The 279,218-nt window shown below is 34.8% G+C and overlaps 1 protein-coding gene and 1 long non-coding RNA gene across 4 annotated transcripts; one reads left to right on the top strand and one right to left on the bottom strand.

Moving 5' to 3' along the window:
- Positions 1-18,735: 18,735 nt before the first annotated feature.
- Positions 18,736-137,844, top strand: LOC136039457 (sodium/potassium/calcium exchanger Nckx30C-like). Of its 2 annotated transcripts, none has more exons than XM_065723221.1 (7): positions 18,736-19,786; positions 40,509-40,674; positions 90,341-90,573; positions 94,472-94,658; positions 116,133-116,248; positions 121,983-122,119; positions 130,869-137,844. In XM_065723221.1, the coding sequence occupies exons 1-7, from the start codon at positions 18,785-18,787 to the stop codon at positions 131,107-131,109; spliced, it is 2,082 nt and encodes a 693-aa protein (XP_065579293.1). In that variant the 5' UTR covers positions 18,736-18,784; the 3' UTR covers positions 131,110-137,844. The 2 variants fall into 2 exon arrangements, with proteins under 2 accessions (XP_065579293.1, XP_065579294.1); XM_065723222.1 differs by having other exon boundaries at positions 18,736-19,777.
- Positions 137,845-211,050: 73,206 nt separating this feature from the next.
- LOC136039459 (uncharacterized) lies at positions 211,051-244,274 on the bottom strand. 2 transcript variants are annotated; one of them, XR_010620453.1, is made up of 4 exons: positions 242,727-244,274; positions 232,743-232,826; positions 219,645-219,735; positions 211,051-211,193 (listed from the first exon to the last, which is right to left on the bottom strand). It is a non-coding gene; the product is annotated as an uncharacterized LOC136039459 (long non-coding RNA). The 2 variants fall into 2 exon arrangements; XR_010620454.1 differs by lacking the exon at positions 242,727-244,274 and adding an exon at positions 236,086-236,456.
- Between the last annotated feature and the right edge of the window lie 34,944 nt (positions 244,275-279,218).

The following is a 279,218-nucleotide window of genomic DNA, read 5'->3' on the forward strand; positions in this document are numbered from 1 at the left end:
AAAAATTGAAAAAGTCGTGAACTCATTTCTTCAAGAAAGGTCAACCAGAACTGAAGAGAAAAAAAAAATTCACAAAATGAGCCAATTCATTCAGACAATTAAATTAAGAAATAGTTTTTCAGCTGAAAGCAAGAAGCAACATTAAAACTTAAAAAGAACAGATAGTATTCCGTATAATATAGGGTCTGATCCTTCCTCAGCCCACACTGATCTAAACCTTTAAACTTCTTTAAAGCAATTAATTAAGAAAAAACTTTCCAAAAAACAAGTTTCTCAAAGAATAGTAGAGGGTCCCTTAAACTTTAGATTACCAGAAATAAAAATCTATTATAATTCAACCTCAAATTGACCAGAAATTACTGTTTATGAATGGAAGAAACCAAAACGAACAGAAACTATATGAGCAATCTTAGCCAACAAACATACAACAGTTAATCTGTAATCAGCTTAAAACGAAAAAAAGTCTTTTCAAACAGTTCGTGGTAAGTAAGGAGCGACCCGGCTCAATAGTAACCAAAACTCTAAAAAATGGACTTTTTATACCAATAGCTACATCAAAAGAATCGCATTTTAGTGCTGATGTTAAATATATAACTTTCATCAAGTTTAATCTTACCCATCAGAAAATTTGCCTTATTTTAGAAAAAAAGGGGGAAACATCCCCTAAAAGTCATATAATCTTAACGAAAATCACACCATCAGATTCAGCGTATCAGAGAACCCTATTTTAGAAGTTTCAAGCTCCTAACTACACAAATGTGGAATTTTGCATTTTTTGCCAGAAGGCAGATCACGGATGCGTGTTTATTTGTTTGTTTGTTTTTTTCCCAGGGGTGATCGTATCGACCCAGTGGTCCGAGAATCTTGCGAGAGGAATCTTTTTAACGGAAATGAAAAGTTCTAGTGCCCTTTTTAAGTGACTAAAAAATTGGAGGGCACTTAGGCCCCCTCCCACGCTAATTATTTTCCGAAAGTTACCGGATCAAAATTCTGAGATAACCATTTTATTCAGCGTAGTAAAAAAACCTTATAACTATCTCTTTGAGGACGACTTACTCCCCCACAGTCCCCGTGGGAAGGGCCACAATTTACAAACTTTGACCAGTGCTTACATATAGTAATGGTTATTTGGAAGTGTACAGACGTTTTCTGGGGGATTTTTAGGTTAAGGGGGGGGGGGTTGAGAAGAGGCGGATATGTTGGGGGAACTTTCCTTGGTGGTCGCTCTTTACGCTAAAGCATTTTTAGTAGTTTCAACTATTTGTTCCATGGCTTTTGTGATTCAGGGGTCATTCTTAAGAAATTGGGACAAGATTTAAGCTTTAGTGTAGAGAGCAAGGTACTGACGAGGGGGTTAACCCCTTCATATACGTAATAGAAACATGAGAATACAGAAGTTCGTTACGCAAGCTAATTTTTAAGTTACGTATATCTTTTACTAATAAAAATTTTCGTAAAAAATTATAAGTTCTAGTTGCCTTTTTAAGTAACCAAAAAATCGGAGGGCAACTAGGCCTCCTCCCCCGCTCCTTTTTTCTCAAAATCATTCTACCAAAACTATGAGAAAGCCAATTAGCCAAAAAAAAAATATGCAAATTTCGTTTTAATTATTCATCTTTGGAGAGCCAAAATCAAAACATGTTTTGATTAAAAAACGATAGAAATTAAATAAAAAAATAAGTTTTTTAACGGAAAGTAAGGAGCGACATTAAAACTTAAAACGAACAGAAATTACTTCGTATATGAAAGGGGCTGCTTCCTCATCAACGCCCCGCTCTCTACGCTAAAGTTTTTTACTGTTTTAAAACATAGAGTTAAGAGAAAGACTCAAACTTTAGCGTAAAGAGCGGGGCGTTGATGAGGATGCAGCCCCTTTCATATACGAAGTAATTTCTGCTCTTTTTCAGTTTTAATGTTGTCCCTTACTTTCCGTTAAAAAACTTGTTTTTTATTTAATATAATTAAAAAATAAATGAAACTTAGAACGAACCAAACCAAATGAACTGTCACAGCAAACAAAGATACATCAGGTACTAATATAAATGGATAAATAAATCTTAAAACTAGTAAAATTTAAATTGAATGTGCAGACCAAGCTAAAAACGAACAAAAATCACTACAAACAAGAGATTGGCTACTGTCTCCTTCTATCATGGTTTTAAAATCCAGACTATTTTCATTTCTTAAAAGAACAACATCCAGAAAAGGAAGTTTCTTATCCTCTTCTAATTCTATTGTAAATTTTAAATCACCTCCCCGAAAATTAAGATGTCCTAAAAAACCTTTTAATTCATCCTCCCCATAATTCCATACTGAAATTATGTCATCCATGTATCTTCCCCCAAATTTTTATCAAACAGTTCGTGGTAACTAACTGTAGTAAGGAGCGACCCGGCTCAATAGTAACCAAAAATTAAAAAACACGGATTTTGTATAACAACAGTTACATCAAAAGAATTGCATTTTAATGCTGATTTTAAAAATATATATTTTATTAAGTTTAGACTTACCCATCAAAAGTTAAGAGCCTGAGAAAATTTGTCTTATTTTAGAAAATTTACTAGTTTTTTACTGTTAGCGTAAAGAGCGGGGCGTTGAGGAGGGAAGAACCCCTTTCATATACGGAGTAATTTCTGTTCGTTTAAAGTTTTAATATTGCTCCTTACTTTCAGTTAAAAAAAACTTTTTTTTTATTTAATTAAAAAATGAATCTAACGCTATTGTTTCAATATGTTCTACAAAACAATTTGCTAATAAATGACTTAAAGGGGCCCCCATGGGTAAACCATTTAATTTTTCGAAAAAACCTCTGAGTTGAAAAAAATAAAATAAAAGAACATATTGAAAAACCTAACTAAATCCATAATTACACCGACTTCCAAAACTGTTTTACCACTAATTAGCTAAAAAAATTTTAATATCTTTCTTTCAAGGTTTTTTAAAACATCTTAATTTTTGGGGAGGTGATTTAAAATTTTCAATAGAATTAGAAGACGATAAGAAACTTCTTTTTCTGGATGTTCTTCTTTTAAGAAATGAAAATAGTCTAGATTTTAAAATTTACAGAAAACCTACTAACAATAATAGATTTTTGTCGTTCTTCTCTGGTCACGCTCGCCAAATAAAAATTGATTTATTCATATTCTTAACTGACCGTACCTTTAGAATTTGCTCTCCAAATTCATTGTTGTTAAAAGAAATTTTAATTAGTAACCATTACCCAGGCTGGTTCATTGACCAGACTTTTTCGAAAAGAAGAAAAAAAATCTAGAATTTTCTAACGATATCCTGGAAATAACAGAAAAGAAATATGTTTTTTTGTTTTTTACAATATGTTCCAGGCTGAGGAAAAAACTTAAAGACTTTTACAAAATAATGGTTTAAAGGTAGCTTTAAGAGGTAGTAATACTTTGGCTAATTTTTTAAATTCTGGAAAGGATTGAACTTCCGTAAAGCAAAAAAGTGGGGTTTATATAATCCTTTGTGGGACGTACTAACCAGAATTTAAAAGTGAGATTGCTACAACACCTAAAAGTTTTGACCTCCGTCCACCTGACATGTCAGATTAATCTAATGAACCGGAACCAAAGAGGTTAAGGAGACTGGCTTCCGCTGTTGCATTGAAAAAAATAAGAGCAATAAAGTATATGTAATTAGTTTATTAGGTATAAATTTTGTTCGTTTTTATTAATGTCTCTTAGTTTTACTGCTGATGATGGACATTGTATATGTGCATGAAATATTAAGTTAAAAAGTTTTATGTTTGTTTTACTGTCAGTTAAAAGGTTTCATACTTATTTTGAACTGTTATATTTTCGTCATGGAAAGGCAGTGTGGTCTTCGAAGTTATGAACTTCATGATATAGAGTGAAAGTTTTTCATAGCTGTCAAGGTTGTATGCAGCGTTTTCTAGAGGTGTCTTACCTCCCCTGGATCGGTGATAAATAGAAATTATACTAAAATAAGTTTTCAACTGAAACTAAGCAGTGACATTAAAACTTAAAACGAACAGCCAATATTCCGTATAAGTAAAAAGGATTATGGCAGCACTGTTTCTACATTAGATTTTAATCAAAAAACGAACAAAGATCAATTTAAAAAACAGAGTTTTTCTGAGATGTAAATAGCGAAGTTTAAACTTAAAATGGACAAAAATTATTACTTCACAGCCTATCTAATATATATCAATAAAACTAGTACAAATAAACCAATTTATTATGCTCCCCTATACTTTTAGCATTATTGCAAACTAGCGCTTTACTGAAAACACAAAATAATATAGGAGTTTTGGTACAGTAAAGCAAACCAATTAAGAGTACTTTTTACAGAATAAAAATATTATCAATCCTTTTCAAGATCAATTCCTTTTAAGATTAAGCGACAATCTATTTTATGGCTGTTGTTTTTTTTTCTTTTAATTTGGTATCATTTCTGCACAATGGCTCAGTTCAATGACTGACTCTCGTTTTGGTTCTGAAAAGGACATGTCATGATTTTTTTGTAGACAAGTTCCAAGTAAAGCCATCTTGATAGTATTGGGACTATAGACTAGCTTTATAATTTCATCATAACTTGCAATTCACTGTTGTATAGAGGGAAATAACCGGATTTCCAGAGTTCACGTTATGTATTATTTAATATACACTTCAAGTAATACTAAAGCATATTTCTCACAATTTAAAATTCTATGTTACTGACTATTGGTTTTATAGCTGGCGAGACCTAAATGCTACCTGATAAATTAATACAATATTCCTGTATGTTGTTCAATCACTTTGCAGTTATCAAAAACATATTTAATTTTACGCTTATGTTTTTAAGATAATCTTAATAATCCTAAAGTTAATGATGTCATACCTGGTCTAAGAGTGTGAAAAGCTTTATAGATTCGTTTATTGTTGTCTGGCTACATGCTCACTTTTGACTCCAAAATCAATATTCCTGTTTCTTATACTTGAATTTTGTGTTTTCAGTAAAGTAATAGTTTTCTAAAATTCAAAAATTATTGGCGAACATAATTAGTTGGTTTATTTGTACTATTTTTGTTAATATATATCGGATAGGCTGTGAAGTAATATTTTTTGTCTGTTTTAAGATTCAGCTTTACTTTTTATTTCCCTTGGAAAAACTTTTTTTTTAAATTAATCACTGTAAAAGACTAAGGCCTTCTCCGTCATTGGTGCTTTACTGAAAACGAATAATACTAAAAATATTTTCTATTGTACAAACTACACCATTGAAATTAAAAAATACATTGAATAAAAACTGATGAGCTTTCAGCAATTACTATTGTTATATGTGAAATATTCATTTTACTTTATTTAATATTCAACTTTATAGTTGAATAGCCCTCTATATAATAGCGCTCTACTGAAAACGAATTATATTAAATTTATTTTCTTTTGTGCTTATTACAACATTGAAAATAAAATGAAAAATACAATGAAATAGAATCTTCCTCCGATGAGCTTTTAATAATTAATATCATTATATATCAAATACCCAGATCAATTTTATTTGTACTTTTCAGACTGTGAAAGACAGATATAATTTTCAGTAAAGCGCCAATGGCGTATTAGGTTTTTGAATTTTACAGTTAGGGAAGCTGCAGTAGCCAAACTCTTGTTTGTAGTGATTTTTGTTGATTTTTAGATTAATATGTATATTAAATTTTACCCGTTTAAAGATTTATTTATTCATTTATGATGCTACTTGTTTTATATCTTTGTTTGCTAAGATTGTTTACTTAATTTCCCTTCGTTTTGGGTTTCGTTTATTCTTTAATAATAAAAGATTTTATAGTTAAGCTTAATTTGTATATTCAGTTTAAGTTTTAATTGGTTTAAGGTTTATTTATTCATTAATGTTGTAACTGTTTCATGTTTCTTTGCTATGAGTGTTTATCTAAAGTAGTGACAAAATAATGCTTTTATAGGGACCCATAACCACTACTCTTTTCTTCTCTTAATGATTTAAGCTAACGAAGAAGGCTTAACGGTGGTCTCCTTAAAAGCAAGGTGCAAGTGAAAGCTACGTAAAAAATATTTTCTAAAAGATGCTGGCAATAATTACGTAATAGGGCTTGTTTTCTAAGAGATGCATGTGCATGTTACGTAATTGAGTGTGTTTTCTAAACAATGCAGGTCTTTGTTACGTAATAGGGATGGTTTTTCTAAGTCAAGTATGTGTTAATTACTCAATAGTTTCTTGAATTCGTTAAAAAATCCTTCAAGGGCCTGCCAATTTAATTTTTTTTTAGCTGTTACGTAAAACGATCTGGGTGTTACATAATAGAGAATTTTTTGTTTGGTTGTTACGTAATAGGGTTTATTTAGTTACGCAAATGGTTTTATTCGGTTCTTACATAATAGGACGCAATAGAGTCCACTAGTCGAGCGGAAAAGTTTTTTAAAGACATTTTTTCGAGACGTTTTTCAAGAGGTTTCAAGACATTCCAAGATATTTTTAAGATATTATTCTTCGAGAAATTTTTCGAGACGTTTCAAGACACTTCTAGACATTTTAAAGAAAATGTTTCAAGACATTTAAAGATTTTTTTAAAGACATATTCTTTAAGAATATTTTCAAAACCTTTTTTAAGATATTTTTTAAACACATTTTGAGGATTTCTTTGGTTGCTATGTAATAAGGGAATGTTTACTTATTTTACGGATGATGCGATCTCGCATGACATGCTAGATTTCAGAGGGCTGCTATTGGGGAACCTTCGAGACGCTAGACACTAGCAACCAATTCCAGTGGGGGCCCCCAGCGATCTATTCCACTGGGGCCCTAGCAAACAACCCCACCTGGGCCCCTAGCATCCAATTGCACCACAGGCCCTAAGGAGCAATTCTACCCAGGAGGCGTTTTTTACTTAATGTTTTTTTATTTTGTTTTGTTACGTGATAGGACTTGTTAGAGTCTCCTAGTCCAGCGGGGAGTCTCTAGTTTTATCTGAGGGGGACACACAAGTTACATAATTGGGTTGTTACATAATCCTTTAAGAGATCTCTATTTTCTTTAAAGACATTTTTTCAGAGAGCCTTTATAGTCTAAAGATTTTTGGTCTGCATAAGAATTCAAAAGGGATAGGGCGGCCATGGAATGGAACGCTAGACAGGTAAACCGTGAAAGCCTTTCTAGTTTTATGATTTGGGAAATACTCTCTACATGATAAACTATTGCACGCAAGGAGAATCTCCTGTTCCGCTTACTAGAACGATAAAATTCTTAGCATCTCTCTAAACCTTTACACATGAGAGCAAACAAGAATCCAAATACTATTGATTTTGGCTCTATTATATGCACCTGGCTGTTACAGCGTAATTAATTTCTTAACTTTACCTAAATAGATTGAGTTAGCTATTGAATCAGCGAGATGTTAAATAGCATTGGTTTTAGATATTTCATTGCGTAAATAACTACGTATTGAAGTTTTATCCTGGAACAAAAAATCTAAAGAATGAAGGCTTTTGTACATAGAAATTTTATCAATAAAAAGTATTTACAAGCATTATTAAAATACAAAAAAAGCAATTAATAAACCACAAAAAAACAGTATATGAAAGATGTTTATAAAGGATCAAATATAAGAAAAAAGAACCATGAATTAAAAAAAGATAGGACCCCATCAATCACTTCCAGAGGTGGAAGGGGTTATGACTATAGATGGATTTAATATATATTAAGAGCAATTACTGAGAGGTCTTAACGAAATTGCTACGTTTCTATTACTCTATTAGACGCACCTCACAGACGAGGGCTCAGAACTCCAGAGGTGGGGGCTGTTATAAATAAATTAATCCATTTTGAGATCTATTTCTTAGGGGTATTAATGAAAATGCTGCATTTCTATTGTTTTATCAAACGCACCTTGGTTTCTAGGGGTTGAACCACCCACATATTGTCATGGTGATGTGATATATGCATAGTTTTGGCTCAAAGAAACTACACATTTTCATTAAAACCTCTCAGAAATAACTGAATGCTAGAATAATGTCTATTTTTCTTAGAGGTGCGTTTAATAAAGCAATCGTAACAAGGCATCAAACAGTTCGTGGTAACGAACTATAGTAAGGAGCGACCCGGCTCAATAGTAAACGAAACTCTAAAAAATAGAATTTTGATACTAAAAGATACATCAAAAGAATAAGTTCGTGGTAAACGAACTATAGTAAGGAGTGACCCGGCTCAATAGTATAAACGAAACTCTAAAAAATAGAATTTTGATACTAAAAGATACATCAAAAGAATAAGATTTTCATGCTGATTTTAAATATATAAGTTTCATCAAATTTAGTCTTTGTCATCAAAAGTTACGAGCCTGAGAAAATTTGCCTTATTTTGAAAATAGAGAGAAACACCCTTTAAAAGTAGTAGAACCTTAACGAAAATCACACCATCACATTCAGCGTATCAAAGAACCCTACTGCAAGAGTTTCAAGCCCCTATCTACAAAAATGTGGAACTTCGTATTTTTTGCCAGAAGACCGATCACGGGTGCGTGTTTATTTGTTTTTTTTCCCAGGGGTGATCGTATCGACCGAGTGGTCCTAGAATGTTGCAAGAGGGCTTATTCTAACGGATATGAAAAGTTCTAGTTCCCTTTTTAAGTGATCAAAAAATTGGAGGGAACCTAGGCCCCCTCCCACGCTAATTTTTTTCCGAAGTCAACTGATCAAAATTTTGAGATAGCAATTTTGTTCAGCATAGTCGAAAAGCATAATAAATATGTCTTTGGGATGACTTGCTCCCCCCAGTCCCCGGGGGAGGGGCTGCAAGTTACACACTTTGACAAGTGTTTACATACAGTAATGGTTATTGGGAAGTGTAAAGACGTTTTTCATGGGGATTATTTTTTGAGGGGGAGGGGGCTATGTGGGAGGATCTTTCCTTGGAGGAATATGTCATGGGGAAAATAAAGTCAATGAAGGGGAAGCAGAGTTTTCTAGCTTAAAAATTAGCATAATAGCATAAAAATCGAGCACAAAAAGTATAAAAAAAAAATGAAAAAATAAATATGAAAAAAGTTTTTTCAACTGAAAGTAAGGAGCAGCATTAAAACCTAAAACGAACAAAGAATATTACGCATATTAGGGGTTCATCTCCTCCTAAATACCTCGCTCTTTACGCTAAAATATTTTTAGAAATTTCAACTATTTACTTTAAGGCCTTACCGATTCAGGGGTCATTCTTAAAGAGTTGGGACAAAATCTAAGCTTTAGTGTAAAGAGTGAGGTATTAACGAGGAGACAAACCCCCTCATATACATGATAAAAATATAAGAATATAAAAGTTCGTTACGTACGTTAATTCTTAAGTTACGTATATTTTTTACTAATAAAACGTTCGCAGTAAATTAAAAGTTCTAGTTCCCTTTTCAAGTAACCAAAAAATTGGAGGGTAACTAAACCTCCTCCCCCAACCCCTTTTTCTCAAAATCTTCTGATCAAACTAAGAGAAAGCCATTTAGCCAAAAAAAGAATTAATTTGCACATTTCATTTAATAATTTATGGGCGGAGAGCCAAAATCAAACATGTATTAATTCAAAAAAGTTCAGAAACTAAATAAAAAAAAACTAGTTTTTTTAACTGAAAGTAAGGAGTGACATTAAAACTTAAAACAAACAGAAATTACTCCGTGTATGAAAGGGGCTATTCCCTTCTCAGCGCCCCTCTCTTTACGCTAAAGTTTTTTACTGTTTAATAAAGTAGAATTGAGAGAAAGAGTCAAACTTTAGCGTGAAGCTTGGGGGAGCTTGGGGGAAGCTTTGAGAAGGCAACTGCCCCTTTCATACACGGAGTATATTCTGTTCGTTTTAAGTTTTAATGTCGCTCCTTACTTTCAGTTAAAAATACTAGTTTTTTTTTATTTAAGTTTCATAAGGACTTCTCGGAAATTACTCTTAATGTGGTTTAAACTTATCTCTAATAAGACCTCCCCCCCCTCGGGTATTCTTTGCTAACGTTCCCACTACCAAAACAGCTGTCTTTCGTTGAAACGTGAACTAAAGCGGACATAAAACGTGTGAACTTCAAAAAAATTAATACTTTAGACGTAAAAAGCTGAATTACAGATTTCAAATAAATCGTCGTACGCAACTGCAAATAAACTTGTGAAAAGTGAACTAAAACGTAGATAAAAGGTGTGAACTTCAAAAATATGATATCTAAGATAGAAAAGTATGAATTTCAGACATCAAATTAATCGTCTTACGTTGATACATTGAAACTGTAAATAAACTTGTAAAATGTGAACTAAAGCGTAAGTAAAACTTTACATCTAATAACAAGCCTCCCCCTCAGACATTTCTTTTTACGGTGGGCTAGCCACATATTGTCAAGGTGGCGTGAAATATGCATAGTTATGGTTGAAAGAAACATGGTATTTTCCTTAAAACCTCTCAAAAATAAACTCTTTTTCTTGCAGGTGTGTCTAATAGAGCAGTAGAAATATGTCATTTTCATTAATACTTATAAGAAATAGCTCTTAATATGGACTAAGTTCATCTCTAATAACAACCCCCTTCCGGAATTTATTGCTAGAGATCCGACCTTTCTTTAATTCATGGTTCTTTTGCTTATATTTTATCCTTTATCGGCTTTTTTCATGCTTTTTTTTTCGTTTGTCATGTTTTGACTACTTTTTTCTGTGTCTTAATAATGGTTGTAAATATATTTTAATGATAAATTTATATATACAAAGGTCTTCATTCTTTGGATTTCTTGTTCCAGTATAAAAATTCAGTACGCAATAATTTACGCAATGAAATACCTAAAGCCAACACTATGTAACATCTCGCTGAATCAATAGCTAATTCAACCTGTCAATATCACGTTAGAAAATTTGTACCATTGTAACAGCCAGGGGCATTTAATAGACTAAAAACCAATAGTATTGGGATTCTTGCGTGCTCTCATGTTGAAAGGATTGGAAACATGCGAACAATTCAATCATTCCAGGAAGTGAGACAGGGAATTCTTTTTGAGTTTAATAGGTTATCGTGCAGAAAGTTTCCCCAAATCGTAATATTGGAAAGGTTTTCATAGTCCATCTTTCTAGGGCTCCATTCCATGGCAGTCTTATCCCTTTCAAATCCTAACGCAGACAAAAAACTTTAGATTATAAAGGTTCCCTGAAAGAAACGTCTTGAAAGAAAAAGAAATCCTTTTAAAGTATTGTGTACAAACCCACGTGTGTCTCCCCCTCAGTTACAATTGGGGGTTTCCTGCTTGACTGGTGGAATCTAGCAAGTCTTATTAAGTAACAGCGAAAAGTAAAGAGAACCAATTACGTAACATGCACCTGCTTGCTGGAATTACTCGCTACGGCCTCCACTGGAACTGGATGCTAGGGGCCCCGTCGAGGTTGTTTGCTAGGGCCACAGTGGAATTTCTCACTAGGGGCCCCTCCTTGGATTTGGTTTTTAGCGTCCGCGGTCTTAAAGGTGCTCTAGTAGCGGGCCCCTGAAGTCTAGAATGTCACGCGAGATCACGTCATCCTTAACATAAGTACACATTCCCCTATTACAAAATAATAAAAGAAGTACTGAATAATGTCTTGAACAAAAAAGTCTTAAAAAACGTCTTGAAACGTCTTGTAAAACGTCTTGAATAAAATTTTTTTAAAAACTCTGAAAATATCCTGAAACGTTTTGAAAAACGTGTTGAAGAAAAATGTCTTAAAACGTCTTGGACTTTCTTGAAATGTCTTTAAAAATCTCTTGAAGAAAAATGTCTTAAAATAACTTCCGCGCTTGACTAGTTGACTGTAATACATCCTATTACGTAACAATCAAGAAATCACTCACATAAGTAAACAAACTCTATTACGTAACAAGCAAATAAAAAACACTATTATTTAAAACAAAAACCCTATTACGAAATAACTAAACAAATCCTGATTTGGTGAGCTCCTGAAGGGTTTTGGGGCCCTGAAAATTTTCTAAGGAATCAAAGAAACTATTAAGTAATTAAGACATGCTTCGTTTAGAAAGCCCTCCCTATGACGTAACAAACACCTGCATCGTTTAGAAAATACTCTTAATTACGTAACATACATCTGCATCTTGCACTGAGGGGGATAGCCATTAAACTTTCTTCGTCATCTTAAATCATTAAGGGAAGAAAAGAGTAGTGGCTATGGTTCCCTTCAAAATCATTATGCTGACACTAATATCTAATTTTTGATGGATTTAGGTTTTATTTATTCTTTAATAGTAATTTTATTTCTGCTGATTTTAAGTTTAATATGGCTTTTACTTTTCTTTCAAAAATGTTGTTATCGGGAAGATTTTTTTAAAATTAACTTCTGTTCGTTTTTTATCCTCAAAGTTTCAAGCTTTTCAAATTCCCTATTTCAATTTTTTTTTAACGTCACAGTTTCATAGAAGTGTCAAAATTCGTAAAATTAAGAACAGCAAAGTGACAAAATATCAATGTGAAGATAGTATAAACTTAGTATGTAAAAAAGTAGCAAAGCAGACAAAGTATCAAAGTAAAAATAAGCAACTTGCATAACTTATAACCCTTGCCCCGTAAATAAAAGTTGTCCCGTAAATCAGTAAATCGAAGTATCAAAGTAAACAAAGTATTAAATTAACAACAAGTAACTTGCATAATTCACAGCCCTTGTCCCAGAGACTGAAGAGGCTCGACCCCTGAAGTACAAAGATCAAAGTTAATACGACCACCTCTTACACAAACACCTTACATGTTAACAATGGGCAACTTTTATAGGTTAGATCTCTTACCCTGGGAGCTATGTGGGAATTTTCAGTCTCTAAGTTATATTATATCTCTTTTTATTCTTAGAAAAGGTACTAAAGCTTTTAATTTCCAATCAAATGGACATCCTCCAAAGTTTTTACGGCCACTCCTCCCACAAACACCTTATATGCCTCCAGGGCATAACTTTCAACGCATGATCCCTGTATCTGGGAGATTGTGTCGACCCCAGAGTTTTTTCATCGTATCTTTGAACTATTTCTAACAAAATGGCTATCTCAAAATTATCATCGGATTTAATCGGGGAGAAGAGAGCGTGGGGGGGAGTCTAGTTACCCTCAGATCACTTTCGACTCCTAAAAAGTGAACTAGAACTTTCAATTTCAAATCAAATAAGGCCCTCCGAAGTTTGGATGAACACGCTTTCCTTAAGAACCTTAAATGCCTCTGATGCATAGCTTTGAATAGGTTCCGCCGGTTTCTGGCTGATTATATCAACCCCAAAGTTTTTGTCATGTGAACTTGAACTATTTTTAAAATAATGACAATGTTATATTTTTTCGCCGGAGACATTTGAAGAAAAAAGGGCATGGAGCCCCCTCAGTTGTTTAAGCTACCACCCCTTCCATATGACGTGCCTCTGGGAAAAATTATTTATTTTATTTTATGGAATAAAATATTGCTAATTTTTTTTGGCGTTGGGGGTTGAGTTATAGAGGGAGGGCCAGGAGTCAGCTCCCATGATTTTTGTAATAAAATGTAGTTGATAAATTTTTTTCAAGGGAATCGGGTCATAGAGGGAGGGCGAGGGACCAGTCCCATGAATTTTGAAGTAAAGTATTGTTAATAAGTTTTTTGGTGGGTAGGGGGGTTGAGCCACGGGGGAAGGGCCAAGGGTCATATCCCATATTCTTAGAATAAAAAATTTTTAATAGATATTTTGGATTGGGAGGGTGTCAGGCCGTGGAGGAAGGGCTAGGGGTGATCTCCTAGGAATTTTGGTATAAAGTAATGTTAATTAGTTTTTCTTGTGGGGATGAGGGTTGAGCCATAAAGGGAGGGCCAGAGGTCAGCTCCCATGATTTTGGAGTAAAACATTGCTAATCAGTTCTTGTTTTTTTTCTGGAGGGTATCAACCCCAGACTTTTGTTATATAATCTTTGGTCTATTTTGAACAAAATAGCTATATAAAAAATTTGATCGGATGGGTTTCAGAAGAAGAGGTCGCGGGAGAGGGGGCTGTTTGCCTTCTTGTCACTTTTTACTCTTAAAAAAGGAACTAGAACACACAATTCCCAATCGAATGTGTCCCCTCATAAGTTTATGTGACCACCCTTTGCTGAAAACCTTGAATGCCCCGGGGCATAATTTACAACACTTGCCCCCTGATCTTGGGATCTGTGTTAACCCTGGAGTTTTTGTTATATAATTATTGGTATATTTTGAACAAAATAGCTATATAGAAATTGGATGGGATGGATTTCGGAAGAAGAGGTCGTGGGGGAGGGGACAATTTGCCTTCCTGTCACTTTTGACTCTTAAAAAAAGAACTAGAACATACAATTCCCAATCGAATGTGCCCCCTCCTAAGTTTATGTGACCACCCTTCCCTAAAAACCTTCAATGCCCAGGAGTGTAATTTATAACACTTGCCCCCCCTATTCTGGGGGGCTGTGTTAACCCTGGAGTTTTTGTTATATAATTATTGGTATATATTGCACAAAAAGGCTATAAAAAATCGATCGGATGTGTTTGAGAAATCGGGGGCAAGGGGGAGCTAGTTTCCCCTAATCCCTTTTTACTCTTAAAAAAGGCTAGAGCTTTCAATTCATATTCAAATAAGCCCCTCCCCCACAAAAAAATATACGACAACCCCTCCAAAATAACCTTATCTGCCCCCGGGGCATAACTTACAAAGCTTGCCCCTGGGCTCTATGGGGGGAAGGTTGATCCCAAAGTTTTTGTCATCTGATCGTTAAAATTCTTGATTAAATGCACTAGGGGAAGGGAAAATGCAGGGGGGGGGGGTTCTAGTCACCCTCTTATACCCTCTGAATCTTAAAAAGGAACTCGAACTTCCGATTTCCTATCGAATGAGGCCCCTCTAAAGTTTATACGACCACACCTTCCAAAAAACCCTATATGACCCCGGGGAATAGCTTATAACACCTGCCTCTGAACTCTGGGGGTTTGAGTCAACCACAAAGTTTTTGTTTTTAATCTGATGTCTGAACTATTTTTAACATAATGCCTATCTAAAAAAAAACTATTGGATACATACGGGGAAAAGAAGGTGTAGGGGGGGGGGGGTAGTGTTTAGTTGCCCTCGGGTCACTTTTTACTCTTAGAAAGGGAACTAGAATTATCAATTTCCTATCAAATGAGACCTCTATGAAGTTTATAAGAGCAACCCTATCATAAAAACCATATATGCCTCCAGGGCAAAGCTTGCTATATTGGCCCTGGGCTGGGGGTTTGTGTCAACACTGTGGTTTTTGATATCTGATCTTTTAACTATTTGGAACAAAATGGCTATCTCAAAATTTTTATCAGATGCATTCGGAAAAAAACATGACATGGCGGGGAGCTAGTTGCCCTCCAGTCCCTTTTGACTTTAAAAAAAAAAGACACAAGAACTTCCGATTTCAAATCGAAAAAGCCCCCTCTGAAGTCTATATTACTACCTATTCCTTATGAAATGTGTCTTGAAAGAAAATAATAATAATAATAAATAATAAGACATTGAAGCCTTATTCCCTTTACTATAGGCAATGTCATAGCACTGCATCTGATTCACACTCAAAATCAACAGCTTTTGTGTTTGAGTAGCCTTACCTAAAGAAACAGGACAGAAAGTCAACATATAGCATAAAGAGTGAGGGTTGAGAAAGGGGCAAAACCCCTCGTAAACAGGATAATTTCTGTTCGTTTTAAGCCTGACTGTTGCCCCTTACTTTCAATTGAAAAAACTTTTTTTTCAGTTTATTTTCTGGCTATTTTTCAATTTATTCCACGAAAACCCATTTCCTGCCCTCCTCCCGAGTAGGGATTCTCGTGGAAAATTACACCTGACGTTTTCGTCCCAACTGAAAATTCTCTCCCTGGAATATCCTCCTCTCCCCTCTCCCAGTAAAAATCACCCCGAAAATGTCGATATGTTTCCCAAAAACAAATACTACACGCGAACAACTTTGGCAAATTTTTAACTTATAGCCTTTCCCCTAGGAACTATGGAGGATAAGGTCATCATCAAAAACATGGTTGCTAGACCTTTAAACTGTATTGAATCAAATGGCTACATTAAAATTTGTTTGGAATGTCTTTGGGGAAAAAGTGGGCCTGAAAGGGAGGCTAAGTGCCCTTGAGTCTTCTTGGTCACTTAAAGTGGCCATTAGAACTTTTTATTTCTTTTCAAGTCAGCTCTCTTCTGATATTCTAGAACTATTGGTTAGATACGATCACCTCTGGTAAAAAAGAATAAACCCGCATTTTTGATCTTCTTTTGCCAAAAAATACAAAATTCCACATTTTTGTAGATAGGATTTAAAAACCTCTGTGTTTTTGATATATTGAATCTTATGTGTAATTTTTCTTTAAGATCGCTCGACATTTTGGCGGGGACTTTCCATCTTTTTAAAAAATCAGGCACATCTAAAAATATTTTTAAGAATCTATAGGTTTTTGAAGGTTAATATTTTCAATAAATTTTTTGTAGGGACGTTCCCAATGGACATCGGCAGAGAAGCCAAGAGCAGTTGCCCCAGAAGACAAGGACACATTAGAAAATGTATATAAATAAAAAAGTGAAAGATATTCACGTTTAAGTATTGGCGAAAAAAGAAAAGACTCCTATCCTCACCCTTTGTTAAATTTCCTCGAGAACTTTTTGATGCACCTTTTTTACTGGCAAGCGTGTGAATTTAATTATGTTATACATGAAAAGATAACCGGCAACAAGAGGGTACGATTACCCTGAAGTACAGACACTAAAGAGAAAATCCAAAAATGTTCCCGGGATCTATAGGGGCTATGAATTAATATCTACCACCCTCCCTCCCTGCTTCAGAAGAAAAAAAATACCCTTTTTGTACACTGGAGTTGAAAACACAAAAAACCCTATCTACAAAAATATCACTCAACCCTCCTCAATAATGTTTGATATGCAACTGCATTCCACTGTACATAATTTTTCAAGCTTTATATGAATTCAATTAGTTAAATGAAGCATTAAAAAATAAGTCCATTTTAATCGTTTATTTAGGATGGACTACGTCCACCTTCAGGAACGACTGTGCCTCTGTGCAGTATTACTGCCTTTGAAGTTGGAAAGCTCAGTGCACAGTGAATAACAATCAGTGACAGTTTGATATTTTTAGTCTGACTGGCCATCTCAGGCCATCAGCTTCAGGAGCGACTGTGCCTCTGTGCAGTATTACTGCCTTTGAAGTTGGAAAGCTCAGTGCACAGTGAATAACAATCAGTGACAGTTTGATATTTTTAGTCTGACTGGCCATCTCAGGCCATCAGCTTCAGGAGCGACTGTGCCTCTGTGCAGTGTAACTGCCTTTGAAGTTGGAAAGCTCAGTGCACAGTGAATAACAATCAGTGACAGTTTGATATTTTTAGTCTGACTGGCCATCTCAGGCCATCAGCTTCAGGAGCGACTGTGCCTCTGTGCAGTATTACTGCCTTTGAAGTTGGAAAGCTCAGTGCACAGTGAATAACAATCAGTGACAGTTTGATATTTTTAGTCTGACTGGCCATCTCAGGCCATCAGCTTCAGGAGCGACTGTGCCTCTGTGCAGTATTGCTGCCTTTGAAGTTGGAAAGCTCAGTGCACAGTGAATAACAATCAGTGACAGTTTGATATTTTTAGTCTGACTGGCCATCTCAGGCCATCAGCTTCAGGAGCGACTGTGCCTCTGTGCAGTATTACTGCCTTTGAAGTTGGAAAGCTCAGTGCACAATGAATAACAATCAGTGACAGTTTGATATTTTTAGTCTGACTGGCCATCTCAGGCCATCAGCTTCAGGAGCGACTGTGCAGTATTGCTGCCTTTGAAGTTGGAAAGCTCAGTGCACAGTGAATAACAATCAGTGACAGTTTGATATTTTTAGTCTGACTGGCCATCTCAGGCCATCAGCTTCAGGAGCGACTGTGCCTCTGTGCAGTATTACTGCCTTTGAAGTTGGAAAGCTCAGTGCACAGTGAATAACAATCAGTGACAGTTTGATATTTTTAGTCTGACTGGACATCTCAGGCCATCAGCTTCAGGAGCGACTGTGCCTCTGTGCAGTATTACTGCCTTTGAAGTTGGAAAGCTCAGTGCACAGTGAATAACAATCAGTGACAGTTTGATATTTTTAGTCTGATTGGGCATCTCAAAATTCTCACTTGATAGTTTTTCCAAGTCCTTTGGGCCAAAATTGTTATTTCACGCAGCAAGATGACAGTAAGCACCACTTTACTGTGGCACAATCTTTTCCGCTACTTAAAATGGAACCAGAACCTTCAATTTTCTCTCTAATGAATCTCTCTTAAAATTCTTGGATCATCATTTTGATATGATCACCCCTGGGGGCTTAGAAAAATAAACAAAGAAACAAAAATACTGAAATTGATGGTGTAATTTTTATCAAGATCATCCGTTGGCCTCTTATTCGATTTGCACTATGTCCAGTCATTTTATATAGCCTAGAACTTTAAATTGAACTTATTTTGACATTTATTTTGCCCAATGTATTTTGATTTAGGAAAAAAAGAAAAACTCGCCCATTTTTTCAAATTTCTCTAATTTGAATTTTTTTGATAGATGCCAATAGCATCTCCTTGGGAAAAAATATTTAAATCGATCGGTTTCTAACAAGAACGAGAGTGACATGATTACTGGATTTTCAAGCGACTGCGCCTCCCCTTTTCTTCGATTTAGATAGCTTGAGGGACAAATTTCCTTCAAAGAGAACAGTTCTTTTGCTTTAGCAGTGAATTCCAGTGAACTATGGAAAGGATGTCCTTTAAAAATGTTCGTACTACTAAAGTAAACAGATAATAATCATGCTGATCAAAAAGCGCAAATCCGTACATATTGCGGATCTTTGCATGAATGACCCTGGCTTTCTTACTGCTCTTATAGGAACCTTTTTTGTTTATATCATTGCTTTATGCTCATTCTTGAACTTGAATAAAACACTTTCTAAGTCTTCTGTTGGAGTAGAACAAGAGGCCTTTAATAATGGAATTATGCATCAAAAGCCGCAAAATGAGCCCACCATACGGGAGTTTGATATTTTTGAAAGACATATGGATGCCCAAAGCTACAAAGGTCCCATGGAGGATTTAATATTAGAGAAAATGCTTGGCAAACCTTTAGGATATGAGGATGAGCAAAACATTTATTATAGGGGTCTAATCCCTGGACGAAGAGTAATTAGGTCGTCAGACGAAATAGTAAATAAAAACGAATCTGTGAAAGACCCACTCTTTCCTGCCGATTTCTTTACACTAGAACAACGAAAACAAGGTGCTGTGATATTTCATATTCTTGGAGTCATATATATGTTCATCGCACTGGCCATTGTTTGCGATGAATTTTTTGTACCATCTCTTGAGGTAATCATTGAAAGATTTGGAATTCCAGATGACGTTGCTGGTGCCACATTTATGGCGGCTGGTGGTTCAGCACCAGAGCTTTTTACGAGCGTCATTGGGGTGTTTGTTTCATTTGATGATGTTGGCATAGGTACCATTGTGGGCTCAGCAGTTTTTAACATTTTATTTGTGATTGGAATGTGTGCTTTATTCAGTCGAACGGTGTTAACCTTAACGTGGTGGCCCCTATTCAGAGACTGTACATTTTATAGCATTGCCTTGGTTACTTTAGTAGGATTTTTTCTAGACAATTATATATATTGGTGGGAAGCTCTGTTACTCCTTGGAATTTATGCTACTTATGTCACTTTTATGAAGTTTAACGCCACTTTTGAAAGAGCAGTAAAACGAGTCATATACAAGAACAAAATCCCTCGGATAAGCAGTGCTGATGCATTGGTGAGTCATGTAAGTCTTTTTCTTTCGTTTCCTCCCTATTTTAGTTCAGATTTTCACTGTCCCTTTTAATTTACTTTAACACCTTGCAGAAGCTTTATTTTAACATAAAATATATTAAATCCAGAAGCAAAAAAGTAAAAAAAGCCGGAGAATTACATTAGTTAGATTTGTTTTTGTTTTTAAAGTAACGATTAATGCTCCTTGGTTGTAGTAATCTTGCTGATCTTACGTGTGTTCTTTGAATACTATGTTTCTTCATGCTTGTGTTTATGTTACATACACGGAAGGTATATCACTTGTTTCTCGCAATATAAGGTTTTCTTACTCTTATCTCCTTCAGTAAAACTTTTGTATTTTTAGGCATTTACTTTTTAGTTTTATGTCTAAGATTTTTATCCGGATGAATTAGTAGTTTGAAATAGAAATTTGATTCTTGTGCAGAAGTTTTTATCTAATATATATATATACATATATATATATATATATATATATATCTATATATATATATATATATATATATATATATATATATATATATATATATATATATATATATATATATATATCTATATATATATAAAAATAAGTTGTCTGTCTGTGTGTCTGTCTGTGGATCAGGTGACGTCATGTTTCTGTGTTGACTGACGTCATGAAATTAGTTGTCGTCATTTTTGCTTTGACGGTGACGTCATTCAAGATATTTAAGACATATGTTCACGTAGAAATCTATTAATGTTTAAGTTTACAATGACTGATGAACTTACCATGGCAAAAGCCGATGAAGATGCTCAAAAAGTCTATGCCAAAAAACTTGCTGCTGATAGAGAAAGTCAGAAAAGAAAGCGTGCCGAGGAATCAAAAGAACAGCAAGGAAACAGGCTTGAGGCTGATAGAGAAAGAAAGAACAGAAAGCGTGCCGAGGAATCAAAAGAACAGCAAGGAAACAGGCTTGAGGCTGATAGAGAAAGAAAGAACAGAAAGCGTGCCGAGGAATCAAAAGAACAGCAAGGAAACAGGCTTGAGGCTGATAGAGAAAAAAAGAACAGAAAGCGTGCCGAGGAACTACCAGAGCAACGCGGAAGCAGACTTGCTGCTAAAAGAGAAAGTGAAAAAAGAAGGCGTGCCGAGGAATTACAAGAACAGCAAGAAATCAGGCTTGCTGCTGATAGAGAAAGTAAGAAAAGAAAGCGTGCCGAGGAATCACAAGAACAGCAAGAAATCAGGCTTGCTGCTGATAGAGAAAGTAAGAAAAGAAAGCGTGCCGAGGAATCAGAGCAACCTGAAAGTTATCGCCTGGCATTCAGGTACAACCCAGTCGATGATTATAGCTTGAGTAGATGTGTTCAAATCGGGACAATGTCTAAAATTTGTCCCTATTGCAAGGCCTTGAAATTCAATGGTGAAACAATGGGAATGTGTTGCGCCTCAGGAAAAGTTAAACTTCCTCTATTGGCTGCACCACCAGAGCCATTGAAGACGAATGAATGCTTGCCTGAAAAATTCTAATTTATGGGCACACGTAAAAATATTAAAATTAACTACAAATATGCGTGTCCGATTGCAAAACGATGACTCTGGTCAAACATTTTCAGATCAATTGCTGACAATTGGAAACGGAAAGCTCCCAGTAGACTCAATTTCAGGACGTAAACAACTACCTGCTGATTTCTGTAATTTAGTGACGTCCAAAAATGAATTGATTGAAAAAGTATTTCCGAATATTCTAAAAAATTATAAAAATAATAAATGGCTAAGTGAAAGAGCGATTCTCGCACCCAAAAATATAGACGTCCACGAAATCAACAATATTGTTTTGACCAAGATTCGAGACCAGGCAGTCCTTTACAAGTCAGTCGACACAGTTTTGGAACCAAATGAAGCGGTTAATTATCCATCTGAATTTTTAAATTCCATAGATCCTTCAGGCTTTCCACCACACGTGCTACAACTAAAAATAGGCGTACCAATAATACTTTTAAGAAATATCAACCCACCAAAGCTTTGCAATGGCACGCGACTTGCCGTAAAAAAAACAATGGAAAACCTAATAGAGGCCACAATCTTGACAGGGCCTTATGAGGGTGAGGCTGTTCTTATCCCTCGCATTCCCATGATTCCAACGGATCTGCTTTTTCAATTTAAAAGATTGCAATTCCCAATTCGATTAGTATTTGCAATCACCATTAACAAAGCTCAAGGTCAATCATTAGAAAAATGTGGTATAGATCTTAATACTGATTGTTTTTCCCATGGACAATTGTACGTTGCATGTTCGAGGGTCGGTAAACCTGACAATGCATTTATATGCAGCGACAATTGGACAGCGAAGAATGTTGTATATTCGCAAGTTTTACGCAGTTAATTTGTATTGTATCTATCTATCTATCTATCTATATAAAAACGAGTTGTGTGGATGCATGTTTGTTTGTTTGTAAAAAGAGCGTTTGCATATGATGTCATTATTAGTACATACGGCTTTGTATGTGCACAGACAATGGGAAAGCCAAGAATGTTGTTTATTCGCAATTTTTACGTAGTTTGAAACACATATATAAATCTATCTATATTCACAGGTGGGACACAGGGACACAACTACAATGGCGCATAACTAATATGACGCGTAACGACTTACGCGCGCGGGGGAGCTTGGGGGGGCGCGAAGCGCCCCACCAACTAGGTGTTGGGGTGGCGCGAAGCGCCACCCTAACAGCTAGTATATATATATATATATATATATATATATATATATATATATATATATATATATATATATATATATATATATATATATATATATATATATATATATATATATATATATATATATATATATATATATATATATATATATATATATATATATATATATATATATATATATATATATATATATATCTTCTATATATATAAAAATAAGTTGTCTGTCTGTGGATCTGTGGATCAGGTGACGTCATGTTTCTGTGTCGGCTGACGTCATGAAATTAGTTGTCGTCATTTTTGTTATGACGATGCTTAGTATATTGTAAAACACATTAATTTGGTTAATAATATACCATTTAAAACACCAAAATGAACATGCTGGAGTAGTCATTCGGTGAGAGAGGGTGTCAGAACGGAGAATGAAGGTCCCAGGTTCAAATCCTGGTTAGGCTAAAAAAGGTAAAAAACTAAAAACTAAAAAAAAAACTGAAAAAACTAAAAAAGGCAAAAACTACAAAAAAAACTAAAAACTAATAAAAAAAAATAAAAAGGCTAAAAAACTAAAAAAACTAAAAAAAGGTAAAAAACTAAAAAAACTAAATACTAAAAAAAAAACTAAAAAAAAGGAAAAAACTGAAAAATAGAAGAGAAAAAGAAAACTAATAAAATTAAGAATAAAAATAAAAAAGATAAAAACTAAAAAAAAAGTAAAAAGAAAAAACGAAAAAAAACTAAAAAAGCTAAAAAAAAAGTTAAAAACCAATAAAAAACTAAAAAGGAAAAAAACTAAAAAAAATTTTCATCTAAAAAACTAAAAAAAACTAAAAAAGGTAAGAACTAAAAAAGAAAAAAATAAATGACGACACTCAAAGAGAAAGCGACCGGGACAAAAGGAATGTTCGATTAGCAATCAACAAAGCACCGGGACACAGGGAGTATAAATGACGACCAGGACATAAGTAAAAAAAAAAAACTAAAAAAACTAAAAAGAAGGTAAAAACTACAAAAAAACTAAAAAGAAAAAAAAACTAAAAACTAATAAAAAAACTAAAAAATCTAAATATCTAAATAAACTAAAAAAGAAAAAAATAAAAAAGGAAAAAAATAAAGGAGAAAAACAAAACTAAAAAACGAATGTATATACAGACCGGGACACCGGGATACAAATGACGACCGGGACACAGGGAATATAAATGACCATACATAAGCCATAATGACCAGGACATAAGTAAAAAATATAAATGACGACCGGGACACAGGGACACAACTACAACGGGGACGCCGGGGGGCACAGGGGGATATAAATGACGACCGGGACACCGGGACAGGGAATGTTCGATTAGCAATCACCATCAACAAAGCTCAAGGGCAATCATTAGAATCATGAGGTATAGATCTGAATACGGATTGTTTTCCCATGGACCATTATATGTTGCATGTTCAAGAGTCGGTAAACCTGACAATCTATTTATATGCACAGACAATGGGACAGCAAAGAATGTTGTATATTCGCAAGTTTTACGTAGTTAAAAACATATATATAACTAGCTGTTGGGGTGGCGCTTCGCGCCACCCCAACACCTAGTTGGTGGGGGCGCTTCGCGCCCCCCCCAAGCCCCCCCGCGCGCGTAAGTCGTTACGCGCCATAATAGTTACGCGCCATTGTAGTTGTGTCCCTATGTCCCACCTGTGAATATAGATATATATATATATATATGGTTTTAACTACGTAAAACTTGCGAATATACAACATTCTTTGCTGTCCCATTGTCTTTGCATATAAATAGATTGTCAGGTTTACCGACTCTTGAACATGCAACATATAATGGTCCATGGGAAAACAATCTGTATTCAGATCTATACCTCATGATTCTAATGATTGCCCTTGAGCTTTGTTGATGGTGATTGCTAATCGACCATTCCCTGTCCCGGTGTCCCGGTCGTCATTTACATCCCCCTGTTTCCCCCGGTGTCCCCGTTGTAGTTGTGTCCCTGTGTCCCGGTCGTCATTTATATTCCCTGTGTCCCGGGTCCCGGTCATCATTTGTATCCCGGTGTCCCGGTCTGTATATACATTCGTTTTTTAGTTTTGTTTTTCTCCTTTATTTTTTTCCTTTTTTTTTCTTTTTTAGCTTATTTAGATTTTTAGATTTTTTAGTTTTTTTTATTAGTTTTTAGTTTTTATTTCTTTTTAGTTTTTTTGTCCCGGTCGTCATTTATATCCCCCTGTTTCCCCCGGTGTCCCCGTTGTAGTTGTGTCCCTGTGTCCTGGTCGTTATTTATATTCCCTGTGTCCCGGTCGTCATTTGTATCCCGGTGTACATGTCCTGGTCGCTTTCTCTTTGAGTGTCGTCATTTATTAGTTTTTTCCTTTTTTTTTAGTTTTTTATTGGTTTTTACCTTTATTTTAGCTTATTTTTCAGTTTTTTCCTTTTTTTTAGTTTTTTTTATTTTTTATTTTTTTTATTTTTTATTTTTTTTAGTTTTTTACCTTTTTTTAGTTTTTTTAGTTTTTTTAGTTTTTTAGCTTTTTTACTTTTTTTTATTAGTTTTTAGTTTTTTTTTGTAGTTTTTGCCTTTTTTTAGTTTTTTCACTTTTTTTTTTAGTTTTTTATTGGTTTTTACCTTTATAGTTTTTTTAGTTTTTTAGCTTTTTTATTTTTTTTATTAGTTTTTAGTTTTTTTTGTAGTTTTTGCCTTTTTTTAGTTTTTTCAGTTTTGACGTCACCTAATCCAGTTTTTTCAGGTGACGTCACCTGACACATCCATCCATCCATCCACAGACAGACAACTTATTTTTATATATATAGATATATCTATCTATATTCACAGGTGGGACATAGGGACACAACTACAATGGCGCGTAACTAATATGGCGCGTAACGGCTTACGCGCGCGGGGGGGCTTGGGGGGGGGTGCGAAGCGCCCCCACCAACTATGTGTTGGGGTGGCGCGAAGCGCCACCCCAACAGCTAGTATATATATATATATATATATATATATATATATATATATATATATATATATATATATATATATATATATCAGAAGCCCCTCGGCTCCACCGCCAGGTCCTGGCACTTGCCACGTGGCATGCATCTATGTATGGATTCTCACTGTCGCTTGCTTTCTAAACGCAGACAATTTTAGCCTTGAATTGATGTCTTGACGTCCAAATGGAACTTAAATTATAAGTAGTACCTTTGTATTTTTTTTTTTTTTATTGGACCTTTAACTTTTGCCTCGTCTTGTATTTTTTTTATTCTGAAAGACATATCGTCGAACCTTTGTTTCTTTTAAGTGTTCAGGTGATGAGACAAAAACTTCTTCTTTTGTCTCGGCTTGTCTTTCTTCATTCTGCTTGATATATTGGCGAAGCTTTGTTTGTTTTCACTGTTCAGGTGGTGGGACAAAAACTTCTTCTTTTGTCTCAGCTTGTCTTTTATCATTATTAAGGACATATTACCGAACCATTGCTTCTTTCAGTTTCAGGTGGTGGGATAGAAACTTCTTTATCTTCCAACGATTTATCTAATCCAGGCTTTTGATTTCCAAAGGTATGATAGGCATTGATGCCCTTATTCATATCAAAATTCGAAACCTAATAATCAAACGCTATCATTTTCAATTTGCTTAGTTCATTTTACCGCGGCTTGGATTTCATCAATATTAATCGATATGGCTGAGCCTTTGTATTTGTAACAAAGGTATGGTAGACATTGATGACCTTATCCATGTCAAAATTTCAAACCCGAACATTATCGCTATCTTCTTCAATTTTGACACGTTTTGAATCTCGCTGTCTAAGTTGATTTTCATTGAATTGCTCACATGCTTGGTATTGCATGTCTTCGAACCGCATATGTCTGCTCTTCCTTTTCATTGTTGACATGCCGCCACTGTTCTTTTAACCGCATGTGTTTTTTCTCTTCATTTTCATTTTTGACTAGCTCACATGCTTGGTTTCACATGTCTTCTAGTCATGTGTGTCTTTCCTCTTCATTTTCATTTTTGACTCGCTTGCTTCTTCGGTGTCGCACGTCTTCTAAGCGTGTGTTTCTTTGCTCTTCATTTCGTTTTTGACACATTGTAGTTTGACAACTGTAGTTTTAGCATATCTTCTAACCGACCATATTTCCGCTCTTTATTTTCATTTTTGACACGTTGTTGGATTTTAATTACTTAAGACAATTTAGAAATGGCTTCTGCTTTAGCTGCTCGTATTAGTGGTCGCAATTGATGGTCCAGATTGTCAATTTTTACATCTTACCGCGTTTGAAAGTTCAGGCGTTGGTTCCGAGGAATCATCGTTTATAGTAGGGCCTTCCAAAGACATTACGTCATATAAATAATTGATGCATTTGAAATGCAACAATCTTATTTATGCTATGCATGACATAATTTAAGGAAAATATAGAAAGGAGGGAAATAGGCCGGTACTTTGAAGGATCACTCTTGCTACCACCTTTGTGGATGACGGTTATACGCGCGGACCTTCAGTGCCTGAGGGAAAACTCCTTGTCCAAACAACCTATTAATTAATTTTGTTAGCGGAGTCACTATCGCTGGGAGAATAGATTTGACTACTCGAGAGGGTACTAATTCAGGTCGTGAAGAAGGTGGTCCCCTTAAATTAAAAATTGTCCAAGAAACCTCTGTCTCACTTATCTGTTCGAGCACAAAAGATTTGTGGCAAGAAGGATCCAAATATCTAGTAAAATCACTATTAGATCTTGATTCAGATACAGAATTAGCTGTCAAACGACCAATTGAAGCGAACTTCGATATAAATTCCCACTTTGTTTCTACGTATTTATCAATATCCTTTCTGTCTAGCCTAAACTTTGTTGGTAATGGTAGAGGCGAATGACCAGGCTTAACAACGGAATTTACAATCATCCATGTTTTTTATATCTTTACGAAACTCTGAAACTTTTCTACGATATTAATCTGTTCTGACCTAACATGTTGCTGACTTAAATGTATTTCGATTCTCTTTGAAACGATGAGGTTGCTCAGGTGTAGGATAATTCTTGTAAGCTTTCTAAAGATAAGCTTTTCGCTTAAGACACTTTACCAATCCAGGAGTAATCAACGGACACAATTAGGCTGACTTCTTGGAATCATTTTTCTTCTGGTCATGTAGATATACCTCAGCGTAAGTGTCCTTGATCGCCCCATAAAATTCTTCAAACACATAATTTACGGGTATATCAAAATCATCCACAAATTCCCATGATACTTCCGATAGTTTTGACCAAAGGTTCGAGAGCTGCTCTTCCTTTGTGAGAAAATGCTGCCATTGAACAATTCATTTAGAAGGACGGGTGTTCAACACATGAAACTTAAAGCATACAGGAAAATGGTCTGATATATCATAAATGACCAACTTAGGCTAGCCAAATCTGTTTATCATAATTTTAATTAATTTTTAAATATTGATATAAATACTCAATTGCCCAATCCCGAAAAGCATTATTTTCTTCCCACTTTCAGAAAGTTTTGAAGAATTTTGATATAATATAGTTTTATCACGTGTTGAAAGCTTAAGAAATCATAAAGTAACCATAATATATTAAAGGGGGCTCACATCCATCCAAGTAGATTTTATTTTCATATACAAATCAATGTCGTGCAATTTCACAAATTTTAAATTTCTTAAACCAAAAGGTTATTTGAGCCTCAGTCATTCCCAGAAAATATTTCGAACACAAGTCAAAATATGCTGTTTGGAGCATATGCTAGTCAAAAAGAGAAAAAAAATGTAACACTTCTCGTATAATACAAGAATGACCATTTTCAAGGAATGTTTTGTGGCCTTCTAAGCTTAACGGTCCACTGCCTCCAGAAAGAAAGCTGTCTTTTGTACCCAAAGCATGTTTTTCCCATAAAATATAGAAAATATTGTAGGCTGTGCCAACTTAGTATTTCCTTTATCGGTAGATAAAATCCATTTTGTAAGACAATTTTCTTTTTTAAATAGCCTCCGTTGGAAAATACTGGCTATAAATAAAAGAAATTATTACCATGTCACTTTTACATATTTCAATGCAAGATTTATAATATTTTGTAGCAAGTGTAAACTTGATTTAGTTTCCTCCTTTTTAGCAGCCCACAAGTAAAGTAGTGATCCGAATCAGAAGTTAAATAGACGTAAAATTTTGAAATTAAAACATATACCAAAAGAATTTGTCTTAATACTAATGTCCAACATTTGAAATTAATGAATTTCAAATATATCTGTGAAAATTACTGCGATGAGATAATTTTCGTAAGTTTAAAAGAGAGAGGAAACGTTCCCAAAAAAGAATCTGATCCCAGAATCTGAGAAAAGGGTCTGATGACTCAGAAACTTCTCAATTATCAAACAGCTCGTGGTAACGACTCGACCCGGGTCATTACCCGGCTCAATAGTAAATGACCCGGAGCGACCCGGCTCAATAGTAAACGAAACTCTAAAAAACGGAATTTTGATGCTATAAGATACATCAAAAGAATCAGATTTTCATTTAAATATATAATTTTTATCAAATTTAGTCTTTGTCATCAAAAGTTATAAGCCTGAGAAAATTTGCCTTATTTTGGAAAATAGGGGGAAACACCCCCTAAAAGTCGTAGAATCTTAACAAAAATCACACCATCGTATTCAGCTTATCAGAGAACCATCTAGCAACGATTTCAAGCTCCTATATACAAAAATGTGGAATTTCGTATTTTTTGTCAGAAGACAGATCACGGGTGCGTGTTTATTTGTTGTTTTTTTTCCCAGGGTTCATCGTATCGACCAAGTGGTCCTAAAATGTTGCAAGAGGGCTCATTCTAATGAAAATGAAAAGTTTTAGTGCTCTTTTTAAGTGACAAAAAATTGGAGGGTACCTAGGCCCCCTCCCACGCTCATTTGTTTCCCAAAGTTAACGGATCAAAATTTTGAGATTGCCATTTTGTTCCGCATAGTCCAAAACCATAATAACTCTGTCTTTGGGGATGATTTACTCCCCCACAGGTCCTGGGGGAGGGGCTAAAAGTTACAAACTTTGACCAGTGTTTACATACAGTAATGGTTATTGGGAAGTGTACAGACGTTTTCAGGGTTTTTTTTTGTTTGGGGGTGGGGTTGAGGGGAGGGGGTAATGTGGGAGGATCTTTTCCTGGAGAAATATGTCATGGGGGAAGAGAAATTCAACGAAAAGGGCGCGGGATTTTCTAGCATTACTATACAAAAAAAACAATGAAAAAATAAACATGAAAAAGTTTTTTCAATTGAAAGTAATGAGAAGCATTAAAACTTAAAACGAACAGAGGTTATTACGCTATGAGGGATTCTAAAAATATTTTAGCACAAAGAGCGAGGTATTTAGGAGGAGATAAATACCTTGCTCTTTATGCTAAAGTATTTTTAGCAATTTCAACTATTTATTCTACGGCCTTTCTGATTCAGGAGTCATTCTTAAAGAATTGGGACAAAACTTAAGATTTAGCGTAAAGAGTGAGGTATTAACGAGGGGACAAACCCCCTCATATGCATAATAAAAATATAAGAATATAAAAGTTTGTTACGTAAGTTAATTCTTAAGTTACATATATTTTTCAAACAGTTCGTGGTAACGAACTGTAGTAAGGAGCGACCCGGCTCAATAGTAACAGAAACTCTAAAAAACGGAATTTTGACACCAATAGTTACAGCAAAAGAATCGCATTTTAATGCTGATTTCAAATATATAAGCTTCATCACGTTTAGTCTTACCCATCAGAAGTTACGAGCCTGAGAAAATTTGCCCTATTTTAGAAAATAGGGGGAAACACCCTCTAAAAGCCATAGAATCTTTACGGAAATCACATCATCAGATTCAACGTATCAGAGAACCCTATTGTTCAAGTTCCAAGCTCTTATCTACAAAAATGTGGAATTTTGTATTTTTTGCCAGAAGACTAATCACGGATGCGTGTTTATTATTTTTTTTTCCAGGGGTGATTGTATCGTCCCAGTGGTCCTAGAATTTCACGAGAGGGCTCATTCGAACGGAAATGAAAAGATCTAGTGCCCTTTTTAAGTGACCAAAAGAACTGGAGGGCACCTAGGCCCCCTCCCACGCTCATTTTTTCCCAAAGTCGTCGAATCAAAAGTCTGAGATAGCCATTGTATTCATCATAGTCGAAAAACCTTATAACTATGTCTTTGGGGACGACTTACTCCCCCACAGTCCCCGTGGGAGGGGCTGCAAGTTACAAATTTTTTACCAGTGTTTGCATATAGTAATGGTTTTTGGGGAGTGTACAGACGTTTTCAGGGGAATTTTTTGGTTGGGAGGGGGGTTGAGAAGAGGGGGTTATGTGGGGGATACTTTCCATGGAGGAATTTGTCATGGGGGAAGAAGATTTCCATAAAGGGGGCGTAGCATTTTCTAGCATTATTTAAAAAAATAGTGACAAAATAAATATGAAAAAGTTTTTTCAACTGAAAGTAAGGAGTAGCGTTAAAAATTAAAACGAACAGAAAATATTACGCATGTAAGGGGTTCACCTCCTCCTAATACCTCAGTGTTTATGCTAAAGCTTTTTTAGTAATTTCAACTATTTATTCTACGGCCTTTGTGATTCAGGGGACAATATTTAAGCTTTAGTGTGAAGAGCGAGGTATTGACGTGTGGGTGAACCCTCTCATATACATAATAAAAACGTACGAATATAGAAGTTTGTTACGTAAGCTAATTCGTAAGTTACATATATCTCTTACTAATGAAAACCTTCGTAAATTCTAGTTGCCTTTTTAAGTACCCAAAAAATTGGAGGGCAACTTGGCCTCCTCTCCCTCCTTTTTTCGCAAAGTCATTCGATCAAAACTATGGGAAAGCCATTTAGCCAAATAAATAAATATGCAAATTTCGCTTTAATTATTCATCTAAGGAGAGCCGAAATCAAAACATGGATTAACTAAAAAACGTTCCAACGCCCCGCCCTCTTCTTCCTCTTCAACGCCCCGCTCTTTACGCTAAAGTTTTTACTGTTTAAAGAGGTAGAGTTAAGAGAAAGATTCAAACTTTAGCGTAAAGAGCGGGGCGTTGAAGAGGAAAAGCCCCTTTCATATACGGGGTAATTACTGTTTGTTTTAAGTTTTACTGTTGCTCCTTACTTTCAGTTAAAAAAACTTGTTTTTTTATTTAATTACTAATAAAAACGTTCTTTAAAAATTAAAAGTTCTAGTTGCCTTTTTAAGTAACCGAAAAATTGGAGGGCAACTAGGCCTCCTTCCCCACCCCTTATCTCTCAAAATCGTCTGATCAAAACTAAGAGAAAGCCATTTAGCCAAAAAAAGAACTAATATGCAAATTTCATTTTAATAATTTATGTGCGGAGAGCCAAAATCAAACATGCATTAATTCAAAAACGTTAAGATATTAAATAAAAAAAAAACTAGTTTTTAAATTGAAAGTAAGGAGCGACATTAAAACTTAAAACGAATAGAAATTACTCCGTATAGTTTTTAAAACAATTAAAAACTTTAGCGTAAAGATCGAGGGATTGTGGAGGGGACAACCTATTTAATATACGGAGTAATTTCTGCTCGTTTTAAGTTTTAATGTCGCTCCTTACTTTCCGTTTTTTTTTTTTAATTACGGGATAATACGAGTGTGGTAATTACAGAGCAATAAGCTTGGCTTCTTTTTACTTGATTAAGTAAAAAAAAACCAGTTTTTTCAAGTGAAAGTAAGGAGCGACATTAAAACTTAAAACCAACAGAAATTACTCCGTATATGAAAGGGACTGTTCCCTCCTAAGCGCCCTGCTCTTTTCGCTAAAGTTTGACTCTTTCTCACAGCTCTACTTTGTAAAACAATCAAAAACAAACTTTAGCGTGAAGAGTGAGGCGTTTAGGAGGTAACAGCCAGTTACAGTTAGGAGGAGGAACAGGAATAATTTCTGTTCGTTTTAAGTTTTAATGTCGCTCCTTACCTTCATTTCAAAAAACTTGTTTTTTTTATTTAATTTCTGAAAGTTTTTGAATTAATGCATGTCTAATTTTGGCTCTCCGTACATAAATTATTAAAATGAAATTTGCATATTAATTCTTTTTTTGGCTAAATGGCTTTCTCTTAGTTTTGATCAGACGATTTTGAGAAATAAGGGGTGGGGAAGGAGGCCTAGTTGTCCTCCAATTTTTCGGTTACTTAAAAAGGCAACTAGATCTTTTAATTTTTAACGAACGTTTTTATTAGTAAAAAAAAAATACGCAACTTAAGAATTAACTTACGTAACAAACTTTTATATTCTTATATTTTTGATTATAGGCCTATATATGAGGGGGTTGGTCCCCTCGTTAATACCTCGCTCTTCACACTAAATCTTGTTTTGTCCCAATTCTTTAAGAATGACCCCTGAATCAGAAAGGCCGTAGAATAAATAGTTGAAATTACTTAAAAAATTTTTAGCATAAAGAGTGAAGTATTTATCTCCTCCTAAATACCTCGCTCTTTATGCTAAAGTATTTTTAGAACCCTTCATATACGTAATAATCTCTGTTCGTTTTAAGCTTTGATGCTTCTCGTTACTTTCAATTGAAAAAACTTTTTCATGTTTATTTTTTCATTGTTTGTTTTTTTATAGTAATGCTAGAAAGTCCTGCGCCCTTTTGATTGAATTTCTCTTCCCCCATTAAATATTCCTCCAAGAAAAGATCCTCCCATATAGCCCCCTCCCCTGAACCCCACACCCAAACCAAAAAAAATCCCCCTGATAACGTCGGTACACTTCCCAGTAACCATTACTGTATGTAAACATTGGCCAAAGTTTGTAACTTGCAGCCCCTCTCCTAGGGACTGTGGGGGGTAAGTCATCCCCAAAGACATAGTTACTATGGTTTTAGACTATGCGGAACAAAATGGATATCTCAAAATTTCGATCCGTTGACTTTGGTAAAAAATGAGCTTGGGAGGGGGCCTAGTGGCCCTCCAATTTTTTTGGTCACTTAAAAAGGGCACTAGAACTTTTCATTTCCGTTAGAATGAGCTCTCTTGCGACATTCTAGGACCACTTGGTCAATACGATGACCCCTGGGGAAAAAAAACAAAAAAACAAATAAACACGCACCCGTGATTTGTCTTCTGGTAAAAAATACGAAATTCCACATTTTTGTAGATTGGACCTTGAAATTTTTTCTATAGGGTTCTCTGATACGCTGAATCCGATGGTGCGATTTTCGTTAAGATCCTATGACTTTTAGGGGGTGTTACCCCCTATTTTCTAAAATAAGGCAAATTTTCTCAGGCTCGTAACTTCTGATGACAAAGACTAAATTTGATGAAACTTATATATTTAAAATCAGCATAAAAATCTGATTCTTTTCATATATCTTTTAGCATCTAAATTCCGTTTTTTAGAGTTTCGTTTACTATTGAGCCGGGTCGCTCCTTACTACAGTTCGTTACCACGAACTGTTTGATTTGAACTAAGTTTCATCACTCAACGCACAATGTTATTGCAGATTTTCATATTTCAAACCTCAGTAGCCTGTTTTTGCTTTTCTGAGAAACTATGATCATGTGAGATACACGCTATGGCTTTGGGTAATACAATGATTTATAATTGTAAACGTTACCAGCTAGTTTCCTCAGGAGTCTGCACATCTAACAATTTTTCACTTTGAATTTTTTGATCGGAAAATATCCTCATTTTCTTTTATTTTGATGATAGGCAATTGGCTGCCACAACTCTCTTTTCTCTTGGGAATAGTTTCCGCTAGAAAATATCAGAAATAATAAGAAGAAAATATCGTCAAGTCGCAAAAGGAGTAGGGAAATATGATTTTACATAGGAGAGGACTCTTATTGAATAACAATTTTGTAGCAGAACCATGCCGAGTATTTTTATTTGGACAAGGAGATGAAAGGGCATTTCGAACCTTTGGAAGGAGCCCTTTTGTTCTTAAGCTGAAGACTCAAACTTCTGCTTTTTCGTGTGTTTTTTGCAGTTAGTTCTCACTTTTGATATAATACTGATTTATTTTGTAACAATGTCATAGACAAATATGATTAAATTTATGTAGGATTAAATCTTCTATATGGCAGTTTATTTCTGTTGTTTTCAAGAAAACAAATTTAGTTTAGTTTTATTTAAAAGAAACTCTTCGGGATGGTCTATCTCTTTGAGTGGCCCAAGTTTATAACGGCGCTAATTAATTTTGAAGAATACTATCTCCCAAAAGGGTGCGTCCTGGTAATTCATTTTTCTTTTCTCCACTTCCGCAAGACTTATCTCATGAGGTCAAACACAGAGCTCTTAAGGGTGGACAGCCATCCTTAGAAAGCAATAATGCAGACATGGGAAAAAGAGAAAGAAAGGACAAATGGGTGGTCAGAACTAGCCAAGGGGCTATAGACTAAAGGATTTGGTAAACATAGCATCTCAAATAACTGTCTTAAAAGCAGAATTTTATAGAGAATAAATTGTCTATTCTGCAGTATTAACCAAAAACTGTATCGAAAAAAAAAATCATAACAGAAAAAAATTACTGATATAAATATTTCAGTAATAATATATTTTGTTCTGTTTTCATGGTCTTCTTGTTCCATTAAATCTTTTATTTTTAAATGCAATAAGAACTAACCATTAAAACAACATTCTGAGGTAAAAATTTACAATTTATAAAATAGTCCATTTAAGTCTAATTAACCGGCAAATAATAGCAAGATAAGTGATACAAGATCCGGTCCAGTGAATATTGACTGAAGTGACACCCAAGCAAGCTAGTGATTGCAGAAGGTTAACAATCATCGAGTGGTATTACCGCATAGGGCCTACTAGTTGAACTAGTCAAACCCCAAACAACAACAACAACAAAATCTGGCAATGGCAATCTAAATTCCTTAACAAACACAAAAATTTTTTAAATATGTTTCTGACATCCCTTTTAGTTATACTGCTTCAATTCGTCATTCTTAGGTGTTTGCTTCCCTTCAGTGCTGTATAGCATAGAAACTTACAGTATAGAATAGTAAAAAAGTGGTAATTAAATTTACTTCATTCCTTCCAAGCGAATAAAAAATTGACCATTAAATAAATTGCCAGTGGTATCAATTATCTATATTTTAGCCGTCTTTAGCGTCACTCGAGCGTTGATCCCCCATATTTTCTATCTTTACTAGAAGACTACAAGTTTAGGTAAGCGATCCTTTTCGAAGATTAAATTAATAAAAAGAAGTTTTTTCGACTGAAAGTAAGGAGCAACATTAAAATTTAAAACAAACAAATATTATCACAATTATTTAGGAGATTAGCCCCTCCTCAACGCCTCGCTTTTTACGCTAAAGTCTATAGTACTTTAAAAAAAGCTTTCTATTGTTTTAATTAAGCAATCCTTGTGTTTCAGGAGTCGTCCTTAAGGAATTGGGACAAAATTCAAACTTTATCGCATTGAGCGAGGTGTTGAGGAGGGGACAATCCCCTTCATACACGCAATAATTTCTGTAACTTGTTTTTTTAAATATAATTTCTCATCGTTTTTAAGTAACGCCAGGAAATCTGGCCCAACTCGAAGGACAAATTCCCCTCCCCACAGAAATATCCTCTAGACAATTCAATTATGCGGAAAATTTAGCCCAGAAAATTACCCTTCAGAATTCCACGCGTAAAATTGAGACGGAAAAGAGAAAGCAAGACATTTAAAAGATATTTTGTATAGGAATTCTGGCAAATTACCCCAGTGTATAATCTCCCCTGACAGGCTAACCCCTGGAAACTTCCTTCCCCCTAGAAATTTCCCTTTGGAAAACCCCCAGCAAAAATATCTCCCCCCCACCCGAAAATTTATACATACTTCACACTAACAAATACTATTTGTAGGAAACTGGCACATTTTGTAACTTAAAGACCTCTACCCTGGGGCTGTTGTGGTGGTCATGTTATATCTAAAGGCATAGTTATTGGGTCTTTCAACTATGATGAGTAAAATGGATTACTCAAAATCTTGATCGGACAACTTTGGGAAAAAACGGCGGGGGAGGGGGCCAGATTGCCCTCCAATCTTTTTAGTCACTTAAAAGGGCATTAGAACTTTTAATTTACGCTTGATTGAACCCTCTCGTGATATTCTAGGACCAATTGGTTGATACAATCACTCATTAGAAAAGCAAAAAAAATAAAAAAAATAAAAACGTACCCGTGATCTTTCTTGTGTCAAAGAACACAAAATTCCACTTTTTTGCAGAAAGGAGCTTGAAATTACTACAGTAAGCTTTTCTGATATACTGAATCTGATGGTGGGATTTCCTTTAAGATACTATTACTTTTAGGGGTCTTTCTCCCTTTTTCCGAAAATCAGGCAAATTTTCTCAGGCTCGTAGCCTTTAATCGGTTATACTAAACTTAAGGAAACTTATATATTTAAAATCACCAAAATAAGCCAATTATTTTGATAAATCTATAAGTATAAAAACTACACGTTTTAGAGTTTCGGTTACTATTCATCTGGGTCGCTCCTTACTTACAGTTCGTTACTATAAACGGTCTGATGAAACTTGTATGTGTGACATTAGATAGTAATAATAAGTGTTGTCATAATGTGTTGCAGAAACTGAACTTCAAATATCAATAAGCATTTTTAAAATGATTTATAAGTCATTAACTTAGACCATCTAGTTGCCCTCCAATTTCTAGTTACTTAAAAAGGCAACTAGAACTTTTTATTTTTTTACGAACGTTTTTATTAGCAATAAATATACTTAACTTACGATTTAACTTACGTAGCGAACTTCTATATTTGTATATTTTTGTTACGTATATGAGGGGGTTCGCCCCATTGTCGATACTTTGCTCTTTACACTAAACCTTGAATTTTGTCCCAATTCTTTAAGATTTTAATCACAAAGACAGTAGAATAAATAGTTGAAATTACTAATAATGCTTTAGCGTAAAGACCGAAGTATTGAGAAGAAGACAAACCCCTTTGTATGCGTAGTAATTTTTGTTCATTTAAAGTTCTAATCTTACTTCCAGCTGAAAAAAAAACTTTTTTATTTATTTTCTCATTGTTTTCTTTTAAATAATAATAGAAAAACCTGTGCCCCCTCCATGGAATTTCCGTCATGATAATCACCTCCATTGAAAGATCCTTCTACTTAGCCTCCTCCTCTTCCTGATCTCCCCCTTACGCGAAAAAGTCCCCCTGAAAACATCTGTACACTTTCCAATAACCATTGCCATATGTAAAGTTTGTAACTTGTAGCCCCTCCCTAGGGACTTTGGGTGATTAGGCCTCCCCAAAGACATAGTTATCAATTTTTTCGACCATACTGAACAAAATGGCATTCTCAAAAATTTTTATTTGGTGATTTTGGGAAACAAATGAGAACGGGAGGGGGCCTAGGTGCCCTCCAATTTTTTCATCACTTAAAAAGGGCGCTAGAACTTTAATTTTCGTTAAAATGAAGGACCATTGGGTCGTTACGATCACTCCTGGCGAAAGAACAAAACAAAAAAACAACAGCAAATAAACACGCATCCGTGATCTGTCTTCTGGCAAAAAATAAAATTCCACTTTTTTGTAAATCGTAGCTTGAAACTTCTACATATGGGTTCTCTGATGCGCTGATGCTGATGGTTGTGATTTTTTAAAAGGCTCTATGACTTTTAGAGGGTTTTTTGCCCTATTTTCGAAAATAAGGCAAATTTTCTCAGGCTCGAAAATTTTTAATGGGTAAGACTAAACTCGATGAAACGTATATATTTAAAGTCAGCACAAAAATACAATTATTTTGATGTAACTACTGATATCAAAATTCCATTTTTTAGAGTTTCGGTTACTATTGTGCCGGGTCGCTCCTTACTACAGTTTGTTACCACGGACTGTTTGATTTTCCTGACCCAAATATCCATAAAAATTAACTGTTTCAAAAATGCACATGTTGTGCTCCGTGTTTTTGGCGAGATTTTGAAGCACCCAATTGCCATTTGGGGATATTCGGCCATATTAAAAGTAATGTATAAAAGACCAAATTTGTGACTTAACCAATCACTTGGTTTGAATGTAATATGTATTGGACCAGTGTCAGATATAAGGCTATTAGACCAGTTAATCTAGTCGTACAGCAAGGCTCATAGATCAAGCTGTAATTGAAGTCACTTGCAATATAAGCTCATTCCTCCTATTTTAAGATTAATTTTACTTACTGTGTGAAGCCCCCCTCCCCCCACACGGCGGGGAGACGATCCCTGGAGTGACTTTTGACACATTAAAATGGCCTTCATTTGTTCAAATAAAAACCCAGATGACCGTTCAATATAATATGCAGACAAAAACATGCAGTTAGGACAGCTGGTAAACAATTAAAATATAAAAATAAAACATGACAGACAAATTTCTAGCAAAAATTTCAGGATGAAAGATCGCATTCACATACACTGAAACTTTTTCGTATTTTAAGTCTACCAGCACCTTTTGAGGGAATGAGTAAGGCCTTAGCAGGGAATAAAACTATTTTTTGTTGCCCTTAACCATGAGAATAAAAGATTTAAGGCCGAACTGGCCAGCCATGACAAAACAAACAGGGAAAAATCTTAAAGCGAAGAACAGGAGAATAAAAGATCTAAAGCCGAACTGGCAAGCCACGGCAAAACAAACAGGGAAAAACCTCAAAGTGAAGAACAAAACAAGGATTCAACGGCCAGTAGAAGGGAAGGAAAAAACAAAAGATCAAGCAATCAAAAAATAATCAGTAAAATCTAAAATTAGAATATAAAAATAAAATTTAATACTCAAAATAAACAAAAAAAAGAAACCAATAAATATGTATGTTCTATTAATACCCCACTGAAACACCACAGAGCATTTATATCAGCAATTATGAGTGATTCTCGTGAGTCCACGAAAGCAACTGGTATTGTTTTGTTTCTTATTTTTTTATTGTTTCTAAATTTAGATTTTATAGATTATCTTAGATTTTATATATACTACATTAACTAGTTTTTTCTATATTTAGCAATAACAACTGCCTAGTTTCATACATGCGAAATAGATGTCGTTAAGTCCGTCTTTTTTCTTGCTTTCAACTGGCCAAAAACCTGTTGTTTTTTTCTTCATTTTGGGATTTTTCTATCTTTGTTTTATCAATAAAGAAAATTACCAAAAAATAATAATAATAAAAAAAAACAACCAACAGTAAGATAGGCCAGGTCCCTAAGCCTTTCAGATGGCTGGACTGTGGAACTGAAAAAGGCTCATCTTCGTGAAATATCAGTCCTTTTGAGCTTTGCCATATATAGTTTACTTTTTAAAACCAAATCCTTTCGAAGATTTTTGCACAAAAAGCTTGTAGTGAATTACTGATTCGGCTGTCCTTGATTTTCTAGCGTTTATAATTTCCTAGAAGGTGGATTAGAAATTGGATGGAGTGAACTTCTATTCAAAAGTGAAAATACACGTCTTCAACCCTGGTGGGATTATTCAAGACACCTCAACAAAGTATCTGAAGTTACTCCTAATAAGTCAAAAATAACCCAGTCGTGAGGTAGTCTGTTGAACGCGTGTCCTGAGGAACTCAACACAGACAACGCTGTTCTGCACAGTTCTCAGAAACGACACTGTTAGAATTTCTTGTATACGATGGACCTTCCAAGATTAGTCCTTGTTCAGAATAAACCTAGTCTCCCAATGATGGGGAGTGAGCCTTACCCAATTTTATCAATATTAAACGTGTGCGGGATTTAAGTACAAGAAAAAGCAATTTCAGATGAAGGTGAAGAGTAATGTTAAAATATAAAACGGTTGGAAATTGCCAAACCTTTGAGGGTTTGGTCAAATTATAAGTACGATTCGGTAATTTAAAATACTTTAATTTGGGTTAGAAAAGGATGTGTTGTCATCATTGTTTATATAATTGCATGTGAAAGGATCTATTCTATCTCTTCCGATCTACTGTATATTATTTCATCTTAATTTATTTTTTTATAAGTTCTATTCAATTTCAATTACAAATTGAGCTTAATAGAGTCATTTTAAATGTAGAACCGCTATAATTATTTCTCGTTTTCTCTCCTTCAGACCACTAAAGGACCTAATTGCCAAGGATCAATTACAAGCAGCTTCAATGGTAACCCTAATGGAATCAACGAACCTCGTGGCAGTATTACTGGTCATAAAGGATCGAAATTCCGGGCTGGATTGCTTCAACTCATGATTCATAGCATTGATCCTCTACATGATGGAAGTAAGAATTAATTTGCCTCTTGTGATATGTACTTTTTTCTAAATGAAAGCAAAGAGTTTGTTTTAACTTAATTGAATAGAGATTATTCTGTATTTAAGAGAGCCAGCTTTCTACTTAACCTCCTGTTGTTTATGCTGAAGTTTAATAGCGCTTTACCAAAAGTATTTATGAGTGCAAAAAATTAATTAATGGGTAATTGTAAGTATTACATGTTCCGCTTTCAAGGGTTATAATGAAAAAAAGGTTGAGATGGCTTGGTCACGTTCTACGGATGAAGGATGACAGATTACCGAAGATTGTCCTTTTTGGCCAACCGTCTGGGGCTACACGGAAAGCAGGTCGTCCTTGCCTGGGTTGGGAGGATATCATAAATAAAGATTTAAAGGAAATGGGAACTTCCTGGGAGGGTGTAAAGAGGGAGGCTTTAAATAGATTAGGTTGGAGGAAGAGCATGCGTAGATGTGTTGGACCCAGGTGGCTTGGTGCTGCACTGAGTTAGTAGTAGTAGTAGTAGTAGAATGCCTTTAAAGCAGTTTATCTGAAAATTTTGATTGAAAACAAATACACATTTGTATATAGTGACTTATTACTACATGATGTTTTTATTTGTATATGATGACTGGAAGTGTGTTCTCTCAGCTGCTAAGCTGCTAATTAATAAAAAATGTGTTGGTAGTCTTTAAACTTGTTTTTTTTTTTTTTTCTGTGTTTTTATCATTGACAGGAAGATAGTGGGTAATTAAAAAAAGCAAAGCAATCAATAAACTATTTCATTCCTAAAGCATTGCAAAAATACATTTTAACCCATTATAATTTCCCTTGTGTTTGAGAACTGGTTCTTAAAGCATTGAAGAAACAACGGCAAACTTCAGTGTAAAGAACTGTGAGCTAAAGAGAAGGCAGCCCCGCTCATATACGGAATAATTTCTGTTCGTTCTATATTTTAACGACGTTCTTTACTTTTATTTAGGACAAAAATTTGGTTTTTAGTTTCTAGGTTTCTGGTCACCATACATAGGGTGCTCTAAATAAGAGGAGAACTACCTCCCCATAAAATCCGACTTGTTAGATAATTGTTTAACTTTTCAAAAATGATGTTTTGAGAAAAACGGCTTATTTAGTATATTTGCTTTCCAAAATGAGTATTTCTCCCTCAGCACTCTAGGAAGGGCAAAGCTCAACCTTTTAAAAGACAAAACACACGCAGATGCTCCTGCAACCCTTTCGGAAAGATGGGAAAATGGGAAAAACAAGGTCACGTAGTCTAGAAAATGAAACACTTATAATTTCAGTTCGGAATGGAAATGATTCTGTAATTTGTGGTTTTCCTTGTCATCTTATGTCAGGAAATATTAGTTTTCAATTTTTGTGCTGCCAAGATGAGGCGAGAGTGTTAAGGTAGAGAAAGAAGTTTGATCTTTTCAAGACATTGAAAAGACTCAGACTTTGGAAATGAGGTAATAAGTGCGCCAGACAGGGTTAAAAGCAAGTTGAAAATATAGTCAGGAAGCCATTCTCCAGAACTGTGACTAGTAGGTGATCAGTGAGCAGTAGAAGGCTTGACAACGGAATACGGAGTAATCTAAAGCGCTGATGACAAATAGGAACGTTATATACTCGGTCCTTAGGTGCTGATTTTCGAAATTTGAAAAAATCACGTTTTTGCTCTTAAAAAAAATACGTAGGAATTATATGTAGGAAAAAATAAGAAGGAAAAATACATAGGTAAGGAGGTGTTGATTTTCACCATATACACGGACAATTACTTTCTTGCCAATAAAGAGGAGATTTTCCTGCACAGAAGATCGAACTCTGACCTCTCAGTGTCTTTGACAAGTAAAGCAATCAGTTCCTGCAATCCTCATTTGTCGACAACCTTAGCCATCACTCTTTTCCCTTTAGAGAACAAAAACTAACTGTATCACAGCAAGAAAGTGTATGAACAAGGTAGACGGAAGATCTGGTTTCGGTAAATTCCGGCAAAGTTGATGTATAGGCACTGAATATCCATAGAATTGGACAAAAATTTTCGTTTTTCACAATTTGAGTGGTGTCTAAGGAGTAGCTTGTACTGATGCATCAAAAGAACAACGATATCTGTGTCATTTGGATCAACATATTCAATACCAATACCTCTCTTAAAGTGGTCCATTCTCAATACAACTCTAGCATCCGCCTCTTTATGGATACAACTTAATTGCTGTTCAGATCCTTTATCCATGCTTCCACTTCTGCTGAGAATCATTATTTTCATCGGGTCTTGATAGCCTCTAGAGAGGCAGAGAGTTCAATCTTCCTGATGGCCATGGTCTAACTTTTCCAAACTGTCAAATAAAACGTGGTCCAATCATCCAGCTCTAAATGTGTACCTAGGAATACTACAAATTGGTATGGAAACCCTTGTTCTTTTGGTAACCACCCCAGTCCTTCAGGCAGATTATATTGCGTTCTTTGTCCCAATATCCAAATATTCAATCATATTTATCTGCAAAGACATGCATTTCTTTAATGTCACCATTAAAAGTCACAAAAAAATGTTGGTTTTACATAGCTCTCAATGATTTCTGATTCAGTGGATGGGTGCTTTCTGAGGTACAACATCAAGCCTACCTTTCCTTGAGTCAGTCAATTCACTGTTAATCTTGACGTTAACAAAGCACACATTCCAATTGTTTATTATTTTTCAAATACTTCAGACGAGCTGATTTGATCCCTGATCGAAATACAACTTTCCCAGAAATGATAATCCTCTCAATTATAGAAGGTCTGCCTGGGAGAACATCATGAGAAAGAAAATTCTTCAGATGGTGAAGACCTGTGTCACCAGTAATGGGAACTTTCATCTTTTTCTGTTTCGCCTGCTCACTACTCATGACCTTCACTTCGTTGAGGTAGCTTAAATCGTCATCGCTGCATCGAAAAGGATTGAGCCTGAATTCTAGAAAAGACTTCACTTTAATAACTACTTTTTTACTGCTACAGTAAGGGTGATCTTCATAGTGAGTAGCATAAAACTCACTTTGAGGCACACACATAGCACCTCAGTAAATGTAGCTGAGACTGAGGCACAAAAGGGAAGATTTAAAGTCCACTTAACTAGTGCCGACTTTTTATCAGTAATCCCTGTAAGTACACCATCTTTGCATCAAAATTAATAGTGGTTTCTAATGCATGATCAGGAGATATGAAATTGAATCTGACATTTCTCCTCTTCATATTGAACTGTCCATTGCAGAATGTGTGATGTGCCACAGGGAGTATCCTGTATGTATAGAGACCCAAATTTAACAGTCCATTGAATAATTGCAGAAAGTGCGATGTGTCACAGGGAGCATCCTGTATTTATAGAGACCACTTGCAACTAAATAAGGAAGCATTTGGTCCCTTCTGGCAAGCTGCTCATCTCAGTCACCAAATCTTTCGCTATTTCAAAATTACAAAACAATTAGTACTATTTCTTTGTTCCGTTTCTAGAGCTTGGATTTTGGTTTCTGAGCATGAACAAAAATTCTCAAACGTTTCCAAACAGGGGGATCATGTGGTAAGTTTTTACTTGAAACAATGAATGCTCTCATTAATGGAAACATCCTCTCTTGAGATTTTCCAGTTCTGCAGTAAGCCTTCAATTTCTTCAAAATTAATAAAGCACAATAAATCGTCTGATTCGATGCAAAATTTTCAAAAGCATCCCAATACAGAACAGATATAGCATCAAGAACTAAGGTATGAGCAGTGAAAGCTTGGTAATACAGTGTTCCACTCATCACTTTCTTTGTAGTTCCTTTTTGTAGATTCTGGCCACATAAATCACCTCTTCTATATCAGAGCACTTCATTATATGACTAGTTTTACCCATGAAATTCATTAAAATATTGAGGCCACCCATCCTGAGGAAAACGTCAGAATATGCTGCTGGATTTTTCACTCTTATGGCATGCAAAATTTCATAAACAGCCTGGTCACATGTCATAGGGAAATAACTCAGTCTCCGTCTAGTATCTAGATTGTTTGAGAAATTGATAGTTAAATAAATGGTTGAATTTTTGGAGAGTAAGTCATTTCTTAATCCAAATCAATTTGGTTTTCGGAGGGGTTTATCTACTGAGCATGCTGTTTTATTTTTGACAACTTTTGTGAATGATGCGTTGGATAATGGTATGAAAGTCGCTTCCGTTTTTCTTGATATTGTAAAAGCTTTTGAATGCGTTGACCATTTCATACTCATTGCCAAATTAGAAAATTACGGTTTTAGAGGACTATTTCTTGAATTACTGTCCTCGTTTTTAAAAGAAAGAACTCAATATGTACAACTAGGGGATAATGTTTCTTCAGTCAGTAGTGTTAAATTTGGAGTACCTTAAGGATCTGTTCTTGGTCCCCTGTTATTTATAATTTTTATAAATGATTTATCTAGAGCTTTTAATATGATTTCGTATGATCTTGACATTGGATGTGACGGGGAAAAAATAATTGTTCCCAGCTTTGCGGATGATACTCATATAACTGTGGCTGCACAAACAGGAATTCAGCTGTTGAGTCGTATTAGTTCTTGTCTGGAGTTCCTACAAAATTAGATGAAGCTTAATAAGTTAAATTTGAATTATAGTAAATCTTTCTTTGTATTGTATGGTAGGAGCTCAAATTATTACCCTTGGATAGACAGACTTAATATTGCTGATATGAGTATTTTAAGAATAAATTGTACAATAAATCTAAGAGTTTTAATTGATGAACGTCTCAGCTTAAGAAAACATATAGATTATATTAGTCTTAAACTCGCTAGGAATGTTGGCATTTTAAGAAAGTTGCAGTATATTTTCCCAAGAGATATTTTAAGAACACTGTATTATTCCTTAATTCACCCTTATCTGCTATATTGTTGTAATGTTTGGGGTAGTACATTTCCTTCTCATCTCCATCATATTCGAGTTTTGCAGAATAAAGCGCTTCGAGTGTTATGTGGTGTAGGTTTTAAAGACTCGGTACAAAAGAGGTATATAGAATGCAAAATCTTGCCTTTAGCAGGACTTATTACTTTTTATCGAAGCCTGTTTATATATAAATATTTTCAAAATTGTTTACCAATATGTTTTAAAAGTATGTTTGAATTAGGAAGTGATATTCATACACATTCTACGAGACAGTCCGATATAATTCGTCGTCCGCTTGCTATTACCCGTAGATCTCAATTTTCTATTCGGCATCTTGGACCCCATGCATGGAATTGTTTACCTACGACTTTGAGAAACATGGATAGTTTTCTTGAATTTCGGCGGGAATTAAAGCTATTTTGCCTTAATATTTATGGTTTTGATAGTTGAGTGGACCTCAAGTGGAGCCAAGATGTTGGTTTTGTTTTTGGCGATACTGGTCAAGTGGTTTTAGTTTCTTTTTGTTTTGTCTCTTTTGAGGTGTAATTCCGTTTCGATTGAAATGCAGGGTAATTTATTTTTTTCTTCTTCTTTTCTTTTCTTTTTTCTTTTCCTTTTCTTTTCTTTTCTATTTTTTCTTTTTTTTCGTATTGTTTTTATTTGTATGTGTATGGGGGTTGTAAGCCCAAACAAGCTTTGCTTCGGGCCATTTGCTTGTTTTGTTTTGTTATTTATATTAATAAACCCATCTTTCTCTCTCTCTCTCAGTTCTCTGGCAGTTTCCTGGAAAGTCTTAATGGCTTTTTCTATGACTGTTGGGTTAGAGAGAGAGAGAGAGTGGAGAACCATTGGCTGGTATCAAATATTCGAAATAGGAATATCAGCCTTATTGTCATATGCAGCTAAGAAAAAGATTGGAAACCAAAATATGATTGAATTTTGCTAAATCACTCCCACATTCATAAGCTGCGTTGTCACCACTTGTTAAAGAAGCCAGACCATAAGAAAGTTTGAAATGGGAACCTTCTGATCAGCTGGCCAACCAATGAGATCTCGAAAATTTGCTGTCACCTATGTGTTTCACTTCAGGTGCATCTTAACAAACTTTCCTGGCTCAATAGCATTTTAATATGACAGGGAAGAGCTTAATTAAATTTCTTGCATCAGGCTACATTCAAATAGCAGCAGCATTCTCATCCATAGGTTCTGTTGCTTTGACGGAGCTTTCTCTATCCAGCTAAATCATAGAGATCTACCATCTGTGCTGGATATATGCCTGTGGTAATCCAAGCTTAAAAACTGGGTCACCCCATTTCTTTACTAATAGTTCAAAAACAAAAAGGGGTTAAAGAATTTCTAAATCCCTCATTTTGTAAAACGACACATTTCCTACCAAGTCCATTAATAAGAAATACACCTTATTCAGGCAATTTTTGAAGATGGTTCAAGATTTTCCCCAAACACTATAAACTATGTTATATTTTTCTAAAATTTTTAAAGATTATAATTAAACGACAAAATATAAGGCAATTTTTGAAAAGGATTATTTAACTTATTTAATTTCCTTTAATTTGACCAGTAGTTGAAAATTTAGGAGCAGTTTAGAATTTGTTATGGATTTTAAGGGAATTTTTGTCTATGGAGATCAATTTTTAAAGAACTTCAGGAAATGGGGGCATGGCACCCATTTGTCAATTATATAATGTTGATTTTACTATTCAATGCTTCGATTACGTGAGATTGCATTCTCAAACCTTCTGCAGCTTGCTAATCATCCAAAACCTTAAATATCAACAATTTTCTCCTGTGGCTCCCTGACTAGTATGTGCTTTGCCTCGAAAAATTTGAGAGAACAGATTTCAATCCGAGAAACCAGACGTCAGATCATATTTCTTTTTGAATGTAATCTGTTAATTTTTCCGGTAAAATTAAGAACAAGTCAAAAAGACAAAAAGGGGCAAAAAGAGAACCAACAATGAAAATTCATTGGCATTTAGTTTTTGTATGAATAAGACTTGTTTGTTTCTACTACGAAAGCAACGAAAAGCAAGAGAGAGAAAAGAGACACAAAAAGAGATATATTTTGAAAATATGGTATGTGCTGATTGACCGAAATATTTTAAATTTTCGATCCGCGAAGAATGAGAGCTTAATAAACAAACATGTTTAATAAACAAACAGACATTCATGATCAACCTTCTGGTAAAAAAATATAAAACTTCCTATTCTTTATATAGCGGTTTGAAACATATGCTGTACGGCTCTCTGATATGCTGAATTCGGTGGTATGATTTTCTTTCAGATTACTTTCTTGTTGGGGGTGGGGTTATTACTTCTGTTTCTTTTCAAAAATCACCTCTTAGGATTGTAATTTTTGGCAAGAAACCTTAGACTTAATGAATTTGCACAAACAGAGCTAAGATAAAAACTAAATTTTTTGTTTATATTTGGTTACTTAAAAAACTTTTGAAAGCCGTGATCCAAATATGTATGTCATCCAATAGATGGAAATTTTCTGCTCCTGTGGAAACTAAATATTACGAATCATGATGGATCGTGATTTTGGGGAAACATTTCATGAAGTATTATATGGAGCAGTGTTGCCAGATTCTCGCATTTGTTTCATATCAGCATTTTTTTGGTGACTGCACAATAAATTCTTTAATCATTATACTTTTCAGGTTGAATTCTTTTAAAAAAATTTATACGTGGTGCACTTTTACCCCAAAAAGAGCAGCTTTACTTTTAGACCTGTCGCACTGAGTTCTCGTAAGGGAATGATTAAGATAAGTTTGTTTTACTTTCGCATGTAATTTTGCAGAACGTGAAGGTATCTTTGAAACAAGCAACGAGGAAAGACGCATTAAAAGAATCTCGTTTTTGGTAGGCTCCATGAGCGGCGTCACAGGAACCAACTTAAACAGATGTCATTCCCCCTGTCTTTATTTATATTCATCTTGAATGACAATTGCCTTGCACTGCAAAGTATACTACTACAAACCACCACCTGGGAATCTGGCATAGAATAAATGAGAAAGGCAGTGCTTCTGAAAAAAAAAAAAAACATTATTTTTCCACAGAAAGCATAATCTTCCATATACTCCAGAAATCGGGTCGTTTTTCTATTTGTTAAACGTTTTAATTATAAGCAGATAATGGTGGATAGTACGGTATGTTATTTTGAGCTTTTTTAGGCGCACAAGCTCCCTAGAGCTTACTGACTAGCCATTTTAATTTTTTTTTTCAATGTGTTTCTTTTTTTTTATTTCCAAAGAAATTATATCTATTTTCTATCAGTCGTTGTATAATTATGTTATAGTAATTATTTGAGATTAATATTAGCTTGTAAGAGGTCAAGAGATTCAAATAAATGTCTTCTCCTGGATTTTCCGTACGAAACAATCCGAGAGAAAGATTTATTTCATACGCATCTGTGAATCATCTTACAATTAATATATATATATATATATATATATATATATATATATATATATATATATATATATATATACTACTACTACTACTACTAATAACTCACTGCAGCACCAAGCCGCCTGAGGCCAACACAGCTACGCACGCTCCTCCTCCAACCTAATCTATTTAAAGCCTCCCTCTTTACACCCTCCCAGGAAGTTCCCATTTCCTTTAAATCCTTATTTATGACATCCTCCCAACCCAGACAAGGACGACCTGCTTTCCGTGTAGCCCCAGACGGTTGGCCAAAAAGGACAATCTTCGGTAATCTGTCATCCTTCATCCGTAGAACGTGGCCTAGCCATCTCAACCTTTCTTTCATTATAGCCCCAGAAAGCGGGATTGAACCACACTTTTCGTACAACCTACTGTTTGAAATACGGTCAGTCAGCCGGGTACCCAGAACAATCCGTAGGCAATTTCTCTGGAAAACATCTAGTAAATTTTCATCTGCTTTTCGGAGTGTCCATGCTTCAGAGCCATATTTGACCACTGTCATCACTGTAGCTTCCAATATTCTAATCTTGGTTTGTAGGCTTATCTTTCTATTCTTCCAAACTTTTTTTAACTGTGAAAAAACACCCTGAGCTTTAGCTATTCTACTTTTAACATCTTCACTGCTCCCACCATCTTTACTAATAATACTACCAAGGTAACTGAAGCTCCCAACCTGATCAATCTTTTCGTTACCTAAGGTCACCTGTTCATCTTCACTTATTCCTAACCTTAGTGACTTAGTCTTCTTAACATTAATTTTCAAGCCTATTTTAGCACCCTGAACTCGTAAAACCTCTAAAAATTCATTCATTTTGCTCACACTTTCATCTAATATGCTTAAATCATCAGCATAATCTAAGTCCAGGAGCGTTCTTCCTCCCCATTTGATTCCATGGTCTCCAATTGCCTTTCCTGTGCTCCTTAAGACGAAGTCCATCAAAATGATCCATATAAAGGGGGATAGAACACAACCCTGCTTAACTCCTGATTTAATACAAAACCAGTTGCTAACCTCATTTCCTACCTTAACCGCAGCAGTATTATTCTCGTACATAGCGCAAATCACTTTAATGTATTTTTCTGGTATACCATATAACGATAAGACCTTTGTTAACGCTGTTCTATCAACAGAATCGAAAGCTTGCTCATAATCGATAAAACTAAGGACCAAAGGTGTTTGACAACGAAGGGACTTCTCAATTATTAACCTAAGAGTGAAAACATGGTCGACACATCCTCTACCTTTTCTAAAACCGCATTGTTCTTCCCTTAAAACTTTGTCTACAGCATGTCTCAGTCTAAAAAGTATCATATTACTCAGTAATTTGCTACCTACAGAGACCAGACTAATGCCTCGATAATTCCGACATTCACTCTTGTCACCTTTCTTATACAGTGGTTTAATTAAGGTTTTCCTAAAATCATTGGGTACTTCCCCTTTTTCAAAAATCATGTTCATAATCTTCAGTAGCTTATTCCTAACCTCAGAGCCACCATATTTAAGGAACTCATTAATCATACTATCAGCACCTGGGGCCTTATTATTTTTTAATCCTTCTAGTACAGGCACGTGCGAAGATTTTAATGAAAAATGATAGTTTCCAAAATTTTCCAAAGTTTCCGAAGTTTCCAATAGCTGGCCCGTACGCAGGGGGGAGAGGCCTTCGAGCCCGCCCCCCCCCCGAAATTTTGTGAAATGTTTAATTTCCCCATGGTTTCTTGGGATTTCTGGCAAAAGTAGGACATTTATTAAGAATCTAGATACATGTCTGAAGCCTTTTTTGGGGGATCTTACAGCATGCAATTATCCGGTCAAGTCACTGCCCAATTATTAACCCATTTTCTGTCTAACTTTTTACCCTCTTTGAAGTAATTAGCAATTGTACTCTTATTTTTTTTTTTTTTTTTTTTTTTTTGTAAAGAGAGTTTGCTTTCCACAGCAAAATAGAATTATCCTTGATATTAGGGCGTTTATACCCCCTTTTCAGGATAAAGTACAGCTTTTAATGGATCAATTTTAGAAACTATCATTTTTCATAAAAATCTATGTTTTTGCAATAGAAGAGCTACCCCCTACAGCACCCATATTGCACTGTTAACCCTAAAATTTCCCTTTCAGTGGGATAATAGATTAATCACTGGTTCTAAATCGCTATGAACATAACCTGAGCCTAAAACGTGCTCTTGAGGCTTCAGTCTTCTTCCCCCCATCCGCTACAATTCTATAGATTAAAGTTAATCTGTATTTTCGAATATACGTGCTTTTTGCATTACTAAATAAAAAAGTACTACTTTATATCTTATGTTTCGAAGGTTTTGGGCCCTTGCCGAAAAAAATTCCTGCGTACGTGCCTGGTTGTTTGTTCCCGCCATTTTCCGGTATAATTTTTGCTAAGACATGTACCGCTGCATGGGGGTTTATTTTGACTTTCCCTTCTGATGAAGCCATTCTGATTTAATTTAAAACTTGATCTTGCCTTTTCTACCTAGTTTTTCTGCGTGTTATATATATATATATACTAGCTGTTGGGGTGGCGCTTCGCACCACCCCAACACCTAGTTGGTGGGGGCGCTTCGCGCCCCCCCAAGCCCCCCCGCGCGCGTAAGTCGTTACGCGCCATATTAGTTACGCGCCATATTAGTTACGCGCCATTGTAGTTGTGTCCCTGTGTCCCACCTGTGAATATAGATAGATTTATATATGTGTTTCAAACTACGTAAAAATTGCGAATATACAACATTCTTGGCTTTCCCATTGTCTGTCCATATACAAAGCCGTATGTACTAATAATGACGTCATATGCAAACGCTCTTTTTACAAACAAACAAACATGCATACACACAACTCGTTTTTATATAGATAGATAGATAGATAGATACAATACAAATTAACTACGTAAAACTTGTGAATATACAACAGTCTTCGCTGTCCCATTGTCTGTGCGTATAAATAGATTGTCAGGTTTACCGACCCTCAAAGATGCAACATACAATTGTACATTGGTAAAGCAATCTGTATTAAGATCTATACCGCATTTTTCTAGTGATTGCCCTTGAGCTTTGTTGATGGTGGTTGCAAATGCTAATCGAATTGGGAATTGCAATCTTTTAAATTGAAAAAGCAGATCCGTTGGAATCATGGGAATGCGAGGAATAAGAACAGCCTCACCCTCATAAGGCCCTGTCAAGATTGTGGCCTCTATTAGGTTTTCCATTGTTTTTTTTTACGGCAAGTCGCGTGCCATTGCAAAGCTTTGGTGGGTTGATATTTCTTAAAAGTATTATTGGTACGCCTATTTTTAGTTGTAGCAGGTGTGGTGGAAACCCTGAAGGATCTATGGAATTTAAAAATTCAGATGGATAATTAACCGCTTCATTTGGTTCCGAAATACAAATTAACTGCGTAAAACTTGCGAATATACAACATTCTTCGCTGTCCAATTCTCGCTGCATATAAATAGATTGTCAGGTTTACCGACCCTCGAACATGCAACGTACAATTGTCCATGGGAAAAACAATCAGTATTAAGATCAATACCACATTTTTCTAATGATTGACCTTGAGCTTTGTTAATGGTGATTGCAAATGCTAATCGAATTGGGAATTGCAATCTTTTAAATTGAAAAGGCAGATCTGTTGGAATCATGGGAATGCGAGGAATAAGAACAGCCTCACCCTCAAAAGGCCCTGTCAGGATTGTGGCCTCTATTAGGTTTTCCATTGTTTTTTTTACGGCAAGTCGAGTGCCATTGCAAAGCTTTGGTGGGTTTATGTTACGTAACAATATTATTGGTACGCCTATTTTTAGTTGTAGCACGTGTGGTGGAAACCCTGAAAGATCTATGGAATTTAAAAATTCAGATGGATAATTAACCGCTTCATTTGATTCCAAAACTGTGTCGACTGACTTGTAAAGGACTGCCTGGTCTTGAATCTTGGTCAAAACAATATTGTTGATTTCGTGGACGTCTATATTTTTGGGTGCGAGAATCGCTCTTTCACTTAGCCATTTATTATTTTTATAATTTTTTAGAATATTCGGAAATACTTTTTCAATCAATTCATTTTTGGACGTCACTAAATTACAGAAATCAGCAGGTAGTTGTATACGTCCTGAAATTGAGTCTACTGCGAGCTTTCCGTTTCCCATTGCCAGCAATTGATCTGAAAATGTTTGACCAGAGTCATCGTTTTGCAATCGGACACGCATATTTGTAGTTAATTTTAATGTTTTTACGTGTGCCCATAAATTAGAATTTTTCAGGCAAGCATTCATTTCGTCTGCAGGAGTTGATCTAGGTATTATAGGTAATGTTTGCCTGAAATCTCCCGCAAGCAATATTAAGGTGCTGCCAAAGGGTTTCGACTTCCCTCGCAAATCTTTCAAGCATTGATCCAGAGCCTCGAGCGATTTTTTGTGTGCCATTGTGCACTCATCCCAAATAATAAGTTTGCATTGCTGCAATACTTTACCCATCCCAGATGATTTGGAAATATTGCACGTGGGAGTTTCTGTAGAATGCAAGTTCAGAGGCAATTTCAAAGCGGAATGAGCAGTTCTTCCACCAGGAAGCAATGTTGCGGCTATTCCGGACGACGCAATTGCCAACGCTATATCATTTTTAGATCGAATTGATGCCAGAATCAGTTTTATCACAAACGTTTTACCAGTACCTCCTGGCGCATCCAAAAAGAAAATTTCTCCAACGTTGTTATCGACACAATGCATTATCGTATCATAAATGTCTTTTTGTTCCGACGTTAACTTGGAAATGTTATTTTGTACATACGACAATAGATCACTCGTACTGTAACTTTGTTCACGATCCAATTCTACACATGTCGAAACAGCAGCGATACGGTTAGGTGAAGGCATTCCCAAACCCTGAAGAGGTTTGTTTGCCATACTTATGCAAAAATCTTCTATAACAACTAAAGTGTAGTTATAAATTTCTGATGTAAAATCAAAAGTCATGTCTGACGTCTCTAACTGTTTTCGATGAAGTATATCTTCGGACATTTTTGACTTATATTTTTCCCATAAATCTGTAAGAGCTGATGGAGAGCAAGTTGTTAAAATGATGCCAAACAATGCACGAATTTGACTTGGGGTTGACGTTTCGCACGCGTCATTGATGCAGTTATCCCAGTGTTGGTCATTCTCCAATAAATTCAGAGCTTGGCATGCACTACGGTAAGTGTCATGTATAGTACCATTTACAGTCCTCAAATACTCAAAGGATGTCGGACCGGGTACATTCACCAAAAGCAGGCGTAGAAAGAAGCATTCATGTTGATTGGGGTGAACGGTGTAGAGTCTTCCTATCGTGGTTGGTTCCGAAATACAAATTAACTGCGTAAAACTTGCGAATATACAACATTCTTCGCTGTCCAATTCTCGCTGCATATAAATAGATTGTCAGGTTTACCGACCCTCGAACATGCAACGTACAATTGTCCATGGGAAAAACAATCAGTATTAAGATCAATACCACATTTTTCTAATGATTGACCTTGAGCTTTGTTAATGGTGATTGCAAATGCTAATCGAATTGGGAATTGCAATCTTTTAAATTGAAAAGGCAGATCTGTTGGAATCATGGGAATGCGAGGAATAAGAACAGCCTCACCCTCAAAAGGCCCTGTCAGGATTGTGGCCTCTATTAGGTTTTCCATTGTTTTTTTTACGGCAAGTCGAGTGCCATTGCAAAGCTTTGGTGGGTTTATGTTACGTAACAATATTATTGGTACGCCTATTTTTAGTTGTAGCACGTGTGGTGGAAACCCTGAAAGATCTATGGAATTTAAAAATTCAGATGGATAATTAACCGCTTCATTTGGTTCCAAAACTGTGTCGACTGACTTGTAAAGGACTGCCTGGTCTTGAATCTTGGTCAAAACAATATTGTTGATTTCGTGGACGTCTATATTTTTGGGTGCGAGAATCGCTCTTTCACTTAGCCATTTATTATTTTTATAATTTTTTAGAATATTCGGAAATACTTTTTCAATCAATTCATTTTTGGACGTCACTAAATTACAGAAATCAGCAGGTAGTTGTATACGTCCTGAAATTGAGTCTACTGGGAGCTTTCCGTTTCCCATTGCCAGCAATTGATCTGAAAATGTTTGACCAGAGTCATCGTTTTGCAATCGGACACGCATATTTGTAGTTAATTTTAATGTTTTTACGTGTGCCCATAAATTAGAATTTTTCAGGCAAGCATTCATTTCGTCTGCAGGAGTTGATCTAGGTATTATAGGTAATGTTTGCCTGAAATCTCCCGCAAGCAATATTAAGGTGCTGCCAAAGGGTTTCGACTTCCCTCGCAAATCTTTCAAGCATTGATCCAGAGCCTCGAGTGATTTTTTGTGTGCCATTGTGCACTCATCCCAAATAATAAGTTTGCATTGCTGCAATACTTTACCCATCCCAGATGATTTGGAAATATTGCACGTGGGAGTTTCTGTAGAATGCAAGTTCAGAGGCAATTTCAAAGCGGAATGAGCAGTTCTTCCACCAGGCAGCAATGTTGCGGCTATTCCGGACGACGCAATTGCCAACGCTATATCATTTTTAGATCGAATTGATGCCAGAATCAGTTTTATCACAAACGTTTTACCAGTACCTCCTGGCGCATCCAAAAAGAAAATTTCTCCAACGTTGTTATCGACACAATGCATTATCGTATCATAAATGTCTTTTTGTTCCGACGTTAACTTGGAAATGTTATTTTGTACATACGACAATAGATCACTCGTACTGTAACTTTGTTCACGATCCAATTCTACACATGTCGAAACAGCAGCGATACGGTTAGGTGAAGGCATTCCCAAACCCTGAAGAGGTTTGTTTGCCATACTTATGCAAAAATCTTCTATAACAACTAAAGTGTAGTTATAAATTTCTGGTGTAAAATCAAAAGTCATGTCTGACGTCTCTAACTGTTTTCGATGAAGTATATCTTCGGACATTTTTGACTTATATTTTTCCCATAAATCTGTAGGAGCTGATGGAGAGCAAGTTGTTAAAATGATGCCAAACAATGCACGAATTTGACTTGGGGTTGACGTTTCGCACGCGTCATTGATGCAGTTATCCCAGTGTTGGTCATTCTCCAATAAATTCAGAGCTTGGCATGCACTACGGTAAGTGTCATGTATAGTACCATTTACAGTCCTCAAATACTCAAAGGATGTCGGACCGGGTACATTCACTAAAAGCAGGCGTAGAAAGAAGCATTCATGTTGATTGGGGTGAACGGTGTAGAGTCTTCCTATCGTGGTATCTTTGAAGATGGTAGGTTGGCCGTCGACTGACTTACCCTGTTTTCGACGTTCAAATACTTTATTTTTAGTATTCCACGTGTAATACGAAGGCACTTCAGTATACAGCAGTTTTTTCGCAAAAGAATCATTTTTGCAAAGCGAAAAAAAAGCTGTTAATGTTGTATCCGGTGGATTCAGGACTCTTTGTTGCACGTTGGTTTCCGTGAAATAAACACGTTGACCATTCTATAAATGTACCGCTAAGTGAACAACAGCTGGACTACGTTCATGTATCGGAAATGAAAGAATTCGTCAAACAGCTTCATTACTGCTTATGTATCTTCCAGCCTGATATTCTACGATTTCATCGAAATCTTTGATTTCGGACTGCAAGCCAAAAACTGCCATGTCACTGCCTTTGTTGACGTATTTACATATGTATTTGATTGCCTTTACGGAGTTACAGTATTCAACGTTTATGTGTGCATTAAATGTTTTTGATAATAAAGGGGAATATGGAACAACCCACTGGTTATCTACTTCGATGGTGGTACCGTTACGCTTCTTTATTATTGCTGTTTTACCGCCATCTTCAGTAGATCTTCTTCTATATTGTGGGTAACCATCATTGCCAGTAATTGTTTTGGGTACTAAAAGTCGAGGATATTGCTTTGTGCACCTTCCTTTGGCCATGCATGGTGAATTTTCGTTCAGTGCACCGCAAGGTCCATGTATCATATTTTTTACAATAATATCATGTAACCCCTTATCGACATTTTTATCAGGTATTTCAGCGGAAATCACATCATCAATTTCGTTTGAAGTAATTTTTTTATGTAGCCAGATTAGTATATGTGCGTGTGGCAAACCTCGTTTTTGCCATTCCACTGAGTACATCCAGCATCGCACTGACCCAAACACTTCATGTTTTACAAGGTAGTTTATCAGTGATTTCAACTTTTGCCGGAAGACACGTGCCGTAATGTCATGCCTATGAACCGCCGATTGTCCTTGAAGTAAAAGCTGCAGTATCTCGTCCCAAGATTGATTACATGTAAATGTAATAAATAAATCTGGACGACCATAGAGACGAACATACGCAATAGCATCTTGAGCATATTCATGCATATGACGGGGACTGCCAACATATGACGAAGGTAAAATTGTTAATCTTCCAACGTTTGTGGTATTACCGTCATTTATAACTGCATCTCGCAAATGAATGTATTGTTCAGAGCGGAGCTTGGTCTGATTCAGGCGGATATATAGCAAACGTTCTGATTCAATTTTAGCATACATATCAACCATAAATTGGTGAAACAATTCACGGCATTTTAAAATATAATTTTCTTCATCCTGCCGAATCATTAGTCTATAGGAATAATAATGCATTGCACTGCATTTCTTATTCATTTCTTTGTTAGTGGCTGGATTCATCAATTTAATATTAAAGTGATAGCCGTCGGCTCCATCCCAAAAAATGATAGGATATTGTAGGGCATCGTAGCATCGATGAGTTTCAGCAATTCTTAACAACTGAGCGTTTCGCTTATGTAGAATAATATCTCGAGGTAAAAACTGATCACCGACCATAACGATTGCCACTTCGTCGATAGTCGGAGCATTGTATCTACGCACATGTTGGCCAGGAGGCGTTTTGTCAGCGGAAATAACAATTTTATGAGTATCAGTAGGCATCAAATCGATGGCTGTTTTGAACAGACGCACTAACTTATTATTTTCGTGGAAAAGATGTTGCAATTGGGAAACGATTGTCCTTTCAACGTTGGGAGAAATTTCGCAACGTGCATTCAATTCAGAATTTCTATCACTGATGAAGTACAATTGTAAAAATTTATGATTCTCGCCTGAGAATGGTAGAAGGGACCCTGCTTTATGATAAATTTGCCCTTTTACTTTGAAAGTAGACATAAATTGATCTGGATTTTCGATTTGGGCTCCAAACGACGTCATTTGGAAACATGAGTTGTATTGTCTGATTTTTGACAAAAAACGCTTAGATTCTGACGTAGTTCCAGTAAGGAAAGTCTTCAATGGCTCTGGTGGTGCAGCCAATAGAGGAAGTTTAACTTTTCCTGAGGCGCAACACATTCCCATTGTTTCACCATTGAATTTCAAGGCCTTGCAATAGGGACAAATTTTAGACATTGTCCCGATTTGAACACATCTACTCAAGCTATAATCATCGACTGGGTTGTACCTGAATGCCAGGCGATAACTTTCAGATTGCTCTGATTCCTCGGCACGCTTTCTTTTCTTACTTTATCAGCAGCAAGCCTGTTTCCCTGCTGGTCTTTTGATTCCTCGGCACGCCTTCTTTTTTCACTTTCTCTTTTAGCAGCAAGTCTGCTTCTGCGTTGCTCTAGTAGTTCCTCGGCACGCCTTCTTTTTTCACTTTCTCTTTTAGCAGCAAGTCTGCTTCTGCGTTGCTCTGGTAGTTCCTCGGCATGCTTTCTGTTCTTTCTTTCTCTATCAGCCTCAAGCCTGTTTCCCTGCTGGTCTTTTGATTCCTCGGCACGCCTTCTTTTTTCACTTTCTCTTTTAGCAGCAAGTCTGCTTCTGCGTTGCTCTAGTAGTTCCTCGGCAGGCCTTCTTTTTTCACTTTCTCTTTTAGCAGCAAGTCTGCTTTCGCCTTGCTCTGGTAGTTCCTCGGCACGCTTTCTTTTCTGACTTTCTCTATCAGCAGCAAGTTTTTGGCATAGACTCTTTGAGCATCTTCATCAGTCATTATAAACTTAAGCATTAATAGAATTCTACGCGAACATACGTCTTATATAACTTGAATGACGTCACGCCTTCAAAGCAAAAATGATGGCAACTAATTTCATGACGTCAGCCAAAACATGACGGCGAACATATGTCTTATATAACGTGAATGACGTCACCTTCAAAGCAAAAATGATGGCAACTAATTTCATGACGTCAGCCGAAACATGACGTCACCTGATCCATTCACAGATCCACACACAGACAACTTATTTTTATATATATATATATATATATATATATATATATATATATATATATATATATATATATATATATATATATATATATATATATATATATATATATATATATATATATATTGTAAGATGATTCACAGATGCGTTTGAAATCAGTCTTTTTCTCGGATTGTTTCATACGGAAAATCCAGGAGAAGACATTTATTTCATACGGATCTGTGAATCATCTTACAATTAATATATATATATATATATATATATATATATATATATATATATATATGTTTATATATATCCTTCACCGAAGATCCTTTGCACTTCGTATTTTACTGATATTCGGACCCTGTTTGACAAAAATCATTCCATCGATTGACCATGCGTCAGGGTTGAGGCATTTTTCATTTTCAATTTTCACATTGACAAATTTCCTATCTTTCTATAAATTTGTCTTTGTAGGCATTGGAAAATGCCTCAACCATGAATTTCGAAGTGCATAAACAGTATTTAGTGTTAGCCATATCCTGAATGCGAGGGCCTGGCCTCGAATTCAGCTACGTAGTTTTGTTGCCACAAACTTCTTGCCACAAAAACTATCTAAAAAGGGCTCAATTTAAGGAAGAATTTGTATTTTTCCCAGGGTGGTTGTATCAAAACTATGTCGATACCAGGACATCAAGAAGAGGCTCACATTGTCAGCGGTGACAATAAATAAATATGAACATAAATATGACATTAATAGAGATATTAATAGAGGTAGGACGTGTGTATGCTGTTCTAATGAATTCATAAATTTGACGTCGCTCGTATGAATCTTTTTTCAAAATCATAAATCTTCACAAATTTACTCAAACTGCCGACTCAAACTGCTGACAGTATTCATTCAGTATTCAGTAGGTATTCATTCAGACTTCGTCCAGTTAATACCGGTGTTGAAAAAGGAATATATTTTGAATAGTGATTTCTGTGTTACGCAATAGGGCAAACTGATACGTTTTGTAAAAGTACTGGATCTAATTACTCAGTGACGAAGAAATTAAATCTTTTTTGGATACTTTTTCTGGAGAATTTTAATGAGAAACAGACGAAGGCTAGCACGTCTGTAAATAAGAAAGACAATCAAAAGGTAACATTTTTCTAATTATCCGATATGTTCATGGCAAAATCAAAGCTAGCAAAAACTGGTATATTTGTGTCGAAGTACTTAACGAGAAAGCGCAAAAACTTGCTTGATTTGGCTCGAAACAAACTTGGTTCAAAGAACGCAAGGTCAATCGATGGAATGATTTTTGTCAAACAGGGTCCGAATATCAGGAAAATACGAAGTGCAAAGGATCTTATCGGTGAAGGATCATCAGCTTAGTTGCTGCTTTTCTCATGTCAGTTTGTGCAGTGCCATGTTCTCACTCTTCGTTTCTTTCAACCATATTCCGCTTGCGTTACCCTACTTTTTCTCATTTATGCTCTTCCTTTTTTTTGGTGTCTGCTTATCCTCTTTATCAATTTCTTTTTACACTTAGGTCATATCAGGGTCCCGTGATTGATTGAAAAATTATGAGGAAAATAGATTAGTTATTGATGATGTGTGCCCACTTTCTCGCTATCACTTGTAATTCTTGCTCCTGCTTGTTTTCTAACCGCTTTGTCTTGTCTTTTTGTCTTCAAAACTTTCTTTGTTCTCGACATGGCATACCTTTTAACCGCATATGTCTTTGTTCTTCACTTTCATTTTAATTTTGAAAATATTTTTAAATGTCTATATTACCCTGTTATAGAGGTCTGTAAGTACCCTGAAAAATGTCTTTATACTTTCCAGTTGAAAATACTATATTCAAACAATGATTAAATTCCATTTCTAGCAGCCCTTTCTTCGGGGAACGTGGGGGTCTTGTCATCCACAAATAAACAGTTATCGGACCTTTCAGCTATACTGAACAAAAATTTGTTATCTCAAAATTTTGATTGGACGACTTTGGGAGAAAGAACGTGGGAGGGAGGCAAGTTGCCCTCTAATTTTCGGCTCACTTACAAAGGGTACTAGAATTTTTAATTTCCGTTCAAAAGAGCCCTCTCCCAATCTTGTAGGACCTTTAGTGGGACCCGATCACCCCTGGGAAGAACAAAGAGAATAAAAAACACACACCCGTGATTTTTCTCCTGGTAAACAATGATACGCTGAATCTGATGGTGTAATTGTCTTTGAGATTCCTTTACTTTGGGGGAAACCACCTCTTTTCAAAAATTAGGCAAGGTTCCCCAGGATCGTAGCTTTTGATCGGTAACATTTCACTTAATGAATCTAATATATTGGGAATCAATATAAAAAGTTAAATCCTTTGATGTACCTGTTGTTATGAATTCCGTTTCTTACAGGTTTGGTCACTATTGGGCCGAATCGCTCCTTACTTAAAATTCTTTACCATTATCTGTTTGAAACTATTTATTAAAAAGCTTTTTTGTTTATGAGAATCTTGTGTCTCCCCTCTCCCTCACCTTACATCCTTTCGCTTTCTCCCTCCCTTCAAACTCTCTCATTTTACCACTCACTTTCTCTTACTCCCTCTATTATTCAGTACCTCTCACTCTCTCTCTTCCCCTACTTCCCAATGTCTGTCTTTATCCCTATTCCTCCATCTCTCATGCTCTTTACTTTCTCTTTTCTCTTAATTTTCTCTTCTCTTCCTCTACAGTAGTGGAGGGGTTCCAGTCCCGATCAATGTGCCCTAGCAACCGGTCCCACATCGCTAGTAACCAGCCAGTATTATTGATTATGTAAACCCGGGTGTTATGTAATACAATAGGGGGTATATTTCTTCAAGAATTCTTTGGTTGTTACGTGACTTGTTACTTATCCAAGATTTTCTTCAAGATTTCTTAAAGTCTTATTTCTCGAAATGTTTTTCAAGAAGTTTCAAGACGTTTCAAGACATTTTCTTCACGATGTTTTTCGTCAAGATTTCTTCGAAACTTGTTGCTTCAGGTCCCAGTCAAGTGGGAAACCCCCAGCTGTAACTGAGAAAGACGGATTGCGGACACCTGGTTATTACGTATAATATAGGACATATTTTTCTTCAAGAATTTTTTATTCGACATTTTTTTCTTCATGACGTTTCTTTCTTCGAAATTTCTCTTTGTTTCAAGATTTTTCCTCAAGACACTTTATTCTTTAGAACAATCAGTTTTATCAAGAAAAGGTCTGAAAATGCCTAAGGAATGCTAATTTGTGTCAAAGAGGTGCCAACTGGCAGCCATATATTGTCAAGATGGCCTGAACTGCCTTGAAGTGTCTTGATTTAACAAAGAAATGGTAAGTTCACAACGCTCAAATAAAAATGTATGTCAGGATATTAAAACGTCTGAAAACGGTTTAATGATGAGGACGGGTGAAACAAGGTGCCACGAGTGTTCAGATGAAACGCTATTTGATATTTTTGTTTCGGCTTAAACTGTCGATTTAAGTTTTATAGGGCTTAAACAAATATTTTTGTTAGAAAAAACAATATTTGGAATTTTTCTTTAAGTTTGAATGGTCAATTTTAGTTTATATGGGTATTTTTGCAGCAAAATGGTTGAAAAGTCTTTAGAAAAGATAATACATACCACAAGGATGCCAGGGGACAGCCCCATTTTGCCACGGTGGTGGCGTGAACTGTGTTAATGTTTGAAAATCGAAGACAATATGTAAATCAACGCTTAAAGTGGTCATTTTGCTCGAAACAGGATGAAAATAATCAAATTTATTCTTCAAAATGAGTTGTATATCCTTAAAATATGGAGGCTTGTGACAAAAATGGATTCTTGCTGTGAATACAATGTAAATGGAACAGACTGCCACACGCTAAGACAGTCATGTTTCCTGGATGGTAATTCAATTCTTGTTATCTTATCCAATCGTTTCGTCATTTGCTTTAATAAGGAATTCCCACAGAAAATTTGAATTAAGTCTTACGTTCACAATAAAATAAAAATTACTAATTAAATGATCATCTTACACTATCACTTTACAAAATAATCGTTGACAGGTTTCATTAACAATTATAGTATGTTTCAGTGCTTCCCTTGAATTTCCAAGCACTTGTGCGCGATAGACCAAATAAACAATAACCTCCATATATAAATTATCCCCCTCATTAAAATTTACATATTTTAACCCTCGCCATTTTTACTAATTGATTCCTCCCTCCCCTGAGAACTATTTCCGGGAATAAGAAGAACCCGACCCATGGCTCATGGAGAAACAATAGGGGTTTTATTGATCCAGACAAAAATCCAGTGAATTTTCCGAGTGGGAAACAGCCTATCACGTAAAATCTGTTTCCTGGAACATAATAACATCAAATCCTTGTTGGTTCAGGTGACTAAGGCGTCAATCCATCGGAAAATCACTGGTTTTACGTCCGATTCCCACACAGGGAGAAATACCTTTTATGAAAATTTTAAGGTTCCCCGAATCAAAACATGTCTTGTGTAGGCTCGATCATAAGAAGTCTCGGAAGAAAAGCCGTCTTGAAGAAAGAAAAATATCTCGAAGAAAAAAAAATTTGAGGATAAAAACTTTTCAAAAATGTCTTGAGGAATAAAAAAAATCATGAAACAAAAACTCGATGAAAAAACATCGCGAAGAAAAAATCTTTTAGAAAAAACATCTCCTAAAATATTACATAACAACCAGGTATGCACAATACGTCATCCTAAGTTACAACCGTGGGTTCTCCGCATGATTGGCATCTGAAGAAACAAGTCTCGAAGAAATCTTGAAGAAAACGTCTTTAAGAAAAATATCTTAAAAATTCGTCTTGAAATGTCTTGAAACGTTTTGAAAAATGCAGTGAAGAATGTCTTAAGGAAACAGGTATTGAAGAAATCTTGAAGAAAACATTTGCATAAGTAAAAATTACGTAACAACTAAACAATTCTTTAAGAAAAACACCCCCTATAGTATTACATAGCACCCAGGTGAACAAAATCAATAATACCGGTTGGCTGCTTGAGATCTGGAACCGTTTGCTATAGTACTCTTATCGGAACTGGAATCCCTACACTACGCTCTTCATCCCCTCTCTCTATCTTTTTTTCTAGTTCACTTTCTCCTCTCTCCCTCTTTTTGTCCCTTTTATCTTTTTTTCTATTTCTTGATCCCGCAACCCTTACTTTGTCATCCTCTCTGTCTCTTCCTTTCCCCTCTTTCTCTTACTTTCCCTCTATTTCTTCCCCTTCTCCTTACTCTGTTTCTCCCTCCCTCTCTCTCTCTCTCTCTCTCTTTCTCTCTCTCTTATTGTTCAAATATTATCATGCGCATATATATATATATATATATATATATATATATATATATATATATATATATATATATATATATATATATATATATATATATATATATATATATATATATATATATATATATATATATATATATATAAATATATATATATATATATATATATATATATATATATATATATATATATATATATATATATATAAGAAACAGTATTTCCTTAAATAATTTAATTAATCAAGCTTTGAAAAAGTGGGTCAACGCTATAGATATATTATTGATTTCTCTCTATCCTATAATATCGAGTTTTCCAATTGCTAGAACTTTCTTTGTTTTATCGGATATACACCACGAAAGCCTCTTGCGTGGATATTTCCAATTCAAAAGTCTTTTAATGAATGAGTTTTTAGAAAGAAAACTAAGAAAGGATGCTTGTAGTGTGCTTTTGTTTTACAACAGGGAAAATGGAACTTAGCATCCTGGGAACATCTGCATAACCTCCAGGGAAACATTTTCACTGCGAATTTGATTGGATAATAAGATATTTTTATTTTCATTCGTTTATTTCATAATATTCAACCTGCAGGAACAGATCATGAACAGAGCTAGTACGTTAGGACTGTTGAGAGAACCATATATTGGAACTGTAACTAGCGAATACTTCCACCAGGTTTCAGTTTATCTCCTCTTTTTTAAAAAACGGCACCGGGGTACCGAACACTGACAAGGAGTATCGGATTATATCGTTGTGTAAAAAATAAAATGGCATATCTTAAATTTAACATACCCAGAGAAAGAATCGTTTCACAAGAAAAAGAATTGCCAATGACATTCTACTTATCCTAAGCAAAGGTAATGGTAATTCTGAATATCTGTGAAGTCGGTACCTTTTGACAGCTATCGCGTTCAAGTTTGTCAGGGATGGTCTTTTGCTGCTGACCCAGACCAACTATGATATTGAATATTTTAATGCAAGTGGATTATTGGGCTCCACAGAAACCCCTGACAATATTTCCTCAGTTGGAAGAGGTTTTGATGTATTCTTCAAAAATAATAGAAGATTGATGTCAGGAACAGTTCAAAATGAAAAGTGAAGGAGACAGACAATAATTGACAAACAAAATTATTCCCTCTCATTCAAACAATTACCTGACATGATTTTTCACACTAAATGCCAAAACGTTGTTCCATTAACTCAATACTTACAAAACTTAGCCGACAGAACTCAGTTCGTCCTTGAGCATCTATCTCAGCTCTTGGTGCCCGTGATTGTAAGCGGGATGGGGCAACGAAATGCCACATTGGTTTCATGCTTCTTAGAAAAATAAAGGTATACACACCTAAGTTTGATTTTACAAAGTCGACAAAAAAGTTGCTACTTTGCATTTGACTTTAGCTACTTTTGATTTATAATGGGATCACACAGGAATTTCTCTCCTAACGTTGGCCCGAAGACCGCATTGTGAAGGGGGAAAATTTTTGGCTTAAAAATACACTTTTTCCAATTTTTTAAATTATCCCTGACTGGAGGAATGTTCTGACACTCGAATCTCTGGACAACACAGGCCTGAATTTTGGAAAATTACTCCAAAAGAGCAGGTTCATCTATGAATTTTTATTTTTAAACGAATATATATATATATATATATATATATATATATATATATATATATATATATATATATATATATATATATATATATATATATATATACTAGCTGTTGGGGTGGCGCTTCGTGCCACCCAACAACTAGTTGGTACAATGGAACATGGTCAACACATCCTCTACCTTTTCTAAAACCGCATTGTTCTTCCCTTAAAACTTTGTCAACAGCATGTCTCAGTCTAAAAAGTATCATATTACTCAGTAATTTGCTACCTACAGAGACCAGACTAATGCCTCGATAATTACGACACTCACTCTTGTCACCTTTCTTATACAGTGGTTTAATTAAGGTTTTCCTAAAATCAATGGGTACTTCCCCTTTTTCAAAAACCATGTTTATAATCTTCAGTAGCTTATTCCTAACCTCAGACCCACCATATTTAAGGAACTCATTAATCATACTATCAGCACCTGGGGCCTTATTATTTTTTAATCCTTCTAGTACTGTCGCTAATTCTTCCTCACTAAACAAATATTCCTTCACATCCAAGGTATCACAAACTTTTTCATTTTCATCTATATCTTTTCCTGCAACTGTATCTCGGTTTAGCACATTCTCAAAATGTTCCACCCATCTTTCTTTAACTTTTTCCTTATCACTAATTGTGGCCCCATTTATATCCTTAACTGGGACTAGTCCAGATTGGCTACTCCTTTTCAATTTATTAACATGCCAGTATAATATTTTACTATTATGCCGTCTAGCCGCATCTTCCAGATCCTCAGCAATTTTATCCATCCCCTCCATTTCACATCTCCTTAGTTCATATTTTAATGCTTTCTCCACTTTCTTTACATTCCTTTTGTTTTCATACGACCTATCACTCAGATAATTCTAATACAAACCCTTTCTACTCTCTATTAAACCTAAAGCTTTTTCACTAATATTCCTAGTTGCTGTCTTAGCACTCTTCCCTAGGACACCATCAGCAACTTCACAAATTGTTTTTCTGTAGTTATTCCATCCATCTTCCACATTGTCAAATTTTAAACCCTCAAGTTTAGTACTCAACTGTTCCTGGAATTTTTTTCTCAAATTTTCATTCTGAAGTCTACCAACATCATAACTTTCCGGGGAGGGAGTTACCCTTCCGAAATTTCATCTATAAATTAACCTTAGACACTACTAGATGGTGAAAAACAATCCGTATTCAGATCTATACCTCATTATTCTAATGATGTGTCCCTCTGTCCCGGTCGTCATTTGTATTCCCTGTGTCCCGGTCGTCATTTGTGTCCCGGTGTCCCAGTTTGTAATTTCTCTTTGAGTGTCCCGGTCGTCATTTATATTCCCTGTGTCCCGGTGTCCCGGTCGTCATTTGTGTCCCGGTGTCCCGGTCTGTAATTTCAATTCGAACAATCCCTGTGTCCCGGTCGTCATTCATATATCCCGCCTGTGCCCCCGGCGTCCCCGTTGTAGTTGTGTTCTTGTATCCCTGTCGTCATTTATATTCCCTGTGTCCCGGTTGTGATTTGTGTCCGGGTGTCCCAGTCTGTAATGTCTCTTTGAGGTTCCCGGTCGTCATTTATATTCCCTGTGTCCCGGTCGTCATTTGTGTCCCGTTATCACGGTATGTAATTTCATCAGTTGACAAACATGACGTCAGTCGACAAACAACTTCATGACGCATACAGCTCAATCCTTATAATGAGGTCAGTCGACAAACATGACGTCAGTCGGCACACAAACATGACGTCACTCGACACACACACACAGACAACTTATTTTTATATATATAGATATTATATATATATAAATATATATATATATATAAATATATATATATATATATATATATATATATATATATATATATATATATATATATATATATATATATATATATATATATATATATATATAACGAAAAGAGAAATCACCAACGCAACAGCACAAACACATTAAAAAAAAAGGAGACAGAAGGAGAAAAGGAAGACTGTTTTCCTAAATTAATGATTAATATAGACCAGTACTTGAATGAGGCCTTAACCCCACTCATCCATACAATCACATAGGTCAAACAGGCTATCATAGCCATATATATATATATATATATATATATATATATATATATATATATATATATATATATATATATATATATATATATATATATATATATATATATATATGATATATATGATATATATATATATATATATAGATATATATATATATATATATATATATATATATATATATATATGATATATATATATATATATATATATATATATATATATATATATATATATATATGATATATATGATATATATATATATATATATATATATATATATATATATATATATATATATATATATATATATATATATATATATATAGATATATATATATATATATATATATATATATATATATATATATATATATATATATATATATATATATATATATATATATATATATATATATATATATATATATATATATATATATATATATATATATATATATATATATATATATATATATATATATATATATATATATATATATATATATATATATATATATGCAACAAGCTGATATGCCATTTCATGCTTTGATATGCTTTTTATTTAATATCTAAACGTTTTTGAATTAATACAGGTTTTGAATTTAGCTCACCGTATATGAATAATTAAAATGAGTTGTATCTTAGTTATACTTTTTTTTAAACTAATAATAACCTTATAATAATGTAAAGTTTTATTTTTGTTTCAGTTGAATAAGAATGACTCCTGAATCACAAAGGCTATTTAATTAGAATAATAGCCTCTTTTAAAAGTTAAAAAGCAACTTTAGCGTAAGCGTGAGCTACTGAGGAGAGGGAACCCATCTCCTATACGCAATATTTTCTGTTCGTTTTCAGTTTTAATGCTGCTTTTTGCTTTCAGTTGAAAAAACTTGTTTTTGTTTCATTGCTGATCGTTTGTTAAATAACGTTGGGAACCTAGCTCACTCTTCATGAAAAACTCTCTTCTCCCACATGGAATTTCTCCCTGGAAAGATTCTCCCACGTAACTTAAATTAGCGACATTTGCGGAACTAATTTTTCTAAGGCATACTAACGAAACGGCCGAAGAGGTCGAAACTATATTTATGAAAAAGAGAGTCACAAGTTGAGCGATTCTTAAATAACTGAAATGCATGAAAGAAAAGATCTTTAAAATATGTACGTAATATTTTGTGTTCGTTATAGCTTTTGATGTTATTCCTTACTTTCAGTTGGATTTTTTTTTATTTAACAACAACCACAAGCCGAAGTCATACAATACGTTTGTTTTATTATCACATAAAAATCATAGTTATGAAGCTGCTTAAGGTAAAAATAAATGCTAAGATTGGCCGGAAAAGAAATTCAAAATTTAACGTGAAGAACGAGGTATTGAGGAGGGTTTTGACTTCCTCATATACATAATATGAGGAGTTTGACCCTTCGTCAATACCCCGCTCTTTACGCTAAAGTTCGAATTTTTTTCCAATCCTTTAAGAATGGTCCCTGAATCACAAAGGCCGTATAATTAGAATAAATAGCTATTTTGAAATTACTAAATTATTTTACTGTAAACAACCAGCTATTGACGAGGGAACGAACCTCCTCATATAAGTATTAATTTTTGTTCGTTTTAAGTTTTAAACGTTACTCCTTACTTTCAGTTGAAAATACCTGTTTTGAAAAATCTGATTTCTGATCGTTTTTAAATTATGCTGGGATATCCAGCGACCCCTTTAAAGAAATCATCTTCCCCTATAAAATATTCCTCCATGGAAAGTTCCTCCCAAGTAACCCGATCCCCCCCCCCCCGAAAAATCCCTCCTGAAAATGTCTGTAGACTTACCAATAACCAAAACTATATTTAAAAAAGGGCAAAGTTCATAACCTGTAGCCCTTCCCCCTGGGACTCTAGGGAATTAAGTGGCCCTCACGAACATAGTTATTAGATGTTTCGGCCATGCTGTATAAAATGCCTATCTCCAAATTTGGTCCGTTGACTTTGGGGGAAAATGAACGTGAGAGGGGGCTTAGTTACTCTCCAATTTCTTAGGTCACTTACAAAGGGCAGTAGAACTTATAATTTCCGTTCAAATGAGCCCTCTTGCGAAATTCTAGGACCACTGGGTCGATAACATCAACCCTGGGGACAAAATACAAAAAAAAACAAATAAACAAATATCTTTCTTCTGGAAAAAAAAAACTAAATTCCACATTTGTCCAGATAGGAGCTTGAAACCTTTACAGTTGGAATCTCTGATATACTGCATCGGATGGTGTGATTTTCATTTTCATTCTATGACTTTTAGGGTGTGTATCCCCTTTTACTCGAAAATAGGGCAAATTGTCTCAGGCCCGCAACTTTTGAAGGGGAGGACTAAACATGATGAAACTTATATACTTAAAATCAGCATAAGAACCTGATTCTTTTGATATGTCTATTGTTGTCAAAATACCATTTTTTAGAGTTTTGGTTACTATTGAGCCAGGTCACTCCTTATTAACAGTTCCTGTATTTTACTGTTGTTAATATCAACCTATATTTTCCCGTGCTCATAACCGCTCTTCGCCTTCTTTAGCTCTCTTGTTAATTTTGCTGATATTAACACCCCGCTTACTTCTGGAAGAACAAAGAGTGGAGTCCGTACAAAACTAGTAGTCGTGTTACAAAGAGTCTTACTTTGGTTTGATGCCAGCGTTCTTTTCCTAAATGTTTTCAATTTTTTTTCTTCCTGCATATCCCACAATTATCCTCAATTGTATGAAATTTATCTGTCCAAATACTCTATTAGTAAATCAATGGTTAGTAATATCTGTTTCTCAGGCCTCCTTCTTGATGAAAATATATTTTTCAAGCATTATATTGATCAGTTAAAATTAAGGTATGCAGACACTCTATATAATAATAATAATATTTATTTCTAACCCACTTACATCAAAAAGATAAATAGTGGAGTAAAAACTTGAAAAAAAAACGGAAAACAAATAAAAAAAAAAAATGTGATACAAAAAAAAAAAAAAACGAGAGTCAACAATAGACATTAATCATACAAACGGATCAGACCGTGGTGAGGCGACAAACGCCGATACGCCGTTTCTGAGAGCTTTTTGTGTAGATCAGTCAGCTTCTCAGTAATGTTCAGAAGATGGAACTTTTTGATTATCTTTCGATTCCTATACCACAGAGGAAGATAGAGAAGAAATTTACATAAACGGAAATAAGAGGATCGAATATCGCTAATATCTTTTTTCTTAAATATAGGGTAAAGCCCAGAAAGGTAAAGAACAGAATGATCGGAAAAAGTAGAATAAAGCTTACCAAGGGCAATACGATTGTATTTCCCTCGATTGGCTACAATTTTAGAGTAACCAATCTGGATTTTCACTCTAGCATCCCAGACAGCACGCTCCCGAAGAGTTTTAAGATTTTTTGTAAGTGTAATACCCAACCACCGGATCGAATCTACATGAGGGATAGAAAAATTTTGAAAAATTAGAGGCCTAGGAGAAGAGGGAACATTGAAAGAAAGATACTCACATTTATCAACATTAAGCGAAAGACCGATTTTAGTAAAAGAAGAAGAAACTTTATGAACCATCTGCGATAGACAGAGTTTAGACCGGCTAATTAGAAGAATGTCATCAGCATAAGCAAGGTAAGAAATATCACTTAAACCAACAAAACACATAGAAGAAATATTCTCAAGAATACCAGAGATACAAAATTTGAAAATACTAGGAGATAACACTCCACCCTGCCGTACGCCCCGACGAACAAGAACATTAGAGGATGAAAGGGCACCATTAGTTTTAATTCGAAGATAAGAATTACTATACCAAAACTTTAGAAGAAAAATAACTGAAAGATTAATACCGTGACTATAAAGAGAGTAAAGAGCCTGACTATGTACAACACTATCGAAAGCCTTAGAAAGATCATGAGCACAAATATGAATACCATACCCTTTAGCCGAAGCATCTTTAAGAAGGAAAGCAAGAGCACGGTGAGCGTGCTGGCAACCGATGCCAGACCGAAAACCAAACTGATTCTCTCCGAAATTAGCATTCATACTTATGAAAGGAAGTAGGATGTGTTCAAGGATTTTACTAAAATTACAAGCAACCGTGATAGGCCTGTAAGAAGAACAATCCAAAGGAGTCTTACCTCGTTTAAGTACAGAAGTGACAGTTCCACACAAAAAGCTGTCAGGAACGAGGGAACAACAAAGGCATATTTGGAAAAACAACTGTAAATGGAAAAACGAAGACGGGCAATTTATTTTTAAATGACAAGCACTGATACCATCAATATCAAGAGAACTTGATTTCAATTTCTTAACAGATGCAATTACAGCGTCAACTGAAACGGGAATAACTTGTGCCTGAGTCAGGGAAGGCGGGAGAACCGAATCAAGCAGTTTCGAATAAAGCGCGTGCACTGCATAATTCACTTTGGAAAATATAACTGAATAGTGGTCAGACCATGCGGAAGGCGTAATGGGGCAATTAGGATTTGCCGAGTTATTTAAATTAGCTGAATTAATCACTTTGTCCCATTCTTTCTTATTGGTAGGATAGTCTAACCCTTTGTAACGGCTCGATCGCAGACATTTCTTAAACTCACGCTTAGTTTTTTGTTTTATTTCAAAAACATTCCCAGCTAATGGTCGACCGTTAGCAACCCATATACGCAGCCACAATTTGGCTTTATTTTTCACACTTTTCAGCTCAGGGTCACACGACCAGATTGGTTTCCTTGTACTTTTCCTCACTCGCTCCTGAGGGACAGCAACCTCCTCAGCGAGTTTTAAACACCACACGATTTGGTTGTAATAATGATTCAGATCGTAATTACTTTTAGTAGGACTAACACTCAGCTGGAGTAGATGAAAAGGTACACGTAAAGAACCAAGGAGAACGGCCAGGGTTGAAATATATAATGGCATATTAACATTTTTCCAATTACTCCGCACAAACCATTTAGAGACAGGAGCACAAGCCTGGTCAGTACTATCTTTTCTAATCGAAAAGCACAGCGATAAAGGAAGGTGATCAATATCTTGCTCATCTTCGTGGACATGCACAGTTGAAGATGTAATGAACGGGGAACAAATCACGTGATCAATATCCGATAAGCTGCCGGATTATGCACATACGAGAAAGGTAGATCCTTCGCAATTATTCTGTAATCAGGGAGACAATCAAGTAGGTTCACAGTACGAGCAGAATCACGTTTTACATCAGTGTTCATATCTCCAATAATAATAAATTCGTACCCATTTTTGCTTACTTTGAAGGAGAGTTTTCAAACTAGAGCATGCTTTGGAGAATTTATTAAGCGATGTCATATTCTTCCCATCGTGAGGCAGGTAAGTGTTTATCAATACGGTTTTACCAAGTCTTATAGCCAATACATGTTCATCAGAGAAATAGCATGACGGGGACAGAAAGCTGAGCTTTTGTTTTATAATACATGCTAAACCCCCTGAAGGCCTTCCAAAAGTAGATTTAGCATTTGATGTGAAAACAAGGTGGGCGGAACTGCGGCGCAGGAAATTAACACTCGTTGCGGTCAAAACATGTTCCTGAAAGCATACAATGTCGAACTTACTGTACAGTTCATCAATGGTCAGGTCCTTGTTTTTCGTCCCATTAATATTGAAGGACACGAGTGATACTGATTCAGACATTAGTTTGTTTTCGGTAACTTGCGACTGACAATTGCTTTCAATTTAGGGCAAGTGAGGCTAAACGAAACATGATCACCTCCACAGTTTGCGCACTTAGGTGACAAATTGCAAGGCGAGTCTCTATCTGAAACATGAGGACCGGCACATCGCACACATTTTGGTGTAACACTGGGACAAGACGACTGGAGATGGTCAGGGGATCGGCAATTGTTACAGCACCGGGGAATCGCTTTGAACTCATAAACACTTAGGATTTCGTATCCAACTTTGAGACCATATCTAAATGCTTCGACTCTTGATGTTGCATCGGAGAATTCAAGTTTTACTGCAAGCGATTTCCCTAGCCTAGAGGCACCAGAAACACCAGGGCACGATATCAGGTGGGACAGTTCAAAATCAGGCGGGATTCCCTTCAGGAGTCCGTAAAACTTCTTGGTTAGAACTTTCGCAGAAGAGCCAGTAAACACACCAGTCACCGATAAGCGGAAATCTTCAGCAACTGACTTATCTATATTGATAAACAGTTTGTCACGAACGGGGCGAATGCTAGTGATTGATTCGTGTCCATCAATCTGATCTATCAGATCTTTTCGTTTTATTGGGTCCGAAAGGGTAGATGGAAGGTTCGACACAACAGTAGTAGCATGCGAGTCGGGAATTGCAGGTTTCGGCAGTTGCGGGTAATTCAGTTCATAAGCATCCAGCTTGGTGGCAACAACCTTGAGTAGTTGTTCCACACGATTCACCTTTGTTGACAGCATAGAATACGCGACTGCGGGCAAAACCGGGACCTCGGTTGGAGACTTGATCACATAAATCGGAGTTGATACCTCCTCAGAGTCCAGTTTCTTAATAAAATCAAGAATATCTTTCACATTGTTTGCAGAAGCTTTCGCACCGATGCGCCGGGGGCAATTATCATTAGGCGCAACCTTCGCCCAAAATTCGCTTTTCGCATCAGCAATAACACCGCATTCAAAAACGTCTATTGCTTGTTGAATAATAGTAGCGTCTTCAATACCTTCTTCCCAGTTGTTTTGCAAAAAGTTCATTACCGGGCAATGCACATACTCTCGGTTATCCATTATCCTTTACTGGGAAAAACCAGTCAAACTGGTCAAAGAGCACGACTGATTCATACTTATGCGTCACTATAATCCCTATTGCGAAATTTTGATTTTCTTCACAAAAAACTTACTGAATTAATAATGTCCATGCAATATCCAATTTAAGAAAGCTCAATCATATTTTTCCTTGGAAAACTAAAGCGGAAAATTCCTTCTCCCCTAACATGCTCTCTCACTTTCTGCACTCATCTGAAAGCTCATCAATATATACCAGGTTTGAATTTAACGTGGACCTTTTTGTGGTTTCAGGTACTCCCGCCCTGGTCGAGTGGGTTGGTGCGCTGGATTCAGGATCCTGTGTCTGAGAGGACGCGGGTTCGAATCCCGGTGTACCCAATTCTTCAGTTAGGGACGGGGGTCAGTGGCGTGATCCTGTAAGCTTAGCCAGAGTCGACCTAGCTCTAAATGGGTACCTGGAGAAATCTGGGGAAGGTAAACAGGAAGGGTGTGCGAAAGCACAGGTTGGCTGGCCCCCAACCCCCCATTGCACTTCCTGGCTGAAGGGCCAAGAAACGGAGATCAGCACCGCCGGTACGGACTGTAAAGTCTAAATGCCGCATCCTTTACCTTTTTACCTTTTTTTTACTCCCTCCTACCTATCAGTTGACCTACTTCCTTAATGGCTGATGAAACAGCCATGTACATCTCAGGTGAAAAAACTTATTTAAATAAAGCTAGAAAAATATTAATCGTTCATTTTATTTTGAATGCATCTTTTGGAGTCCTAACATCACTGTGTGTCAATATGGCCTCTGAAACCTGGCAGTCCCAGAATTTTTATGAATATATTGTAGCCCTCCTCAGGTGAAAAATTATGTTTTACGCCTCTAATTGGCTGTAAACACCATTTTGCTATAGGTTGACTTCAATTGTCACCTAAAAACTACAATGCAATCTTCATTCGAATAACTCTTCTCCAAATATTTTAGGAGCCACGGTTCGATACAATCACCACTGGAAATAGGAAAACAAACAAACACAGGCCTTTTTATCCTTCAAAAAAATCCTTGGAGAGGGAAATTTCTGGGGGATGAATATTCCAGGGGAAATGTTACACTGGGGGTATTTGACATAATTACTATACGAAATTCTTGTTAATTGTCTTACATTTTCTTTGCCAAGTTTTACATGTGGACATTTTCCATGGGAATCATCCAGAGGATTTTCCCCGCTTGTTTTGTTTTCTGGGAAATAATTCCACGGAAAGGGGTATTTTAAGAGTGGTCGAGAAACCGATTAGAGATTAGAGTCTTATTCAAATGAAAGAATGGTAAGGAGATTTTTTCACGCTGAATCGTCGGCAAGCAATTTTACAGGGGGATTCTCAGTAAGGATGGAACTGCCTGGAGGAAATTTAACGCAGGGGAAGGGGTGCACTTCATCCTGATAAAATTTCCATGGTGAAGTTTTCTGTGAGAGGAAGTGGTATCAAACAGTTCGAGGTAACGAATTGTAAGTAAGGAGCGACCCGGCTCAATAGTAACCGAAGCTCTAACAAACTGAATTTTAATGCTAAGAGATTTACCAAAAAACTGTAGGTTCATGCTGATTTCAAATGTATAAGTTCTATTAAGTTTAGTTGTATCCACTAAAGTTACAGCCTGAGAAAATTTGTCTGATTTTTGAAAAAGGGGGAAAAATCACCTAAAAGTCATAAAATGTTAACGAAAATCACACCATCAGATTTGGCGTATCTGAAAAGCCTACTGTACAGGTTTCACCTGAAAAAAAATCTGAAATTTTGCATTTTTTGCTAGAAGAAAGATGACAGATGGGTGTTTATTTGTTGTTGTTTTTTTCCAGGGGTGATCATATAGACCCAGTGACCCTAGAATATCATGAAAAGACTCATTCAAACGACCAGCCCCCCTCCCATGCCTCTTTTTTCTTAAAATCGTCTGATCCAAATTTTGTTCAGCACAGTTCAAAGGCCGAATAACTATGCATTTAGAGATATCATGACCCCCCCCCCATTCCTTGGGGAAAGGTCTTTTAGCTACAAAATTTGCCCATTATTTACGTATTACATTTGTTAATGGGAAGTATGCATAAATTTTTTGAGGGAGGTGTATTTTCTTCTGATGGGAGTTTCCACCGGGATAATTTCCTATGGGAAGGAAAGTCTCGGGGGGTGAATTTTTCAGGAGAAATTTTACTCTGGGAGAATTTACCAGAATTCCTATACGAAATTCTTCTATGTCTTACTTTCTCTTAAGGGGAATCTCTTAAGGGAGACGTTAAGGGTAATTGTCCGGTGTAAATTTTCACAAGGATTGAATTGTCTAGAGAATAAAACCTTGAGGAGGAGGGATTTTTCTATGGGTGAACATCCAGATTTACTGGCATTATTTAAAAGATAATCACAAATTGAATAAAAAAAAACAATATTTTTCAACTGAAAGTAAGGACCAACTTCAAAACTTAAAACGACGGGGAACTATTACGTATGTGAAGGTGTTACTCCTCCACAAAACCTTTTATAAAGGGTAAGCAACTTATTTTATAAAGGGTGAGCCAGATTTACCGGTATTATATGAAAAACGAACATAAATTATTTTATATATGAAAGGTTCCTCCCTCCTCGACACCTTCCTCTTTACGCTAAAGTTGGACTGTTTAACAAAACTGAAACCAGGTTTTTCTGTTTAATTGGAATAGGACTCTTTTTTAAAAGTGCTAGCAGCTTTTGTGTAAATAGCGAGGTATTGAGGAAGGGGCAACCCTTCGTATATGGAATAAATCTGCCAAATTACTATATATTTTTTTTCATTTTTTCATGTAGAGAGAGCCAAATTCGCACCCGAATTAGTTAAAAAACGCTCCGAAATTAAATTAAAAAATAGGGTTTTTTTTTAACTGAAAGTAAAGAGCGACATTAAACCTTAAAATGAAAGGAAAATATTCCGTATATGAAAGGGGCTGTACCCTTACCAACGCTTTGCTCTTTACGCTAAAGTTTCATTGTTTTAAAAAGTAGAGTTGTGACAAAGAGTCAAACTTTAGCGTAAACAGCGAGGCGCTAAGGAGCGGACAGCCCCTTATATATACGGAATATTTTCTCATCGTTTTAAGTTTTAATGTTGTTCCTTACTTTCAGTTAAAAAAAAAATGGTTTTTATTTAAATACTTTATGAATCGCTATTTGTGCATAGTGTGGTTTTAAATACTTTTTCATATGTAAAATTTGCTGTGTTTTAAGACCCTCGTCTTCTTCTTCCTCACGACATTTCCAATTTGATTGATTGACCACCCTCTTTAACTTGAGGAAGGAAGTGAATTGTAACAGAAAACGGCAATTTGAACTCATTGTCAATTTTAGGCTTACCAGGCAAATTGTTCTCTCTTCTGAGGGGAGAGGTCATCAGGTCACCCATTTCCTCTTCACAGAAAGGAGATGTCGTTAAATCAGCCGTTTACTTTTGTGGATTCAGGAAAAAATCACATCAATAGTATAGTTTGTGAGTCGAAGAAAAACTGAAAGACCTGATTTCGAAGACTAGCACAAAGAAGAGGGGCAACCAAAATGTCTGAACTTCGGTGCATAGAAATGGTTATAATTATCTTTAAAGACTACTTGCGCCAAACACAGTACAGTGTATCCCAGCATACTAAAGAAAAAGCGTGACTCACTAAAACTTTGATTTCACTTAAATCGATTTTCTTTTGAAAAAAAAAAGATTACCTGTTAAAGGTATAGAGCAAAGTAGAAACTTAAAACGAACAAAAAAATCTTCTATGCCTTTTGATGCTCTTTTTTCGGTTTAACATAAGATTATTCCCGATTGTTTTGTAGAGAAATCCGAAGTGAAGTTACATTGGCAGGGCTAAGACTATAGACTAATCATCCAAAATGTACATCTTAACCAGAAATCTTTCGCACTAAAGAAACAAAAATAAGAGGGTTTCTAGAGTTTGCATAAGGTTTTATTGGTTCTTGATTTCAAGTAAGATTTAGGTGTATTTCTTCATTTTAACACCTTATATGCTACTAGCATTACTATCATAGCTTACACTGCATACCACTACTAGGGCTTCTAATGAGTTACAGATATCTAATGTATTATTATGCCAATATCATCAATATTATTCCACGCTGAAGACAAAGCCTTTTACGTTAGTGCGTTATATCCTGTGAGCTATTAAATACTTCTGGGCCTGTTAAGCAATATTCTTGATTTTCTACGCTGGTTTTACGTTTTCACTAAAGTACTACATTTGCATTTTGCTCTTTACTTTCATAAGAAAAACACTGTTTATTGTTCTCTTTTCTTTTTTATTTTAGAGAATTGATCATTTCCTTATTTTAAACTTAAATTCAACCCCCTTGCTTTATTTTCCTTCTCTGCTTTAGCTATTTCAAAACTAAGAATTTGTTTTGTTGGACATTTAATTTTTTTTTAAACTTTGCTTGCGTTCCAGTCTGCTCACCACTGTGTGTAAAAGAAAAAAACCAAAAATATACAACAACAAATAAACGACTAAAACAGATAACGTTTTGGTTTACTTTAGACAAAATTTGTTTGGCACCTACCCCAACACAAAGATTGAAGTCCTTCTGCCCTCCATCCTGACTGTTCAAATGGTACCTGAAAGATTTCAATTCCATCACCAAAGCCGTCTTTGGGATATTGTAGATATGATATTTTGATTACTGGATACCCATAATGTATTTTGATTTATCTATATCCCCTCCCCCAAGTTGCAAAGTTGCAGCTAAGAGTCCACTTGTACCCTCCGCCACAAAACTCTCTCTCTCTAAAAAAAAATAAATAAAAAAAAAACATTAATCTCAAAGTGTTGATTTGACGTACTTGTAAGACCGTGAACCGAAGTAGTTTTTCTTCAGCATTAGATAGTCGTTATCCAAGGACTTAGGGCTGTAAGTTTCCAACTACAGGGACAAAACAGTTTTTGCCCAGGCTCCTAGCCCCCTCCTTTTTCCTTCCGCTAAAAATGAGGTATCCTTTTCATCTAGAGAACAATCCCTTAAAGTTGCAAGCCATTGGAAACCCAACATTAAACTTGTTCCCACATTTTCACCGTAAAATCTATCTATTAGCGATTGGCAAGCAATTTGCATAATTTATGACCCATACTTCTGGGGGTCTTGTAAATCCAGAGGGATATGGCTACTTTTCTCTACTCTGAGCAGACAGCCTCAAAACATTACTCAAATGCCTTGGATGGTTCGGGTAGCAAAAAAGGCACGGGAGTAGGTTGGCTCCTTTCAGTCACTCTTGACTCTTGGAAAAGACATCAGAACTTCAGTTTAAATTTGAACGACCCCCCCCCCTCCCTTTGTTCTTACGACCACCGCTTTTACAAGAAGTGATGGGGAAGGGGGATGGGCTAAAGGTGGGGTCTTTGAATAGATTGGGATAGAGGAGATGCGTGTACAGCTGTGTTACGTTCAGGTGGTTTGGTGCTACATTGAGTTGTAAATAATAATAGCAGTGCAGTATCTGCAATATCTAAGATACAGCTTGGGGGATCGGTTTGAAAATTTCTGGGTAGCAGAACGCTATACCTGCAACATTTTGACTGTTACTTGTGGAGATTGAGCTGAAACATTTTAATTGTCTTCCACCTGAACTTTTTGACCCTATTAGCCCAGGTGGAACTTTGAATCTATTCTTGGTGAAGAGGTGAGATAAATCAAAGGACAGTATACTTACCAAGGCTATCAAAATCACACATCTGTATTATCTCAGGAATGCAACAAAGATCGAATCAAAAATGTCAGGGAGTATTTGGGGTGAGGAAAAGGACTTAGATATTTTGTTTGCGTGTTCCAAAATATTATTGTGGCCTAGATATTGGTTTGTTCGAAGAAGGAACGAAAATTTTAATTTAAAAGCTCTAAAATTTTATCAGTAGGCCACTGGGTTAAAGTCCATTAAAGCATGGACTACTAAAGCATGGACCATTAAAGCATTAAAGCCACTGGGTTAAAGTCCATTAAAGTCCATCCATAAAGTCCATAAAAAGCATGAATGTTTCACAGAAAAGTATGGCGAAAATTCTTTTCTAATCAGCTGCAAACTAATACTTTAGTCACTTGACTTTGAATATTTTTGTTCCTTCAAGAACAAAATGCAAAACGATCAGGGACGGACAGACTTCACCATCATGAGTTTTGCCACTTTATTTGGCTTGAAAATGACTTTCAGAGGTTTCTTGGCCAGTTGGAGCCCTATAGAGAAAACTAATTAGTAACTAGTTTATGGCCAGTATCGATCCATGATGACCTAAAATTCTTCTCGGCTTGTAACTTACAGGCCCTGTAGACATGACTAGGTTAATTTCCATGAAATCAAGACTATCCTGAAGATGCTAATTCTGGGGTTATGGTAGGCCTTCATCTGAAATTGGATCAACAAACTTTGTTTCGTTAGATTGGCTTCCATTAACATGGCATCAAGTTGACCTCAATGAAAACAAATATTAAAAACTGTTATATTGAAAAACGACGCTCAAAATATGTCCAAGTTTTGTTTTCGATCTGCTAGCAGCTTAGTGGGCCAAACGAGGCTAGAGGAACAAAAATATTTTTGGAAAAATTGGCTGAATCGATTCGTGAGAGCCCATTAGTCTTAGCACGGTTATTTTTTGATCGTTGGGGAAATTTTGGGTAATTAGACTAGACCAAGTGGACCTTAGCGAAGACAATAAATTTTGGGAGAAAATGATATTGCATTGATTATTGGGCTACCAATTCGAATAAATTTTATTTCGATCTCCTTTAAATTTCAGACCATGAATACACCTCGATTAGAATTCCATGACCAATAATTAATAATCCCTCCAATCACCAGTAACGCTATAGTAAATTTTGATGATAAGCATTTGTTTCAAAAAACTACTGCGGATTGAAAATGTCATCTGAATAAACAAATTTTCCTCAAAGTTGAAATTACAGTCGTAAATTTTGATTCTAAAGAAGGAAAGTCGAAGGGGTTCACAAACATTCCCCGTATTAACCAATAATAAAACTCTGTTTACTAACACTGAAAAAATGAAGTGAAAATAAATTCATAATATAATTCAAAGCTAGAACGAATAGAAATGAGACTGAAATAAATAACAACCCCCCCCCCTCAACAAAAAACAACAACAGTAACTAAAACAAATAAATAATCATAACAATAAAATACATATAAATAAATGATTCTTAAAACGAAGAGAAATCAAAATGAGCAATCAATTACGACTTTAAAAAACATAAAATACACATACAAACATAATACAAATACAAACATAAAATACAACACACAGGGTTAAGGCTACCACTTCCTAAGCCTTCTTAAGATCAGAGTGTTAATTATGCCTTCGTGGAAAGAAATGTATTTTATTTCTCTTTTGCAATTATGACAGTGAAAAAAAAAACGTTGAGTGTTACAGGAATTATCATAATTAAGTGTTAAACGACCATTCTACTTTCTTCAATTCTTTCCAGTATTCTTAATTATTATAGTGCTTATTTTTTATTTTTATGACAAATAGAAATAACACTTTTGAAAGTATATAAACCAAACATATAATCCAACCAGCTCGTGGTAACAATTGTCAGTAAGGAGCAACCTGGCTCAATAGTAACCGAAACACTGAAACTCTAAAAAACGGAGTTTTGATATCCGTTTATATATATCAAATGAATCTGCTATTTATGCTGATTTTAAGTATATAATTTTATTAAGTTTAGTCTTATATATTAATGACTACGAGCCTAAGAAAATTTGCCTGATTTTCGAAAAAAGAGGGAATATCCCCTTAAAGCCTAAGATTCTTAATGAAAATCACGTCATCAGATTCAGCGTATCAGAAAGCCTTTCTGAAGGGGCTCCAAACAGCTATCTGCAAAAATGTGGAATTTTGTATTTTTGCCAGAGGAAATTCTTTTTTGTATGTTTTTCCAGGGGGTGATCGACCAAGTAGTCCAAGAACATCTGGAGAGGGCTCATTCAAATGGAAATTAAAACTTCTAATGCCGTTTTTAAGGTACCAAAAAGATTGGAGGGCAACCTGGCCCCCTCCCCCGCACGTATTTTTCCAAAGTCATCCGATCAAGATTTTGAGATATTCATTTTACTCATCATATTTGAAAGGCCCAATAAATATGCCTTTAGATATAATATAACCCCCCCCCCCCCCAGCCCCAGGTGCAAGGTCTTTAAGTCATAAAATTTGTCCTTTTTAACACATAGTATTTGTTATTGTGAAGTATGTATGTATCTTTGGGTGGGGAGGATTTTCGCTGTTTTTTTCCACAGGGGATTTTTCTATAGGGAGGGAAGTTTCCAGGGGCTGAACTTTGGGAAATTATACACTGAGTAATTTATTGAATGCCTATAAAAATTGTTTTTAAATGTCTTGATTTCTCTTTTCCGTCTCAATTTTGTGCGTGGAGTTGTTAAGGGTAATTGTCCAGGGTGAATTTTCACCGGGATTGGATTGTCTAGAGGATATTTCCGTGGGGAGGGGGATTTATCCGTGGAGGTGGGGCCAGATTTCCTGGCATTACTTAAAAACGATCAAAAAGTAAATGAAAAAACAAGTTTTTTCAACTGAAAATAAAGAGCAACATTAAAACTTAAAACAAACAGTATCTATTACCTGTATGAAGGGGATGGCTCCTCCTCAATACGTCTCTCTTTATGTTGAAGTTTGAATTTTGTCTCAGTTCCATAAGAACGACTTCTGAAACACAGGGGTCGTTTAATTAGAACAATAGGAAGCTTCTTTAAAAGTACTCAAAAAAATTGCTTAAAGAGCGAGGTGTTGAGGAGGGGGGAATCCCCATCATACGTGTAATGACTTATGTTTATTTTAAGTTTTAATGTTACTTTTTACTTTTAGCTGAAAATATTTTTTTTTTAAATACAACTTCTATAAAAGAAAAATGAAACCCAAGGTATTTAAAGGGGTTGAGAATAAGGAGAGCGGGTGTTATTCCGCTATTGTTTATCAACCCTGATTAGCATTGTGATTATAAAAAAGACGAAGACCACACTACCTTTCTATCACAAACACCAAAAACAAGAAGAACAATAGGGAATTTTTTTAAGACAGTGGGAAACAAATTAGAATGAATATTTCGGCCCTATGTCCAAGGGCCGTCCTCAGCAATACAACTAAGAAAAAACAACTTACAAGAGGATAAAATCAATAAAACTAAAATGAACAGTTTTTCAAAACAGTCCCAGCATCCTTACCTTAGCGAAGTTCAACCAGGACTGATAAATAAATTGTAATAAAACGAGGCCATTCATTGAGATGAAGGAAAATGATTTAAAAATACGTTTTTAATGCCAGCCTAGATTTTTTCGCTGCTGATATTATAGGTCTATCTTATAGATCTTCTAGGATCTTATAAGCTTGATCTAATAGGATCTTATAGGTCTGATCTTAAAAAGTCAGTTTCCGAGAAAGATACCAAAATAATATATGTTTCAGAATCTATGTAAGACAAAAAACTGAATCCAATTAATTTAGAAGCCTCCCAGCTGAAGTCTCTGATTATAACGAATGAAAATTACACTACTCCGCACACAGATTGTTATCAGTAAATGGTAGAACGATATAGACCTATAAGATCAGTTCGCTTTGGATTTTATTTATTCATCAATAGCAATTGATGTTCGTATCAAGTTTAAACCACTATGTTACTCAATATCTGCTCGTCTTAAGTTTTAATATGGCCCTTTACTTTTCTTTGAAAAAATTATCATTTATTTTAATTTAGAAACTATGGCTCAGAGTTTGGTCCTAGTCCGTAACAACCGAAAACTTAAAAACGTGCTAAAAAAAAACTTTCAAGAATCGCCATTTGAACCTGATTTAGGAATGACAGGTATTCCTTCGGTTAAATGGTAAAAGTCTGTTCCAAAAAAGAACTGCACCAAAATTCTGGAAAACAGCCTGAAACCCCAAAAAATAGTGCCGAGACGAAAAGGAAACTGTGTCTTTTGAATCACCAAAGCCAAAACACCATCGGAATAACTACAGTCCCCCATCTTGAGTAATAAAGAAGATTATTTTTTTGCATGGAAAGCAGTGACGAATCTCCTTTTTTTCATTCTTCTGCATATTTTTTCCCTTTTTTTGTAAGACCAGGGGGGATAAACACAGAGATTCAAGTGAAAAAAAAAGAACAATACTTTGGAGAACGAAGAATAAAAAATTCCTTCATTAAAACTAAGAAATAAAACTTTCCATTTTCTAAGCTGAAGTTGCCAAAAGAATGTCGTCACCTCTCCGAAGGTGGAATAATACCACACCCTCACAAGCGATTGTTTTACTTTCACAAACAACAGAAGATCAACAACTTGAGAAAACTCTTTTCTTCTCCTTAAGAGGGATCCCTTGTTCTCGTTTAAGAGGTATAGATCAATTAAAGTTAAGAGTTTGGTGGGTCAGAAAAACAAATAAAAGATTGAAAGGCAGAGGAATCCAAGATGCTAAAGCCAGGGGGCTTTGCACTAGACAACTTCACATGCACCAGAATCCCAGAGGCAGGACTGAATAAAAAAAGACCGAACACCAGGTCAGGATAAAATCTTACCCTCCAGAGACCAGGAAGTTAAGACAGGGGCTGAGTATATACGTTGCAATGGACAGCGCTCTATCTCTAACTGAGGAGTAGGCCTTCAAAACAATCAGCATACAGATCGTATGTGGTCCTCCAACAATCACACTATGACTCATAAAGCCTTCCGAAAAAGTTGCAAATTGCTGCGAAAAGTTTCAATAATAGTTAGTTCTTGTTACTTTTAAAATCCTAGGAGTAAAATGCACATAACATGACAAACTATTTATTTTATTTTCCCAGAGAGAACAAATTGAGACATAAACACAATTATCAAGTAATTTGTGGTAACACACTATAACTAAGGAGCGAACAGGGTTAATAGTAGCTTAAACTCTAAAAAAGGATTTTCGTTAACGATTTATATACCAAAAGAATCTGCTTTTCATAATCATTCCAAATATAAAAAATCATCAAGTTTAAAGTTGCGCATCAGAGGCTGCGAGCCTAAAAAAAAGGTAGAAAGTACCCCCAAGAGACCAGTGATCTTAATGAAAATTAACTCATCAAATCACTCATCAGCAGAATACCAAAAAACTCTATTATACAGGTTTGACGCTCCCATCTACGAAAATGTAGATTTTTGCAATTTTTCTTTTCGAAAAGTAAAACCATGGGCGCGTTTATTTGTCCCTTCCCCAGGGATTACCTCTACGAACCAATGGTACTAAAAGACTAATTTGAACTGACATTAGAGGCTCTAGTGCCCTTCTTAAGTAGCCCTTCTTAAGTAGTACCTTTGACTGCTTGTGGCAGGTACTATGATTACTATCTCAGAAAGGGTCCTTTTTGCTATCTCAGAAAGGGTTTAGGTTAAGAAAATGAAACTTTGAGGGATGAATCTACAGACTAAAGTTTGTACCGGGAAGGTATTTTAAAGCACCCACATCCACTCCTTCTCCCTCTAGAGGGCCCTGAAATTTGCCTAGATGACAGGTTTATTACCTATTGAAATTTTGACAAAATAACATTTTACCTTAATTTTCACTTACTAGTTGCTTTTTTCTGCCTTTAGTTCTGAAAATGCAATTTCTGTTATTTGTGTAGAATTTGGAGCCATATCAATGTTTTTTTTTCAAAATTAGGAAATGTATTTGCATATCTTTAAAACCTTAATAAAAAATGAAATTGAGCAAAGTTATGAAGCTGAAAACAATTTTGTTGTACCCCAATTAAGCAGAAGATCTGTTTTGCGAGGTTTCACTTTTATAAGACACATATTTTTAAAGGTCATCAAAGGTCAGGGCCCTCTAGAGGGAGAAGGAGTGGAGGTAGTTGCTTCAAAATACGTTCCCAAGACATACTTTAGTCTGTAGATTCATCCCTGAAAGTTTCGTTTTCCTAACCTAAACCATTTCTGGGATAGCAAGAAGTCAATTAACTAGAATTTCACCGTTTTTCCTTTTATAACTCTAATAAATCCAAATAATGCTACGGACTTCGAAATTTTATAGGTAAAACAATCTAGTTATAACTAATACGGTGTTTGGTCATAAAATTGCCCATAAGTTAACATGGTATTTACGTTATGGCATGACAGCGAACCTTATTGATTATGTTATAATAAACTGAAGACTGACAGGATCAATACAAGATACAAGGATATATAGGAGTACTGTTATTGACATTAAAAGAAAAGAACACCATCTAGTAGTGTCTAGGGTTAATTCAAAGCTGAAGTTTCGGAAGAGTAACTACCTCCCGAGAAGTTATGATGTTGGTAGACTCGAGGATGAAAATTTAAGAGAAACTTTCCAGGGACAGTCAAATACTAAACTTGATAGCTTAAAATTTGACAGCGTGGAAGATGGTTGGAATAATTTAGAAAAACAATTTGTGAAGTTACTGATGGTGTTTTAGGGATAAAAGTTAGGACTCCAGCTAGGAATATTAGTGAAAAAGTGTTATGTTAAATAGAGAGGAGAAGGGGCCTGTACAAGAATTGTCTGAGTGATAGATCATATGAAAACAAAAGGAATGTAAAGAAAGTGGAGAAAGCATTAAAAAATGAACTAAGAGGTATGAACTGGAGACCATGGATAAAATTGCCGAGGATCTGGAAGATGCAGCTAGACGGCATAATAGTAAAATATTTGTATGGCATGTTAATAAATTGCGAGGGAGTAGTCACTCTGGACTTGTTCCAGTCAAAGATAGGGGCCACGATTAAGTGATAAGAAAAGTTCTTAAGAGAGATGGGCAGAATATTTTGAGAATATGCTAAGCCGAGATAGAGCTGCTGGAAAAGATAAAGAGAGAAAAAAAGATTGTGATACCTTGAATGTGAAGGAAAATTTGTTTTTAGAGGAAGAATTAATGATAGTACTAAAAGAATTAAAAAATATTAAGGCTCCAGGTGCTGATGGGGGTAAATCAGTTTCTTAAATATGGTGGCACTGAGGTTAGAAATAAGTTACGAATATTACGAATATGATTTTTGAAAAAGTGGAAAAAGATTTTAGAAAAGCCTTAATTAAACCAGTGTATAAAAAGTGATAGTAGTGACTGTGGTAATTATCAAAGCATTGGTCTAGTCTCTGTAGGTAGAAAATAAAAATGCTGTTGACAAAGTTTTAAGGGAAGAACTGTGCGGTTTTAGAAAAGTTAGAGGATGTGTTGACCAAAATTTCACTGTTAGGCTAATAGTCAAGAAGTGCCTGGGTTCTCAAACACCTTTGGTCCTCAGTTTTATAGATTATGAGCAGGCGTTCGATTCTGTTGATAGAAAATATTTAGGAAAGGTCTTATCCTTGGAAGGTATACCAGACAAATACATTAAAGGGATCGGTGCTATGTACGAGAATAACAGTGCTGCGGTTGAGGTAGAAAATGAGGTTAGCAGCTTGTTTAGTATTAAATTAGGAGTTAAGCAGGGTTGTATTGCATCCCTCTTTATATGGATCATTTTGATGGACTTTGTCTCAAGGAACACAGAAAAGGCAATGGGAGACCATGGAATGAAATAGGAGAGGAAAAACTCTCGTGGACTTAGATTATGCTGATGATTTAAGCATCCTAGATGAAAGTGTGATCAAAATGAATGAGCTTTTAGAGGTTTTGTGAGTTCAGGGTGCTAGAATAGGTTTGAAAATTAATGTTAAGAAGACTAAGTAACTAAAGCTGGGACTAAGTGAAGATAAAAAGGAGACGTTGGGTAACGAAATGATTGATCAGGTTCACTTGCCTTGGTAGTATTATTAGTAAAGACGGTGGGAGCAGTGAAGATGTTAAAAGTAGAATAGCCAAGGCTCAGGGTGTTTTTTTCGTGGTTAAAATTTTTTAAAAGAATAGGAAGTTAAGTCTGCAAACCAATATTAGAATATTGGGAGCTACTCTGAAGCATGGGATCTTCGAAAAGTGGATGAAGATTTGCTGGATGTTTTCGAGAGAAATTGTCTACGGGTTGTTCTGGGTATCCGGCTGACTGACTGTATTTCAAACAGTAGGCCATACAAAAATGTGGTTCAATCTCGCTTTCTAGGGCTATAATGACAGATAGGTTGAGATGGCTAGGGCACGTTTTGCGGGTGAAGGATGACAGATTGCCTAAGATTGTCCTTTTCGTTCTGCCGTCTAGGGCGAAACGGAAAGCAAATCGTACTCGTCTGGGGTGGAAGGATGTCATACAGAAAATTTAAAGGAAATGGGAACTTCTTTTGAGGGTGTAAAGAGGTATGCTTTGAATAGTTTGAGATGGAGAAGCCTGCGTAGCTGAGTTGGCCTCAGGCGGCTTGGTGCTGCAGTGAGTTGTTAGTAGTAATAGCAGTAGTATATATAAACATAGATTAAACTGCCAGTCTTGGTTCATCAGTTATTCTCAGTAGCCTTGGTTATTATGGTGATTTTCTTCTTTTTATTTAATCGACAAACAAAAAGGCACATCCCGAAATAAAAATTTCTCTTCGGCCCAGGTTTAATCCATTTACTGAAAGTGATTTATGTTCGTTTGACGCTTCAGTTATTATTTGACTTTATTTCTGCTCGTCTTTGGTTAGGGTACTTCATTATTAATTTTTTCAATGTTTATGTTTTGGAAAATGTATAATTTCGCAGCAGCCATTATGGGGGAAGGCTGGTTGGTCGTTGCATAGATGGGGCATCCGATGTCACGAAAAGTGCATTTTTACACCCAAATTTCCTATCTAAATAGCGTTTGAGGGAGCATTAATCTAATATATTATTTCCGTTCACTTGGATTCCAGGGTGATAGCCCTCTTTTTATTGCAGATTTTTTTTTTCTTCTCTTATGTAAGATAAAATATCACCTTTGTGTGATTAGCCGAACAAACGGTAGAGAGACATCTTAAGCGTCGTCAGGGATTTCCCAGGAGGATGGAAATATTTTGTTTTCGTTCAATTCTTGCGTAATAAACATTTGTGCGGTAACGAACTGTTAATAATGAATACTAAAATTCATATATTTATATAGATAATCAATAAATACAAATTTGGCCACTTTCAGTTTACCCCTTTTGCTCTAGGATCAAAAGTTTGGAGGTCTCTGGTAAACGAAGAATGTCTTCTCCTACTAAAAATACGGGTAGGGCTATACAAAATAAAAATTTAATCGAAAAAAAACTGTGGTAATAACTCTTTAAGAAAATGATATTATTGAAAATGATATTATTGCATTAGGAAACCTTATTAGTTGTCTAAGCTAGTTTTATATTTGGTCTTTAAAACTAAACTCAATTTCTGATTTTTTTTTTTTTTTTTTTAGGTCAAATTGACGAGAAAGCAGATAAATTACACGCAATTGCATCGCTCAAGGTTCTACTTGACGCCACCAAAACCCATCAGAACGGCATTGATAATCACTCAATCCGCAGTACTCCACCACTGGGAAACAATTCAAGCACAGCTGGGAGTCAAGATACTGAGCTAACTCCAGTCGACTCATTTGTCACACCAGAGGGGGTGAAGAAGGGTCACCTTAATGGCGTATCACAAATGGTACGAGTTATTTATAGAAGTTTCTTCTGCTTTTCTCCTCGAGAGAAAGGAAATGACCTTTTTTATTAGCAAAAAAAAAGAATCCTTCTAGTGATGGAAAAATCGTGGTTATCGTTATTAAATATTTGTTATGTAATTTTGTTGAGAATTATTGATATTTATACTGGGATTTAATATTTGCTATTATACTGTGGGGTAAACTACAAATTCCATAGTTAGACTTGTGATATCGTGGGTACCCCGATATCGGTTGCCATTTTAGCTAAAGACCGCAATTGAAATTCTCTATATATTTTTTTTTTAATTCTTCTTTTGTTGGTTTTAAGATTTTGTTAAGGGTTATGGGACGGAAGAATTAAACCAAAACTGTAAACCAAAGCAGGAAATATAAACAACTACGATATTTCGTCATTTTAGCCTAAAGACCCATTACTCCCCCTGCGCGCGTGCCTAACTGCTATTCCATACTAGGTTTACGAAACATAACTACCAAGTTTTGTGCTGCTTGTGATTCTACATATTCTAACCAAAGATAAAACTTCAGTAAAACTATATTTTCCTGTAAGCCAAGTTGAAAAAAGAACAAGTGATCTTAAAGAAAATTAGATCAGAAAACATAGCACATCAGAGAATCCTATAGCAGAGGTCTATAATCTCCTCTGCGATATCTGGAATTTTGCACCTTTTTTCAAGAAGGAAGATCACAGTTGTGTGTTTATTATTTTTTTTTCTCAGGATGAACTCAATTCAACTCAATTAAAATCCAACCACCCTGGGAAAAAAGCAACCACCCTGGGAAAAATTCCAATCTTTCCTATAGGTTTTGACCTATTTAGATCACTTGTAGCCAGAAATGTCAATGTATTAAGTTTACTTGGCCCTGGCAAGGCTAGTTGGCTGTCTTGTAAATATTGATTCTTGTTGTTGCTTGTTTTCTAACCACTGACAATACAAGCCTCTCCTTGTTGTCATGGGATCACCATAGATTTGATATAACCACCCTGGAAAAAACAACAATTCTTCTTTAAAGTTGTGACCTATTTAGATTGTCTTCGTTGCCAGAAATGTCAATATTCCAGTTGGAAGAAATCAAAATTATTTAGCCGATTTTGAGGTCGGACCATGGCATTCAGCATGCGGCAAGCTTGTATATATATGGACTCTCGTTTCAAGTAACAACCTTCAAATGAGTTATCTTTGTTTGCAACTCTTTCATGGGGAAAATGGAGGGTTCCACGGGGAATAATCCTAGAGACACAGGGAAACATAACTATTTGGTTTATTTGTACTTTTTTGTATTGATATATATTAAATAGGCTGAGAAGTACTTATTTTTTTTCCGTTTAAATTCCAGCTTCGCTCTTTACTACCCTCAGAAAAACTTTGTTTTTGATGGTAGAAACATTAAAAAAATTAAATGCAGAAACAACATTGCCATGATTTTTTTTATTTACACGGAACAATTTCTGTTCGTCTTAAATTTTAATGTCGCTCCTTACTTTGAGTCGAAAACTTATCTATATATATATATATATATATATATATATATATATATATATATATATATATATATATATCTATATATATAAAAATAAGTTGTCTGTCTGTCTGTCGAGTGACGTCATTATAAGGATTGAGCTGTATGTCGTCATGAAGTTAGTTGTCGTCATGTTTGTTATGACGATGCTTAGTATATGACGTCATTATAAGTATTTAAGAAAGAATAAGTTGTTTGTTTGTGTGTCTGTCCGTCTGTCTCCGTATGACGTCTGAATTATTTCATCATATACCAATTCAAAAACGAATGTATTCAAGCCCAAATAGCTGAGTTGGTAAAGCGTTATGTTCCAGATTCTGGGTCCGAGGGGTTCCAGGTTCGAACCTTGGCTTTAGCATTAATACAAAAGAAGAAAAAAACTAAAAATGTAAAAACTACAAAAAAAAACTAAAAAGAAAATACTAAAAAAACTAAAAAAGCTAAAAAACTAAAAAAAAACTTAAAAAAAGGTAAAAACTACAAAAAAAAATAAAAAGAAAGAAAAACTAAAAACTAATAAAAAAAAACTAAAAAGACTAAAAACTAAAAAAGAAAAAAAAGTTAAAAAAGGAAAAGAACTGAAAAATAAGAAGAAAAAGAAAACTAAGAAAATAAAAACTAAAAAAGAAAAAAAAACTAAAAAAACTAAAAAAAGGTAAAAACTACAAAAAAAATAAAAAGAAAAAAAAATAAAAACTAATAAAAAAACTAAAAACTGAAAAAGAACAAAAAAAAAATAAAAAAAAGGAAAAGAACTGAAAAATAAAGGAGAAAAAGAAAACTAAAAAAAAATAAAAAAAATAAAAGGTTCTCTTATTAGCAGGTCCTGAAGGTTTTTCCTGGCCCTCGCGGGTTTTCAAACAAAAAACGTAAAATACTATTATATAACACTTACATTAACTTACAGCATCTTGATTTGGCGGGGCTCTAAGTGCTATAACTCCTATTACGTAACATCCAAAGAAATTATTTATTTCGTGGGGCCCCTGTAGGTTTTTCCTGCCCCTCGAGGGTGCTTTAAACAATAAAAAAAAATTATCATGTAATATCTATGTTTGCATCTTAATTTCGCGGGTCCCTGAACTCTAACAAGTCTCATTGCTTGACATCCAAAGAAATCATTTGCATAAACAAGCAATCTCCTATTATGTGACATGCACCGGTATCTTGAAGAAAATTAATAAATCCTGTGTCTTGAAGAAATTTCTGGAAAGAAACGCCAGACCTGGAATCGAAGGTGCGGCTATAAAGGTCCGGCTAATGACTATAAACTGTCCGTTTATAGTCATTGGGCCTACACTATTCCTACCCTATACTCTATATATATATATATATATATATATATATATATATATATATATATATATATATATATATATATATATATATATATATATATATACATATATATATATATATATATATATATATATATATATATATATATATATATATATATATATATATATATATATATATATATATATATATATATATATATATATATATATATATATATATATATATATATATATATATATATATGATTTTGGTACCATCAAATTCAATTAAAATTGTTGGGTTTCAAGATTTTCCAAGTTATTTTTGAGGATGTCCAATGTGCATGATGGTCGAAGCTACTACAGTGTTTGAAGGGTTTTATGGCATTTCCGACTTCTTCTGTTGACGGCTGTGATACACCGCATGGGTATTACTCTTCTAGTGGCATTGACATTGGATAAGGGAGTATCAAAAGAAGATTGTTGGCAAATTTAACTGACTTAACCATCAAATTCAAAATTCAACTGTGAAATTAAAATTTAACTTATTTGTTTTCACGGATCAAACTGGCAACAGAGACGAAAATATGGTACTACTCTAAGAACTTCATAACTCTGAAAAATAAAACAAACAAAAAGTAGTTTTCAGGAAGGATTAAGCCAAAGACAGGTAGCAAAAAATACTTATGCTTTGAAGTTCCTGGTATTTCAGTAAAGTTTACTTACTTTAAGCCACAGAAAACAGCAAATTCTTTTAATGTGCATATTGCTATCAAGACTCCCTTTTCAGGGCTTCTGTTGCTATTAGAATGAATTCCTCTTTACTTGCAGTTTATTGCAACACACCGTTTGATTCCATTACGACGAACTGTTTGTTCAAGTTGTTTAATTGACAGTAATTATGAAATATGGGAAAGTTTCAAAAGTGCAAAGGATTCCACTTCTCTGTTTCTATTTGTAAAATCAAGTTTGTGTTTAAAACCAGCTCTGTTTTTGATTAATTCAACGTAGAAAGTTATTACAGCTCGAACAAAGCAAATAAGTTTCAAGTTTTAACGTTATAATTAATTTGATATTTTAGGAAAATGGAGGACTGCCCGCAAATGGAAGAAAAGATATTCAATCCTTCGAAGAAGAAGAGAATGATAGTTCAAAGCCACTTGATATGTCGTGGCCAGAAGGTACAAAGAAACAAATTACCTATATAATTTTGGCGCCTATTATGTTTGTTCTTTGGGCAACATTACCAGATGCGAGGTCTGAACGAGGTAAGAAATTTTAACTCATATTTTTTCGGCCTTCTTTGTTTTTTCGATAAAATGGAAGTTGGAAACATGTATCCAGATTTGAACTCTCACCCATTGCATATTCTAAGTAAAATCAGCTGTGCAATAAGTTAAATTCAGTATTTTTTAAAATTCAAATTCAATTTTTGAACGTAATAAGAAATTAATAATCGACACTTGTAGTAAAATGGAGCGTTAAAGCTGTTCTTAACGTCCGCCATTTGGTGGTCCTTTAGAATATATTTGACAACACAGTCCGTAGCCACACCTTGACTGATGCAAAATAGCAATCACAATACTAGTCGTTTATTCCAGAACATCAACACCCTTCCACATCGACCAACTGTTTCATCCCTCTACCTACTGTACCGTAGGTAGTTAAAATCACCAAGAGAAACTTTGGCAAAACTGATCAAAAAAATTACTACAATCTTATCCACCAATTGTATTTTACTCACTCACAACGCTGACTGGATACTCACATGATAAAGAATCGAGAGAGGCTCAGACAAAGCTTTGAGGTATAGAGCTCATTATCTTAGATATAGACTTAAGAAGGAACCTAACTAGATATTTCGATGTCTTCGTAAATTAAGAATGCTATAGAAGCCCATTCACAATGAGATTTTGCCAATACTAAGAATTAGCTAAAACTAATTTAGCCAAATAGATTTTTCGTAGAATTATTTTATTGAATGCCGAAAAAAAAATTCTGTGAAGAATTCTTATTTGCTCAGATTGGTACTAGCTAAATATTGTTGTTATTAAAATACCATTGTCAATGGGCCTTTTGGGTTTTTTTTTTTCAAAAAAAAAGTGTCTAAAAGTTTCATCCTAATGTTTTTTCTTGTGGTTACGCTTACAGATATTTACGAAAGTATAATTGTTATGAGATGAGCGCTATGAATGGTGTTGCAAGGGGATTCACGAATACGATGATAAGAGAAGAGTCATGCATTAAAATGAATGTTTTTTATACATCAATATGTTCTAATGGGTTTTCTAGTAGCCTTTGGCAAGTTGTTACGAACAAAAATCTTAAGGTCAATTCGCAGAAATACAGGGAGGGTGAGAATGTATTCTTAGAAATCTAGGATGATAATTTATTTAGGAAAGCACTAAAAAGTCATTTTCAATAAAAATACCTATAAAAAATGTATGTTTAAAATCTACGAGGAACGGAGATCAAATGGGGACACCCTGACACTCCGACATCTTTTCTACCATTACGTTTCTACCAAAGTAATCTCTACCATTCCACCAAAATATAACAAAGAACAAAAAAAAGAATTAATTGGGCTTACACGAGCAGAGAAATTTCCAATCTCAGTAGTAAATGTTTTATATGGCCTTGGAAACATTCACATAAAAGAACTTTTCTGGACACTTGGGAAAAGAGACATCGACAAGTGACGGCCATTAACAGATTGAACCCAAGAAAACTTAAACACGTGGCTGAATCCAAGGAATTATATAATTATACAGTCAAAACTCAAACAGAACATTAACTCTGTAACCCTAGAAAGTTCAAAATACATTAAAACTTTACATTAACACCGCTAAAATTCTTTTGAAATCTTAAAGCAAAATCTATAAAATTGACGCAAGTCTGGGCGATTAACTTTCTGGTATTAAGCCAAATTTAGAAATCGTCCCCTAAGTCTGGTCTGGCGCACCCCTCCTTGGTTTGAAGGACTAAATGTAACATGGACTGGGACAAATTAAATAAGACAGCTAATTTACCTTAGGGGACTTATAGGCATGAAAAACTATAAGAATCTGACTGCTCTGTCATACATCTGGCTACCTCTTTAGACTGACACCAAAACAATTTCTTGTTTTCACAGTATAGACTTTTCAGTTCATTCTCCGTGGTTAGGGAAAATAATGGAAGATGAGGAGAGGCAATTTACTCATGAAAGCCACTTCGCAGCTTTTTTTTCAAGGTTTGTTTTCACTGTATCTGGTATATTTTGTAATTTGTTTCTATATCTGTATTTGATAAGGGTGGCCCTTTCTTTTTTTTTAATCTTTTCTTTTTCTCTGTCGGCTTCTATTTCCAAACACCAAAAAAAAAAAAAAAAATAGGGTATTTCTCAAGGCAGTGGGAAACAAACTAGAATGCATATTTCGGCCCTATGTCCAAGGGCCGTCCTCAGCAATACAAAAATATATAAGAAAAGAAAACTTACAGCAGGATAAAATCAATAAAATTAAAATTAAAAAAATTCAAAACAGTCCCAGCATCCTTACCTCAGTGAAATTCAACCATGACATGTTTCCCACTGTCTTGAGAAATTCTCTATTGTTCTTCTTGGTCCTGGTAATTGTGATGGAAAGGCAGTGTGGTCTTCGTCGCTATTTGCTTCTATGTTCACGTGTTGAATAAAGTCATGTATGCAAATACAATCATTCGAGCTATACCATCATACATATCACAAGGTTTTGGTTTGTTAGAAAAGTTGGTGATATCTATCTATGCTTTTGGAATGACCAAAGGGTGGTGTAGGAATGCCACTTACAAATTCTCTGCAGCATCCAAGCTATGAGAAATTGTGGTTGGAAGGCTGCATGGAAAATTGAATATAACGTTTCAAATTAGGATAGCTGAAAAGTTCAGACATACTGGGATTTAGTAGAGACTACAAGTAGATGCAAAAGAGCTATGTAAAACGCCCTTGTTAGTAAATCTTACTCAAAAGCTTAAAGGACAAATAACTATTCTACAAATTACTTTTTAGCCTGAAGTATTCTGGTAAATATCTTCTCTCCCGCTTTGCAAGGCAGTAGATATACTGTTTTAGTGTCTGTGTTTGGCTTTTTTAATAAAAGGTGTATTAAATGCCAACAGCCTTCTTGTATGATATGCCCCCTACCTAATATTCTTCTAATATGTTTCTCTGACGCTCAATCCTATTGCAATATACCTAAGTATGATAAGAATGTAATGATTTAGAAACAAATTCGCGCTATATATTTGCAAATTAGGAGTGGGGGTGAAGTATAATGCTTTACTCCCCCCCCCTAATATGCAAATAGGATATGCAAATTAGGATAGATGAAAAGTTCAGACATACTGGGATTTAGTAGAGACTACAAGTAGATGCAAAGGAGCTATATAAATAGCCCTTGTTAGTGGATCTTACTCAAAAGCTCAAAGGACAAATAAAATTCTACAAATTACTTTTTAGCCTGAAGTATTCTGGTAAATATCTTCTCTCCCGCTTTGCAAGGCAATAGATATACTGTTTTAGTGTCTGTGTTTGGCTTTTTAATTAAAGGTGTATTAAATGCTAACAGCCTTCTTGTATGATATGGCCCCTACCTAAAATTGTTCTAATATGTTTCTCTGACGCTCAATCCTATTGTAATATACCTAAGTATGATAAGAATGTAATAATTTAGAAACAAATTCGCGCTATATATTTGCAAATTAGCAGTGGGGGTGAAGTATAATGCTTTACCCTCCCCCCCTAATATGCAAATATATAGCCCAAATTATATATTGTTCATCTTTTCTGTCACTTCTCTTTGTCTTGCCTCATGCTAAGCTGAAAGAAACAAACGAAAACAAGAGCTAAGAGTTCATATGGCACTTGTGACGAGGCAAGAAGAGCTAAGAGCCAAGAGCTCATATGGTATGAGCTCTAACAAAATTCTAAGAATCAATAGATTGATTTAAAAGGAAAATCAGAGGCTTAATGCCAGTCAGGATTTAAAATAAGAGCTCTGAGTCACGATGTCCTTCTAAATATCAAAATTCATTAAAATCCGATCACCCACTCGTAAGTTATAAATGCCTCATTTTTTCTAATTTTTCCTCTCCCTTTAGCCCCCCAGATGGTCGAATCTGGGAAAATGACTTTATCCAGTCAATTTTTGCAGGTCCCTGACACACCTACCAATTTTCATCGTCCTAGCACGTCCAGAAGCACCAAATTCGCCAAATCACTGAATGCCTCCCCCCACTCCTCCAAAGAGAGCGAATCCAATACGACTACGTCAATCACACATCAAGGACATTTGCTTATTCTATCCAACAGGCTTCATCCCGATTCCCCCACTCCAAGTGTTTTCCAAGATTTCCCCCTCCAACTCACCCCAATGTCAAAAGATCTGGTCGGGATTTGAAATAAGAGCTCTAAGACATGAATTACTTCTAAATATCAAATTTTATTAAGATCCGATCACTTATTCGTAAGATAAAAATACCCCAATTTTCACGTTTTCCAAGAATTCCGGTTTCCCCCTCCAACTCCCCCCAATGCCACAGGATCTGGTCGGAATTTAAAATTGGAGCTTTAAAGCACAAGATCCTTCTAAATATCAAATTTCATTAAGATCTGGTCACCCTTTCGTAAGTTACAAATACCTCATTTTTCCGAATTACCCCCCCCCCCCAACTCCACCAAAGAGAGCAGATCCGGTCTGGTTATGTCAGTCACGTAGCTTAGACGGGTTTTTATTCTTCCCATCCAATTTCATCCTGATCTCTCCGCTTTAAGTATTTTCTAAGATTTCCGGTCCCTCCCCCCAACTGCCCTCCCAATGACGCTGGATCCGAATGAAATTTAGAAAAAGAGATCTGAGTTACGTGGTTCATCTAAATATGAAGTTTCATGGAGTTTCATTTTAATTTTTCAGAATTAACCCCCCCGCCCCAATAGAGCAGATCTGTTCCAATTATGTAAATCACGTATCTAAGACTTCTGCATATTTTTCCCGCTAAGTTTCATCCCGATCCCTCCAATCTAAGCGTTTTCCATGATTTTAGGCTCCCCCCTCCAAACTCCCCCAATGTCACCAGATCCGGTCGGAATTTAAGATAAGAGCTTTGAGACACGATATCCTTCTAAATATCAAATTTCATGGAGATCCGATCAACCATTCGTAAGTTAAAAATACCTCATTTTTTTCTAATTTTTAAGAATCAACCCCCCCCCCCCCCCCCGACTACCCAAAAGAGAGTGAATCCGTTCCGGTTATGTCAATCATGTATCTAGGACTTGTACTTGTTTTTCCCACCAAGTTTCATCCCTTCCCTCCACTCTAAGTATTTTCCAAGATTTTACGTTTCCCACTCGCAACTCCCCATCAATGTCATCAGATCCGGTCAGGACTTAAAATAACAGCTCTGAGACACGATATCCTTCCAAACATCAAGTTTCAGTAAGATCTGATCAAACGTTCGTAAGTTAAAAATACTTCATTTTTTTCCCACTCCCCCCCAGGGGGTCCAATCGGGAAAACGACTATTTCTAATTTAATCTGGTCCGACCCTGATACGCCTGCCAAATTTCATCGTCCTAACATACCTGGAAGTGCCTAAAGTAGCAAAACCGGGACCGACAGACCGACAGAATTTGCGATTGCTATATATCACTTGGTTAATACCAAGTGCCATAAGAAAAACGGTACTATAATGTGCCAATTAAAGAACAACTTGAGTGGTACAAGTACCAAATGTTGAACTGACTAAAAGGAACTATTGGTACACTATAACTAGTACTATCACTACTGCACATGCTACTGCGACTACTTCTACTATTGCGGCTAAGGGAATTTAATAGCAACTTTCACGGAATGCTGCACAAAATGGAAACACACTAAGTAAATGTAGGTTGTCAATAGGACGTAACAACATTCTTAGTGGCTTACAGCATCAAGTTGAAACTTCAGGTATGTTGATTTGTGTGTTGAGCTAATCAAAAGGTACTATCTGGAGGCTACTACTGCTACCTTCATGCTGATGATGGTAATATAAAAAAAATAAATAAATAAGGACGAGGACCACACTGCCTTTCCATATCAAACAGACCTAAAGTAGGAACAAATGAGAAATTTTTTTCCAAGACAGTAGAATTCAATGCAGTGGATTTTTCGACCCTATATCTAAGGGCCGTCTTCAACACAACACCAGAAAATAAATACGTATATATATATATATATATATATATATATATATATATATATATATATATATATATATATATATATATATGCAGGGTGAGCAAAGTCGTGTTTCTTTTGGGCTTGATTGATTCATCCATACTACTTTCTCTTAGTTTTAACTTTGATTTATTACTTACTTACTTACATCCTTAGGTCCCATATTTCCTCGGAGGTATTTTTGGGGCCAGTGGTGTTACTTTGGAGAGGCACTTTTTTTCCCTCTCATACATTTTAAAAAACATTTTTTTTTGGTGCTTTCGTTTGAAAATGCTTCTTTTTTAATTATTTTCATTAAAAATAAAAGAGAAAGTTTGTTCCCCCTAGGTATTGGAAAGTTCATCCCCTCCCTTTAGGTATTGAAAATTACCTTTTCTTCCCCTTCCTTCACCCCTAAATTTTTGTGAATTAACAGCAGTGTTTAGAGCCTTTTCTTTCACCAGTTCACTGATGTGTTTCCCTTAAAAGATTCTGTCTCCGGCCCGACGAAGAAGTTACGGTAGGTCCTAGGACGAAAAGCTTTTTTCCACCTCTTTGGGGGAAGACTTCTTGGACCTCAGAACGAACAATAGATTTTGAAGAACGCCTATTTGTAAAGAATCCTCAGCTTTTAATGTACCTCATTAACTTTGATTAAAGCAGATTACTCTGCCATAGATCTTCTAATTGATAAGATGTTGAAAGTTGGCTAGTGTTTTCGTCTGTGAATATAACTGACTTCTATGAGAAAAAGTGTTCTTAACTACTGAATTTTCAATAGATGATGTAAATGAGACTAACGCTTTCATATAACACTTTTTCTATTGAAAATTCAGCCAAGAAAAATGTAATTTTTCAGCAAGATCAGTTGTCTTTACTAAAGAAACCTACTACCACATGTGAGCGATTTTGGTAATTAAAATATCCAGATTAATATAATCTATTTTAAATTAAGTTAACAATGTACTTGGAATTCTGTGTCAACAGATTTTCATCAACCAAAAAATATAAATGATTTTTTCTGTGAGTAAAATCCATTCCTTATCATGTGAAGTCTAGTTTTCATAAGTGTTATTTTCAACTGTTCACTATTGAAAATTCAGACATGAAAAAGCTATTAAATGGTTAGCTTAATCTATCTTAAGTTAATTGGGTTCTATTATAGTTTAAAATTCCATTGAAATAGATGCTCGTCTGTTAAATTGTCTATGTAAAGAAGTTTCAAGGTTGAATTTGCATGCATATCTCAACTTTCCAAATCTGATACCAGCTTTGAGTGATATCTTTAATTGAAATATCTAGGTCATTATAATCTATTTTGGATTAAGTTACTGAAACACTACAATAGTTTAAGATTCTGTATAGATTTATGTTCATCTAACAAGTTAATCTAAATACAAAAGTTTTAAGCTTGAATTTGTAGAATTATTCTGCATGCACATCTCAAGATTCAAAGTTTGATCAGTGACAATCTAGCTTATTGAGAAATTCTACTTTTGTATTCACACAATGCTTTCTCTCGATACAATTAGAACTTTCGTTCGTTAGTCACAAAAGAGAGGGGGCTTCTGTTAGCATGTCAAGGAACCTGTAATTATCTTTTTCTATGAGTTGGTAAATGCCTAGGCAACCTTGACAGAAAATAGATCGTAATCTTTTAAAAGTCTGTTTTTATACAACGTTTTCTTTGTATTTATTTGGTAGCTTTTTGGTTTTTAGCATGTCGATAAAGTGATCTAATCTACTGTTTAAAAATGACAGAAAGGGAGAAACGAATGAATAATTAAACTTAACTTATTTTGATACCCATAAAGACAATTTTCTAAGAATTTTTTTTGTCGATTTAAGAATATTGGGAACTAAAATGTACGTAAAAACTGGATATGAAGAAGGAAATAAGATCAACCCTTAATAAAGTTTGATGAATAGCCATGAGCCTGTTGAGATGACTATAAAAAATGAACCAAAAATAATAAAAATGATAAAGAGAAGAACAAGTAATTTAAAGAGCTTTGCTTGGGTAAAAGAAAAATAAACAAAACACGTATATATTCCTCTTAATTATTTTGTTTCCTTTTACTCACTAAAATGAAAATGAATTAAAAAAATAAAATGAATTATAATACTCACACTACTGTTATATTACATCCATCTTTGAATCCAAAATTCAGCCACGACACGCCATTCATTTTATTTTTGCTTTAAATGGCTTTGCTTGTTTTTCACCAAAGAATTTAAAACAAAATATATTTAATTTTTTAAAACATTTGTTGCTTAGCTATTTCTAAAGAAATTACAGTAAATTCCTTTTCTACACGTACAAATTAGTTGGAATATACCAAAGGTAAGATTATTAGATGTGTTTGTCACCAATTTAAATGAATCTGGTTATGCGAGCAAGGGTTTAAACATTAATTCGGGTCTTTAATCCCTTTCACAAGTCGATTACTCTAGTTATTTTTAATGGTTTCAATTCAAAAAGAAATTTATGACAAGGAAAAAGAAAGTTCAAAATTAAAAATGAACAAAAATTAGCAAATATCAATTAAATTCACATGAAAACAAAACTCGAAAGGAATATAAATGATCACAAATAAGAGTGGCGTAGTTTCCTCTAAGACTCACCGAAAGTCTAGAAACAATCGTGCTCATATTCGAATTCCTTCTGCTCCTTCCTTAAGGTAATACTCCTATCTTGTAATGGTGAGTCAAGTTGTATGTACCATGATGAATGAATTACCTATATGGTCTGGCTCATTTAACTAAATCAAAATATAATTAAAATATGATTCACTTCACGGATTTTTTTTTACTTATGTGTGCAACACACACACACACACGCACGCGAGCACGCACGCACATAATCAGCACGGCGAATTTTTTTTTTTTTTATTATTATTATTATTATTATTTCAAGCTAAATGAGTGACACCCTACAGGTATATTAGGCATCGTGATCCATGCGATGTAACTCATCATTACATTGTTGAAGTCTAAACTAAAAGAAGGAGCAGAAGGAATTCGAATATGAGCAAAATTGTTTCTAGGCTTTCGGTGTGTCTTAGAGGAAACTACGCCACTTTTATTTGTGATTATTTAAATTCCTTTCAAGTTTTGCTTCCTTGTGAATTTAATTGATATTGGCTAATTTCTCTTTGTTTTTAATTTTAAACTTGCTTTTCTTTGTCGTGAAAATTCTGTTTTAATTTAAGGGAATTCGCCAGAATTTCTGTGCAATTTCTTTTATATGTCTTGCCTAGACTAGCCGAGTGGATTGGTGCGCCAGATTTAAGATCCTTTGACTGAGGTGGCGAGGATTCAAATCCCAGTGTGCTCAATTATTTGGTTTGGGACGGGGGTCAGTGGCGTGACTCTGTAAGCTCAGCCAGAGTCGACCCAGCTCTAAAAGGGTACCTGAAGAAATCTGGTGAAGGTAAACTGAAAAAGTGTGCGAAAGCACAGAATAGTGGGCCCCCAAGCCCGTATTACACTTCCTGGCTGAAGGGCCAAGAAATGGAGATCAGCACCGCCGGAAGGGATTGTGAAGTCCAATACCATATTCTTTATTCTTTTTTTCTCTTCTTACTGTTTACCAACTCAATTTTAGGCAGGGAGATGTTAAGAGTAATTGTTTGGGGTATATTTCACCAAGATTGAATTGTTCAGGGGATATTTCTGTAGGGAGAGGGATTTTTACGTGGAAGTGGAGCCATATTTCCTATCATTATTTACAACGATTAGAAATTAAACTTAAAGAAATGAGTTTTTTCAACTGAAAGCAAGGAGCAACGTTAAAATTTAAAACAAAGAGAAAATATTAAATCATTCATTGAAATTCATATTAAAACTCATTAACAATATAGATCGTTTTTTTTAGGCCGGTAAAACCCAAGATGGGATTTTCTGGCCTAGAAAAAATTTCAAAAAAAAAATATGGTGTTTTTTCAAGGAAACGTTTATACATAAATAAATAAACAATTATTGCTCGATATAAAGTATAGAAATACATTCGTTATTCTTTTGTTTTAAGGCGTGATGGATCAAATAAGCAATGAAAATTGAGTTAAGAAAGTCTGGCGTTAATTATTCAATTCCTCCTTCATGGTAATGCATCAAACAATCATACCTTTTATAGGATTTTATAGGATACTCTATATATATATATATATATATATATATATATCTATATATATAAAAATAAGTTGTCTGTCCGTTACGCCAGATTATATCTTCTATATATATAAAAGAAAACAAACTAGAATGCAAAAACTGGAAATTGCATAAATATTTCGAAATATTTTGACAATAGATTAAAGTAATTCGAAAAAAGAAAAATGGTAAAAAACTAAAGAAAAAAAAAGCTAAAAAACTAAAAAAACTAAAAAAAGGCAAAAACTACAAAAAAAAACTAAAAACTAATAAAAAAGCTAAAAAACTAAAAAAAACTAAAAAAAAGGCAAAAACTACAAAAAAAACTAAAAACTAATAAAAAAAATAAAAAAGCTAAAAAACTAAAAAAACTAAAAAAAACAAAAAAAAAGGTAAAAAACTAAAAAAACTAACTACAAAAAAAACTAAAAACTAATAAAAAAATAAAAAAGCTAAAAAACTAAAAAAACTAAAAAAAGGCAAAAACTACAAAAAAAACTAAAAACTAATAAAAAAGCTAAAAAACTAAAAAAAACTAAAAAAAGGCAAAAACTACAAAAAAAACTAAAAACTAATAAAAAAAATAAAAAAGCTAAAAAACTAAAAAAACTAAAAAAACTAAAAAAAGGTAAAAAACTAAAAAAACTAAAAACTAAAAAAAACTAAAAAAAAGGAAAAAACTGAAAAATAAGCTAAAATAAAGGTAAAAACCAATAAAAAACTAAAAAAAAAACTGAAAAAACTAAAAAAAGGCAAAAACTACAAAAAAAACTAAAAACTAATAAAAAAAGTAAAAAAGCTAAAAAACTAAAAAAACTAAAAAAACTAAAAAAAGGTAAAAAACTAAAAAAAATAAAAAATAAAAAAAACTAAAAAAAGGAAAAAACTGAAAAATAAGCTAAAATAAAGGTGAAAACCAAAAAAAACTAAAAAGAAAAAAAGGAAAAAACTAAAAAAAATTTTCATCTAAAAAACTAAAAAAAACTAAAAAAGGTAAAAACTAAAAGAACTAAAAAAGAAAAAAATAAATGACGACACTCAAAGAGAAAGCGACCAGGACAAAAGGAATGTTCGATTAGCAATCAACAAAGCACCGGGACACAGGGAGTATAAATGACGACCAGGACATAGGTAAAAAAAAAACTAACAAAACTAAAAAGAAGGTAAAAACTAGAAAAAAACTAAAAAGAAAAAAAAACTAAAAACTAATAAAAAACTAAAAAATCTAAAAATCTAAATAAACTAAAAAAGAAAAAAAAAGGAAAAAAATAAAGGAGAAAAAAAACAACTAAAAAACGAATGTATATACAGACCGGGACACCGGGATACAAATGACGACCGGGACACAGGGAATATAAATGACGACCGGGACACAGGGACACAACTACAACGGGGACACCGGGGGAAACAGGGGGATATAAATGACGACCGGGACACCGGGACAGGGAATGGTCGATTAGCAATCACCATCAACAAAGCTCAAGGGCAATCATTAGAATCATGAGGTATAGATCTGAATACAGATTGTTTTCCCATGGACCATTATATGTTGCATGTTCAAGAGTCGGTAAACCTGACAATCTATTTGGATCAGGTGACGTCACCTGAAAAAACTGGATCAGGTGACGTCAAAACTGAAAAAACTAAAAAAAGGCAAAAACTACAAAAAAAAACTAAAAACTAATAAAAAAAATAAAAAAGCTAAAAAACTAAAAAAACTAAATAAAGGCAAAAACTACAAAAAAAACTAAAAACTAATAAAAAAGCTAAAAAACTAAAAAAACTAAAAAAAGGCAAAAACTACAAAAAAAACTAAAAACTAATAAAAAAAATAAAAAAGCTAAAAAACTAAAAAAACTAAAAAAACTAAAAAAAGGTAAAAAACTAAAAAAACTAACTACAAAAAAACTAAAAACTAATAAAAAAAATAAAAAAGCTAAAAAACTAAAAAAACTAAAAAAAGGCAAAAAAAGGCAAAAACTACAAAAAAAAACTAAAAACTAATAAAAAAAATAAAAAAGCTAAAAAACTAACAAAACTAAAAAAACTAAAAAAAGGTAAAAAACTAAAAAAACTAAAAACTAAAAAAAACTAAAAAAAAGGAAAAAACTGAAAAATAAGCTAAAATAAAGGTAAAAACCAATAAAAAACTAAAAAAAAACTGAAAAAACTAAAAAAAGGCAAAAACTACAAAAAAAACTAAAACTAATAAAAAAAGTAAAAAAGCTAAAAAACTAAAAAAACTAAAAAAACTAAAAAAAGGTAAAAAACTAAAAAAAAGGAAAAAACTGAAAAATAAGCTAAAATAAAGGTAAAAACCAATAAAAAACTAAAAAGAAAAAAAGGAAAAAACTAAAAAAAAATTTCATCTAAAAAACTAAAAAAAACTAAAAAAGGTAAAAACTAAAAGAACTAAAAAAGAAAAAAATAAATGACGACACTCAAAGAGAAAGCGACCAGGACAAAAGGAATGTTCGATTAGCAATCAACAAAGCACCGGGACACAGGGAGTATAAATGACGACCAGGACATAAGTAAAAAAAAAACTAACAAAACTAAAAAGAAGGTAAAAACTACAAAAAAACTAAAAGGAAAAAAAAACTAAAAACTAATAAAAAAACTAAAAAATCTAAAAATCTAAATAAACTAAAAACGAAAAAAAAAGGAAAAAAATAAAGGAGACACCGGGATACAAATGACGAAACAACTACAATGGCGCGTAACTATTATGGCGCGTAACGACTTACGCGCGCGGGGGGGCTTGGGGGGGGCGCGAAGCGCCCCCACCAACTAGGTGTTGGGGTGGCGCGAAGCGCCACCCCAACAGCTAGTATATATATATATGTATATATATATATATATATATATATATATATATATATATATATATCTATATTCACAGGTGGGACATAGGGACACAACTACAATGGCGCGTAACTAATATGGCGCGTAACGACTTACGCGCGCGGGGGGGCTTGGGGGGGGCGCGAAGCGCCCCCACCAACTAGGTGTTGGGGTGGCGCGAAGCGCCACCCCAACAGCTAGTATATATATATATATATATATATATATATATATATATATATATATATATATATATATATAATATATATATATATATATATATATATATATATATATATATATATATATATATATATATATATATATATATATATATATATATATATATATATATACATATATATCTATCTATATATATAAAAATAAGTTGTCTGTGTGTGGATCTGTGGATCTGTGGATCAGGTGACGTCACCTGAAAAAACTGGATCAGGTGACAAAGCTGAAAACTGAAAAAACTAAAAAAAGGCAAAAACTACAAAAAAAACTAAAAACTAATAAAAAAAATAAAAAAGCTAAAAAACTAAAAAAACTAAAAAAAAGCAAAAACTACAAAAAAAAACTAAAAACTAATAAAAAAGCTAAAAAACTAAAAAAACTAAAAAAAGGCAAAAACTACAAAAAAAACTAAAAACTAATAAAAAAAATAAAAAAGCTAAAAAACTAAAAAAAACTAAAAAAACTAAAAAAAGGTAAAAAACTAAAAAAAACTAAAAACTAAAAAAACTAAAAAAAAGGAAAAAACTGAAAAATAAGCTAAAATAAAGGTAAAAACCAATAAAAAACTAAAAAAAAAACTGAAAAAACTAAAAAAAGGCAAAAACTACAAAAAAAACTAAAAACTAATAAAAAAAGTAAAAAAGCTAAGAAACTAAAAAAACTAAAAAAACTAAAAAAAGGTAAAAAACTAAAGAAAATAAAAAATAAAAAAAAATTAAAAAAGGAAAAAACTGAAAAATAAGCTAAAATAAAGGTAAAAACCAATAAAAAACTAAAAAGAAAAAAAGGAAAAAACTAAAAAAAAATTTCATCTAAAAAACTAAAAAAAACTAAAAAAGGTAAAAACTAAAAGAACTAAAAAAGAAAAAAATAAATGACGACACTCAAAGAGAAAGCGACCAGGACAAAAGGAATGTTCGATTAGCAATCAACAAAGCACCGGGACACAGGGAGTATAAATGACGACCAGGACATAAGTAAAAAAAAAAACTAACAAAACTAAAAAGAAGGTAAAAACTACAAAAAAACTAAAAAGAAAAAAACTAAAAAAAACTAAAAAAAAGGAAAAAACTGAAAAATAAGCTAAAATAAAGGTAAAAACCAATAAAAAACTAAAAAAAAACTGAAAAAACTAAAAAAGGCAAAAACTACAAAAAAAACTAAAAACTAATAAAAAAAGTAAAAAAGCTAAAAAACTAAAAAAACTAAAAAAACTAAAAAAACTAAAAAAAGGTAAAAAACTAAAAAAAAATAAAAAATAAAAAAAAACTAAAAAAAAGGAAAAAACTGAAAAATAAGCTAAAATAAAGGTAAAAACCAATAAAAAACTAAAAAGAAAAAAAGGAAAAAACTAAAAAAAATTTTCATCTAAAAAACTAAAAAAAACTAAAAAAGGTAAAAACTAAAAGAACTAAAAAAGAAAAAAATAAATGACGACACTCAAAGAGAAAGCGACCAGGACAAAAGGAATGTTCGATTAGCAATCAACAAAGCACCGGGACACAGGGAGTATAAATGACGACCAGGACATAAGTAAAAAAAAAAACTAACAAAACTAAAAAGAAGGTAAAAACTACAAAAAAAAACTAAAAAGAAAAAAAAACTAAAAACTAATAAAAAAACTAAAAAATCTAAAAATCTAAATAAACTAAAAAAGAAAAAAAAAGGAAAAAAATAAAGGAGAAAAACAAAACTAAAAAACGAATGTATATACAGACCGGGACACCGGGATACAAATGACGACCGGGACGCAGGGAATATAAATGACGACCGGGACACAGGGACACAACTACAACGGGGACATCGGGGGAAACAGGGGGATATAAATGACGACCGGGACACCGGGACAGGGAATGGTCGATTAGCAATCACCATCAACAAAGCTCAAGGGCAATCATTAGAATCATGAGGTATAGATCTGAATACAGATTGTTTTCCCATGGACCATTATATGTTGCATGTTCAAGAGTCGGTAAACCTGACAATCTATTTATATGCAAAGACAATGGGACAGCAAAGAATGTTGTATATTCGCAAGTTTTACGTAGTTAAAACCATATATATATATATATATATATATATATATATATATATATATATATATATATATATATATATATATATATATATATATATATATATATCTATATTCACAGGTGGGACATAGGGACACAACTACAATGGCGCGTAACTATTATGGCGCGTAACGACTTACGCGCGCGGGGGGGCTTGGGGGGGGGCGCGAAGCGCCCCCACCAACTAGGTGTTGGGGTGGCGCGAAGCGCCACCCCAACAGCTAGTATATATATATATATATATATATATATATATATATATATATATATATATATATATATATATATATATATATATATATATAGATCAAGCATACTAACCATACATTTCTAAAATAACCCCTGCTTTTTTATAGCAAATTTCTTCCCATATCGTAATTAAAACTTCAATTCTTTTGATGTATCTATTTGTATTAAAATTCCGTTTTTTAGAGTTTCGGTTACTAACTTTTACAAAAATGTTGGGTGTTAGGGGCAAAAATATCCAGTTAGTCATGATAAAATCGTTAATATAGATCGTTTTTTTTTAGGCCGGTAAAATCCAAGATGGGATTTTCTGGCCTAGAAAAAATTTCAAAAAAAAATATGGTGTTTTTTCAAGGAAACGTTTATACATAAATAAATAAACAATTATTGCTCGATATAAAGTATAGAAATACATTCGTTATTCTTTTGTTTTAAGGCGTGATGTGTCAAATAAGCAATGAAAATTGAGTTAAGGAAGTCTGGCGTTAATTCAATTCCTCCTTCATGGTAATGCATCAAACAATCATACCTCTTATGGGATTTTATAAGATACTCTCTCTCTCTCTATATATATATATATATATATATATATATATATATATATATATATATATATATATATATATATATATATATATATATATATATATATATATATATATATATATATATATATATATATATATATATATATATATATATATATATATATATATATATATATATATATATATATATATATATATATATATATATATATATATATATATAGATCAAGCATACTAACCATACATTTCTAAAATAACCCCTGCTTTTTTATAGCAAATTTCTTCCCATATCGTAATTAAAACTTCAATTCTTTTGATGTATCTATTTGTATTAAAATTCCGTTTTTTAGAGTTTCGGTTACTAACTTTTACAAAAATGTTGGGGGTTTGGGGCAAAAATATCCAGTTAGTCATGATAAAATTGAAAATGACTATGAAATAAGAATAGGAAGGTATTTTTCTAAGTCTAGGTGGGCAAATCCCCCCCCAACTGATGGCCAGGGCAGCAGCAGTTTATCTTCATCGCGCGTTTACAGCCTAGTGTGACATCCTAGTGAATTTTCTCTACCCGAAGGGCTATATAGTTGAATACTTTTTGTGTTACTTTTTCTTCATCTTCAATGAAAAAATGGCTAAAGTTCTCTATATTCTAGATTTGCATTTACAGCTGCCATTTGTAAATAACAGCCTGTAATATTTCCTTGCTATTTATTGTTTTTCTCAGTTGGAGTTTATTTCTTCTTTGTCAGATGTCAGATTGTTCTTATCAAATAACGTCACGAAATGGCGTGCAATGAAGTCGTTTCAAATGTCTTAATAAATAGAGGATTACAATCTTTTTAAGTCAAATAAAAACCCAAATCTCAGAAAAAATAACTTAGAACAAAAGTCTTTCTAAGCCAAAAATGACTTTTGGCTGGAATGATATATAGAGCTCTAAAAATTATGAAAGTAGACTGTAACTGAAATTAGTCTACAGCAGTTATATAATAGTGATCTAGTACATATGCAGATAAAACCCTGATCAGGTATTCAATGATCAGTATTCAAGTTATTTAATAATTGAAACTTGAAAAGAACACAAAATTTTGTGTTCTTAATATTAATGAAACCCAAAATTTTGTTAATATTAATGAAACCCAAAACGAAAATGAAGTTAAAATAAATAATCATACAAAATAATAAAAATGGTACGAAGATAACAGATACTACTATAGATGAATCAATGGATCCCAAAATGAACAGAAATTAAAATGAATAAGGAGTTCAAGATTAAAAACAAATGAAAGTAATAAGAGACAGGAGTGATGCTACCACCCATAAACCTTTTAAAGGCCAGATCGCTGTTTTTCTTTACCGAAAATGGGTTTTATTTTGATCAAAGTGTTTTTTTCATAACATATACTATACACAAACATCAGTGTGACTAGATTAACTAACATTAGTCTAAAAAGGGGCAAAAAAGAGTGGTTTTACCTTACCACTTCCTCTCGAACTCTTTAAACGGCTTTAGTGTCATTTGTGTTTTACTGAGAACAGTAGATATGGTTGACAATGCAATTTTTATTCGTCAGAGAAAGAAGAAAAAAAAAACAAGAAAATCATCATAGTTTCTAAGGTTACTGGTAAGAACTGATGGAAGTGCCCTGATTTAGTTCAATGAAAATTTTATTGAAATAAATTTCTGTGAGCGTTGGGGGGGGGTTAAGGGCTTAAGAGTTTTCTAATTAGAGGGAAGCCATTCGGGGAAAGAGAAATGTATGTTTCCGATCCACCTAAGTATTGTCGGAATATTAGCCCCAATAAAACTTTATATACTTACACGGTGATGTGGTGAGAGTGAGGTAAATCAAAAGAGAGTACAGTTGTAGAGTTTATCAAGTAGTATATCTGTAATATCTGGAGACCGACTGAAGGGATCGAGATATAACTTTCAAGGAGTTCTTAGGGACTGCAAAGGGAATTAAAATTTTATATTTAGGAGTAGAGACAAGATTGATTAAACAATCTTGTCTCAGGGATCTTCATTTGTCCGAAAAAGCTCTGACCATTTTTTTTAAGGCTTTGTACTTACATCCATAAGCTGTTTAGTCAAATGAACTCTTGTGCAAAGAAAAACGAAACCTCCTTGAATCAAATTCAATGACAAAAGTTCATTCTGCTTAAACATTTGCCGACTGCATTTCTTATGATTAGGAAGAAGTCGTAATGCTTTCGTTCTGCCCTTTTATCTGACTTTGAATGTGCTTGACCATTCAAGACCAAATGACTGGAAGTTACCGGACGCACAAAAACAGGCCCCAGATTCTATCTCTGTAGTCAGTAAGAAATGACATGCCTAAAGTTTCTTGGCCAGGGGTATCTATAATCAGAAAATGAATTTGAAGCTAATCTATGCTGTATTAGTTTATGATGTCTGTGAAATGGACTTCAGATTATTCTGTCTCTAACAGGTGTGTAACTTACGAGAGAGGACAAGGTAGACTGGGAGAACAAAAAGGTATTTAATATTGGTCATATCTATATGTGAAATTATAAACTGGGTAAACAAAAGTGAGTATTTCAATGTTATGTATACTGATCCTAACCTAGGGAATCTTAATGATAACAATAAATTCTGTAGGAAATTTGCAGTTATAGCGACTTCTGGTGCGAAAAAATCACGTTTTTTTACGGTCATCTACCTTAAGATACCCGATACCTTGTAGACACATCAACTAAAACTTCAAGACAAAGAGAAACTCACTTAAGACAAAAATCTTAGAAAAAAGTCTGGTTGTAATTACTCACGACATCTACTTTCTTAGCAAACGTAATAAGTTGTTTTTGATGAATGCATTTTCATCATCTTACATCAAACTCTTACAACAAATGCGAAACGAAAAGATGTTTTTAATAAAATGGTAGATTAATGTAGCCTAAGCATATATTCAAGGGCGTCTAGAGAATAAGGTTCTGGATGGGCTAAGCCGTATAGAATACCAAAATTAGGTAAATCATTCTTTGTGTAAACAATGATCCCTCTCTCCACCCACCCAAAATTCTACAGTAAAACCAGTATAAAAAATTATTGCTCGAAACTACTGTTGACTAATTAATTTTTTTACTGAATATTCAAATTTGGTCAAAAATTATTTCAGTCAAACGTTTTAACTCTTATGCAGAAAAACTAAAAAAAAAACCTGAAAATATGCCCCATATTAATTATTGATTAAACCATCCCAATAAAAGACGAATAAATATTAATCTTAAGAAATATATTTTATAAGGCATCTTTAGAAGAAAATTAAAGAGCCATACAAGATGCTAATTGATTTTGATACTAAAATCAAAAACGAGTAGAAATAAAATCATATTGTAATTTATACTTAAAACAAAACATGCTATCGATGACTACATGAAAGCCGAAGCGAACAAAAATTAAACTGAATAATCACATAAGTATATAGATGACATTTACTCCTAAACATGAATATCCTATAAATAAAAATTAAAATAAATAAGTAAGTCAGACATAAAAAGAATAAAAATTGCCACACAAAAGAGTAGGGCCACCACTCCTTAACCTGTTAAGAGCCGGAGGGTTCTTTGTGCTCTTAGTAAGTGCTGCAAAAACTGTTATATTTATTAAGTCCTAGGCTATTGGTGGGGGAATAGCTAATACGTTAAAAGCTATCTAAAAGTGATATTGAGTGTTACTGAGAGGAGTGACGGTATGCTTATACAAAAATGAAAAATATTACATCAACAAGATCTGAGAGTTTTCTTCTTCTACCTTGAAATTTGAAGCTTTTCGCCTTTCTGATGAATTAAAATTTTCAAAAGTGATGTGTAGTTAAACGAAACCATTTGGGCAAAATTGGTTACAAATTTGTATATTCACCGTATTGTCTATTATCACACAACCTTCACCTATCAGTATTGTCATCATCAGTACCGTTATCATTACCACCAACACCATCCCCAAAACAACTATGATAAAAATACTCATCATCATCATATTCACTACTACCATCATGATTTTCATAGATCATATAACACCCACTCAAAATTTCTTCTTTATTGTATTTTTTTTATCCAAGATAAACGCACAAAGAATATTAATTTTGGAGGAACGGAGCTGAAAAACAAGAATTCTGTTAGCCAATATTACTAGAAAATTATTTGTTCATTTTTGGTATACATAGCATATTATGTTTGTAATATATGAGTGAAACAATTGAGCACTAATTTTATTTGAGATTTCATTTCATTTTCATTTAACACCAACCGAGCACAGTTTCCATTTTTGTGTCCGAACTATCAAGTATGGCTCCCACGAGAAGCCGTATTTTTTCACCTTGTAACCATCTTTCTTTATGAAATATCTTTGGGAAGACAAGAAAATGCCATCGTATTTCTTTTTAATCCTTTTATTTTACGCTTCCCTAACTGCTGGCCTCGTGTTTAGAAAAATCGATCAGTATTGTTAAATACTTATTACGTTATCGATTTTATCTATAATTGGGATTTTTTTAAAGCAGTTTTTAAAAGTGTCACAACTAAAATGAATTAATATAGATTAAAAGAAAACCTCTAGGTGTACATTACAGTATTACAAAAGAGTTAAACCTTTACCTAGTTCTCTCACAGCATCAGAACAGTTTTTAATACAAAAATGATGTTATGCACCAATAACGTATCCAGGGAGGGGGGTACCGTGTTTGAATCCCCCTTCAGTTTTTTGTTCGACTCGTAAAAAGTAAAAAGAATGTAATTAAACCAATTTTGATGGGCTTTTAAAAGATTTTTGTCCCATCCCCCCGAACTCTGATAAATCGATTGAAATGCAATGCCACTAAAAATCTTTTGAAGCCTGAGACTGCTATAGATTTAATATTTCTCCTTTCCCTTATAAAGGCTGTGAGTCGATGAGGCATTAGACCTTATGTGTTATGTTTAGAAACCATGAGTGCTCATGAATGTAAAGAAAACCAAAACAGGACCTATTATAGTAAATATTCGACCATTTTTACGGCAATATTCTTCTTATGGTTTCAAGAAATGATAAATATTGTGTTTTTGTTATTATCAAAAATCTACCTTCTGAATATTTCCACAAGTTAAAAAAAAATAGGGGAGGGTCGATTATTTTCATTAACAAATACGCTTAGCTTTTAGCTTATCAAGGTCGATATTTGCAGATTAACGGACTAGCCACTTATTCAAACCGATCTTTGTACCACCTACTTAATATGTTGTTATAATGGTGTAGAAAATCCCACCAGTTGGGAACATTTTTTTCAGTTTATTAAGTTCCTTTCAGTTTACTTCGGTTATAATTATAAATCAAAAAATATATCGCTTTCTACCTTTTCAATATTTTTGAAATTGATCAGTGTACCACCAAAATTCTATTTTAGTGCTCACTCCTCTTTTTGCATTTTCAGGAAAGAAGTTTTACTATGTAACTTTCACTGGAAGTATAATGTGGATTGCAGTATTTTCTTATCTCATGGTCTGGTGGGCAAATATGACAGGGGAAACTTTCAAAATTCCCCCAGAGGTTTGTATTGCCTTTCTGTCTCTAGTTTCAAAAGCCTTTTAATTGTTTTCACAATTATTTCTGACGATCCTTGGATAATTGTAGGGTTTCATATATGCTTCGTTCATTACATGAAATTGTTCCGTTTACAAGGCAAGTATATAAGAAGAGTCTTATAAAATTATAAAATACCACTTTTTAATAATTGTTTTTATAAGAGGTAGTTTCATGGCAAAAATTCCACTTTTAATGAAATATGTATTTCTAAAACTGGCTTTAAAAGCAAAGAGAAAGAAAAAGAGTGTGGGATTTCTTCATTTTGTCTGTTTCAATTGAACGAATGCAGACAATTATCACAAGAGCAAATAAATATTGGATAATTACTCTGAATTATTTTCAAAGATGATAAATGGAAAAAAAAATATCTCAAGCTATTATAGCCCCACATTTTCTTAAATATAACTCACCGTCTCACATAAAGGGTGTAAATTTACTAGGTGGCAAATTTTTTCTTATGCCAATGTTATAGAATGTGCATAAAAGTAAAATTTTAAGTTTGGATAATTGAGAAGGAAACAATACTGAATTGGGTAAATGTGGTTCCTTAAGATAGATTCATCTTAACTAATTACAATTTACATTTTAACTAATAACTGAGTAGCAACAATTTTTACTAACAAAGTAGCAAGAAATTGTTAGAGTCGGAAAAATACTATATGAAAAAATTACTCTTTATTAAGAAAGAAAACTTTGAAAAGCCAAACAGTATTTTGTATTCTAACAAATATGAATTGGTTAGAAAAAAAAGTGCTTGCAATATTTTCCGCTTCTCAGGTTTTATATAAGCCAGAAAACGTATAAAGTATGTAAAACGTAGGCTAATAAGAAAGATAATAAAACACTGGGAATGGATCACTAAATAAGAAGTCAATATTATCTATGAAATTAGCTGATTTGTTACCTATAAAGCGTGTCTAGAAGTCTGACTAAAGGGCCGATATTAATTACTCGCCAAAGAGGTTACGAAATGGGTTTATAAAACCTCAGTATAGTTTTAAAGGGCTGTTTGGGTATAGATTTCAATTCGTTGGGAAGGCTAGAATATTTCAGATCATGGTCGCAGCAGTAGCTGCAACCTAGTAAAGAATGAACCACGGCCCATAGTAACAAATGGTTGAAAAATTTGTTTAAAAAAACTGCTTACTGAAAACGAATTTCCATCTATCACTAAATCAGGAATGGTAACTTTTATTTCGGTTAATCTTAAAAGAGCCATTTTGTTCAACATAGCTCAGAGGTCTACTATCTATGGTTTTGGTGATAAAATGATCTCCATATTCCCTTGGGAAAGGGCTGTACGCTGCATCGGTATCAGATGTATCGATATCATGCGTATCGGTATGGACGTGTTGTTATTGGGCGTGTTGGTATTGCAGGTATCTTAGACAGATTTTTTTATAGCTCGTATAAAAGATTGTACACATTGTACTAAGTCCTTCCTATAAATTCCACCATCAGCAAGTTCCCAATGGAACTAAAAACGACACTTTTGGTGCCATGTCGCAAGTGGAAAAGATAGGGCTAGTGGCAAACCTGAACTTTTTAGAGTAACGTTTAATGGCTCCTTTGAAAGCTAATGCTCATATCTACGTCATTTTTATCAATTCATCTGTAATGGGAAGACATTATCGCTGCTGACAGTTTACAGAGACGATTGGAGACTCTTCTTAGTTGTGTTGGGTGCCTCTGGGGGCACAAGAAGATCTAAGGTCTAAGCTCTACCATCTGTAAGTGTGATATAGCCCTAAAAACAACACTTTTAGTGTCACTTCTTAAGCAGAAAGGCTTGGAAGCATAAACGATATCATCATCGTAATAATTATGGTCTTAAACCTTTAACTGGAGGTTTGCAAGAACATCCCCCGTATCTTCCTCCTCCAAGCCCCCTTAAGAAGCTACTCAATTAATGTAAAAAAAACAATATATCAAATTAGTTATTATAGCTGTGGTTCTGTCAGTACAGCGTTGTACTTCAAATTTGAGTGTCTTGTATTCGATTCCTGCTTGTTTTTTTTTTCAATCACGGTTTTGTCCCTTCTTTATGATTGTTCTAAAATAATATCACTGTTTTTGTAAATGTGATGCTCTCATTTTTTAAGTAAGTCCCGGGAAGGTATTTTGATGCAAAATTGAACAGAGGTCATCCAGTTCATGGTTTGCAACAACATTCTTAGTAGATCAAATTTGGAAGCGATTTTCTCAAATCAAGTGGAAAGTACAGAGAAAACCGAAAATGGGTCACGTTTTAATTAAATGAAAAGAAAAAACAAGTTATATCAACTGAAAGTAAGGAGCGACATTGAAACATAAAACGAGCAGAAATTATTCCGTATATGAAAGGGCTTTTCCCTCCTCAGCGCCCATTAAGTAAGGGAAACATTACTTAAGAAACATTAAGTAAGGAGCTACATTAAAACTTAAACTGAACAAAAATTATTGCGCATAAATAAAAAAGATCATGACAGTGTTGCTTTTAAATTAAATTTTAACCAAAAACGACCAAAGATCTATTAAAAAATAGTTTTTGCTAGGAAGTAGAGAGCGAAGTTGAAACTTAAAACGAACAAAAATTATTACTTCCCAACCTATCTAACATATATCAATAAAACTATTGCAAATAAACAAGCTGGTGATATTTCCCTATGTTTGTAATATAACAGAAAACTAGCGCTTTACTGAAAACACAAAAGAATATAGGAGTTTTGGTGGGGCAAATGTAAACTATTTAAGGACACTTTTAAAGTTCTAAAAGTAAAGCATTTTTAGATTGTTGCTTGCTCTTTTTTTGTTTATTTTGGCATCACTTCTACACAAGAGCTCAGTTCAATGATTGAGTGTCGTTTTAAATCTGAAAGGACATTTCATGATTTTTTTTTTTTTTAAACAAGTTCGAGGTGAAGGAATCTTGTTAGTATTAAGACTAGACTAGTTATAAAATTAGTATCTAAACTTGATATTCTCCGTTTTTACAGAGAAATAACTGGATTTCCAGAGCTCATATTACGGTTGATATGTTTTTCATTTCGAGTAATACTAGGCGAAACCAAGATGTTACCTGACAAATCCGTCCATTATTTTGTATGCTGTTTAAGGAAAGTTTTTAAGATAATTTTAATTGTATACTGAAAGTTACCGATGTCACAGCACCTGTAAAACTATGAACAGGGCTATAGATTATTTTATTGTTGTGAGGTTATGTATTTACTTTTGACTCCTAAATCAATATTCTTGTTTTTTTTCTTTAATAGTAATAATTTTTATTATGGGAAGTAATAATTTTTGTTCATTTTAAGTTTCAATATCGGTCAAAGCATTTAATAATATTTAACACCAATTTAACAGTCTCTAAAATTTGTATATTTGATGTTAACATAACTGAAGCTATATACACCTGGATCATCACAGAAGATAAGTTTTTCGTGACCATTGATCTTCTTTACTTTTCTCTGCAAAATTTTGTTTCTTCATGGAAGAACCATGAAAGGACCCGTGTTTCTCCACACTTAAAATTTTTAGTTAGATCATTCGATTAGGGTTTAACGGGAATAACAAACATTGCGTGGTCGCTTTATCAGCTAGTCCTCTAATAAAAGAGGGGAGTGAAAGGAAGCAGAATCTACTTGCCAATAGAGGAATAGAATGATCAAATTGCAAGCGAGTCATCTATAATTCAAGGGAGTTCAATAGCAGACCGGACTTTTTGTTAGCATCAAAGACATTATAGTGTTAACTAGCTAAGTTAGAAAAGTAAGTATATATTTTAAGCACTATAATTAGTGGGCAGTGGCACAAATTTATTACAACGGGTACTCCACCTTTAATAGAGTGGTATTACAAATTAAGGGTATCCGTGAGATCTCTGATAGGTAATGATAGGATAGATGTCGTTGGTTGTCTTTTTTTCTCAGAGGTTTGTTTGAGTTACCTCTTATATGCATTATCCATACTCTTCTTTAACATCTTATTTAGAATACATTAAGAAATAATCTCAAGAAATAATCAACAAAATATATATCTTCTTGTTCTTGAATGCCACTAATCATTGCTATATTATTCGCAGTCGTAGACTGATTTTCTTCTAAAATAGCCCTGTTTCTGCCTTTAAATAAAAAGAAGGTTAGGGGGATTTCTTGTACAGAGTAATACAAGTCTAAAACCCAGAGAAGCATTTTTTTTTGAGGCATTGGAGATTTAGAGACCTAAGCTTAAGAATATAAAATTAATCTTGTGGACAGTCCGATCAAGTCAATTTGTTTTGTGTGTGTGTGTTTTATCGAACTTTTCAGATTCATAAGCTTATTCTGTCAAAGGCATATAAACTTAATCTTAAGTGAGAGCCTTACAGTAAGGACTTAAACTGAAAAATTAAGAAAGCTTCAATGTATTTTTTGAAGCCACTTTGATTAGGTACATTCTAAAATCCACTTGGGGCTTATGCACGCGGTGCAACATGTAATTTGGAGACCAGCCTACAGCTGTATTTTGCAAAAACTTGTATCATTTGATTTAATTGTTTAACATCCATCAATTCACCTAGCTACAATTATGACATTGCCTAGATTTTTTCATAGAGATTGATCTACTATCGATTAAAAATAAATAAATTTTCCCGTTTTCGTATGTTTGTTGTATCATTTCAAGGTATTTTTCAACACAAAAGAAAAATACGGGGCAAATTCCGAAAATTTGGTTGAGTATTAGGATAAAACTGACTAACATTTTTCTAGAAGTATTAAAGCTGTAGAATAATTGAAAGTGAAGCACCAAATATAATGTTAGGTGAAGCATGATTACTCCTGAAACCTGAACTTCAAGAAAAAATGAATTAATTATAGATATTATTATTTTTGGAGTAAATTTTGATTATAGATATAAATGTATCTTAAAAATCTAGGGGGGAAGGTATTGTTATTTTTTTGGAAATTGAAGTATATTATTAATTTTGTTATGATTACTGCTGAAACTTAGAGAATCAATAAATGAACAAATTACAAATATTGATTCTTTTAATATTTGAAAGTACAGCTCTAATTTTGAATCCTAAAATGTGTGACGCTATAATTGAGCCGACTTTTAATAATACTTTAAAGTATTATTCTTTTGAAATATGGTATTATTCTTTTGAAATACAAAAAAGTATTTTGCTTAGGGATAACATTCATAAGAGTATTCATCATACTAAGGCTAATAGTCATTAAAAAACAATTAAAAAGAATTTATGCATCTATTTGTTGACAAACTGGCGATGGCAGAGCTAAAATCTACACTCCAAGCTTCGAAAGTACAAGCTCCGAAAGCTATTTGAAAGTACAGCTCTAATTTTGAATCCTAAAATGTGTGACGCTATAATTGAGCCGACTTTTAATAATACTTTAAAGTATTATTCTTTTGAAATATGGTATTATTCTTTTGAAATACAAAAAAGTATTTTGCTTAGGGATAACATTCATAAGAGTATTCATCATACTAAGGCTAATAGTCATTAAAAAAACAATTAAAAAGAATTTATGCATCTATTTGTTGACAAACTGGCGATGGCAGAGCTAAAACCTACGCTCCAAGCTTCTCTTCTTTCCAACCTTCTTTGGAGTAAGCTTTAAGCAATATTTGAAAAATGTAATAATTAATTCCAAAGAGTCCTAGAACTTCAATTTAATTTATCTCAGCATTTCAAGAACTGATTTCTCTTTTCTAGATAATGGGTCTCACTTTCCTAGCAGCTGGAACATCAATTCCAGATTTGATTACTAGCGTTATTGTAGCAAGGAAAGGACTGGGAGATATGGCTGTGTCATCTTCAATCGGATCAAACATTTTTGATGTTTGCGTCGGGTAAATATCTGTGTTGTCAGATTATCTTTTTTCTTTGTGTAGCAACATTCACAACGTCACCAATGATGGAGCTTTCTAAAATACAAATGACTCTCTTTGAAACCACTCGGGCCAAGTCTGATTTTTAATTCATTTTGTATTTTGGGGCCCATAAAGGTTTGATTGATCCATAAATTTATACAAAGGCATATTACAACTCCGTCGACATGAAAACCTTCTGAGCACTGAAAGCGCTGATGTTATTTTAATGGTTTTAAACCAACGATAGTTTCTGTTCGATAAATATTCATCTTGTCAGACATGCTTATCTTTATTATAACAGCATTCATGACGTCTAAAGTGTAACTAAGTTCCTTTATAGGAAAGGTCATAAAAGGGAGCGTGGTAATTACAGAGCTTGATTTTTCGAGAAAGCAAATAACTTAGAATGATGAAACTTATTAGACTAAGATATGCAGTGAATAAATTTTTATGCAAAGAACAATGCGTTTTAGAAGTAGAAAGGATTTTTCGATCAAATTTTCACTGGTTCATTAATAATTGAAAAGTATCTTAATCATCTAACCCCATCATCCTACAGTTTTATACAATAAAAAAAAAACAGTTGATTCAGCTGAAAAAAAAAGCGCTAATGAAGGTCATTTTCTTGTATGGTTTACCTCATAAGTGCATGAAAGTGATCAGCGCTACGCACAATAATAATATTGCTACCTTTATTGCTACAGATAAGGTAGCAAGTGAGGCTATTAGTTGGGTTAGGTCTGTAATCTGGGGTTTAGCAGGGCTGCTTGGTATCCTAATGTACGGAAGATTTTGATGAGCGCTATCCTAAGGAACACGTCGAAAGATATAGAAGAACGTGGCATCAAATGATGAGGTAAAACTATCTTACACTTAAGATGATGCTGATGATGTAACAGTCCCATATGAAAGTGTTTGTAATACATATGAGTTTTGGACACACACACATATATGCATATATATATATATATATATATATATATATATATATATATATATATATATATATATATATATTTAACAATTTGAAGTCTGTTCAAAGATGTTTGACTATTAAAGCATGTCTATAGACAGTTAGGGACAATTTTCTGTCTTGGCATACTGTGCGTTTTCAAAGAAATTTGATTATTGAAGCTTGTCCGATTTACAACAACGATATGTAGGCTACTAAGGTTCAAACTTTCGGTTTTCTTTTTTAAAGTTATTAAATTGCTGTAATCCCTTGTCAAAATAGAGAATAGCCGTTTGTAATAATTGCAAATTTTTTTCTTGGGCCCTCCTTTATATATATATATATATATATATATATATATATATATATATATATATATATATATATATATATATATATATATATATATATATATATATATATATATATATATATATATATATATATATATATATATATATCCATCAAGTTCAATTCTATTTTAGGGTCGTATCACATAATCATAAAGAAAAAAACAGAACTTTCTTATAGTTCAGTCATATACATTTGTAGCCTTGGCGACAGTGAATAACAACGATATTGTTGCTTAGTTTCAATAACATAAAAACAGCAAAGACATTGCCCTATTTTCCATGCTTCAAAGCATATTTTGTCGCTAGAGTGTTTTACACTGAAATAGGGCCATCTTCCAGTTAGAGACGTGGGATGATTTGTGTTACCGTCTAAACTTAATCTTTAATTCTGAAATGTTTGTGGTGCTGGCAGTGCTGGCACACAGTTTTTTTTTTACTCTCATTTGCTGTCACAACAGAGTATTTTGCACTCAAAATAGGGCAGTGTTCAAGTTAAAAGCTCTGGGATCATTTGAGTTGTTATCTAAACTTGAATTTTAATTCTAGCCAATTAGTATTGCTTGTGATGCACACGGTTTTTTTTACGGTCATTCATTATTTGTTTTGCGTAATCTAAATAGCCCATGAAAACCTTACGCAGTATTCAAATATTTTGAAATTCGTCTCAACAAAATATTCACTTGGACATAGGAAATATGAAACTGAATCGTTAAACAATATTGCGATTTATAAAAGGTCTAAGGTCACTGGCACGTGCATAGTTGTTTTCGAATTCTGATTTTCTTATTTTGAGATGCTTAGAAAAGAAGCCCTGGTGGTGCAGTGTCTCTTGCAGAAGATAGCTCTTTGTACATGTTTACTATCAGAACTACCAGCTTGATCTTCCTAAGGCTACACTTCCCTTGACATAGTTTTCGAGTCAAAGGCATGAACTGAACCCTTAAATAACCAAGACTGTAACAAAGGGTCCTTTGGGCTATCTTAAACGAAGCAGGTACCTTTGTGGTTACACTCTTCTAGCGTTCATAGACCCTTACTGACAGAGTTGCGAACTGGCGACTTCTAAAAAGAGCGTAAATCAAGGCAAAAAAAAGTGATTTTTGCTCAAAAAGAGTATAAGGTCCTCTTCTCCTCTTTCAGTTTTGGGACACCGTAACACACAGCAAGGTCCATTTAGTCCAGAATGTTTCTCGGATTGAATACTAGAGAAGAATTTTTCCCCACCTTTTAATTTGGCTTCAGACATACCCCGCACCTACCCATACCAAAAACAATAGCTGTCCTCTCAGGTTGCTGGTGCACAGCTCTATTCCACTACATAATTCTTGAAGCATCAAGTAATTCACCCCAACTTAATGAAGCGTAAAGTTTTAGCGATTTTCGATATAAATAGTATATTTTCTTTATGTTTAGAAGTGAATGCACCACTGGAATTGCGACCTCTGAAATTGGGAAAACCGAATATTTCACTTTTCGGCAATTTTGGATCAATTTGTTATCCGAGAGTTTTCACCTCATTTTATTTTAGTCCTATTTTGGCCAAAATTGTTGTTTGACTCCCCAAGAAAGCAGAAAACGCCATTTTCTTGGGGATGGATCTTCCTACTACCCAAAAAGTGCACTAGAACTTTCATTAGGCAATTACTTTGGCATAATGGTCTTTGATGAAAAATCAAACAAAATTAATAAATACTCATCTGATGGTAACTTTCTCGGGTGAAATGTAAAATGTCTTGTTTTTACCCATTGAAGCTTGAAACCTCTGGGATAGATTTCTTAGATATACTAAATTTGATAGTGTAAGTTTGATTGAGACCACATCCCTTTAATGGGTGCTTCCATTCTTTCCCTAAGATTGTGGAGATTTTCTCCGCAATTTCAAGGTAATTCTTTTATGGATATACTGCTATCAAAGTTTCTGTAGCCTTTAGCAGGAGTTGCTCTTTGCTTGCAGTCTGTTTTGACGAAATGTTTGATTTTCTTCTTTACAATATTGACGTAAAATGTTAACAGTGCGTTGAAATCGATACACTTGGAGGGTTGCGAAGGTTTATAGTCTCAAGGATTTACAAAGCTTGAGATAGAAATTCTGTTATCTAGCATTTTTCAATATCTAAATTTTTCACTTTTTTTTGACAATTGAAGAATGTTCATTTTTTAAACACATACATTTATATTGAAATTATATTGAAATCATAATCCTATATAAGCCCTTCAATCATGTGGTGGATAACATTGAAGAAATTAATAAAAAAAACCGTCAGTTTGTCCTTCTACTAAATTATGTCAACATGTTTAACCATCGATTTTGGGTATAACCATTGACCAAGCCGAAATTTCAACTCTTTCATTCCTAAGGACTCATTTATATACAAGGAACACGGATTGATTATGGAACTAGTGGAAGAACTCATAGCAAAACCCAAATTGCTTTCACTCAAGGAAGATTGCAGTTTTGGAACTGCCGTTAAGTCCCCTTCTCTGATACCTTGCCCATTTGCTGAAGAAAGGGAATGAAATGAATTCAAATAAGAATCTCGTTCTTCTCTTGAATATGTAGACCAGATTGATTTCAGAGGTACTATTGTTTCTTGAAATTTAGTACCGACAGACGGACAGCTTTCATTCCCATGAATTCTACTCAAGACTTCCTCTTAGAGAATAGAAAGAAATATAATACCTATTTTAAAATACAAAGGACACGTTTTCCAGATTCAAACTTAATGCTGAACGATTGGGTAACTTTAAGCTCGAGCAAAGGTCTAAGGGATGTTGAAACAGGGCATTATTTAAAAATACAGCTTAAAATTTGGCGAAATTGTCACCAGCTTCATAGGAGCTAGTCTTTGATTTTTTGCCTTTTTTATAGAGGAAAAAAACCAACACGTGGCACTCTAGCCGTAGAATAAGCTAAGAAGGAAAGTTTCGGCTTGGGCAAGGGGATACTACCTGTTCTATTTAATTTTAATCAGACGTAACTATTACGTATAAGCTAAGAAAATTGGTATTTATAACTGTGTGAGAGGTGTAGCAGAGTGAATCAAGCTCTTAAAAAGACAGTTTTTCTTGGGGGGGGGGGATCCTTTTAAAAATGATTAACGGAACACTTACAAATGAAATTGATTTTTTTTATAAATTACATAGCTAATTATGTTTAGTTTTGATAGCCTTTATCGTATCACAATATCCTTGAAGCTTTACTGTAGTAAATCAAAAGTTATTATGTACAATAACTTTATCGTATCACAGATCATCGAAAGCGTATCAGAAAGCGTATCATAGAAAGCCTTTATCGTATCACAATATCCTTGAAGCTTCACTGCAATAAATTAAAAGTTAATATCCTTGAAGCTTCATTGCAGCAAATCAACAGTTATTATGTACAATTTTGGAATATCTATATGAATATTCAGCCAATTAGAGCAAAGTAAGTTCTGACAATTGGTTCAATATCCCTTATACCACTTTAATTGGTCCCACAGGTATGTCTATAAGTTTTTCCAAACACAAATATCTCAGTTTTCCGTCTCCTGAAAAATTTTAGCTATATAACATATTTTGTAACAAACTTTTTGGATTTGTATCCATTTTGGTTTCTCCGGCCACAGATTAAAAAGGCCCCACCCAGGTACTGAAGTATTGACTTAAGTCTCATCGGTAACTCAACTGTCCAAAATCGAAACGTCATTTACCAATTGCAGACTAGATTATTTGGTCTTGTGGCGAGATGTTTTGGAAAATATTGTCTACATTTTGAGAAGGGCCACATGCTAATGAACATGTCGTGAGATTTTTGCTAAAATGCCACTTTATCTTTGTACCGAAGAAAAGAACATAAAAACTACTTTTGAGTCAAGTACCGATATGGTAATTATTCTTGCTACATCTATTGATAACGTCTCCAGAGTCGATTAAAATCCCCTTTTTTGTTTATTCTGAGGAAATAGACTATTGTCTATCCCTTCTCATGAAACGTCCACCCTTTAAACTGTAACGGCTTAAATCTGTTTGCTGCCAGAAAGTGTAATTTTCACGGCTAAACAGTCAATCAAACTTAATAATAAAATAAGGTACATGATAATGTGAAATAGAAGGGAACCAATTAAATAGAACCATAGGGAGAAAATAAAAATACTTATTAAATCGATATAGATTATCTGTGCCAGGATTTTGTCCTGGAAACAAATAATATGAGAAACATTGAGTCAATACATTTGTCTGGATGCTAACATTGAGCTGAATTTCGAATATAAATATTCTAGACGGAGCTGTTCAAAGTCAAATAAATGGGATCACAGACACATAAAACGGGAAGGGCAAAGAAGCCAAGATTTGGCAACGAGAATTGTCAAAATTTGTACAACTCACATAATTCATTATATATCATAGACGATCTATCTTTTTTTGTCCCCCCTAAACATCAACCCTCTTGCCTAAACTAAATTACTGGACGCAGACCTGAGAATCAATATTTATTTGAGACTCTAGTAAAGAGTGATTGTAATGATAGAGATATGATTGTCAAATCCTAGGGAATAGCATAAACTTCAGAAAAACACAACGTTTACCTATTTATCTGGAAATTCACAGCCCACTATATATTTGAATTTCTAGTGTTTTCACAATGTTTATACAAGCGTTTGTTAGGATTTTTGTGAATTTGGAGTTCACTTTGGACTCCCTTCCCTCTGATCTTCCACTAAATAACATTCCTCTGAGTCAAAACCATTTGTAAAAACTGGTTAGTCATTGAAAGTTTTGGCCTGGAATTAACTGTCCTTGTCATAATCGCATCTTGCAAGATCTGCTAGCCATTTTTTGAAACCGAGCAAAGAGCCACAGATTAGTTTTTGTTTTTTGATTGTACTTAGGGTTCTTCAAGGATCTTTTTCTGGACTTTTACTTTTTTTAGGCCTTTATTCGTCTTGACGATAGTTAATGCATTTGGACACAGTGTTGATTTCTGGTGGTAAATTCTTTATGATTTGTCTTTAATAAAAACAATGTAAGTATTACATATGAAATAACGTGTTTACACCGCAGGTTGTTTGGTTTGGAACTAGGATCAGCAGTGTGACTCTGTAAAATGAGCCAAGAGTCGATCCAGATCCAAAGGGGAGCGTGAAGGGAGATGGGGGGAAAACACTGGAAGTGCCAGGATATTTGCCCCCAGCTATGCATTACGGTCTCAACTGCAGGCAGAGAATTATGTAATTGGCACTTTCGCTACACAGAGATTTGGTCTGCGCGCGAAAGGTTTTTTTAGTTTTTTGTTATGAAATTAGAATTGAAGCCTCAAATTATTTTAAGCGTGATAACATAACTAAATCTACCGGTAATGTCTTATTCGGGGCTAGTTTTCGAGCCATCCTTCCATGTAAAAAGTATTTCTGAATTTCAGAAAATCTATCTGCCCAATGAAAAATCCATTGAGGGTTTTTGTTTAATCAGGCGATCTTGAGACGAAGAGTACCTCCATAACTCTCTTATGAATAGTGTAATTTTATTCTATTCGTCCAGGTTAGGACTGCGGCTGTAGAGTTTAATATTCAAGACTGACTAGTGAGAAATCAGATGCTAGGGGACAACCTCAGCACACAAATCACCTTTGAAATTTTATGACAATTTAACCAAACTTTCTAGATACTACATAGCGAGCATGAGAGACGTCAATTGGCATGCCTATGTGCGGGGTTGGCACAAACGGTTAATTTTACGATTCCTGCTTTACATTGGAAAATTCATAGAATATTTCGAAATTTGGCGATTGAGATTGGAAAAAGCAAATTAAAATGTGAATTCGCAAGCGATTCTGAGTCAAGAGAGACACTTTGACAGAGCCTGCACTGTTTTAACTGGGCTCTACACCAGAATCAAGTCAAGAGAGACACTTTAACATAGCCTGCACTGTTTTAACCCGATTATATACCAGAACCAGCCTTATCATTTACGATGAAATACAGCTAGGCTACTTTGGTTTCCACTTTATTCCAGGTTTTAAAGTCCCTGCAGTAACTGCGGCATGAATTGCTTTAGGTTAAAAATAGACTTGAATGGTCCAGGCGGGCCTTTGTCTTGTTGAAATAAGGGACGCAGAATATTTATGTCGCGCATACTTAGCAGCCTCTGATTGTAGGTACTTATTGACAACAAAATTGTTTATGGTGAGACAGTGGTCCGATCTTGCCTTGACAAGACCCTAGTTCTCCCTCACTGATATATAATATTCCCTCGCAATAATACTTCTCATCGTCAATTTATAAAAGGGAACTATTCAATCTTAAAAATGTAATTGTCCAGAGAAATTGCCTACAGATTGTTCTGGGTACCAGGCTGACTGACCGTATTTCAAACAGTAGGTTGTACGAAAAGTGTGGTTCAATCCCGCTTTCTGGGGCTATAATGAAAGAAAGGTTGAGATGGCTAGGCCACGTTCTACGGATGAAGGATGACAGATTACCGAAGATTTCCTTTTTGGCCAACCGTCTGGGGCTACACGGAAAGCAGGTCGTCCTTGTCTGGGTTGGGAGGATGTCATAAATAAAGATTTAAAGGAAATGGGAACTTCCTGGGAGGGTGTAAAGAGTGGGGCTTTAAATAGATTAGGTTGGAGGAGGAGCGTGCGTAGCTGTGTTGGCCTCAGGCGGCTTGGTGCTGCAGTGAGTTATTAGTTGTAGTAGTAGTAGTAGTTGCAAATAAGAAGATGGCCAACAAGATCTGCAGTAAATAAAGATTTAAAGGAAATGGAAACTTCCTGGGAGGGTGTAAAGAGTGGGGCTTTAAATAGATTAGGTTGGAGGAGGAGCGTGCGTAGCTGTGTTGGCCTCAGGCGGCTTGGTGCTGCAGTGAGTTATTAGTAGTAGTAGTAGTAGTAGTTGCAAATAAGAAGATGGCCAACAAGATCTGCAGTAAATGCCTGTCTAAACTTAAAGTTATTCCCTACAAAAAGGATTATTATTTATTTCTTTTTCAGTGAACAGTGTGTATGCTATTATTGATGATAACTCATCGGAGTATCAACCTCCCTGAGACCGATATAGGTGAGCAATACTCATTCTCCGTTCAAATCTTTTTGGAGCTTTTATCTTCGCTTCCTCCTGTAGAGCTCTTCGAAGGGCTGCATGAGGATCCTTTAAATATCGTTTCTTATGAATTCTTTTCACTTCTTTTTAGGGCGTCCTGATTCTCATTTTTCCCAGGCTGAACTGACAAAATGCACGATTGTTGCCAATCTATTATTCTTCGTCTGTAAGATGTTTCCTAACCATCTTACGGTTTCTTTCACGATAGCCCAAGAAAGTGGAGTCAAGCAAAATTTCACCATAGTGTACCCCATATATAAGTCCACTTCAATAGCTTAATTATTTTACGGTTTGATAAAAGTTTTTAATTGTTTTATTTAATAATAATTATTATTTTATAGATTACCTCTACCATGGCTAATTTATGGAATATTTTTTGGAGCACCGGTAGAAGTCAGCTCGGCAGGAATGGCATGTTCAATTCTCATCCTCTTTGGAATGCTTCTTTTCGTTGTTGGTTCCATTGCCTGCTTCAAATGGAAAATGAACAAACCTCTTGGAGTCACTATGTTTATCTTCTATTTCATATTTGTGGCAATATCTTTGAGTTTTGAATATGGATATTTATCGTGCATAGTATGAACAGCACAATTATATAAAATGCTATTCTAACAGGCCATTTCAAAGGTAAACAATAAATATATGAGCTCATCGTAAAATCACATACAAATGTAATGCTACGGTACACAGCATTATCGTTTCTGTTAAGTTTTATGTCTGCTGTCAAGTTTAATTGTCTCTAGAACCCGACGAGAAAGTGGATAGACAAATTTTTTTCCAATTAGCTCCCATTTTTGTCTTATTTTCTTTGTTTTGAATTAATAATTTAAAAAATAAAAAAGCTCACTGATCAAACTAAAAAATTATTAATAATTGTATGCAAAGATATAAGATAAATGTATTATTTATATATTATGTTCTTTAATCATTTTCATATTTGGCATTTTCATAATCTCACAATTTAATAGAAACAGATTTATTTTGTTATGATGCTTCAGCACCAGCATCCGATAGTTTGAAACTCAGTTTTTTGATTAGGAAGAAGACGAAAGGATGTATACATATAAAATGTATATTTATATATAAAGCAAAATGCTAAATATAATACCATAATTGAATCAAAACAGGAATCACAAATTCATTTTCAACATAAAACTCGATAATTTCCTATAAAACAAAACATAAAAAATTGTCACCAACTTTACATTTTCCCCAAACTAAATTTCACACTCTTGAGACTATAAATCTAGTCACAAGGGCCAGTCTTTCTAACCTCATTCATTTTCTAATCCTTTTTCATAATCTTTTTGTTTACCCATGAGATTCAATGTTATCTCCAAAGCATGTTTATGTACGCGGATACGCATTTTCTTTCTCTCAAGATTTTGAACTTCCCGATAATAGACAGGACAAAAATGAACAAAAACGGACATGACGTACTCCTAGTCCCTCAAAGCATAAACCAGTCAAAATTTCTATCTATTTGTTTTAAGTTCCAGCGTTCTTTAATTAGACTTTGTTTAATTAGACTTTGTTTATATACGTGTTTATCAGCTTCGTTTTATAAGTATATGATGACGATTTTCTTTATAGGCCATATTTAGAATAGTACTGATGAAATATTGTTCCTTAAGACTTTTCACCATAGAGCAATAGACAATAGTTCCACTGTGCACATCTAGACGAACTAAAGACTACACTTTAAGTTAGATTTGTCGGCTGTGAATTTTCAGCTTCTGTTTTTCGTTTTCTGTTGGCTACCAAAGACCCTGTCTTAATAGGTGTGGTAGTTTGTATCAGTCAGTGAGTAACGGCAATAAGGATTATTTATAACTGAATATAGCTTGAATAAGGCGAAAAGTGATAATGCTATTTTTTACAAAAGCGTTTCTTTTAATTGACATAGTATTGAGCCATTTGTTACAGGCTCATAATGGCTACTGGCTTTTAAGGAAGGAAAAACTTGGTATTTTTAAAATGTTTTATATTTAATGAAAAAATCTAATAAAGGAGAAGATAGCGTGGTATCTTCTAATCATCTTATAATGAAAAGAGAAATCACCAATGCAACTGCACAAACACTTAAAAAAAATTCAAAAGGTGAAATCTGTCCTCAGAAATTGGTGTCTCTGATGTATAGAATCCTTATGATCATTTTTACACCAGTTAGGAATTGTCAACACTCGCCTGTACTGTCATGCGATGTTTTTTAAATAGATTGTGAAAAGGGACTTGTCATATGACAAATAGTGCTGGATTAATGCTCGAGTTAATCCATAGTGAGACCTATTGATAAAAAAAAGCCAAGATTTGTGAACGGACTGTGTTTTTTCTTGAGTGCGAAGTCATGTTGTACTACTAGAAAGGAATATTCAAATGATAAGAAATTGGTTTGAAAAACACATTTCAAAACTAATCCTCAAGCATTTTCTAATGATGCTGGATTTGTCATAATGAATCCAACATAAATACAGGCGGGAAAATTGCTGCCAACGTAAAAATAATTTTAAAAAGATTATGACTTAAATCTTCACTCAGATGGGTAAGTCAAATAAATTTACGCTTTAAGGGTTTGACATTACTCAACACGGAAAATAACGAATGGGGTAAATTATTTGCACTCTGCGTTATTTTGACCTTGTTAACACGCAAAGCTATAATATGGTTGGGCATAAACAGTTTATTATATTGGAGAAATTGCAGAAATCGCCGCCAAATTAGGCAATTTTTGTGGTAAATTTAATGTGTGAGTAGCATTACTTCCCACGTCACAAAAAAATTCGTTCTGAATTAATACTATTCTCTAGCTGTTTCTCACCAGTTCAAACTGGGAAAAAAATGCAGACACTTGTTCAAACGAAGGTTTATGACTTGTTTCGATTCTGAGGAACAACGAAAAACTTTAATACACGAAATATTCACTGAAAGCGTAAAAAGGGGGAAGAAATTTTTTAAATTTGAATTCTTTAAGTTCTCCTTTGAGCAATGAGAGGGAAATTTCATTTCATAAAACATAAACGTTTGAAATTTCAGTGTACTTTTATCCTTGTTAACGTCCCTAAAATTTTAAAACATACAGAAAGATATGAAAGAATATATTTCTCTTAAGTAATTAGGGATTTTTGGCGAAAAACCTTTGTGTCAGAATGAACCATTCTTGCGATAGTTTTTTCTTGTTTTCCTTTTACTAGTAAAGTTGCATCAAACTGATACAAGACTCTTTTGCATATGGGGCATTGATGGATAGATTGTTTTAGCCCCTCTCTCTTTGAATGACAGAATATGAAAAATTGTAAGACTTTGGAATAGATATAACAATTTTCTTGCCTTAATCCAAAAAACTTCAGGTTTTTCAGATTTCAAGTCAACAAACGTTTTTCACGATTTTGTCCTCCTTGTAAAATATGTTTTCAAGGCCTCCTCCCCAATCTTGCTAAATGTTCTTATTTGAACGTTATTATATTCATTTGAACATTACACTGTCAATCTGAAAACAGGAGTTTTGGGGCTGTTAAAGCCTTTTCAGGCTATTAATTAGGCCAATTTTTTTCATTAGGCCAATTCATTTTGCACTTTATTTTGTAGTTCTTTAGTGCAATCACTGTTGGACTCAGTGACAATGAAATATGGCATTCTCCCTCAGTTCAGTCACTTTAAACTTTTTAGATAAAAATTTCATTTTCAGCCTTGAAATAATTATCGTAAATATTAAAGTAGTCTGACCATTTTAGTGGATCTACATTAGATTTTCCCCAAGGCAGTCTTTAAATGTCCAAAATATATTAATTCTTGCATCTATCGACTGTGTAAATAGAAAAGGCGGTGTGTGACATGTCAGTCACAAATAAGTTATATATCTTGACTTACTTGACTTATGTCACCTGCCGGGTACTGCTCGGCATAGAGAGTGACGTCTGCCTCCTCCATCTCCTTCGGTCCATGGTGAGTATTAAATCAATAGTTATATATCCAGTCTATCAAAATCAGGCATGCACGATCAATTGGTTTAATCAGTGTACACATGTCTTCTTTTATTCTCGAGATGTTTTGAGTTTTACAATCCACTCAAAACGAATTTCAACAGTTTTGCATACCAAAAGACTCTTCCACAGCCAGGACCATTATCACATAAGACCTACCATGGGATGGCCTAAAACACATGATTGGAGCTTCAGAAAGATATGAAGGTAGATTAACCAAAACAGTTTTTTGCTTCTCCTCAACATTTTTGAAAGTGTTACTTAACACCTGTTTTTATTTTCCCTAGCCGTCATGTTGCCTTGAGGAAATACAATTCGTTCTTTCCTTATTTTTCTACAAGGAAAGAGTTCAGGTTTTCTACCCTTGTAGATGATGAAGTCCATCTTCCAAATGAGCCAATAACGTCAAGCAGAACATTACCGAACTTGACGTTAAATAACTGGAATATCCTGGTTTCAGTGCATGAGATCTGTCAGTTTTGGGTTAGCATGTCCACTTAGTTCAACTTAACATTAACAATATATTAATAACATTATATTAAGGTCATCAGTTTCTATATTGCAATTCAACAATAAAAATTCATTGTTACTGATTAAATATCTTCTTCAATTACGAAAATGACCGAGTGAAAAAATAAGACTGACCGTAGAATGTCAATTACTCCAAGATTATGATGCACAATTTGGAAACAAAGTTTTTCATCTTAATTCTGCAAAGAGATTAATTACCCCTCCAAGACCCAAAATAGCTAGTAACGGTTCTTGTTTGTCAGCCAGCAAAATAAAAGAGAAGCCCAGAGTCCGTGACTATAAAAATCAGTTTAACCATTGCTTAACCGAAAGCAGAAACAAGCAGAAATATGATAACACCGTCCGTCTAATAAATTTGTATTGGAAGAAAGTTTCAGCTGTGAGGGGATATGAAAGATTTGGAAAGTGAAGGTATAAAGTTGACATCTATACTTATCTGCGAAGAATAAAAAAGAGGGATTCAATTTTGTAATGCCCAAGAAATTGTCAAATTTGAAATACGACACTTTTGGTCATTATGTATAGCAAACAGCCTGACATAGTTGACTATGAAGATTGGTAGAAATCCGGCCATTTCACTATGTCTCAATTACGACCTGCCATTTTCATACTAGTCATTATCAAACTAGTTTTACACTAATGGAAGTTTGAGTATATTCCTTATTTTATTTTTGTTTGGTTCAGAAAGAGCTACTTCACCAGTTTTAGGGGGAGATATTTTGATGTTAGTTACATTATTCAGTTCTGCCGAAAATCAGGCCTTCAGTCCTCGGGTCAGAACTCCTTTAGATATAAGCTTTGGATAACAGCTTGGTAATTTTTGGATCAAAAGGCATCGAAGTCCCAAGTAGGAGCCTGCTTATTCTGATACCCTTTGGATACCATTTGGATACCTTTGGATACCATAGACGAGATTTTAATATCTTCCTGTTTATAGGGTGGAGCGGCTATCGATATTAAAACGGCTATTTATTAAAGTACATTTTTAGTTCTTATAACCTTAAAGTTTTGGTTCTTGGGGAGAGGGGCTTCGGAATTGCAATAAAGGAGGCTTATCCCCTAATTTCTTCTAAATATACTACTTGCCTTTGATTCCCTAGTTAATGTTTTAGCAAGTAATTATTCCAATGGCACACCCTATTCACGTAGGACGCTAATGTCTTATCCACACTATCTCAATGATTGTCCCTAGCCCCCCTAACTAGTGATTGGCAGCCTTGTGTTTCCTGGGTTTTGAAAATAGCAAGCTGCTGACCCAAATTTAGATTCAAAGAGTTCTGACCTGATCACTGAAGAACCGACTTAAGTTGTACCGATGAAGGTGTAATTAAATATATGTTAAACATCCCAAAAGCTGAAACTTTTTCAGTCAGAGGTGATTTAAAAACATATCGTCCCAAATAGTACTTCACCACTACCTTGTCGTTTTTTCTGTAACTTTGATTGATCCGATTGGTTTAATATCGTGAATATTTCAGATAGCGATGATTTGTTACAGCATTTGAAGAGCTACCTGATGTTTTTTTTTGTCCTTTAGAATAGACAGGATGAATACAGACAAAGTCTCCAAAAATAAAAATGTTATGAGGGCCAAGTTACATGCAAAAAGGCCAACAAAAAATAAATATAGTGGATAGTAAGTTCAATGTTCAGTTCTTGTCAGTGTTATTAATGGCAGCTATAAATCAGTTTGTTTTACAACTGATAACACCAAACTGAAAATCAAATTCTGAAGTGTGATTTAAATACAGCTCTATAAAAGACAAGTAAAGCACAGTAAAACAGCTATATTTTAATATGTCTAGGGTTTAAAATATGCATCAAAGACTATAATGCAAATTTTTTGACGATAATACAATGGAAAGGAACAAATATCACCCTATTACTCATAGAATCAGCAAAGAATCACTAATTGAATCACTAAAGAATTACTCATAGAATCACTAATTATTTCATAACTTAATGAGAAGGATGCTTATTCCAGTATTTTTAATAAAATAAATAGAAATTCAGTCACACCATTCAAATTTACTATTACATTCAAAGGTGGGAGCTGAACAAAAACAAAAGAAGTGGTAAAATCAATTGAACAAAAAAGAAAAACAACTTAATAACAGGTTGTTGTTTTGTTTTTTAATGGCGTATTGTCAAAGGTTTGCTAATGTTGTATTCACAATATGTCCTCTGTATTAACTTTATTGAATACTAAATTATAGTTTCATGTTATCTATTAATCATAAATGAGTACCTTCTAATTGAAAAAGGGTATTAAGCCTGCCTTTAGGGGAAAATGTAACATTCCGTTTCGCCTTTGGACTTTTTTCATTTATTCTTCTTCTCTTCTAAAAGTCTATGAAAATTCATTCAAGTATGCTAAAAATGTGTTATATTAACTTTTAATGGTATAATTAATCATAAAGCTCCCCAGAGGTAGACTTAAAACCTTTTTAATATAATTATCACAACCAGGCATGTACTCACGGGGCCGTACATGTGCGAAACCTGATTTATCATTTTTTTTCCTTTGATAATCTATAATTATCATGTTTTTTTTTGTTTTGATCAGTTTTTTTTTGGTTTGTTGAAATTGCTGTCCCTTGTCTAATATGTACCCTGTTCCTGGAAAAATTCCTTTATACGTGCCTGGTGGCGATGATAATTGTTTTGTTTTTTTTTAATTATCTCTTCTTCTTGGTGTATTTTCCTCTTTATCTAAATTTTTAAAATTGTTAGTGAATTTTACTGTTAGCGACTATTAATTGTTAAAGTGTTGTTGAAGTTATTTAGTAAAATCTTTTTGAAATTATTACAATGCAATTATCTTTAGGGACAAATTTTTCTTCTGAGCACCAATGCCTGTGAAAAAAAGAAGAAAGAATAATAAGGGTCTTGCTGATGTTGGGATTCACAAACTTTATTAGCCGCCTAACTGAGCTTGTGAAATTCTAGAAAAAAAAGTTCTATGCAGGGCCTCTGGAGGAAGAGGCAAGAAAATACACTTCAAAAGAGCTCTTCCTCTCAAGCAGTTCAGCAAGATGTTAAAGGCGAAACATTAAAACGACAATGGTTTTACGGTCCTTAATAATTATTACTCCGTGTATGAAAGGGGCTTTTCCCTCCTCAACGCCCCACACTTTACGTTAAAGTTTGACTCTTTCTCTCAATTCTACTTTATAAAACAGTAAGCAACTTTAGCGTAAAGAGCGGGGCATTGAGGAGGAAACAGACCCTTTCATTCAGGGAGTAATTTCTGTTCGTTTTAACTTTTAATGTTGCTCCTTACTTCCAGTTAAAAAACTTGTTATTTTATTTAATTTCTGAACGTTTTTGAATTAACGCATGCTTGATTTTGACTTTCCGCACATGAATAATTAAAACGAAATTTGCGCGTTAATTTTTTTTACTAAATGGCTTTCTCTTAGTTTTGATCGGAGGATTTTGAGAAAAAGGGGTGGGGAAGGAGGCCTTGTTGTCCTCCAATTTTTTGGTTACTTAAAAAGGCAACTAGAACTTTTAATTTTTAAAGAACGTTTTTATTAGTAAAAAATATGCGTAATTTACGAATTAACTTATGTAACGAACTTCTATATTCGTATATATTTAGTATGTATATGGGAGGGTTTGACCCCTCGTTAATACCTCGCTCTTTATACTAAAGCTTTAGTTTTGTCCCAATTCTTAAAGAATGACCTCTGAAACACAAAGGCAATAGAATAAATAGTTAAAACAACTAAAAATACTTTAGCCTAATGAGCAAGGTATTTAGGGGGAGATGAACCCCTCGTATGCGTTATAATCTCTGTTCATTTTAAGTTTTAATGTTGCTCCTTACTTTCAGTTGAAAAAAACTTTTTCATAATTATTTTTTCGTTTTTTAGATAATACTAGAAAATCCTGCGCCGCCTTCATGGAATTTCTCTTCCCCGTGACAAATTCCTCCAAGGGAAGATCCTCCCGCGTATACCCCTCCCCTCAACTCCCCTTCCAGCCAAAAAATCCCCCCGGAAACGTCTGTACACTTCTCAATAACCATTACAGTATTTAAACACTGGTCAAAGTTTGTAACTTGCAGCCCCTCCCCTGTGGACTCTGGAGGAGTAAGTCAGCCTCAAAGACATGGCATTATGTTTTTCGGCTATGCTGAACAAAATGGCTATCTCAAAATTTTGTTTCGTTGAATTTCGGAAAAAATGGGCATGGGAGGGGGCCTAGGTGCCCTCCAATCTTTTGGTCACTTAAAAAGGGCACTAGAACTTTTAATTTCCATCATAACGAGCCCTCTTGTGACATTCTAGGACCACTTGGTCGATACAACCACCCCTGGGGAAAAAACAAACAAACAATCCAACAAACAAGTAAACCAGCACCCGTGATCGGTCTTCTGGCAAAAAAATACGAAGTTCCACATTTTGCAGATAGGAGCTTGAAACTTCTACAGTTAGTTTTTTCTGATACGTTGAATCCGACGATGTGATTTTTGTTAAGTTGATATTCCTCAAAGGGAATATCAACATCAGAAGCTGCTGTAGTGCGAGAAAGTCGAACCCCAACAATTGCCAAATGCTCCGACATAGCATTACAGACATCTTATGGCTCACTCGAAGCTGAACCATCGCAAGTAATAACCTCACCGGGCAAAACAGAATCTTTTGAAGATATAACAGTTTTAATAATTTTCCATGTTTTAGCTGGGTTACCAAAAGCTTCTTTAAACTTACTTTCAAAATATTTTTTCTTAGCACATATCAGGAGTTTGTTAAGAGCATTTCTGTAATTTTTATAAATTCTTGCGCAAAATGGATCATTTTCATTCATTACTGGATTTTTATATAGCTTATCTTTCGTATTGATACATCGAAGCAAACTAGGTGACAGCCACGCCTTTTTGAGTATCTTTTTTCTTGACCATGTCTAATCCGCAATACCAGTTTTAATCAAAACCGAAATCAGTGTATCATCAAATCTTAGAAAGCTTATATTTATATCGTCAATATTTTCAATAAAATTATTCCAATCTATGCCTGAAATCTCTTGTTTAAACTTTTCAAGATTATCCTGGTTAAGCACAGGGAACGCACTCATTTTAAATCTGGAGCCTTACTTTCGCGGGATACAAAGTTTAAAATATGCCAAAATTCCAAAATGGTCAGATACATCTGTTACAACTCCTGGGTTCGAAAAATTTAAATTAAAAGAAATATTATCAAGAAGTTTTGACGTTAACGCTGTAACGCGCGTACAAATATTAAAAGTAGGGAACAAGCCGTATGACATGCATAGCTGTAGAAAATACATAGGAATATTCGAATTCATGCCATGCAGGTCAATGTTGAAGTCCCCGAGCATGAAAAAAGGTGTGAACCAATAGGTAATTTCTCCAATTGTTTGTCCAAAAGATCCATAAAATTAGGTATGGACCCAGATAGTAGTCTATATAGTCATACAACATAAATATCTTTTGGCTTAAGCCTAAGCTGAAGAATAAGCGGCACAAATAACATATCTTGATTTAACATTATACTTCTTACCAAAACAACAGTATCACTCCGTATATACGCTCCAATTCCTCCGTATTGTCTAATCTGACGATTCTTGTTATAGAATGAATACCCTGGAATCTGTAAAAGAGTCGAGTTCTGCTCATTAAGCCATGTTTCCGTGAGACCAAAATAGTAACCTGAAAAATGGAAAGTTCACATATTTCGCTAAAAAAAATTGAAAGATGAATTTAACCCCTGACAAATAAGGTGGAAAACTTTGAGGTCTTCAGAATCACCACCACCATACTCAGGCTTAATATCATCTCTAAATAGGTACTTCGAATTACAAGAAACATATTGAACAGCAATCCCAGTATCATAATGCCGGTGGAGCTGCTCTGTAAACATACTACCAAAATCCACAATAGACGCTTCCTAATTTTTAAGGCGGCTGTTGCCTGGGGTGTCACGATTACAACTAAGCATAATCAGTCAGTTTTAGCAAATTGGTATATGGCCTCATCCGCACAAAAAAAGAAAACCATAAAAAACGAAAAAAACATAATAGAACAAATAAAAGAACAAGGATATTTTCCATATCCGAAAAACACACACACAAAAACAAACTTACCTTAAACACTTTTTGAAACTAAATACTGCTTGCTAGAAATTTTAATTGACTGAAAACAAAGAAATTTACTTCACCTTTGAAAATTCCAAATTTATGCTCTCAGAAATGGATGGGAAATCCAAACGACAGAAGTCATTTACCATGTGTCTCTACTATTAATGCCACATATTTTGGCTATACCTGGTCATCCTGAGTTACCTGGAGTGCATAGGAGTGGAGTGCCAATATCACCCAAGCGTCCATATTGCCTCGGTCTCCCCTACTATGAAATACTTTTTTTAAAATGAAAACTATATCAATATACATTTTTTCCTATTCTTAACTTACTGTCTACACATCCACTTTCCCCACCCCCCAAATAAATAAAGAAAAAGAAGAAAGGGAAGAAGATCATTCGTCAAATTCAACAGCTCCATTCCCCCTAAAATATGGCTATTAAAGTGTTAGCCAATTGTGATTTTAAGTAAGTTTTCATTGCGGTTGCTATTTCCTCAACTGTTTAGATTCAAAGAAGATTTTTACGATATGTTACATGTTAACAACAGTGGAATACTGAGTGCAAAGTACTAACGGAAAGCGAATCGCCCTTATGAGACCGAAGAATGTAAAAACACCTATTAAATTTGATGGCATTGGTAAACTATTTAACAGTTACATAAATCCCTTGTTCATTCATAATCATGCATGATTGTAATCAACATGATAATACATCCATGTTGATCAATTTAACAATTTTATATTAAGAAGTTTGTCTAGATTACGATTTTGTGATGTTTTCAAAAATATAAATTTAATGACCATAGTTGAAAAAGACTTAACAAGAGTAATTTCCACAAATAGATCACTAGTGAAGGCTTCATAATTCCTTCTTAAATCGCCAAAGCATGAAATTTACCCTTAAGCAACTGCGAGACGATACTTGGGTAAATAGAATAGCAGTCTTGTTCGGCGATCTAATTGAGTAGATCAACTAGAATTGCAACTAGAAAATGTAACAGGAGAAGGATTGCAGAATATATGCAGCTTTGCTTTTAATGAGATTTAAATGGGAATACTTCTCATTTTCATGATTTAGTATACATTTCCAATGTCTCCTTATGTCCTATGGGAGCTATCCTCTCAAGTCTCTGATTTCTAGCAGTAGAGCATATTCCTTCTTGTCAAAGATAACCATCATACATGTTTGAGCAGCTGTGAGCAGGCTCTTCAGCATATCTGCAGGTTCTTCATAGTTCCATAAATAAGGAGGAATAACAATTGGGAGAAACATATAAATTTTGTTATTTCAGATCCAAAACTTTATATACAAAAAGTCAAAAATTTAGTCACCAGAATAAATAAACACTAGATTCTGTAAATATTATTTGTCCACAATGATTAGATAGCGCTAGTGTAAACAGAATAAACCGTTATCAATAATAACAAAGGTAATCTAATATAAAATCAAATAAATTTAAAATGTTTTCACTTTTTTACTCTAATTAATAAAGAAATATTAACAAATTTAGGAGTAAATATCAGTGTATGTATATTAAACTGATAATCCACGGTCATTTTTTTCTTTTTAGTAAAGTACAAATTATGTTCTGGTCTTCAGAAGACATTGGGGTTGTCAGCCTTACTCATGTTAATTTCTGTTCGTTTTCAGTTTTGTTTATTTATTGTGGTAATATCTGTTTAGTTTTGCATTTGGAAGATTATCTGAACTTATTTCTGCTCATTTTTGTTTGGCTGGAGCTCTTTAATTTTCTTTGAAAAACTACTTTTGTGGAAAATGTTTTTAAAATTAATTTAGATGAAATGATCAGAAAATAAGGGTCCAGTAATGTTATCCAAAAATTTTTGCGTCGTGTTTTGTACCTACAAAATCACTTCAATATAGGCTATACATAAAATGACAGTTTTAGACACCTAACCAAAATCATATACCTGGATCATAACTGAAAATAAATAAACAAAAAAAATTATTTCGGAGAAATTTGCTATAGAGCAAACTAACGAGTAAAGATAAAATTTCCGTATCATGAATGTAGCTACTTTGGAAACTGGAGCTGGCTATAAACTTCACTTTACCAATGCTATTCAAAAATAAATAATCTAATTCAACAGATATTTTGTTCTTTTAATTAGAAGAACAATCAAGGTCTTCATGTCATTAAAGAAAAGTAAAAAGTTAGCGGACTCAAGCAAATACATTCGTCCAATAGTATGCAAAATTCAGACACTGATGAGGTGGAGAACATACAGATGTAAATTAAACAAATCTTTATTGAGAAATAAATTTAACTTGTGCAAATTACTTTGGTTTATTTGGTCTCTATAAACATTAGTATTATCCAAGAAAACTGTTTTCAAAAAACCTTTCAGATTTGCCGTCAAAGGGTGCCCTTTGACTTAAAGGGCACCCGCAGCAGAGTTCAAGCCTTTGGCTGATCTCTTTCAAGAGCTAACATTTTTGTACGAATGAAAGAGCGCAAAATATGTAATACAAAACACAAACGAATTTTCTAGGTATCATTATAATTTTGTTACAAAAGGCTGAGCCCACACCACAACAAAGAGATGACAAAATCTTGAAAGGGTTCCACAGAAGACATTAATGACTGTTCTTTCTGAACCTCTATATTCCAGTCGAATCAAATACAAAATTATGAATCCCGATCCCTTAAAGGAAAATGGTAGGTTGAACCTGTGACTGATTTACATATATTTTCCTAGGTTCATCTCGTTACAGACATAGCCATTTTCAGATCTAAGGGGAGTACCATGTGACGTATGTATCATAAGAATCTCGAATACAAACTCTGCAAAAAACCAAAAACTTAGACTTAGAAACATTAAGAGCCAAATAGTACACAATAAACCATAAAATAGAGCATCCAATAGAGCAAGAATATTTTTCTCCAGTGAGGCTTGATCAAATACAACCATAGATAAAGCACAGTCATCAGCGAATACAAAAAGGCTGCATTGGAGTCTGATTGGAAAAAACATGTGGAAACGGCAACAAGAATTTGGAATACACATTAGTATTGCATAAAAAAGATCCTTAATATGAGTCCTTGAGGGACTCAATTTTCAACCTTAGTGACATTTAGATGGTTCTCTCCAATAATTTTTTTTTATCAATAGATACAAATAGAGCAAAGAGTAAAGGATTCCTTGCACTCCAATGTGGCCAAGTTTTTCTAGAAGAATGTCATGTGTAAAAGTCAAACACCTTCTTCACGTCCGAAAAGGACGAGCTGGGATTAAACCAGAATCTAAGGCCGAGTGAATCGTAACTAACTACCTGTAAAGAACAAAACCGAGTGAATTTTAAATATCAAAGATTCCTTGCAAAGGGATCAATCCATTTAGTCTAATATTATGTACTTTTTAATTATTATAATTGTTATGCATTATTATACATTTAACATTGATCCATCACTTCCAAACCCTAGAGTAGAAGAAAATCAGACTCAAACCGAAATTATCAAAAGGTTCATTTTTCCAGAACAGAACTAGACCAATCTTTATGCAATTTCCTAATCGTTAGATATGTTAAAGAAGGAGTAGAGATAGGAGCCTAAAAAGGGCTTCCAAATGGTTAATTTAGACTCTGATTTCATTCCTGGAAGCTTCACGTATTTTCCCTCGGCCAGCAAGTAAATGGAATTGGTTCCATTTCCATTTGTTCTTTTTTTTTTACATCAATTTAACAAAATCAGATGAAATCTTTTTCGCCTATTTTGTCTGGTTATAAAGAAATTTAGTAGCTCCTATTTTTGCTAAAATTAGTAACATTCTCTTATAAAAGTAGCAGCAATTACTGGGTAATAGACTTTTGGATTTAAATTCTTCTGCTTCTATCTTGTGTCTTTAAAATAATTCTCCCTGTAGAGGTCAACTGTCTTTTGCATCAGTAAAAACAATACAGCCGATTTGTTTGTTTTGCTACTCCACTGGGTTTACTGATATATAGTAGCAATGAAGATTTTGGATTACAGCAGTGGATCTGTGACTAACAATCCCGAAGCAACAGGATCATATTAAACCTGCTTGATTTCTTTTCCACATATTAGTAGTTTGTTCAAAGTATTACAATCAAACAGTTCGTGGTAACGAACTGTAGTAAGGAGCGACCCGGCTCAATAGTAACCGAAACTCTAAAAAATGGAAGTTTGATACCAATAGTTACATCAAAAGAATTGTATTTTAATGCTGATTTTAAATATATAAGTTTCATCAAGGTCGGTTATACCCATCAAAAGTTACGAGCCTGAGAAAACTTGCCTCATTTTAGAAAATACGGGGAAACACCCCCTAGAAATCATAGAATCTTAACGAAAGTCACGCCATTAAATTCAGCGTACCAGAGAACCGTATTGTAGAATTTTCAAGCTCCTATTTACAAAAATGTGGAATTTCACATTTTTTGCCAGAAGACAGATCACAGATGCGTGTTTATTTGTTTTTTTGTTTTTTTTCCTAGGGGTAATCATATCGACTGAGTGGTCCTGGAATGTCACGAGAGGGCTCATTCTAACGGAAATCAAAAGTTCTAGTGCCCTTTTTAAGTAACCAAAAAAATTGGAGGGCACCTAGGCCTCCTCCCACACTCCTTTTTTTCCAAAAGTCACCGGATCAAAATTCTGAGATAGCCATTTTATTCATCATAGTCGAAAAAACTAATAACCATGTCTTTAGGGACGACTCACTCCCCCGCAGTCTCCGTGCGAGGGGCTGCAAGTTACAAACTTTGACCTGTGTTTACATATAGTAATGGTTACTGGGAAGTGTACAGACGTTTTCAGGGGTATTTTTTTTTGTTTAGAGGGAGATTTGAAGAGGGGCTACATTGGAGGATATTTCCATGGAGGAACTTGTCATGGGGGAAGAGAATTTCAATGAAGGGGGCGCAGGATTTTCTAGCATCATTTGAAAAAACAATGAAAAAATAAGTGTGAAAAGTTTTTTCTACTGAAAGTAAGGAGCAGCATTAAAACTTAAAACGAACAAAAATTATTACGCATATGAGGGGCTTACCTCCTCGTTCTACCTCACTCTTTCCGCTAAAGTATTTTTAGTAATTTCAACTATTTATTCTACGGCCTTTGTGACTCAGAGCTCATTCTTAAGGAATTGTGACAAAATTTAAGCTTTAGGGTAAAGAGCGAGGTATTGACGAGGGTTGAACCCCTTCATAGACGCAATAAAAACATATGAATATAGAAGTTCGTTACGTAAATTAATTCGTAAGTTACGTATATTTTTTTACCAATGAAAACATTTGTAAAAAATTAAAAGTTGCAGTTGCATTTTTAAGTAATCGAAAAATTGGAGGGCAAGTTGGCCTCCTCCCTCGCTCCTTTTTTCTCAAAATATCCCAATTAATTGCAATTAATTAATATACAAATTTCGTTTTAATTATTTATGTGCGGAGAGCCAAGATCAAAACATGCATTAATTCAAAAACGTCAAGAAATTAAATAAAAAAACAAGTTTTTTAAATGAAAGTAAGGAGCAACATTAAAACTTAAAACGAACAGAAAGTACTCTGTTCTTAAAACGAACAGAAAGTATATGAAAGGGAATTCTCCTCCTCAATGCCCTGCTCTTTACGCTAAAGTTTCTTACTGTTTTAAAAATAGAGTTAAGAGAAAGAGTCAAACTTTAGCGTAAAGAGCGAGGTATTGAGGAGGAGGCATTGCTATCTAATGAAAAACCTCTGAATTTTTTCAGACATCTCTATATAATCCTATTTTGTAATTCGAAAATACCAAGACTGTGCATCAAAAATACCAAGATTTATTAAATTACTTAAGAAAAATATAGCTATTTTAATTGTTTTAAGGTGAAGAAAAGAGGTTGTGGTATTTGCTATTGAAATATAAAAGGCACAGTCCCATTATACCGTTCTATATCAGCAGTTGACGTAAAATGCTTGAAAACGGTAAGTAGATGTTGGAACACAGCTAGCTAAGGTAGTTAGGATGACATATAACAACAAGCTATAGAACGTATATCTCATCAATTCAGTAAAGGTTAAAACCAGGATCATAAACAAACCAGTTGCTAAGCTAAACCCAACAATGTCTTCTTCGCTGTATTTCATTGTATGACTTAACTGTGATTGTCAGAATTAAAATAAGTTTCTAATCTTAAACAAATTTATTTCCCATATATTCTCAACATGTTCCATTTCGGAATATTTTCAAATGACAGCTGTCCAAAAACAGGTTTTTTTAAGAATGGAATATAATTAATTCCAACATATATTATAATTCAAAGCAATAAAGACACCAAAAAAAAACTAAGCTCGAACATTTAGCCATTTAATAATCATAACAAGCATAAATGGCAAGTCTGCGGACTGAGGAGCAGAGGGGCCTGACACTCATAGAAAAAGTAGAGAAAAGCTAGTACAATAAAATAAATATAATTTTTGTGTTTGTTGACGAAGTATTTATTTTATTTTATTTTTATAAAAATACGTAGATTCCATTATAGTTCCCATAATATTTTAATTGATAAAACATACTTTATAAGTAATTTTCAATGATTTCATATAGTTGTAGAATTTCAATAGCGCCAATACCCTGTTGTAGCCAGTAGATCGATGCTCAACTTGGCAATTCAGGGTCAGGGGTTGGATCCCCACCACAGCAAGACTAGGCAACTAGCTTGCTACTTGCCATTGTATAAAAGACCCAGCAGCTGAAATGTCTATTTTGACGTCCAATCCACTATTATTGAATGTCCAATCCACTTTCTTTCAAAATAGCTCAACTGGAGAAACTAAAACAGCCAAGCGGGCAAAAATGCTCTTGGTTCAGTTCAACATTTTTGTTACTCAGAGGACATGCAAAGTACCAAAACAGAGCCGAAATAAAAATAAATAAACATAAAAAAACTAAAGACTAAAAATAAGAAACAATTATTATTAACCAATAAACTATTAATGGATAAAGCTATTCAACTTGCGCTAGCTAAAATGGTGCTAAATATTGCTAAATCGTTGCTAAAACATTGCAAAGGATCTGGACGCCAGTCACTTCTAAGAAATAAGGCAATTTTCATATCCTCCTCTTTTGGAAAAATGATATGGGCCAATCCGCTTGTGGATACTGATGTAATTCCGTTCAAAGTAAATTCAAAGCTCTGTAGATGGTGCCAATGCTTGCAAGAAAAGGAACGTTAATGAAAAGAAAAAGGCATAACAAAATTTTATCAAGTAGCTTCGATTTTGGTCTAGTAGATTTAAGTTTTAGTCTAAAGGATATTCAACGTTAAATTTAGGAGGCAACTTAAAGTATATATATATATATATATATATATATATATATATATATATATATATATATATATATATATATATATATATATATATATATATATATATATATATATATATATATATATTGATATATTTATATATGTTACCGTGAATGTCCTAAATCTGGTTAATCTCGACATTTACGGTTGAATGTCCAAAATTCCTTTTCTCCGCTTGTGTCCAATTGTTTTTGCATGTCAGCTTTTTCAGTGTTCTGCAAGCTCTGATGGCAAAAGTTAAAGTTAGGTTAAGATTATGCTAGTTTAGGTTAGGTTAGATAAGGTGAAACTTGGTTCTAAATATCAGAAAAGGGTTAAAAACCTAAGCTAACATAACCCAACCTAACCTAATCTAATTTAACCTACCCTGTCATCATCAAACTCTGCATTAATTTGAAAAGTTGACTGGCAATGCTGACTAAATCGAAGGAGAAAAAACGTATTTCAGATATTCACCGGTAAATGTTGGCATTCACCAATTTGCGGACATTCACGGTTAAATACACACAAGCACACACATATACACACACAGTATAAAACTTTAGCGTAAAGAGCGGGGTGTTGAGGAGGGAAAAGCTCCTTTCATATACGGAGTAATTTCTGTTCGTTTTAAGTTTTAATGTCGCTCCTTACTTTCAGTTAAAAATAACCTTGTTTTTTTAATTTAATTTCTGACCGCTTTTGAATTAATGCACCTTTTTACTTTGGCTCCCTGCACATGAAAAATTAAAACCAAATTTGCATATTAATTTTTTTGGCTAAATGGGATTCTTATAGTTTTGATTGGACGATTTTGAGACAAAAGGAGCCGGGGAGGAGGCCTAATTGCCCTCCAATGTTTCGGCTACTTAAAAAGACAACAAGAAGCTTTAATTTTTACGAAAGTTTTTATTAGTAAAAAAATACACAACTCACGAAACAACTTACGTAACGAACTTCTATATTCGTATGTTTTTATTACATATATGTCTCCCCCCGCCAACACCTCACTCTTTACACTAAAGCTTAAATGTTGTCCCGATTCCTTAAGAATTACCAATGAATCACAAAGGCCGTAGAATAAATAGTTGGAATTACTAAAAATACTTTAGCGTAAAGAGCGAGGTATTAGGAGGATGTGAACCCTATATGCGTCATAATTTCTGTGCGTTTTAAGAGTCTTAACGCTGCTCCTTACTTTCAGTTGAAAAAAACTTTTTCATATTTATTTTTTCATTGTTTTTTAATTAATGATAGAAAATCCTACGCCCCCTTCATGGAAATTATCTTCCCCCATGACAAACTCCTCATTAGAAAGATTCCACCACGTAACCCCACCTCTCCACCCCTCCTCTCCCAACTAAGAAAATCCCCTGAAAACGTCTGTACACGTCCCAAAAACCATTACTATGTGTAAACAATGGTCCAAGTTTGTAACTTGCAGCCCCTCCCCTGGGAACTGTGGAAGAGTAAGTCGTCCCAAAAGACATAATTATTTGGTTTTTTAACCAAGCTGAATGGAATGGCTATCTCAAAATTTTGATCTGGTGACTTTGGGAAAAAATGAGCGTGGGAGGGGGTCTAGGAGCCCTCCAATTTTTTTGGTCATTTAAAAATGGTACTAGAACTTTTAATTTCCGTTGTAATCAACCCTCTTGCGACATTCTAGGACTACTGGGTTGATACGATCATCCCTGGGAAAAAAACAAACAAACAAATAAACACGCATCCGTGATCTGCCTTCTGGCAAAAAATACAAAATTCGACATTTTTGTAGAGAGGAGCTTGAAACTTCTACAGTAGGGTTCTCTGATACGCTGAATCTGATGGTGTGATTTTAATTAAGATTCCAAGATTTTTAAGGGCTGTTTCCCCTTACTTTCTAAAATAAGGCAAATTTTCTCAGGCACGTAACTTTTGATGGGTAAAACTAAACTTGATGAAACTTATGGATTTAGAGTCAGCATAAAAATGCGATTTTGATGTAACTAATGGTATCAAAATTCCATTTTTTTTAGTATTGGTTACTACTGAGCTGTGTCGCTCCTTACAATAGTTCGTTACCCGTTTGATATCAAAAAGTTGATTTTTAGCGTTCATCAATATTATGAATTAAAAAAGTTTTAGGTGACAAAAGTTTAACGGATTAATTTTGGATTTTTTTGACTTTTCTATAACAGGACACAAAGTTACTAGCCCATACAGAGCAACCATAACAAATGTATAGGTAAAAAATAGCAAAATAAAGCAATCATTGAATTTTCTGGGATTCTAGGATTTTAACTGACATAGGCACACCCATAGATCTTGACAACGTTGAAGCTATAATATTTGAATGTGTTTTGCATTATGGATTTTCATCAATCATAAAAGCTAAATATTTGTCACCTTTACTTTTTTTATTTGATTTATGTTTATTATTAATTCTAAATTAGATTCAATACTAGATATCTGAGAAAATAAAATGTAATTAGTTTTAGTGTAACTTAATGTCAAAAGATTGAAATGTGCCCTTCAATAATCTTGGTCTTTGCCTCTATCGTTTTATCAAAAAGTAAATCAACTGATGGAGCAGTGCGAGTAAAAGAGTATTGTCTGCATAAAGAATTATACCAGCTACCGACAAATAATACTTAATCCGATCTATAAAAACTAAAAAAAGAAGAGGACCTAGTATAGAACCCTGGGGTACTCCGGAAGTTATCACATTAGCCAAAGAAGTCAAACCCTTATTCATCACAATTGGCTTCTGGTCAGTTGAATTAGATTCAAACCATGACAAACTCTTTCCGGTCACACCGATTTTCTCCAGCTCGAGTAATAACTGTTTATGGTCAATCGTTTCAAAAGCCTTCTTCAAATCCAGGAATAAACCAAGTGGAATCAGACCCTCTTCAAACGAAGTATTTACCCAGTCAACAAGTTAAATAGTTGAAATTTCTATGGACATTTTTTCTAAAACTAAATTGATTATTTAGAAGAATTTTATTATTTTTGATGTAATCAGTTAGCCTGGATCCTATTACCTTTTCATATATTTTTTAAAAGCAGGTGAGGATAGAAATGTGTCTTTTGTTTTGAAGGTTCGTCTCTATTACCTCGTTTGTGCAATGGTATTATTCCATAAATATATTAATCAAATTACATACCACTGGTGTTATAACTGATTTAGCAATCTTAAGAGAAAGCCCTTCTACACCACTTGAATTTGATGGCATTCTACTGACAATTTTACTCACTTCATTTATAGTACAAGCATTAAAAACCAACTGATTTTCTACTGGAACTTCCGACTAAACTATTTTGGGAGGCCACTTAATTCTTTTCAGAACATCATCGTAAAGTTTTGCTCCCTCACTAGAAAAATATTTTCAAAAAAATTTTGCAACATCCTTTAGGGCAGTTAAATTCTCCGTATCTGATTGCAATTTATTAATGACTTCTATATAACCCTTTTGACTCAGGAGTAAATTTACAGTTTTCCATGTCTTTTTCGTATCATATTTATGCTTCATAAATTCATTTTGTATATACATTTTTCAGCCTTCCGTTTCATTCCGTTTAAAGTATTCCGGTAATTTTTAAACTGCTGAAAATTAATGACAAATGGTTCACCTAGGTATATTTTATACAATTCATTTTTCCGACTTATAGTATTTAGAATACCCTGTGTAATCCATGGTTTCTTTGGGAATTTCACTCTAGCCCTTTTAAGAGGATACGTCTCATTCAATATCTTTGTAAACATTGCAACAAAAATATCATACACGACCGACGGGAGATCTTTTTCAAAAACTGGAGTAAGATTTTTATCACCGATTAATTTCTCATGTTTTTATTTTCTTGATTTACTGCAATGTTTTTGTAATTTAATTGCTAAGTTTACTGATTTGCCCTTTATTTTTGATGATTTTGCTTTTTTAATTTCTTTTTAATTTTAAGTGTTTGACTTAATGTACTTTTTTGAATTTTTTTTTCTTAGCTTTTACTGACATATAAAGCGAATTCTGCTCTATAGAACTTGTGATAGTCTTTTGAAAATAAATATTATCTTATCTTATCACCAATTTATTTCTCATTTTTTGACTTGTTAAGACATATTAAGACCTTTCAATTAAGTAAGGCTTAAACCTGTGTTGCGAGACTAAATGACGAAATCAAAACAATTTTGTCCTGAATGCAGATTACGGGTTACTTCAAACGCAGTCAAATGTGTTAATTGTAGTTCTTGGTTCCATGCTGGGACTGAAAAGTGTGCTAGGATAGAAATCACTAGTTGGAATAACTCCTGGATGTGCCTAGATTGCTCTACTAAGTCTAAGGTAAATTGTACTTCTTCTCCAGTGCTTTCTCTCCCCCCATCCGGAACTTCTCGGACACCCTGTACCCCTGTTGAAAGAAGAAGGGATCTCAGCTACCCTAAACATTTTCCAGACACTCCGCTCAGCCAGTTTCTTCTATTGACTGAAGAACCAACCGTTTCTAACAAGGGTGACACTAGTTTGTGTGATCCTACAATTGTCCCTCCCCAGCGCCTAGGCTGTTCTGAAGTGAAAAAAAATGCATCTTGTCAAGCAATTGACAGTAGCATTGATATATCAGTTCGAACGGACACTGTCCCTACACCCCCCATCTTACAACCAGATATTACCAAAATCTTGGTTTTACAAGAAAAGTTAACGGATGCATTAACTTTCATCTCCAATTTTTTGACAATTCACCAAAGCGATCTAGCAAATCAACCTGCATATAATCCCATTTTGAATGAGGTTTTATCCCTCGTGCTTACCCTGTCAACGTGACTCAGGTCTGAAACTTTTTGCATTCAATAATTGTCTTGTAATGAATCCTAATTGTTCTCCTCGTGCTTCATCCATATCATTGCCCGTCCCCCCACCCCCAAATCCCTAAGACAAATCCTTCTCTTACTCTAATAATTCATCTATCGATGTTGACTCTAATAGTCATCCCATAAAAGTCAAATGTGCTCCCTCGGTCCCTTGTTCTGACTACATTAATCTGGCCCCTGCTAAGAGTCCCACCACTCCCCCTGTACCCATTTGTAATTTAAATAAAGTTAAGTGTAAGAATGGTACCTTTGCAGGTCGTTTTAAGTTTCCCAAACTTTTGTTAAGCAACGCTGAAAGTCTTAATTTTGAAAAACTTAATGAATTAGACTCCTTTTCTAAAATATATAGATCAGACATAATCGCTATTACTGAAGTACACGCTCAAAACACACATGTTAAAAATGAATATTTTCTCCCAGTTTATTAAACTCAGACCCGAAACCCACCCTCTTGGTAAGAAAGGGGGTGGAATTCTTTTCTTTGTCCGTAATGATTTTCATCCTTCAGAAATATTAGTTCCTTGTCTTACTCCCTTTGATGAAATTTTGTGGGTTTGTGTTCGACCTAAGGTCTTACCACGTCCTTTCAATTTGATTGTCCTGTGTTGTTTTTACTACTCTCCTGGACAGAGAGCGGCTGAAAAGATTAATTTTATTGAAAAACTCCATGGCAGTGCTGACAATGTACTATCTAAATACCCCAATGCTGGAATTTTCCTCTTAGGTAATGCAAGTGAATTAAAACTTGAGCCTACATGTAATACGTTTAGTCTGAAACAAATTGTAAAAGTCCCTACTACCAAAGGCAATTGTACTCTTGATTTAATATGCACCAATATGTCAAATTTCTACAGACCCGTCACCATTCTTCCCCCTCTCGGAGGTATTTACCACTTTAGCCTACTCCTATCTCCACTAGCTACAGTTAAACGTTCCTTTTCTATTACTGAAATCGTCTTTAGACCTGTAATTGTTTACTTATCCTTTATCAGGCCGTTATTGGAATATGTATGTCCGGTCTGGCATTCGCAACTTTCAAATGAACTTAGTGACAAAATCGAGTCGGTCCAAAAGCGTTCGCTCAGGATCATTTACAAAGAAGGCAAAATTCCATACTCCTTCCTCCTTAAAGTTGCACGCATTACCACCTTAAAAGAAAGGAGGGAAAAAATTTGCCTGCTTATCGCTAAATCAGTCATTTTAATCCCCGTACTGAGGACTTACTGCCTGATTTTCACAATCCCATTAGACTCCGACTCCCCCTGTCAGCCTCCTTAGCAATCCCAACTTACTCTCCGATCCATGCTGTTACAGAGAGGTTTCGTAAAATTTTATACCCTTTATTCTGGAACACCTTAATAAATAAGTCGTGATTATGTACTTGCCAAATTCCTATTTTCCTCTATTGCTGTTTTTATTTTCTTGATTTACTGCAATATTTTTGTAATTTAATTGTTAAGTTTACTGTTTTGCCCTTTATCTTTGATGATTTTGCTTTTTTAATTTCTTTTTAATTTTAAGTGTTTGACTTAATGTACTGTTTTGAATTTTGTTTTCTTAGCTTTTACTGACATGTAAAGCGAATTCGGCTCTATAGAGCTTGTGATAGTCTTTTGAAAATAAATATTATCTTATCTTACCGCCGATTTATTTCTCATTTTTTTAAAAATTATCTTTTCTTAACATCTGGCAAAGTCACCGATTCACACAGAGATAGCATAAATCCTAAACAAACAATATTCCTCCGTCTACACTGTGAATAAATCAAGAAACATCTCTGATATCCAGGAATATCCTGTCAATGTAACAATGCCAATGGTTGTAATTTTTGATTCAAATGTTCAAAAATGACTGAAAAAGCTTGACGCATCGAAATCGAAAGGACCAGACGGTATATACCCAAGACTACTCAAAGATACTGCTGAACTTATATCCTTACATTTAGCAAAAATCTTCAAGAAATCACTAAAGGAAAAAGCTGTCGCCACTGACTGGAAAAGAGCTGCTTTTATACCTTTACACAAGAAAGGCTCCAAAGACAAAGCTGAAAACTATAGGCCAATAAGTCTAACATCAGTAACTTCAAAGATTCTCGAGGAAATCATAAGCGATTCTGTCACTGAGCACTTGACATACAACAAAATCTTGTCTCTAAATAAGCATTGTTTCTGAAATGACAATTCCACGGACACAAACATAATACAGTCATACGATGAAGTCACCAAACTATTAGAAAAAAGGACACCCATGGACGTGTTTTTGTTGGTTCAAGCAAAGGCATTCGACAAAGTCGCACACCTAAGGCTGAAAGGAAATCTTCAAGCTTGTCGCATCCACTCAGACATCTTTGAATGGATGGTAGACTTCATGGGAAAACAAACGAAAGGATTTGCTGTCACTAATGATAAAGGAGTACGTGTGCTATCATCATCTATACCTGTTCTTAGCGGAGTTCCCCAAGGGACCATGCTTGGGCCATTACTTTTCAAAATATATATCAATGATATTACTGAAATGCTCCAAAACCGTGTCACACTCTATGCAGATGATTCTAAACTCATCGGGATAACATCATCTTGGGCGGAGACAGCCTCAATCCAAGCCGATCTCGACAAGCTGGATGACTGGGCTAGACAATCGCTGCTTGCATTTAATTCAAGCAAACGTAGAGTTTTACATTTTGGCAACAAAAATCAAAAACATATTTACACCATGCAAAACCAAATAACTGGTCAAAGAAAACCCCTAGTTGCAGTTACAGAGGAAAGAGAATACGGTGTCATAGTTGACTGCCAGTTAAAAATTCAAAGTCATACTGAAAAAATTGCAGCTAGCGCCAACCGCGCTTAAGGACAATTAAACGGACATTTACAACTAGACCTCCACTAAAATCACCAAGCTCTACAAGAGTCTTGTCAGACCAAGGCTAGAAACTGGCATGTCCATTGCAACTCCCTTTTACAAAGCGGAAAAGTATATGATAGAGAAAGTACAGAGGAGAGAAACAAAGATAGTAGACGGGGGCCAACGTCTTCCGTCCCCAGTGAGACTGCAAACTCTGAACTTATACAGCATGACTTACAGAAGAAAAAGGATATGATATGATATGAGATATGATTAATGCTTACAAATTGATTCACAACAATGCAATTCATAGTCTCTTCTTCATCGATTCATCAAAGCGAACAACGGGTCATTCTAAGAAGCTCATAATGTTCAACGTTCAGAGGAGGGAACGCCATCACTTCCTAACCAACCGGGTTGTAGACCTATAGAAATCCTTGAAGGATCATACTGTATCCAGTAAGACCGTCAAAGAATTCAAAGTCTCACTTGAGAAGGAGCGGAGCAATAAGGAATGGAGGCTGGAATGGGACACCTTGGAGTCCCAGACCAGAGCATAAACTCTAGTCAATCAAACTAACTTAATATTCAGAATAATTCCGAATCGATCCACATGGCAATTTTTGAAGAAATGCTGAGCAATGCTACAGGATGGAAAATCCTTCAAGTGCTCCAAGTTGCAATTTAAGAATTTTTAAAAAACAACTAATTCACAAAAAAGGGTTCATTTATTTGACCAACCTTATTTATAATCATGTTAGATTTTTTCAAAATTTTACTAAGAAGAAAAAGATGGTTGGATCCATCTGTAAGTAAAACATCGGCATATGAGCTTTCAAGCAGCTTTCCATCCACAAATATATTATCGATCAGCGTCACAGACTTATCAGTTATTCGTGTAGGAATAGCTACCAGGGGATAGTGGAATGATGAAATCATCGAGTCAAGGAAATCTAGACGACTGGTACTTTTAAGAAAGTCAATACTGAAACCACCCATTACTACTTTATATTTATGATCATTATTAAATTTCTCCATTAAGTTCTCCATCTCCTCAATAAAAGGGTTCATAAACAATCTTCTGTTTCTATCCCAGATTAACGATATTGTATTGTCTGCTGGGTAGAATATGCCAAAATCCTAGCCAAGTCAATTAGAGTCACAGCCAAGATACCAAAAAAATCCAATAGACTAATGTTTTTAACTTAATTCAACAAATCCTCTCCCGTTGTTCATAAGCCTAAATAGCTGCTGCCCAAAGCTGCACATAAAAAAAAAAACAGTATTAAAAATGGGCCGCTTAACTATGCAAATCTTAAAGGTTTCAACAAGCCACAGTCAATACGTTAAAAATTATCGACATTTAAAACTACTATTGCTGTCGATCGGCTTATCAAGGAAAAGTCTGATATACATAAGTCACTCTATTCTACCTGACAACATAATACAATTAAAACAATACAGATTATTTCAAAAATAAAAAAGAGCATTGAAATAGAAAAGAAATATAAAATTGATTATGAAAGAAAATAACTCTGCAAAGAATTTAAATGTTCATACATAAATAAAATATTGAACTACTTATAAATACTGAAAAAACAAAATACGTGGCCACCCCAGATTCACCCCTGAGCAGATTCGCTTATGGAGAACAACACTTAGAAAAGGTCTCCATTTCAAATACCTAGGAAGCATAATTGAAAACACAGGATATACCATAGATGAAGTAAGTACTAGAATGGGTCAAGTAAATAAAGCCTTCAATAGACTATGAAAAGTTTGGCGGTCCCAAAGCTTCTCTATTCGGTCGAAACTGAGACTGTTTAGTAACAACGTCATGCCAGTCCTGCTTTACGCAGCCAAAAACATGGCACTTTAATCAGGAATAGGAGAGGAGAATTTTCGCTTTTGACAACACAAGTGTCAGAAGAATTCTTAACATCAACTGACAGCAAAGGATAGCCAACCAACCCATCCGTGATATATGTAACGAGCTTCTTGTGATAGATGTCATGAGAGTTTGCCGATGGAGACACCTTTACCACATACTGCGCATGAACAATCCTAGGCTACCGAATCCCACTGGCAACCATCGGGTACACGCCACAGAGCCAGGCCTGGAGAAACCATACGCTAAATGTACCAAACAGACCTCAATCCAACCTTTGTGAGAGGATATACTGAACTTACGAGACAGAAGTGCTAGCAAAACCATACGCTGAGTGTGCCAGACAGATCTGTAAAACCTGAACACCTCAATTCAGCCTAAGTGGGAGGATAAACGAGCAGCAGAAAATTTTTGAGAAGACAAGTGGCTTCTTCGTGATACCCTGGGTGGGTTTTTAGAGTACAGACAGATCCAAGACTTAAGGTTAAGGTAAGGACACCAAAAAAAAAGAATCTAAGATTAGAACTCTGCCTAGGCACACTAGGACTATAAAACACAGTAAGGAAATTAGATTCTTTCCCCCTGTTTCCAGTAGATTGTTTTAGTTGTAATACTTAATTTGAATATTCTTCTTTTGTGTTTTCTATTTTACCTTTCAGAATATTGTCTTTCGAGTAGCCCCAATGAGAACCAGAAGCATTTAGTTTGCTAAGACTTTCTTTCCTATAACTTAGTCAAAATATTATGTTCTTCAAGATTTTTTACAGAGGTGACCCAACAATTGGTGCTATAAAGAAAGTCTGAAAGAGTCTATTTTTATTTATTTACTTGGCTTTATCATTATCCATTCAATAAATTTCTGTTTCCAATCAAGCCACTTACTAAATTTGTTGTTTTGATTAGGGTTTATTATATCTTTATGATTCTTTATTTTATCATATTAGATATTCTATTTCAATAGGTTGAGATAAATGTGTTATCCTTGATATAGCTATGGGTACCTGTAGAGACAATCATAATATTATGCCTGTATTATATATATATATATATATATATATATATATATATATATATATATATATATATATATATATATATATATATATATATATATATGTATATATATATATATATATATATATATATATATATATATATATATATATATATATATATATACTAGCTGTTGGGGTGGCGCTTCGTGCCACCCCAACACCTAGTTGGTGGGGGCGCTTCGCGCCCCTCAAGTCCCCCCCGCGCTTGTAAGTCGTTACGCGCCATATTAGCTACGCGCCATTGTAGTTGTGTCCCTGTAATTCTAATGATTGCCCTTGAGCTTTGTTGATGGTGATTGCTAATCGACCATTCCCTGTGTCGCCGTCGTCATTTATATATCCCCCTGTGCCCCCCGGCGTCCCCGGTGTAGTTGTGTCCCTGTGTCCCGGTCGTCATTTATATTCCCTGTGTCCCGGTCGTCATTGGTGTCCCGGTGTCCCAGTCTGTAATTTCTCTTTGAGTGTCCCGGTCGTCATTTATATTCCTTGTGTCCCGGTGTCCCGGTCTGTATATACATTCGTTTTTGAATTGGTCTTTTTTTTAGTTTTTAGTTTTTTACCTTTTGTTTAGTTTTTTTTAGTTATACCTCTTGATTCTAATGATTGCCCTTGAGCTTTGTTGATGGTGATTGCTAATCGACCATTCCCTGTGTCCCCGTCGTCATTTATATATCCCCCTGTGCCCCCCTGCGTCCCCGTTGTAGTTGTGTCCCTGTGTCCCGGTCGTCATTTATATTCCCTGTGTCCCGGTCGTCATTTGTGTCCCGGTGTCCTGGTCTGTATATACATTCGTTTTTGAATTGGTATATGATGAAATAAATTTTTGTGTTTTTCCCCTTTTTTTCTTTTTAGTTTTTTTTTGGTTTTTACTTTTTTTTTAGTTTTTTTAGTTTTTTTTTCTTTTTAGTTTTTTTTGTAGTTTTTACCTTTTTAGTTTTTTTATTTTCATTTTTTTTAGTTTTGTTTTTCTCCTTTATTTTTCAGTCGACAAACATGACGTCAGTCGGCACACAAACATGACGTCACTCGACATACACACACACACACACACAGACAACTTATTTTTATATTTTGACCTGTGTGATTGTATGGATGAGTAGGGTTAAGGCCTCATTCAAGTGCTGGTCTATATTAATCACTAATTTAGGAAAACAGTCTTCCTTTTCTCCTTCTGTCTCTTTTTTTTTTTTTTTTTTGTGTTTGTGCTGTTGCATTGGTGATTTCTCTTTTCATGATATATATATATATATATATATATATATATATATATATATATATATATATATATATATATATATATATATATATATATATGCTTCAGTCACAAGAATGCTTTTGTTATGCTGACAAAATGTACGTGGTACGCCAAACAGTCTGTCCAAACTTCATTGATAAGAATTTTAAGCATGTTAGTTAATATATTTTGCAATAGGTTGCAAACATTCATGCATTGGGCCCAAATAAAGGGATGATTTACCGGCTTTTTGACATGCCAAAGTTTTTCCAATTAATAACTTGTATGTTTTTCAGTAGAGACTGTGCCTGTTTTAATGTTCCCATTCAAAGCTATACCTACCCACCTCCACCCAAAACTGCTAATTATAACCAAGGCTTGTGAACAAGAAGTTCTTCAGCTGTACTGATGATGTTTTGGATGTAAGGGAGTTCCTTCGGTCATGAGAATGTTTTTATTTTGCTTGCAAAAATCTGCATTTCCCGCCAAGCAGTCTCGTCTGAAGTTCGTTGATTGGAATCTTAAGCATATCAGCGAATATATTTTGTTACAAGTTAAAAAACCTTCATTAAGTAATTCCCAAATAAAGAGATGACTTGCCGGCCTTTCAATATGCCAAGGTTTTGCCAATAAAAAGAAATCTTGTTTTTCATAAGACACCATGCATGATTCAGTGATCCCATTTAAAACTATACCTGCACAATTCCCACACAAAACTACAAACTGCGACCAAGGCATGTAAACAAGAAGCTCTTTAATTGTACTGATGATGGTTCGTATACAATGCAGTTCCTTCGGTCATGAGAGTGCTTTTATTTTGCTGGTGAAAATGCCAATTGTGTGCCTAGCAGTCGTGTCTAAAGTTCTTTAATGGGAATTTTAAGCATATCATTGTGAATGTATTTTGTCATAGTTTTCAAACCTTTATACAGAAATCCCCAAATAAAGGGAGGATTTGCTGGCCTTTTAATATGCCACGGTTTTGTAATAAAAAGGAATCGTGTTTTTCAGTGAACACCATGCATAATTTAATGATCCCATTTAAACCATACATACATAACTCCCATTCAAAACTACTAACTATAACAAAGGCATGTAAACAAGAAGTTCTTCAGTTATACTGATGATATTTCGTATGTAATCCAATTCCTTTGGTCATGAGAATGCCTTTATTTTGCTGGCAAAAATCTGGATTTTGCGCCAAGCAGTCTCGTTCAGCAAGTCCTTTGATGGGAATTTTAAGCATATCAGGGAATATATTTTGTGATAGTTTTCAAAACTTCATGCAGTAATGCCCGGTCTTTTAATGCGCCAAGGTATTTCCAATTAAAATTTGCAGGCTTTTCAATAGATACTATGCATGCTTTAATGATCCCATTCAAAACTATACCTTAAAAACTCTCACTCAAAACTTTTAACTATAACCAAGGCATATAAAAAAGAAGTTCTTCAGTTCTACTGATGATGTTTCAGACGTTTCGGATTAAGCATATCAGTAGATATATTTTGTAATAGATTGCAAACCTTCATGCGATAATGCCCAAAAAAGGAAGATTTTAAGGCTTTTAATATGCTAAGGCTTTTCAAATGAATAATTTGCATTTTTGGCAATAGAGACCTTGAATGTTATAATGTTCTCATTTAATATCTTACTATACCCACACACCTCCCACCCATAGCTACTGACTATAACCAAGGCATGTAAACAAGAAATTCAGTCACGACGATGCTTATGTTTTGATGACGAAAATGAACGTTTTACGCTAAGCAGTCTCGTCCAAAATTTGGTCATGGCAATTTCACTACATCATTGGCATATTCTTTATCCTAAAGGGCTAGTGCATTCTAAAGGGCTAGGGAAATTAAAGTGAAGCTTCAAGGAATGTTGAGGGGGATACTGAATTAAATCAAAAATACTAAGTTCACCCAGATTATCAAGAGGGCGTTTCTGCATTATCTTAGGAAAATCTAGGGGTATTGGCTTTTAAGGCTAATAGTACTTCTGGGGCTGCAACTGCAGCTAGTTGTGACTACTACTACTGCTACTTTCAACTAAGAGTCCTTGCAGCCGTGATTGCTCGTAATTTTCACTACGACTGCTTGCGAGTGTGACTTTGACTACTTGCTTCTGTGAATGAAACTGCTTGTGACACTGAATATTTCTATTTGTGACTCATTTCGGGAGACGTTGAAGAGAATCTTAAGCAAAATCAACTGATTTCAAAAAAAGCGCATGACTAATGTATCAGGAATGGGTGAGGGTATTAAGCTCAAGCTTTCAGGACATGTTGAGGGGGATGATGGAAAGTGCTTGGAGGGCAAAGGACTGCTTCGTCCTTTTTAAATATCCATTCAGCACGGATTAAAATTTGAAATAGCTCCTTTGTTTGAAATAGTCCCAAGATCTAAAAATAGCCTCCGAGGATGCCGTGCCCCCAAACACCCCGGAAAAAGGGTTTTAAGTTATGCGATCTGCCCCTTATTTACATATAGGATTTATCATTGGGAAAAAGGGTAATGTTTGACCCTGGATGCGTCTAAAAAGGCTGAGGGTACTCAGGTGAAACTTCAAAAAAGGATTAGAGGGATGTTGAATTATATAAAAGACGTTTACGCATCCAAGTTATTAAAAGAATATATTTGCAATAACTAACTTGAAACTTTCAGGGTGGCTACTGCAACTACCACTGTTTCCCTGACTGTGACTAATCAAAACCATTTGTGACTGCGACTCTGACTTCTTGCTACTACGTGCGATTGTGATAAGTTTTTGATGCCAATACTTGTGACTGCTACTTCGACTACTTGCGACTGTGACTTTGATTGCTACTACTTGTTTGCTACTATTGGTATCCACAGCTATGACTATTTGTGATTACGACAACTTGAATTATGTGTCCTTATCTTAGTTTTGATAAGACTTTTGAAAGAGAAAAATTTCAGCTGGGAGAGGGGGGCAAATTATGCTCTGGGGTTCAGTTGCTCCCCCCTTGTCTCACAGTAACTTATGTTGAAACCTTCAGAGAATGTAGCTTAGAATGTTGAACTAAATCAAAAGACGCTTCGTAACTTCAGATTTTCAGAAAGGTGCTTTTGTAATGCTTCTTGAACTACTAAAAATAATTAATACCTTAAGGTAAAGCTTCTAGGGAATGTTTAGAGATTTTTTGAACGGGTGCTAAAAGGATTAGTTTGAAACTTATTTAGATATTCCATTACTGAGATAAATGGGAAGACTCTATATGCATCCAAGTAGTTAAAAGGGCTCAATCGCAATATATCGAGAACCCCTAAGGGTACGAAGCTTAAATTTTTAGACAAAGTTGAGGAGGGTTTGGAATTAAGCCAAAAGACACTATATGCATATTGATTGTGAAAAGAGCTTGTCTGCAATATCCCAGGCACAGCTTACGGTACAAAGTTGAAACTATTAGTTGATATGGAGGTGACTGCCAAATTGGACCAGAAGACATTAATTTCATCCAAGCGCTTGAAATGGCAGATTTCCCATATATCAGGAGCAGCCAAGGGTACCAAGCTGAAATTTTCAGGAAAAGCTAGCGAGATCTTGAACAAAATCAAATGACAATATACGCATTCGGATTGTGGAGAGGACGTGTCTGCAATATCTCAGGAGTGGCTAAGTGTGTTATATGGTAATATTCAGGGAATGTAAAAGAGGATATTGAACCAGATTAAGATACCAAAGTGCATTATGGTAGTCAATGTATATTATCTGCAATATCTCAGGAGCAATTGGGTATTATTTTGAAATTTTTCATAAAGTTGAAGAAAAGTGAACTAAATCAAAAGACTCTCCGTGTATCCGGGTTGTCAAAAGAATGCTTTTGGTCAGGTATATTTTAAATGTTGGCTTGAAAGAACCAGGGGGAGATCATCAAGGACAAAAATGTCTAAAAAAAAGTTTTAACGATTCTTAGTGCGAAATATGTTTTGTGCGATAATCTACTTAAGATTTTAGACCAGGAGTAGTGACGGGTTTATCTGTACACGCAGCCAGTACCCCCTTGATCCCTGGCACTTTTATTTAAATCCTTCATAGCTTTGCCTCTGGTCATTGAGATAAGAACATTTCCTAGAAATACCTCATGCCAGGTTTATTTTCTTGGTGAAATAGGTCTTTCTATACTAATGGCCAGTCCTCCCACCTATAAAAGTGGTCATCTTTGAGGGTTTCCAATCCCTCACCCCTTCTCTTCGAGACTAGGACATTTCCTGGAAACATTGCTTGCGATGTTTATTGTCTCGGTGACGTGGGTCTATCTGTGCAAGTGGCCAGTACTCCACCATACAAGTAGCCATTTCGGGGGGTTACCAGTCCCTCTCGTCTGGTTTTTTGTATAAGAACAATTCCTGGAAACATTAAGTGCCGTTATTTATTTTCTCAGTTAAATGGGTCTATATGTAAAAGCAGTCACTAATCCTATCATACAAGCGGCCATATCAAGGAGTTACTTCTGATTATATTCTGATGATTCTCCAACTTTGGATTATTCTTTAAGGCTTTTACGCTGTAGGCTAAACGCATTTACTTAATTTATTGATATACTAACCAAAACAAAACAGAATGATATTTTGGACTTGCTTTTGAACACTAACTAGAAACATTCAGGTTTCCACGTTGATTTAAGACTATCTGAATGATTTTTTCTATCTCTGTGTTTAATCATGAGAACAGTCAACAATTTAAGAAATTCTGTATAAATGGATATGATTGACTTTAACGTCACTTGATTACTCCTCTCTATCTAGAAGTAAAAGGAAAATTCCTTTTGTTTACAAGTCAGTATTTTGTGGTGTAAGAGCCAACATTGAAAAAAGTTCTACATATATCCACTATCCTTATATACATTGGGCAGCTGGTCGTCATGTGAAAACTGTACTAGTTTTGATGACTATAAGGAAAAGTATAGCAACCGAACAATCAACCTAAATTGCATAGAGGATATCCAATAAAGACTAAGCATTTTAATTCCTCTCTTGGAGAGGTTTATGACTCTCACGCTAGATGATACCAATTCTCCAATTTGTCACTATGATAAGTGTGATCAATGGAAAAATACTTACCCTGGTATGACTGATCAAAACCCTAAACATGTTTTCAGTTTATTTCTAAGACATTGGTGCGTTATGGATTTAAATAGCTTTGGGGAGAAGACTTTGCACCACGTTTCAATTGTCAAAACAACAACAGAGTTTGGTTTCTACGTCATCGTTCTGAAGACAATGGTAGTTTTGATTATGTTCCTATTAATTATGTAGAAAATGCGACCCTGACTTTGCACACCAAGATCAGTACAAATCGAATCCCAATGATTTGCCACCACTAATCAATAGCAATGACCACCTCTGTAAATGGTTTGGCAAAGGTACACTCTAAAAGTACAGTGCTTTTTCGGGCAATGCTTATATCTTGAGTAACAGACAAGTCCATTGCAATGAAACCGTGACTTTTTGTAACTTTTGTATCTGTTATGCCATTTTCTAAAAGGTGTGAATCTCGATCCAGGGATTGCAGTGTCAATTCTTACACTGCAGTTGTAATTGCAGTGTCAATTCTTATAGGGTCCTACAAGTTTTATCAAAGGATAAATTGTAGAGGGGAATTCCAATTACTTTACATACAAGAGACGAACATCCAAACTTTTCAAATTCGTCTGGAGAACTTGTCAATTACTCTATGGAATAGAGTAATTAAGACAAATGCCAAAGCAAGTTTTGAAGGAATTTCACCATTGATAAATGAAGAGTCGGTGTAAGTACTTGAACAAGGGGTAAAGTTACGTTGACTGGTGATTGCGTGAGAAACAAACAGTTTAATATTATTTCAACAGGCTTTTAATTTTTCAATTACCAAAGCAACATAATTCTTAACCTGTTGTTTTCGTATATGAAGTAATGCCGAGGTGAAGCTGGTATTTGTATCAGGTGCTACATCAGGTGTAATTATCAAGTTATATTTGGACGGAGCGAGTTGTAACTTTATTTCGATCTTAAAATTGGGTGGTATCCATTGAGGTATATTAAATCTTTCATGATTTCATTTACCACCTTAATGATACTCCTCGCTCACCACCTAAGTGAGTTCACCATCAATATCAACATTATATTTATAATCATAGCCCATCGCCAGACCTCTCAATTTCTTATAGGATATTGAAGTCATCAACAGAAAATTGCTGGTGTTCACCAATGCTCTATTTATGTGGACACATGTTTTCTAAACAAGTTATATAGGATACAGGATTGGAATAAATTTTAAATGTTTGTTTTCCGATAATGGTTGTTGCGGATAGAAATGTTGATAGGAACCAGGTTTTACACTAACATCTACACCTTCAGCAAAGAAAAGACTTAGAGATGAAGTGACATTGCATTAGAATTCCTAGTGAGGTGGATACGCCATTTTAGTCCAGGAAAAGATTTCCTTTTTCAATCTACTAATTCTTTTTCTTGGTTTTATTATCTTCTTTGACAAGATTGATATTTTTTGTTTCTGACCTGAACAGAGATTGTTGAGTGATGAGGTGTTTCTCGACCTTTTTAAAACTTTTTACACTTTGTCGTGATTTCATTCACTTGCTAAGGCATCCTGCGCGGGACTTGATATTTTGTGAGATTCTTTCTTTAAAAACTTTGCCAGCCCGTAAATTGTGTTGTCTAGAGGATGCAAAATCAATGACAACCGGAGCAAAATATCTTTTAGCCAGGAGTAATACAGAGCAAAACTACTTAGTAAACCAACTGCCAAGGCCAAAGCCCGACATCGAAGAAGAACTTTTATAATATTCCGTTCCATGACCCAGTTATTATTGTCAGAGAGTAATAACATGGCAATCAATACCAGGAAAAACTTTGTTTTCTCCATTTTTATGAGTGATCTCGTTGTTGAATGGGTCAAAATGACCTGTAATCACAGATGAAGCTTATGTTATTGCTAAATGATCACTTAATTCACTTTTTAATGTTAACTGGCAGATTTCAAAATACGAACTGTTTACAGGGAGACACTAAAGATGCTTTTTATTGTGGTGATGAACGTGTTCTTAGCTGGTTTTTCGTTCAAGAACATGTATGGGGAGGGGACATTACTTTTGCCAACTCTCAATGTCTCAATTAAGGATGAATAAAGAAATATACAACTATTCGATGAGTAACCGAGTGGATAGCCTGCAAAAACAACAAGATTCATGCAACTGAAAGTTCCAGCATTTTTACCATTGATTATATTCTGTTTAAAGACAAGAACATCTCTAAGGTTATCGTTAAAATGGATTATTTCATTATCCATGGTTGAGCTAATATAAATCTTGCCATGTTCTATTAAATAATTAAAGCGGAATGCCCCATTCTTACAAGCAGGGATTTTCAATTGATTACACGAGACAAATCAGTCATACTACTAAATTCTTTGTATTTTAGTATGACATAGGGGTATTCACTAGAGTTAAGTACTTCTACCCATTCATTGTCAACAAGGAGTGGCCAATCGTGTGCTATAATTGTTATCTCATATATACAACTTCTTTCAGAATAGCATATGCATATATAAGAATACCATCGACACGAGCAACTTTAGACTTTCCCCTGTTGAATCTGATGATGGGGGAAAGTTTTGTCCAAAAATTATTTGTTTTATTCGAATCATTATATAGGCCATCAGAGAAATTTGACCCAAATGTCGCATAGAAATAATTTGGCACTATGTACGTCTTCAGTATATACCAAGAATCACAATCAGGGTTGTATCCTAGTTAACAAACAAAAAACCGTCTCTTATAAAGAAAATCTTTTATAGGAAATCTTTTAAATTTAATAGATAATCTTTTAAAGATTATCTTTTAATCTTTTAATATCTTTTCAATCTGATACAGTCTACTGTTTTAGTCGTTTTGTAATTCATAATGTAAAATCCACCAAGAATCTCATGATCTTTCATGTCACGTAGGCGTTATGGGTTTGGTCTCAAAGGCTCTGCACGCTTAATAAGTTCAGTGGATCATAAGTAGTTCCCCTTTTCAAAAGCCTTAGTGGTTCAATTGATTCAAACAGTATGACCATTGAATTTCTTCTTTTTCACTTCCCTACTTTCATTGGAATATTGTTTAAGAAAAAATGTGAAGTTTATTGCTATGTCCTTGAGGAATTTTCTGAGGGGTAGGGTTGGAAAGGGATCAATGAGGACGTCGATTAAAAATCAACATGATTTTATCCAGATCATTAATAAAAGCAGCAGTATTTTTCAAAGTACAATATATTGAAGCTAAAAGTAGAGGGGTTCTTATTAACCGTTCAGCCAATGCTGCCTTTATTTGACTATGAATATCATAGAGCATTGTGTTATATTTGAATAGCCTTCTTTACATTTGAACCCTTTTAAAATATGCTTATTGCCAATAAGACTTCTGAAGAAGTTTGACGATTTTATAAATTTATACAAATGACCGTCAACAACTTTTACAATTTATTATCAAGTCTTATATCATTACCAAGTGACCTCTACAGATGGTAGGATTGATGATAATCACATAAATATGAGTAATAACTTCCAAATGAATCATTAAATATCCCTATACAAAGTTCTGGTAGCCCACTAGCCGCAGCTTTCCCAATTGAAACACGACACCAAAAGTGTTGTAATTAGTGCCGTATGGCACTTGCAGAAGGTAAAATTTATAAAAACTACACAGATATGAGCAATAGATTTTAAATTATCCATTAAACAATCCTTAATGGTAAATCGCTAGCCCTGGTAGTCTTTTGCGATTTCTCATCAAATATGATTCCAAATCATGTAGAATATAGATCGATACATTGATTCCAAGTAGCAGCAATCTGAACATGTTCATTTTTGGCGAGATAAGTCAAGAGGCTTTTACATTACTCAAGATAGGATTGAGGCATTAGGTCTACAGCACCTTTCAAAACTTTGGACAACGATGAATCTTCTTCTGGCGGTGGCGGTGGTGGTGACAGTGGTGTTGAATTTCCAGAATTTTGAGTAGTTTCATTTTGTGATCAATGACAATTACATAGAGTGGTCCCCCATGGTAGGGTTTATGTTTGTCTACTCGTCAAAGTGCATGTTGAAGTAAGATTAATTTTTCATCGTAGGCAATTTTCTTATTGTTGATGAATTTTTTGAGATTGTCCTCCAAATTGTCCTTTGGTGAAAGGGCGAATTCTAGTGAAGTCAATTTGTAAGGTTTGGTCATTTTTTATGTAGAAAAAACTGTTTACAAGTCTTGTAATTATAGGCAGTAAATGTATAAAGAAGCTAATACCTGCTCGAAGAAGCCGTTTACTTTAAAAACCGTTTCCTTTGCCATTAGGACACGTACAAGAGATCGACGTTGCTTTGTCTGTTGCTTAACTAGTTCTGGCAGTTGAACATTGCCTTCAGTTAGATTTAAATGAAGCTCCAAGGCCATATTTGAAGACGTTTATTGACACTTTTGTCAGAAAAACTCAGAAGCAAAAATAAAGGTCGAAAAAAGATCTTTGAACCCATTTTAAATTCAATCTTCGATAAAATGTGTGAGGGTGTGCGCAGGCAAAAATGGTCAAGGGAAGGACAAGTATATTACGGGAATACCGATTCACTTTTGCTAAAAGTTAAAACTCAAAATTTATTAGAAGATCTGGTAAATGGTGTGCACATTCCAATAACCATTACTATAAACACTGGTCAAAGTTTGTAACTTGCAGCTGCTCCCCCGGGAACGGTGGGGGGTAAGGCATCCCCAAAGACATAGTTTAGTATGTTTTTTTAGTATGCTGAACAAAATGGCTATCTCAAAATTTTGATCCGTCGACTTCGGGAAAAAATGAGCGCGGAAGGGGGCCTAGGTGCGCTCCAATTGTTTTGGTCACTTTTTATGGCACTAGAACTTCTCATTTCCGTTAGAATGAGCCCTCTTGCAAAATTCTAGGACCACTTGGTCGTTCCGATGACCCCTGGGGAAAAAATATATGAACACGCACCCGTGATCGGTCTTCTGGCAAAAAATATGAAGCTCCACATTTTTGTAGATAGGACCTTGAAACTTTTATAGTAGAGTTCTCTGATACACTGAATGCGATGGTGTGATTTTGGTTAAGATTCTATTACTTTTAGGGTTTTCCATGCTATATTCCAAAATAAGGCACATTTTCTCAGTTTCTTAACTTCCATGAGTAAGACTAAATTTGATGAATCCTATATATTTAAAATCAGCATATAATTACGATTCTTATACTGTATATTTTAGTATCAAAATTCTGTTTTTTAGAGTTTCGTTTACTATTGAGCCGGGTCACTCCTTACTACAGTTCGTTATGACGAACTGTTAGATATACTGATATTTATTCTTTGAAGTTTTAATTTTTTTTTACTTATGAAAGTAAGTAATGTGAAAACATTTCAAACGTATTTTGTTTTCATTTAAGTGCAAATTTCGTTCTGGTCTTGAGAAGGCATGGGGGTTGTCAGCCCTACTAATTTAAATTTTTGCTCGTCTTGAGTTTGACTTGGTTATTTATTTTAATTTCTCTTTTTTTAGTTTCATTAATTTATTGATTGTGATTTGTGGTAATTTTACACTTGGGAGATTATTTTACTTTAGTTTTGCTCATTCTTGTCTTAATGGAGCTCTTTACTTTTCTTTGAAAAGCTTGTTTTCCGGAAAATGCTTTTTTTTAATTAATTTCTGTTCGTTTTTATTGACATAGTCTTTTCATGAAAAAAAAAATTGTACCTTTTCAATTTTTTTTCTATAAGAATCCATAGTATGGGTTGCTATTTGTAGGTTGGAGAAACTTTTCCAACAATTATGAATCCTGAAACAAACTGAAATAAAATTTGATTTTATGACTACTGAATTTGATCAGAATAGTAAAACTTCAATATAATTCCCAAAAGATTCTATCTATGCTCTTTGTCAACCTGGATACACTTACAATCTGTTTATTCATTTAAATTATAAGAGAAGAAGTAGTAATAGTAGAAACCCCATAAGTTGCAACTTAACACCCCCATTTGTTCTCAATATATTGCTTAGGTGTCTTATTGGCAACCATAAAAACCAAAGCTTTTTGATTTATTTTAAAGCAACATTTAGTTCCAAAGCATAATGGGGCAATTGCATAATTGTGGGTGTTTGACATGCCAAATATCCATAAACACATAGTTGCTGGACCGTTCTACTATGCTGAACAAAATGGCCGTCTCAAAATTTTGACTGGATGCGTTTGGAAAATGAAATGACTTGACAAAAGGGCCGCTGGCCGTCCAGTCTCTTTTTACTCTTAAAAAGGGCACCAGAACTTTTAACTTTGGAAAGACTTGGGTCCTTTAAAAGTTCCAAGGATATTTCTAGCTATTATAGAGTGGTACTCCCTATGATATTCCTTATATAATTTTGATCAGATATGTTTTGGGAAATGATAGGCTAGGTGGGGCTGACGTCCCTCTATTCACTTTTGTCTCTTAAAAAGGGCACTAAAAAAGGTACCTACTTTCAATCGAATGAGCTCCATCTCATCCAAAATTTATACCAATACCGGTTCATAAGAACCTTATTTGAACTGGGCATAACTGATTGTGTCCACCCTAAAAACATTTTTATATGATTTTTGGACTATTGGTAACACAATGGCTATCTTACAATTTCAATTGAATACGTTTTGAGAAAAGAGGATGTCAAGGAAGTGGGCTAGTATCTCTCCATACCGTTTGACTCTTAAAAGGGTATTAGAATTATATATTTCAAGTCAAACGAGCCTCTTCTAAAGTTCACACGACCACCCCTTCCGTAAAAACCTTTTATGCCCTGGGGCATAGTTAACAACCCTTACCCCTAGACTCTGGGGGATTCAGTCTACCTCACATGCCTTATTATATGATTTTTGGACTATTAATGAACAAATGGCTATCAAGAATTTTTAAGGATGTATTTTTGGAAAATACAACATATTGGGGGGAGGGGGTTAGCTATGCCCCCAATAACTTAGATTCTTAAAAACGGAACTTGAAAACCTAATCTCCAATCCCAAGAGCCCCTTCCAGAGTTTATACGACCACCCTTTTCATAAAAATCTTATAAGCCCCCAGGGCATAAATTATAACCCTTGTGCTAAGGGCCGTTGGGGGAGGGGGTCATCCTCAGAGAATAATTTCTAGGGCTTTCAACTGCACTGAACTAAATGGCTAACTCAAAATTTTGATTAGATGTGTTTTGGGAATTGATGGGCCAGGGGAGAGGATTGTTACCCTCCAATCATTTTTGACTATTAAAAAAGACCCTTCCAATTTCCAATTGAATGATCAACAAACAACTGCCATTTCAAAATTTCTATAAGATGCATTTTGGAAAAATATGAGGTGTGAGGGGTGGGGGGGTATTCGCCCTTTAATCACTTCAAATCTTATCACATTATACCAATCCAGTGAGCTTGTGATCACGCCAATTCAGTGAACTCCTCCTAAATTTATGCGACCACCCTTTCTATTAAACCTTAAATGCCCCTGGGGCATAACTTACTACGCTTGACCCAAGAGCTGTGGGGAGGGGGGGGGTGTCATCCTGAAAGACATAATTTACAGACTTTTTCACTACGATGAACGAAATTGCTATCTCAAAATTTTTATTGGATGTATTCGGGGAAATGGTGGGTGCGTGAGGGAAGTAAGTTGCCCTCCAATCACTTTCGACTATTAAAACACATTTAAAAAGTCGAAAGTGATTGGAGTCACTAACCCCTTCAACTTCCAATCGAATGAACGTTTTTTGAAGTTCTTATGACAACAAATGGTCATCGAAAAGTTTCAGAAAAAGATTGCATTTCAGAAAATATTGCATTTCACAAAAAATTGAATTTCAGAAAAATACGGTAATAGGATAAAATACGATAATAATACGAAAATAGATAGTACATCGTGCCCACATCGCTCTTTATTAAGGGAGCGCTATTGCACTGCCAATAATAGTTACACGGTACCAAATGCAAATACAACCTAACATTTTCTTGATCCTGTCTCCTGCTATAGTATTTTCAGACTTTGAAATAAATGAAATAGATTAATGTATACCTTTTAAAATCAGATCTTGTTTGAATTAAATAAAAAAACACGTTTTTTTTTAAATGCAAGTAAGGAGTGACACTAAAACTTAAAACGAAAAGAATTTTTTCCGCATATGAAAGGGCTTGTCCCCTCCCCAACGCCTCGCTCTTTACGCTAAAGTTTTTAATTGTTTTAAAAAGTAGAGTTGTGAGAAAAAGTCAAACTTTAGCGTAAAGAGCGGGGCGTTGAAGAGGGGACAATCCCTTTCATATACAGAATATTTTCGGTTTGTTTTAAGTTTTGATGTCTCTACTTACTTGCAGATAAAAAATTTAGTTTTTTTTTTTCATTTAATTTCTGAACGTTTTTGAATTAATGCATGTTTGATTTTTTTGCTCTCTGCACATGAATACTTAAAAAAATTGACTTTTTTTTGGCTAAATGGCTTTGTCATAGTCTTGATCGGATAATTCTGAGAAAAAAGGGGTGGGGGAGGAAGCCTAGTTGCCCTCCAATTTTTGGCTACTTAAAAAGACAACTAGAACTTTTAATTTTTACGAACATTTTTATTAGTAAAAAATATACCTTACGAGTTAAACTACTTGACGAACTTCTATATTCGTATATTTTTATTACCTATATGAAGGGGTTTGCCTCAGTTAAAAAACCTCAGTTAAAGTCGTTTAAGGAACAAAAGTTTCAGGAAACATTAAATAACTAATATTAAATTGTACATAGCGCATCATAGATTTAGGCCCTTGGGAGTTTTTCCCCGCTACTTTTAAATTTGACGTATACTACACATAAAATACAGGTACTTTAACTTAAAGTAACGCCAAATAAGCAGTGCTTGTCTCACTATGATACATAGCGACGTAGTTCAACTTAATTTTCGTAAATTGACTTGGAGTTGTGTAGTTCCCTGTTAACACCACGGAACTGAAAAGAAGATAATCGTGCAATATTTTAATCTATGCTAATAGCTCAAAAGAATTCTGCACGTATTCGGTATTATGTTTATGCGACGCAAGACTCTGTATGCAGGTTCAACACGATCATATATCATGGACTACGTGACTGATGTACCGTGCGGAACAGGATTACCTTCTACTTAGTGAAAGAGTAAAATTTCAGGTTTTTTTTAAGTATAGTTATTACATCATTCCACTATATAATATGTAACTTGGAAATTGATACAAGAACAGGTCGATGTAATGATTAAAAAAGGGTAATTATGGCTTTATAATTACAGAAAGGATGAACGAACTTTTAAAAATCAAGGGGGAGAGAAGAATGTGCTGACTTCATGCACGTACTAAATTTATCTTAGTAAGATGGTTCAACAAAATTTTGAAAATCTTTTTTCACTGCTTGATCCAATGTTACGTTTCTTACTGTCCAATAGTATGGATGTCAACCTTTCCTTCATTGTCAAAACAAGGTTTACAATAAAGCTAGAAACCTCAATAAGGAAACTAATCGTTCAAGAGTCACTGTATATTCCTTCGTGTGCATGTTTTACTTTTTCTCAGCTTCATGGTGACCTCCCCCGTCCCCCAAGCGTTCCACAATCTCTTACCTCTGATCAGAATAGTTATAATCTTCGTAATACCAAAAAAATATTCGATTTCCTTTTATTCCTTGTATAAGGTTAGATTTTAATCCTTTAATTGCGAGTCATATTTTGTGGAATAAGTTGCCTGAATACGCTCAAAGGTGGCACTCATTCAGTTTGTTCAAAAAAAATTATTAAAAATTCTTTGGCTTCTTAGAAGTTATTTTATCTATTTATATATATATATATATATATATATATATATATATATATATATATATATATATATATATATATATATATATATATATATATATATATATATGTATATATATATATATGTATATATATACATATATATATATATATATATATATATATATATATATATATATATATATATATATATAAAACACTTACAATAAAAGTTTTCGGTTAAAAATCCATTCTTTTTTTTAAAATAGCCTTGGAATCATTACTTCTTAACGAAAAGTTCAGCTAAGACAGTGTGATAAAAGCTAACATTTTACAAGCTAAAAAGGTTCATTCATTGAACTAACTGTATTTATTAAAAATTGGAATAATTTCTTTTTGCGATATTTGCCTTCTCAGCAGCTAATCTTGTAGTTAATTTGGGATTGGGCTTGTTTTTATTCGTTCGTATTTTTGTTTTATTTTGAATTAGATTATTTTCTATAACTAATTTTGTGCAAATGGGGTTGAGTGTGTATTCATCCAAGTCTCTATTTAGTGATGTATTATTATTTAAGTTTCGTTTGATTTCGATTGCCTCGCGGACAGTTTGTTTGATTCCTAGGTCATTGCTAATTAGAATTGTTTCGTCAAATAGAACAAAATAGTTTGGATTTTCAAAAATATGATTGCTTTAAAACTGAATCGAAAGATAATTGTTTCTATATTTTAATGTTTTTCAATACTTTCTTTGTGTTGCTGTAATCTTGTTCATAAATTTTGGTGGGTTCGACCAATGTAATAATTTCCACAACTACATGGTATTTGATACACCCCTTTTAGACGAGTAACTGGGGTTTTATCCTTACCAGAATTGAGAAGATTCATTATACTTAAATTACTTGTGAGCACAACATGTAAATTGTTTTTTGAACAAACTTTTTTCAGTTTTGAAGTAATTTTAGGAATATAAGGTAGGTAAATTGTGTTTGAGGGATTATTCGAATTGTTTACTGATGGGGTATTTAAGGCTTTAGAAGAATGTATCTCTAATCTTAGAGCAATAACAGTATGGGAGAAATTGGGTACCCGTTGCCAAAAAGTATGTCTGTAATAAAATTTAATTCTTTTTTAATATACGGCTCTGAACAGACATTAAGTACTTTATCCAAAAGAGATATTACCACACCTCTTTTAACCTTTTAATCCCAAAGAACTACAAGATTAGCTGCTGAGAAGGCAAATATCGCTATAAGAAATTATTCCAATTTTTAATAAATACAGTTAGTTCAATGAATGAACCTTTTTAGCTTGTAAAATGTTAGCTTTTATCACGCAGTCTTGTCTGAACTTTTCGTTAAGAAGTAATGATTCCAAGGATATTTAAAAAACAATAAATTTTTACCCGAAAACTTTTATTGTAAGTGTTTTATTGTTTATTATTTTCTTTGCTGAAGACGGCCCTTAGATATAGGGCCGAAATATTCAAATAGGTTTTTTTGGTTCACTGTATTATGAAAAGACAGTGTGGTATTCGTCATTATACACACACACACACATAATTATATATATATATATACTAGCTGTTGGGGTGGCGCTTCGCGCCACCCCAACACCTAGTTGGTTGGGCGCTTCGCACCCCCCCAAGCCCCCCCGCGCGCGTAAGTCGTTACGCGCCATATTAGTTACGCGCCATTGTAGTTGTGTCCCTGTGTCCCACCTGTGAATAGATATAGATATAAATATATGTTTTTAACTACGTAAAACATGCGAATATACAACATTCTTCGCTGTCCCATTGTCTGTGCATATAAATAGATTGTCAGGTTTACTGACTCTTGAACATGCAACATATAATTGTCCATGGGAAAAACAATCCGTATTCAGATCTATACCTCATTATTCTAATGATGTGTCCCTGTGTCCCGGTCGTCATTTATATTCCCTGTGTCCCGGTCGTCATTTGTGTCCCGGTGTCCCGGTTTGTAATTTCTCTTTGAGTGTCCCGGTCGTCATTTATATTCCCTGTTTCCCGGTGTCCCGTTCGTCATTTGTGTCCCGGTGTCCCGGTCTGTAATTTCTATTCGAACAATCCCTGTGTCCCGGTCGTCATTTATATATCCCGCCTGTGCCCCCGGCGTCCCCGTTGTAGTTGTGTCCCTGTGTCCCGGTCGTCATTTATATTCCCTGTGTCCCGGTCGTGATTTGTGTCCGGGTGTCCCAGTCTGTAATTTCTCTTTGAGGTTCCCGGTCGTCACTTATATTCCCTCTGTCTCGGTCGTCATTTGTGTCCCGGTCTGTAATTTCTCTTTGAGTGTTTTTTCTTTTTAGTTTTTTTTTAGTTTTTTACCTTTTTTCTTTTTTCAGTTTTCTTTTTCTTCTTTATTTTTCAGCGTCACTATGAAGTACATATCGACGAACCTTTGTTTTTTTAACTTAAATCTGGTAGGCATTGATGACCTTATCCAAGTCAAAATCCCAAACCCAATCATCATCGCTATCATTTTCAATTTTGATATGTTTTGACTCTCGCTGTCCAGGTGGATTTTCATCTAACTGCGCGGTTTTGCGTTCAAATACCGTTAATGACGTCACCGTCAAAGCAAAAATGACGACAACTAATTTCATGACGTCAGTCAACACAGAAACATGACGTCACCTGATCCACAGACAGACAGACAGACAACTTATTTTTATATATATAGATATATATATATATATATATATATATATATATATATATATATATATATATATATATATATATATATATATATATATATATATATATATATATATACATATACATTTATTGTTATTTCATTGGAGTCTATTTAATCTACTGATCTACTTAATTAATTTAGTCTATTCAATCTATTAGTCTATTTAGTTTTGTTTTATATTGTTTGTATTTTATTTATATTTTCTTTTCTTCTCCTTTTTGCTCTTCTCTCTGTGAGTAAGTGATTATTTAAATTTTTTTCTTCTCTGAGGAAATGAATCGTTTATCTTCCCCCTTCTTTAAAGGACAATGAGCCTTTGGGGGAATAGTAAAATGTAATATTGTATGTGTATTTCATGATGAATAAATCTTATCTTATAAGCAGGGTGGCATTCAAAAAGTTTCCCAAAATAGGCTTAGTACTCTAACAGTATAAGAAATTGTAAGGGTAGTATAAATAATTTCGAGATTTAAGAAGGAGGGTGAGACAGAAACCCCTCCTAATTATATATACCCAACTGACTTCGATTCGACAACTTTTTAAGACCCCAGAGGCTAAAATGCACATAGCAGCATATTTTGGATGGTATAAAATGTAAGGAGAATTGGAAAATTCTACAGGAATCACACAAAAATATTGATTTTTGCGGATATGTAGGAACATATGGGAAAATCGCAAAGCTTTTGATGTTTCAAAGGTTGAAATAGGCCCAAAAGTCCATTTCCTTTTTTCAATATTTTACAAAGCCTAATTTTTTAGATTTGAGTTTTTTTTTTTTTCGTAAAACCATCCAAATTTTTTCAGCAGATTTATGTTCATATTAAATCCCGAACTTTATCGTCAATTAGTGTAAAATTATGTAGTTATCCAAAATAATAAGCGGTCACACAGTTTTAGTTAGTGATGACAAATTATCATGACAATTAGTGATGACATATTTTTGTTTCACATCTCTTTTTTTAGTTTGAAAACGTGTATTTAAACTTGAATTGTGGCTATTAGGTCAATTACAAGTGTAAGCACACATTTTTCTTTTCACTTTTTGAGAGGGGTATATGACCTATCTTAAAAGGGCCTTGCTCCAGCATCTGCTGGTTAACTACGAGCCTGTCTTCCAGCTCGTAAATGCTAAATTTGGCTCACAATAGGAGAAGAGTTACTCTTTACTGTGTAGTCACGAAACTGAAAAGCAGTAACAGTTCTGATCATCATCAAATTTTAAAAGCTAGTATTTCCATTTACTGCAATTTTTTTATTTAATGAAATATATTTAACAGTTATGATCCCAATACTGCAGAATGTTATTTAATCGCTACAGGGAAATATTTGACTCAACGAATATACTTCCGCTTCTTTCAACTTCCAGTTTGATGTTTTTTTAAATTAAATTTTTCAAAGAAAGTAAAGAGTTATCAAACCCTCCATAGCAACGAACTATAATTAGGAGCGACCCGGCTCATAGTAACCGAAACTATAAAAAACACAATGTTGATACCAATAGTTACATCAAAACAATTGCATTTAATGCTGATTTGAAATATATAACTTTCATCAAGTTTGGTTTTACCAATCAAAAGTTACGAGTCTGAGAAAATGTGCCCTATTTTGGAAAACAGGGGAAAAAACCCACTAATTGTCATGGAATCTTAACGAAAATCGCACCATCAGATTCAGCGTATCAGAAAACCTTACTGCAGAGGTTTCGAACTCCAATCTACAAAAATGTGGAATTTTGTATTTTTTGCCAGAAGACAGATCACGGATGCGTGTTAATTTGTTTTTGTTTTAGTTTTTTTATGTTTTAGGCCCCCTCCCTCGCTCGTTTTTCCCCAAACTCTCCTGATCAAAATTCTGAGATAGTCATTTTATTCAGCATGGTCGAAAAACTTAATAGCTATGTTTTTGGGGACGACTTACTCCTCAACAGTCCCTGTGGGAGGGGCTGCAAGTTACAAACTTTGACCAGTGTTTACATATAGTAATGGTTATTGAAAAGTATACAGAAGTTTTTAGGGGGATTTTTTTGGTTGGGGGAGGAGGGGTTGAGGGGACGGGTTACGTGGGGGGATCTTTCCTTGGAGGAATTTGTCATGGGGAAGAGAATTTCCATGAAGGGGGCCAGGATTTCCTATAATTACCTAAGTGTTAACGCTAAGAAAACAGAGTTTTCAATCTTTTGTTCACGGCCATGCATGCAAAATTCGACCTAAATTAGCCCCACCACTTCATATGTTGTTGTATGCGGGGCAAAAGTATTCCCAGAAAAACAGCTGAAATATCTGGGTATCACTTACGGATATAGCGTAACAAGCACTAGAACTCTTTTAGTAGAAAATATAACTAAGGCAATTAGACTCACATATGTCAAATTAGCTTTCCTTAAGTATACGTTTAATAGTAAAGTACTATCTCAACTTTATTCAGCTGTCACTCTGCCATACCTGTTATATATCGCCCCTCTATGGGAGTGGGTTTCAGCGACAGAAAAATTGGAGCTTCTTTCAGTTAATTGCAAGTAAATAAAATTTTTACTGCGTATACCGCTCCACGTAAGAAATTCTTTATTGCTAAACCGTTATAATATGCATGATCCTTTGGATATGATACCTGAGGTGGAAGAGTCGGTAAGGTTTAAGTCTCTTCGTAAACTGGCAAGTTTCTTACCTACGCATATTTGTATGATTGCGATTTTTGGAAGTTAAGTTGTATTAAAAGTCACGTTATTATCTTTTTCTTTTTATTTTACTCCACTTTTTCATGAAGTATGAGTGGGCTTCAATAAATTACTTACTTACTTAAAAAAAAAATATATGAAAAAGTTTTTTCAACTGAAAGTAAGGAGCAGCATTGAAACTTGGAACGAACAGAAATTATTACGCATATAGGGATCACCTCTTCCTAATACCTCGCTCTTTACGCTAAAGTATCTTTAGTAATCTCAATTATTTATTCTACGGCCTTTGTGATTCAGGGGCTATTCTTAAGGAATTGAGACAAAATTTTAGCTTTAGTGTAAAGAGTGAAATGTTGACGAGGGGGAGACATATACGTAATAAAAACATACAAATATAGAAGTTTGCTAAGTAAGTTAATTCGTAAGTTGTGTATATTTTTTACTAATAAAAACGTTCGTGAAAAATTAAAAGTTCTAGTTGCCTTTTTAAGTAATCAAGAAATTGGAGGGCAACTAGGACTCCTCCCCTGGTGTTTTTTCTCAAAATCATCCGATCAAAACTATGAGAAGGCCATTTAGCCAAAAAAAATTAATATGCAATTTTGGTTTTAATTATTCATGTGCACAGAGCCAAAATCAAAACATGCATTAATTCAAAAACGCTTAGAAATTAAACAAAAAAAAATCTAACTGAAAGTAAGGAGCAACATTAAAATTGAAAACGAACTGAAATTACTCTGTATATGAAAGGGGCTGTTCCCTCCTCTACATCCCACTCTTTACGCTAAAGTCTGACTCTTTTTCTCAACTCTACTTTTTACAACAGTAAAAAACTTTAGCGTAAAGAGAGGGGCGTTGAGGAGGGAACAGCCCCTTTCATATACAGAGTAGTCTCTGCTCGTTTTCAGTTTTAATATCGCTCCTTACTTTCAGTATAAAAAACTTGTTTTTTATTTATTTAATGTTAAACCCAAGACGAGGAGAAATAAATTCAAATAACAATTCAAACTTAAAACACTGTTTAACAAGACGTAGTGGTGTAGTCAACGGACGATCCACCCTCTTCCGAAGAAAAAATAGAAATAAAAACAATATATAGATTCGGTTTTTTGCATACAGAAATATCATATAAGGATACTTCCTTTTATTTAACACCGATCCCAGATCCAAAAATGATTCATGGCACCGGGAGATCCAGGGGGGGCTGCGTTTCCCAAGATTTTTCTGGCACCCTCTTTCCCTGTTTTTTTCTTTTTTTTCACTCTCTTTTACAATAAATTTGTTAAGCTGGTCAATTATTGGCACCTTTGTCACATTACCCCTCCCCAAGATTTTAATCATTGGCGACCATGTCACGCTCCCCCCCCCCAATTATTTTGCTCTAGATCCGCACGTGATTAATTGCACAGTCACTTAACAGGCCCAGGTACACTTCACGATTCTTATGTTTCCTGAAATTTTTTAACTTCACCCTTTCTTTATATGCCAAAAGCATTAAAATGGTTAGTTTTTTTTATTATTATTTCGTACATGTCTTTACGCGGCTCAGGCTATGAGCAATTAAAAGACACGTTAAGCATTGATCCGAAAATCTATGTAGTAAACTCAAAGGGAGTGTGGAATGTTCACCCAGTTTTCACCAAACAGGTTCTGCTTGACCCTAACTACGAGCACTTATAGGGGTTTTTCGCATTGATCTTAAGATTAAATGTATATTTAAATTTGATTGGATTTTTTGCCCAGTTTTCACTTAACAAGTTTTGAAGTCTATTTTAATGCCTAAAGATCCTATTGGAAACTCTTCGAACTGACCCACCCAACAATCCTTACGCACACAAGTATTTATAACCCAAAATAACTCTAGGATATTTATGAAGGTAGGTATAAAAGAACTTACCCAGGGGTAGACCCAAGTGGGAGCCGGGGGGCCTCAGGTCCCCCAAGATTTTCCTGGTGCCCTCATTCGCATTCCGTTCTTTTTTCTTTTTTACTGTTTTTTAAGTATACTTGTCAATTTGATCATTTATTCGTAGGTGATTTGCCCAATTAAAAAAAAATCAAAGCTTTCCTATGAATGCAAAGAGCAAAGTTGTAACTTAAAACAAACGAAAATTATTTATCTCAAGCCAGTTCAGTGTATATCTGCAAAATTGGCATACAAATCTTTGATTGCTGCAAAGATTTTTCTTCGGGCATGGAACTTTTCCATATTTCACGAAAATGGAAACACCTGTTGAAGATAAAAGGGATATCTTCAAAACGTTTCATAAAAGTGGACACAGTTATAGCTATTTGTCTGTTCACAATGACATATTGAAAAGTAACATTGTAGCTAAAAGTTCAAAATGGATAAAAAAAAACAGGACACGAGCATAGAATGGATAAGAGACAAAGAGTGATGGCTAGGGGATCGAAAGATATTTCCAGACATTTTGCTAAAATATCCATAAATGCCCGAAAATTGAAAGGTAAGTTTTGACTAATAATAAATCCCGTCCACCCTCAAAAAATCTTTAATTTTATTTTTGTGACTAATTAAATAGCGAATTACCCAATATGGCTTTCGTGTGAATAAATCTATCTATCTATTTATTTTAACTATATAGCTAATTTGGTTGAAAATAGATGAATGTAAGAATTAAAAGCAATTTAGGCCAGGAACAGAAACATGACATCAGAGGTTGAATCTAGATGAATAAAAGTTTTCAAAGAAATTTAGGCCAGGAACAGGTCCATGGGGTCTGGAGGATGACCCATCCCCCAAGATATTTCTGGCTCCAATGTTCTGTTCTTTTTTCAATCTTTTTCAAAATAAACTTTTTAATTTGGTGCCCACCTCGAGTCACATTGGCGCCCTTGGTCCCTTGGCCCCCCTACCCAAGATTTTACTCTTGATCTGTTAGACATTCAGACATGAAACTGCTCTCACGATCAGTTTACGAATCATTTCGTCATAAATTTACAAGATAAACCTCGTTTTCAGGAAAAATTAATCATATAATTAAACTTGCTTGCTAGATCTTCATATTCAGATTGTGTTTTCTTTTTTTCTTTTTTTGGGAGATTTTTGTATTCTCTTTCTTAAGAGCCCGTCGGTTTAGGGTACTGTTTCTGGGAACCATTGATAGGGGTATGATAAGGATGGTTCACTGGAGGGGAGACACACTATAAAGGGGGTTTTGGGAAATGTTTTGGACATTAGAGTTTGCCGAGTGGGATTTGGGAGAGTTATTTCACTTGCTCTATCTTATTGTGCTGCCTGACTGTAGTAAGGTGGAAGTTAGAAACTACCCAGACCGATAAGGTAGACGTAGGCTGGCTGATTCACAAGTATCAATAATCTCAAGTTCTATCGTCCCTGCAAGACAACTTGGAAGACTATTGAATTTTTTTTATTGCCCTCGTCTCCCTCCCTTTCGTCATTGACTATCCCGATATTACCCCCATATTTTGTTTATTATTACCACAAAACTATGAGGGATAAATAGATATTGACCATATCAGTGTCTATCTCATTGTATATTATTTCGTCTACCATAGATACAGTTTCTTTGATAGAAGCACAGGGCACTTGCTCAAAGCATGTGGAAAATTTTAGGTCTACGAAACACCCAAATTTCCCAGTTGGGAACATTTTTGGTTAACTGATACTACATCCTTCTTTTTGTAAATATTTTGGTGTAATTGTTTAAAGATTCGAAGAGTGGTGATAATAGAATAACAAAACGCTAAAACAAGAGGTTTCAGCCTCTTGCCTTCCCTGATATTCCAATAGACACAGACAACTTTCAAAAACTTTCTTTTTTCCATATTTCAAAAAATCAAGAGAACCAAACTAAACCAAATTCAAGTCCGAAAAAAAATTGAAAACTTATCTGATACTTATGACACTATATTCACACCAATATATTATATTTTTCTCTATCATTATTAGAATTGTATGGTTTTCGAAGTAATTAGAAAATCTAAGTATATTTGGGTATTAAACCCTGCCACGGTAAGGGTAAGCTTTATAAATAAACATTATAATACAAATACTTTCCTTTTTGAAAAAAAAATCCGCATTGACAGCGGGGGACACAACCCATTCCATATTTTGGTTCTGGTTCTGATTAAAGAATCCTCGAAAAAACGATTCCTTGACACAAGTAAAAACCAAATATTCATTTGCTTGTCGTGGAACGTCTTCAAAACATTTTCTATCTGCCAAAGCAACAAGGCAGGACCCCCACATTTCAAGTGCTGCTCAGATATTCCCCAGCAACCAAGCGTGCGGCTGGTTTTCAGTCGAAAATGTTGTAATCTTGTAGCGAATCAAGGGGCTGCTTTACAATTCTCTACCTTTTGTAAAAATAGTTGTATTTTCACTCTTAAAAATTAGAGGTTTCCCAATCATTGATTTTTTTTATCCAAATCTAAAGAAAAAAAAATAGTCTGGTCTACTCATTTAGAACGGCTCAATGAAGCCATAGTAATTTATTCATCAAAGAATCTGCTCGCGTCTGTTGTTAATACACATTGTACTGCTATAAGAAAATATTATTGGCTTTGGTAACTTCGAAGACAACACTGCCTTTCCATGACGAATCTTTAAAGGCAGACACGTAATCGAGAAGGGGGTTTTGGCAGTAATATTTTCCCAAATTTCATTTCATTTTCAAATGCTTTGCTTAATTTTTAGTTTTCTCAAACTCATTCCCTTTCTTCCAAAAATTCCTAAAGGTAAGTTCAGGGGCAGATCTAGAGGAAAATCTTGGGGGGGGGCAGTGGACTAAGGAAGCCATTATGATTCGAGCGCAATGATAGAGGGATGTAGATAACGCTTTTGTCAGACCAGTTAGTTTGTGTGAATCTGGTTGGTGCTGATTTAAAATGACAAAGAAACCTCTTTGAAAGCCAATAATGAAAGAATAACAGTTCAAAATTGGGATGAAACCCTTTAATCGACAGTGAACAGATATAAAAATTTTTAACTGGATATTTCGCACACACATAAAGTGTTCATCAACAGCAGTAAAACTAAAAGACATCAATAAAAACCAACAAAATTTATAGCCAATAAACTAATTACATATACTTTATTGCTCTTATTTTTTTCAACGCAACAACGGAAGCAAATCTCCTTAACCTCTTTGGTTCTGGTTCATTAGATTTATCTGAAAAATCAGGTGGACAAAGGTCATAGCTCTTACGTGAGTTGAGACATACTTTATTTGACCTCAGTAAATTATCATAAATTGAAGTCAATCCAAATTCACCTGTATTTCTGTTTATGGAATTATTCTTGAATAATTTTTTTCTAATTTCAATGGTTTCCCTGAAAATTTGCTTTAAGCCTTGACCTCTGTCAAAACCTAAAATTTTACAAAATAATGGTCTAAAGGTAGTTTTAAGAGGTAGTAATGCTTTGGCTAGTTTTTTTTTTTAATTCTGGAAAGGATCGAACTTCCGTAGAGCAACAAAGTGGCGTTTATAAAATCCCATTTACTTTTGGAAGCTCTTATGAGGGAGTACTAACCAGAATTTAAAAATGAGATTGCTACAACATCACATTCTATTTCATCGTCCTCAAAGCAAAATTCCTAACCTGAGGATTTCACATCGTCTCTATCGGAACATATTTATAACTATCCAAATTATTTTATTTTGTTTGAAAGTGTTTCTTTGATTTCTAGGGACCAAGGTTTAAAGCAAATTTTCAAAGAAAATTTTATTCAGGAATAATTCCATAAACAGAGATACAGGTGAATTTGGATTGAATTCAATTTATGATAATTTACTCAGGTCAAATAAAGTATGTCTCAACTCACCTAAGAGCTATGAACTCTGACCACCTGATTTGTCAGATATATCTGAAGAACCGGAGCCGAAGAGGTCCACTGATGAGATTTGCTTCCACTTTTGCATTGCAAAAAATCAATTTATTGGGTGTAAATTTTGTTTGTTTTTATTGATGTCTTCTATTTTACTGCTGTTGATGAACACTGTATACGTGTTCGAAATATCCAGTTAAAAAATTTTTTATATCTTTTCACTGTCGATTAAAATGTTTCATCCTTATTTTGAACTGTTATACTTTCATTATTGGCTTTCAAAGAGGTTTCTTTGTCATTTTTTATCAGCACCAACCAGATTCACACAAACGAACTCATCTGACGAAAGCGTTATCTACATCCCTCCTATCATTGTGCTCGAATCATATTGGCGTCCTTGATCCAGTGGCTCCCCCAAGATTTTCCTCTAGATCCACCCCTGAACTTACCCTTAGTAATTTTGGGTAAGAAGGGGAGTGGGTTTGAGAAAACTAAAAAATAAGCAAAGCATTTGAAAATAAAATAAAATTTGGGAAAACATTACTGCCAAAACCCCCTCTCGATTGCGTGTCTGCCTTTAAAGATTATTAGAGCATAGTTTCATAAATCCAAACGCTCTGGTATCAAACAGTTCGTAATACAGTTCGTGGGTTTAATCCCCAAATATATTCAAAGATCCTAATTACTTCAAAAACCATACAAGTCTAATAATGATAGAGAAAAATATAATACGTTGGTGTGAATATACTGTCATAAGTATCAGCGAAGTTCTCAAATTTTTTTGGAACTGAATTCGGTTTAGTTTGATTCTCTGGATATTTTGAAATATGGAAAAAAGAAAGTTTTTGAGGGCTATCTCTGTCTATTGGAATATCAGGGAAGGCAAGTGGTTAAAACCTCTTGTTTTAGCGTTTTGATATTCTACTATTACCATTCTTCGAATCTATGAAACAATTACACCAAAATATTTACAAAAGAATGATGCAGTATCAGCTAACCAAAAGTGTTCCCAACCAGGAAATTTGGGCGGTTGGCAGACCTCAAAATTTTTCACATGCTTTGAGCAAATGCTCTGTGCTTCTATCAAAGAAACTGTAGCTATGGTAGACGAAACAATATACGATGAGATAGACATTGATATGGTCATTATCTATTTATCCCCCATAATTTTGCGTTAATAATAAACAAAATATGGGGTAATATTAGAATAGTCAATGACGAAAGGGAGGGACACGAGGGCAATAAAGAAAATTCAATAGTTTTCCAAGTTGTCTTGCAGGGATGATAGAGCTTGAGATAATTGATACTTGTAAATCAGCCAGCCTGCGTTTACCTTATCAATCTGGGTAGTTTCTAACTTCCACAATATGTTCGGATGACATAGACATAGGAAGATGGTGTTCTACCCTGCATCTTATTACGGTCAGGCAGCACAATAAGATAGGGCAAGTAAATTAACTCTCCCAAATGCCACTCGGCAAACTCAGATGTCCAAAACATTTCCCAAAACCCCCTTTATAGTGTGTCTCCCCTCCCGTGAACCATTTTTATCATAACCCTATCAGTGGTTCCTAGAAACTGTACCCTAAACCGATGGGCTCTTAAGAAAGAGAATGAAAAATCTGCCAAAAAAGAAAACACTCTGAATATGAAGATCTAAAAAGCGAATTTAATTATATGATTCATTTTTACTGAAAACGAGGTTTATTTTGTAATTTTATGACGAAATGATTCGTAAACTATCCTGAGAGCAGTTTAATGTCCGAATCTCTAACAGATCAAGAGCAAAATCTTGGGTAAAAGCGCCAATGTGACTCGAGGTGGGCACCAAATTAAAAAGTTTATTTTAAAAAAGATTAAAAAAGAAAAAAGAACAGAACATGGGAGCCAGAAATATATTGGAGGATGGGTCATCCCCCCGACTCCATGGATGTGTTCCTGGCCTAAATTTATTTTAACTCTTTTATTCATCTAATTTCAACCAAATTAGCTACATAGTTTAAATAAATAAAAAGAGAGACCTATCACACGAAAGCCCTATTGGGCCATTTGCTATTTAATTAGTCACAAAACTAAAATTAAGAATTTATTGAGTGGAGAGTGGACAGAGGCAGTTCAGAAAATTACTCCTTAAAATAAATTAATCTTGTAAGTTGCCTTTTCATATCCCCATCATTGAAGCCCAGACACCATATCCAAAATCGACGGGCTCACAAGAAAGAGAATAGGACAAACCTGACAAAAAAAGAAAACAAATTCTGAAGATGAAGATGTAGCAAGCAAGTTTAATTATATGATTAATTTTTTATGAAAACAAGGTTTATTTTATAATCTTATGATGAAATGATTCGTAAGCTGATCTAGCGAGCTTTTTCATGTCCGAATCTCTAACATATCAAGAGCAAAATCTTGGTTAAGGGGGCTGCTGAAACAAAAGTGCCAATGTGACTCGAGGTGGGCACCAAATTAAAAAATTTATTCTAAAAAAATTAAAAAAGAGAAACAATGGAATAAATGTGCCAGGAATGTCTTAGGATAAGGGTCACCCCCTCCGATGTCATGTATCTGTTCCTGGCATAAATTGCTTTTAATTCTTTGATTTATCTAATTTCAACCAAATTAGATATATAGTTAAAATAAATAGATAGATAGATTTATTCACACGAAAGCCATATTGGGTAATTCGCTTTGTAATGAGTCACAAAATAAATTAAATATTTTTTGAGGGTAGAGAGGGTTTATTATTAGTCAAAGCTTACCTTTCAATTTCTGGGCAAGTTTGGGATATTTCAATTTCCGGAAATTGAAAAGTAAGTTTTGACTTACCTTTGAAAAGGTTTCATCCCAATTTTGAACTGTTATACTTTCATTATTGGCTTTAGGAATTTCAGGGAAGAAGGGGAATGGGTTTGAGAAAACTAAAAAATAAAGAAAAGAATTTGAAAATAAAATGAAATTTGGGAAAATATTACTGCCAAAACCCCCTCTCGATTAGGTGTCTGCCTTTAAAGATTATTAGAGCATAGTTTAATAAATCAAAACGCTCAGGTATCAAACAGTTCGTGGTAACGAACTTTAGCAAGGAGCGACCCGGCTCAATAGTAACCAAAACTCTAAAAAATGGAATTTTGATACCAATAGCTACATCAAATGGATTGTATTTTAATGCTGGTTTTAGATATATAAGTTTCATCAAGTTTAGTCTTACCCATCAAATGTTACGGGCCTGAGAAAATTTGCCTTATTTTTGAAAATAGGGGGAAACACCCCCTAAAAGTCATAGAATCTTAACAAAAATCAAACCACAAGATTCAGCGTATCAGAGAAGCCTGTTGTAGAAGTTTCAAGCTCCAATCTGCAAAAATGTGGAATTTTCTATTTTTGCCAGAAGACAGATCAAGGATGCGTGTTTATTTGTTTGTTTGTTTGTTTTTTCCCTAGGGGTGATCGTATCGACCAAGTGGTCTCAGAATGTTGCGAAAGAGCTCATTCTAAAGGAAATGAAAAGTTCTAGTGCTCTTTTTAAGTGACCAAAAAATTGGAGGGCACCTAGGCCCCCTCCCACGCTAATTATTTTCCCAAAGTCAACGGATCAAAACTCTGAGACAGCCATTTTATTCAGCGTCGTCGAAAAACCTTATAAATATGTCTTTTGGGATGACTTACTCCCCTACAGTCCCCATGGGAGGGGCTACAAGTTACAAACGTTGACCAGTGCTTAGATATAGTAATGGTTATTGAGAAGTGTACAGACGTTTTCAGGGGAATTTTTTGAGGGGTTGAGAAGAGGGGGATATGTCGGGGAACTTTCCATTGAGGAATTCGTCATGGGGGAAGAGAATTTCGATGAAGGGAGCGCAGAATTTCCTAGTATTATTAAAAAAACAATGAAAAATCAGATATGAAAAAGTTTTTTCAACTGGAAGTAAGGAGCAGTATTAAAACTACGGCTTTTGTGATTCAGGGGTCATTGTTAAGGAATTGAGACAAAATTTAAGCTTTAATGTAAAGAGCAAGGTACGGACGAGGGGGTGAATTCCCTCATATGTATAATAAAAACATGAGAATACAGAAGTTCGTTTCGTAAGCTAATTTATAAGTTACGTATATCTTTTACTAATAAAAACATTTGTAAAAAATTAAAAGTTCTAGTTGCCTTTTTAAGTAACCGAAAAATCGGAGGGCAACTAGGCTTCCTCCACCGCTGCTTTTTTCTCAAAATCATTCGATCAAAACTATGAGAAAGCCATTTAGCCAAAAAAAATAAATATGCAAATTTTGTTTTAATTATTCCTCTGCGGAGAGCCAAAATCAAAACATGCATTGATTCAAAAACGTTCAGAAATTAAATAAAAAAGTTTTTTTTAACTGAAAGTAAGGAGCGACATTAAAACTTAAAACGAACAGAAATTACTTCGTATATGAAAGGGGCTACTTCCTCATCAACGCCCCGCTCTTTACGCTAAAGTTTTCATGAAGAGAAATGGGTAATTATTTCGCTGTTTATTTGTTGGATCCTACTATGGAAAGGTGATATGTTGTAGTACTAATTTAGATAACTGACGATTACCAGAGTTGTTAATGAACTTGTCAAAAACAAGACTCAAGTAAAAAAAATAAATAAATAAAACACTGTTCCCACTCAACTTTTGAATCATTTAATATTTCTTTTCTTCAACATCTAGCTTCTTGTTGCCCTGTAACATGCAGACGTCGCTAAGATCTTAATACCAAATCATCGATACTTGGGAGAGGTAATCTTATGAAATGTGAATACCCCTTTCAAGTGCTGCACGATGTTATTGACCATTATTCGTATAGATATTTACTGACCTAGATCTTAAACTCTGACGCTGATTTCACAAGGTTGTATTCAAACTTGTTCCGTTCCGTTCAACCAAAATTGACATATCATTGACAAATCATTGACATATCAATTGACAAATTTAATAGACAGGCCTTTGAAAATTCTTTGTATCCGTCTATACCAAATACATTTATCGAATCTATTTAACTAATGTATACTCTAATGAAACTTTTCGCAATTTTATAGCTAATCTAGAATTATTTACAAAACACATATCAATTTGATAGGATGAACGACTTGGCTAAAATTCCGATTAGCGGAAAATCTCGTTTATTCCAATGCTCATATTACTCTTAGCGTGGCAAATAGTCTGAATATTGATCAGTTTCAAATTCATATTACAAATCTGACAAATATGGAGCCACAACAAAAGTACACATACCTGAGGAATTTTGATCAGTACTAAATTCTATTCATAGATCTGACAATTATGGAACCATAGCAAAAGTGCACAAACCTGAAAAAATTTTAGTCGGTATCAACTTCTATGTTACAAATCAGAAAATTATATAACAAAAATGCACATAACCAAACAATTTTGGCATGTACCAAATTCTATGTAAAAAATCTTACAGTTATGGATCCACGGCAAAACTGCACAAGCCTGAGGATTTTTTTGTAAAATCAAGTGACAATTGCCCAAAAATCCACTTTTGTATGTTTTCTACCCTTTACCCTTCAGCATACAAAAACCCTTTGATGCTCATTTTTACCCTGATAAGCGTTGGTCATATGCCCTTCTACGCAAAAGAAAAGAAAACAACAAAGAATCATAAACCAGTATATGAAAGCACAAGATGGCCATTTTACCGGCAAAATTAATAGCTGTCTTGGAATTGACAAATTGTGCTAGCAGTACAATATGAAGCACAACTTAAGGGCCTAATATAAATAGTATAACATATTGTAAATAGCAAAACGCCGTCCATTGAATATCCTGGGTGAAAAACTGCTCGTTGAGAATGAAAAACAGAGGATCGTATATTTTTTTTTCTCGTGGATCGTGGCGAAAATGGTGGCATAAGCTTGGTCATACGGATTTCTACTGGAAAAGCCACTAAAATGTAGTTTGTACATTTTTATATTCGAACATATTTTATAGCCTCGATTGTGGGAGAGAGTTAAAAAAAAATTGTTCCGTCTTATACAGAGTTATTATGTGTCTCAAATATTATTCATACTTTCTTGAATCTAGTGAAGGTAGTTATTTTCGTAGCTCATTTCCAAATTAATGTCAAATAAGCCCTGTCTGTCGAGCTAAATTAAATGGCAATGGTGTTCAACTCAATATCGACTAAAGTGATTAAGAGTTTCTCCAGGACCTTAAACGACTTCTAAACGTAGTGTGCAACGCACTGCGACTCAATCTGCAGTTTTAATGTTATCATAAACGCTATACACATATTTTCCTAATGAGATGTAAAGAACGATGTAAAATCTAACAAACAAAAGAAATCATCTTATAATAGGGAGGAGTGATTCCCTTCCTCCCTAAAGCTTGAACTTTAGCCCGTCAAAGTTAAGTTTATGTTTTATTGAGAGCAGGGGCGTAGCTCCAGAATTGTTAGTGGGGGGAGAAGGGGTCCATTTTCGGGTGGTCAAGGGGTGTCGGCTATATAATAATTTTTTCTCCATATTATTGGTGGGGGAAACTGTTTTCCCCCCATGCTAATCCCCAACCTGCCCAAAACGACGCTCCTGATTGAGAATGATTACTGTCTATAAGGTTCTGAGACTTGAGTGTGCAGATTGAGGGCTTAGAAAGGTGGTAAAGCTTATCATATACAAGAAGGTTTCTATTCGTTTTGCGTTTTCATACAACCTTTTACTTTCATAGGAAAAACTTGAGTTTTTTTTTGTATTATTTTCCGACTTGTGACTGAAGTATCGAGGACAGTAATAAAAAAACCTGATTCAACCTAATATTACCTGAAACCTTACACAACCCTGTTGTGTAAAAATAATATTTATATGTTAAAATACCCATGTATATATTTAAAAATAATATGGAAAATTGGGATTGTGGGGCTCTTTATGGGGAGGAAAAGAACCGGAAAAGAAGAAAGAACCGTGGATGAAAAATTAGAAAAAAAAACAATATTGGTAACAAACAGCTTCAGAAGGTGTAGCATTCCTTTCAATGTGTTTTTCTTTTTAAGAATAAGAAGATTGTTTAATTTTGAATCCTTACGGACAAAAAAAGTTGTCAAATTTAACTAACTAGTTCTGCTAATTTGTTCCACGGTTAGACGTAGGAAAAATGACAAAATATGGGTATGCCCTAAAAACTTCATGCTTTTCCAACAAACAATGAATTAACCGTGAAATGGCGGCCTTCACTCTATGATTTTACATAAGATTGGTGAAGAGAGTGAAAAAAATGTTTTGATGTTCTTGGTACTCAAATACCATAGGGCTGTGGAGGCTGCCTCTCCTGGTCATCTCCATTATTCTTGATGCTTACGTTTAACTGAGTAGACTTTAAATGCTTCCAGATAAAAATACTAAAAGTATGTCGAGAATTATTATTAGTCTTGACAAAAGGGCACCCCCTGAAAATTTTCTTGTGATGATGGGGGGGGGTGAACTACAAAAGCTACTTTTCGAGTATTAATTTTCCAAAATTTTCAGGGATTTCTCCGTGGGAGTATCTAGTTCTTAGGAGATGTCCTTTACTCCTGTTGAGTAAGCACATAAGATTAATGTTTTAGTTCAATTTCAAAATATTTCCAGAACGAGAAATAGTGTCACACCTTCCAAATTGAATGCTTATTTCCAAAGATATTCCAAAGATATTCCAAGATATTCCAAAGATTATTCCAAAGATATTCTCTCAATGAAAAGAGGTGGGATAAAACACCGCTCTATATTGATCTGAAAGAGCCCTCATGACAAGATAGAAAATAGGGTCCAGAACTTCCTTTTCTCTGGGTGCGCCTTCCAACCCCGAAATTAAACAAAATAGCAATTCTTAGCATGATTCTATCACGTGACCTCTCAACTAGTCAAAAGGTCTAACAGCTATGCCTCGAGGGATACCAGTCCCCCTCCACAGCCCTTGGGCAAGTATCGTAAAACATATGTATCATCCATTATCCACATGCAAGATTCATTATTATGAAAAAAGGACAGTTTTGATTTTCGGAGCATCTAAAAATGCCATGGGTATTAAGGTAAAACTTTGGAGAATTTTGAGGGGTTTCTTAAGCCATATCTAAGGTGCTATGTGAGTCCAGTTTATTCAAAAAGGTGGATCTGCTTTATCTTAAGAGCTGCTGAGGTGAAACTTTCAGAACATGTTCTGCAAGTATCGTGAAACATGTGTCTTATCCATTGTTCACATGCAAGATTTACTATTATGAAAAGAAGAAAGTCTTGCAGCTTCCCCTCCCCCTTAGAACTTCAAATTTACGCTAGATATGGCTCAAAAGTAGATGGTTAAAAAGCAGTTGAAATAATGTAGATGGCTAAAAAAGCAGTAGACAGAAGGTAGATGGTAGAAAAAACTGGAAATGAACAATTGGAATGACAAACTAAGAGTCAAACAAGAATCAATTATCCATAATGTCTTGGAAAGATTTGCCGTGTCTTGGAAAAAAAAGCCATGGGTATTAAGGTAAAACTTTGGAGAATTCTGGAGGGATTTCTTAAGCCAAATCTAAGGCACTATGTTATTCCAGTTTATCAAAAAGGTGGACCTGCTTGATCTTAAGAACGGTTGAGGTTATTAAGCTGAAACTTTCAGGATATGTTCTTAGGAGATGTTTTAGAGTGGTTGGGGGGGGGCTGCCAGTTTCCCTTGAAAGCCCTCCTTACCTGATAACTCTTCAAAAGCATTCGATCAAAATTTTGATAGCTACCTTGTTCCAATCAGTCTAAAAATCGCTATGCCTGTGGGGATGGTATAATACTTCACAGCTTAAGAGAGGAATGTCGAACAAAATCGAAACAGGGTATGTGCATGGTAGTTACCAAAAGGGCGTATCAGAAATACCTAAGGAACGGCTGAGGATATTAAGTTGAACTTTATACATTGGGCCTTCGTATAGATACAAAATATGTTCTAAGGAACGGGTCGGGGTGGAGGTAGAAATCGATAGATAATCCCTCTTGATTTCTGGGAGTATTTCTTGTATTTGCTGTAAAGAGTAGCATTAAATCCCCGAAAAGAGCAAAATTTATTCTATACAGAGTGGGGTTGTCCTTCCTCATCCCCAACCTCCCCTTTATTTTCATGAATATTTTGGAGGATTCTCATTCGATCAGAAATTAAAAGTTCTATTCTTTTTTAAGTCGAAAGTAATTGGAGGCAAACAAGCCCCTGCTCTAGATCTGTATTTCATATCTGAGTAGTGGGGCCATAGCGAGTTTGATCAAGCCCAACAAGATCCGATCAAGCCCTAGTGACCAGCAGATGTTATTGGTTTTTATTCAAGACACCGGTACTATTGATTATGTACACCTGGTTGTTACGTAATACTATAGGGAGTATTATTATTTGCCTATGCCGATTTATTGAGAATGACAAAATTTCGCGTGACTTGTTTTCATAGAGCTCCCGGGCCACTAGTCAAGCGGGCAACCCCTAGATGTAAATGAGGATGATGTTTTACGCCCACGTGGGTGTTACGTAATACTTTAGGAGATGTTTGTCTTCAAGGCGTTTTTTTTCTCCGAGATTTTTCTTCGAGATTTCACTTATTTCAAGATATTTTTCTTCCAGGTTTTCCTCTTCAATATTTTGTTCTTCGAGACTTGTTATGATAGAGCTTAAGAAAGACATGCTTTGATTCGAGGGGCCTTTATAAGCTATCATCAATATTTTCGTCCCGTGGAGGAGTAAAACGTAAGACCAGAGATTTCCTCAACAGAATGGTGCATTAGACAACTAAGCCAACAAGTAATTGATGTTATCATGTTCCAGACAATAGATTCTATGAAATAGGCAATGAATAGATCTTAATGACGTATTACCCATTTCTCCACAATCTAGGAATCGCGTGTCTCTTGCCCTCGGAAATAGTTCGCATGGAAGGGAAAAATCGATTACTGGACACGAGTTTAGGGATATTGTTATTTGACATTTGACACACACGTGGAGGTACACCATAGTTATGTAAGTGCTTGGATCGATAGCCTCACTTATGCTTTTCCGCGTTACTATGAGAATAATTTCAATGCAATAAACTTCTTGATCTTAATGGAAGGCTTTAGTTGAATACAAACTGCAAAAGCAAAGATTCTGGAATATTTTTTGCAGCGTCTGGATTCTTTAGGTTGACACACAACCTGTAATATACCTGTAATGTACAAATACCTGTAATATTCGGTAATGGAAGGTTTTAGTTAAATGCAAACTGCAAAAGCAAACGACAGTAGTTGGTCTATTGTATATTTTCGATCAACAATAATTGTTCACTGGAAGGATAAATGGTCTTAGTTACATGCAAACTGCAGAAGCCAAGATTCTGGAAAATTGTACAATTTTTGGATTCTGTGAATTGATTTAAAATCTTTTTAAAGCTAAAAAATAACTCTGTCATTTGACAATGAAAACTGCAAAAACAAAGATATATTTAGTTACATGTAAACTGAAAAAACGAAGATGTTGGGCAAAGTCGCCGCGTTTTTTTAAAGTGCAGCCTTCTACTTCCTTGCATTCAAAATGGTTCATATGCTCGTTGATTCACATAAAATTGTTTTAACAGCTAGAAAAAAATGTTGTTTGTGTGGAAATTTCATTCATATTCGTCCCGTTTTCTTAATGATTTGGCCTTTTTCTTACATGCATTCAAAAATGGTTCGTACATTCTTTTTTTCGCATGGGACTTTCCATTTCGTTGTTAAATCGTGATACACCATGGCAATTCACGCTAGCATAGCCCAATGTGGCTGCTCGGTGGTACCTTGTAGCACTCGTCATGATCACTTAAGTGTCTTCTGGTATTTGAATATCCTGAAAGATGTTTTTATTTGAACACTGAAAACTTACCATTTTATTATAAGATCGTAATACTCCATGTCAATTCCTGGCCTTTGGCACTCTCTGGCTGGCTCATGGCACCCTCCGACACACATTATCCTTCTTAAAAAATTTTCAGACATTTTCTTAATAAAAATGATGTTTTGACTCCATTGGTTTTTGGAAGCGTTGATTTGCATATTGTCTTCGATTTTCAAGCATCAACACACTTCACGCCCTACTGTGCCAATATTTGGGTGTCCTGTGGCAAAAAATATCCTTCCTAAGGCATTTTCAGCCATTTCAAACAGTTCGCTGTAACGAACTGTAGTAAGGAGCGACCCGGCTCAATAGTGAACGAAACTCTAAAAAACGGAATTTTGATGCTAAAATGTACATCAAAAGAATCCAATTTTCATGCTGATTTTAAATATATAAGTTTCATCAAATTTAGTCTTTGTCAACAAAAGTTACCAGCCTGAGAAAATTTGCCTTATTTTGGAAAATAGGGGGAAACTCCCCCTAAAAGTCTTAGAATCTTAACGAAAATCACACCATCGCATTCGGTGTGTCAGAGAACCTTCTTGTAGAATTTTCAAGCTCCTATCTACAAAAATGTGGAATTTCGTATTTTTTGCCAGAAGACAAATCACGGGTGCGTGTTTATTTGTTTTTTTTTTTTTTTTTTTTTTTCCCAGGAATCATCGTATCGACCAAGTGGTCCTAGAATGTCGCAAGAGGGCTGATTATAACGAAAATGAAAAGTTCTAGTGCCCTTTTTAAATGACCAAAAAAATTGGAGGGCACCTAGGCCACCGCCCACGCTCAATTTTTCCCCAAAATCAACGGATCAAATTTTAAGATAGCCATTTTGTTCCGCATAGTCAAAAACCATAATAACCATGTCTTTGGGAATGACTTACTCCCCCCACAGTCCTTGGGGGAGGGGCAGCAAGTTACAAATTTCGACCAGTATTTACATATAATAATGGTTATTGGGAAGTGTACAGACGTTTTCAGGGGATTTTGTTTTGTTTTGGGGATGGGGTTGACGAGAGGGGGCTAAGTGGGAGGATCTTTCCTTGGAGAAATATGTCATGGGGGAAGAGAAATTCAATGAAAAGGGCGCGGGATTTTCTAAAATTACTATAAAAAACAATGAAAAAATAAACATGGAAAAGTTTTTTCAATTGAAAGTAAGGAGTAGCATTGAAACTTAAGACGAACAGAGATTATTACGCATATGAGGGGTTCTAAAAATACTTTAGCATAAAGAGCGATGTATTTAGGAGGAGATAAATACCTCGCTCTTTATGCTATAGTATTTTTAGTAATTTCAACTATTTATTCTGTGGCCTTTCTGATTCAGGGGTCATTCTTAAAGAATTGGGACAAAACTTACGATTTAGTGTAAAGAGCGAGGTATTAATGGAGGTACAAACCCCCTCATATACATAATAAAAATTTAAGAATATAAAAGTTTGTTACGTAAGTTAATTTTTAAGTTACGTATTCTTCTTTACTAATAAAAACACTCGTTAAAAATTAAAATTTATAGTAGCCTTTTTATGTAACCAAAAAATTGTAGGGCAACTAGGCCTCTTACCCTACCCCTTATTTTTCAAAATCATCTGATCAAAACTAAGAGAAAGCCATTTAGCCAAAAAATGAATTGATATGCAAATTTTATTTTAATAATTTATATGTGGAGAGCCAAAATCAAACATGCATTAATTCATAAACGTTCAGAAATCACATAAAAAAACTAGTTTTTTTAACTGAAAGTAAGGAGCGATATTAAAACTTAAAACGAACAGAAATTACTCCGTATATGAAATGGGCTGTCCCCTCCGTACTCCTTCGCTCTTTACGCTAAATTTTGACTCTTTGCCACAATTCTGCTTCTTAAAACAATTAAAAGCTTTAGTGTAAAGAGCGAGGGATTGCGGAGGGGACAACCCATTTCATATACGGAGTAACTTATGTTCGTTTTAAGTTTTAATGTTGCTCCTTACTTTCAGTTAAAAAAACTAGTTTTTTTTGTTATGTAATTCCTACAAAAATAACCGCATAAACTAAAATGGATCATTGTTTTAATTTGAAAAGCAGGACTTTTCATTGCTTGGTTATATCGTGATACTCCATGGCATTTCATGCCCCCTTCTCCCTATTTCCAGTGATTTAATAGAACAATCCCTTTTATTTTTAAAAAAAGCATAGACTTAAGGTATTATTTGTTCAATAAGCCTTTTCCTTATTCCTTCCTACTAATTTTTTTTTATATTTTCCCCTGTAAAATTAAAACCTTTTTAAAACACATACATAAAAACTCACGGAGACACACGAACACACAAAGACAGACACAGAGACAAAAACACACACAAACACACAGAGTCAGACATACAAACACAGAAAAAGAGACAAAAACTCAAACACAAACACACAGAGTCTGACACAGGAACACAAAGAAAGATACTGAGACAAAAAACGCACTCACACACAAAGAGTCAGACACATAGGCACACCGAAAGAAAGACACAAACATGCACGAATACACCGAGTTAGACACATAGGGACATAGAAAGAGAGAGAGATACACAAACACAAACACACAAAGTCAGACAATTGAACATACATAGACAGAAGCAAAGATAAAAACACGAACAAATACAAAGAGTCAGACATATAGGCACAGAGAGAGAGAAAGAGATAGAGAGAGAGAGAGAGAAAATCACACATAAACACAGAGTCATACACACGACACATAAAGAAAGACTCTGAGATAAAAGCAAACATAAACACACTGAACAAGACACAGAGGCACAGAGAATGAGAAAGAAAGAAAGAGAGAGAGAGAGAGAGAGAATACACGAACAAACACACAGAGTCAGTCGTAAGAACACGCAAAGACAGACACAGAGAGAAAAACAAACACAGGAACAGAGAAAGAGACACGAACAAACAAAGACAGACCCAGACTGGAAAACAAGTCAGACACACAAAAAACAGAGAGAGTGACAAAAACATTCTCATAAGAAAAAATAGTTAGAAACATAAACACACAAAGGCAGACACAGAGATAACAACAAGTGCAAACACACAGAGTTAGACAAATGGTGCAGAGAGAGATAAAACTATACTCAAACAAACACATCAAGTTAGATACAAGAACACACAAAGACAGACGCAAAGACAAAAATGCACTCAAACAAAAATTCAGACACACAGGCACAAGGGAAAAAGACAAAAACACACACGCCAAAGCACAGAGAGTCAAGCAAACGAACAAACAAAGACAGACACAGAGGGCAAAAACACAATAAAACACGAAGAGTCAAAACACAGGTACAGAGAGAGAGAGAGAGAGGAGAGAGAGAGAGAGAGAGAGGCAAAAACAAATAAACAAACACACAGAGTCAGAAACATGAACTGAAAACACTGACACAGACACGCAAACACACAGAGTCAGACCCACAGGCACAGAGAGAGAGAGAGACAAAGAGAGAGAGAGACAAAAAACACACAAAAAGTACACAATTTCAGACAAAAGGATGCAAAAAAACATACAGAGGCAAAAACACACACCGAGTCAGACAGACAAACGCACAAATACAGACACTTGACAAAAACAAAAACAAACACAAAGAGTCCGACACACAAGCATACAGAGAGAGAAAGAGAAAAAATAAATACACACAAATACATAGAGTCAGACAAACGAACACACAGAGATAGATACAGAGACAAAAACAAACAAACAAACACACAGAGTCAGACGCATAGGTACAGAGAGAGAGACAAAAACAAACGCACAGACACACGAACTCACAAAGACAGAACCAGAGACAAAAATACAAACAAACACATAGAGTAAGACACAAAGGCACAGAGAGGGAAAAAGGGAAAGAGAGGGATAGAGGCAAAAAACAGACATACTCAAACACAAAGAGTTAGAAACATGTACGAATAAAGAAAAAAATGAGACAAAAATACACACAAACACACATAGTCAGACAAACAGGAAAAGAGAGAGAGGCATAAATATACACGCAGTGTCAGACACACAGAGACAGAAAAAGAGACAAAAACCCACACAGAGACAAAGAGTCAGACACACAGACACAGAAGGAGAGCGACATTTAGACGAAAACACACAAACACAAAGAGTTATAAACATAGGCACAGAGAAAAAGAGAGATATAAAGAGGGAGAGAGAGAGAGAGAGAGAGAGAGAGAGAGAGAGAGAGAGAGAGAGCGAGAAACACACACACACACCAACACACAGAGTCAGACACACAAAGACAGACACAGACACAATTGCCATCTACAGAGACAATGAAATGACTACCTGATTCAACTTGACCAGTAAAATTATGACCTACCACAGTACGGGTACCTAAAGCCAACCTACAACTAACTCTGGATATGTCAAACTCTCACAGCTGGGTACCTGCAGCCTACTTTCAGCTGCCCCCAGATACCCATAGCAAAACTGCCGCATCCCGGTTACCTTAAACCAGCCTAGAACTCCCCGGGGTACCTACAGCCACCCTTCAGCTGCCTCAGGCACCTTCAGCCATCCTGTCGCAGCTGAGGTACCCTTAAAAACCTAATTTTTACTTAAGGTTGCAAAATGTTAACTGATTTACGCTAGGTTTGTTTGGGTTCAGCAAACTTGCCTAAAGCTTGCTGAACCCAAACGAACCTAGCTTAAACGAGCTAATACTATCTCTCTGTCTGTCTTTGTAGGTTCGTTTGTCTGACTATATGTGTTTGTGTGTTTTTTTTCTCTGTACCTATGTGTCTGACTTCGTGTGTTTGTGTATGTTTTTTGTGTCTGCGTTTCCCTTTCTGCATTTGTATGTCTGACTCTTTGTGTATGTGTATGCGTGTCTCTCTCTCTCTCTCTCTCTCTCTCTCTCTCCTCTCTCTCTCCCTCTCTCCCTCTTTGTTCCCGTGTTTCTGACACTTTGTGTTTGTATGTATTTTCCTCTTTGGGTCCTTCTTTGTGGTTTCGTGTTTCTGACTCTGTGTGTTCGTATTTTTGTCGCTCTCCTTGTGGCTGTGTTTCTGACTCTGTTTGTTTGTGTATGTTTTGTCTCTGTGTTTGACAATGTGTGATCGTGTTTCTGACTCTGTGTGCTTATGAGTGAGTTTTTTCACTCTTTCTCTCTCTCTCTCTCTATCTCTCTGTCTCTGTCTCTCTTTCTCTCTCTCTCTCTTTCTCTCTCTCTCTCTCTCCCTCTCTCTCTCTCTCTCTCTCCCCCTCTCTCTCTCTCTCTCTCTCTCTCTCTCTCTCTCTCTCTCTCTCTCTCTCCCTCTCTCTATCTCTCTCTCTCTCTCTTTGTGCCAGTGATTTCGACTCATTTTTTCGCGCATGTTTTTGTCTCTGTGTTTGACTTTGTGTGTTCGTGTTTCTGACTCTCTGTGCTTACGTGTGAGTTTTTTCACTCTCTCTCTCTCTGTCTCCCCCCTCTCTCTCTCCCTCTCTCTCCCTCTCTCTCTCTGTCTTTCCCCCTCTCTCCCTGTCCCTCTCTCTCTCTCTCTATCTGTTTCTCTCTCTCTCTGTCTGTGGTGTCTCTCTCTCTCTCTCTCTCTCTCTCTCTCTCTCTCTCTCTCTCTCTCTTTCTCTGTGCCCGTTTTTCTGACTCTGTGTGTTTGTGTGTATTTTCGTCTTTGGGTCCTTCTTTGTGCTTTCGCGTTTCTGACTCTGTGTGTTTGTATTTTTGTCGCTCTCCTTGTGGCTATGTTTCTGACTCTTTTGTTTGCGCATGTTTTTGTCTCTGTGTTTGACTTTGTGTGTTCGTGTTTCTGACTCTGTGTGCTTACGTGTGAGTTTTTTCACTCACTCTCTCTCTCTTTTTCTCTCTCTCTCTCTCTCTCTCTCTCTCTCTTTCTTTCTCTCTCTCTCTATCTCTTTCTCTTTCTCTCTCTCTCTCGTTTGCATGTAACTAAGGACTTTCATTATAGAACAATAGAACATATTTCTTAGTTTGAAAAGGATTTTAAATCAATTAAAAGAATCAAAAGACTGTGCAAATGTCCCAGAATCTTTGCTTTGCAGTTTGCATGTAATTACAACCATTTATCCTTCCAATGCACAATTAATATTGGTCCGAAACATACAATAGACCAACTATTGTCGTTTTCTTTTTCAGCTTGCATGTAAATCAAAACCTTCCATTATCGAATAATACAGGTATTTTCATCTTGAAAAGGAATTTTTGCTATCGCACAGAATCCAGAAACTGCACAAATGTTCCAGAATCTTTGCTTTTGTAGTTCGCATTTAATTGAAGCTTTCATTAAGATCAAGAAACTTATTACATAAAATCTATTCCCATGGTAATGCAAAACAGCATAAGTGAGGTTAAAAATACAGGCAATTAAATAACTGTTGTTTAACATCCAGGTTTTTTTCAAATGTAAAACAATAATATCGCCTAATTCTAGTTCCAGCAATACATTTCCTCTTCCATAAGAATTATGCCGAGGATAGAATAAACACAATTCATATCTTACGGAGAATGGGGAATATATCAAGAAGATCAAGAAGCCTATTTCCTAGAATATATTTCCTTGAACCTAATAACATTAATCGCTTGTTGTTTCGTTGTCTAAAGCACTATATCGTTGGGGAAATCTCTGGGGTTTTGTTCGTTCCCTAAATTGGACAAAATTATTTGATGACGGATTATAAAGGTCCACCGAACCAAAGCATATCTTGCGTAAGCTCTATTTTAACAAGTCTCGAAGAAAAATTCAAAAGAAAATAAAATATGAAAGAAAAAATCTTAAACAAAATAATCCTGAAGAAAAAATCCAAGAAAAAATCTACAAGAAAAAAGACTCGAACAAAAAAATCTCGAAAAAAAATCTTGAAAAAAAAGAAATCTCGAAGAAAAACAACGCCTTGAAGAAAAAAAATTCTGAAAGAAAAAAATATTAGGTAAAACAAAGTATTACGTAACACCCACGTGTACTCAACTCATGATCCTCAGCTACATCCATGGGTGTCCCGCTTGACTAACATCCCGTGAGCACTATCAAAACGATTGAAGCGAAATTACGTCACCTTCAACAAATTGGCAAAGGTAAATAATAACACTCTCTATAGTATTACGTAACAACCAGGTGTACATATTTAAGAATACCGGTGTCTTGAAGAAAAACCAATAGCATCTGCCGGTTACTAGGGTCTGATCAGACCTGTTCGCTAGGGCCTGATCAAATTCGTTATGGCCCTGCTACTTATCTGGTTCTTTTTGGTTTCTGGACAACAACATTTATGGGGAGAATTTTAAGCCCCTACAGTAGGATTTTCTTAATTTTGTTTTTGTTAGGAAGGGGGATAGATGCTACTAATGGCAGTATTTTAATGTCAAAACACCCTAACACTCATTGAACCTTCAGGTAAGTACAGAATTAGATCTAAAAAGAGGGTGGGTTGGAGGTAGAAATTGATATTTAATTACTCTCTAATATTTTTAGTCCACACTGTCACTCTGATAGTAAAGAGTAAAATCAAACCCCAAAATGAGCTGAATATATTCAATAAAGGAGGAAGGCTATTTCTTGCTCATCTCCAACCTTCAACTCATGGTTGTAGGAGCCTGAGAGTATGCTCAAACGATTGAAAATTGAGTGTCTGAGCTCATTTTTATAATTCGAAGGTAATTGGAGACCAATCAGCCTCTGTTCTAAAAATGTTTTCGATTTCCAGTCCTTCTGTTGCGTCTTAGGACATCTGATCGACATTTTGAGGCACTCTGTTTTGTACCTTCTCTATGGCTGCTCAGTTTGCGTGTGGGGGAGTTTTTCATTGAGAAATTTTCCGGGTGAGGGGGAATCTTGATTCAAATGAAAGCCAGCATGAAGACCAAGGACCCTGTCTTTATTCAGGCTCTTTTCAAAGTGAAATTGGCAAAATGAAAACATCTGTTTATTTACTGGATTTGAATTTTACTGAAAAAAGTCACTTCAAGCACAGCCAAAGTGCCTTATGAGGATCAAAAAGCACCTTTTGAGAATGGACCTGTTATAAAAGATTTAAAAGCATGGGCAACATTGCCTAAAAAGGCTAGTATGTTCAAACAAAATACGATTATATTTAAGGTTGTAAAACAAACTGTATAAATCCTGTTAAATTTTTTTGTGCCTCAAACCAATAAATCAGCTAAGGAATTTCATTTTCAAAATATTAGGGGTGAGGGGAGGACATTTTTGTCAAAATGCTTTAAGAAATCCGTTGTAAAATACTTGGAAGATTTTTTTGTATATTTCCCTTTTAATTAGTGGAAACAGGTAGGGTTTGAACTAAGACCCTTGCATGAACGTGACAATTATTTGATTATGCTTCGATTCTTTTAATTTCTGTTTTGGTTGAGTTATTGAAACATAGTCTCAATTCTCGCTCATATACCAATTTACCTTCCGAATGTTTGAATTTATGATAATTGAGAAGCCAAGTTAGTTGAAGTTACCGCATCTTTAAGGTTTTTGTTAGAGTGTTTGATCAAAATCCTTTGACATTTTGCACGGAATTAAGATGAATGAATGTCCGAAAAAACTTTAGACAAACATATTTGTTCAAATAAGGAAATGAAACGTTTGAAGTAAACGCATAAAGATATATAAAATATACTATAAAGCAGCGTAACAATCAAACAGTTCGTGGTAACGAACTGTTGTAAGAAGCGACCCGGCTCACTAGAAACCAAAACTAAAAAAAAATGGAATTTTGATACCAATAGCTACATCAAAAGAATCGCATTATAATCCTGATTTTAAATATATAAGTTTAATCAAGTTTAGTTTTACACATCAAAAGTTACGAGCCTGAGAAAATTTGCGTTATTTTAGGAAATAGGGGAAACACCCCCTAAAAGTCATAGAATCTTAACGAAAATCTCACCATCAGATTCAGGGTATCAGATAACCCTAATGTAGAAGTTTCAAGCTCCTATCTACAAAAATGTGGAATTTTGTATTTTTTGCCATAAGGCAGATCACGGATGCGTATTTATTTGTTTGTTTTTGTGGTTTTTTTTTCCCCAGGGGTGATCGTATCGACCATGTTATCCTAGAATGTTGCGAGAGGGCTCATTCTAACGGAAATGAAAAGTTCTAGTGCCCTTTTTAAGTGACCAAAAAATTGGAGGGCACCTAGGCCCCCTCCCACGCTAATTATTTTCCCAAAGTCAACAGATCAAAATTCTGAGATAGCCATTTTATTCAGTGTAGTCGAAAAACCTTATAACTATGTCTTTGGAGACGACTTACTCCTCCACAGTCTGCTTCCTCATCAACGCCCCGCTCTTTACGCTAAAGTTTCTTACTGTTTTAAAAAGAAGAGTTGAGAGAAGGAGTCAAACTTTAGCGTAAAGAACGGGGCGTTGGTGAGGAAGCAGCCCCTTTCATATACGAAGTAATTTCTGTTCGTTTTAAGTTTTAATGTCGCTCCTTACTTTCAGTTGAAAAAACTTTTTTTTATTTAATATGTAATAATGGGGACTATATGCCAAAGATAAGCTTTTAGAAATACTCAAGTATCGTATCCTTAACTAGTGAACAGCAGCTTTAAACCTGACGGAAAGCAGTGTCATTCAAAGAGAGGAGACCAGGGCAGCTACCCCAGCCACCTTGAATGGGGGTGGGGAGGAGGTTGTCGTGGCTGGGGGCCACAGCTTGGGGCTTGTCAAATTTGATCAGATTTTTCATCATGATTCAGCTTTTTTGGATTATTTTAGTGTGGAAGGGGTGCTGCAATTAATTTTTCCTCAGGAGCAGTACCTTAGGAACGGCTCTGATGGAAAGCCTACCTAGGTTCTGTTTGTCATTTTTTATTGATGAAGGTCTGCTGCAGGTAGTGGATAAAATGGCTGAAACGGCAGCGTTGTCGTAAGATATTGCAAAATATTTCATTGCTGACTCGATTGACTAAGTTTGACACTGATATTTCTCCTCAGACATGAATAAATTAAGGATTTTATTGCTTGTGCATCATGTGCTTTCAGAGCCCATGTCTCACAGTCACAGAGAAATATGTACCATAGGAGAGCTTGGTTTCTCTTTGGAACTTTTTCTTGGTTCCACAGAATAATTTGGGTAAAAAAAAGGGTTTCATTTGCTAAAGTAACTTCCAACTGGATCCAATTAATTCTGAAAAGGAGTGAAGCCTCTTAATTTCAGATAAGCCCATAGAAGAAAACTGTTCAACCTATATTTTTAAGGGGGGAGGAGGGGAAGTCCTGGGATGTTTTGGGAAACGTTATGGCTTTGGTAAGGAAAGAATTTAGGGTCAGAATAATAAGGGAGTATCGTTCGCCTTTTGGTGTAGTTCTGTTCGGTGAACCGAAGATTGTGGTTTGCTTTGAAACTCAGGAAGATTATCATTGTTCTGATCATTATTCATTCGACAAACAATTAAAAAAGGAGACAATATACATTCTTGTGCAACGCCAAATTCAATACTGTACCCAAGATTTAAAGCTCAGAACAAGAAATCCAAAGATTATTAAAGAATTCCAGTGACTTGTAGCCCTGGTAAGCCAGATTCCTCATAAATTTGAAAGATTGTTATTTTAAAGTAGCTTCAGGTGGTTATTTTTACCAAAAAAAAAATAGATAAGATCAATGCTTTGGAAATTTAAGCTATGAAGTTCAAACTCTATTCTTTCAAGAAAGGTCATGATACCCTGGACGAAATTAATTTTAAGAAGACGATGCTGGCTACTGAATGTGGACCAATACATCAGTTTTTGTGATTTTTTTCCTTATGATCGGCGTTCAATAGCCTTATAGCGATAAGCAAAATAAGTTTTAAACCTCTCTCTGATATGGAAATTGTGAAATAGAAGAAATGTCAGAGGTGTGCCTAATTTTAAGCAGTCTAAAAGAAGAATAAAAATATTTTTTAAAAAGGCTGCCGGATAGTATTACCATGGAACATAACATAACTGCCCTGTGTCCAAAAGCAAACTTCTTAGGCATTAAGTACCTTTTAATAGATAGATAGATAGATAGATAGATAGAAAAGTGTATTTTAAAACCAAATATACAGCCATGAACACAGTACAGTAACATAAACGATAGACACAAATAAAATAAACTTTGATCAGCGATCATCATAAAATGCTTAAATGAAATAATGCATTAACCTAATACTCGTAATTAATACTTGAAAAAAGGTCATTGAAAAGAACGCTTAACACTCAGAAAAAGACATAAATAAAACATTACATATACTTTATACTGAGATTTTTTTATTTTATTTATTTATTATTTTCTTTTTATTTAACAAAATTTCCAGATACCTCGCTACTCTACAAGCAAACTGAGGCGACGCACTACTTAAGAAACCTGGAAGTATCAACTTAATATTCCCAAATATCCCTTCCCTTATCGTAGAGAGCCCCTTGAACCGGCTTAAGCAATGCACTAAATAATCCTCTTTAACTCTGCAAGGCGGGCGAGTATATCTGTCTTCATTGGAACATTTTTCTTTAGAATGTTTCATAAATCTGGCACTAGTTGGCAGGCAGTTAGCCTTGAGCTGCATCCACAATGTCAAATATCTAGCTGGTAAGCTCAGCTTAAAGTAGAACTCTTGCCCATAAACCACCTTAACTTTCTTATAAAACTTTAATATTTCTGATTTTTTTATCTCCTCACTCCATTTGATTCTCATGAATCACTTGATTCTCTAGAACTACTTAATCTCATTCTCCCACTTTGCATTTAAATCCGTGGGTCCTCTACCTTCATTCCGAACAAAGGAAAACCTTGTTTTGTCTAAAATGTCTTTTATTTTTAGTGACCATGATCTTTTTTTTTCCCTGCGAGAGTAAATCTTCATAAGCTGACGTAAGTAACCTGTCACCCGGTAACTGAACGACTTTCAACCAAAATTTAATCATTGAGACTAGTTTGTACTTTATTAGTGACCATATACCTAGATCGCCCATTAAAAACTGGGAACGAGTCGTTCTATGCAGCCCAAACAATCTCTTAAAAGTACCCTAATTAAATACTCTCTATCTGAACCGCTCTCTCAAGCTTCCAAATCTCTGTTCCATAATGTAGAATGCGCATTATTCTCGATAAAAAGACCCTTTTATATAACGACAAATTTTTTATTCCCATGATATTATTTCGGAAAATTGTAAACATTGCTGCTCTTCCCCGGTTTAACGTTTCCTTTATATGAGAATTTCATCTTCCATTACTTTGAAAAATATATCTAAGATTCTTAATTTTATCCTCAACTTCCCCCTTAAACCAAAATATACTTTCACATTTGTCATTCCTCTTGTTAAATATAATCACTTTTGATTTCTAAACATTTATCTGCAGGTACTTCATCTTTAGGTAATCAACTGTTAAATCCAGGAGGTTCTGTAAATTATTTACCGAATTTGCCACTAGAGCAATGTCATCCGCAAACAACAACACTGAGGAGTTTTTATTACCTAATCTCACTGTTGGAGCCCATTTGTTTTTGCTAAAAATTCAACAATATAATTGATAAAAAGACCAAAAAGTCGAGGTGACAAGGCGCTTCCCTGCTTTACTCCTTTCTTAATAGGCCTCGAAATACCCGACCCACATACTCTGACTATTGCACTAGTTTCAAAATACATATTTACAACCAAACGAATGAAACAAGAAGGTAGTCCCACATCATATAGGCTTATTTTTATGCAGAACCCCATTGACATTATCAAACGCTTTTTTAAAATCCAAAAATGCAACATATAACTTATTTTTTCCTGATCCACACTTTACAATTAATCCACTTAAAATAAACACTCTATCCGTAGTACTATAACCTTTTCTAAAATCTCCCTGTTCTTTTTCTATAACTCCAAAACCCTCTAGCCAATCATTTAACCAGCTATCTAAAATTTTCTCTAAGATTTTGCTAAATATAGGAGCTAAGGCTATCAGCCTATAACTCTCATGATCCCTGGGACTCCCCCCTTTAAATATAGGTACCATTAACGATGTTCTCCATGTAGAAGGCCATACTCAATCACTAATAATTCTATTAAATATGTAAACTAACACAGGTAATATCACATTAAGTGACCTCTTTATCGAAATTGCTGGTATTCCATCTATTCCTGGTCCAAACCTTCCTTTCATATTCCTGAAAACTTTCCTAATTTCTTCTGACGAAACTTCTCTTACCAAATCATAATCCTTCTCTCTCACAGGGAACAAAACATTATCGCTCCAATTTTCAATATTTAATTCTATACATTCCCCTTCTACACTCTCTAAATAACTTGACCAATTATCGGCCGCTGGGATATCTGATAGGGCCTTTGTTTATTATCATTTGATTTCATTTTCACCAGAAATCTTTTGTTTTACCTAGATTTAAAGCTTGCTCAAGCTCCTTCTGTTCTTCTTTAAGCTTCTGCCACTTTTTTCTTTTTATCAACCTTTTATATTCTGGTTCAATTGGACTGGTTTTGAACAATGGATTTTTTTTTTACTTCAAAACCATATCTCTTAGAGAAACCAATAAAATAATTCTTTAAACGTTGGTCCCAGTATCACAAATTGGGGTTTTGGGGATCGTCTCAATTTTTTCAATTTAATGGCTCTTGCATCTTTCATTGAGGAAACCCATGTAAAGTTGATATGAAGGCAGGTCTTTAACTACGAGTAAAATTGCTTCGAACAGTTAGAAATATTTTCCGAAGACATCATTATGTATCAGTTTTTCTTGTCACTCTGATAGTAGCTTTTCTCTAACCTCAAAAGAAAAAAAACGTTTAAGCTGTATGGTTATAGCTACTTGGTAAGGTATGAAATAACTTTAACTATTTGGTCTGGTTGTCTACTCTAATTTAAAAACAAGTAATAATAGTATTTCAAAAATTTTATATTTGAATGTATTGTAGAACAGCACTTAGAAACTGGAGTACACTAGTATCCACAGAATATGAGCATCTTCAAATTTGGAAGAGACAGAGTATGGCTCATGGAATCATCCAGGTACGATGGAGTTGGCGGCGGCCTGCAAAATAAACAGCTACTAAAAAGACTTTACTGAAAAAAAAAATCTTTTTGCTTTTATACCATTCCTAAGTCAAATACTATTAAAATTTTAAGGAATAAATATCAGCATATGTATATTAAACTGACAATGCACATTCATTTGTATTTGTTTTTCAGTAAAATACAAATTATGTTCTGACCTTGGGAAGGAATAGTGGTTTCGAGCCCTACTCGTGTCAATTTCTGCTCGTTTTGAGTTTGACTCGATTACTTATAATAATTTCTGTTCGTTTTGGATTTATTTTTGGGTTTCATATTTTCTGTTCGTTTTGGGTTGGGTTGATGCTTATTTGTGGTAGTTTTACGTTCGGTAGATTGTTTGATTCTCATTTTTTCTCATTTTTTGTTTAATAGAGTTCTTTACTTCTCTTTGAAGAACTTATTTTGGGAAACAAGTTTTTTTTTTCAATTATTACTATTAGAGCACACAGGCTCCTGGTCTATGACCTTACAATATTTATGGGAAGGTAAAGCAAATCACTCTTGACAATGCAGTATCAGCCTAACTTATTGCGTGAGTAATTGCTTAACATGTTCAGTAAATCAGTCTTCTCATTTTCGACAAAGCCCCCATTAACTTTGTAAAAATGAAATATTTAATGAAAAAGACTTGCTCTCAAAGACATTTGTTGGGCTCTTTATAAGAGATTCAGAAGGCCTGACCTACGGTGGGGCCAGCTCATAAATCCTAGACCAAGCAGACTGAAGTACTTACTATTTTAATCATGCACCAACTTGTACAGAAGAAACTGGTCGGCGTTGCTATGGTTGCGGCGTTTAGTTTATGGTCTAAGATCTGATTGACTATAGGTAATTTTATGGGATAAATACTAAGCCAAGTCAATTTTTCATTCCACAATACCTTATATCTGGCCAAGATATGATGTATTATTTCATGTTATAAAAAAAGAGGTTTTCTGTAATTAGTAAGAAGCTATCATCCTTCACTCCTTATATTCAGGCATACTGGAAAAAATGGAGGTCAGAGATAAATTTTTACATTCTGCCTCCCCAGACCACCTCCTATGTTTACCAGAATGCTCACAGAAATTTACAAATTTTTGGTGTGAAAATGTGCTTTTCGCAGCATTACCCTCCCCCTTTAGCAATGACCCACCAACTCACCCCCATAATAGCTGGTAGAAAATTATAACTCTGAGAAGAATTTTTTCAAACATAATCTGATTAATTTGGTTAAATCGAGCTTTAAAATAAGTGTCTGCATTAACCGTTTATTTTGCACAAACAGTGACTCTACTTGACTCTTCGGGATCAAATCGCCGTTCACGTGGCTTTACTCCTCCTGAAACTGGGAAGCTCAGCAAAAGGTTTTTCAGTAATTTTATATCAATAGGCTGTCTCAGAATTTTCAGTCGACAACAACCTAACCATCGTTTAGTCAAACTTGTCGTTCGGGGGTTAAAATGAGAAAACACCCTTTACTGTGCCAAAATGTTTTTGGCTACTTAAAAAGTGCACGATACGTATTAATTTCCAATTGAATGCGCTGTCTTGCAATTTCCTATGACGGTAGGTTTTACCCCTGCGAAATCAAGAACAAATAAACAAATAAGAATATCTTACTTTCCCCCTCCCCCCCAAAAAAAGAATCCACATTTGTGTATATGGAAGCTTGAAACCTCCTCAATAGGGTTCTCAGACTTTTAAATACATTATGCACACATTTTAAAATTTTTTGGAGCATTGTATATGAATTTTAAAACAGTGATATTAGGATTTAAAATCATAAAAAATAAACCTCCTGGCAGCACTTGCACCTCCCTTCCCCCCAAGAAATTTCTTAACGAGGTTCATGACGCCCTGCCTTGTCTTTTCCGCCTCTGCGACGGTAGGCATGTAAATTTAACAGTTTATGCTACATAGAAAAATATTGTCAAAATGAGAGGGTAAATATTACCCCATCCCTCAGCACCAATAACAAAGGTTTGCTCCAAACAAATTCCACGGAATCAAAAGAATTGAGTTTCGATACACAGCTCCCCTCCTTGCCCAAAATCATTCTATATCAAACAGTTCGTGGTAACGAACTGTAGTAAGGAGCGACCCAGCTTAATAGTAAACAAGACTCTAAAAAACGGAATCTTGATACTAATAAATACATCAAAAGAATTGGATTTTTATGATGATTTTAGATATATAAGTTTAATCAAATTTAATTTTTCAGTTTTTTAACTGTTTTGAAAAGTAAAGTTGAGAGAAAGAGTCAAGTTTTAGTGTAAAGAACGGGACGTTGAGGAGGGAAAAGCCCCTTTAATATATGGAGTAATTTCTGTTCGTTTTAAATTTTAATGTTGCTCCTTACTTTCAGTTGAAAAACTTGTCTTTTTCATTTTATTCATCTGAAGGTCCAATGAGAGTTAGGATATTTGGACAGCACTTTTTGAGGCATTTGGTATCCCCTTCCTAGCCTACAAAATGACTCTCTGCTCCTCCTTCATTATAGGTGATACAGATGAAAATAATTACTGAATATAATCAGAGACAGCGCAAAAGTGCTGCCTAAATAATGAGCAATGTGGGTACATTGTATTATTATTATTATTGTTACTATTATTTTCTTCGTATAGAAGAAGCTGTCATAAAAAACTTCGAAAGGGGCTCATTTGATTAGAATTTGAAAGGGCCAGTGCCCTGTTAGATATTCGAAATTGACTGGATGGCAGAAATCCCCCCTCCCCGCCTATCATTTCCCCAAACACATCCAATTAAAATTTTTAGATGGCCATTTTGTTCAGCGTAGTTAAAAGACCCGGAAATTATTTCCTTGAGGATGACCAATCCCCTCCCTCAAGGCTCTCAGGACAAGGGTTGTAAATTGTGCCTTGAGGGCATAGAAGATTTTATAGAAAGGGTGGATGCATAAACTTCGAAGCGGGTTTATTGGATTGACAATCAGAAGTTCTAGCACCATTTTTAAGAGTCAGTTAGCAACCCCCTCCCCAACACGTCGTATTTTCCCGAAGCACATCTGATAAAAATTTTGGGATAGTTATTTTTTCAAAAACCTTCGAAATATCTCATACAGAACCTTTGGGGTTAACACAACCCGCATGAGTCTGGGGGCAAAGGTTGTTAGTGTGCCCTGGGGACATATAAGGTTTATATGGAGGTAGTGGTCGTTTGAACTTATGTAGAGGCTCATTTGATTGATAATGTCTAGCTGTTCCTTTTAAGAGTAAAAAAATATGGAGGGGAAGTAGCCTTCCCCCTCCCTGGCATCCTCTTTTCCCCAAATGCATTTGATCGAAAATGTAAGATAATCATTTTGTTCAAAATAGTTAAAGAGCATATAAAAATGTGTTCAGGGTGGACACAATGCCCGAGAGCCCAGGGGTAAGGGTTGTAAGTTATGACTCAGGGAATATAAGGTTTTATTGAACGGGTGGTCGCATAAACTTCTGAACGGATGGAGCCTACCTGATTGGAAAATGAAAGTTCAAGTGCCCTCTCCCCTCCGTGGGGGAGAGAATCCCAATTTGAGAAAGTTATTTGAGCATTGTTTTTTTCTGTAGGGGGAAGGAATTTTGGTACTTGTGTATCATACACCATTCACTCAAGTTTACACCGTGTAAAACTCGAGAACAAGCCGGTTTCTTTGACAAAGATAAGTGACAGATTAGATGGGAAATATATAATCTAGGGTATATATTTGCACATAAGGGGGGGGGGAGGTAAGGCATTTGTGCAGTTTGAAGTCAGAAAACAATTCTTAGTTCGTAATATACAGAATAATTTTACCTAACACATTTCGCATGCAGGACAGCTATAACTTACCCTCCTCCCCCCCTTGGGTAAATATATAGCCCAATTTTTTTCTAAACCACCGAAGAAATTAACACCGAAACCAGTTTGTTCTCAACTTTCACACATCGTAAATTTGAGTGAGTGGCGTATAATACAAAGTACCGGAATTTTTCATGGAGACAGAGAGAGAGCCTGATTTTCTGGTATTATTTGAAAACGATAAAAAATCAAATTTAAAAAGACAAGGTTTTTCAACTGAAAGTAATGAGTAACATCAAAACTTGAAACGAACAGAAATTACTCATATATGAAAGGGGTTGCCTCACTTTTAAGACACCGCTCTTAACGCAAACGTTTTTTTTTAATTTTAAAACAAAGCTTATTATTCTAATTAAACGGCCATTGTGTTTCAGGAGTCGCTCTTAAAGAATTAGGACAAAAAGTCAAAACTTTAGCATAAAGAGCAAGGTCTTGTGGAAGGGACAATTCCTTCCATATGCGTAATAATTTCTGTTCGTTTTAGTGTTGATCTTGCTGCTTACTTTCAGTTGAAAAAGTCCGTTTTGTTCAATTTAATTTCTAGTCGTTTTTAAATAATATTTCAAAAACACCATTTTTTAACTGAAAGTAAGGATCGACATTAAAACTTAAAATGAACAGAAATTACTCCGTATATGAAAGGGAATGTTCCCTCCTCAATGCCCCGCTCTTTACGCTAAAGTTTCCACAAAACAAGTTTTTCAAAAAGGCAGAGCTCCATTAAGTCAAATATGAGCAAAAATAAAGTTAAATGATCTTCCAAGCGTAAAACTACCACAAATCCCATCAATGAATAAGTGAAACCCAAAAGGAACATATATTAAAATAAATAATTGAGTCAAACTCAAGATGAGCAAAAATTAACATGAGCATGGCTGACAACCCCCATGCCTTCCCAAGATCAGAATATAATGTGCACTTTACTGAAAAAAAACATCATTGTGGATTTAAGTTTAATATACATATACTGATATTTATTCCTTAAAGTTTAATAGTTTTTGTTTATTAAAGCAAAGAATGTGAAAACATTTAAACCGTATTTTGTTTTCCTCTGCACCTAGAAGACTCAACACATGGATTTTAGACTTATAAATTAATTTGGGCTATCTCAAAATCAAACAGTTCGTGGTAACGAACTGTAGTAAGGAGCGACCCGGCTCAGTAATAACCAAAACTCTAAAAAATGGAATTTTGATACCAATAGCTACATCAAAAGAATTGCATTTTAATGCTGATTTTAAATATATAAGTTTCATCAAGCTTAGTCTTACCCATCAAAAGTTACGAGCCTGAGAAAACCTGCATTATTTTAGAAAATAGGGGGAAACACCCCTTATAAGTCATAGAATCTTAACGAAAATCACACCATCAGATTCAGCATATCAGAGAACCCTACTGTAGAAGTTTCAAGCTCCTATCTCCAAAAATGTGGAATTTTGTATGTTTTGCCAGAAGGCAGATCACGGATGCGTGTTTATTTGTTTGTTTTTTGTTTTTTTTTCCAGGGGTAATCGTATCGACCCAGTTGTCCTAGAATTTTGCGAGAGGGCTCATTCTAACGGAAATGATAAGTTCTAGTGCCCTTTTTAAGTGACCAAAAAATTGGAGGGCACCTAGGCCCCCTCCCACGCTAATTAGTTTCCCAAAGTCAACGGATCAAAATTCTGAGATAGCCATTTTATTCAGCGTAGTCGTAAAACCTTATAACTATGTCCCCGTGAGAGGGGCTACAAGTTACAAACTTTGAGCAGTGCTTACATATAGTAATGGTTATTGGTAAGGTTACAGGCGTTTTCAGGAGGATTTTTTTATTGGGGGAGGGGTTGAGAAGAGGGGGATATGCTGGGGGAACTTTCCATCGAGGAATTTGTCATGGGGGAAGAATATTTCCATGAAGGGAGCGCAGGATTCACTAGCATTATTTAAGAAAAAAATAATGAAAAAAAATAATATGACATTTTTTCAGCTGCAAGTAAGGAGGAGTATTAAAACTTAAAACGAACAGAAATTATTACCCATATGAGGGGCTTACCTCCTCCTAATACCTCGCTCTTTACGCTAAAATATTTTTAATAATTTCAATTATTTATTCTAATGCTTTTGTGATTCAGGGGTCATTCTTAATGAATTGGGACACAATTTAAGCTTTAGTGAAGAGCGAGGTACTGACAAGGGGGCGAACCCCCACATATATGTAATAAAAACATGAGAATACAAAAGTTCTTTTCGTAAGCTAATTTATAAGTTACGTATCTCTTTTAGTAATTAAAAGATTCGTAAAAAATTAAAAGTTCTAGTTGCCTTTTTAATTAACCAAAAAATCGGAGGGCAACTAGGCATCCTCCCCCGCACTTTTTTCTCAAAATCATTCGATCAAAATGATGAGAAAGCCATTTAGCCAAAAAAAAAAATATGCAAATTTCGTTTTAATTATTCCTCTGCGGAGAGCCAAAATCAAAACATGCATTGATTCAAAAACGTTCAGAAATTAAATAAAAAAAAAGTTGTTTTAACTTAAAGTAAGGAGCGGCATTAAAACTTAAAATGAACAGAAATTACTTCGTATATGAAAGGGCTGCTTCCTCATCAACACCCCGCTCTTTACACTAAAGTTTTCTACTGTTTTAGAAAGAAGAGTTGAGAGAAAGAGTCAAACTTTAGCGTAAAGAGCGGGGGGCGTTGATGAGGAAGCAGCCCCTTTCATATACGAAGTAATTTCTGTTCGTTTTAAGTTTTAATTTCACTCCTTACTTTCAGTTAAAAAAACTTTTTTTATTTAATACTTGATCAATAGAAACTTGGTCAGTAGGGTAAAATCCTAGTTTGGTGCCAAAAAATGACAGAAAGCGTCCCTTTTCTATGGCACAGTCTCATTGGTCACTAAAAAAAGGTACTGTAAGTTTTTATTTTCATTCAAATAAGCCCCCTACCAATTTTGTAAAACCATTAGTTTGATGAGATTACCCCTGGGAAAAATTACAAACAAACATGTAAATACAGACGTATCTGTGATATTTCTTTTGGCAAAAATACAAACTTTCACATTTTTGTTGAAAACATCTTGAAACCTTTACAATAGAGTTCTCTAGAATCTGATGGTGTATTTTTTTTTTTTTTTTTTTTTTTTTTTTTTTTTTTTTTTTTTTTTTTTTTTTTTATTAAGATCACTATTTTTTCTGAAGGATATTTTCCTCTTTTTTTTCAAATTCAGGTAAATTTAACTTTTGATTTGGTAACATTAAAATTTTATTTATTTGGAGTCAGCATAAGATAAAAAATGCTTTTGATGTATTAATTGTTATCAAAATTCCTTCTTTTAGAGTTGTGGTTAATTTTGGCCCGAGCCGCTCTCACTCTCGAACTGGAATCTGATGATGTGATTTTTAAAAAGATCACTAGTTTTTTTACGGATATTTTTCCTCTTTTTTTAAATTCGGGTAAATATAACTTTTGATAGGTAACATTAAACATATTGAATTTTATTTATTTGGAGCCAGCATTAGATAAAAAATCCATTTGATGTATTAACTGTTACCAAAATTCCTTACTTTTATATTTTTGGTTAACTTTGTCCCGAGTTGATCTTACTCACGGGGTGGAATCTGACGGTGTAATTTTTACGAAGATCACTATTTTTTTTTTTTAGGGATATATTCCCTCTTTCTTGAAATTCAGGTAAGTTTAACTTTTCATAGGTAGCATTAAGCGTATTGAATTTTAATTATTTGGAGCGAGCATAAGATAAAAAATCCTTTTGTTGTATTAATTGTTACGAAAATTCCTTCTTTTAGAGTTTTGGTTAATTTTGGCCCGAGATGCTCTTTCATACAAACTGTTTGTCAACACTCCAGACAAATGAGGTTTTTTGGAACTGAGGGTAATTTTACATTTAACTGTTAGATATTTCAGCATTAAAATCAAACTTTAAACCGGCCGTATGGTTACCTATCTTTGCAGGCCACTTTGTAGGTTGGTCATACGTCCTTTAAATATTTTTATATACAAGCATATATTACATATTTTGCTTGGACGCAGTTGGGCTTAGGCAGAATAGTATTGATTTAAAAACCCTCGTCCTAAAAGAACTCGTCCGAAAAATTGACTTTTATTATATATTTGAACGCCTCTGCCCCCGTTTAGCGAAATTACACTGGACCAACATGTTTGGATTAATGTCTGATAATGAAATATGCCAAAATTTTGGACGAAAATGAAAGCATGGGGAATATATTGCCCATACGTAAGAAAATATAACTTTGTAAGTGACCTGTACTTACGTTTTGTGGGAAACATGACTTAAAGCACTTTGATTAACTGAGAAGTTGGCCCAACAAATTCAGTATACTAAGGATAAACAGTTGGACCGCAAAAATTGTAATAAATGCATTAAAATTTTCTGTAGCATTCACACAGGAGGTCGGCCAGTTCCATTGACACGTTACGTCTTTTAATAGTAAGACCAACTTTCTAATGCATTCGTTCCGATTATTGCAAAACAATTGAATCTTTTGAATATTAAAAATTTTGCTCAACGCAAAACAAAATTACTAGTTTTAAAAGCGTTACAGCTGAGGCAAAATATGAACAAAGTCATTGAATCTCTTACCGAGGCCACAGCCCTTGATTAAGTCGTTACCGATCGCTATCCATTGATTCCAGTGCAGAGGCTTCAGTGAAGGTAGATCCAAGTTAGTTATCTACAAAGATACCCAAGGGTTTTATTACATATATGCAGATTCGGGTATCCAAGCTCTGGATATGTGCTATCAAATGAAAATTGTCCGATACAATTACAAAGAGATTCGAAGCATAAATACTTATGCGTGCTCTGAATTCTGTCTGGTTTGGGAGGCACCAACACGCTCATTTTTATCCAAGAGGTAAAAGGCATACTCACATTTACAAGAGGCTCTTGAAAAAGAAAAATCTACAAAACCTCCAAACAGTTCGTCATGCACACTTTGTGCATTTAAGAAAAAAAATACAGATTTGTTATTTTTCAACTTTTTTGTCAAAATCCAAATTGATTTTTAAAAGATCAAAACAAAGAATTTTTGAATCGTAATAAGATCACACTTTTGCAAAACGATTGTACTTAGGGAAGAGGGCTGTAGCCCCCTAATTCTCTTCCTCTTTAAAACAAAACTGCATACATACAAAATTCTCCACAATCTAATCTTACTTGTGTTAAATATTGGCGTTTGTAGTACGTGACAGTCTATCACTTTTTCATATATAGTCTACAGTAAAAAAGCTATAATGAGCAATTTCATCCTCCTTCTTTATCATTTGTATTTTTTTTTCATAGTAGAGGTAGAGCTATAGTACTGATTAGTTATATTAATCAAAATTTAACATTAAACTTCCAAAATCTTTCAATTATTTGTTAGAAAATATTTTTTCAAGTTTTCTTAATCAGCTTTGTTTCGCCTGGTAAAGATCGGTCAGGTCGTTCCGACTTTTTTCCGCATGTTTGTCCAGACAATTAGGAAACACTCCTCTACAATGATATTTCTGAACTTGATCTTATCGAATATTTTAACGTAGCTATGCGGAAATTCATAAAAAAGAAGAAGAAAGGACCCAGTTAGTTAAAACCGGCTTTAATCTGATCTATACTTTCAAGAAAATTAATTTATCTAAAGCGAATCAGCTTTCTCGTTTTTTACTGATGTGTCATGGACATCAGCTTTGATCGCTTAGTGTGGTTGCTGGTCCCTCCCATATTGTCGAAAACGGATACGCAGATTGGAAGTTCATTCAGGAGCCCATATATAAAGGAGGGAAGTAAATTTGAAAAATACCCACAAAAGATATCAAATTATACAGAAATAGTGGCCAACAAGACCATTTCAAGGACCTATTAGCTAATAAAAAGCCAATTTAGTTGGCTTTTTGTCACCTCCATTGACGTGTTTTATTCACTAGGATCTGTGTTTCAAACCTTCTGTCGCCATTAACGACCTTCACTTTCTGTGGACACGGATCTCGTCTTTAGCCTTTATTAAACAAAAAGTAACAAGTTTTTCAACTGAAAGTAAGGAAAAATATTAAAACTTAAAACGAACAGAAATTATTACGTATAGAAAGGGGCTTGCCTCCTCCTCAAAACCTCTCTCTTCATGCTAAAGTTTTTAATACCTCTGTAAAATGAACGCTGTGTTTCAGGAGTCTTTCTTAAAGAATTGGGGCAAAATTCAAAATTTAGCGTAAAGAGCGTTTTGTTGAGGAGGAGGCAACACCCTTCATATAATTATAAGGTAACCCCCGTAATGATTTCTGTTTGTTTTAGGTTTTAATGTTGCTCATTACTTTCAGTTGAAAAAACTTGTTGTTTTATTTGATTTCTGATTGTTTTTTAAATAGTCCCAGGAATTCTGGCAAATTCCCCAAGTGTATAATTTCTTCTGACATGCTCTCCCCCTGGAAACTTTCCTCTCCATGGAAATTCTCCCCAAAAAAACCCTCGAGCAGGAAATTCGTCTTCCGACTCTAAAATGTACGTATGCATCCCAATAACAAATGCTATTCGTAAATAATGGACGATTTTTCATAGCTTAAAAAACTTTCCATTGGTGCTGTGGGTGGGGGTCATGTTATATACAAAGGCATAGTTATTGGGTCTGTCAACTACGATGAACAAAATGAATGTCTCAAAATTTTAATCGGACGATTTTTGGGAAAAAGGTGCGGGAGAGGGGGCCTAGCAGCCCTCCAATATTTTTGGTCACTCAAAAAGGGCTCTAAAACGTTTAATTTCCATTCTAATGAGCCCTATCACGATATTACAGGACCACTTGGTCGAAACGACACCCCTGGAAAAAATAAATAAATAAACACGGATCTGTGATACTTCTTCTGGCAAAAAAAGTATAAATTCCACGTTTTGCATGTAGAAGCTTGAAAGCTCTACAAAAGTGTTTTCTGATATGCTGAATTGGATGATCTGATTTTCATTAAGATTCTATGATTTTTAGGGGGTGTTTCCCCCTTTTTTCTAAAATAAGTCAAATTTTCTCAGGCTCGTAACCTTTGATAAGTAAGACTAATCTTAATAAAACTTATATATTTGAAATCAGCACATAAATTCGCTTCTTTTGATATATATATATATTGATGTAAAAATTCCGTTTTATAGAGCTTCGGTTACTATTGAGCAGGGTCACTCCTTACTTACAGTTCGTTACCACGAACTGTTTAATTCCAATAATATAGAGCTGGGGTCTTTGATTCTGATGAATGCGACTTTGATTTTCTCGGCCCTTTGGTCCTCACTTGTTTTCTTCACTTCCCTCTCCTTGCATTTGGAAATGTGGAATTATTAAAAAACTTTATTTAATTCTTGACAAAATTTTAAAAGAGTTTCTAAGGTATTTCCGACGAAGCGATTGTGATTTAAAATAATTTTTATTACATCTGCATTGAACTTGCATTATGTTTGTAATGTCTCTCTAAGCGATGTAATGCATTGTTCAGAGTCTACTCTGAGTGGTAAACCCCATTAATGACCGGGCTTACAAAAAAATGATTTATCACTGTTATTTACTGTTATGCCCACTGTTATTTATCATTTATTTATATTGTAAAAACACAAACATATATTCAAAATTCATAGAAATTGATTCATTAGTTTAACCCCACACATATATACATATGCATGTTATTTTGGAGGGGGAGGGGATAAAACTTTTATGACTTCAGAGTAGAAGAATTAAATTGGAAGTTTAAGGAATTATATTGAAAAACGTCAAAATATTAAGATATCTGACGGGGGGGGGGTCACTAACCCAAAGATTCTTCTTCTGAAGACATGCCTGTCTCCAAAGGTTGTTAATATACAGTTTCAGATATCAAAACATCCTGATCATCAATGTAGACAAACTCATTCCCCATTTCTCAGCTTTTACCTGAATTCGGCAGATAGCTGTCTGCACAACTCCTTAGATTTTAACAGTGATTCTAGTTGCAATATGCTTTTATTAATTTCAATCATGCTTTAAATCGTCATGGAACAGGTTTATGAATTTCAACTCTGAATTCATAAGGATCCAATGAGAAACTCGTTATGACGTTACATTCATCAAATCGTATAGACAGGCTCTTGAGAACCGCAAGAGCCGCTAACATCTCTAAGGGTATAGGATGTCTACGACTAAAGTATGGCTTGAATTAGACTTTTCAATTTTAATACACATAATTATCTTTTCTAGCTTTTTTCTATGGAATTCAATCATAGGCTCAAGAGAATTGAATCAGAAGCTCGATACGTGCCCTTATCATCTTTTATAGCCAGAGTTTTGGGAGCCCTGAAAATCACCGCTACGTTCTCTAGAGATCTTCTAATAACAGATTGAGCTAAGGAAGCTTTCTTTAGATATAATCCATTCACGTGCCAATATTCATATTTTGGGCTTCGACACGCCCAAACAAAATACATTAAAAAATGTAATAACTCAACACAACACCTGTCCTTAGAGCAGGTTTCTCGATAGTTTCTATGCGATTCTTGTCTTCTCCTATGGAGGACAAGGAGTTACACGTTAGGTTGCATCGAGTACACCGGAGAATTTACTTCGACGGCTGACATACGAAAAAGAATCCGAAGTCTTTTATACCTATAAATATGCCCTTGAAATACCCTTGATATATATAATCTTTTATACCCCTTATACCCATAACAAAGAGTGTGCAGCCCATTGATATAGGGTCTTTCGTAACATACATGGTACATTACTTTGTACGTGAGATTGTAAAGAAAAAAGAAAGTAATAACAAGTCCTGTCCTTAAAAAGTTATGATTTGAATAGCTAATATTCAACGGTTGGCCAGTACTTTTCTTCAAGTCAAGCACTGAAAGATAGCAGATTTATTAGCAGAATGTCCAGAAGCAATTTAAACTTTCATAATTTATAATTGTGTTTGGTCATTTTAAATGAAGTAGAATGTATCATCCCGGCCTACTAAAAGAGTTAGCCTTGAGGCCGGTTATTGAAAAGAATATTGTCATTTTAGGTCATGTGGAATCTTTTTATGTCATGATGTGTTATATCATTTCAATGTTATATCATGTCATGTCTTGACAATCAAAGGCTACTAGAGTCTAGTAGTTGTAAAGAGTGTAGGTCGATGACTGAATCTTTAAGAAATTGAGCAAATCTATTAATCAAGAAAAATACCACAATATTTCTTACATTAACAATATTAAATTCAATATACTGCAACATTAAAACTTAATTACTAAGAATCGTCAAATTGAGCGTGTGATCAGAAACTTTTTTCAATGAAATATATGGTATTTATATTAACATTTGTTTATATGTTTCCTTTCTGGGGTAAAACAGCTTGCAAACGCTTTAAAAATATATAAATATACCAAAAAGCTATTTTTTTGGTAGCTGGAAATGTCATATAAGCATTTTTAAATTAAAATGAAGTTTGTTAAACTCGACTGATTCGAATAAGATTCAAGTGATGTCCTAGCAAAAGGTGCTTATCCCTGAATAGATTTGCATAGCTAATTTGATGCCAAATAGCAAAAATATGGGTGTTTGTCAAAGGAAAGCCAAACTAAGCTAAACTCATATCCAACAGAGGTCAAAGATCCACTCGTGTCGAATGGATAGCAGAATATCTTTGAACAGGATTGGAGGAGGCTAGTAACTGCATAAACGGATGCAAAGAGGGAAGCTCTGAATAAATGTGGATGATGGAGACTAGCAAAAGCAGTATTATGGTGCTTTTGTGGCGTTACAGAAATTATTTTCCAGAAAAAGGCGAGAAATTCATCAGTAATAATTACAGTCTAATTTGGTTGGGCATTGGCAACACAAGGAGAGCTGATATTAGTCTGGCTGTTCATAAGGGAGCTAGAAATACATTTATATCTCATAATGACACATCAGATCGTCTCCTAGTAGCAAGACTGAGACAACGTTATGGAAAATTCTTTGTGGTTGTATGCTGTGCACCAACAAATAAGGCTAATCACCATGTTAGGGACCAGTTTTACATAGACCTCGCACGACTTATTTCTTCGGCCCTTCCCCAAGATATATTGCTTCTTCTTGGGGACTTCAACACTACCGTTAGTGATTGCACAGATATTTGGGAAAACGTCATGGGCCTTGTTACCCTGGACGTAACTAATGACAAAGAAATCGTCTTCTTCAACTCTGCAGCGCCCGTCAGTTTGTTATATCCAAAACAGTTTTTGAAAGACCTTGAATTCATCAATAAACATGGTATAGTAACTACGGCGTAATAAATAAAATTATTTCTTATATTATCATCTCTCGGTGAGAGATTATTGGTTTCTAATTGTCACTTGTTTCGTGGTGCTGACGTGGGTAATACTGAAAACTGACTTGTGGCTGCGAAAGTTTGTCTTAAGCTGAAATTCCAGAAGGTCGACAAGCGCATTGTTACGCTAAATCTCCGCAGTCTTGATAATCCTGCGATCAAAGACCGGTATGTAGTTTGGATTAAAGAACGTTTTGAAAGGCTTTCCCAACTTTTGGATATTAAAGTCATGTGGGACTTATTTAAAGCTGGAGTCATCGACGCAGCTAGAACAACTCTTAACTTCGAAGTTCAAGTAACAAAATCTTCGTTGTCATAAGCTGTGGACTTCACTACACTCCGGAGACAAGCCAGACTTTGCGTTGATATGAAGATATATCAGCATCTTCATGGCGTCAAGAATAAGCTGATACATAGAGATCTGGAAAGTTCTTTTCTATGGCTCTGTTTTAGCGAAGTTTTTCACACCTCAGACGAAAGTACAGAGTAGAGCAGGCTGGCCTTATGCCTGACCCATCAACGAAAGAGCAGATATTCTCCATAAGAAAAACCATCTAGAAGGCGAACGAGTTCTGCCAGCAGGATTTTATTGCTTATGTCGATTTTAAGGCAGCATATACCTCAGTTGATCGAGATTCTCTATAGAATATCCTGTCTAATAGTGGCCTTCCATCAAAATATGTCCGCCTACTCTGGGCCATGCATCAAGAGATTACGACCTGTGTGTAAGTGAATGAGACATAGCGCGTTCCTTCCAGTAAGAAAAGGAGTGAGGAAAGGTTTTTCAGTCGCTCCTAAGCTATGTAACTGCATTATTGATCATGTTACGACTTGCACAACCCGGAATTTTAGCGTTGGACTCAAGTACGGGGATAGAGTTCTCACTGATTGTGATTTTGTTGATGACGCTGCACTTGTTGCCAAACTGAAGTCGGAGCTGCTCATGGCTCTAAACACGCTTCTGGGTTAAGCTGCCAGGACAGGACTATCCATTAACTGGAAGAAGGCGAAAGTTTGGTAGTGCAGCCAAATTCTAAATCCGACAATTTTAATTACTTGGTTAGCGGAAATCAAATCGAAGTGGTTGGGCTCTTCACTTATCTCGGCACTATCACGTCATCGGATGGCTGCATCAACCATGAAGTTGCTGCCCATGCACCCAAGGACTCTACTGTCTTTGGTAGGCTGAGTCATCTTTAGAAGAACCCAATGGTCAAACGAGCTACCAAGATGAAGATTCTTGGATGGTCAGTGTATTCGATCCTGCTATAAGTAGCTGAAACTTGGCCTACACCTGCTGATGACTAGTGCCGTCTTAACACTATTCAATCCTAGTGGCTTCGGACAATCAAGGGAATCCAATGGACAGACTGTCAGTAATGACCGCCTACGCAGTATGGCTTCCGGTCATCTTTGTCACAGCTGGTTGCCAAGCAGACACTTCGTTGGCTTGGATATCTTTTGCGATTGCCTGCCAACACTCCCGATCGGATTCTGTATAACTTTGAACCAACCAGTAGTGGGTGAAAGCGACCAAGAGGAAGACCCAAATTTTAGTGGAGTGATGATCTCGGGAATTTTTTGGACCAAGCTCGAATTTGCTGTTTAATGCAGAGGCCCTTGCTGGAGACCACCCTAGGTGGAAAAGGCTTACGACACTCTCAACGCCACCCCAGCATGAGGGTTAAGTAAAGTAAAGTGAAGTTGTAGCTGCTGGCTCTTTTACTGTGCTCTATGTCTATCAATAACTGATTACCACATAAACATTTTACTAGTTATTACCAAGCTATGTCATTGCGTTTCACTACAATTTGTAATGGTTGCGGAACAACGTTTAATAAAACCATTTTCTCAGCCCTAAAATGTGCCAGCAACAAATAAAAGATAGACCAATTTGCAGAATTATGTAACCCCTAGTCCTTGAAGAAGAACAAGCTTTACTATTACAAGTCATTCCTCAAAGAATGAAAGTTTAAAGTCTGCAAGTGTCTAGGCTGTAAGATTCAACGGTCTGAAGTTCGTTGATTAACGTCTCTTTGGTTGTAGGTAGCCTCTTATTAAATTTTGGTGACCGCAGACACTTTTATACGGAAACTAGGTGGAGCTCAAAACTGGTGGATGTCTCTGAAAATCCATCGGCACTGACCCCTGGCCTTAAATTGCTTTTCCCATGATTTTTAAGCCTAATAGAGGTCTTGTAAGGGAAACTCACATTTCAAAATCATCTTTCTCGTGTCCCATGTTTCCTAGTTAATTGTCCCAAAACCTTCAAATCAATTAGTATCATAAAAAAAATGTCTGCTTACCTCTCTGCTGCAGTTGCTTTTGCTTAAATAACAGCAAGAAAAGTAAAGACACAATAAGTTAACTCCCAAACACCTTTCGCCAACAAGGAGTGAAGCAAAATAGGCTTAAAGTAGGGAGGAAGAGAGAGAGAAAGAAAGAGAGAGGGATAGGGAGAGAGCGGGGGAACGAGGCGGTTATTGAAGAGAAAGATAGAGATGGAAAACGAGTAGAAGGTTGATAAATAGGAGGATAAATGGCTAGGTAACAGATACCGAATTAAAACTGGGAAGAGAAATTGTACTAAATTATAAACAAGGAAAACTTTTAGGAACAAATTATGAAACGATAAAAAAAAGAATAATATTTCTATTAGTATAATCGAAGGGTCAAGAGTACCGGATTTAACCTATTCTCTTTCAAAACAGGGAAATTATCAAACTTATAGTTATTAAGGGCGTAATGGCAAAGATAAACACACTTTTCTCTTAGTTAGATTACCATCTCTTGGCCCTAGGCAATCCTACTTATAGTATGGCAGTTGCTAAACAACTAACAATAGGCTCTTGTTGTTCATATCTCTATCAATAAGTTAAAAAATAATGCACGAGGGAAAGTGGGTCTATTTGTTCTTTGACAATAATATATATATAACAAATGGAAATGCATCTTTAAAATAAAATGATTACTTTGCTTTTCTCAAGACTTGTCTTTCCAAATTGTTCTACCCCCCCCCCCAGGCCGCTTCATAGAAACTGAAACGACACGTCCGGACGCCATTGGCATCTTCCACAGAGCTGTTTTAAAGTAAAAAAAAATATTATTGATCACTGTCAGCAATTTCTGGCTATCTTCCCCTTCAGCCCAAAAGACCAGTTGACTTAACATGACACACTAACCTTAAAAGACACAACTGGTTTTTTTTCCTATCGGTATGTACAAGGAAAATCAATCAACAAGCCAGATTAAAAAAAAGCAATTAATGCAACTTGTCCACTCATTTAAGGTGAATTTCGTATTCAAAAACATTGACAGTGAGCTGTGTTAAATAATCATTAAAACAAAAACAGAATTTTAAAGATATTGGGAATGACTATCATTTTAAAAGCCATTTCCAAAAAATAAAATCAGGATAAAATAAATTTAAGGAATTCATGAATATCCCCTTATAAACAAATTTTTCTAGCAAATAAAAACTGTTCGGCCGATCATCAGAAAAGAAAAAACGTTTGACAGATCTTTTGTTCTCTTAAAAAATTGCTGCAATTGGTCAAGAATACATCTTTGCATTACACACGAGTTGTATGTAAAAAAAAAAAATTAATTCAGTTGTTCAAAAATTGACCAAATCGTAGAAACAAAGTAGAAATATTTAGAAGCTGAATTTTCTGCTGAAATATCAGTTTTAACACATATGTGGTAATGGGCCCCCCAAAGGACGCCAACAAGAGGAAGGGACGGACAGGGAATTTTATTTTATTTAAATTATTAAGATTAACTCGACCTTCATAATTGGGAACATGACATCCATTAAAATATATATTTACTAAACATGTTCTTAAATGTTCTATACTGACCACTAAGACTTTGGAACCGAGAACCAAGGCGTATGAAAAGTCTTTTGCGCAGAGCAGTGCAACCAGGAACTTTTGCTGTGTGTGGGGAGGGGGCTTCATGACCCACATTCCTTCCCCATAACTCCTCTCAGCCATAGGAATTTACCTTTAACCTGTAATTGTTTCCGTTTTCCATTGTGGATCCCCCAGTCTCCCAAGAGAAGCTCTCTGACGGTCCATGGACGTTATGCTGATGCTAATCCACGTGTATTTATTTCACACTGCTATAGAAAAAGGTCGCCCGTGACGTAGCTTCCATAACTGTAGCTTAAGCGCTATGACCTGAAATCCTTTTACTTACCAAAAATCAATATGATCTGACTCACATCCTCTATGGCTTTGAATTATGGAAGACATTTAGCAATAACGATTCTCCAACCACACAAACTACGTGAATTTAAGACCGATCTTGTGATATTATGTCTGGTTTCTTTTCCTACAACTCGTATTTAACATTCTTAAGCCTGATTATCTCTGTTTTATATTTGGATATAGTCTATTCCAAAGTCTTGTAACGAACGCTAGTCTTTCTCGTAATCTCTTATTTTTGCTGGAACGTTTTGCACTATTTCAAACCTACGGTTATTTCTAGTCAATCACCCCTGTAGCTACAGATTTAATGTTGAACGTTGCTGAAAAGTTACCTTAAAAAGTACAACAGGTTTTCTTTTATTAGTATGTACAAGAAAAGCAACATTTCGCCCTGTATAATAAAAAGGCAATTCTCAATAAGTGTTCACTTATTTGAGGTCAATTCCTAATTCAAAAATTGATAGTTATTTATGATAAGTAATTATTCAAGCGAAACCAGTTCTTTCTAGAACTCATAATGACTATGTAGCTTGGTTTTTCCAACTTGGCTCTAGATTGATTTTTTTCATTGGTCCATGACCGGAAAGGTGTACTAGCTGGTTTAGAAAGTATATATTTTAAGTTCGACCATAGACCCGGCACAAGTGATGGACTAGAAAGTTAGAAATAAGTGGCAAATCAAGCAAATGCCAAGGGAGGGTCAGTCTCGGAGCTTCTGGACTCATGGCGATTTCCTCCTCTATATTCAATTACTGGTTAGAAATCTCATTGCCCCTTTTTCTTTAAAATTCACCCCTCTTGATACACCCATTTCCATAAAGATGATATATATATATATATATATATATATATATATATATATATATATATATATATATATATATATATATATATATATATATATATATATATATATATATATATATATATATATATATATATATATATATATATATATATATATATATATATAGGAAAATATTGTACATGTACCGATGTGAATAAAATGTTCAAATATTAAATGCGCTAAATTTTTAGAGATTTTTCTTTATTATAACGAAAGCTTTACAAAGAAAAGTAAATAGTGAAAGAGAGTGAAAAAGCAAAAGAGTGGGAAATACCATAAATGAAATAATGAAACATAAATTAAGCAGAGATATCAATGAATAATAAAGCAAATCATAGAACAACACCAATTAGCACAAATACGGAAAGTCTTATCATCTTTTAGGGTGCCCCCGTTACCTTCTTTACAATCGGTGCAACATTTTCAAATGGCTATTTTTCATACAATAATGGAAAGACCTAATATATTTGTCCCCAGAGATGGTATGGCCCATGTAGCTTCAGGGGCAAATACTATAAACTATTCCAACTTTCATTTTTGAATGTTGATAAAAAATATGGCCTCTTGATAAAAAAAATATGGCTGTCTAACTTTGGCTGTCTGATTGGCTACAAGTTTTAAGGTATCGTTGGGCCAAGGAAACCTAGAATTCTTTTGGTCGAAGTTTTGGGCATCAATCCATTGGCTAATTGTAGAAAAAGCCAATACAGATAGTCGAATTTAGTCGTATTGAGTGAGAGGCAAAGCTGGCATTAACCTCCCTAATGGCAGGGTCTGAAAAATGGCACAAAAAGTTATGTTTATCTGATTGGTTTATATCGAAGTTTCTGAGCAAAGGGTACCCTAATTAAAAACATAATCCGGGTCAGGGATGAAAACCCAAAAGTAGTTCCCAAAAAGAGGCAAAATGTTTCTTTAGGTCAGGATTAAAGTTAAGACATTGGGATGAAAAAATAGGCAAAAAGCAAAAACACCTTTCTGAACCACTTGAAGCTCACATTCAGAAGCTTCTAGGCCAAAACAACTCCAGTGCGCAGAGGGAAAATCAGGTTCGGTTTTCTATTTTGATCAGGTTGAAACTTCCATTTGCAAGTTTGCGTTGGGTGAATTGGAATACAATGACAAAAGTATTATTTAAAAAAATACCTAAAAAAATGGGGCCCAAAAATGGGCCAAAATATCCTTCGAGGATTGGGCCTTATATCTTAAAAAATCGAATCAAAGAGATCTTACTGCAAAAATTGATTAGAATTTAGCATGGCTCCCAAAAATGGAAAAAATTCACTCAGGGAAGACCAGCTAACAAACTGTAACTAAGAAGTGACACGGCTCTATTGTAACCGAAACCCTAAAATACAGAATTTTGATACCAATAATTATACCAAAAGAATCGGTTTAATATGATGATTCCAAATGTATAAGATTCATTAGGTTTAGTGTTACCAATCAAAGACTACGTGCCTGAAAAAATTTGCCTGATTTTTAAAAAAGGGTAGAAACGCCCCCTAAAAGCAAAAGAATTTTAATGAAAATCTCACCGTCAGATTAAACGCATAAGAAAACACTATTGTAGAGGTTTCAAGCTCATATCAACAAAAATGTGGAGTATTGTATTTTTTTAGCCTGAAGAAAGGTCTTCGATACGTATTTATTTATTTGTTTTTTTTTTCTCATGGGCAATTTTATTAAACCAATGGTCCTAGAATATTGGAAGAGGTCTCATTCAAATGAAAATGAATAGTTCTAGTGCCTTTTTAATTGACCAAAAAAATTGAACGGCAGCTAGCCCCCCTTTCACGCCCCTTTCTTTCCCAAGATCATCCGATAAAAATTTTGAGGTAGTCTTTTGGCTCAGCATAGTTGAAAAGTCCATTAGCTATGCATTTTGAGACAAAATGATCCCCCTCTCCCCTATAGCCTTGGGGGAAATATCTTAAAGTTGTAAAATCTATGCATTGTCTACGTATGGTGTTTGTTATTAAGAAGTAAGCATACATTTTTCCAGGTGGGAGTTAATTTTCTGCTTGGGGAATTTTTCACGGGGAGAATATTCCATGAAAAGAGAAGTTTCTGGAGTTGGGGGGGGGGTAGTAGATAATCTAAACTCGGGAAAATTTGTCAGAATTCTTATGCAAAATTCTTCTAATTTGTCTTACTCTCTTTTGGCCGATTCAATTTTATGTTTAGAGATGTTAAGGGTAAATGTCCTGGGTAAATTTTCACTCAGGTGGAGCCAGATCTCCCAGCAATATTTAAAAAATGAACAGAAATCAAATCAAAAACATATTTTTCTTCTACTGTAAGTAAGAAGCATCATTAAAATTTTAAAACAAAAAGAAATTCTTACCTTTATGAAGGGGTTAGCCTTTCCTCAACACCTCACTCTTCATTCCAAAGTTTGAGTTTAGTCCTAATTCTTTAAGAACGACTCCTGAAACACAATGGTCGTTTAATAAGAACAACGAGAAGCCTTTTTAGATTTACTAAAAATTTTGCCGTCAGAACTTGGCATTTAGGAGGGGGCCACCCTCCTCATATACGTAATAGTTTCTGTAAGTTTTAATGCTGCTCCTTACTTTCAGTTAAAAACCTTGTTTGATTTTTATCTAATAGTCATAAAGAGAAAAGAGAAATAGTCAGAAAAGAGAAATAGTCAGAGTCAGAAATAGAAAAGAGAAAAAGAGAAAAGAGAAATAGAGAAAGAGAAAAAAGAAAAAGAGAAAAGAGAAAGGGGAAATAGTCAAATGTTTTTGCAGCTTCTTTTTAAAAATGCGGTCATTCAGATGGGTACCTAAAACTATCCGTAGACAGTTCCCCTAAAAGATATTTTAATCACCATTCTCTGACTTTTAATGGATCCACGTTTGAGCTAAACTTGCTTCCTGTCATTATGTAGCTTTCAATATTCTAGTTTTGGCTCGCAGACATCTCAGGGATTTAATATAAATTTTTCCAATAGTAAAAAACATCCTGTGTCAATTCTAGTTTTTCTAGTTTTTCTCCTATTCTAGTTTTTACTTCTTCTTAGTACCCTTCTTCTCAGTATCTTTACTAATAATACTACCCAGTTAAACGAATTTATCTGCTTGAACAATCTTCGCGTTACTTGAAAAATCTATTCCCCTTCATTTATTCCCAGTCCAAGTGACTTAGTCTCCTTAACATTAATTTTCAAACCTATTCTTGTACCCTATTTCACAAAAAATGAAATACTTTTGCTAACAGTTTTATCAAGGACAGTCATATCATCTGCATAATCTATGCAGTAGTATTGTTCTTTTGGCTTAATCAAATGCCTGTTCATGATCTAAAAAAATTAAGACTTATGGGTCTGATGACACACAATTTCCTCAATTTTTAATCTAAGAGTAAAATTTGGTCGGCACACAATATGCCCTTCCTAAAACCACAGTATTCTTCTCTCAAAGTGTTGGCCAGGGTATCTCTACGTCTAATAAGTATTATAATGCTAAATAGTTTGCTTCCTACAGAAACCAAGGCATGAGATTGTTTGTAAAGGACGTCGGCTCTTGTTAATATTAAATTAAAAAAAACAAGTTTTTTTAACGGAAAGTAAGGAACGACATTAAAACTTAAAACGAACAAAAATTGCTTCGTATGAGAAAGAGACTGCTTCCTCATCAACGCCCCGCTCTTTACGCTAAAGTTTGACTGTTTCTCTAAACTCTGCTTTTTAAAACAGTAAAAAACTTTAGCGTAAAGAGCGGGGGGTTGATGAGGAAGCAGCCCCTTTCTCATAGAAAGTAATTTTTTGTTCGTTTTTAAGTTTTAATGTTGCTCCTTACTTTCCATTAAAAAACTTGTTTTTTTTTATTTAATTTCTGAATATTTTTGAATCAATGCATGTTTTGATTTTGGCTCTCCGCAGATGAAAAATTAAAAGGAAATTTGCATATTTATTTTTTTGGCTAAATGGCTTTCTCATAGTTTTGATCGAACGATTTTGAGAAAAAAAGGAGCGGGGGAGGAGGCCTAGTTGCCCTCTGATTTTTTGGTTACTTAGAAGGCAACTAGAACTTCTAATTTTTAGATATACGTTTTATTTAGAATATATATCTCTATATACTATATATATCTATATATTCTATATATATCTTTAGAATACATATATCTCTTATATTTAGAATATTAGAGATAGAGATATACGTAACTTATAAATTAGCTTATGTAACGAACTTCTGTACTCTTATGTTTTTATTACATATATTAGGAGTTCACCACCTCGTCAGTACCTCGTTCATTACACTAGAGCTTAAATTTTGTCCCAACTCCTTAAAAATGAGACCTGAATCATAAAAGTCGTAGAATAAATAGTTGAAATTACTAAAAATACTTTAGCGTAAAGAGCAAAGTATTAGGAGGAAGTGAGCCCATCATATGCGTAATAATTTCTGTTCGTTTTAAGTTTTAATTCTGCTCCTTAATTTCAGTTGAAAAAACTTTTTCATTTTTATTTTTTCATTGTTTTTTTTTTAAATAATGCTAGAAAATCCTGCTCTCTCTTCATGGAAATTTTCTGCCCCTATGATAAATTCCTCCAAGGAAATTTCTCCTAAAATATCCCCCTCTTCTCAGCCCCCCTAACCAAAAAATCCCCCTGAAAAGTCTGTACACTTCCAAATAACCATTACTATATGTAAGCACTGGTCAAAGTTTGTAACTTGTAGCCCCTCCCACGGGGACGGTGGGGGAGTAAATCGTCTCTAAAGACATAGTTATAAGATTTTTCGACTACGCTGAATAAAATGGCTATCTCAGAATTTTGATTTGGTGACTTTGGAAAAATAATTAGCGTGGTAGGGGAGCCTAGGTGCCCTCCAGTTTTTTTGGTCACTTAAAAAGGGCACTAGAACTTTCTATGTCCGTTAGAATGAGACCTCTCGCGAGACTCTAGGACCACTGGATCGATACGATCATCCCTGGGGAAAAAAAAAAACAAAATAAGAAATTAACACGCATCCGTGATCTGCCTTCTGGCAACAAATACAAAATTCCACAATTTTGTAGATAGGAGCTTGAAACTTCTAAAATAGGGTTCTCTGATACGCTGAATCTGATGGTGTGATTTTAAGATTCTATGACTTTCAAGGGTAAGACTATGACTTATATATTTGAAATCAGCATTAAAATGAGATTCTTTTGATGTAGCTATTGGTATCAAAATCCTATTTTTTAGAGTTTTAGTTACTATTGAGCCGGGTCGCTCCTTATTACAGTTCGTTACCACGAACTGTTTGATTAAAGAAAAAAAATAAGTTTTTTCAACTGAAAGTAAGGAGCGACATTAAAACTTAAGAAAGAACAGAAATTATTCCGTATAAGAAAAGGGTTGTCCCCTCCTCGACACCTCGCTGATTACGCTAAGGTTTGACTCTTTCTCACAACTCAACTTTTTAAATCTATAAAAAACTTTAGCGTAAAGAGCGAGGCGTTGAGGAGGAGAAAACCCCTAACTGAAAGTAAGGAGCGACACTAAAACTTAAAACGAACAGAAATTACTCGGTATATGAAATGGGTTGTCCCCTCCGCAATCCCTCGCTCTTTATGCTGAAGTTTTTAATTGTTTTAAAAAGTAGAATTGTGGCAAAGAGTCAAGCTTTAGCGAAGAGAGCGAGGGATTGCGGAGTCAATATTTAAATTACGTGTACTTAAAATTGAAAATTACATGCCCTCTGTTTATTGAAAGATTAACTAACAATATGTTTTTTTATTTCAATGGCTTCTCTAGTCCACTTCGTCAAGCCTCATAACATTAACATGCATGCATTTTTAATATATATTCGCATATTTTATCATCACAATTTGAATACATGGATATAAAATCAAAACTGCAGAGAATTTAATTTTTCCAATGAAAATTTCTTAAGTTTTTTATTGAGGTCAATTCAATCTCGTAGTCCAACAAGAGTGGTAATTTTTGTGCCCATTTTTATCCAAGAAATCCAGGTACTTCCTATATTTATATTTAGTTTTTTCTTTGTTTTGAGCTTAAGCAGGCTTGAACATAGGGTGCGATTTACCCCATCACAGTTGTCTTCGCACTGCTGAGATTGGTCGGACGCATCAAAAGTTTCTAGAACAATATATTGAGCATCGTAAGTCAATAGTTAAGGCTCTAAAATTTGGCAAATCTCCTGAAACTTTTGTTTCAGCCTTGGCGGAACACATTTTCCACCATCCAGACCATTGTTTGCAATTTGATGATGCCATATCTATTTCTTATGATAAAAAGCTTGGCATAATGGGCTAGAGAGGCCATTCAAATAAAAAAATATATTTTTGCTAATCTTTAGATAAATAGAGATACATAATTTAAATATTAAACTCAGTTTATATAATAGACTCAATATATATAAAACTCAATATATATAAACTCAATTTATGATACTATTCTTAAAAGTAAGTCAATAGCTAATAGGGGTAACAAAATAAAAAGGAATACCAGGGGACTACATCAAACAGTTCGTGGTAACGAACTTTAGTAAGGAGTGACCGGGCTCAAAAGTAACCAAAACTTTAAAAAACGGAAGTTTGATACCAATATATACATAAAAAAATCAATTTTTTTATGCTGATTTCAAATGTATAAATTTCATCAAGTTCAGTTTTAACCATCAATAGTTACGAGCCTGAGAAAATGTTCCTTGTTTTCGAAAAAAGGGGAAACAACTCCTAAAACTCATAGAATCTTAATGAAAATCACACCATCAGATTAAGCGTATCAGAAAACCCTATTGTAGAGGTTTCAAGCCCTCTCTGCAAAAAAGTGGAATTTTGTATTTTTTGCAAGAAGAAAGATCACGAATGCTTGTTTATTTTTTCTTTTTGTTTGTTTTTTTTCCAGGGGTGATCGTATAGACCCAGTGGTCCTCGAATGTCACGAGAGGGCTCATTTTACCTGAAATTAAAAGTTTTAGTGCCCTTTTCAAGTGACCAAAGACATTGGAGGGCAACTAAGCCCCATCCCATGCTTATTTATTCTCAAAGTAACGAGATCGAAATTTTGAGATAGCCATTTTTGTTCAGTATAGTCTAAAAATATAAAAACTATGTCTTTGAGGAGGACTTAATCCCCCACAGTCCCCGGGGGAAGGGATACAAGTTATGAACTTTGCCCATTGTTTGCGTATAGTATTGGTTATTGGGATGTTGACGTTTTCAAGGGGATTCTTTCTTTCAGTAGGGGGGTTGGGTAGAGGGGGTTACGTGAGATGATTTTTCCATGGAGGAATTTATCATGGGCGAAGAGAGTCTCCATGAAGGGGGTGCTAGATTTTCCAGTGCTATTTCAAAGAACAATGAGAAATTAAATCAAATACAAGTTTCTTCAACTGAAAGTAAGGAGTAAAATTAAAACTTAAAACAAACAGAAATTATTACATATGTGAGGGGGTTCGTCCCCTCCTCATTACGTTGCACTTTACGCTAAAATATTCTTAGTAATTTCAAAAGAGTTATTAATTTTAAGTAAACGGCCTTTGTGATTCAAGGGGTCATGCTTAATGAATTGGAATAAAATTCGAACTTCAGTGTAAAGAAGGAGGAATTGAAGACGGAGTGAGCCCCTTCGTATACGTAATAAAAGTATACGAATGTAAAAGTTCGTTACGTAAGTTAATTTGTAAGTTATGTACATTTATTACTAATAAAAAAGTTCGTACATAAAACTAAAGTTCTAGTGGCCATTTTAAGTCACCAAAAAATGGAGGGGAACTAGGTCCCCTCTCCCTCCTCTTTTTTCCCAAAGTCATACAATCAAAACTTTTAGAAAGCCGTTTAGCCAACAAAGAAAAACTATTATGCAAATTTTGTTTTATTTATTAATGTACGGTGAGCCAAAATCAAAACCTGCATTAATTCAAAAACGTTCAGAAATTAAATAAAAAAGGTTTATACAACTGAAAGTAAGGAACAACATTAAAACTTAAAGCAACAAGAAATTATTACGTATAAGAGGGGGTTTATCCCCTTCTCAATACCTCGCTCTTTACCCTAAAGCATTTTTTAATTATTCTAATTAAAGGGCCTTTGTCATTCAGGTGTCATTCTTAAGGAATTGGAACAAAATTGAACTTTAGTGTAAAGAGCAGCGCATTGACAAGGGGGCGAACCCCCTCATATACGTAATAAAATATGCAAAAGTAGAAGTTCTTTACGTAAGTGAATATGTAAGTTATGCATATTTATTACTAATAAATACGTTAGTAAATAAAATTTAAAACACTGGTGGCCTTTTTAAGTAACAAAAAATGGAGGGCAACTAGGCCCCCTCTCCCGCCACTTTTCATCAAAATTGTCCTACCAAAACTTTGAGAAAGCCATTGAACAAAAACAAAAGGTAAAATTAAGATGCAAATGTAGTTTTAATTATTCATATAAGATGAGCCAAAACCAAAACCAGCGTTAATTCAAAACGTTCAAAAATTAAATGAAAAAACAAGTTTTTTTAACTGAAAGTAAGAAGCAACATCAAAACTGAAATTATTCCGTATATGAAAGAGGCTGTCCCCTCCTCAACGCCCCGCTCCTTATGCTAAAGTTCTACTCTTTCTCACAGATCTAATTTTTAAAATAATACCAAACTTTAGCGTAAAGAGCGGGGTGTTGAGGAGGGGACAGCCCCTTTCATATGCAGGAAATATCTGTTCGTTTTAAGTTTTAGTGTCGCTACTTACTTTCTGTTAGAAAAACTTATTTTTTTTTCATTTAATAGATATAAGGTCTAGGAGAATTTTTGCAGTGGAAACTAAGAAAAGGATTATTTCGCATGCCAGCAGGATACTTGTATTATATTAATTTTCTTTTATTTTATCCAATCACGTCAGTGCTCTCATTGAAGTACTAACATTTGTGGTGCTTAACCACAGTAGCATCAATTTTAAACAAAAATATTATTTTTTCTTTAGGTTTAGATTTTAATTAATTTTAGGTTTTATAGATCATCTTAGGTTTTATCTCTGTTCCTAGTGTTGAAGGCGTCTTGTTTTATATAGGTGAAATATCCGCGTCGTTTTAGTTTGTCTTTTTCTTCAACTGGCCGTAATCCAGTTTGTTTTCCTTATCTTGAGATTTTTTCTCTCTTTGTTATGGCACTTGGTATTAACCAAGTGACATATAGCAATCACAAATTCTGTCGGTCTGTCTGTCGGTCTGTCGGTCCCGGCTTTGCTACTTTAGGCATTTCCAGGTAAGCTAGGACGATGAAATTTGGCAGGCGTATCAGCGACCGGACCAGATTAAATTAGAAACAGTCGTTTTCCCGATTTGACCATATGGGGGGAGTGGGGGGCCCGTTAATCCAAAAAAAAAGAAAATTGAAGTATTTTTAACTTACGAACGGTTGATCAGATCTCAATAAAAGTTGATGTTTAAAAGAATATCATGTCTCAAAGCTATTATTTTCAATCCCGACCGGATCTAGTGACATTGGGGGGAGCTGGGAGGGGGAAACTTAAAATCTTAGAAAACACTTAGAGTTGAGGGATTGGGATGAAACTTGATGGGAAAAATAAGCACAAGTCCTAGATACATGATTGACATAATCGGAAAGGATCCGCTCTCTTTGGGGTAGTTGGGGCGGGGGGGGGGGGGGTTAATTCTGAAAAATTAGAAAAAATGAGGTATTTTTAACTTACGAACGGGTGATCGGATCTCAGTAAAATTTGATATTTAGAAGTATACCGTGTCTCAGAGCTCTTATTTTAAATCCCACCAGATCTGGTGACATCGGGGGGGGGGGGTGGAGTTGGGAAAGGGAAACCTAAAACTTGGAAAACACTTAGAGTGGAGAGGTCGGGATGAAACTTAGTGAAAAAATAACCACAAGTCCAAGATACATGATTGACATAACCGGAACGGATCCACTCTCTTTGGGGTAGTTGGGAGGGGGGGGGGGGTAATTCTGACAAATTAGAAAAAATGAGGTATTTTTAACTTAAGAACGGGTGATCAGATCTCAATGAAATTTGATATTTAGAAGGATATAGTGTCTCAAAGCTCTTATTTTAAATCCCGACCGGATCTGGTGACATTGGGGGGATTTTGGCGTGGGGGAACCTAAAGTCCTGGAAAACACTTAAACTGGAGGGATCGTGATGAAACTTGGTGAGAAAAATAAGCAGAAGTCTTACATACGTGATTTACATCATTGGAATGGATCCGCTCTATTGGGGGGGGGGGTAATTCTGAAAAATAAGAAAAAATGACGTATTTTTAACTTACGAAGGAGTGATCAGATCTTCATAAAACTTCATATTTAGAAGGACCTTTTAACCCAGATCTCTTATTTTAAATCTCAACCGGATAAAGCGTAAGCGGCAGTTGGGGGGGACCGGAAATCGTAGAAAATAATTAAAGCGGTGAGATCAGGATGAAACTGGACGGGAAGAATAGAAACCTGTTTAAGATACGTGACTGACATAACTGGACTGGATCTGCTCTCTTTGGTGGAGGTTTGAGGGGGGGGGGGTAATTTTGAAAATTGATGTATTTGTAACTTACGAAAGGGTGACCAGATCTTAATGAAAATTGATATTTAGAAGGATCTTGTGCTTCAAAGCTCTAACTTTAAATTCTGACCAGGTCCTGTGACATTGGGGGAGTTGGAGGGGGAAACCGGAATTCTTGGAAAACGTGAAAATTGGGGTATTTTTATCTTACGAATAGGTGATCGGATCTTAATGAAATTTTATATTTAGAATGAATTCATGCCTCAGAGCTCTTATTTTAAATCCCTACCAGATCTTTTGACATTGGGAGAGCTAGAGGGGGAAATCTTGGAAAACACTTGGAGTGGAGGAATCAGGATGAAGCTTGGTGGATAGAATTAGCAAATGTCCTTGATGCGTGATTGACAGAATCGTACTGGATTCGCTCTCTTTGGGGGAGTTGGGGGGAGGGGTTCAGTGATTTGGCGAGTTTGGTCCTTCTGGACGTGCTAGGACGATGAAAATTGGTAGGTGTATCAGGGAGCTGCACAATTTGACTTGATAAAGTCGTTTTCCCAGATTCGACCATCTGGGGGCTAAAGGGAGAGGAAAAATTAGAAAAAATTAGGTATTTATAACTTACGAATGGGTGATCGGATCTGAATGAATTTTGATATTTAGAAGGACATCGTGACTCAGAGCTCTTATTTTAAATCCTGACCGGCATTAAGCCTCTTATTTTCTTTTTTAAATCAATCTATTGATTCATAGAATTTTGTCAGAGCTCATACCATATGAGCTCTTGGCTCTTAGCTTTTCTTTCCTCGTCACAAGTGCCATATGAGCTCTTAGCTCTTGTTTTGTTAAGGAAGAGATAGTTATCTATAATTCAAATAGTTTTGAGCGTTGAAGTCAATTTGAAAGTTGTAAAATTATACCACAATACTGTAAGTGAGGTTTCCGAACTTGATTGTAAGAAGAAGAAATTTTTTATAGAAAATACGGGCTTCAGTTTCTTGTTGATGGCAAAATTACCAGAGAGTTTCAGTTACAAAGCCTGATTTTGATATAGAAAGGATATGTTTTACTCCAGGAATACACCTAGATACCTCGCGAATTCCTTTCTGATCACTTTATCATTCCTCCAGAATTCGCAATTCCGTTTATTTCTGGAATAACAGCTCCAATCCTAGCAAAGAATAGGACAAACGAATTCTCGACATTTATTGCATAAGGATTTGCATCCATGCAAACGAAAGTCTCTTTTAAGATAATTTTTAATTTTCTTCTATTTTTCCATTCTAGGGTCGAAGATGGCCCTACTAGAGTCGTTTGAAAATACTACCAGCCAATTGGAGTCGTTGTCACTATTTAAAGTACCTTCCTTGCAGCTCAAATCGCAGTAAAACAATGTCCTGAAATTTGGGTTAGGAACACGATCTAGATCATTCATATCAATTAGAATAGCCTTAAGATCGATCCCTATGGCACACCTAGGTTTATCTAGACACACCTAGGATTAATGGCACTTCTCTTGTGAAAATTAACCGCCTAATAAGGAATACCGGGAGCCCCATGCCTCAAAATAGGCACCCCTGAGGGCTCTTGGGTTGATTTTAGAAGAAAGGTGGACATGTTACAAATTTTTGAAATCAGAATCAGGCAAAGAATTTTCAATCTACACGATTGAAAGATCCAAATTAAGACCCTTGGGATTATCAAGTTTATAATACATATTAAAAGAATAAAGATTACTAGCAATCATTACTATTAATTTTAAGGAGGAATTAAATTTAATAATTGTGTATTTTATGGAATCTAAAGGGTAAATTTTAAATTTAGAAAATAATTTAGCATAAATGAGATATTTAAATTATACTTACTTAGATTTAGGTCTCCCCACACCGGCTGGACTAAGTAGCAATGGTGCCTGTTGGCGATGACCTCTTTAGTGGTTAAGACCAAAGATGTTCCAGGGATGATTTGAACAGCACAGCAGCCTTTTTAGCACTCTGCCCCTGCATATTACTTCAAACTCAATCGGGTCTCCTGACGCCAGAAGTGATTCAACATCACACATGATGCAGGGACAAACGTTGCTCACACGCACCATGTGATCGCACTAATGCCGTCAAGTATTTGCATATCTACTGGTCATGGGTAGTTATGCATTCTGACACCGAACAAAATCTTGGTGATTACCATAAGCAGTGCAGTAACGCTGCTTAAGTGAAGAGCGAATAGGGCAAAATGCACTTTTTCACCAAGGTACTTTCTAGGGAAGGAGTTGTTGTAGAAACTCCAAAACCTTAGGGTATTTTGTGGGGATGTTGAACTAACTAAAATGTACTCTCCGCATAGTTTTACTATTACTGTCCTTACCGTCACTGCTGCAGCTGAGGCTTATGGTATTAAGGTAGAATTTCCCGGTAATGTTGCGGAAGATGTTTAATTAAATCAGAATATACTATGTGCATGCAGGGTGTGAAAAGGACATAGAAGCAATCTCGTGAGAAGAGCCTAAAGCATTAAGGTTATTAAAGTTGAGGTTATCGATTTGAAAATCGTAGGGGATGTTAAGTACGAGTATGAATTTAATCAAAACAACTTATGTGTACGAAGGTTGTAAAAACCTAATTGCAGTCTACTACTTAATATAGAGAATGTACTTAATGTTAAAGAGCTACTTAACGTAGCTCTTTACTTTCCTTAGAAATTTTTTTTTTTGGAGAAAAAGTTTCTTATAATCATTATTAGTCAAAATGACTACCATAACACGCTGGAGACAACTTTACTCGCGGATTCATTTTCCAAGCTCCTCAGCCTTAGCTCAAGATCCAAACCGGTAAATCTAAACATGACAGTGCGCTTGATAATTTCTTAATCGCGGATATACCGTAAAGTTGAATATGACTTTAAAGGTGTATGAACTCTTTAAAGTTCTTGAAAGACGTACAACGGTTACCTGTCCCCGGCATCAATGAAGTTCAAGCCTTTACTTTGCTCCTTTCTAAGAAATGATGTTAGAAACTTGGCCCGCAGCAAGATAATCAACTTTTGAACCAAGAGTGATAGACTTTTTATGGCACTTGGTATTAACCAAGTGACATATAGCAATCGCAAATTCTGTCGGTCTGTCTGTCTGTCGGTCCCAGTTTTGCTACTTTAGGCACTTCCAGGTAAGCTAGGACGATGAAATTTGGCAGGCGTATCAGAGACCGGACCAGATTAAATTAGAAACAGTCGTTTTCCCGATTTGACCATCTGGGGGCAGTAGGGGGCCCGTTAATTCGGAATAAATAGAAAAATTGAAGTATTTTTAACTTACGAAAGGTTGATCAGATCTTAATGAAATTTGATGTTGGGAAGGATATCGTGTCTCAGAGCTGTTATTTTAAATCCCGACCAAATCTGGTGATATTGGGGGGGGGGGGGGGAGTTGGGGGGGGGGACCTAAAACCTTGGAAAACACTTAGAGTGGAGGGATCGGGATGAAACTTGGTGGGAAAAATAAGCAAAAGTCCTAGATACATGATTGACATAACCGGAACGGATCCGTTCTCTTTGGGGTAGTTGGAGGGTGGAGAGGGGGGTAATTCTGAAAAATTAAAAAAAAATAAGGTATTTTAACTTACGAACGGGTGATCGGATCTCAATGAAATTTGATATTTAGAAGGATATCGTGTCTCAGAGCTCTTATTTTAAATCCCGACCAGATCTGGTGACATTGGGTGGGGGAGTTGGAAGGGGGAAACCTAAAACTTGGAAAACACTTAGAGTGGAGGGATCGGGATGAAACTTGGTGGGAAAAATAATAACAAGTCCTAGATACATGATTGACATAACCGGAACGAATCCGCTCTCTTTGGGGTAATTGGGGGGGGGGCTAATTCTGAAAATTAGAAAAAATGTAGTATTTTTAACTTACGAACGGGTGATCAGATCTCAATGAAATTTGATATTTAGAAGGATATCGTGTCTCGAAGCTCTTATTTTCCCTACCGGATCTGGTGACATTGGGGGAAGTTTGGGGTGGGGAAACCTAAAATTATGGAAAACGCTTAGATTCGAGGGAGCGGGATGAAAATTGGTGGGAAAAATAAGCAGAAGTCTTAGATACGTGATTTACATAATTGGAACGGATCCGCTCTATTGGGGGGGGGGGTTATTCTAAAAAATTAGGAAAAAATGACGTATTTTTAACTTCCGAAGGAGTGATCGGATCTTCATGAAAATTTATATTTAGAAGGACCTCGTAACTCAGATCTCTTATTTTTAATATCAACCGGACCCAGCGTAATTGAGGGGCAGGGGCAGTTGGGGGAACCGGAAATCCTAGAAAATACTTAAAGCGGTGAGATCAGGATGAAACTGGGTGGGAAGAATAAAAACCTTCTAAGATACGTGACTAACATAACCGGACCGCACCTGCTCTCTTTGGGGTAGTTGGGGGGGGGGGGATAATTCTGAAAATTAGAAAAAATGAGGTATTTTTAACTTACGAACGGATTATCAGATCTCAATGAAATTTGATATTTAGAAGGATATCGTGTCTCAGAGCTTATATTTTAAATCTGACCGGATCTGGTGACATTTGGGGGAGTTGGGAGGGGGAAACCTTAAACTTGGAAAACACTCAGAGTGGAGGGATCGGGATAAAACTTTGTGGGAAAAATAAGCACAAGTCCTAGATACATGATTGACATAAACGGAATGGATCCGCTCTATTTGGGGTAATTGGGGGGGGGGGGTTAATTCTGAAAAATTAGAAAAAATGAGGTATTTTTAACTTACAAACGGGTGATCGGATCTCAATGAAATTTGATATTTAGAAGGATATCGTGTCTCAGACCTCTTAATTTAAATCCCAACCAGATCTGGTGACGTTTGGGGGGAGTTTCGGGTGGGGGAACCTAAAATCATGGAAAGCGCTTAGATTGGAGGGATCGGGATGAAACTTAGTGGGACAAATAATCAGAAGTCTTAGATACGTGATTTACATAATTGGGACGGATCCGCTCTATTGGGGGGGGGGGTTAATTCTGAAAAATTAGAAAAAATGACGTATTTTTAACTTACGAAGGAGTGATCGGATTTTCATTAAAACTTCATATTTGGAAGTACCTTGTAACTCAGATCTCTTATTTTAAATCTCAACCGGATCTAGCGTAATTGGGGGTGCAGTTGGGGGGACAGGAAATCTTAGAAAATATTTAAAGCGGTGAGATCAGGATGAAACTGGATGGGAAGAATAAAAGCCTGTCTAAGATACGTGACTGACATAATCAGACCGGATCTTCTTTCTGTGGTGGAGTTGGGGGGGGGGTAATTTTGAAAATTGGGGTATTTGTAAATTACTGAAGGGTGACCAGATCTTAATGAGATTTGATATTTAGAAGGATCTTGTGCTTTAAAGCTCTTTTTTTAAATTCCGACTAGATCCTGTGACATTGGGGGGAGTTGGAGGGGTAAACCGGAATTCTTGGGAAACGTGAAAATTGGGTTATTTTTATCTTATGAAAAGGTGATCGGATCTTAATGAAATTTGATATTTAGAAGGATACCGTGTCTTAAAGCTCTTATTTTAAACCCAGACCGGATCTGGTGACATTGGGGCGAGATTGGGGTGGAAGAATCTAAAATAATGGAAAACGCTTAGATTGGAGGAATCGGGATGAAACTTGGCGGGAAAAATAAGCAAAAGTCTTGGATACGTGATTTACATAATTGGAATGGATCCGCCCTATTAGAAGGGGGGGGGGGGTAACTCTGAAAAATTAGAAAAAATAACGTATTTTTAACTTACGAAGAAGTGATCGGTTCTTCATGAAACTTCATATTTAGAAGGACCTTGTAACTCAGATCTCTTATTTTAAATCTCAACCGGATCCAGCGTAATTGGGGGGCAGTTTGGGGGACTGGAAATCTTTAGAAAATACTTAAAGCGGTGAGATCAGGATGAAACTGGATGGGAAGAATAAAAACCTGTCTACGATACATGACTGACATAACCGGACCGGATCTTCTCTCTTTCGTGGATTTTTTTTTTTTTTGGGGGGGGGGGTAATTTTGAAAATTGAGGTATTTGTAACTTACGAAAGGGTGTCCAGAGCTTAATTAAACTTGATATTTAGAAGGATCTTGTGCTTTAAAGCTCTAATTTTGAATTCCGACCAGAATCTGTTACATTGGGGGGAGCTGGAGGGAGAAACCGGAATTCTTGGAAAACGTGAAAATTGGGGTATTTTTATCTTGCGAATAGGTGATCGGATCTTAATGAAATTAGATATTTAGAAGGAATTCATGTCTCAGAGCTCTTATTTCAAATCCCGACCAGATCTTTTGACATTGGGGGGGGGGGAGTTGGAGGGGGAAACCTCGGAAAACACTTGGAGTGAAGGAATCGGGATGAAGCTTGTTGGATAGAATAAGCAAATGTCCTTGATACATGATTAACGGAAACATACTAGATTCGCTCTCTTTGGGAGAGTTGGGGGGAGGGGTTAAGTGATTTGGCGAGTTTGGTGCTTCTGGACGTGCTAGGACGATGAAAATTGGTAGGCGTGTCAGGGAGCTGCACAAATTGACTTGATATAGTCGTTTTCCCAGATTCGACCATCTGAGGGGGCTAAAGGGAGAGGAAAAATTAGAAAAAATTAGGTATTGATAACTTACGAGTGGGTGATTGGATCTTAATGAGTTTTGATATACAGAAAGACATCGTGACTCAGAGGTCTTATTTAAAACCCTGACCGGCATTAAGCCTCATATATTTCTTTTAAATCAATCTATTGATTCATAGAATTTTGCTAGAGCTCATACCATATGATCTCTTGGCTCTTAGCTCTTCTTGCCTCGTCTCAAGTGCCATATAAGCTCTTAGCTCTTGTTTTTATAACATTCATCAGTAATTCTAGATGAGAAAATTGAGAGAACTTTCTAAGGTTATCCTTAGAATAACCTAAGGAAGCCATGCCTTCTTTCCATCGAGCCATGTTTTTCTTCCTACTGGAAAGCTCTGTTCTAGCAAGCACCAGTTCTACCAGTGTCAAGTCGGTTTTGAGCTAAAATCAAAAACGGCTTAAGACGTACAACGGTTACCTGGCCCTATCACCAATGAAATTCAAGCCTTTATCTTGCTCCTTTCTAGGGAGTGATATTAGAAACTTGGCCCGCAGCAAGATAATCAACTTTTGAACCAAGAGTGATAGACCTTTTTTTATAACACTCATCAATAATTCTAGATGAGATAATTAGATCACATGCAAAGATTTTTTTGAATATGAGTCGATTAAAGCAATTAAGCAATAAAGCAATATTTGCGATTAAGAAAATTTGTTACCGCACTTACATAGCGATTAAAAATAAAAGATTTTGCAATTATTCAAGTGAATATTAGCTGCAGCAACATGATTCTGAAAAGATAGAGATACATTCATCACACTTACTCGGCTCTATATGATAATATTTTAAGTTTTAATTCGTAGCAATATGAACGATTAAAAAGGATAAGATTCAAGTAGCTAAAAGGTCGATTTATTTTTCTTTTCAACCCCATTTTATACCAGGGTCACCTTCGACAAAAAACGGTTAACATGTTTTACTGCTAGAATTTACTACTATTTATGGTTTCCGATGCATTTGAGGATACAAGAAATTCGGTTCTGTGTCCGCTATGGAGTGGAATGTGTATGAAAAAATGGGCAATTAGACGACAGTGACTTTCAAGGATGAGGGGTGAGGATCTTAAGCAAATTAGTTTTCCTTATGTTTCACCAAGAGAATTGGGAAAACTGAGTCAAGGACAAGTGAGGAACTTTTAACTAAAAATTAGTTGTTAGACAATGGTCATTTTCAGGAATATGGGCTTTGTACTTTTGACGACTTGTAGGTCTTTTTTTATTTTTGCAGTGTCCATGTATAATAGAATTATCACAAAAAGTGAAGTATAGAATCTTAGCACCAACTAGGTTCAATTAAAAGTATTATTGTAAATATTTTGAGTTCTTTCGTGAAGTGTATCATTTAAAGATTCGGAGGAGTTAACAACTTCAGATTTAATGTTCAAGTTAAAGCAGACTTCGTATTAAAAGTCTAGGACAACCAAGGGCTTAAAAATAACATTCGGTGGTTAGACAGTGGTCATCGTTTTTATGATGGTATTGCGGCTTCTCCTAGTTCGTTTACCAACTATTGGTTTCTAATGTGCCGTTTAGACTATCACAAGTGATTTGTCCATATATCTTTTGTTTCTAATACATTTAAGGGTCAGAATTTTTGTCTTTATGCGGCTAAGCAGTGATCATAAATATAAGAAAAATCACAATAAAGTGTTTTTCTTAATTATTATAGTAAAGACTAACTGGATTAATATGATTCTCAAAATTAGAGATGGAACATTTAAAATTTTAATCCGAAACAATAACAACGATTCAAAAGTAAAAGATTTAATCATCCGAATAATTAGTGCAATAATTTTTTATTCCTTCTTCAAATTTTTGACCGAAGTTTTGTCCTTGCAACACTTTTGTTGTCTTGCTTAGAAGGACTTGCTGCAACACTTCATGTTACCTATGCAATGCAAATCTAGTTCAGCTTAAATTCATTGTTATTTGTCTGTTCATTGAAGTTCGTGCTCTTCACTAATAGTAATTCTCTTTGATTTAAGTTTTATTATATTACACATTCAAAAGAGCCGGCTTATCGGAGACTTGCCCTCTCCCTCTACTCGCCCTCACCAATTGCAGTCTCACGGATTCAGACCCAGCAACCAATGGACTTGGCCTTCGGCCTTGCAGTTATAGTCTGAAGTCATCTTACTCAGCTCTTCTCGTCTGCTCAGTCACGAACTCAGCCTTTGGGCCCTCGTGCACTTGTTTTAAGTGAAGCATTTAAAAAAAAAATGTTCCTTTGGATTAAACAATTTCTCAGATTTTCATAGTCTAGTTTGCTTCCTCATGGTTCTAAAATTACGAGGAAATTGTCATCATATAGAACAGATAATTGCAAGAACTTCAGTAAAGTAAAAAGACAATGTGGTCATCTTACTCAGCTCTCTTCGTCTACTCAGTCACGAACTCAGCCTTTGGGCCCTCGTGCACTTGTTTTAAGTGAAGCATTTAAAAAAAAAAATGTTCCTTTGGATTAAACAATTTCTCAGATTTTCATAGTCTAGTTTGCTTCCTCATGGTTCTAAAATTACGAGGAAATTGTCATCATATAGAACAGATAATTGCAAGAACTGCAGTAAAGTAAAAAGACAATGGCATCACATGGTTTAAAGTGATATATTGGTATGGTCAGCATTACAACACAAATAGTGTAGGGATTACGGCATCCACTTGGACACATACGTTTTTTTAGACTCAGGATCATCCAGGATACTATGGGTATGATTCTAAATTATTACAACTGAGTATCATTATGGTCAGAGCATGACTATCCCAAATTAAATGACAGAAGATACATATTTTGAAAATGACAATTTTATTTCATTTTATTTCAGAGTTTTATTCATTTTATTTCAGAGTTTTATTCATTTTATTTCAGAGTTTTATTCATTTTATTTCAGAGTTTTATTCATTTTATTTCAGAGTTTTTCAACTCACAGACTAACTGAATCCCAAGGGATGTAACTGAATCAAAAGATTACCCATGAAAGATCAAATAAAGTGTTTCCAAAAAGGCCTTACAAAAACATAACTAGCCAAAATTCAAGCGAGCATAAACCACTAGTTTAGTGTAGAAAAATATTTATTTCACACCATGAATGTTGTTTTTGAATTAATGCATGTTTGATTTTGGCTCTCCGCACATAAATCATTAAAATGAAATTTGTATATTAATTCTTTTTTTGGCTAAATGGCTTTCTCTTAGTTTAAAAATCCAACTAGAACTTTTAATTTTTAACGAACGTTTTTATTAGTAAAAAATATGCGTAACTTAAGAATTAACTTACGTACAGGCAAGTACGCAGGAATTTTTTTCGGGGGGGGGCAAAACCTTCGAAACAGCAGATATAAAGTAGCACTTTTTTATTTAGTAATGCAAAAAGCAGGTATATCGGAAAATACAGATCCTGTAGTATTGTAGCGGATGGGGGGGGAGAAGACTGAAGCCTCAGCAGTATGTTTTAGGCTCAGGTTATGTTCATAGAAATTTAGAACCAGTGATTAATCTATTATATCCCACTGAAAGGGAAATTTTAGGGTTAACAGTGCAATATGGATTCTGTGGGGGCTAGTTCTTTTATTGCAAAAACGTGGATTTTAATGAAAAATGATAGTTTCCAGAATTGATCCATCACAAGATGTACTTTATCCTGAAAGGGGGGGGGGAGGATAAACGCCCTAATATATAGGATAATTCTATTTTGCTGTGGAAAGCAAACTCTCTTTACAAAAAAAATAACAGCACAATTGCTAATTACTTCAAAGAGGGTAAAAAGTTAGACAGAAAATGGGTTAATAATTGGGCAGTGACTTGACCGGATAATGGCATGCTGTAAAATCCCCCAAAAAAGGCTTCACACATGTATCTAGATTCTTAATAAATGTCCTACTTTTGCCAGAAATCCCAAGAAACCATGGGGAAATTAAACATTTCACAAAGTTTCGGGGGGGGGCGGAGGCCCCCACCCTGCGTACGTGCCAGCTTACGTAACACACTTTTATATTCTTATATTTTTACTATGTATACAAGGGGGTTTGTACCCTCGTCAATACCTCGATCTTTACACTAAATCGTAAGTTTTGTCCCAATTCTTTAAGAATGACCCCTGAATTAGAAAGGCCGTAGAATAAATAGATGAAATTACTAAAAATACTTTAGCATAAAGAGCGAGGTATTTATCTCCTCGTAAATACCTTGCTCTTTATGCTAAAGTATTTTTAAAACCCCTCATATGCGTAATAATCTCTGTTGGTTTTACGTTTCAATGCTACTCCTTACTTTCAATTGAAAAAACGTTTTCATGTTTATTTTTTCTTTGCTTATTTATAATAATGTTAAAAAATCCTGCGCCCTTTTCATTGAATTTTTCTTCCCCCATGACATATTCCTCGAAGAAAAGATCCTCCCACGTAGCCCTTTCCCCTCAATCCCACCCCCAAACCAAAAAAAGTCCCCTGAAAACGTCTATACACTTCCCAATAACCATTACTGTATGTAAACACTGGTCAAAGTTCGTAACTTGCAGCACCTCCCCCAGGGATTATGGGGGAGTCATTCCTAAAGACATATTTAGAAAAAAAAATGAAAAATAAAGACATATTTGGAAAAAAATGAGCATGGGAGGGGGCCTAGGTGCCCTCCAATTTTTTTGGTCACTTGAAAAGGGCACTAGAACTTTTCATTTCCGTTAGAATGAGCCCTCTTGTGACATTCTAGGACCACTTGGTCGATACGATGACCCCTGGGAAAAAAAAAAACAAACAAACAAACACGCACCCATGATTTGTCTTCTGGCAAAAATACGAAATTCCACATTTTTCTAAACATGAGCTTGAAATTTTCGCTATAGGGTTCTCTCATACGCCGAATGCGATGGTGTGGTTTTTGTTAAGATTCTATGACTTTTACGGGATGTTTTCCCCTATTTTCCAAAATAAGGCAAATTTTCTCAGGCTCGTAACTTTTGATGACAAAGACTAAATTTGATGAAACTTATATATTTAAAATCAGCATAAAAATCTGATTCTTTTGATGTATCTTTCAGCATCTAGATTCCGTTTTTTAGAGTTTCGTTTACTATTGAGCCGGGTCGCTCCTTACTACAGTTCGTTACAACGAAATGTTTGAAAAAAATAATTACGGTCAGTAGTCGTTCATTATCTGAAACCTGTTATTTTTCGATCTTATAGTGACTTTGTATGGAATGTAATTATTGGAACTCGACTTACTCTTCATAACAGCAAGGATAAGGCTGGATATTTGCTATGTCGGTTTCTTTCCGGTTTGGTCACAAGTAAAACTAAATTATTACATGATAAAAATCCCCTTTGTTCCTTGAAGAAAGTTAGAGAATAGGAACTGGATGTAGGAAATAGAAAATAAGAAAGTTAGAAAATAGTATGCAACTGTTCAATGAACAGTATCAAACAGTTTGCGATGAAGACCTGTATGTAGATACCCCTCCAAGGCTAATACGATCGCTTCTTCCATAAAAACTGTATATACCCTCAGGTCAAAAGTTTTGACTCCTCCCCTGGGCTCTGGGGTGGGGTTATTCTTAACCAAATTTTTTTTATCTCATCATTGAACTATTTCAAACAAACTGGTAATCTAGAAATTTTGATAGGATGCATTTCGGGAAAAGGGTGTGTGTGGGGGTGGGGGTATATTGTCACCATTCCCTTTTAACTCATAAAAAGATAAGTAGAACTTTCGATTTTCAATCAGATGAGCCACCCCTGAAGTTTATATGACGTTTTCTTACATAAAAACCGTATATGCCCCCAGGGTATAATTTAAAGTGCCCCTGGGCTGTGAGGGGTTGTGTCAACCCTGGAGTTTTATTATCTGATGCTTGAACTATTTTTTGAAAAAAGGCAATCTCAAAGTTTTTATCGGATGAGTTTGGGGAAAAGGGGCATGGGGAGCCTGTTCCCAGGTCGGAGGGGGGGGTTCGTCGGCCCCCAAGCTTTTTTTGTATGATTTTGAACTATTTTTAACAAAACGGCTATCAAAAAAGTTTATCGCATGTATTTGGAGGGAAAAGGCCATGGGGAGGGGGGAGGGCTTGTTGCCCTTGATCACTTTTGACACTTAAAAAGGGGACTAGAATCATCAGTTTTTACTCGAATGAGCCCTGTTTAAAGTTTATACGACTTCTTTCATATGAAGTGCCTCTCTAGAACACAGACAAATAAATAAATAATAAAAGATTGGAGCCGTTCGATATTTACTATAGGCAAGGCTATAGCAATGCCTCTGATCAAGCAGTTCGTGGTAACGAGCTGTAGGTAATGAGCGACCCGGCTCAATAGTAACCAAAAGTCTAATAAAAAGAATTTTGATACCAATAGATATATCAAAAGAATCGAATTTTTATGCTGATTTCAAATATAAAAACTTCATTGAGTCTAGTCTTACCCATCAAATGTTACGAGAAAATTTATTTGATTTACAAAAAAAGGGAAAAATACCCTCTAAAATTCAATGAATCTTCATGATAATCACACCATCAGATTCAGTGTTTTCAAAAACCCTGTTGTAGAATTTTCAAAATCCTATGTGTAAAAATGTGGAATTTGTATTTTTGCCAGAAGAAAGATCACGGATGCGTGTTTGCTATTTTTTTTTTTTTTTTCATGGAATTTTTTTATGGGAAATTTTCCATGGGGAAGGAAATTTTCATAGAGTAAAAAGTTCAGGAGAAATTAAACACTGGGGGAATTTGTCAGAATTCTTAAACAACATTATTTTTATATGTCTTGCTTTCTCTCTTCCTTCTCGATTTTACGTGTGGAGTGGCTAAGAGGAATTGTTCTGGGTAAATTTTTACCAGGATTGAATTGTCTAGAGGATATTTCCGTGGGGAGTGGGTTTAGCTGTGGAGGTGGGGCCAGATTTCCTGGCATTAATAAAAAAAGGATCACAAATTAAATTAAAAACAGTTTTTTTCAACTGAAAGTAAGGAGCAACAGTAAAACTTGAAACGAACAGAAATTATTACGTATATAAAGGGGGTTGTCCCCTCCTCAGCAGCTCACTCTTTACACTTAAGGTTTTTTAGTGCTTTTAAAAAAGCGCCTTATTGTTCTAATTAAACGGTCTTTGTGTTTCAGGAATCATTCTTAAAAATTGGGACAAAGCTCAAACTTTAGCGCAAAGAGCGAGGTGTTGAGGAGGGGGCAACTCGCTTTATATATGTAATGCTTTATGCTCATTTTAAGTTTCAATGTTGCTCCTTAATTTTAGTTGAAAAACGTTCTTTTTTATTTAATAAAATACAAGAACAATGTCAATTTAAGATCATATTTAACAGAATCACTTCTAAAATATAATTGTTTAGGTTTTGCTTTGAAACTAACGTTTCCACAAATCAAGATGATTATTGAAAACGTCTATTTTTGATTGGGAGAATGACTGATTCTAGGATACGTTGGAACTCGGTTACTGAGGACCGTTCCTGGCTGCAATTTTGGCTAATTTGATGACTAAATTAGTGTGTGTGTGTGTGTGTGTGTGTGTGTGTGTGTGTATTCCAAATTATAAATATATCAAGGAGGCACACTCGTGCCTCTATAAAGAGGTGACACACGACAATGTTAAGCGATCTTCGGTTCCAGTGGTCGCAGACGGATGGGGAGGGATGCATTTCGTAGCCCGAGCTCCAACTAAGAAACCTGCAAAATTTCATCCCCCTCCAACTTTTTCTTCATGGGGAAAATCTGGCCGAAAGTTTCGACCTGTCAACCCAAGCCCCTCTTTAACGTTGTCCGATCGGGCTGAAATTCACAAGTTAAGGTCCCCTAGGGCCCAGGAGCTTATCCGCGAAATTTCAGCTTGATCCGATAACTCCTTCCCTGTTTTCCAGAAACCACGCATAGCCACTTAAAATTCATTTACTTTTTTTTTCGCCACGCCTACAGGTCACATCCGACATCGGATCTGGGTGTACGAAGACTCATTCGATGCGGAATTCTCCGAGTAAGTGCCCATGAAAGTTTCGTAGGAAAATCTTAACCCCCCGAAAGTTTCGACCCTCCAACCCCCCCCCCCCCCCCACCCCTTTTAACGTTGTCCGATCGGGCTGAAATTCACAAGTTAAGGTCCCCTACGGCCCAGGAGCTTATCCGCGAAATTTCAGCTTGATCCGATAACTCCTTCCCTGTTTTCCAGAAACCACCCATTAGCTATTTAAATTAACGGATTTCTCTCCATAAGAGCCCATGTTAATTTGAAATTTTTAAAAGCTATTGAGAAGTTATATTCACACACATGCAAGTTATTAGCTCAGTTGGTAGAGCGTGAGACTTTTAATCCTCTGGTCAAAGGTTCAAGTCCCTTACGGGCGATTTTTTTTCACAACGTCAAAAAAATTTTGATAACACCTGGACAGCTTATCATTTGAGAGATAACAGAATATTAGCTTCTTATGAGCAAAAGAAACATTTCGGTCATTCTATCTATTTTTTTTCTATTTTATACAATGATTTAAAAGCGGGGGTGGGTTCCTCTCCTAATTCCTGTACGAGGAGTACAGGAACTATTAAATTACATCCACCATGGATTGTAGAAAAACGTACAGAATTAATATGAAAAAAAATTAAACCTGTACAAAAGAGTCTTTAAAAGCGGGGGGTTTGCCTCTCCTAATAGTCTTCTTATAGTCCTAATAGTCTAATAGTCCCATGTTAATTTTTGAAATTCTTAAAAGTTACGAATATCAACATTCAAGTACATCAAAATAATCAGCTCGGCACGGCGAGAATGACTGCAAGCATCATAAAAATCCAGCTCCATTCCAGAAAAATTTTTGATAACACCTGGACAGCTTATCATTTGAGAGATAACAGAATATTAGCTTCTTATGAGCAAAAGAAACATTTCGGTCATTCTATCTATTTTTTTTTCTATTTTATACAATGCTTTAAAAGCGGGGGGGGGGCGGCAGCCACCCAAGTTCCTCTCCTAATTCCTGTACGAGGAGTACAGGAATTATTAAATTACATCCACCATGGATTGTAGAAAAACGTACAGAAATAATATGAAAAAAACTTCGTTTTCTTAAAGAGTTAAAGAGGCTGCGTCCCAAAGTCGAACCTTAAAACGTACAGGAATTAGAAGAGGCAGTTGGGGGGCTGCCGCCCCCCAAACCCCCAGCTTTTAAAGACTCTTTTGTACAGGTTTTTGTTTTTTTGCTAACCCCCAGCTCTTGGCTTCGGAAAGGCCCTCTTTTAATTAACAAAAAATTGAAATGAATGAATAATGGAATAACTTCGAAAAATGTTAAACACAAGAGGACAGGAGAACCATTGCGCCGAAACTAGTAATTAGTAACAATGAAGTCCCCCCCCCAAAAAAAAAACCTGTACAAAAGAGTCTTTAAAAGCTGGGGGTTTGGGGGGCGGCAGCCCCCCAACTGCCTCTTCTAATTCCTGTACGTTTTAAGGTTCGACTTTGGGACGCAGCCTCTTTAACTCTTTAAGAAAACGAAGTTTTTTTCATATTATCTATAAATAGGAACGTATATGGTCCAAAAAAATCATTTATAAATGCTTTGAGGACCAAGATAACCTCAGAGACTTGGCCAGAGGCACTATTTTTGATACACGTGAAAGTATACAGGGAGCCTTTGTGTATTTGTCCTCGCTTGAATTTTAAAGTTTTTGACAACAATGTCGTGTTGCGGAAAGGCAGTTGAAAATAACCTGCTTTAAAAGCCATGCTCATTAAATGTCCGCCTTTTTCAGGTAAATTATAATTGAAAGTCTACAAACAATATCCATTTTTTCTAACTTGTTATTTTGATGATAAGGATTCAGTTTGGGGCATAAGTTTTACTACTTAATTTATTCATCATTCTTCCTGACAAAAATAATGAATATACAGGCAACTATTTACGCTGTGTTAAGGAGAAGCAGTTGAAAATAACCTGCTTTAAAAGGCAATGGTTATTAAAATGTCCGTCTATTTCAGGTATATTATAATCTAAAGTTTACAATCAATATCTATTGTTCCTAACTTGTTATTTTGATGATAGGGGTTGAGTTTGGAGCATAAATTTTGCTACTTAATTTATTCATCATTCTTACTGACAAAAATAATGAAGTTGCTAATTTAGAACACTTCCTATCATAATTGGGAGTCTATCCCATGAGACCAGGTATGTACGCAGTCTGGTTTGTATCAACCTCTCGCCACCTGTCCTCCCATTGCCTAGCTTTATTGATGAATTTTGCGTTGACTTTATTTTTTTTAAGCAAAAACCGTTTTTTGGTAGACCAGTCCTCCTCCTGGTCATAAGTAAGATTGCATTTTATTATACATTTTTGAAAAATTTGCTTTTATGATAGTGGGTATTATCTAGTATTAATTTGAATTCACAGCACAGACGTGAAACTTAAAAAACGGCAGCATCGAAAAGTCCTACTTATCAGATACAACTTGTATCTGCTATTTGTGATGCAAAGCATCGAGAAAAGTGTCATCAGAATTGTCTCGTGTTTTAATAAAAGACATATATTGTGTTAATTGAGACTCTGAACACGAAATATGTAACGCTCTATCAAGCAGTTCGTGGTAACAAACCATAAGTAAGGAGCGACCCGGCTCAATAGCAACTAAAAACTCTAAAAAAGGGAATTTTGAAAACAACACATATATCAAAAGAATCGGCATATTATGCTCATTTCAAATATACAAGTTTTATTAAGTTTAGTATCACTCATTAAAGGCAAAGAGCCTGCGAAAATATGCCTTATTTTTGAAAAAAGGGAGAAACACCCCTTAAAAGTCATAGAATCTTAATTAAAATCATACCATCAGTTTCAGCGCATACGAAAACCTGAAGGTTGAGGTTTCAAGTTCCTATCTTAGAAAATGTGGAGTATTTTATTTTTGCCAGAAGAAACGTTGCGGTTAGGTGTTTATTTTTTTTAGGAGTCATCGTATCGTCCCACTGGCCATAGAGTATCAGAAGAGGGCTCATTCAAACAGAAATTTAACGTTCTAGTGCCCTTTTTTAGTTACCAAAAAATTGGAGGGCAACTAGAACTCCTCCCCCCTCTTTTTTTCTCAAAATGTTCTGATCATAATTTTGATATAGCCATTTTTTTTCATCATAGTTTGAAGGCCCAATAAATGTGCCTTTGGGTTAACCTCCCCCCCACATCCCCAGGGGAAGGGTCTTCAAGTTATGAAATTTGCCAATTGTTTACATATAGTATTTGTTATTGGGATGTATGCATAGATTTTCGCGTGAAGGGGGGCGGATTTTCTGCTGGAGGTTTTTCCAGGGGGAAATTTTCAATGGAGAAGGAAGTTTCCAGGGATGAACTCGTCAGGTGAAGTTACACACTAGGAGAATTTGCCACAATTCTTATACAAAATTCTTTTTGTAGGTCTTGCTTTATCTTTTTCTTCTCGATTTTACGTGCGGAGTGGTTAAGATTAATTGTCCTGGGCAAATTTTCAGTGGGATTGAATTGCCTAGAAGATATTTCCGCGGGGGGAGAGGGTTTATCCGTGGAGCTGGGGCCAGAATTCATGGCATTATTTAAAAACGATCAGAAATTAAATAAAAAACTAGTTTTTTCTAACGAAAATCTCACTCTTTAAGCTGAAGTTTTGTTTTTAATTCTGATTAAACGTCCCTTGTGTTTCAGAAGTCATTCTTGAAACCTGGAATAAAATTTAAACTTTAGCGTGAAGAGCGAGGTGTTGAAGAGGAGGCAACCCCCTTTATACACATATTAATTTCTGTTTGTTTTAAGTTTTGATGTTGATCCTTACTTTCAGTTGAAAAATATATTGGTTTTATTTAGTAAAAGACAGGAACTATGTCAATTTAAGATCATACTTAAGGCCTAGCCAAAGTCAAAAAATTTAACTCCCTAGCCAATTCTTTTTCTTTGGCAGCAAGTAGGTCAAATACAAAGGTATTAGTTTTCTTCGTCGCTTGAACTAAACAAACATAAGAGGGTTGAACTTAAGGGGTTTCTCGCTCAAAATTACGACTAGATGCAGGTTATCCTTAGCAATTCTTTCTGTAATTATTTATACAATACAATTTTTTATATGTATTTAGTAACTGGCAGTTTGATGTCTGCACGCTACTTATTCTCTAGACTCTGTTTAAACAGGTTACAACTAACTAATACTTGACTGAATCGCTCCTGAATAATCCGAGTGGTTAGTCCCTTGGTGTAATTTATGCATTCTCACACGCTCCGATTACAGTTGGATCTAGTCTTTTGAGGGTAATTTTTGACTTCGGAACACAAATATGTAAAGTATTTGAAGGGACTGCAGCCAGGAAGTATATATTATAGAAATAAATTTCTGATTGTTGAATAGAAAATTTTTTGCTCTATTTTTTGATACCCCACAACAACAGTGTCAAGTATAGCAATCTAGAATGCAAACCCGAAACAGGTTTTATAATTGTTTCGGAATTATAAAAAAAAATAATTGTCGGCTTTAAGACTTGATTAGATCAAAATATTCACAAGATTTTCTTTATTTCTATTGACACAAAAACCGCTGAAATCACCAACTTAGGAACGTCAGGCAAACTCCAAATGTTTAAAATGGGAGGTATACGAAGATTCCTTGAGAGTGCGTCCTGCCTTAACAGAATCACTTCTAAAGTATAATGGCTTAGGTTTTGCTTAGAATCCAATGCTTCCACAAATGAAGATGATGATTGGAGATGTCTATTTCTAAGTGGGAGAAGGAATGGTTCTAGCCTATTTTGAAATTTGATTATTGAGAACCGTTTTCGGCTGCAATTTTAGCCAATTTGTATGACAAAGATGTAATCCGAGTGGTTGTTGAAGTTTTAATCCCTTTGATATTTCCACTTTCCATGGATGTAATGTATGGCCAATTGTATTTTAATCAACGTAGCCACCGTTAGGGCCTTACTGAAATCTAAATTATTTACTATTAAAAAAAATAGGTTTCCAACAAGGACCTGGAAATTAAACAGGTTTGTTCATCAACAAACTGAAATTTTAATTCGGATTTTAAGTCTAGTATATTTGTTTCTCAACAAATAGGAAATTCAATAATGACTAGGACATTTGGATAAGGTCTTATGGATTCAGTTCCAACGATTTTTAGCTGTTAAAATTCCATTTTTTTTGTTTATAAACATTGAAAACAATTTTTATGAATTTCAAGTAAATTATTTTTTACAGTAAAAGAACTTTTAATGATTCTCAATAAACAACTATAAAATCCCTTTAGAATTAAAATTTTTCCCACTTTTTGCCATTTTTCGTATATAGATTTTTCTATTATTTATGTTATTTTCTTATATTTCTAATTTTAGTTTTAACTCGAATTTATCTATTCATTCCGTATGTGGAGTCAAGCTATTAAGACTTTTTATTTGATTCTACACCTTAATTAAAAGTTTTCCCGTTAATATATATGTATCCAAATTCTAAATATATCTATAAATAGTGGTCCAATCGTCCAACTGGACTATGGTCCAAGAAATCATTTATAAGTACTATGAGGACGAAGGTTACCTCAGAGACCAAGCCAGAGTTTTATTTGAATGGTCAAACTAACAATAAAAACACTATTTTTGTTACACATGAAACTACACGGGGAGCAATTGGGCATTTGTCCTCGCTTGAATCTTAAGTTTTCAACAATAATCGTGATGTGGAGAGGCAGTTGAAAATAACCTGCTTTAAAAGGCAATGCTCATTAAATGTCCGCCTATTTCAGGTAAATTATAATGTAAAGTCTGCAATCAATATCCATTATTCCTAGCTTGTTACTTTGATGACAGGGGTTGAGTTTGGGGCATAAATTTCGCTACTTAATTTATTCATCATCTTCCTGACAAAAAAAAAATGAAGTTCCTAATTTAGAATCTATGCTATCATAATTTATCACATTTTTCTTCTGATCCACCTATCACTCCGCTCAAAGGTGACACCATCCTAAATACTTCACTGTCTGTTTTTTGTTTTTTTTTTTTAATAGGCAGCGCGTGCATTTAAGAGGATATTTTGATTAAACAGTCAAACCGTTAAACCCCTTCCTCTACGTTCTTTGTTTTAAGTTTGCCTGTATTTTTCTTCGTGGTTTAACATATATGACATTTAGACCATTTTTCAAGGCCATGGGATAAATGAGTAATGTATTTATTATGATATATCAATATGCCAAACATAAATGTACGTTTTCACTCAAGTTGCGGCTAAAAAATCAAAGTCTCATAAACAAGTGCACTGTAATTCGCACATAGTTCTGGTAATCATCGTTCGATCGCTAATGTGCGTGTCTTTTTATTTTTACTAGTTCATGAATATCTGTTAAGAACCGTGTATTCCATGCCAATTCATAACTACCATTGATATCGTCCTATCACCTAGCACGGTATTGTAAAAATTAAGGATGCATAATATTTCCCCAGACCCGGCAAATACATTCCCACTTTATTTTTTTTCTTTTCCTATTTAAAATGTTTGTCTCTTTTTTGCTTCAACTGCCTGTTTAGGTCACTATGACGAACTTGAGCTCTCGAAATAAGTAGCTCCTTAGTTACTTATCTGATAGGAGGTTTCAGCCCTTTGAATCTGATTGTTTTACCCTTCTTTCTTGAGTTCTTCTTCCTTCTTGAGTTTTTTTTTACCCTTCTTTCATTACTGCAATCGAACTAACATACTTTTTTCACATTCAGAAGATTGGCGTGGCCTCAAACTGTGGACGTTGTCGACAGTTTGATAATTTTTCAGATAATGGGAGAGGTTTCTTATTTTCACATAGGCTATATATTAAATAGCTTTTGGCAAAGGGTAATTCTTTTCTTTTCTTTCAACATAGGCAAAGCTACTCATTTCGATCAAATGACAGAAATCTACAGCAAACTTACATTCCTCCTACATTAATTCATAGATATATCACCTTCACGTATATCAGATTTGACCATTGATCATGATATTAAAAAAAAACTTATAAACCTCATAAAGAAACTATAAACCTCATAAATTATTTCACCGTAACCGTAGTCAGCGCATTAGTATTGTCTTAACGATTTAGGCTCCAATAAAGGTAAAAATAATTTGATTACCCTGTTTATTGTAGAGCACGTATAGTAATCGAGTTCGAATTAAGTGAATATGAAACAAGTGAACCATTTTCTTTGTCGCTGATAATTAGAAATAATAGAGTTCGGACTATCGTAAACAGATTTTTATCCTGCACGAAGAGACTTGACTTCTAGTTAGTGCTTTTGTTTTGTTACCACGTATTCTTTTTTCTCTTTTTTTTTAGTGTGTATGTGTCTTTTTTTGTTGCTTTTTTTCTGTGAAATACCCTTTTTTGGTTTAATCACAGAATAAAGTATCTATCTATTTGTCTATCTATCTAAAGGCAAAGATACTGCTTCGCACTGAATGCTTCTATGAGACTTATAATAAATGCCTCGTTAAACAGCAAGATAAATTAAAAGTTAATGTACACTGCAAGTTTGTCAAAAAAGAGTTGCTACTATATCTAGCTTGGGTTACCAAATTGAAACTTTCAAGGAATGCTGAGAGTAGGGGAGGGGCGAGGTAGTTGGACGTTCAGCTAAGACTAAGGGGTTAAGATAGAGCTGAATTAAAAGACACCATTTATATCAAAGTTATCAAAATATTATACCTCAATATCCTGGGAAGAGAAATGGGAAATCCAAAGGGGATACTAAAATTTCTAGTGCCCTTTTTAAGAAAGTAAAGTGTTCGGAGGGTAATCGACCTCCTATAGGTGTTGTTTATTGCAACCCCTTCCCTTAACACCTCTCAAGACATCCGATAAAAATATTAAGTTTCCCTTTTGGTTCAAAACCATCGTAAGATTTAATAAATTTGTCTCCGGGGATTAAATGATCTCCACACCCCCAACAAATCCTTTACAGGCAATGGCTATAAATCGGGCAAGATGTCCATTGCTTACGTATAGTTTGTATGAAAAAAAGAGGGCAAGTTTGATACTGGGTGTTCAATTAGCTCAAAACTTTCAGAGAGCGTTTGATGGCCCCAGAAAACCATACATTTTGTTAAGATGCGGGGGGGGAATGTAAAAAAGAGCTTTTTTGTTTTTTATAATTTGTATTTCGAGCGGGCTCTTTCAATCGTTTTCAAGGCCAAGCTTTTCCAAAAAGTATCTGAGTATCATGGCCGCTTAACAAATCATGGGTATTGGTATTTATCCCCTGAGTATCACGGGTATTTCAAAAATAATTTTCAACAAAAGATTTCTAAGAATAGTAAAGGATATCAAATCTAAACTAATGGCTAACAGAAATTTGGCGTAATTCAAGCTTAAAATGAACATAATTCACTTTCACTTAATAAATGAGACCCAAAGAGAGAAAAAATTACAGAGAATAAACAAGTCAAACTTAAAACGAACAGATATTACGACAAGCAACAGTAAGACCAACACCCCTAAGTCGTTTAAAGTCCATAAAGTCATTCGCACCTTACTAATATTGTGTCGATTTTGTTTTTATATATCATAACATAAACAAAAAACTATCTCTAAATTATTCTTCAGCTTATTGAATTATGTTTAATTCACGATAGATTGATTAGATTAGTATTCTCAATCAATACAAAATCCCTATAAGCATCATAATTTTAAAAATAAGTTTTTCTTCATCAACTTAAATAATAGAAATTCCAAAAGAAGATTTACAGAAATGTTTTATTTTCAAAATGAAAATTCTACGCATAAGGAGGATGCTACAATTGAAGTGTGTTAACATTATTGTTACTTTATTCTGCTATTCTTACCCCTTAAGGCTGCTTTTAGTTCTTTATCGTTCGACTTGGCTTGAAAATTCGCCGTCAAATGTCTTACAAATTGGAATATTGCGAAATAAATGCTATTGTTCACTAGCTAAATTGGCTGCTTAAGTTCTTGGTTAAATAATTGCATAGTTACAGATGTTTGTAAATATCTCTTCTTCGTAGATTATTACGCGCACAATTACGAACATAATTGCTTGTATTCAAGATACTAATTCCGTATAAACCTGTCTCGTATCAAATAATTTTATTTTACAAAGATTTTTCGCACTAGTTCAAAACGTTGACTTTGACAGCAAATTCATCGGTGTCAATTTACGAAATTTTAAAAGGGGAAGGGGGCATTCGTTACCATTTTTCTAATAAAGATGCAAAAAAAATACAGATCCAAGGGAGGTGTTTTTTAAAAATTATTTGAATAGAAATACATAACAGACATTATTTGTTAATCCAAGAGAGCGATTACAAAACTCCTTGTCCTCCCAATTTGTACCTCTGAGTAAATCCCCTAAAAGTTCAGCTTAGATTTACATTTGACTAATTTTTTTGGCTTGTAATCTAAGGTCAAATTCTTGGAGCAAAAACATACGCAGGGGGTGGTTCCAAGAAGTTTAGATTCAACCCCTCTCTAAAACAAATCGAAAAATTCCTGAATGTTGTAGTGATATGTTATCTTTCACTTGAACAACATGAGACCGCCCATGTACGTAGTCATGTTTGTCTACGTGCATGGTCCCCACCTCTCCGCCCATTAGCAAGATTTATTGATGATTTTCGCGATGACTTGAATTTTTTTAAGCATAATATGTTTTTGGGTTGACAAATCCTCCCCCTAACCATAAGTAAAATTATATTTCATTATACATTTTTGGAAGAAAAACTTGCTTTTATGACACTGGGTACTATCTAGTATTAATTTGAATTGACGGCAGAGACGTGAAACGGGGAATGGCAGCATCAAAAAGTCCTACTTATCAGCTATAACTTGTTTATGCTATTTGTGACCCAAAGCATCGAAAAAAGCGTCTTTTGAATTGTCTTTTGTTTTAATAAATGACGTATCGTGTGTTAATTCTGAGCACAAAACATACAATGTTTTATCAAACAGTTCGTTGTAACGAACTGTTGAGTAAGGAGCGACCGGCTCAATAGTAACCGAAACTCTAAGAAAAAAGGAATTTTGATAACAATAGTGAATCAAAAGAATCGGGTTATTATGCGCATTTCAAATATATAAGTTTCATTAAGTTTAGTCTCACCTTTTTAAGGCTACGAACCTGAGAAAATATGCATTTTTAAAAAAAAGGGAAAACACCCCTTAGAAGTCAGAGAATCTTAACGAAAATCGTACCATCAGATTCATCGTATCAGAAAATTTTATAGTAGAGGTTTCAAGTTCCTACCTTCAAAATGTGGAATTTTGTATTTTTTGCCAGAAGACTTCCTGGCATTATTTAAAAAAGATCAGAAATTAGATAAAAATGTAACTAAAAAGTAAGGACCAACATTAAAACTTAAAACGAACAGAAAGTATTACGTATATGAAAGGGATTGCTCCCACCTCAGCACCTCGCTCTTTACGCTAAAGTGTCAATTGTGTCCCAATTCTGTAAGAACGACTCCTGAAACACAAGGGTCGTTTAATTAGAACAATAAGAAGCTTCTTTAAAAGTACCAAGAAACTTTAGCGTAAAGAACAAGGTGTTGAAGAGGGGGCAACCCCCTTCATATACGTAATAGTTTCTGTTCGTTTTAAGTTTTGATGTTGCTCCTTGCTTTCGGTTGAAAAAACTTGTTTTTTTTTATTTAATCAGGAAGTATAAGCGAGGGAATGGGGTTTTTTCTTTCGCTTCTAGATCTTTGAGTCGACCGACACAAAAAAAAAACGAAATTGAAGAAAATATGCTCAATGCAGCATTGTTGTCAAAGCAACTTATTGAAAGGCTTATAGCTAAGAAGACTTGTATTTTGAATATTAATGTAGAAAGTTTATACCAGTTCTGTACCGGGGTTCCATACCCAAAGTGCTATTTTTGAGCGCCAAATCAAGAATTATGATGGTTGTAACAGGTAAAACCTATAAAAAAAAACATAGAGATACACAAATTAGCAGTCAAATGGTTAATTAAGCAGCTCTTTATGATATTCTGGTGTTCCACAAGAGGTGGAGAGTAATAAAATATGCAGGAATTTGGGATGCCTGAATATTTGAATGTGTTGATTTTTTTGATGTTTGGATTTTGTTTGGGTTGTGTTTCCCTTGGGTTGAGTTTTGCTGTATTGAGTTTCGTTGTATTGAATTCTACCTGTGCTGCTTAAATACCGTTGAATCTTGCTAGAGTTAGTATCCAAGGAGTGGGTATCCAACGGGTGTCCAAGGAGTGGGAATAAAGTTGAAAAATAAAAGGCAGAGAGGCATAAAGTTATACACTTCTGTTGATTTGGTTCTAAAGCCATTAATTTTCTTCTTTTTTATGTGAATTAATAAAATAGGTTAATGAATAGCTATTAAAGAGGATCTCAGCCATTTTATAATGATAAAAATGGGATGTGCTACTAAGACAAACATATAGAAGTGTTACAAAAAGGGTAACACCCCTTTTGTGAGCTGGGTGCATACCGCTCAGTTTATTCAATCACAGCGGTTGCCAATTGTTACTAGTCATTTACATTACGTCTCCTGCAGTGAAGCTTGTGGCTTTTTTATGCTCCTGTCTCTTAGCGCCAATTCGCTTACATTGTTAAAAGTATATGCTATGACAGACACTTTGCTGGCACGCGTAAAATTTAAATAAATAAAAAATTAAATCAACTTTTGAGTCAGCCCCTATTAAACTCAATTCCTCGTCCCTCCAGAAGATCTTCCTCGATAAAAACTAAGTCAAGGAAGATTCAAGGAATAAAAGGAATGAAAGGTAACGCTGGGTAACAAAAGGATTGATTAAGTGGACAGGTTCACTTACCTTGTTGGTATCAAACAGTTCATGGTAAAGACCTGTAAGTAAAGAGCGACCCGGCTTAATAGTAACTTAATCTATAAAAAATGGCATTTTTATACCAATAGATATATCCAAATAATCGGCTTATTAAGCTGATTTCAAATACATAATTTTCATTAAGTTTAGTCTTTCTCATCAAAAGCAACGAGTCTGAGAAAATTTTCCTGATTTTTGAAAAAAGGAGAAACACCCCCTAAGTGTCATAGAATCTTAATGATTCTACTGTAGAGTTTTTAAGCTTCTATCTTCAAAAATGAGAATTTTGTACTTTTTGCCAGTAGAAAGATCACGGATGCGTGTTTATCTGTTTTTGTGTGTGTTTTTTTTTTATTATTATTATTTGCTCAGGGGTGACCCTATCGACTTATTGGTCCTAGAACATCGTGAGAGGGCTCATTCTAATGGAAATTAGAAGTTCTAGGTCCCTTTTTAAGTGAACTAAAAGATTGGAGGACAACTAGACCCCTCCCACACCCTTCTCTTATATTAGGAAATATATATTTATATTAGGATATTTTATATTAGGATATTTTATATTTTTAGAAACAGAAAAAAAATTTTTTTTAGAAACCAGAAAACAATTTCTGTTTTCTACAGAAATTGCCTACGGATTATTCTAGGCACCCAGCAGATTGACCGTACTTCAAACAGTAGGCTGCACGAAAAGTGGGGTTTAATCCGCTTTCTAGGACTATAGAGAAAGATTGGGATGGTTAGGGTACGGTCTGTGGATGAAGGATGACGGATCGCCAAAGATTTTCCTTTTTTGTCAAACGAAAATCAGGTCATCCACAGTTGGGGTAGGACACTGTTATAAGGAAAGATTTAAGGGAAATGGGAACTTCTTGTGGGGGGTGGAAAAAGAAAGGCTTAGAATAAATTGGGATGGAGGAGGAACGTGCTTAGCTCTAGTGGCCCCAGGCGTCTTGGCGCTGCGGTGAGTTGTTGCCAGCCGTAGTAGTGGTAATTGTTAGGGAAATTCTTTATATATTCGGAACGTTCCCTTTCAATTTAGATCATGAAATTCAAAAATTCAAAGAATAAATTAAGGTTTGCGAACTTCTTCAGTTAACAATTTCATTGTTTTAGAGTTTTGTACTAAATTATTTACGATTTTAAAATTTTGAAGTTTGGAAGGATGTTTAATTTTTTTTTATATATTTCAAGTTCTTGCTTTTATGTTTTCCATTTGATTAAAATGCATCCATAAACTTGAAGTAAATTCTTTTGATAGTCAAAATTTCATTTCCGCCAATTAAGAGAAATTTTTTGCTCTTTGCAATAATTGCTTGTTCACTTTGTAAGTTTGTTTAGTGTGTTTACTAGTTTCAAATTACAACCCTACAGAAAGCATACGAAAGTCAGTGGGCTTTTTCTAGAGGAATAAGGGTGTTCGAACAGTCGTAAGGGAATTTTGTTTGCCTAACTCTCGAACTTTTCGTGAGAGGTGCTTCCAATTAGTTTAGAGACGATATTTAACCTCTTGTGGCCTCTCATTTGGAATAATAGCCTATATTTGGAATAAATGTGTAATGTTGATGTAAATTTAAATGGTTCCTTTGTTTATGCAGAAATATTAGTAATGTAAAGTAAAAATTAGTCAGCACAGCTTATATCAAAGTGTTTAGTACGTGATGTAATAGCAGTTCAGCCATCACAGATAAAAAAAAATTATCACTACTGCTGTTATATAAGCATACTACCATGTTTGGTGTAAGAGACTAAAGTCAACTTTTTGTACTTTCCTTCACCAAAAAAGTCACTTTCTGTAGAACTAAAACAAATTTAAACCTATAAGTGAAACTATATACAGAAATGGGGTAGTTAAAACATACAATTCCGGTTGTATATACATTTTTACATTTTATACATTTATACATTTTATACATATTTACAGGCATAGGTAGAATTGAAAAAACAACATTAAAATAAAATAATAGCTCAGCAGCAAAGGTCAAAATCTTACGAATTGTTTTAGTCAGTTTTTTAGGCAAAAGACCCCAAATGAAGAGTCGATCGATCTTCTTATTACATGAAAATCTATATATATTTTAAGATAATCTAACCTTACTTTAAAATGTGTAAATTAGTTTAATAGACACAAAAGAATTGCAATATATCTAAGAATAGTCTTGTCGTAGACATTTACAAAAGAAATGTCATAATAGAAATTTCCTCGAAATAGAAAATACTTACAAAAGCTATATGGCTTCTATATGCAAGTTCCAGTTATGCTAATATTTTACATGTGCATTTTATTTATTTTCAATGAAATAGGCCTTACATATACAGGAATCTGCGAAAAAGCATAACCCTTACAGGGCGCAGGAGCTTTTTCTAGGAATAAAAACATTTTAAAAAGCAATGCTTATGTACAATGCAAACAACCAAAACCTTATAGGGCTCTAGAAAATTTTTCTAAGAAACGTAAATATTTACAAAAGCTAGGTAGTTTCCACATATAAATTCCAGTTTTGTAATCCCAATGTACATTAACTTACATACAACTGCAAAGAAAAATATTGAATGCAGTAATGATTGAAACATCCAAAATTATAGAATACTGAAAAAAATATTTACAATAGATAAGTAGTTCTGTTTACAAGTTCCAGCTATATATTCATATCTACATTTAAACTGCGTGTGTTTTCAATATAAATATATACAATATTTATATACGGTCGTGCAAACAGCCAAAGCTTTGAGGATATTGGTGGATTTTTTTTTAAACAAAAAATATTTACAAATAGTTGGATAGTTTGTATGTACAAATTCCAGCTATATATTCACATCTACATATAAACATTATGTAATTACAATATAAACGTATACAATAGGAAATTTATATGCAGTGGTGCAAACAGTCAAAATTTAGAGAGTATTAGTCGGTTTTTTAAGTATAAAAATATTTACAAATAGCTGGGTTTTTCATTATGTACAAATTCCAGCTATATATTCATATCTACATATAAACATTGTGTATTTGCAATATAAACATATACAATAGGATATTTATATACAGTGGTGCAAACAACCAAAGCTTAGAGAGTATTAGACGGTTTCTTAAGTAAAAAATATTTACAAATAGTTGGATATTTTTTATTTACAAAATCCAGCTATATATACATGTCTACATTTAAACATGGTGTATATGCAATACGAAACATATACAATATTTATATACAGGGGTACAAACAGTCAAAGCTTTGAGGATATTGGTGGATTTTTTTCAAGTATAAAAACATCTACAAATAGCTGGATATTCTTTATGTACAAACTCCAGCTATATATTCATGAATACATTTAAACTAGGTGTATTGTAACATAAATATATACAATTATTATATACAGTGGTGCAAACATCCAAGGCTTTGAGTATATTGGTGGATTAATTTAAGCATAAAAATACTTAACAATGGTTGGATAATTTTTATGTACAAATTCCAGCTATATATTCATATCTACATTTAAGCTAGTTACATTCGCAATATAAATATGTACAATATTTACATACACTAGTCCAAAGCGCGGTACTTGTATGATATATTCCTAACCTAATGTTATTCTAAAATGTTTCTCTGACACACAATCCTAATGAAATATACCGAAGTAAGATAAAAATAAAATACTTTAGAAACAGTTTGGTTATAAATTTGCACATTAAGGAGGGGGTGAAAGTACAGCGGATCTGCATGCCTGATGTGTTAGGTACAATTATTTTTCATATTATGAAGTAAGAATTGTATTCTAACTTCACATTGTCCAAATACTTTACCCCAAACCCTCCTAATATGCAAATATATAGCCCGAATTATATATTTTCCATCTATTCTGTCACTTCTCTTTGTCTTGTATCACGGTTAGCTGAAAGAAACTAACAAAAAAAACAGGTTCTATAATGCGTTAATGAGTGAACAACTTGAGCGGCAGGGCGTTTATCATACAAGTATCAAACAGCCAAAGCTTTGACAACATTGGTGGATATTTTTAAGCATAAAAAAAACTTACAAATAGCTGGATAGTGCTTATTTACAAATTCCAGTTTTATATTCACATCTACATTTAATTTGGGAGAACTTGCAAATAAACCTATAGAATATTTATATACAATGCATCAAAAAGGCTTAGAGGGTACTGGGAGATGTTTCCATGAACAAAAACATACGTGAAAGCTTGGTAGTTCCTATATACAAGTTTTGGCTTTATATTCATATTTACATTTAAGTTGGGTGTTATTGAAAATAAGCATAGGCCTACACTTTAATATACTTAAATACAATGATGCTAACAGCCACAAAAGATTAGAGGATTCTGCAGTATTTTTCTAAGAATCAAACATATTTACAACAGTTAAACAGTTACTATTTACAAGTTTCATATTTGTATCTGTATCTATATTTCAGTTGGGTGTGCTTGCAAGTAAACATACAGAATAGTTATCAAGTTCAAGCTTCACATTCATAACAAATAGTTCGTGGGAACAAACTAAAATTACGGAGTGTCTTAGGCTAATAGTAACCAAAATTACAAAAAAAAACCAATCTTCATAGAGATATACGCATAAAAAATATGCTTTTTATGGTTGTTCTAAACATACACAATTCACCAAGTTTAGAATTACTCATTCACAGCTAAAAGCCTGAGAAAATTTGTATGATTTCGTAAAAGAGGGGAAATCTTCATGAGGAAAACCGATCGTAACGAAAATATCACCATCAAATTCAGCATATCCAAGAATCCTTTCGTAGATGTTTCGGGCTCCCATCTACAATAATGTGGAATTCTGCATTTTTTTTTTTCGAGAAGGAAGATCATATTCATAAAGGTCATGAGACAAGTAGTTGTTTATTTGTGTTTTTTTTTGTCAGAGATGGTCATATCGATCAAGGAGTCCTAGAAAATCAGGAGATGACTGATTCAAATAGAAATTAAAAGTTCTAGCGCCTGTTTAAGAGGTCAAAATGATTGTATTAAAACAAAGGGAAGTTATTAACGGGGTAATTGTAATTTCTCTTTTGGCCGGTACTTTGGGACAGGTCAAATTGTTTCGATTTTAAGTACTATTTATTGATGTTATGTTATCTTTAAATTATTTGTCAAGCCGTATTCTCGCTGTATCCTTTAAGCCAATTAAATAAAAAAAGTTTTTTTCAACTTAATGTAAGGAGCAACATTAAAACTTAAAAAGAACAAAAATAATTATGTATATTATGGGGGTCCCCCTCATCAACACCTTGCTCTTTGAACTACACTTTTTCAGCACTTCTAAAAAAGTTACTTATTATTCTAATTAAACGACCCTTGTCTTTCAGGAGTCGTTTTCAAAGAATTAGGGACACAACTGAAGCTTTCGCGGAAAGAACAGCATAACATAAGAGAATGACATTTATATGCTTACCGGCACATTAGGTTGAGAGGGGGGATGTATCTTGAGCTTCGTCAGGAAGTTTGCCAAGAGGAAGAGGGCAAGTGTTACCATGAACTTGGTTTTTATCGATGTTTAAAAGTAGAGTCGGTTTTTATGTATACTTCTTATATTCTAAAGAGTTCGTGGTTACGAACAGTAAGTAAGGATCTATTTGTGGCAATAATAGCTAGAACTCTATGAAAGGAACTTTGATGACAATTAAATAAAAAAAAAGTTTTTTCAAAAGAAAGTAAGGAACAACATTAATAATTAAAACGAAAAAAATTACTACGTATATGGGGAGGTTCGCCTCCTCGTCAATATCTCGCTAATTACGCTAAAGTTTGAATTTTCTTCCAATTCTATAACAGTGACCCCTGAACCACAGAGGATTTAATTAAAATAAATGGTTCTTATGAAAGTACTAAAACAAACTTTAGCGTAAACAGCGAGGTGTTGACGAGGGTGCAAACCCATTCATATACGTAATAATTTATGTTTGTTTAATTTTTAAACTCAAACTTAAGGGCTGCTTAATAGGAATAAGTAGCCTTATTCAAACAATATAAAACTTTAGCACAAAGGGAAGTCGGCAGCCACCTTATACATGGAATAGCTGCTGTTCGTTTTAATTTTTAATGTTGCTTTTTACTTTCATTTAAAGAGCCTCTTTTTTTGTTTGATATACATCTAAAGTTCGAGTTCATAAATGGTTGCATTTAATAATAAACATATAGAATACTTTTATAAAATTGTGCAAACAACCTAACAACAAACAAACATTGGGGAATTTATGAACCAAAAATACTTACAAAGCTTGGTAGTTTTGTGCACAAGATCCAGCTATATGTTCATATTTACATTTAAATTGGGTGTAACTGAAGATAATCACATGAATGGTGCAATAATATACAATGGTAATATACAAGGGTGCAAGCAGCCAAAATCTTAGAATGTACAGAGGTATTTTTCTAAGAATAAAAATATTTACAAAAGCTAGGTATTTGCTATGTACAAGTTTAAGTTTTATTTCCATTCAAATTACATTACTTGCAGACAATGATGTAGAATAATTATTTACAATTGTACAAGTAGCCAAAATCTTACAGAACACTAAGGGCTTTTCTTAAAAATATTTTTTTTTTCAATAGCTAGGCAGTTGTTAGATTCAAGTTTCAGCCTTATATTCATATCCACATTTCTATTACACATACTTGCAATGAAACAGACGCAATATTTATGTGCACACAGCCTAAACATTAGATGGGCCTAGAAGATTTTTCAAAATCACAGTGTTGATGCTTGGTATAATAATAATAAAAAAGAAATCCCGCATACAGACATAGGAGTACATTCATTAGCCCAAGCACAAAAACAAAAAGCTTTAGAAACTATCAACATACATTCCAACGACTAACATGTTCTACTAGGTAAACAAAAAGAAGGTATTTCCATGCCAAAAGTGTTTAGGTTTTACTTGGTTTCTTATGATTTTTCGAAAAATTTCACAAAATATGCGTAAATAATCAAACAAACAAGCATAGAGAGTAAAAACTTAAGGGACACTATGTTTTGATCTTGACAGAATAAGACTTCAAGATACTGAAATCATAGGAATGATCGATAAAACAGCAAACATACAAAACAGACTTGCAGGTCCAAATGTCTCTAAATATAGTTCCCCAAAATATTTGCTGGAAAAGGCTCTTGAGTGGACCTTCTGAAAAATTAGAACCTATTTACCTAATTATTAACCTAACTTCACTTCTTGAGTGGGGTCGCTATAATACATATTTGACTTGACTTAAGTCCCATCCGGCCTTGGTGGTCGTCTCGGGGCCTCTTTCCTCACGAGCGAATGTATTTGTCGCCTGTAATGCTCTCTGTTTTGTGCCAATCTTAGAAGACCAGGGAGGTTGCAGTCGCAGAAGTTCTCCTTCCAGTGTTTCGGAGGGTGATCGCGAGGGCGAGAACCGCGGATGCGACCTTCGCAGGCAATTTTCGGTAGTTGTTCGTTGCATATGCGCTGGACGTGGCCAAGCCCCCCTGAATTTTTGGACAAGGACCCTGTTCAGGATGGTAGTGTTATACTGAAGTCTTTTGAGTAGGTCGGCATTTAAGAGTCAATCTACGCATTTTATGCCAGCAATTCGACGCGGCAGCTTTGTCTCAAACGCGGTGAGTCGCCTAGAGTCATCTACTCTGACTGTCCATGTTTCACAACCATAAATAGCTATAGGAATAATGATGGAGCAGAATAGTTTAAGTTTTAGCTTCACAGAGATTCGATTTTGCTTCCACATTGGCATTAAAGCTTTGAAACTGGCGCTACCTAGAGCGAGGCGTCTTTTGATAATAACTGAGTGATTATTGTCGCTCGTGATCTGGCTCCCCAGATATGTGAAGCTGTCTACCCATTCTCATCTCGCTCCATTAAGCTTTATTTTTGGTTGGATTGGGCTATTAAACCTTGACACGCGCATGGCTTTCGTTTTATCCTCGTTGATTTTCTTTCCGAAGTTTTCTGTAACTACTTCGAGCTTATCTGCTTTGGTTTGGAGTTCAGCGACGGATCCAGGGATCCGTCGAAGTCGCATGTCGATGTCGTCTGCATATGCAAGTTTGTTGATTACGATCCCTCCTATTATTGCCCCATTGGTTGCTTCAACATGCGACATTACACAATGGAGGAAGAGATTAAACATGTGAGGGGAGAGGATGCATCCTTGCAAAACACCAAGAGAAGCTTGGAATTCTTCGGTCATTCCCTCAACTGTTTGTACTTGGCTTCTGAACCGCTCATATATATCACGAATGACCGATACGATATTTTACGGGACGCCATAATGTAGTAGTATATGCCAGAGGCCCCTCTCCAAATTAAGTCGAAAGCTTGTTTAAAGTCAATGAAGAGTTGATAGATGTCCTGACCGTTTTCGAGTTATTTTTCCATTACTTGACAGATGACAAAAATCTGGTCTATCGTCAAACGGTCGGCTCGCAAACCCGCCTGATACTCAAGGGTGATGTGACTGGTTAGTGCTTGTATTCTGTCCAGTAGTATCTTGGTCAACACTTTGGCAAATTAGCTGTCAGGCTGATTGGACGGTAATTGTCACGTTCGGCTCTGGACCCCTTCTTATGCAGAGGAATAATGGTAGCGAAACACCACATTTTCGGGAAATATTCCTTGCGCCATGCATAATTACCAGAGAAACTAAAGAACAATAAAAAAAACCAAAATGTACCGGATATACGCCCAAATCTTAAGCACCTCTCACCTACGTGCCAACTCTTTCTCTCTGTGGTTATGCATAATTAAAAGATGTCAAACAGTTCGTGGTAACGAACTGTAGTAAGGAGCGACCCGGTCGAATAGTAACCAAAACTCTAAAAAATGGAATTTTGGTACCAATAGCTACATCAAAAGAATTGCATTTTAATGCTGATTTTAAATATATAAGTTTCATCAAGTTTAGTCTAACCCAAAAGTTACGAGCCTGAGAAAATCTGCATTATTTTAGAAAATAGGGAGAAACACCACCTAAAAGTCATAAAATCCTAACGAAAATCACACCATCAGATTCAGCGTATCAGATAACCCTACTGTAGAAGTTTCAAGCTCCTATCTACAAAAATGTGGAATTTTATATTTTTTGCCAGAAGGCAGATCACGGATGCGTGTTTATTTGTTTGTTTGTTTGTTTTTTTTTCCAGGGGTGATCGTATCGACCCAGTTGTCCTAGAATGTTGCGAGAGGGCTCATTCTAACGGAAATGAAAAGTTCTAGTGCCCTTTTTAAGTGACCAAAAAAATTGGAGGGCACCCAGGCCCCCTACCACGCTATTTATTTTCCCAAAGTCAACGGATCAAAATTCTGAGATAGCCATTTTTAGCGTAGTCAAAAAACCTTATAACTATGTCTTTGGGGACGAATTACTCCCCCACAGTCCCCGTGGGTGGGGTTACAAGTTCAAAACTTTGACCAGTGCTTACATATAGTAATGGTTATTGGAAAGTGTACAGGCGTTTTCAGGAGGATTTTTTGGTTGGAGGCAGGGGTTGAGAAGAGGGGGATATGCTGGGGGAACTTTCCATCGAGGAATTTTTCATGGGGGATGAAAATTTCCATGAAGGGAGCGCAGGATTTACTAGCATTAATTAAAAAAAAACAATGAAAAAATAAATATGAAAAAGTTTTTTTTCAGCTGTAAGTAAGCAGCAGCATTAAAACTTAAAACGAACAGAAATTATTACCCATATGAGGGGCTCACCTCCTCCTAATACCTCGCTCTTTACGCTAAAGTATTTTTAGTAATTTCAACTATTTATTATGCGGCTTTTGTGATTCAGGGGTCATTCTTAATGAATTGGGACAAAATTTAAGCTTTAGTGTAAAGAGCGAGGTACTGACGAGGGGGCGAACCCACTCATATATGTAATAAAAACATGAGAATACAAAAGTTCTTTACGTAAGTTAATTTATAAGTTACGTATATCCTTTACTTATAAAAAGATTCGTAAAAAATTAAAAGTTCTAGTTGCCTTTTTAATTAACCGAAAATCGGAGGGAAACTAGGCTTCCTCCCCCACTTTTTTTCTCAAAATCATTCGATCAAAATTATGAGAAAGCCATTTAGCCAAAAAAAAAATGTACAAATTTCGTTTTAATTTTTCCTCTGCGGAGAGCCAAAACCAAAACATGCATTGATTCAAAAACGTTCAAAAATTAAATAAAAAAAACAAACTTTTTAAATGAAAGTAAGGAGTGACATTAAAACTTAAAACGAACAGAAATTACTCCGTATATGAAAGGGGTATATTTAGGAAAGTCCGTATATTTTCCTTCTCAACGCCCCGCTCTTTACGCTAAAGTTTTTTACTGTTTTAAAATGTAGAGTTAAGAGAAAGAGTCAGACTTTAGCGTAAAGAGCGGGGGGTTGAGAAGGAAAAGCCCCTTTCATATACGGAGTAATTTCTGTTCGTTTTAAGTTTTAATGTCGCTCCTTACTTTCATTTAAAAAATTTGTTTTTTTTTTATTTTAGCTACTAAGATCTATCAAAGTTTAAGTTATCTTCGCTTTTGAAACTCATTTTGTGTTTCCAAAATTAGTTATATTTCAAGCAATGCTGCCTTGAAATTCAATTTGAATGGGTGCGGTAAAAGATTTCACATCAACTAAAAAGGATGTGTTATATGCTAGTTCAGAATATACAACTTCTGTTTTCAGGAGGCGTGTTCAAGGGAGGGAAATTTAAACAAGAACTATATATAAAGCAAGATCTATAGGACAAATGGTCACAAATTATACTAAATATATTAAGGTTATCTATAGTTTAGAGAGTCCTTAAAAGCCCATCCTCCCTTGTACCGGCTACTATTTTAACGTTCACACTAAATGAAAAATTTTGAGCATTTGTCTTGTTTAGAAAACGCTTGTCTATAATTTTGGAAACTTGAATTTTAAAGCAATAACTACGAAAATAATACCGGAGATTGTTCTAAAACAGCCTAAACGTTACTAAACGTTATTAATTGGACGTTGAAATAGCATATTAAAAGTGTGTTTCCTGAAAACGTGTTACTCATTTCTGAAATATATAAGTAAGTAGTAAGTAAGTAAGTAAGACGGCACTAGACCCTTGAGGTCCAAACCAGCGGAGCTGATCTCTGTTTCATTGCCCTTTAGCCAGGAAGTGCAATGGGGGGCTGGGGGCCAACCATCCTGTGCTTTCAGACCCCTTCCTGCTTACCTTCCCCAGATTTCTCCAGGTACCCTTTTAGAGCTGTTTCGACTCTGGCTGAGCTTACAGAGTCACGCCACTGACCCCCGTCCCAAACTAAATAACTGGTCACAACTGGGATCGAACTTGTGCCCTTTGGACAAAGAATTCCCACGCCAGCGCGCCAACCACTCAGCCAGGACGACTTTTTTGAAATATGCGGAAATTCAGACGAAAACAAAATTGAAATATTAAATTTTAGAAAATAATTTTTTTTTCATTCTTATGAAATGTACATTAGATCGATTACTGTTTCTTTTACAACATAATGTTTTAATTTGAAAGCCCAAAAGTGCAAAAGACTGATTTCCCGTTATTTGCCCATTAGCCCGGTTGTCTGAAGCTTCCAAGCGAAATAATGTCAGAGGAGTAATGCAAAGAGTTATTACAGAAGTACTTCAAATGTAGCTTTCAAGTAAGACTTAAGAACTTTACTTTTAAATATTAAATCAAGATTTTTTTTTTAATTGAAAATCGTATATCAGGCTCTGACTTTAAATTTTAACTGACTTTGAAGAAGAAAACAGGTCATCATAATACTTATGTTTAACAAAATAAGTATTAATGTTGGTTATTCAGGTTATTTTAAAACCACCCTTCTTCTTTGATGCTGAATTTGTATGAGAACAAGAGAGCCATCTTATAAACTGTTTAAAGTGGGCAATAATCAACGTGGGGAAATAAATATTAACAAAGACCTAA

This window comes from Artemia franciscana, chromosome 19 (assembly GCF_032884065.1).
Source record: "Artemia franciscana chromosome 19, ASM3288406v1, whole genome shotgun sequence".
Taxonomy (NCBI): Eukaryota; Metazoa; Arthropoda; class Branchiopoda; order Anostraca; family Artemiidae; genus Artemia; species Artemia franciscana.

What these genes read in the sequence shown, in the direction of transcription:
- LOC136039457 (XM_065723221.1), top strand. Translation starts at nt 18,785, where the DNA reads ATGCTGATCAAAAAGCGCAAATCCGTACATATTGCGGATCTTTGCATG. An exon ending in TGATCCTCTACATGATGGAA is followed by an intron (nt 40,675 to 90,340) that starts GTAAGAATTAAT and finishes TTTTTTTTTTAG; the next exon opens with GTCAAATTGACGAGAAAGCA. An exon ending in TTAATGGCGTATCACAAATG is followed by an intron (nt 90,574 to 94,471) that starts GTACGAGTTATT and finishes TTGATATTTTAG; the next exon opens with GAAAATGGAGGACTGCCCGC.